The 269,138-nt window shown below is 47.6% G+C and overlaps 2 protein-coding genes across 4 annotated transcripts; both read left to right on the top strand.

The window, feature by feature from the left end:
* The first annotated feature begins 113,233 nt into the window (after positions 1 to 113,233).
* SHB (SH2 domain containing adaptor protein B) lies at positions 113,234 to 239,365 on the top strand. Its single transcript, XM_010952907.3, has 6 exons — positions 113,234 to 114,509; positions 160,224 to 160,344; positions 194,941 to 195,156; positions 210,210 to 210,381; positions 216,341 to 216,460; positions 238,925 to 239,365. The coding sequence occupies exons 1-6, from the start codon at positions 113,799 to 113,801 to the stop codon at positions 239,106 to 239,108; spliced, it is 1,524 nt and encodes a 507-aa protein (XP_010951209.2). The 5' UTR covers positions 113,234 to 113,798; the 3' UTR covers positions 239,109 to 239,365.
* A 12,805-nt stretch (positions 239,366 to 252,170) lies between these two features.
* Positions 252,171 to 268,864, top strand: SLC25A51 (solute carrier family 25 member 51). Of its 3 annotated transcripts, XR_012506433.1 has the most exons (4): positions 252,171 to 252,519; positions 256,336 to 256,458; positions 264,378 to 266,214; positions 267,115 to 268,864. XR_012506433.1 is itself a non-coding variant. In XM_074361858.1 (3 exons), the coding sequence occupies exon 3, from the start codon at positions 264,421 to 264,423 to the stop codon at positions 265,312 to 265,314; it is 894 nt and encodes a 297-aa protein (XP_074217959.1). In that variant the 5' UTR covers positions 252,171 to 252,519; positions 256,336 to 256,458; positions 264,378 to 264,420; the 3' UTR covers positions 265,315 to 268,864. The 3 variants fall into 3 exon arrangements, 2 of the variants coding, with proteins under 2 accessions (XP_074217959.1, XP_010951207.1); XM_074361858.1 differs by having other exon boundaries at positions 264,378 to 268,864; XM_010952905.3 differs by lacking the exon at positions 252,171 to 252,519 and adding an exon at positions 252,538 to 253,117 and having other exon boundaries at positions 264,378 to 268,864.
* The last annotated feature ends 274 nt before the right edge of the window (positions 268,865 to 269,138 follow it).

Raw genomic sequence — 269,138 nt, 5'->3', positions numbered from 1 at the left:
GGCAGCCAACCTAGATCATGCTTTCCTGCCTGAGAGGGGTCGGATCTACTTTCAGGACTGCAGAGGGGCTACTGAGTACCTGAGGGTCTGGAGGCCTGGGTCCTTTCCCCATCTACAATGGGGTCTGCGAGTTAGGTTAGAGAATCAGAATGCAGATCCTGGACTTGGGACACTAGAACACACATTTTCACAGGCTTCTCAAGTAATCATGATACAGCTGGTTTGCCAGCACCATTCTGAAAATTACTTGACTAGACCATCTAAAGGGGCATTCTGGGACTGACATCTATGAGGCTGTGACAGATGCCCCCTCCTGTCCAATGCCCAGAATAGGAGCTGCCTGTTATGTGTGACTGGAACCACTACATCACACCTATGTTACACCCCAACACGACTTCCTCATGAGAATAGGGCCAGCCGTGCTCAGAACCAGATTAAGGAATTAACTGCCAGACCTGCTGTCTGGGTGGTAATTTATAAGAAGCATTAAAATATTCCTGGAAATATAACAAAATTTATTTTCCAGAACACTCCTCAAAGATAGAACCACGCATTCCTGGAAAGAATCCCCTGACAACATACTTGGGACAAGATGCTGACCTGCCCACTCAGGAGGGTGTTGTAAACTTCTGGGCTCCTACTGGCAAGCAACAGAAACAAGCTCTAGCTAATAATAAGCAGAAAGTACATTTAGGGAAAGCACAGTGAGCAGCTAACAGTGTGGTTCGGACAGACGCAGAGTTAGGATTAGAAAATGGGCAGGGGCCAGGACCACAGCCAGAATGCCAACACAGAGTCTGGCTATCAAGGGCACCACTACTGGCCCCAAGTCCTGTGAGTCACAGCTCACTGGGCACCAGATGCCATCACCCACCCCACTGCCACCATGGCCCCTGGAGGCTGGGTGCTGCTGCTGCACCAGGATGGAGCGTCCACTGTCCCTCTGTGTCACTGGAGCAGGTGGGTCTGAGTGCCTGGGGCCTGGAAAGTGAGTGTTCAGCTTTTCTGCTTCTGCAGTGAGTCAAGCACAAACATAGGCAGGATGTCCAGAAGCCAGGATACCTCCCAAAAGACAAATCTCTCCTCCAAAAAGACCTGGCTGCCTAAAGGGCTCTGGTCTTACAGAATGGAATAGTCATGTTTGGGGCCAGAATTAAATATCTCAGGACAGTAGAAAGAGGATTTGTGTTGCCATTAACTATCCCCTCTCTCTACATGTCAAAGCTTTCATTCTGAAGCTGAGTTAAACTATCCGCCTACCCCAACACCTTCATGACACAGTTAGAACCTGGTCACTTTCCAATGATGAGTTCTGTTCGGTTGGGTCAGAAAGGAGGGACTCAGACCCTGATATGCAGGGAGGTCTGAGCTTACATCCTGGAAATGAGCTGCAGAGGCCTCTCTCTAACTGTGGGAGCCTGGCGTGGGAGGAGCGCGGCCCACATCCTGGACCCCAGCAATTGTGACAGTGAGTTCTTTATGTTTCGGAGAGCTATGCCACTGAGAGCAAGAGGGGGACATGATGACCACTTCTATGTGTGCCGCATACCTGCCTACCCTGTGAGCATCCTCTGGGGCTGGAGATGACATAGTTGTGTGTCCCTCCACCCTCCCCTTCCCTTGTTGACTCTCAACTGCCCACAACCCAATTATTTCAGAGGCAAAATTACTGAGGCCCAAGAGGGTCATAGAGGGCACCTCATCTGGCAAAAAACAAACAAAAACCAGAGATTACAGGGATCCAGGTAGGAGCAGGCTGCATCTCTTTTCCAAGATGCAGGTTGGGACCAGCCTGGATTCGAAGGGGCCTGAATCAGTCAGCTTTTTGTCAATGGCCCTGAAATGTCAACAACTAACAACATTTATTTCTGGCTCTCATCCATATCTGCTGTGGGTCAGTGTTGGTTCTGTTCCACTCCATCTTCATTTCCAGACCTGGACTAGATGAGAACACCTTATTTCGGTCCCATAGAAGAAGGGAAAGAGCAGTAACAGAAATATGTGGTGGATCAGAAAGCTGCCACTCAGAACTGACACATGGCACTTCCCTTAACTTTCAGAGGCCAAGTCTGATGTCAGTGAGGTGGGGCAATTACAATCTTGTCACAGGAGGGCAGAAAACAAGAGAAACAGTAACAAAATCCTCCACAGAGCCATTACACCAGAAGCCGCAGCAGCAGCCCTCATGTTGGATCTCCAGTTCCTCCGACCTGCATGTCCCCCAGGTTCATCCCATTTATCCTGCTCCTTCAGAATGTTCCCTAGGGTTTTGCCCCACAGTCCTAGTCCCATTTTAGAGATGCAAAGACTGAGGCCCACAGAGGAGACCTGGGTCACAAACTCCTCCCCAGTGCCCTTCCCTGAATGAAAGGCTTCCTGCCCACCCCATCCTCTTCCTTGCCTCCTACCCCAAGTCCCCAGAAATACCTGCTCTCTTTGGGCACTGGCCCACATCTGCTATCAACCCAAAATTGATGTTCCTCACTTAGTCTCCCGAGTGCTCTGTGAGGTCAGTAATTTATAAGGCAGAGCTGGAATGGGAGCTGCCTCTCTGAGCCCTCAGTCCTGGTCAGCAAACCATACTGGACCTCAGTTTTGTCCATCTCCAAAGCCAGTGCCCCACCACTGCCCCTCATGCTGGCCCCAATCCCCTCCTCCTCAGCCCAAGCCCAAATTCATTGTCACCTGTGGTGTCATCAGTGTCACGATGTCACTGTCCTGGGACTGTTCCCTCTTCACCAGCCCGAACTAATCTTTAATCCAGACCCACGGAGCAGGCCCTTCAGCTCCCATTGCCAGGCGCAGAAATGAGGATAAATGCAGCTGTCAGCGGCTTCCTGCCTCTTTGTTTTTTAATTTACTTAGAGTTGGGCAGCAGAGATGGCAGGAGAGGAAGCAGATGGCTTAGTGTGACAGATGGGATTCTATCTATGACACAAGGACAAGGTGAGAGAAAGAGTGATCAAGAGAAGATGTGGGCTCTGCGTGAGAGCGTGTGTGCACAGGCTCCTGTGCCAGGATGTCTGTGCTCCGGCTGAGAGCTCGCCAGGCTCAGGGTGCAGGCTGGGCACGCACAGGGCTGGGGCTCCAGTTTGCTCAGCCCCACACCTTCACCTGACAGTGAGGACACAAAGGCCCAGAGATGGTGACCTGGTCACCTACCTGAAGGACACCTGACCATGCAGTCCCAGTTACACTGCTGTATACATGGCGGGTGATGCCTGTGGAACAGCTCCCAGGACTGTCCCACCTTCATCACCCCACAGCCATACATTCTTACAGAAGTCTACTTTCAGCCCTGGCTTGCTTATGCTAAAGATTTTCAAGCAGACTTTAAAAAGTGTTTCATGCCTAGAACATCCCAAGGTCTCCAGCACATGAGTGCAGTGCCAGGGTCCCAACCCAGGACTGGGGGATTGGAGAGGGCAGCCCCGCTTCCACCTCCACCCTGATCCCTTGAGAAAGTGTGCAAGTGGAAGAAAGAATCGACAGGTTTTTTTTTTCCACTGGTGGCAGAGCCTTGCCCAGGTCACGGAGGAAAAACAGTGCTGTGTACCCCGGAGGCTGTGTTCAAAGAGGGAGGGGAGTGTGAGATGAAAGTCCCTTCTGTTCTCCTGGGTACACATGAGAGATTCAGTGGGCACAGGTGGCCTGCAGCAGAACTGGGGAGCAGGGGCTGCACCAGACTGTGGAGCTCAGCATGGCAGTGAGAATTTGGAGTTCCCAGGACAACCAGGAGTAAGGGGCAAGAAAGGAAAGGAAATGGAGAAGACGCCCAGAGCCTGCTACGGCAAAGGGCAAGCTTTGTTCTGTTCTGGGGGAGTTTGTTTTTGTAAAAATTGTGTAAAGGGCTGCATTTTATATCTCATTAACAGTATAGGAAAGAAACAACAGGGTGAGGTAAAAACGATGATCCAGAAATGGGACTTCCTCAGAGCCAAAGGTGCCCACGGGAAAAGAAGTACCCTCAGAATTTACAGAAATCTTGGGGAGCACTGGATCGTCCTCAGAATGAGGATGGGGGTTTGAGTCGATCTTCACATAAAAGGCTGCATTTGGGATTCTGAGGGTCATTTTTGTAGAGGAGAGAGAAAGTAGAGATGGGAAACTGCTTTCTCAGGAGCACTGTACCTGCGTGAGAGGATCTGAGCATGAGCACATGTGGGTCACAGGGCCAGCCCGCATCTCAGCCCTCCCCGTCTACACCACAGGCAATCCTCTCGGTAACTTTGAAGATTATCACTCCTGCTTTACACATGAGGAAAGGGACTCAGCAGTGAATGTTTTGCCCACAGCCACCCAGAGGATAAGAGGAGGGTCCAGAATTCAGACTCAGGTCTAGCCAATCCTAAAAGTCAGCTTTTTCCTCCCAGAAACCTGGTTCCACTTGGACATGCTAAGCTTGAACTTAGGGCAAGGCCCTTCTCCTCAGTGACTGTGGTTTTCCTCATCTGCCCATGTGAGCTGCACGATACACCTGTCATTTCTAGAGACCCCAAGGGCTCTGGAGAGTGAAACAAGTAACTGGACACTAGGACCAGCAGCCAGGACCTTAAGCCGCAGGGCCTGGAGGTATGAGCATTTCCTCTCCTGATGTGTGCAGGCTCCCTGTCATGAAGAAGCCCAGGAGAAGGGCCATCCTACAGGCTGAGAGATAAGGGAGAAGGCAGAGGATCCTCTCAAACTGCGTGGGTTCCTGGAGAAGACTTCTGTCTCTATGTACTGAGGGTGTAAAAGCCAGGCTCTGCGATCAGACCAGGAGAGTCCAGAGGTGAACGAGGCAGGGAACCCTGATCTCCAGCCTGAAATCTCCTCTCTATCAGGATCTGGGTGGGAAATATAAATCTATTCACTGAAGAGACTTTGGCAAAGGGACCACTTGCAGGGCTTTGAGAAGGATGGTGAAGCACCCAGAGACTCATCATAGCAGGAGCCACTGCACCCCAAGGCCCAGAGGGGCAGAGGGAAGAAATGGTATTCTGAGAGCCTCAGGAGAGCAGAAGCTACAGAGAAGCGGCTGCCTGCTCATGGCAGTCACAGAGGGACCCAGACCCCGCAAGAGACATGATGCTAGAGCAGGATGGGAGAAGAAATACCTGACCTCTCCTACCTTCCACCCTCCCGTTTCCTGCACCTCTCCCTAGACTGAACCTAATCAGGTGTCTGATGGCAAAGGAGATGTACAATCCATGGAGGTCAGGGACTGGAAGGGAAGGGAATTACAGTGGAACCAGCCAGCCCCGGAATGGGGCCATCACATTTTCTCCCACAAACCATGCCTGATCAGGGCTTGGCAAACCCACTGTTATTTTTAGGTGAGAGGTTGAAATGAGAATCTGATAGTCAGGGACAGGCAGATTTTCCTCACACTTCGCCCTTCTAGGAAGTTGTTGACTCTCACATTGACCTGGAGCCAATGGGACCCTCCTGTCTCAGACCACAAATGTGAAGATCATGGTTCAGGCTGGAGACCATGTTCCCCATTCCATGCAGCTCAGCAAGCTCCTCCTGGGTAGCACCGGAGAGTCTGCCCTGACACTAGTCGCTCCCTTCATAAGTGCTCCTGAGGACACAAAAGACAGCATAAAGAGTCACCTTCATGGATTTTCATTACACTGAAAAGTACATGAGTCTCCAATTAAACACAGAACTTTCCCCTTCTCACTGAGTTTTCTCCTCTCTCTTTAATCCAGCTCCAATCTGGGACTAGCCACTAGAATTCAAAATCTTTCCTGGAGAGAGAAACTAACTTGGAAACTGTTAAGTCACCGGTGATCCTTGAAGCAGTGCTCCCAGTGTCTTTGAGAGAAGGAGGATGCATGTGAATGAGAGATCTGTCTGTCACCCTCCATGAACTAATGCTGCAAAGATTTGTTGGATTTCTACAAATGAGCAAAACCACATTGTTATCAGCCAGAGCTTGTCTGTACCCATCACAGATTCAGCAAACCCAGTACTACTGCAATTCTGATATCCTACAATTTGTGTGTTCCATTCTGGTCAATAATTTTCCAACACACTTGCTCACCTCCAAATCCCCCAAGTTCTTTATGTCCTTTAAGGCCTGTCTCAAGGGACATCACCATCATTCATTCATTTATTCAAAATATATGTTTGAAATCTGCTTTGTGCCGAGCATATTTATGGCCAGGCGCAGCAGCTACAATGGTAATCAAGACAGACTAGACCCCTGTCCTTCGGATGTTTTCTTCATCATGCAGTCTCTTCCATCTTTGACCTTTCCCTGGGCACCAGCTCTGACGATCATATTTGACCTTTCATGATGATCTCCCCAGTCTGTGTCTAGTCCTTCCCTCCAGAACACCAGCCCCTGAAAGACTGAGACTGCACTCTCCTCTGTATTAACTAGTGCAGCGCCAAACATTCGTGAGATTGGAATCCAACCAGGATCCTTCAAGCAGCTGAGCCCAATCACTTAACCTCCATCTCTTCATCTGTATAATGGGAGACATTATCTCAGGGTTTCCTGAGTTGAATTTTCTGCATTGATGAATGTGAAAGCACTTTGCAAACTGTAAACCTCTCAGCACAGTAGCCCAACCACCCAAAACAATGAATTAAAAGAAGTTTCCGTCCTGCTCTTCTGCAGATCAGGGGTTGTAGTGTGCTCCAGGGTGAATCTCAGCCAAGATGGAGAGACAAAGCAAGTGCTGACGAATCTGCCTCCCTACCCCACCTCCCTGCAGTTAAAAGGCGGGTCAATTACCATTGGCTCATTTGTAATCATTACAGTTGTCTTGAGTTTTCTCTGCTGATTGCTTGGGTTAAGAAGCCTCTAATCAGTGGAAAGGGTGCGGGGGCTTGAGAGAGCCTTTTGTCTGCAAGCCCCATCCAGTCTTGCCTGGAGGCTGAGGGGAAAGGATATCAGAAAAAGGGTGCTGGTGCCGGCTGTCCTCAGTATCCAGAGGCTTTGTTTGTGGAGTCTCCGAGGTTTTTCTGGGCTGACCTCTGATAGAGGAGCTGGGGAGGTAATCCCATTACGGAAAGGGACCCCTGGAAATTTTCATTAATGTTGATGCATACCGTCCATATTTCACCGTCACCAAAGCAGATTTTCTCACTCTTTTGACGCGAAAACAGACAGGTGGAGTCGTTTTGATTTGGGCTGCCTAGTTTCTTCCCCAGGGAAGCTGCTTCCTCTGGCTTGCATGATAATTGAATTTCACGGATGGAATCGTCCACATACTTCTCAATTAGGGATGGGTACAGGCAGTGAGATTTTTCAGGTGTTGATCTATGATTGTCCTCCTTTTTTTTTACCTTTAAATTAATCTTCTTAATTTCTGCCAGCTCTAAATCCAGCTTTGCTAAATAACATTATTCTGACTTAAATGGTCTAATCTGTTTGTCGTAAACTGGGTACAGCTGAAAATCGTGTATGCGGGAGCCTTCCTCATTAATCACAGCTGACAAGAAGTCAGAAATCAAGAAGCAAAATTGTCTCTGAAGGCAAAGTGGGGAAGGATTGGGAAAAGCAGCCAACGACGTGTGACGGCCGAGTTGGGAAGGCCAGGGCACGAGTCTCCCAGCTCTAGCTGGGTGGCCCTGGTTAAGTCCCTGTCCTCTTTGGGCTTTAGTTTCTACCTCTGGGGGAAAAAAATGCAGGCAGGGGTGGGATATGAGGTTCAGATCACCAGGGTCCACAGGAACCTTTTTAGCTGTAACATTGTCTGAGCCTATATATGGCTTCTCAGGGAAATACCACCAAAGTGACATGTCGGTATTTAAACGCACAGCTGTTGTTGACTCTTGAGAACATCAAGAGGACCTACAGTCTCAATGCTTTACCACAGCATTTTCCAAAATGAGGGAGGCAAGTAGTAAAGGGACACAGACCTCAGTACCCCAGGAGTGCTGAGCCCCTATTGAGTCTCCATCCCCCTGAGCAGATGAAGGGCTCTGTCTGGCACAGCGCATCTTAAACACCTCCCTGATGCTGGCGCCCCTCCCCGGTTATCAGAGAAGGAGCATCCTCAGACTCACTCCTTGTCAGGTAGTTAGAATCCAACACCTGTTTGGTAGAAGTCTGTGTGGTTTCTCTGGTTTTCTCCATCTAGGGTAGAGATTGTGTCCTTTTAAGACAGATTTACTAAGGAGCTGATTTTGAAGAAAAGTTAGTGCAGAAGCTGTGTGGCTATGGCAAAAACTGAAAGTAGCACATGGATGACTGCTCTTGCAGTCTCTGAAAAAGTATTCAGAGCCTCGGTAGAGGGGCAGGCACTATTCAGGCACTGGGAAGACAGGTGAAGAACACCTTTAGGTCCTTAACCTCCCTCCCAACCTCCCACTGCCATATCCTGAGTGTCCATCCCTTGCATAGCCCCCCATCCTGGCACTGATCCTGGGAACCAGCATCCTCATAGCCCTTGGATCCCGGTGCTGTCACCACTCTGCCCAGTTGGGTGACCAACTGTCCTGAGGGGTTGGGACTTTCAATTTTAAAGCCAGGACAGTCCCAGGCAAATGGAGACAAGTTGGCTTGCCTACCAGTGATCGAGCCCAGTCCTAAAGCAATGCTACCCTCCACTTTCTCCATCCTCCACCCCAGTGGCTAAAGCTGCAGGTGAATCAATCTCCTTTCCCCTAGCTCTGCGCAGATTGGCACCCTTCCAAATTCTGGGTTCCGCTTAGCACCACCTGTCAGTCTTTTATAACTCTCCCCACACTCTCAAGAGCTATTTCACAATTCTCCCACCCTCCCCAACAACCCCCATACACCACCCACCTCCCCTTCCACATCTGAGTTTGCTCCACTGAGAGTGTGGAGGGCAGTGAGCACTAATGAAGGCAGTCGATCCCTCCCTGCCAGACTACTTCTCACCTCCCACTGTACACACATGCAGTCCCTCCCCCTCGCTCTGTCCTCTGTCCCCCTTGCTCTCTCCTGTGTCTGCAGGCACTCCCACCCTACTGCATCTTCTCTTCAACCCTTGCACACCCTCCTCCTTCAAGCTACCACCCTCCCTTCTTCTCCTCCTGTTCCCATCCAAATAGCTCTAAGGAGCTGCCTCCACATCCCTTTCTCATCTTTCCAAGTCATTCACTCCTCCATCCCTGCAGTTGGGCTTCTGCCTCCTCTAAAACAACTCTCTACACATCCCTGCTAATTGCCAAATCCAGCACCTTCATTCTGAGTGTTTTACAGACATCAGCTCATTTGAGCAAACTATTTGTGTTGTTAAAGTAAAATAAAATGATACATCAACCTAGTAAGATAGGTAATCTTTTACCCCCCCCTTTACAGCTGAGGAAACTGAGGAACAGAGAGATTAAGTAACTTGCCCAAGGTCACACAGCTACATTTGATAGAAAAGATGGGTACCCACCATATGTTGAATTCTAATACATACCAAGAACTATACTAAGTAGTTTATCTGTTAGCTCATTGAGTTTAAAACAATCCTCCATGGTAAGTATTATTCTTAGGTTCATTTTACAGATCAGGAAAACAAAGTTCAGAGATGTCCCCAGGAAAAAAGTATATATGGGAGAGCCTCAGACAGAGAGTAGGGTGGCCAGGAAGGCTTCTCAGAGGAGGTGCCACCTGAGCAGGGTTTTGAAGCAGGAGTAGGAATTAGTCAACTGAAGAAAAGCAAAAGGGTATCCCAGGTAGGGAACAGTGTCTACAAAGCCTCAAGGTCATAAGATCATGTACCCATCAGGGAACCTCAGACAACAGGGCTGGCTGGAGGTTAGAGAATGAAATGGGGAGTAAGAGAGGTAAGGCTTTCAAGGAAAGCAGGGAAAGAGAGAGCGGAGCAACCCAGGCCACAGGAAAGAATTTCAACATGATGGGGCCATGGCTCTCAAACTGGTGTGCATCAGAATTGCAACACTGCCATCCTAGGCCTCCTCCCCACATAATCAGTAGACCGAGGGCAGGGCTCAGGAGTTTACATGTGTGTGTATATATCTTACTAAGGTTCCGATGTACTTAAACAGCTCTTTAAATATAATTGATGTACAATAAACAGTACATATTTAAAGTATATAATTCAATAAGGTTTGACATATATATGTATGTACATACACACACATGCACACCCACACCCCCATGAAACCATCACCACAATCGGGAGAGTGAGCATATTCATCATTCCCAAAGGTTTCCTTGTGTCCTTCATAATCCCTCCCTCCCAACCCCATCCTCACTGATCTGCTCTGTCCTTATAGATTAGCTTGCATTTTCTAGAATTTTCTAAATGGAATACAATATATATACTTTTTTTGTCTGGCTTCTTTCACTCAGCATAATTATTTTAAGATTATTTTGAGATAGACACATGTTGTTTGCAGAAATAATTCATTCCTTTTTATTGCAGAATAGTGTTCCATTGTGTGGAGGTACCATATTTTGTTTATCCATTTACCTGATGATGGATAAATAATGCTGCTATGAACAGTTGTGTACAAGTCTTTAAATGGGCATACGCTTTCATTTGTCTTGGGTAAATACCCAGGAGTAGGATGGCTGGATCATACGGTAGGTGTAAATTTAACTTTCTAAGAAATGCCAAGTTCCAAAATAACTGTCATTTTATATTCAAACCAGCAGGTTATCATATTCAATACCAGTGAGTGGCATCTCGTTGTGGTTTTTAACTTGCATTTCCCTGATAACTACTGATGATGAGCATATTTTTATGTTCCTAGTTGCCATCCCTATACCTTCTTTGATGAAGCATCTGTTCAACTCTTCTGTCCATTTTTAAACTGGGTTCCTTATTTTCATATTATTGAGTTTTTAGAGTTCTTTCTATATTCTGGATATAAGTCCTTTATCAAATATATGAATTGCAAATATTTTTTCTAGTTTGTTGCTTATCTTTTTGTTCTCATAACAATATCTTTTGTAGAAAAGTTTTTAACTTGATCAAGTCCAGTTTATCAAATTTGCTTCTGTGGATTGCACTTTTGGTGACATACTTAAGAAATCTTCGCCCAATCCAAGGTCATGAAGATTTTGTCTTATGCTTCCTTGTAAAACAAATTTATAGTTTTAGGTTTTACATTTAGGTCTATGATCCATTGAATTAATTTTTATATAAAGCGCAAGGTATAAATCCACATTTTTGGTTTTTTTGGCCTTTAAAAAAAAATCTGGATACTCAGTTGTCCTAGCCTTTGTTAAAAAGTTATTTTTTCTCCACAGCATTACCTTTGCACCTTTGTCAAAAATCAGTCATCCATATACATACAGTTATATTTCGGGACTCTCTATTCTGCCTTTTTATTCTCTTTATTCTGTTTCATTCATCTATTTATCTTTATGCCAGTATCTTTTTTTTTATTACTATGCGTTTATAAGTCTTGTATTCAGGTAGTGTGAGCCCTCCAGTTTTGTCCTTTTTCAAAAATTATTTACACTGTTATGGACTACATGCATTTTAGAATGAATGTTAGAATCAGCGTATCAATTTCAGCCAAAAAGCCCTGTTGGGAATTTGATTGTGATTGTGTTGCATCTATAGCTCACAATTTGGGGAGAACTGACATCTGAACACTATTGATTTTCCAAGTTCTTTTTTTTAGGTTTTCTTTAATTTCTCTCAGTGGTATTTTTATAGTTTCCGGGTGCAGGTCTTTCACAACTTTCCTCAGATTTATCCTAAGTATTTTATATCTTTTGACACTATTATAAGTGGTAAGTTTTAAACGTTCTATTTCCAACTTTGTTGCTCGTGTGTAAAATACATTGAAATACTGTAAACTGATCCTGCAACTTTGCAAAACTTATTTACTACCTCTAGTAGATTTTTGGTAGATTCCAATAGATTTTCTACATAGATGATTACATAGTGTGTAAACAAAGACAATTTTACTTTTTACTTTCCAACCTGGGTGTCTCATTTCTTTTTCTTGCCTGATTACACCGGTTAAGAATGCCAGTACAATATTGAATAGAAGTGGCAAGAATGGATATCCCTGTCTTATTCCTGATCTTAGGGAAGATACTCAGTCTTTCATGATTAAGTATGATGTTAGCTATTGAGATTTTATAAATGTCCTTCATCAGAGTGAGCAAGTCCTTCCCACTACTAGTTTGCTGACAGCTTTTATCAGAAATGCATGTTGGATTTTGTCAAATGCATTTTCTGTATTTATGAGATTTTTTTTTCTTTTTTTAGTTTGTTAGTATGTGAATCACATGGGTTGATTTTTGAATTTTAACCAACCCTGCATTTCCAGGGAAAATTGCTTGGTCATGATGCATTATCCTTGTAGTCTATTATTGAATTCAGCCTCTGTGCATAAGGGATTATTGGACTGTACTTCTCTCTTCTTGTAGTGCTTTTGTCTGCTTTTGGTATTAGGGTAAAGCTGGCCTCATAGAATGAATTGGGAAATATTTCCTCCTCCTTTCCCTTACTCCTTCAAACTTTTTGGAAGAATTTGTATTAAATTGGTATTATTCTTTTCATAATTCCTTCTTAAATGTTTTGTGAAATTCATCAGTGTGGAAAGGTTTTTATAACTTATAAATCCAATTTCTTTAATAGATAAAGGGGTTTTCAGGTTAACTTTTTCTATTTGAGTAAGCTTTGGTAATTAGTGTCCTGCAAGGAATTTTTCCAGTTCATCTAAGCTGTTGGATATATTGGCATAAAGTTGTTCATAATGTTCCCTTGTTATCCTTTCATTAATCTGGAGAATCCATAGTGATATCACCTATTATTCCTGATGTTAGAAATATGTGTCTTTGCTCTTTTTACCCTGGTCAGCCTAATTATAGGTTTATCATTCTTACCAATCTTCTCAAAGAGACAACTTTTGGTTTCATTGATTCAGCTTTTGGTTTTCCTATATTCTGTTTCATTTATTTCCACTTTAATCTTTATTATTTCCTTTCCTCAGCTTATTTGGGTTTCATTTCTACTCTTAAGGTAGGAGCTGAGGTCATTGATTTCAGATTTTTCTTTTTTCTAATATAGTCATTTAGTGCTAGAAATTTCCCCATAAAGTGCTAGCAGCATCTCACAAATTCTAACGTCATATTTTCATTTCATTCTGTTCAAAATATCTTCTAATTTCATTTTTCATGTTTTCTTTGATCCATGGGTTTCTTAGGAGTTAAGTGTGTTATTTAGTTCCCATTTGAGGATTTTATGGAGGAGATTTATCTGTTATTGTTTTATAATTTAATTCCAGTGTGATTTGAGAAAATACTTTGTATGAAGTGAATTGTTTTAGATTTATTGTGACTTGTCCTGAACAGGGTCTATCTCGGTAAATGTGCCATATGCACTTGGTAAGAATGTAAATTTTGCTGTTATTTATTTGTCAATAAATGTCGGTGGGGTTAAGTTGCTTAATACTGTTATTCAAGTCATCTATATTTTCACTGCTTTTCTGGTTACCCATTCTATCAGTTTTTGAGAGAGGAGTATTGAAATCCCCAGTGATAATTGTTGATTTTTTAATTTCTCCTTTTAGTTCTATTAGTTTTCCTTTATGCATTTTCAAGCTTTATTGTTAGGCACATAACATTTAGGATTATGTTATCTTGATTAATTGACTCCCCCTTATAATCATAAAATGACCACCTTTATGTCTGGTAATATTCTTTGCTCTGAAATATACTTTAAAATTAATATAGCCTCTCTAGTTTTCTTTTGACTAGTGTTAGCATAGTATATTTTTTCCATCCATTCACTTTTAACCTATTTGTGTCTTTATATTTAAAATGCTTTTCTTACAGGCAACATATAGTTGGGGCTTGTTTTTAATGAAATTTGGTAATCTCTGCCCTTTATTTTGGGCATTTAGACCCTTTATATTTAATGTGCTTATTGATGCAGTCAGGTTTAAATTTCTCATCTAGATATTTGTCTATTTGTCTTTGTACCCTTTTTCTTCTTTTCCTGACTCACTTTTATTAATTAAATATTATGGAGTTAAGAAGAGACATTTATAGATCATAGCCTTCTCCCTAGGAGGGAGAAGCTGTCTTTGGGAGAGTCCAGGAATCAGGACTAGATAGATGGATGCTCCAGGGAAACAAATGTAGCTTCAATACAAAAAACAACAGGGAAAGGTGCCAAAGATGGGCAAGACTTCCACAAGACATAGTGAAAACTCCCCACCACTGGAGGTATGCAAGCATTCACTCATTCAAGAATTCTTATCAAGCCTCTGTGTGCCAGGCACTGGGCTAGACACTGCAGATTGAGTGGTGAATAAAACAGACAGGTGTTCTTGTCCTCATGAGGTGGTAAATATTAAATGATCCCACAAATAAATCTATAACTATCAATGATGATTCATGTAGGACATGAGCTCTGGCAGAAATTGGAGGACTAAATGTCTTCTCTGAGACTAAACATCACAGAATAAAGGAGGCCTTATATAAGCGACAGCTTCAATTGTTATATTATTATTAACATTATTATTATTATTTGTTCTATTGCTCATTCATTTCACAGTTCCTGAGCACCCACTATGGGCTGTTCAAGGAATCAGAGCCTCAAGAGATGGGTCTTCGTCCTCAGAGTGGAAGGACCATCCAAGTAACAAACCATGCAATGGAAGGAGAAGTGCTTTGATTAGAAACGAGGATCCCAAGGAGGCACTGACTACCCAGAAAGCAGCTAGGGGCAAGGGTGGGGGGATTCTAGGATAGGGGTAAGGAGAGCTTCCTGGAATAAGTGGAAGTGAGTTGGATCTTGGGCCGAAGTACAAGATGGAGGAGACCTGAAGGATGGAAAGCAGGCAAAACTGATGTGTGTTGATTCCCCTCATTCCCCTCTTCAGACCTCCAGGAAACCTGACAAATGTGAGGTGTCCCTCCTCTCTCTAGCCCCCTTCCCCATCTCCCTGTCTCACTCAAGACCCATTTGGTGGGGGAGGGGGGTTCCGCTCAGCTGGGTCCCTCAGCCAATTAACACTCTTAGCATCTGAAAAGCTCAATCAGCTCCTCAGAGGTGTTAGAGTAATTAAGGTCTCTTTCTAATGCAAATCTAAACCAGAAATTGAATGTTTGTCTCCTCGGAAAATTAGGGTCCCGAGTTCTATGAGGAGGTAGTGAAATTCAGCAGGGGGAGGTGACGGCTTCAAGAACTAGCAGCCAATTTGTTAGGACGCTCTCCAGAAATATTTGATTCAATTGAATGAAAACTTACTCTACATGGCACTGGAAGTGATATTCTTTAAACGCAAATCAGATCCTATCTCTCCTCTGGTCTCCGATGCACTCTCATTAAAATCCAAAGCCCTTACCACAGGGTCAAGGCTCTACATAATCTAGCCCCTGCCTTCCCCGCAACTTCATCTCAGGCTCCTATATAAAGCGCTTGTCACACTTTGTAATTATTTTATTTACTGGTTGGCCTCCCCCTCATCAGTAAGTACATACATCGCTGTTACTGCTTACCCTAGAGCACAATATACAAAGTTGTCCAAGTGAAAAACAGCTCGACTGCAAATCAGCACTTGCAATTTGGAATGTGCCCTAGAGCCATTCAGAACAGGGCTCATATTCAAAATGACATTGTTTCCCCCTCAACACCATCATCCCATCTCTGTCCACAGTGCACCCTGGCTGTTGTTGTAGGACCAGCCATCACTGACTTCTAGTTGTATCTCAGGGTTCACTTTTCTGGAGAAAAACTAACTATTCTTTCTGAGATGCCCCTCGGCTCCCAAACACTCCTCACAAATAGCTACATTTTAAGTTGGACACTACTCACGAATAACCTCCAAATGCCAGAAGCTTCCTCCAGCCATGGGAACAAACAGACACGTTTTATTTAACTGAGTTGTTTACTATCCTTTTTCCTGTCTCCTCAGTTGGAATGCATGGATGGCAGGGACCCATGTCTATCTCTGTCACCACCAATCAGCAGCACCCAGAATGGTGCCAGGTATTTGATGGAAGTTCCAGAAATATAAAAACTTTAAATGGATTTTCTGAAACTACTTATGTATAGGCCTAGTGCCAGCACAATGGACGCAGGGGTGGATAAACTCAGATTCAGCCTTGGAGGAGCTCATAGACCCATGGCGGGACACAGAGGACCAAGGACTCATTTGTTCACTAAGCACTTGAGCGTCCCCTATGGTGGAATTAGACCCTCAGTGAAAAGACACAACACAGGCAAATTCCACCATGTGAGTTTTGGTGGGATGGCAGGGTAAGGAAGCAAGAAATAACCATCTTCCCATTGTAGGCAATCTCCCCAACTAGGAGGGATCCTAACATCTCCGTTAGTCATCAGTCATTGTTGGAACCAGAACACTGCTCTAGGCACTGAGATACACTGATGAATTAAGGCTATCCTAGTCCTAAGTGAATCAATCAAATAGACGGCAAAAATGGCCAAAAGCAAAACTAAAAGGCCATATCATAACACCACGTCACATGGTAACAACAGACATATATATGAGTCTAGACCTCTCACAGAGGTGAAGATGATTTACCACAGAGGAGAGTAAAGTGAGACTTGGAGAACAATGCCTGAGAAGGGTTTTCACAGCTGAATAGGAGTTTTCCTGGCAGACAAAGGGGAGGAGAACAACATTCCAGGTAGAGGGCAAACCAGATGTAAAGGCATAGAAATGTGAACCAGCATGATGCATCTGAAGAATTGCAAGCCATCTGGGGTCATTGCTAAAGTGTAAAATGAAAAGGGAGATCTGGAGGCATCAAGACAGGAGAAGTAGCTGGGCCCAGATATGGCAAGGTTTTGCCTGGACTTTATACCTCAAGCTACAGGGGACCAGTGCTGGGGTTTAATCACAAGAATGATGAGTAAGCTTTTGCCACATAATAAACCACCCCAAATCTCAGTGGCTTGAAACAGCAATCTGTGCTCATGACTTACCCATCTGGGGTCAGCTAGGGGTTGGCTGGTTCTGGCTGGGCTTTGCTGAAGTGGTTTGGTTCCTTATGGGAGTCTCTTATCTTCTTCCTGGGACCACCAGGCCAGCGTGGGCATGTCTTGCTCATGGTAATGGCAGCGGCACAAGAGTACAAAAGGAGACATGCAAGGTATCTTGAGGCTGGGGCTCAGAACTGGCACATTGTTACTTCCACCTCATTCTGTTGACCGAAGGACATCACGTGGCCTAGTCCAGATTCAAAGGCGTGCACCTGCAAAGTCATATAAGGAGGGCATGAGCATAGGGAGCATTTAGGGATGGGGTCTGTCAATGAGCATAGGGAGCATTTAGGGATGGGGTCTGTCAATGCTCTCTAGCACGAGTGATACAATCAGATCTCTGCGTTAGGTCTCTTGGCTGCAAGGAGGGTGGATTAGAGGGGATAAGGCAGTTTCAGAGATTTAGGCATGAGCTAAACGAATGCTCCAGGATCCCATGATTCGCTCTTTCCTCTATCCCATGTACTGGGATTTAGCCAGATCAGGCAAAGGGGAGGCTTATCTTTAGTCTTTTGTTGGATTCTAAGAGCTCAGCCTGAGCACTTTGGTGCTTGCAGCAGTGAATAAGGAGCCTTTGAAATAAACAGATAAAGGCTAATATTCAATAAACTAGTGAACAAGGGTTTTCTTTAACTCTCTTGGAAAAGACATCTCTGAGACAAAAACAGAGCTGAGCTGCAATATTGGATAAGCCCCACTGATCACAAGAAAACCTAACATAGGTAATTGACTATTGGCAAACGCAACAGAACTAAATAAAGCAAGTAATTAACAATTATTGTGCTTGGAGGTAATGGAACTACAAATCCAGGCTGCCCAGGTGTTTGTCCCAGGCATCGATAAGAACAAAGTGTTTGTTAGTGGCGAGTAATCCAGGTGTGAAATTCATTTTATTAAGCTAGATCTAATAATAGGCTTGAATCAGACAGTGGAAAAGAACAGACTTCATCCCCGCTTGCTTACTGGGGCACACAGGGAATAAACTCAAGGCTCTCATTTTTGTTTAAAAGGGGGAATTATGGTAGATTGTTTGCAAAAGTGACCCCCAGTGTTTCCCTTCCTGTATCTATGCTTCTTCGTGGATGTGACTTTGTAGCTCTTCCCATCAAGACGTACGTTCTGTTTCCCCGAGACCATGACTAACTTTGAACAATAGACTGTGGCAGAGGTGACACTGTGCTAATTTCAAGCCTTAGCCCCAAGAGGCCTTGCATCTACCACTCACTCTCTTGGGACTCTCGTCCTTGCCATGTGAATAAGCCCAGGGAAGGCTGCTGGAGATGAGTTAGTAAGTCAGCCCAGTTGTCCCAGCAGAGGCCCCCAAACACGAAAAGAGCTCGGCCCAAATCGGCAAAGCCAGCCATAGCTGAGCACAAAAGCAGGTGGAATCAAAGCTGAGTCTGGAAAACCTGCTGGCTGAGCCCAGCCTAAAAGGCCAACCTATAGAATCCTGGGATTAGATAGATGGTTGTTATTTTAAGCCACTAAATTTTGAAGTGATTTGTTACACAAAAATAGATAACAGATATAGGAATATTCGGCATCAAAACAGCTAGAAATAAACTGGCATTTTGATAAAATAATGATAATCACCACTACAAATTACTGGGCACCTGCCATCTACAGGGAAGTCTGTATATATGAAACTTTGCTGGGTACTTTACGTATTCCATGCAGTTTTCTCATTATTGAAATGCTGCAAGGCAGCGTTGTCTTCAACATTTTGCAAGTGGGGCAGGTAAGGAAATTGAGGCTGGGAAAAGAGTTTATGCAACTTGCCCAAGGTCACACAGCTGTTGTTTTCTTAACTGGAGGCAAGTGGGGCTTCTCAGAGGCTAAGAGAGGCCTGGGCCACTTCCAATTTTTGAGGTGCTTTGTATACTAACAAGTGGCAATATGAAGAGACAATTATACAAATTGTGACATATTTTAAATCTTTACATTTATTAAGTGATTCACTTTTAATACCAAAGAAAAGGCAATGCAGTATAATTGCTAATCACAAGATAATCACAGCATTTATTTTAAAAAGCATATTAATTTATAGCACACCACAAGTGGTGTGGTTTGGTAATGAAATGCAAGTGTTACTTGGTTGGCTGAACATTTTCTGCTTTCATCTGGTCAGGGTACCTCTGTGATGGAACATATAACCCATATAGCCTCCTTTGGAGATAACATCAAAAGATGAAATATGAGGCCTTTCGTGAGGTGAGGCCCAGCCACAGGGCAACCCCTGCCATCCCCCAGCCCAGCCCAGGCCCAGAAGAGGCCTGTGCACAGGCAAAAGGAATCCATCCTGTACCCTCAGGCAGCCCTTTGCTGAGGGATGAGCTTCCAGGGAGGACTCCTATAGAAATTAAATTTCCTGCTCTCCTCAGAGAATTAAACCATCTTTATTTTCTATCACAAAATGACTATGTTCTAAGATGTTTCACTCCACTGTGTTCAGGTTGACCCAGAACCTAGCAAAGTAGGGATTTACCAAGAAGGCAGAAAACATTGCCAGTCTAAACACAGAGAAGGGGCTAAGGATGCAGGAGTCTCCATGGTCCAGAGGTTGGGAAGGCATCTCAGAGATAACTTTGAGGCTGGCTCTTGAAGCATGAATAGGAGTCTGCTGAGTGGAAAAGAGTATGTCAGGTGACTGGAACAGTGCTGGCAAAGGCATGAGGTTAAGAAAAAATATGCACATGTAGGAATGGTACAGAGACCAGTGTAACTGGAATCCAGGGTGGATGGGGGAGAGTGGAGGCAGATGAGGCCAGAGGATAGACAAGGGGAACAGAGTGGAGAGTATTTTACCCAAGAAAGCAGTACGGTGTCGATCCCTCAAGTGAATGGCCTCTTGCTGCCAAGAAGGACTCTCAGTCCTGGAATGCAGCTGTTCACCCCAAATCAATCCCTACAGACCTGAATCCATTCACTCCTTGCAGTAGCCCATCTACTGTTGTCTTTTCCAAAGACTTCAACAGTCCCCACTCTGCCTGTGGCTCTCCTGCAAGCTGCTGCAGGCCATGAGTTCCTTGGAATCTAAATCCTGCTTTTCTCTGCTAATCTGCCTCATTTACAAACTAACTCTGATGTCTTTCACATAGATTATTCTATTTAGAACAGAAAATGTAAAAAGGTTTTGAAGCAGCAGCCTCACAGCTTCCTCATAATTTTACAGACTCAGGAGTAGAGAAGGGCCAAGAAGAGGGCAGAGGAATGACTGAGGTGACCTAGAAGCATTAAGTCTTGGCATCTGGAGCCATCAGGGTTCTCCAGGATCACCTAGTCCAGGGATGGGAAATACATGACACATGGGCCACCGTCCTCCCATCTGGTGCACAGGGCAGACATTGCTAATCTATTACCACACACTCTTTAGCTGAGCCCAGAAACAACTGAATTCTCCAGTACACAGCACTATGGGCAGCCTCCACTCATCAGTCAGAGCCAGTCATAAGTGAAAACCAGCTGTCCATTCCTGATGGATTCCATTACTCCCAATTCACAGAGGAGAGAATGAAGGGAGGGTAAGGGACTTGTCCAAGAGGGGCTTTCCTGTCCCTTCAGGCAGAGCTTTCCCCTACACCACATAGCCTCCCCATTTCCACGTGGTTGTAGGGGACAAACACTTTCATACCTCAGCTGTAATTCAGGGAATGACTCCAACACATGGGATGGAGTTTTACAAGCAATGCCATTTTTTGTTTGTTTGTTTTCAGTTCATGCCGTTATTTGGCCATGCTTTAAAATGTTGATTTTTATTATCATAATTAAAGAACACATAAACAGGTAGTAGATTCTGCTCACACACTTAATAAAATCCTAAGGAATTAATTCATTCATCCATGGGCCAGGCAGGGTGTGGGCACTGAGTTTATGAGAACACAAAGGACATCCCAGGTGCCCAGGGGGCTAAAATGCCCCAAAATGACATTCTGCTTAGCTGGGGGGAAGATGAGAGCACGTCTCAGAAGCAGGCTCAGTTCAACTCCTCCATCCCACCGCTGATGGGACCCAGAGATTCCACATATACCAGCCCTCACCCGTCCTCTGTGCAATCCTCCTTAGAGCCCTCCAGCAGGCCCCTATTCACACACCTCCAGTGATGGGGAGATCACTACCTCCCAAGGTTGCCAACTGGATCTTCAGATGGCTCTGCCTGCTACAAATTCTTCCTTTGCTAAAAAAAACTGGTCCTGCCTTTGTCCCATGGGGAACTAAATTTCTGGGGACCTAAAAGAGAACATTGAGAGGGAGGGTTGTCCAATGAAAGAGATTAAAAAAGGGGAGAGGGAAGGTACTAAAATCATCCTTCCCAATTTATGATGCATAAGACCATTTCATATCCTTGCTTGTAATTCTTACTCATTTCAGTAGAATATCATTGTGTGCATTCTGCCCTGGTATACGCTGGGATTCTTGTAAACCCAGCTCCTTCAGAAGGCCCAAAATGCATTTTCTATGGGATACTGTGCGAGAGAGCTGGTTGCTATGGTAACAATTGGATGTAAATTTCCCAGAACCCCCAACTAACTATTAATCAGAAAGATGAAGAAAGGGCCAGGGAGGTAAATAAATCAGTTAAGAAATCGGCTCCTACCAGGAAAGACAGGGAGCAGGGCCACTCCCAACCTGCTGAGGCAATAACTCATCCCTCCCTTTGATCCTTTAATGCAGGAGGGGCAGCCGGAGCCCAACAGGGACACTTTCTCACTCCCCTCTCCAACCGTCTTGTCTGTCAGTCTTGTGGAGTCAGAGGGGCTTGATGGTGGAAGCTGCACTGGGCATCCCAACTGTGGAGAGTGAGGATGAGTCCCCTGTTAGCAGGAACATCAAAAATGTTCGACCCTGGAAAAATGCTGTGGCCAGCTTGAAAGAAGCGTTCTACTGAAGTGTGGTGATGACAGTGGGATGAGGTCCAGCACTGATGGATAACAGACAGATTAGAGTGGTAGGGCCCAAATTCTAACTAGAAGTTTGTGGGGTTTGTTTGTTGATTTTTTCCCAAGGACTCTATCTTGCTTTCTTTAATGTTTCTATTTGGCTCTTAATAAGGATTGTTATGGAAAGGCTTACTAAACTTCCTTGAAGTAAAGTAGACCCACCTGGCAGGTCCCACCATGCAGCCCTGTGCTGGGGGTGGGGGTGCTTGCTCTAATTATAGGAAATTCTCCTGGGAGGAAAAGAACAAAGGATACTCTCCCAGTGCACATGGAACCCAGCAAAGGGACCATCCATGTGACCAAGAAGGGATCTCGGGCCTCAGGAATTGGAGAGGGGCATTCAAGGTAAGGATGGTGGGCTCCACTGAGACCATTTCCCCTGTTGACCAGGCTCAGTGGTGGCCTCTCTCCTGGCTTAGGTGGGTGGGCCCATGGCAAAGGGGAGGAGTGTATTGGTGAGGACCAGCCCTGGCTCCATGGCCAACTCACCCTGGGATCTTGGGCAAAGCCCTTCCTATGTCTGGACCTCAGTTTCCCAAACTGTACAAGGATGGGCCTGGGGTGGCTGAGGTCAAAGTCACCATGTAGCTGGCAGTGATGAGCTTTGATGCAGTCTAACACAGGACCCTATCCCCCTACCTTTATTTTCTCCTTCTAGGGGAAAAGTGGGCATAATCAAGGGTGTCATCTTTGGGTGAGAGAAGTGGGGGCAAGGGAAGGGGAATCCACCTCAAAAGCTACCCTGGGAGAGATGTTACCAGAGAATAGGGGGGACGTCTCCAGGGCTCTGAAAGAGGGCCCCTGAAGGCCTCTTTGGTGATCTCTGGCTCTAAAATTTAAGTCTCTTAATCAAGAAAAGAGGAAGGGGAGATGATGAGAGAATAGAAGAGAGCTTTCCACCCTGCAGGCTGATGTTGAATTAAAATCACAAGGAGAAAATTCAAGGGCACCCTGCCTCTCTACCCCGCAGAGTAAGTCCTCATCCCAGGAAAAGCACCTGCCTACACAAGCCACTTTACCTGCTGCCGCCCGTAAGCATCCTCAGAGGCTGTTTCAAGCCCTCAGAGCCTGTTTCAAGCCCTCAGAGCGAGGAGGCCTTCAAAGGAGCACTGAGGCCCAGAGATGGGAATGATGGACCCACAGCCTCACAGTGAGCAGGTCGGTGAGTCGGGCCTTGCACCCAGGACTCCTGCCCCCAGATCTATGTGGTTTCCACTGCCCCATGGCCGAGTATCCTTACACTGTCTTCTCTGGGCTCTTGCTATAATTCATGTACATTCTGCAGTGAAAATGGCAGGGAGAGATCCTGCAGGGATTGGTAATTTTTCACCATGGGTTGCACTGAGGCTTCTCTGTTCCCTGGAGGAGGGAAATGAAGGGTTGATTAAGTACTCGAAACATCCCTGCCTGTGGACCATTTAATAAGTGCCTCGTCCATCTCTCAGGCATTAGAACAGACATTTGGTCTGCTAATCCAATTTGGCCAGCCTCTCCAAGGCTGCTGTCGCTGGCTGCTGGGCGCCATTTTGTTTGATGTGTTAGGAAACGCAAGCTTCCTGCACTTGCCCTCACTACTGCTTGATTAATTACAAAAGAGACCTCTCCCTTTGCATTAATTTCCAGTACAGACAGAGCAACCCACAAAAGTCCAACAAGCTTTGAGGATCTGGTGATGACCCAGCCATTCCCTTGATTCTCCCTGCATAATTGCTGGATCTGAATAAATCAGTAGAGACTAGGCCTGGGGTCTGCAATTCTTTACCCTCTGAAGCATGAACTATGCTACGCTGTCCACTTAGCAGGAGGAAATCTAGAAGGAGGAGCCACAGAAAACCATTCCAGCATCTTGTACAAAAATCAATGAGACGTTATCGTTTTGTTAAGCAATATACCTTATTTGGATGTGGAATCAGTGCCCAGTGCCATCTGTTTCTCTCAGCCAACAAGATCTCCATGAGTTATTGGGACTTCTCTTTGCTTGGCCACTAGGAAGCTCAAAGTTAAATGCAATTCCGTGGTTCCAGACATAAAGGTTTTCCTGCACACTCAGTGTAGTTTCTGACCTCCTTTTTAGTAGATATTTTTAACCATTGTATCATGTGTTTTCCTTTTTTAAAAAAAATAATGACTGAATTTATCATTTTGCTATATAAACTTGCTTATGCTGTTGGAAAGTTTCCCTATTTCTTTTTTATAGAGAATTATCTTGGGAAAAAAGATGGAATGGACATTTCTTTTTGCCTCACAGTATCCATCTTCAAAAGGGACAACCAGGATTTTCCTCTGAGGGCCTATGTACCCCACTTTTAGTCCAAGTGGTCTAGGTAGACCCTTACTCTCTGGTCCAGCAATGGGCATTGCATTCCTTGGGCCATGGTGATTGGGTTGGAGAGACCCCTTAACCTAAGGTGGTCCAATCAGAGTGATCATCAGAACTGCTGGGAATATGAGGCAAAGCTTCTTGTCCCTTTCTGCTGGGTTTGAATGTGAAAGGATGTAGCCCAAGGACTGCTAGAAGTTATCTTGTAACCCAAAGGGGAAAACCTGTCTGAGAATGAGTCAATCTTGAGGAGGAGGAACTGAGAGACAGAGAAACAAAGAAATGCACCCTGACAGTATTTGAGATCCTATATCCAGCTATACCTGAAGCTGGATCTACCCCTGGACTGTGCAGGGATGTGAGCCAATACATTGACTTTGGGTCAGATTTCCAATCACTTGCAACCAAAAGAGCCCTGAGTTTCTAGGGGTATGGTAGGCTGTTCACTGTCCCTGTGCCTCTAGGTCATCATCTCCCAAATCCTCTTCTCACAAGACCACAGGTGTCCCTGTGACCAGTTTGGTATCCTTTCCATGGAGGTAGTCATGGTGGCACTTTAGCACCATAATACAAGAGTGGTCAGGCTTTGTCAATGACCTCCCAGGTCTCCTTTCTGAGCACCTCTTGATGGCATCCCTTTCAGTACAGACTGAAGGACAGTCTTGTCCTCTCTCCTCTCATGTTGTCATCCCATCTTTTGACCATCTGTCTGTTGATGGCTCCCAAGTCTATATCCAGCCAGGCATCTCTGGAGCTCTCCACCTGGGTGCCCCCTGCTCCAGGCATATCAGCTTCAATATCTCCCACCTGTGGGAAGGAAACTCAGTCATAGCAGCTTAAAGAATCAGGACATGTCTTTTCTCACTCACACTCTGCATCCATTCAACTGATCACCAAGTCTAGGTGAACATCTACGTGATGTCCCTGGAGTCCACTTCTTCCAGGTCACACTGCTTCTGCTTCAGTTCAGGTCAAATCCTGGTCTCCACACTGCTGATCTGCCCCCCACCCCCGCCACTTACTCCCCATGCTTCCATCTGAAACTCCTCCTAAAATGCTGCCCTCACTTTGCTCATAATCCTTAATGTTTCCTGTCACCAAACTCCTCACCTACATGATCTGGCCCCACAGCAAGAATACTCCAGCATAAAGTTCATCCTTTCCCACAAACATCTCACACTTCTCTAGCTCCAGTCTTTGCTCACGTAGTTCTCTCACCCTGTCTCAACCTACTGAACTCCTACTCATCTGTCAAAGCCCAGCTCCAATGCGCTCTCCTTTAAGAAATCTTTTAACTTCCCCCACCTTAGGAATCAAATCATATCGCTCATATGTGGAATCTTAAAAAAAAAAAAAAAAAGAACATAAATACAAAACAGAAACAGACTCATAGACATAGAATACAAACTTGTGGTTGCCAAGGGGGAGGAGGGTGGGAAGGGATAAACTGGGAGTTCAAAATTTGTAGATACTGACAGGTATATGTAGAATAAATAAACAAGATTATACTGCATAGCACAGGGAAATATATACAAGATCTTGTGGTAGCTCACAGCAAAAAAAAAATGTGACAATGAATATATCTATGTTCATGTATAACTGAAAAATTGTGCTCTACACTGGAATTTGACACAACATTGTAAAATGACTATAACTCAATAAAAAATGTTTAAAAAAAAAGAATCAAATCATAGACTACCACAGACAGATATGTTCCCAACCCATTGCTAGAACAATTATTTTATAAAATCACATAGGCCCACACTTGACAATTTAAGAACCCGGGACAAATAAAAGAGGAGACCTGCAGCCCACAGCACCTGCTCCTCTCTCTTCCCACCCTCTTGCATGACTCCATCCCGAACTGTAAGGATCTTATTTACATGTAAGTTTCCTACTCAAGCCCTCATGTCCAAAATCCACTCTGCACCCTCATATCCCCTTTCTCACTTGCACAGTTACCCTTTGACCATTCCTTGGGGCTGGGGTGCAGTGACCTTGCAGAAGAGGCCAGTAGGTCCTGAATGCAGGCTTGGTCCCTTTGGGCAGGAAATTCCAGAGTGGAGAGTGCTGAAGTGAGGCCCTGAAATGGCCTGGGCTCTGCATGGTCCTCATCAGCCCTGTATTTATAACAAGCTCCCAGGGGACGCAAATGCTGCTGGCTGCAGACCACACTAGGAGTAGCAAGGGACTGGAGCACCAGGTCCAAGGGTGAATGGATGGTGCACTAGCCATATGCTGCCACCTGATGAGTAAAATACACTAATATGTGCGGTTCCCCAGAATGAAGGAAAGAGCTCAAGAGCAATAGGTTCCTAGTGAGAACAATTCAGTCTCACCTTGATAGCTCCCAACTCCTCCCTGTAGCCCAGAAAGGCAGTGACCAGGCAGGCTGGTAGATTTGGCCCTCTGACTCTAAGGCCAAGCTCTTTGTATGCCAGGTGCTGTGAGGAGCCCACCAGACTCTTGGGAACAGGTAGTAGAAGGGGATCCGGTTATTTCCTGTGTACATATGACTGCCAGTGAAAACAAACCTCACCATCAAACAGCAGAGCTAGAATGATCCAAGGTGGCATCTTGGGGACTTTGGAGGTGGGGAGACACTGCACTCCCCCCAGGGGTCTTCCCTTCCCCTGCTACTTCTCACACTCTTAATTTCACATCCTAGCTGGTTACTCCATTCTCTTCTTCCCTCAGCAATATCACTATCACCATTGGGCACCCCCTCCAGCTGTTTTGGCCCCCAGGCAACAAGATGTGGGATGAAGACTGGGAAGCAGGGATGAGGGGTGGGGGGGGGGGGCAGTGCCTCCTTCCTTCTGGTTGTTCCTGGAGTCTTAATAAGCCACTTGAGCATATATACATATCTTATTGCCTGGAATTACTGAGCATCAGGACCAAACATGCTCTAGTACAATTCTCTCACTTTAAAGATGGGGAAACTTAGGCCCAGAGAGGGAAGGTGACCTGCCTAAAGCCATACAGCAAGTTAGGATGGACCTTGGCTAAGACACAGGTCTCCCCACTCTTTGCTAAACCCACCCCTTGCCCACCTTGAGCATAAAAGAGACCTCCCCCGCTTAATAGCTGAATGAGTTTCAGCAAGCAACTTCACCTATCTGAGCCACAGTTTTCTTACTGCTCAGAGGGGAGGCGCAAGTCCCACCTCCAGATTGGTGGGGAGGACTCAGGGAGCCAGGACAGAGCTCAGAAGCATGAAGTAATATTAACTAAAGAAACAGTCCTTGTGTTAGTTTCCTATGACAGCTGTGCCAAATTACAGCTAACTGACTGGCTTAAAACAACACAAATTTCTTGTAGTTCTGAAGGTCAAAAGTCTGAAATGGGTCTCACTGGACTAAAATCAAGGTGTTGGCAGGGCTGCATTCCTTTCCAGAGGCTCTAGGGGAGAATCTATTTTCTGGCCTTTTTAGCTTCTTGGGGCCGCTCACATTCTTTGGCCTCATGGTCCCCTTCCTTCTTCAAAGCCAGTGATGGCTTGTTAAGTCTTTCTCATACATTATTACTCTGGTACCCTTCTCTTGCCTCCCTCTTTCACTCAGAAGGACTCTTGTGATTATATTGGGCCAACCTAGACATCCAGGAGGCTCTCTCCATCTCAAGGTCAGCTGATTGGCATCCTTAGTTCCATCTGCAATCTTAATTCTGCTTTGCCATGTAACACAGCATATTTACAGGCTCTGGGGATTAGGTTGTGGAAGGACATTATTCTGCCTATCACAGTCCTAAACCACTTGGGAAGTTGGAGAACCTAAGGAAAACCAGGACTTTGCTTACAGAAAAATACACACGCAAAAACATTTTGGCATGTAATCTCAGGGGGTTCACAGGCATCCAAGCACGGACTCTGGTATGAACTCTTAGACTAAAAGGATAATATGGGTCCCTTGCCCTTTATAGAAATTGTCATAAGTGTATTAATGTCCACCCATATGCACAAGTGCATATATGTGCATACATGTGCTCATGCAGACACATGTGCACATGCATACATGTCCCTATCCTGCACACATGCACTGTGTACACCATGCATACATACTCACTGTGATGCACACACATACATAGACATATGCACATCACACAATTTTCCTACAGAAATAGCAAGATCTTCGTTGGCTTCTTTGTGTCAGATGGTAAAGGGGAGCAAGGTGAGATCACTGTGATCAGGTGAAATATCTAAAAAACTGGCATACTTCCGAGACCACAACAGGGTGATTTCTTGTTGGCATATCTCCAGTAACTGATTACATAAAAAGATATTTCTTTCCTTCCCAGACTTGAGTCATACTCCCCAAAATCCCCTTCTCTTTATTACATTACCTTTGAAAGGGGCAGGGTCCCAGAGGGGAAGGGAACTAACTGAGGCACCTCCACCCTCACCGCCCCCAGCTGGAGCTGGGACCCTGCAGTTCATCTGGGTGGGGCCCTCACTTTCCCAGAGAGACACAGCTCACTGATCTGCAAGAATGCATCAAACTCTCTGGCAGCTCTTCAGAGGACAACAGTCCATTACCAGTTGGTGATAAGGTCCTTCCACACCTAGGTGGAGGGGGAGCAGGGAAGCAGGTGGCACCTGGTCCCTGCACTGCTCATGTCAATTAGCTCTGTGACAACCGCTGGGCCCACCAACAATGACATGCTCCTGGTGGTGTGGCTTAGGGGAGCACTGAGGAGACACCTGGGGTTTCCCACTCTCAGCTTCTTTGTCCAACACATTTCAACCCTGACTGGGAGTGGCATAGAAGATGGAGGCTCTCGGCTCAAGGTGGAGGCACTGTGGGGAGGACCTGTGTATGATGGCAGGGGAAAGAGGCTGGAGGAGAAGGTCAAGGCCAGAGAGAAAGAGGAGAGGGGTGAGGGCAGTGTGGCAGAGACTACTCATTGCCAACATCATAGTCATTCTCCTTCCTGGTTTTCCAGGAGTTAACAATGTGCCCAGGCTCCATTGCAACCATTGGGGCCACAGCATACAGTCGTGGCCGAGGAAATGTAAACAGCAGTCGTTTGGGTGGGTTTCTGGGAAAGCCATTCTCAGACCCCACTCTGGGTCCCACGATTTACAAGATCTCGTATACGATGCGTGTGCACGCGCACATGCGCACACACAAGCACTCACACACATTCTTAACAAACACAAAGCTGGTCTGTATCATGAGATCACTCACATACTCAACACTGATGCAAGCAATCTATACCCTAAACATCTGTTCTTACTACAAACACCATTCAGGCCCCAGGGAAATATACTTCCACATCCCTTGCCCTGCTTCCTTGTAACAACACTGAGTCTGGAAATTTTGTGTCTGTTCCTGATGACATTGGAGATGAATGCTGCTTTTGAAATCAGGAAGGACTGAATGGCAGAGGAGCTTAGGTAAGGGGAAAAATTGTTAATTCTTTCCCAGCACGTAGCATAATTGTTATATTCTTACACATCAAAGTATCATCTCCCTACTACACCAACCATCCATTTTCTTGCTCCTCTCCAAGGCCCCATCCCCTTTTCGGAGGTACTCACTATTACCAGGGCATTCAACAGTTGCACATGGCAGCTGAAGAGCATGTTGCCACTCAACAGTTCATATTACTCTCAAACTTGTGTATGTGTAGGTCTAGACAGAATGTGCACAAAGCAGGGTATGAAGCACTTACCCTGGCAGTCACATGGATGTTGAATGATAGAATGCCAAGTTTTCATTTTTACAGAAATATTTAATAAGATTTATGTAACTAAAAATTTTTAAATAAAATAAATTAAACAATGTTGCTATACACAAATTATAATTTATATTTTACCTTTTAATTGTTAAATAATTATGACTTCTTTAGAAAAAAATAACCTCTAGAATGTGTATATGAAATATGGTTTTAATTCTTTGGTTTTTATGTTCACTTTAACTTACACTTATTTTTAACTAACACTTTTTGGTAAAAAATATATTCAAATTCTGTATACTTTCACTACAATTGCATTTTATTTTTTAACCCTTTAGATAGGAGTTGGCAAACTTTTTCTTAAAAGGCCAGAGAGTAAATATTTTAGATTTATAGGCAATATGGTCTCTGTCACAACTATTCAACTCTTATGCTGTAACATGAAAACAGCTATGGACAATATATAAAAGAATGAGCCTGGCTGACTGTCAGTAAAACTTTATTTACAAAAACAGGCAACAGACCTGCAGGTCATAGTTTGCCAACCCCTCCTTTAGATCATTACTGTTAATAGCATACAAATTTGTGAAAACCTTGTTGATAACATAATTATTGAATTTTGCTAAGATAAAAGCAAAAAAAAATTTATAGAATATGTAATAATTTATAAATTATGTATACCTTGATTTTTACTATTCATTCAGACTTTGTCAGCTCATCAACTGAATACCTAGATATATCAGTCATAATTAAATTCAATTGTCTTTGGTGCTTTGTTGATTTTCAGTAATATAAAAACTATATTCTAGATTTTGTCCTTTTAAATGTATATTTGTCAAAGCAAGAAGGTGAAGGTATGTTATTTAATAGTCTGCAAGCGTGAATTAACAACTTTTAAATACATAAACATATGGGAGCTGGGTTTCACTTCGTACTCTTGTCCTGAGCCCTGCTAATATCTGGAGGGGACAGGCTTAGCTGGCTTTCCCTTTCACCATTTTGACCTTCCTGCTGTCCTAGAACATAGACATGATGGTCGGAATTTAGCTACTATGTTGTGACCATGAGGAAGAGGCAAAGTGACTGGCAGAAACTTAGGCCTGATAGCACTAAACCCAATTTAGAAACCACCCACCCCCAGACACTCACCCTGTGAAGAAAATGAATCACTATATGGTTAGGTCACTGATTTGAGTTTTCTCTCACAATCAGACAAATACAAATTCCTAGACATAAATTTGTGGCTCTCCCTCCACAGTTCTTTTGATGCATCTATCACAGCTCCCACCACAGGCTGGTTTGCGTTACCATTCATTCATTCATTCATTCTTTCTTTCATTTATTTGATAAACATTCACAAGCACCTATTCTGTGCCAGGGCCCAGTGCAATTCTGGGGCTATCATGAGGAACTGGAGAGAAAAAAGAAGACAGATCATCATAAGGACCTCACAGCCTGGTGGTGGAGACAAGCATGGCAACAATCACAGTGGGTCCTGGACTCACTGTGGTACTGGTTAAGAAATACATCAGAAACCGTAAGTCCAGGCTGGTACAGCAGCTCCGCCTGTCAAGTTGTCAGGGGCCCAGGCTTCTTGTTGCTCTGCCATCCTGAGGTTCCCTCATTCACTTGGTCCAAAATGACTCACCATGTGTCCATATTCCAGCTAGCTAGAAGGGGCAGGAGAGAACACGCCTCTTCCCTTTAGGGGCACAGCCTCCAAGGTGCACACAGCACTTACATCCCATGGGGCAGAACGTTATTACACAGCTGCAACTAGCTGCAGGAAAGTCTGGAAAATGTAGTCTTTCTTCTGGGAGGCCATGTACTCAGCAAAAAAACCCCTCAGCTTTCTATTACATAGAAGACAGAAAAATCAGCCACTTCTGCCACACTTCCCAAAATATTTCTGAGCCACCAAAATAATGAACTCAGATATGCAGGCTCGTGATTTCTAGAATCACATTCCCAACAAGATGCTGGCATTTACTGTACTCACTCATCCCTCGCCACCGCTACTAGTTAACTGGCCTTTTGAAGATTTCACTAAAGTTTTATCTCCACTCATTACACACATGTGCACATGTGCACATACAGCAAAAAATAATACAAAGTTTTTTTTTTAATCACTTAAGTAGAGTCATTTCCTAAATGATGAATTGAGAACACCAAAACTCAGTGGGAACTGGATGACAGGCAGTCAGCGAGGGTCACTCAGTTGGTTCAGCGTGTTGGCCTCACAACCCGGGATTCCAATCCATGGCTTTTAGGGTCTTCAGAAAAAGCCCAAACTATGTGTGTTATGCCTGTGAAGGCCACAAATCCTTTGAGCTGAGATGAGTGTTGTGATGGGGGTGTAAGTGAAGCAGTACATTTTAATGTTGCTATTTTCATTCAAAGGACAATGTAATGTGGAACTTCTACCAGGTCATTTTGAGCTGTATCAAAATGTAAATGCTGTTTGTTTTCTGTGTAAACCCACCTTTAATCCCACCCAATTTCTGTCTCCACCCACTTCTTGCTCTGCTCTCTCTTCACTCATTGTCATTAAACTGCAAAATTTATAACCAGAGCAAATGGCCCATGATAAATGGGCCCTAGTAAAATGTCTGCAAATCCACTATTCTTCTCCCGTGGGAGATTTAATAAAAATGAACTCAGATAAAAATACTCATTAAGAATTGAAACAGAGACTGATAGACAGTGTTTAATTTATAATTAATACATGAGAAAATTATGGTCTCTTTCTCAAGGGTATTTGAAAATATTTTAGTCTCATAACTTTTTACCAGTATCAAAATTGTTCCATCAATTCTCATATTTTAATAATGCCTGTGGTGGGTTTTTCTTTATACACAGAGAGAGTCCTTGAGGTCTCTTTTGGGGTGGTCCCTGCACTGGTGGATTTCTCGATGGCTTCGACTGGGTTGACATTTTTAGTCATTTTCTTTCATGTTCCTTTCATGACCTGACCTACCATTGGTGGGAATAATGAGCTTTAGGGGGGGTTATTTTTGACAACTTTGGTGGCTTTAAATAAGTGACTTTGACCAAATTTTTAAATGGCTGAAGATTTTAAGGTGTATTATCTACTAAAGCATCAAAAGGAACCTCTGGGTCATTAGTTGCCAAAAACAGAACCATTTGAGATATAAGGGAAAGATTCAAACCACTTCTGTTTGGTTCTTTTAACTCTTTCTTGGCTAATGTCTTTTATAGTTTTTTGGGCACTAAATGGAAAAAATGTTTAGTACTCAAGAAGACCAAATAGGTGGCATCTAATGTGTCCTGCTCCCACACCATTACCACGCAAACTGTTTCCTCGTCTGTAAAAGGGAATAAAAGTGGTACCTACCTCACAGTGTTTGAGGATTAAATTAAGATATGGAAAGTGTTTAGCATGGTGCCTGGCAAATAATAAATGCTCATTGGATGATAGCTATTGTTCTATTGTTGTCTTTAGGGCAAAGTGAAATCATAAATGTTTTACTTCCTCAAAAAGACACCTGTGAATATTGGCATGGTCTCATAGCATGTCCCCACAAGTTACCAAGAGTAAAATAGTGATTTTACAGTGGAGTAATTGGGGAAATAACGATGTAACCAGGTAATTAAAATTGAATCAACAGTGATGCAATGATTGATATTGCGTGCTCCCTGATGCAGTGCCCTGAAAGAGCCCGGTGTCATTTTTATGTGATTCCTGCTAAGAAAGCACGACCTGAGTCTGGACATGAAGAAATACTGGAGGGGCCCAGGCTGAGTAATCTGCTCCAAAATGAAAGGCCTGTGCCCCTTAAAACTGTCAGGGATGTGCATGAGCAGGAAAGACTGGGGAATGGCTCCAGACTGAAGGGGACTAAAGAGACATGATTACTAACTGCAGCGTGTCAGCCTGTGTTGGTCCTGGACCAGAGAGGGAACAGAGACTCTGGGGGACAATTGACAACAATGGGAGTTCTCCGTACAGTTGCTTCTGCAACTTTTCACTAAATTTAAAATTATTTCAAAATGAATTATTATTAAAATATACCAGTATATTTCTTCATGCCTTTGGGAGGCAATGGGTTCCAAACTGGAAACACAATCGCTCTGTTTTAGCTGACACTGTACACCTGCCACCAGGGAGTGGCCACCAGCCTGAATGTACCTGAAGTGCCTTCTTCTGGTGACACCCCGTAGCATGAGATCATCAGGCAAACAGCAAACTATGAGTCAGAGTACTTCTACTTCTGCTCACGAAGGATTCACTGCTATAGAATTGCCCTCCTAGCCTGAAAAACTAAAAACCAAATGAAATGAGTAAAATATCTCTTACGCATATTGGACCCAGGATATAGGACTATGATTCCTGACTCAGGAAAACACACAGGGTAGGCTACAGCTGTCCCAGCTGACTGTATGGAGAGAGTCTCCAGGCCACAGCACAGAGAGGGGGACCCAAACCAAGACCAGCAAACCTACTGAGTTGAGGGACAGATCAGAGTTCAAGGAGGCAGATACAGCTAGATCTGCAGTACAGAATGCCAAAGATGGCAGAGATGCTCAGGGGAGCTCTGGAGACCTGCAGCAGACACAGTGAGAGAGCAGATCAGTGGTTGCCCATGACCAAGGGTGTGCAAAGGGAAGTGGCTGTAAAGGGATGCCAGGAAACTTTTGGGGGTGACAGAAAAATTTTATGCCTTGATTGTGGTGGTTGTGACACAACTGAAAACATGTGTCAAAACCCAGAAACTAACACAATATACACCATAAACTATAATGCATATGACTAACACAATATTGTAAATCAACTGTACTTCAATAAAAAAATTAAAATAAAATAAATAAAACTGACAGGGAAAGGGGGGAATCTACTCTCCCTGTCAAAAGACACAACCTTCCAGTTATAAATAAGTCATAGGATGTGCAGCATGGTGAGTATAGTTAATAGTATTGGATTGCATATTTGAAAGTTACTAAGAGACTAAATCTTGAAAGACCTAAAGATTATTTTAGTGCTTTCTTGTTCTTTCTAGTGTTTGCTATGTAGTGTGTGGAACATGTATTCTTTGCTTTTTACCTTCCCTAGAGAGCGAGTGTGTATGTATGTATGTGTACACATATACATATTACATTACATATTATGTTATACATTATAATGTATTTTATATTATATATTCACATATGATATATATTCTGTCTGTAATTCAACTCTAGTTTACATAATTCAAAAAGTATTATTTAATCCACATTTTTTTCTATCAGTCAAGAATAAATCAGTATTTCCTGAGTCTCTTTGCCTCTTTTGAGAATATTTTTAATTCATTATTTCGGACCACTTTTACAACTTTTTATATTTTTCTCTTTTTAACAGGCACAAGCAACCTGTTCTCCTGTACCAGGGTTTCCCACTCTCAGTTCTTAAATTTGCTTCATCTCTTGACAATCTTTAATACTTTTTCAAGTTCCTTTTTCAAAAGGGTACAAGGTGGTATGTTCTTTTCACTCCTGCATATTTGAGAGTATCCTTCTTGAGACTTCAAACATGAAATGTACCTTGGTGGGGCATCAAATAATTGGATTGCAGTCTTTTCCTTTATTCTCCTGAAAACACTGTTGACGTTATCCGGTGAAATTGAGGGCAAAAAGAGTCTGAAGCCAGTCTGATTTCTCTTTCATTGTAGGGTTTCCTCTTTATTCTACATGTTTCCTGGTAGGGCTTTTAAAATCCTCCTTCTTCAAGCATTTTGTGAGGTGTCGAGGTATAGGTCCACCTTTAGCAATGCTGGCCTGGCACAGGTTGATCTCTTCCAAGCTACACCCTCAGGATTTGCGTGGTGTTGTTGTCTTGTCTATTGGATGATTGCTTCTCTCCGATCTCTCCCACAGAAGCATGGAGTGTCTCCTTGGTGCTGCTTTATTCTCTGGTCTCCGTATCTATAAACTTTCCTCCCAGCATTTTAATTTCTTTATCTTTTCCCCTGCATTTTTGATGAGAGTTTTCAACCTTGACCTCTACAGCACTGATTTAATATTTTACAGCACCAATTCTGTTCTTTAATCTCACCAAGGGATTAATGATGAGTTTTAATTCTGTGATTACATTTTTAGTTTCTCTCACAGTGTTTCCTTTTCTCATTAATTCCCTTTTCATTTAATCTTTTTTTTAAAAAAAAACAAAAACCTCATTCTGTGGCTTTTTAAAGAGTGTCTGTGCCTCGACTCCTATGGCTTTCTGCTTTTATTTCATAGGGGGTCATATCTTCTGACATATATAACAGAACATTGAATAGGCTTTTCCTTATTGATCCCGAGTTGATGTTAAGACCTAAAATGAGGACAAAGGGCTGAGTGCCCAAGTTCAGGGGATGCAGCTCATGTAGACCCCATGACTTCATCCTGTGAATTCGTCTCCTTGGGGGCTGCAGGCCACTCGTGGGGCTCCTGAACAGGCAGCCAGGCCTGCATTTCTCAGAATGCTCCCACAGAGGGATGACAAAGCCCCAGCCCCCAACTTCCCTCCTTCCCTTGAAGCTGGCAAAGCAGAACTTCCAGAGCCCAGGAGGCTTCTTTTACAGGAAAAAGCTCTAGGGCTTCACCTAGTCAACAACACCCCTGGAGGGAAACTCAGCCTTTTCTCTGGCTTCAAACTCCTTCAGTTTTCTCCCCAGCACTTCCTCCTTGCCTCAGCCTGGGAACAAAGACATTTGAACAAATCCACAGGAACATGCTAATTGGCAAACAACTCAGGCTGCCATTGCCCTGAGGGGGTCATAGGCCTGCTGGGCACTGCCAGGGGAAGAGAAAAAATGAACACCTTGGCAATAGCGCCCCTCCTGTATTTTAATGTATTCAAATATGTCCCCTCAAGGAGTCTGCAGGCCCTCAAGGATACAGGGAGTCTGAACTGAAACAATTTCTTCTAATTGCTGAAGCAGACACCCAAATAGAATCCTGGATATGAGGCTCCTGAAGGGAAATTGGCTCACTCTGGCTAAGAGGGGAAGCAAAGACCCACTGCAGATCAGGGTCTGCCAAAGTGAGTTTCTCAGAGCACTATTTCCACGGAATATCAATAGGTATTTTTGAAAACTCGGTTTCAGTGAAAATAAATTTGAGATATGCATAGTAAACAGAGAGGCAGTTTCCTTTCTGCAGGACATACTGGCATCTTGCATATTAATGGCCTATTAGTCAGTCAGTCATTCTGCATACAATGAGTCTCTACTGTGTACCTGGCATTGTGGAAACAGACAAGATTTCACATCATCTGTACCTGCAAATAGCTCACGGCCAAGCATTCCAACTTAGTACTCAAATCGTGGTCTGGGCCAGTCTCTGCAACACTAACTGAAAACTTGCTAGAAATGCAGGCTCTCCAGCCCCTTCTCCAGACCTACTGAATCAGAATCTGCATTTTAACAAGTTCCCCCGGTGCTTCATGTATGTTAGTATGAGAAGCCTGAAATAACACATTACTAAGGAAGAAAAAGAAGGTAAGGAGAAGGGCTACTCTGGGAAACTGAAAACCTTTTGCTGTGGAGTCCAAGTAGAACAGTAAGCAGCAGAACTGGAGAGTGATACGTTGCCTCATTCCAACATGGACACAGAGAGGCTCTGGTCAAGAGGACTGAGGAGAGCACAGTTCCACACTGGCATCAATATTGGTTGAGGTAAGATTCCGCTTTGAGGAAAAGAAAAACCCTAAAAATAGTGTCTTAAGCAAGATAAAAGTTTATTCTTCTACTGCTTTTAAGTCCAGCAATAAGAAATACTGGGCTGGTACAGCTACCACAGGATCAAGGACCCATGTTCCTTCCATCTTGCTACTCTACTGTGCATTCCCAAATTTGACTCATGGTCCTCTGTGGCTGCTGGACCTCCAGCCATTACAGCTGCATTCCAGCAAGCAAAAAGTAATAAAGAAGGGCATCTCTTCCTACTTTTAAAGGCATTTTCTTAAGGTTTACATACCATCTCTATATATATCCCCTTGTGTGAACAGATGTGGGACACTCTCAGGGAGTGTTCCTGAGAGTTGTTCCCTGGGGAACAACTTAGAGAGAATTTAAGAGGTGGCTGAAGAACTAGCAGAATTCAAGTTATTATTGTTAATGTAAACTTCTTTGCATCCACAGTGAGTGAGGACTAGAGAATTAAGGACAGTGTTTCCAGAATGTAACAACTGGACACAGTTCTCCAACTTTGGTGCTTTGGGAATTGGATGGGGTCATCTACTCAATGGTTTCCAAATAATGATAATAACATTAAGTTCATAGGGAGAATTATATAAATTAAAATTTTTTATTTGATACATTCTTCTTAAAACTAGTGCTTGCAACTGCTTGTCTACTTTTGATGAAATTTTTTTTTAAAAAGTAAGTGAACAAATGGCAAATGGAGAAATGAATATTAATGGAACAGAATAAAATTGCAAGTTCCACAACTTTTCCACGACCATATGGTTTTTACTATATTTTGCACACATAATGCGGAGCCACATTTTCTAAAGGTAAACTGTTTCTGGTTCTCAGTTGCATGATAGACTTAAATGTGTTGAGATTTCCCAGAGAACTACAAAGGGTACATTGAAGTCAGATCCTCCATCCCAGAATGGAGTTGAGGTCCACTGCTCTAGGGTAAGGCCAAGGTGGGCCCTGGAATCTGAGAAGCCAAATCAAAGGACCCCACCATCCTCTGTGACCCAAAACAGAAACCTGGGGCCACGTCACAGTAACCCTCTCCCTCACTCCCTACCTCAGTAGTCATAAGGTCTGCTCTGGCCCCCAAATTACTCCTTCTGTTCTTCCTGTGCCCTGAGAGGCAAGAGAGCACATGGACTCTGGAGCTCAACTCCCTGTTGCAAATCTTGGCTTGATTTAGTAGCTTTGTGACCTTGGACCAGTCTCTTAACTGCTCTGCACCTCAGTTTTCACATCAGTGAAATGGAGATAATAATAGCACTCAGCACTGAGGACTGTAAAGGGTAAAGGCATCCATGGACCTGAAGCAACTGAAACAATGCCTGGCACACAGGAGCCAAGTGAGTGTCAGCAATTCTCACTACCACCGTGGCCACCAGCTTAAACAAGGCCTCCCAGAAGTCACTGACCTTCTCCTCAAGGTCAAGGTCCAAACCACCAGACAGCAAGTGCCCAAAGCCCTGAACCCTTCACTCACTCATTCATAAAACTCTAGGGGCTTCTTGTGAATCACAGAATTAAGTAGAAACTTCTAATCATCCCATTCAATGCCCTTTATGAGATGGAGCTCAACAGATGTCTAAGGAGGGAGGAAAAGGATAGCATAAAAGAATGCAGGAAAGAAAGGAAAAGATGAACTAGAAAATTCTATCATCAGCTCTGCTTATCGGCTACCATCCTGAATAAGTGGTCAAGTTGGCAAATTATCTGTTGGCATGAGTTTGTTCCACATCAATTGTTTGAGTAAATGAGTTATCTCAGGAGAATCTATTCCCTGTGCACATCAAAATCTAGACTATAAATGGGTTAATGTCAAAAGTAACTTACTACTCTGAGACAGGCATTTGGGGATTTGTCTGTAACTGTCCCAGGAGGACACAGCTCTGCAGATTCCCCCAGGTATTCAGTGCCCTTAACTAGTCACTGGCTGAACAAGACCAACATACTGCGACTTGGAGAAGGCAGAGACAACACAGAATTTAGCTATAATTGCTCTTCTAAGCAAATCAGAGGCACCCATGGATAAGGAGACAAAATGTCCCAGTTTTAACAGAGAAGGCCCTGCATCTCAGGAAATCCTTCAGTCCTGGGCAAATCAGGGTGGTTGGTCCCCTCATGGGCCCAGCATCAATGGATGTGGACTGGTTTTCAGAATTCCACATTTGCGCTGAGAAGACACCAAAAAAGTCAAAATTTTTGAGGACTTGTTGCCCAGAGCTTCTGGGGAACTGGCTACTTCTAACAAGGAACCCCAGAGCTCCAGCACCTCCTTTTTCTAGAAAACAAAATACGGCTCAGTCATTCCATTAATCATCTTTTTTGTTCCCCATGCCTCCTCTGCCCCTCACCAGGCCCACCTATTCTCCCTGCCTAGTGTCCAGATCCATGACAGGCATGGGGTACCAAGGGGAATCAGAACTGGGACTACCACCCCATTCAAAACTCACCACCGCAACCCAGTGTGGGAGGAGTAGAAGGAACTTGGCGGAGGGGCACTTTCCGGAGGAGAGGATACCCCAGCAAGGCTGGCAGGGGTTATCCCCTGAGGGGAAGGAGGGGTATCCCAGGAAGAGTGCAGGCAGGTACAAAAGCCTGGATGGGAGAGCACTCATGGATCTTTTAACATGAGTGGGGCAGAAATGCAAGGAGGAGAGGAGTCAGAAGAAAAGACCAGAGACCCCATGGAGGGAGGAGAAGAGGAGGAGAAAGACAGTGCCTGGGGAGGGCAGACTGGGTCCCAGCAGCATTCTGGTGGTCCTCAGGGCTGAACTTGATCTTGATCCCAAGTCAGCCTCATCACAAGGCTGCCAGAAACAGCATACTAAACAAGAGCAAGGCCAGTCATCCCTTAGTACCAAGGGGGAAACTGAGGCCCAGAGAGAGGTGGAGACTCACCCAAGGTCACATTGCTGCAAAAGCAGCGTGGACACCAGAACCTCAGCCCCCTAGGTAATGATCTGATTATCAGGTCAAATCATTCCTCGCATTTCTGCATGGCCCATGAGTTAAGAATTGTTTTTACATTTTTAACAGGCTGTGAAAGGAAGAAAGGAAGAGAGAAAAGAAAGAAAGAAAAAGAGAAAGAAAGAAAGAAAGAAAAAAAGAAAGGGAGGGAGGGAGAAAGAAAGAGAGAAAGAGAGGGAGGAAGGAAGGAAGGAAGGAAGGAAGGCAGGCAGGCAAGAAAATCACAAGGAAGGCTATGTGACAGAGACTATATATGGCCCGCAAGACCTAAAATACTACCTAGCCCTTTATAGAAAGTTTGCTAATTTCTGCTTTTTTGGATCTGTTCTTCTTCCCCACTAGCGTTCATAGAATTCTCTGGAACTCTGTGGCATAAGTAGGATTTCTCACAACTGTGCAATCAATGTTTAATTCTCTCTCTTCCACTGTCCTGTGGCTCCAGGATACTCCTAGATCCTAGGATGTAGCAGATCTTCAGTCTGAATGAATGAAGTCTGGGCTCCTTGTATCCTCATAGCCTGTACACACACCACTCAGGCTGAACAATTACTTTTGTACAATGGAGGCTGTAACCAAATGCGTATTTTATCCAATTAACCATCACTGAGGGCTTTATTAGGACAAAGTTCCATGCTAGGCTGGTGCTCAGGGCTGGCTCTGCTCACCAGGAGCTCACAGTCTAATAAGAAAGATCAGACATGGACACAAATAACCATAATACAAGCTAGACCATGCAGAAAGGTAGAAAAAGGTAGAGAAAGTGAAATGCACACATAAAAGAAAGAAGCAATTAAACATGAACAGAATTAACATACCACTAGATAAATGGTCAAAACCAGGAAAAGATAATTCACAAAAGGGAATACACTCTAATAAAACAAATATATGGGGAAATCTTCAGCCTTACTAGTAGGCAGAAAAATGCTAATAAAAATTACAGAGATATCTTTTTACGATTATTAAAATAGTAAAAAATCAATTTCAAGTCATAATGTGCAATGTTCTCAGTGGTACAATGAAATGGCTCTCTCACACAATGGGAGTGAAATTGAATACCTCTTTGAAATCAATTTGGTAATAATATCATATATAAAAATGTATGAACTTTATGATCCAGTCATCCCACTTCTAAGAATTGGACCAAAGGAAATAATTCAAAATAAGGAAAAGTTTATATGCTAATACACGCAATGACTGCTGCAGCAGTTATTCGGAGGCAGTATAAAACCTCACCATGGGATTCTCTTCCTAGGACCCCTTTTCTACATCAGCTCACTGGTTATTCAAGGATGACCCACATTAGCAGAACGTGGCTCTGTCCCTAATGACATGGTGCAGTCTGCTCCTGAGAAGGAGGGACCAGTCTCTGAGGGGTGGCTGGATTGTCACATGTAAAGCTTGGGCTTGGTGAGTGGGTGTCTTCTGCCATGTGGACAAGAAAATCAGAGGAAGCAGATCAACTGGGGGAGGGAGAAAAGAATGAAGTCAACACAGACACAATACCAACAGCATTTGCATCCCTGTTCCAGGGGTCCCCAAGGCCCAGCCAAAGCTTCCACTTGGCTTCTGTAAGATGCCCTAGTATCCTCTGCATAAAGATCCCTTTTCTGCTGAGGCTCATTTAGGTTGAGTTTCTGTCACTTGGAACCAAAAGATTACTAATACACAACGGAATGATGCATAACCATAAAAGATTGTGATGAAGACTATGGAAGCAACATCCTTGACCTAACAAGGATAAAAAAAGAAATCAGCTACAACATTACAGGCCTGTTACATATTCAAAACACATGGACAGAAAAACTAGAAAGGAATACATAAAAATGATAAAAAGTGGTGCCAGCAGTGCGATATGAAAGGATTATTTTCTCTATTCCCATAATGCTGCATCGCTTTTCTTAAACTTAAGAAAAAATTCTGAGCGAAGAGATGAGTCAGAGACCAAAACAACTGTGATGCTGAGTGAAACAGTGCTTGGTGCTCAGACGGAGGGCAGATACAGAGCCATGGGACCCCAGGGAAGGATAGTTTTTATTACCTCCACTGGACAGATCAGAGAAAAAGCCACAAAGGAAGCAGATTTCAAATGGTCTTTCAGCAACAAGAACGTGAATGAGGAGCAAAGTAACCAGGCAAGGAAGGAAACTGAGATGGAGAGAAAGAGAAACAAAAGCTTGGAGGTGGGAGGGCACCATGTTTGGGGAAAGATGAGCTATTCCCTGTGGCAAGAGCAGAAGGACCAAGTGAAAATCAATAGGAAATCAAGCTACATTGCAGAGGTTTTAAACTTGTGACCTTCAGGCCACATTGGCCCAGTTGTTTTTTATTCATTCAGCGTAGTTGACATGTTTCTAAATTAGTTGCTACGCCTCTCATCTCTAATCCTACCCCTCTGAATTCTGCATTGTGATGCACACCTGGGACTGCTCTTGTTCAGCCGGGCCAACTGGTGCCTTCTTAGCCTCTGCCAGTAGGGGGCACTGGAGAGAGGAAGACCACAAAGTGGAGGAGAAAGGGAACACACACTGCAGTGGGTAGAATTTGCTGATTTGGCTTAAACTTATAGGGTTGACTGTTCATATACTATATGATCCACCAGTCCCACTCCACGGTATGTCTTTGAGAAACTCCTCCATGTGCACTGGGAGACATGTCCAAAAATGTTTATAGCAGCATTATTCATGATAGCAAAATACTAGAAGCAAAAGACCAATAATATGTGGCAGTCCACACAATGGAATATTATACAGTAGGGAAAATGAATTAACTACAGCTGCATGCATAAACACAGATGGATTTTAGAAGCAACACTGAGTTTAAAAAAGGATTCACAGAAGACAATATATAGTACGATACTACTTTTATGAAGTTCAAATGCTGGTAAAAGTAAATAACATATGGCTTTGGAATATACACATATTTGCTAAAACTATTACAAAATAGGAAGGAAATGACAAACACCAAAATCTGGGTTGTGGTCACCTGTTGGGGAGGTAAGGAGATAAGATAGGGAAGATGCACCCAGATATATGGAAGAATGCCAGGAAAGTTCCAGTTCCAAAGGTGGGTGGTGGGTCACAGGCTAATTTTACTGTCATGCTTTGCCTTGAATATATACATTGCAAATATTGTTTTGTGTGTGTGTCAACCTATATACATATACATAAAATTATATAATAAACATATTGAAAAATTGAGTCACAAACTAGCTTGTGACCAACAAAGAGTGTCCTCCAGTGGCCCCTGTGGTCCCACAAACACATCAGTGGCTGAGGGCTGGGAATGGATGGAAGACGGTGGGCTGGACCTGGCCAGTGCCACGTCCAGGCATCCCACCTGTTTGCTGCATCTGCAGGCATGTACATTCCTGAAGTGAGCATGGAGAGCCCTGGCCTGGGTTTCTAGCTCTGCCTCTACTTACTGGGTGACTTTGGTCAAGCCCCCCAGCCTCAGTTTCCCCATTTGTTCAGTGGGTGGTCAGAGCAGGTGCTTGCTCAGAGCCTTTGTTCTTAGTGTTATTGACTGGCCTGGCACCTTGATGGCAAGATCTGCTGGGAGCTCAATGGTCCGACCATCATGAGCTGGGGGACTTTGGTCAAGTTACTTGACTTCTCTGTATTTAGTTTTCTTCAAAAGTTAAATGAGGATGGAACTAGTATCTGTCTCAGGGGGTTATTGTGAAGAGTGAAGGAGATAATACTTGTAAAGTATCTAGCACAGAATCCAGAAAGAGGAAGTCTCTAGTAGATGACAACCATGGTGAGGAAGACCCAGCAGACAAGTGACCACAACCATGCCCTAGAGAGCGTCCTCCCATATTCCGGGAGGTGACATCTGGCCAGGCCATTTCCAGCTTTAGCTTTAGCCATTGCTGGAACTGATCACATCTCTCTTGCCTTCTCTTTGTTACCGCCTCAGCCTGACATCCAACTCCCTCCAAAGCCAAACCCCAACCTCCTGCTCTGCCTTCTCCCTCATGTCCCTGTAACGTGGCTCGTGCTCTGGATGCTTCCTCTGGCTCTTGCACCACCACCATCTCCTCTTTGAGACATCATTTCCCCAACCCTGTCTCTCCTGGGCCAAAATTCTCTTCCATTTAGGTTCAGCAGGAGTGGGCCCTCTTCCAGGAAGCCTTCTCTGACCCCTACAGCTAGGGATGTAATCAGGCACTTGCCCAATCTCTTTGTCCCCATCTCGGGACCACAGGCTCTGCACCCCAGTGTTGTAGCTGTCTGTGTCTGCCCCAGCTGACACAGAGGCCCTGGAGAACATGGCTGCATCTGGCAGTGTCTGACTCTAGTCTGACGCACAGGTATGGATTACCGCTCCACTTCAAAAGGAGGGTGCCAATCCCATTTACCTCCCTTGTCTATAACAGGCTTGAGGGTTGCTCCATGGCTCACAGGGAACAGGGACACTCTCATGCTTCCTGCAATAAAGCTCATTTGTCCATAAACATCCATGGCCAGCAAGAAGCCCCTCCACCTCCCTTGGATGGTACAAGAAGCCCCCAGGCTTACACAGTCCAGATCTCAGAGTCACTCGTCCTACTCCCCTCTGCCCCAAGAAAAGCCTTCGGGGGGTCTCTGCTGAGGCACCCAGGGTTCCTGGGCTCCCACACAGCCACTCCCACCCAGTCCACCCCCCACCAGGACCCACGTTGTGATGAGGTTAGGCCTCTCCATGCAATTAGGAACCCACCACACCACTACAGAAGGTAGAGGAAGGGGGAGGGAGAACAGGCAGGCAGTGTACCTTTACCAACCCACAGAGCACAAAGCCTCATGCCCTCTCCTCAGACCTGCCCCCTTCCAGGGTAACCAACCCCATTCAAGGAGGGCCTTGGTTCTCCTCCATGAAGCCAATTCTCCACACTGGCCAGAGGTTACCAGAAAACCTTCTTCCCTTCCTGAACAAAAGATTAAACAAAATTAAATGCCCAGACCTTTAGAAAAACAAGCAGATTCCTCCCTGAGTCGAAAGATATGCAGGGCTATGATAAAGCCTGGGGAGAAAATGCTTTTGTTCCTTCTGGAAAGCCCACAAGAGTCAACAAAACAAGACATCAATTAATTTCTCAATAATTTTGTCATTGCATATCCAGTGTCAGCCAAGATCCAACCTAGCCAACTTTAAAAGAATAATTCTTATCTTCCCCATTCCATAAAATACAAGCTAACAGGATAGAAAGCTGCACACAGCAGGTAAGTAATGGTCTTCAGGGTGGCAGGAAAAAGTCTGTCTCATTGGTGAGAGAGCTTTTGAAATGCATCCTGTTTCCCTCTGAGCTCTGCGGTTGGCCGAGGAATGACCCTGAAGATACCTAGGTCCTCATCCCTGGCACATGGGAATGTCACCTGATACGGCAAAAGGGGCTTCACAGATGTGATTAAGTTTAAGGTGTTGATTTGGGGAGATTATCCTGGATTTCCAGGTGGACCCTAAATACGATCACAAGGGACCTTATAAGAGAAGCAGAGGGAGATTTGACGCAGACCAGGAAAAGGCACTGTGACCACGGAGTTAGAGGTTGGAGTAATGCAGCCACAAGCCAAGAAATGCTCATAAACACCTGAAGCTGGAAAAGGCAAGGAGAGGGAGCGTCCGCTGGAGCCTCCTGAAGGGATGGGAGTTAGCGCTGTGAGACTCAACTTAGATTTCTGACCTCCAGAACTCTAAGAACGTAAGTTTCTATTTTTTAGGCAATTTGTCAGAGTAGCCACAGAAGACTAAGATAAGGTCTGCCTGCCAGGGACCTGATCTCAGTGGCAGCAACCTTCTCAGCCTCTGAGACCTGGATAACTAGTTCCCCCCGACTTACCTATAGGGTATAAAGAATCTGTATCTAGGAAGAAGGAGAGAAGTGAAACTAAATAGGTTAGCTGAGGCCAGGTCATGGGAGACCTTAAATGACAAGGAAAGACACTAGTCCTTACCCTGAAGATTCTGGGAAACCACAGAGGGTTTGGAGTAGGGAAATGGTGAGAACAGATTTTTTTTAATACACCTCAGTTTGGTAGAGAAGGAAATGAGATGTACAAAACCACATGCCAGGATATGGGGAAGAGGTGGTTGCAATAACACAGGAAAAAGATGAAGATGAATGGAGCCCAGAAGAGAGGTCAGGTGGAGGGATGCCCAAGAAGGCCTTAAATCTGGCAGAGAAAGTGAAGAGAAGAGAAGCAGAAGGAGAGCAGGTAATTTCCAAAAAGGACAATCCAGCTTCCGTCTTGTTTAGATGACATATATCAAGAAAAAAGAAGCCATTTGATCACACCTCCCTGGATATGTTTTTAAATGGCAAAGCCAACCAACATAATTCACTTAAAAAGAGAAACTCTGAAATTCCAAGAAGACCGGCATGATCCTGGCCGGTCCAATGACCAGTGAAAGCCAGCTTGCACACTCACTTTGAGCCAAATTTTGAAGAGCATCCAGCTGCATTTCACATGGGCCTTGTGTGATCAGTCCAACCACGCAGACAGGGGGCTTTTACACGGGAAGTGCCTGGGAAAGAGGCATGTCCTTCAGGCTGGGAGGTAGGAGCTCTTGGGTTCAGTCTTGGCTCTGCCACTGGCTGTGTGGCCTCAGGCAAGTCCTTGCCCCTCTCTGTCTCGCCCAACATCAGCAGTGCTAAAACTAAGTGGCAGGGCTCTTGAATTCTGAAGAGATGCCCAAGGGCCATATATCCTGGCTACGGGTAGGAGTCCCTCTTCTGCCCTAAGGAGGGCTGGCCATTTGTTCTCTTCATTTGGCTGACATTTATTGACCATCATTATCTGCCAAGCACAGTGCTCGTTTGGCAGATGAGGAAACTGAGGCAAAAGAGATGAAACGGCTTGTTCAAGACTGCAGAGCTGAGAGAGGACACAGCTGGGATGTGAACACGCACATTCTGGCTCCAGGGCCTATGGTTTCAGACACTTGTTTCATGTGCTGGGTGATGTGCTCTCCCTCCTTTGTGCTCCCCGAGCCCCAGGTTGTCCTCCACTCCTCTAGCACACTGTCCACTCAGCCCTAGGTTGATCTGTCAGACTCTCCCTGGCCACACTGGGGGGGGGGGGGGCCTGAGGGTCAGAAATTAGTCAGGTTTATCTCTGTCCCCCACAGCACAGCCTGGCCATGGGCTTGGCTCTTGGTGACCGTTACTGTGGGGCTGTTGAATAAAGGTTTAGAGTCAGAGGGAGCCCAGCAATGAACTGGGTCCTCTGCCTACTCACTGGGCACCAACTCTGTGCCAGACCCTGCACTAGCACTGTGGATACAGAGAGGAATCCAACCAGGCCCCTGACCTCCGGAAGCCCGGCCTGGCCACACAGACAGATCTGGAAGCTGATAACAGAAGCCCTGTACGCTATTGTCTAGTGTCACCCAGACAAACCCTGCTTCACACTGGGGGAAATAATAATGAAAATCACACAAAAACTGCCTCTGCCCCTGACAGCAATCACACCCACCCCTAGACTCAGAGCCTAGCTGGTCGTGGGGGAGGGCAGGCAGAAGGCGACACTGGCAAGCCTGCCCCTCTCTCCTCTGCCACAAAGGGCACTTCCTTCCCTCATTCAGCCAGACACAACTGAGCAGTGTCGCGGCTGGCCCCGGAGGGCGCAGACGAGATGGATCAGACACAGTCCCTGCCCTTGGGGATTTCACAGGCCAGTGAGCGTGGTGAGCTGCAGGCACAGAACCGCCCCCCTGGCACGCAGAAGTCAGACACTGCAAAGCACCGCCAGGTGCCAGGTGAGGGGGACAGATTAGTGGATCATAACAGCTAAACACACATTTAACTAAACCTTAATTTTATGGTACAGAAATTGTGTGCCACAGTGGGGAGGGGGCTTGCCCATGATCACACAGAGGTCAGTGGCAGAACCAGGACAGGAACTCAAGCATTCTTTCCTTCTTCACACCCTACCTCTTTCCCCAGAGTGGAAGGTAGAAATCTTGAAGATTTACCACCTGCTCTCCACCTGAGATTTAGGAAATAACAGAAAAAAGAGCTCCACTCTTCCATTCCCGACACCCAGCCCCTAGCCCCACATGGACAACAGCCACTGCTCTCACACCCAGCCTAGACCAGAGCCTGCCTGGGGACCTGGCCCTGGATCTTCACACCTGCTCCCACAGCCCCAGGGGCTTGTCACCTGCTCAGGTGCTAGCTGTTCCCAACCTACACTGGGAGGCACTTCTGTCCAGGGAAGGAATCTTGGTGAAGGGGAGGAGAAGGGTATGGGGACTCCCACCTGCTGAGCACCACCAGGTGCCAGGGGTAGTGCTATGACCTTCCCGCGTGTTGTCTCCACTCACCCTCACGACTCTCGCCTGGGTCGGTGAGATGACCACATCTTTCAGATAAGGGGACTCAGGCTCAAAGAGGGGCTGCAGAGGTCACCACTGGCCAGTCACCAAGCTGTGAAAGCCAAAAGGGGGCTCACCATCCCCTAAGGACCTATGGACTCACCATCCATTTGTGAACCCACTTCCTGTAGCTTCGTTCCAATAGTCATAGCTGGGCTTCCTACACCAAGTGCAGGACTCCAGGTTCACAAAGCACATTCTCATCAGGAGCCTCTCTGAGCCCTGAAGGAGGAGGGGAGAGGTCAGCCTCTCATTTCACAGATGAGAAAGCTGGGACCCAAGAGCCAGTATGTGGCTGAGCTGATGCCAGGACCCAGATCTCCCAGGTCAGAGTTCTCTGAGAAACCTAAGTCCAAAGTTAGTTTTTGCCAGGAATTATTTTGGGGTTCACTGAGATACCTGAGTTGAGATGGCAGGAAAGGAGAAAACTGCCAACAGTTTTCCACCAAGGAGAGGAGGTAGTGGGAACATCAAGCAAGGTTCAAGGTGGGTCAGGGATTCCAGACAGAGACACATGTCTGGTCCCTCGGCCCTGACTCACACCACTGCCCAGACCCAGTCGTTCAGGACCATGCCTGTCCCCAGATGGAGCCAGCATCACCCCCTAAATGGGCCCCATTCTCAGCCCCCTTTGAAGTGCAGGTAGATGCTATGGTGGGTTGAGGGGGGCTGGGCATAAGCCAATAGTGGGAGAGTTTTGCCAGTGTGTTGAGGCATCAAGAGGGGCTCCCAGAAGCAGTGTGTAGTCAGCAAGAGCATGGGCTCTGGAGGCAGAAGGAATGTAACCCCAGGTGAGCAGCTTAGCACCCCTGAACCTCAGTCTACCCATCTGTAAGATGGGGATGATGATAGACAGCACAGCCTAATGGCTGTGAGGGCTGACTGAGTTAATGCATGTAAAGCACTAAGCATGGTGTCCGGTGAGCAGGGAGAACTCAGGACAAAACAACAACAAAAAGCTGCTGGGAATAGTATCAGCAGCAGCATGAGTGGTAGCAACAGTGGTATCCCCAGAGTGGATAGAGGTTTCAGACTGGGCCTTGGGGCTCTGAGGAGCTACCCCAGAGCTCAGGGGTCATTAGATAAGGTGGAATCAGGCAGGGTTATTCCTAAAAGGGAGCAGAGCCTGGGGCAATTCAACCAATGCAGAAGCTACCTTATCAAGTCTGTAAGTAATGAATGTCATAAAAAGGTAGGTGCTTAATGGTGTCAGTCTTAACACAGTACAGTCAGCAGTGCCCCATGGCACCCCATCCCCTTCCCCCAGGGGTGTAGGAAAGTACCAAAGATTTTTGCTCATACTCTGTTCCCAGTATCTAGCACAGAGCCAGCCACCTAGTAGGCCCTTAATAATTTTTATTGGATGAGAGATCAGGCATAGCTCTGACTCCAGTCAAAGGCAAGCCACTCTTTTCTGTTTTACATAACAGTATTCCATGTAGATTTTCCTTTGAACAAAAAGGGTTTTTTAAAAACAAAATTGAAATCCCATGACCTAGCTCATGCTCCACCTTTTACAGAAGGAAAAACCAAGGCACAGGAAGTCAGAAGGACTTGCCCAAAGGCACACAGCTCAGCAGTGCAGTCACTGAGTTCCCACAGACTCAGGCTTTCTTCTCCACCCTGTTAGGTCATCTTTCAGGATGGGGCCAAGAGCAGGGCTGGGCTGGGCGCTGCTGGAGCTGAAGCCTTTGGGTGCCTGGTGCCAGAATTGCATCCTATCGCTGGAAACAGACTCTGAGAGCAGTAAGAGGTGCCACCCAAGATTTATGCACCAGGATGTTTATCATCATGTTATTTATAATATTGAAAAATTGGAAACAACCTCGAAATAGGTTAATAAATTATGCCACAATCTTTCAATGGAATATAATGCAGCTACCTAAATTCATCTCTTTGGAGACTGTTAAATGATTAGCTGGAATCAAGGCAAGATACAAACCTCTAATCCTGACACTGATTTTTGAAAATACATATATACCAAAAAGGAAAAAAGGCTTGTTGGAAATACATCCTAATGTGAAGAATGGTTATTTCTGGGGAGGTTGGAAGGTGGTAGTTAATAGGTGATTTTTTTCTTCTACGTATTTTTCTACAATGAACATGTGTTTTCCAAATTTTCTACAATAAAAATGTATTATCTTTAGAATCAGAAAGGGAAAAAAAATTAAGATTCCCTGACCAGGGCCAAGTCCCCCTGAGACAGCCAAGTCTCACTCATCCTTTGATCCAGTGACTGTTCACTCAACATCTCATTTCAGACCCTTGTGTTTCTAGATATTGGAAATGTCTCAGCTTAAAGGCACACAGATGCCATTTTTAATCCATTTCACGAGTCAGTCACCATATATTAATAAGCTATCTCTTAATTGCTCAACCAACCATTAGAGATTCTGAAAATGTTGTAATATATATTTTGCTTGTAGGAAAGCAATTTAAAGGTTCACACTTTAAGGCCTCAAAAGATACTGTTTGTGTCTTTTGCACCCTGTAGATTGCTCTTTGCCTTGTAAGAAGGAATCATGCCAGCCCTTTCCCCTGCAAAGACTGATGGTTCTTATTTCTTCTACCTGATCTTATCACTGATGTTAACAGTTCCTGGCTTACTGTGTGACTTTGAATCTGTCACTTGACCTCTCTGGACTTCAGCATCCCCTTCTGTAAGGATTTTTTCAGCTTGAAATTCTTAGCTTCTCTCAGTTTCTTGGCACTAAGCAGCTTCCAGTGTCAAATGAAGAGTTTCAGCCTCCAGACCCATTGGACAGGCCCTTACAAAATACCCCTCAAATTCGGGGCTATGGATTTCCATATGCAGACTTCGAGGCATTTCAGAGAAGCAGCAGCATCCTTTGGGGCGGTACTAAGATAAAATCAACATCCTAAATGGGCAAATCATTCTGATCTAAATCTTTATGGGCTCCCAGTGCCTCATTAAAACCCAAGGCCTGGAGGCTCTGAATCACAGCTCCTCTTCCCTGAAGCTCTTTAGGAGGACTTCTGGTTACCCCATAAATTACATGGTGTCAGAGGCTATCTGCAGGCCCTTCATCTTGCAATCCAGCAGCCAACATTTTTATGGGATGTGGATCCTGCCAGTCTCCCACTCTCCTCCATCCCCATGGTTACCAGGGAGGGCCCAGCAGAACATCTTCCTTGGAGCACTGGCTCAATTTCCACTGATGTTTCTCCCCTCCCAGGAACATATTAAATTCTCCTGAATGGAGTGTTCTTTTTATCAGAAGCCTTTGTTCTCAGCTCTCCTGTCAAAATGAAGTCTAGATGGTCTGTGGATTCTGCTGCCTCAATGAAATTAAATGAGCCAAATTTCAGACACTCTTACTTCTCTCAGGAGCTCAAAGGGGCTTGCCAGTGGCCAGAACCACTAAGAAGACTCCAGTCTCAGGGGCAGATCTCAAAGAGAAGCTATGGTGACAAGCCAGCCAAGCACCATAATGATAAGAGCCATAAAAACATCAAGTGTAAAGAAGGTCAAAATCCTCTCAGTTCACACCCTGGGCTCAAAATCTTGCAGCTCCAAGGGACTTGCCTTTGATTCCCATGCCTAGAATGCTTCCATCTCACCCCTCTGGCCACTTACATCCATCGCTTGCTGTGTTATATGGGTTTTTCCAGATGTTAACCATGAGACAAGGATTCAGGTGTAAATATATATTTGGGAGGTGACCCCAAGAAGCACCTGCTGGAGGCAGGGAAGGGAAGGCAGCCAGTAAGGGTGTGTGATCCAGCTTCAATCCACTAGGGAACTCTGAGGGTCAGATTTCTCCATCCCCTCCTCAGACATTGGTTGGAAGCTGCTGGGGAGGACATTTAGTTCTCTAGCACTTCTGGTCTGCCATGTGCTCCGGCCAGCAGGATAAGCCTTTGGGCAAAGAGATGCAAATGCTGACACTGGAAACCAGGTGTTCATTGCAATGGGAAGGGGAAAAGGATCATCTACTACAGCTACCTAGACACTTGGCAAGCAGCTCACCTCTCCTAGGAAGCTGTTCTGGCCACCATGTCCTGGGCAGAATTAGGCCAGTTTGATTTCCTTTTGCAACCTTGCCTCCCTGTGAGGGAGCAAGGAACGTGTGGACACTGGACCCCTGGGAAGAACGTGAGTGCCCTCACAGATAGTGGCTATGAGGACAGGACCCACCTGCTGATATTACCAGGTCTGATGGTCTTCCCCCACTCTCATGGCCCTCCATCTCCAAGGCTGACGTGATACATTTGCTCTCTCAAGAAGATTTGGGGAGCACGGAGGTGCATGCTTGATGACACACCTCTGTTAGCTGCCTTCCCTTACCTTCTCATTCTCCTACTACTTGCACTCAAACCCTTGCCTCAGGTCTACCTCTGGGGAACCCCGACTAAGATAGAGGCAAGGAGCAGAAATGGTCAGAGAGGTGACATAGGAGCATTCTTCAGGAGAAGTCTGTATAGCAAGACTGAATAGTATAAAAACTTCAATCTTTCCCAAATGAAATTTCCTGCTTAATATAATCCAATCAAAAACACAGTGGAACAACACTTAGAACTTAGTTTTAAAAAGGAATTTTTAAGTTAGTGTATCAGTTACCTATTGCTGCTGTAACAAGTTATCACAAATTTAATGGCTTAAAATAACACAAATAACACACAGGGTCAGAAGTCTGAGGTGAAGTTTAAGGAACTAAAATCAAGATGTTGGTAGGGCCTGCTCTTTCTGAAGGCTCCAGGAGATAATCTGCTTCTTGCGTCTTCTAGCTTCTAGAGGCTACCTGCATTTCTTCGCTTGTGGCCCCATCATCTTCTCTCTCTGCTACTCCTACCTGCCTCTTATATGAACCCTTGTGATTACATGGGGCCTATCTGAACAATTCAGGATAATCTTCCCATCTCAGGATCTTTAACTTAATCACATCTGCAAAATCCCTTTTTCTCTGTAAGGTAACATTCACAGGTTCCAAGGATTAGGACACAGATATCTTGGTTGGGGGGCATTATTCAGCTCACTGCAGTTAGATTAGACAAATAAATGAATTGGAATTGCTAAGAAACTTTTGAAGAAATAAAGAGTAATGAAAGTAAACTTGATTACTCGATAAATAAACTCTAAAACTCTAATAGTTAAAACAGTGTACCACTAGGAGAAAAATCAAAAGTAACACACTAGCACAGAACTAGATCCAATTGTGTGCTAAAGGTTGGTTTAAGATAAAGGTAGTAAAGAAGTGATTATTCAATAGATAGTTCAGTTGGTTAATTATATAAGAACAGAGAGTTTCCTTACAACTTATAAAATAATAATATAAGTAAAGCTTTTGCACAGCAAAGGAAACCATAAGCAAAACAAAATGACAACCTATGGAATGCGAGAAAATATTTGCAAATGATGCGACTGACAAAGGTTTAATTTCCAGAATATATAAACAGCTCATACAACTTAATGACAAAAACACAAAAAAACCCAATACAAAAATGGGCAGAAGACCTAAACAAGCAATTCTCCAATGAAGACATACAAACGGCCAACAGGCACGTGAAAAAATGTTTAATATCATTAATTATCAGAGAAATGCAAATCAAAACTACAATCAGATATCTCCTCACACCAGTCAGAATGGCCATCATTCAAAAGTCCACAAACGATAAATGATGGAGAGGTTGTGGATAAAAGGGAACCCGCCTACACTGTTGGTGGGAATGTAGTTTGGTGCAGCCATTACAGAAAACAGTATAGAGATTCCTCAAAAAACTAAAAATAGACTTAGCATATGATCCAGCAATCCCACTCCTGGGCATATATCCAGAGGGAACTCTAATTCAAAAAGATACAAGGACTCCAATGTTCAAAGAAGCACTATATACAAAAGTCAAGACATGGAAACAATCTAAATATCCATTGACAGATGACTGGATAAAGAAGTTGTGGTATATTTATACAATGGAATACCACTCAGCCATAAAAAAGAGAATAAAATAATGCCATTTGCAGCAACATGGATGGACCTGGAGATTGTTATTTTAAGTGAAGCCAGAAAGAGAAAGAAAAATACTATATATCACTCATATCTGGAATCCAAAAAAATAAATAAATACATAAATAAGAAAGAAAGAGGACACTAATGAACTCATCTACAAAACAGAAACAGACTCACAGACATAGTAAACAATCTTACGGTTACCGTGGGGAAGAGGGTGGGAAGGGATAAATTTGGGAGTTTGAAATTTGCAAAGGTTAATCACTATATATAAAAATAGATAAAAACCAAATTTCTTCTGTATAGCACAGGGAACTATATTCAATATCTTGTAATAACCTTTAATGAAAAAGAATATGAAAACGAATATATGTATGTATATGCATGACTGGGACATTATGCTGCACACCAGAAATCAATACATTGTAACAGACTATATGCTTCAATTTAAAAAATAATATAGGCAGATTAAAGAGTTTAATGTTTAGGGGTTTAATTGATACAGTAGTAAAAGGAAAACTATTTACTAGCTTTTGGTGTTAAGAAGGATTTCTTAGTATAAAAGCAATAAAATTTATTTAAAAATTAATTAATTTGACTATATTTAATTTAGAATCTCTAAGTCAAATTTACTATTATATGAATGGTTAATAAGTTCATGAAAAATTGTTCAATATCCTAAGTCATTAGGGGAACGAAAATTGTTATTACTATGAGACACTACTAACCCATTAAAATGACTAAAATTTTAAAGACTTACAACACCAAATTTTGGCAAGGATGTGGAAAAACTGGAACCTCATGTACAGCTGGTAGGAATGTAAAATGGTACAATCACTTTGGAAAATAGTTTGGCAGTTTCTAAAAAAGTTAAATGTACACTTACTATATAATCCAGCAATTCCATTCTTAGATATTCATCCAAGAAAAATAAAAACATATGCTAGAAAGACTAGTACGAGAATGTTCCCTGGGGCATTATTCGTAAGAGCTAAATACTAGAAACAATTCAAATATCAATGGACAGGAGAATGAACTAACAAACTGTGCTATATTCATACAAAGGAATATCACTAAGCAATAAAAAGGAAAAAAGTGTATCAACAGTAACAAGATGGCTAAATTTCAAACTCATTATGCTGAGTGAAAGAAGCCAGACACAGAAAAAGTACACACTTCATGATTCCACTTGCATGAAATGCTAGAACAAGCAAGACTGATTCACGGTGATAGAAATCAAAGCAGTGGCTGCCTCTGGCAGGGCAGGCAGGGGCTAAGGATTAACTGGGAAGGGACATAGGGAAACTTTCTAGGGTAATAGAAATATTCTATATTTTGATAGAAATGTGGTTTTCACAGGTATATGCATTTGTCAAAATTCATCAAATGTGACACGCTCTGTGCATCTCAATAACAAAAAGTGAAAAAATAAAATTAGAAGGTAAATGACAAATCAGAAATAATATTTGTTAAAAATATGACAAAGTCTCATAACATTAATATATAAAGATTATTTGGAAATCAATAAAAATTAACATCCCTAAAGGAAAAAAAAAGTGAACATAAATAGACAATTCCCTCCAAAAGAGGGACTACACACACACACACACACACACACGGAGATATGAAAAGTAGTAATAAAATGGTATGGATACATATATATACCTAAATATGAAAAATGACAAAAGAATTCTCTCCATATATAAAAAGTAGTGATAAAAAATAAGAAAATAACTCTATATATTAAATTAACCAACACAGATTGTTTAATAGTGGTGGAACTAAATGGCTGTCTGGATAAAGCAGTGAGGGGAGAGTAGTCAATAACTGCTAACAGTAACAATGATCCTCCCTCACCCCAACCTTTTTCTACTTTGCAGCACTGGTCCTGGGAGAAGGCCTTAACCAGCAGATGTGATGACACCCAGGTTGGAATTCTGAAACACAGCCATGGCTATCCTAGTCACCCAAAGTTCCATTCGGAATTACAGAGATGAAGAACACTGAGCCCAGTACATTCTCTATGCTGACCATGAACTTTTATCCTGACTCACAAATTCCTTCCCCGACTCTCATCTCTGCAACCCACCATCATTACCTAGAGTCCTAGTCATTCAGTTCTCCCATCCACAGCAGTATGCCTCTTCAACCACTGCCACTCCCACGTTTTCATGTAGGACATTGACTCGATATTCTGTTCTCAGTCAATAATGTCTCAGAAGGTCACAGAGTCTGAGGAAATAAGGGTTTCCCTAATAATACATCATCTTATTTTCTTTGTATAAGAATGTGCTATCCACCAATATGAGCAGGGAAGAGGAACAGGCAGTTCAGAGAGGTGAAAATGCAGTTAATTAACAAACATATATTAAAACATTCAACCTCATTGGTAATAAAAGATACAAATGAAATTAAGGCCCTATTTTTTTACCTATAAAATCAGCAAAAGTTAATTTTTATTAACAATACCCAATGCTGATAAGACTATAATGAAAACTGGGGGCACTATATATTGTACTATCCTTTGAGAAAGCAATTTGACAATATGAATCAAGTCATAAAAATGTCCACAGTATTGACCCAACAATTCATCTTCTGAAATGGTACAGTAAAGAAAAAGTCGAAAAGAAAAAGAGAAAAAAGCTTTATGTACAAAGATGTTCGGTCATTTGGAAACAACATAAACAACTCACAAGAATATAGTTAAGTAAATTAGGACACATATATAAAATGCAATATTCTGTAGGCTTTAAAGAAGTGACAATAAAATTGGAAAAAGCAATTCACTGAAAAATGATCGGCTACCCTTGTGATTAAATAAATGCAATTAAAGCAATAGAGATACATCATTTTTCACCCTTCAGATTGGTAAAGATTAAAAATTTTGTTAATGTCCTCTTGAGAAAATGTGGGCAAGCTCATTTACTGCTTGTGGGAGTGTAAATATTGTGTGTGTGTGTAAACTGTCCAAACACACAGAAAATTATGGGCAGGAATATAAAAATATCTGCATATCTCTTACAGATTCAAGTTTTGAAATATTAACATTGGTAGATAGCATTTCTTTGAAGAGTAATTTGTCATTATCTACCATACTTTAAAAAGCATATACTCTTATATATGCCAATAATTCCATTTAATAATATATATTCTCTTTGACTATATATATTATTATATATTGCAATAATTCCACTTATAGGAATTTGATGTACAAAAATAGTTCTGCCTGTGTACAAAGATACACATAGTAAAATGTACAATGAAGTATTATTTCTAAGAGCAGCAGATTGGAGACAACAGTAAGTCCACACAATGAGGAACTGGCTGAACAGACCCTGCTCCACTCCACAGTGGAACACCATCTTGCTTTTGGAACAGAATGAGGGATCTCAATATATGTTAATAAGAAAGTAGCTACAAGATACAGCATTGAGTTAAAAAAAAAAAAAAGATGCAGAACAGAATGCACTGTAGGATTCCACTTGTCCATTTAAAAATATATGCACATATACACTTACACTTTTTGGAAGCATTCCCAAGAAAATTTTAAAAAACGGTTACCTTGAGGAAGGCAGCCTTGAGGAAATGGAGAAGACTTTTTTACTTTACACCTATTCCTTTCTAAATTGTTTGCATTTTGTTTTATCATATACATGTGTTATTTTTGTAATTTAAAAACTAATTTAAAAAGCTAAGTATGAATACTGTAAGGCAAATGAGAAATGCATATGACACAATATTAAGTCATCAAAAAAAAAAAAAAAACAGGATGGATTGTGCACTCTGCATGTAGTGTGGCCATGTGCAGAGGGTCTTTTGGAGATGAAGGTAGTCCTGCTGCCTCTGCCCTTAATTCCAGCCCTGCCCCTCTCCTTCAGAGTTCCCTCCCTGTCCCCAAACTTTAACTCCTCCCCTAAGCAGTAACACATGATCATGTATCTCCTCATTAAGACAAAAACAAAAACTCATCAACCTCTCTGGTTCCCTTGCTCTCTTGTTCTTTCAAAGCCCCTCCAAGCTGGCTTCTATTCCGTCCCTCCCTGGCTTTTTCCGAGATTATCAGTGACTTAACGGCTAAACCATGGACACGTTTCCACTGCCGATTCACTGGAGATCTCTGCAGTGAATCACATCATCATTTCCTCCTTGAAATGTCTCCTCCTGGAGCTTGGATTTCCCTAGACCCTTCCTGCCTCTCCTGGCTTCTGGATAGCTCTTTCTGGCCAATCTGCTGCCTGTACTCTCATGCTGAACTTGGGCAGGCTGAGCCTTAGTCCTCTTCTCTCATCTCTTCACAGTCTCCCAAGGCAATCTCATCCACTCCTCTGGCTTCAAACTCACCATCCATGCAATGAAGCTGCTGAGGGACCAACTTACATGAGGCAATAAATTTACCTTTTTGGCTTCATCCAGTTAAAGTTGGGATCATGTCTCTTACAACTAGAAAACCCCAGCTAATACACTCCCAAATCTATACCCTAAACTTCAAATTCACAAACACAACAGCCTGCTGGATATCTTTACTTGGGAGCCACCGTGCACCTCAGACTCCACACAACCAGAACCAAACACATCTTCCCCTCCCCTAGCAGACCTCCTTCTCCATCTGTGTCTCTTTTCTCAGCCTCTCCAGCTGCTAGACACCCAGGTGAAAACTGAGCCAACAGGAAGCTTAAAATGACAGCTCTTTCTACCCTGTTTGAGATTTTCCAATTCAATTGTTAAAGCATCAAATATTCAGTTGTACAAGCTCCCGGAAACTAGGTTAAAATGGCATCCTTAGAAAGACTGAGGATCAGCTGAGCAGGAGCTGTGCATCAATGCCTCAAGCAACTGCTTTTCAAAAGGTTAGACTTGCTCCCACTTTGCTGGCCCAGAAATTATTGCTAAAGAGTCCATACAGATTGTATTTCACTTTTCCCAAACCTAGTACTTTTAGCTAATGGCTGTCCCAACACTGCCATTAGAAATGACTTGCCAATCACTGCACACCGCCCATCCCATCACCCCACCCTTCAGGAATCTTCTGTGAATCTCCATCACCACAAGGCTCCAGCCATCCTAGATCCATGCTGTTGTTCCCTGGACAAAATGCACAGGTTCATGTCCCTGGGGCTCCTCTGACGCTTGTCCTTTGTCCTTCTATCTCCACCTGTTCTCTGCATCCATTCTCCTAAGGTGTGGCTCAAACTCTGTCTCATCCAGGGTGTCTTCGTGACACTTTCATGCCCAAGCAGGAAAAAATGTCCTCCTATCCCAAAACCTAAAAGATTGTTTGTATCTCTGACACCTCTGAGAACATATTGTCTTTGGCTTGTGTGTTCAAACAGTTCATCTCCCCAGGGAGGTTGTCAAGTCTACTTGAAGCCTCGCCTGAGGCCGGATGGATGTCTTCCTCCTCCTGCTCCCATTACATGGGGGGGGGGGGTGCATCTTCCTCACATTGCCTATCATAGTGACTGTCACCGCCTCTTCCCAAATCTGGCTTTCCTCTCAAGAGTGCAGGGGCCAGGCAGACTCATCTCTGTCTTCATGACAAGACCAGATGCAAAGAAGGACCCCTGATGCCTTCGCCTGATGCCCTCTGGTACTGTCCCTCTAACCAGATGCCCAGGTATCTTTGAGAGCTTGATTCAATTGAACCCAGCAAGAAAGAAGCAGTTGCTGATTTATCTAGGGCAAGAGAGGCGAGAGGACAGAATGGGACTCCTCTGGGGGCAACAGCAACAACAGCTAAATGCACAGGGCTGGTCACCCCTTCAAGTGCTGACAGCCCCTGCCCTGGGATCCCTATGGCAAGCTTGCACGAGAACATCACTCTGAAAGCTGCCAGGCTTCTCCCTTAGAAACACTTCAGGAGCTGGAAGAAAAATCAGAGAAGACAAGGAGGAGCAGCCTAAGAGGAGAAAAATCAAAAGAGCCAAGCATCGAGGAACCAAGGAGAGTTTTGAGAAAAGAGGAAGTGGTCTGTAGGGCCAAATATGCATCTGCATCCATATCTGAGGAGAGGTCTGGAGAAGGAGCCGGAAGACACTGGCTCCCCTGGCCTACAGGAAGTGCAATTTGGCTGGCTCGGATGGGGAGGGCATGTAGGTCTGGAGCTGCTTCAGAACTCCTCATCCTTCAGAACTGTTCATGTCACTATTAGGAAGAGAAGCCCTTGAATGCCATTTCCTCCTACCTGCAAAGCCCTCTCTACCCTCACTGCCTAAATTGATACCATCTCTCCCCAAAGCTGTCCCCTAGATGTCCCCAGATGGGAGGGATTGCCCCATCCTCTGAGCCTAACGCTCTGACTCTTGACAAAAGGGGTTCATCTTGCTGCACATCACAGTTATGTGTGGTCTATCCTGCCCTCCAAGCTATGAGGGAGACCAAGATGGAAGGCAGGTGGGGAGGAGGAAGGGCAGTGACTCCTGCAGACCTACCGTGTGCCGAGTCCAGTCCTGGAAGCTCTCCCCACCTCTGATCTGAAAGCTCATGAGGGCTGAGGAGCCCAAGTGCATATGCATACCCCTGGGCTCTGAGGGTGAGGTTCAAAGCAGCCAACAGAGTTTCTTTTACTTTTAAAAATTTATGCCCCAAACCACAGTGAGATACTACCTCACACCCATTTGAATGGCTACTATGAAAAAAAAAAACCACAAAATAACAAGTATTGGTAGGGATATGGAGAAACTGGGACTTGTGTACTGTTGTGGGAATGTAAAACGGTACAGCCGCTATGGAAAACAGCACGGCAGTTCCTCAAAAAATTAAAAATAGAACTACTATACAAACCAGCAACTCTACTTCTGGATATATACCCAAAAGAATTGAAAACAGGGTCTCAAATATTTGTACACTCATGTTCATAGCAGCATATTTACAATAGCCAACCCAAGTAACCATAGATGGATAAATGAATAAGCAAAATGTGGTATCCACATACAATGGGTATATACATAGGCCTTAAAAGAAAGGAAACCCTGTCACATGCTACAACATGGATACACCTTGCAGACATGGTACTAAATGAAATAAGCCAGACACAGAAAAGCAATACTGTATGATTCCACTTACATGGAGTACCTAGAGTGATCAGACTCACAGAGACAGCAAGTAGAATGGTGGTTCCAGGGGCAGGGGAAGGGGGGGATGGGAAGTTATTTTTTAATGGGTACAGAGTTTCAGTTTTGCAAGATGAAGAGTTTTGGAGATTGGTTGCACAGCAATGTGAATGTGCTTAACAGTCTTGAACTGTACACCTAAAAATGGCTAAGATGGTAACAGAAGACTGGATAAAGAAGTTGTGGTATATTTATACAATGGGATACTATTCAGTGATAAAAAAAGAATAAAATAGTGCCATTTGCAGCAACATGGATGGACCTGGAGATCGTCATTCTAAGTGAAGTAAGCCAGAAAGAGGAAGAAAAATACCATATATTATCACTTACATGTGGACTCTTGAAAAAAAAAAAAAGAATAAAGAAAAAAGAGGACACTAATGAACTCAACAAAACAGAAACAGACTCGCAGACATAGTAAACAATCTTATGGTTACCAGGGGAAAGGGGGTGGGAAGGGATAAATATGAGAGTGAGATTCGCAAATGTTAACCACTATATATAAAAACAGATAAAAACAAATTTCTTCTGTATAGCACAGGGAACCATATGCAGTATCTTGTAATAACCTTTAATGAAAAAGAATATGAAAATGAATATATGTATATATATGCATGACTAGATATTATGCTGTACACCAGAAATTGACACATTGTACCTGACTATACTTCAACTTAAAATGGCTAAGATGGTCAATTTTATGTTATGTGTATTTTACCAAAATTGAAGTATAGTCAGTAAAAACTTTTTAAAATATGCAAAATGTGAATTCTACTCCACAGTAAATCCAATCTAATTTTAATATAAAAATGATACATAATTTTTCTCTTAGAAAAAATCTGATAACAACTGATGCTCCAGGAAGACACTCTATGTTTATTCCAACCCCAGGAGGGAGGCCCAGACTCTAGCATCCCTATGAGGGGAGGCCATGTGTCTGACCCTTCTCTGCCCTCCCCATCCCCAGGGCCTCAGGTGCTCTCCTGTCAGCAGCCATGCTGCTAAGAGATTCCTCCTCACCACAGTGGCTGCCCAAAGCTTCGGATTACCCCAGGCCCTAAAGGGCAGAACCTAATTCTGACAAGCTCAACTAGCTGATGTCAGAGCCAAGGCCAGGGAAGGAAAGCTAAGTGAGATGTTAGAATTTGACCATAAGTAGCTTCTTCAGTTGATGACTTAAGTTTCACAGAGCAATCCCTCTTCCCTTTCCTTAGAGTAGTGCTCTCTCCTGGCACTCATGGAGAAACAGCCATTCGAAACAAAGGCGTTCAATTATGCTAATAATAGCTTTTCCATAATAATGCGTAGAGTGCTGAGGCCACCCTAGTATATAATTCCATGGCTTCAACCCACCCCCTCTTCTGACCTCAATCTCAGCCCCTTCTTTCCACAGATCACTGAAAGGGAGTTCCCAAAACAGGACACTCAACAACCCTGTGCCACACATAGCACTAAGCAATATAGGACAAGTCTGACCCAATCACTTCCCTGTCCTCTGTGGCCCCCAGTGGCCTCCAAGTCAAATCTGAAGCTCTGAAGCCTTGCTCATAAGCCTCATCTCCTTCTGCCTGCCCCATGCACCAGAGGGTCTCAGTTCCCTCCAAGCTTTTGCATATTCTGCTTTCTCTAGCTGATTCTAAAATTACTCCCATCCCAGAGCACCATCTCTCCTGCCTTGCACTTTGTTCCCCTGTTCAACTGTGATGGCCCTCAATCTGAGGCTGCCCACAGTTCAGCCCTGACAGGGCATGGCATGTAGGAGACATCAACAAGCACTCTAAAGAAATAAACCAGTGTGGGCTCCTGGAAAGAGGATCCCTAGCTCACGGTGGTTGTCTCTTCTCTGGAGACAGTTCCAACACCCTGTGGTTCGGGCCATGGATGGACATCTGACCCAACCCAGGATGGTTTAAGTCCTTCTGGGGATTTCCCCAACTGGACCTGGGAAAAGAGGAACTATTCATCCCTTGGGGCAAAGGTTTGAGCTGTGGGATGGGGAGAGCGGTCAGTGCTGTGTCCCCTAACAAGGAAGAAGCTATTAGAGAATGGGGCTGACTCACATATAAGTAGAGATGAAAGATGGGAGGAGGAGCTTGGCTGCATTGAGTTCCTGTGTCCTTGAAGTCAACCTGGACATGATTCGTTAATGTGAGAAAGGCTTTTCCATGATATAGTGACATGGGAAAGCCCAGTATCTTCCCAAAAACCTCCTCCCCCTCTTGGCCTGCATGTATGTGAATTGGGTTTATATGATAACCAAAAGCAGCCTAACTGAGTGAACCAAGTACATTCTGAGTTTGGCCTCTGTTGTAAGGAATCCTAAAGTCAGGCTTGGAAGACTTCCTGTGGGAAGAGACCCCATCATACCCCTTCATCTGCCTGGGAAAACAAGAGGCCTCAACCATGGCCTCTGTTCCTTCTTTACATGTCCGATCTCCCTCTATCTTCCCTTCTAGAGAATTTCATGAAATCCCAAAGGAACTATCCTAACAGGGGGCTGCCTATCCATCCTCATTGATTCCAGAAACACAAGCCCAAAGGAGTGGTATACTCACTATTAATTCTGTCCTGCCCAGGCTTTGTCCTGAGACCCACACAGACAGCCTGGCCAGCAGATGGGCCACTGGGAGGGAGGCCTGGTGTGGTTTCCACTGCTGGGCTTGGGTGAGGGGCACAGGAATGGGAAGGGTTTGTCTCAGATGCACTGTACAAGACAAGAGCTATTCAATTTGAAGATCACATCTCAGTGCTTCCTCTGTAGCCCCTCATCCTTAACTAGAAGAGACAAGATGAGACAAGATAAAATAATGGGCAGGAGACAGCCTGAAGCACTGGAAAACCCCTGGCTGGTTCAGAAGCTTCAGGCTCTAGTCCCAGCTCTGCCCTGACTGGCCACGTGGCCAAGCACAAGCCCCTTCTCTCTCTGGGCCTCTTTCTCCAACTGTAAAGTGACAGGACTGGAAGATTTCTAAGGGCCCTTCTAATTCTGATGTTGGTGGATTCCCCTGTTACATGGACAGGGAGAGACAATAGGGAATTCCCAGGAGTGGGAGGAGAGAGAACAGCACAGACATCAGGGGTGTGGAGCCAAATGGCAGCTGGTACCCCAGTCCAAAGCACAGCCTGAGACAAATGCTCGCCACCCTACCCAAGCCCCTCACACCAGACAGCAGTGTAATATAGGGGCCCCACATCCAGAGATGACAAGTTCTCAGCTCCAGCCCCAGAATGGAGGTATCCTAAAAAGGCACCTCTCCATATCCTACCACTTCTTTCATCCCACTTCATCTTGGCCCCTTTGATGAAAGGGAAAAGGGCAGGGAAGACCAGGGAACAAATCCAAAGAACAGGCACTCCTGAGGGAGGCTTTGGAAGTGGGGTAGGGGGTCCCAGTCCTTGACTGGGAGTCAAGAGACCCTGGTTTGAGGCCCAGCTCTACCCCTGTCTGCTCTGTGCCCCCAGGCAGTCCTTTCCCCTCTCCAGGCCCAGGTCTCTGAACGGTGAGGGGTGAGAACATTTGACTGCTGAGGACCCTTTATATCTAACATTCCATCTTTCTGGGAGGTGATACTCCAGTAATGATTCAGGTCTCATTCTCCCAGGGATGGTGCAAATAACAGAGCACTTGATGACCATCATGAGGAGAGAGAAAAACAGTTCTTTTTCCTCAATTTACAACCTTCAGTCATTCACAGGCAGCCAAGGAGCCTTACAGATGAGACCTGTGCCACCTCCCATTACCAACCCTACTACCATTCCCATCCTCAGGAGATAGGCCACATCTTTTACATGGCACAGAAAAGGGGGGTGAGAGGGGTTTGGGTAGAAATAACCACCTCCCTGCTCCAGGGATGGTGGGGCCCAGTAGAGCAGGCACCTGTGCTGAGGAAAGACACTAGGATTAGCTATGTGATCTCAGGCTGGCCGAGGTTTAGAGGAAAACACAGGGTCAGGAAAGAGGAGGCATAAGAAGGGGAGTCCTACCTCACGATCTTTTGGCTTCTTTGCACCCGGAGCATCAGAGCTTTCTCGTGGACCCCATGTAAACTCCCTAAATAGACACTCCTACATTTTAATGTAGAACCCAAAGCAGCCCAAATATGGAAAAAGTGGCTTGTGGATTATATCAACCATATCTTCACTCTATGTAAATAGATGAAGAGTTGGTCCTCTAAGGCCAGGGCCCTGTCCTGAGACCACGCTATGCTCAATCTTTGAGATTAAGGGACTGTTACTGCAGGCCACCTACCCTGACTAATACACTATCCAAAGTAAATAACTAGATCCATCTTTCCTTAACCACACAGTGCCTGAGGTTCTCTTTGGTATTTTGAGGATCCCCAGGAAGCACCCCTATCTCTCTGTTCACTCTAGCTCTATGTGTCTGCATCCAGCTCCATCCTGCTTCATTCCCAGCATTTCAGCACCATCCTCCAGGCCCGGCCCTCCCCCTCTCCCTACAGCCCTTCACCCCACCCCCACCTCAGAACCTTTAACCATTAGAGCCACGTAAGTTCACTGAAGATCTGAGGGTCACAGCAGGGAATTTGCAGAATAAGAAAACCATCCAAAATGAAACATCAGGCACCACATTAGCTAAAGCTCATCAGCCAAACACACCATGAGGAGTCCCTTGTTGCTTCAGCTTTTGGTGAGATTCCAGCCTCCTTACACTTACTTATTCACTCAACAATACTAGCTGTGCAACGGCCATGTTCTGGGCATCCCTTCTAAGTGTTGGGGACATGTATAAAATAGCACAAAGTCCCCACTATTATGAAGTTTACTTTCTAGTGGGAACAAAAGCAAACAAACATATATCAAAGTTAAGAAAATTTATTCAAAACATGAAAGTAAGGCCCTTACAGCCATAACATGGTCTAATAATCTTCCTAATCATCATCTGACTTCCCAAGGCTGTGCCATCCAATATGGGAGCCACTAAAGTTTATGGCGGCTATTTAAATTTAAATCTTGACTTTTTACCTTTATATTAATTAATGTAATATATTTAACATAATAACTTATACATTTACATGTAATTTATATCATACTAAATTATTTATATCATATTTATATTACATTAAGTTATATATTATATTGATATATACATAAATGAAATATATATTTAATGCATCAATTAAATTTATTGAGATTTCATTTAATTTAAATAATTAAACATTAAAATTCTGTTTCTCAGGCATACCAACCACATTTCAAGAGCTGACTAGCCCCATGAAGCTAGACGCCATCATACTGGATGGCGCAGATATAGAACGTTCCCTTCATTATAGAAAGTCCTTTCAGACAGCACTGCTCTAGGAGAGTAACTTTCATTTGAGTTACTATTTGCTATTGATTAGGGCCCAGAGTCTAAGAAGTGAAATGTTAACTTAAGGAAGATTGATAAGCTGCAAATGATTTTTGTCCAGCAGAGATGCAAATGATTTCTGTCTGGAAGAAAGGATAAACCTCAGAGGTTAAGGTCTCATTGTGCTATAGGACATTAACCAATTTAGTATCTAACTTTGCAATCTTATTCCAGGACTCTTTTTTCATTTGATTATATATAGCCCATAGTCCTTTTGAACCAGCATTGTCATCCTGCTCATTCTCTCACTAATGAGTTGAATAAATCACTAGCACATCCCACTGGGTGCTTGTGTAAGAGTCATATTTTTGACTCTTTGGAAATTATACTTTGACATCAGGTAATGATCGGGGCTTGAGGAAAATTTAAGCAGACTGAAGAGACAGAAAGCGATAGTGTGCAATTTTAGCTAGGCAGGTCAGAGGAGGCCTTTCTGAGGAGGTGACATTTGAGCAAAGATGGAATGAAATGAAGGAACAGGCTGTTTGGATACTAGGGGTGTGGGGTCCAGCAGGTGAGCACAGGTGCAAAGGCAGGTGTTGAGACTGTCTTTTGCTTAGTGTTTGAGGGGAGCTAGGAAGCTGGTGTGGGTGGAGCCGTGAAATCCTGATGGGTAAAGAGCTATGCAAGAGGCCTGGTTTTGTAGGGCGTTGAGCCCAAGGTTAGGACTCTGGATTGCATTTTACAGGTGGCTGAGGATTTTAAGTGGAAATATAACTCCCTCTCATACTCCAGGGAGAGTGTTGAAGAACATCCTTTGTGATCTGCCCTGCTGAGGCTCTCCCAGGTGGTGGGAGGGAACAGGACACCTTTCACAACATGCTGAGTCCCAGAGGCCGCATTTGTTGAAGCATTATGGGTGGGCCCCCGGAGATGTGCCAGGCCAGACCTGGAAGTAAACTCCCTTGACCGACCTGGCCTCACCCACCCTCTATGTGTCACACAAAGGCTCTTAAGGAGCAATTTTCTCTGGAAGAAGACTTTAGTAGACCTTTCAGAAGGTTCCAAAGCAGCAAGCTTTCAACCAAGAGGTTTTCGTCTCATTCCAGATGGATGAAGCTGGGTTTTCACCAGACATGGTAGCAGGTCTGGGGCTTCAGAGAGCTGGTGAGTTTGCTAGTACGTGACCAAGGATTTGGGATGGATGATATAGACAGGAAGGGCTAAGAGACTGACTGAAATGGGGGAGGGTAAAAAAGCACCTAGAAGTGTCTAAGGCGGAAGAGCAAGGGCAAGAGGGCAGCTATGGCCAGGGAGTGAGATGTGACAGCTGAGATTTCGGGAATGGGGAAGGCCCTCGTGGGTGTGGGTCCCAGCACAATGGTGCCTGCATCAAATGCCAGCTCTGCTACTTAGAACCTGCATGACCTTGTGCAAATTTGTGCAAATTATGTACCCTCCCTGTGGTGCACTTCTCTCGTGTGTAAAGTAGTGGGATAACAGTATTCCCTCTGAAGGACTGCTGGAGCACCAAATGAGATAACCTGTGTGGAGGCCTTGGAACAGTGCCAGGCATGAGGCAAGTGCACCGTATGTACCAGCTGCCGCTATTGTTGTAATAGGTGATCCTGAGACTGCAGGGCTGAAGTGGAGCGTGAATCAAAGGGACACTGAAGCCGCTTAGGATGGTGGTGGGGCTTGGGTAGAGAGGGAGAGTGTGTTGAATTGAATGCTGCCTGCCAGAGGTACAAGGAGGCTGGGGTTGACTGTCACAATGATGACCTGCCTGCCCGGGCACCCTCCAGGACCATCTTCCAGGCTCCTTCCTCCAGCAGAATGCAGAGTGAATCCCAAGCCACTCAGAAGCCCTCAGTGCCACCCAGCGTTATGGAGTCCTAGGAGTCTTACGTGCATCATCTCATTCGGTCCTCCCACAGCCCTGAAAGACAAGTATCAACAGCCCCATGTCACACTTCACTCCATGGCCGGAGTGAGTGGACCAAGGGGTCAGCTCAACAGGATTTTCTTCCTTTGCTTCCACTAGGGCAGCCTCTTTTTTGTTGGTGTCCCTATTGAGCTTTTGCTGAAGATACTGCTGGATAAAACTGTTACTGTTTCTGCCAACAGCTTAAAAAATAACAAGGATTGAAGGACTGAAAAGACCTAGCCTTGATCATCTTTTTTGGGGGGGGAAGGAGAGGTAATTCAAGATACATATGTGTGTGTGTGTGTATATGTGTGTGTGTGTGTGTGTGTGTGTGTGTGTGTGTGTGTGTGTGTGAATATATATATATATATATATATATATATATATATATATATATATATATATAATTTTTTTTAATGGAAGTACTGGGGATTGAACCTAGGACCTCGAGCATGCTAAGCATGCACTCTACCACAGAGCTACAGCCTCCCCCCTGGCCTTGATCATCTTTAAGGGGCTCTTAAAATTCTGGCATTTTTTGGCTCCAAATTGCTCTGAAATCTTCCAGGTAATCTTTAGTCTCAGTGGGACCCAAAGAGGTCTTCTTCCCCAAGGTCATTGCTAAGCATGCTCCTTTGGCTTCACACAGATCCACAAATAAACTGAAATGTCAGGCATCCCGGGAGGCTCTGCTCATGGGCAGAAAAGGGGAGGTTGATGCCAAAGGGAGAAGAGAAAAGGAATATGATCTTGTTCCTTTCCAGATCTCCCTTGTTCATTGAGATTCATCAGCAGCTTGCTTGGATACACTTCAATATGCTCCCCGGCAGAGACATACAGAATGCAATGATCCGCAAAGCTTATCTGCTCATCCAGGCGGGTTACAGGACAAAGGGCAGCAGAGGGAGAGCCCACTCAGCTCTACCCTACCCTATCCCTGTCCAACTCTGTAAGCATATGTCCATTTTCACTGCCCCATGTGCCATTCTCCTTCCCCGAGAGAGGGCAGGACCCTCACCCCTGCTGATGGACATGGCTGTTCTGGAACAATCCCTACCATCAGACACTTTCATTCCATCACTCACAATGCTTCCTCCATGTGGAAAAGAATGTCCTTCTGAGTCATGAACCTCCCAACCTCCATCTCTGAGTGTAAAATGAACCATCTCCCCTATCTTTATGTCTAAAAAGTGAGAATTTGGTTAATTTTAAAATGCTCTTATTTGTACTTTTCTATACTTCTTGGTTCTGTTTAATTAGCAGGTATTACAAATATAAAAGCAGTAAAACTATTATTTTTATGTAGGTTTCTTTTTTCTTATCGTTACTTACCCTTCAGGGTCCAGGAAAAATTCCTGGCCAGCAAAAACCTCTACCTCTTCTAAGGCCCCAAAGCTCTTCATTTCTCTCTCCTAAATCCCTGAGCATTGTACACCTACAGTTATGGTCTTAAGGCCAAGTCATACCTCCTTCCCAATCAGACTATGAGTGCACTGAGGACAAACTGGGTGATCTGTCCCCACTGCCCAACTCCCCACCTCCAACACCTCCATCATTACCACCATCATTCCCCTTTTCAACAGTACCACAGTATCTCACCCACCACTCACCAACACCATCATTATCACCTCTACGTCATCAATACAATCACTATCACCCACCACCATCCCTACACTCACCATCACTAACACCACAATCAACAATAACAAAACCAGAGTTACCACCACCAACATCATCACCATTACCACCATGCCACTTTCACCACCATTACACCTATGATAGGCAGAAAAATCACTTTCCAAAGGTGTCTACAATCTAATTCCTGGTACCTGTAAATATATTACCTTACATTTCAAAAAGGACTTTGTAGATATGATTAAGGATAAGAACCTTGAGATGGGGAAATTATCCTGGGTTATCTGGATGGGTCCAATCTAACCACATGAGTCCATAAAAATAGAGAAACTTTCCTGGTTGTGGTTAGAGAGAGAGACAATGAAAGAAGGGTCAGAGAGGTGTGACATTACTGGCCTTGAAGATGGAAGAAAGGGTTTATGAACTAATGTATATAAGTGTTCTCTAAGAGATGGAAGAGGCCAGGAAACAGATTCTCCCTTAGCGCCTCCAGAGAGGAACTCAGCCTGCTGACACCTTGATTTTTTATTTTTGAGCCCTGCGTTGGCCTTCTGATCTACAGAACTATAAGGTAATAAATTTCTATTGTTTTAAGCCACTAAATTTGCGGTAACTTGTGACAACAATAGAAAATATGACCTCCAACAATACTGCCACAGTCACGACCACTCACCCCACCGTCACTACCCGTAAAACATTACCGTCATTAAAAACACCACCACAACCACCACCTCCAAAACTCCACCATCATAAACAATAACAAATCACTCCATTAACAATAGCTTTATCCTTAAACAACACCTGTCACTACTATGCCCACCACTATCTCCACCATAAAAGACACTCCCCACCACCACAACCCACATCAGTACCACCACTGTTACCCTGTCAACACCACCACAATCACCACTGCCCATCAATTCAGCCCCCCAAAAACCACCTATCTAACCCCCTCACCCACCACCCATCATCAGCAGTGCTACCAACCCATCACCACCATCATCACCACCCATTACCACCACAACATCAGCACCACCACAATCATCAATACTCATCTATAACCCCACCATAGTAGCACCCTCTACCACTACCATCACCACTACCTATGCCACCCACCTTCACCACCATCACCACTTCTGAGCATGGGCACCATGAACAACTGGCTGGCTGGTTACATGAATAAATAAGTAAAGGAATGAAGAAAAAGACAGCCTCAGAATGTCTGTGGAAGTCAGCTCCACCGTTTGGTGACTTGTGGTGTGTAATGTAAACAGATTTGTACATCAGAGCTTTGTCTTTTTAACATCCCTTTCAACTTCCCAACTAACCCATCTGCTGCCTTCTTCAGCCACTGTCTGGCACTCCCTAAAGCCTGAAGCAACCTCCTGCAAGACAGTGCCGAGATGGCTGGCAAGACTTTGAGACAGAGAAGCTGAAAGTCTGAGTTCTTAGTGAATGAAGGGTAAGTGTGCAGCCAGCTGCCTCTCAGCTCCTGGGGCGATGAGGTGCGGCTGTCCAAGGAGCTCTGAATAAACTAATTTAAAGTGTGGAAGGAGAAGGGAGAAGCAGTCTTATCCAACCCAAATTCTGCTGATGTTTCTGGGCCTTGGCTATTCTCACTCCCTATGAAACGCCAGTCTTGTCCTCCCAGCTTCCCTCCCTGCCACTCAGCATGCAGCCTGATGCCTTGGGACATGGCTGGTAGCCAGAAGATCTAAGTTCTTGCTTCTAGCTCCTGCCCTGATAATGGCTTTCTGGGTCTCCTCATCTGAGCAATGAGTAAATTAGAAAAGATGTGTCTCGTGCTCCTCAAGCTCTGATGATCTCTAGCTTAAAATTTCCACCAAGAGTACTTTTTTGCTGGAATCCATCTCCTTGTATGGATAATCTCTCTCTGTTCACATCCTTAATGGTGAACATGATCCCAAAGTGATGGTTGGGGTGAGCATCCAAGAAGAAGGGATGGAACAGTTTATCTTTAGATCCAATGGCTCAGTCATGAATTTTAAAGCTAGGAGGGCTTCAGGGATCAGCTGGTCCAAAGCCTGAGTTGAAAATCCTCTCAAGACCCCCAGCCAGGCAGTGCCAGACCCCAAACCAGGGCCAGAGTTCCTGACATCCCTGCTCTGCTGAGCTCTTTCTGCAGCCCCAGGAAACCTGAAGAAGCTACTGGATCAACCCCAATACTTTTCTTAAGTTCTCACCTCATACCCACATAGCTGCTGTAGCCCAGACGCTACCTGAGGAGCTGAAGCCACAGCCCCCAATAAAGAAGTCTTAGGATTTCTGGGGCCATGTCATCCTATGAGCCTCAGAGAACCCAAAGGGAACAACAGGTGCACTTACCATTGAAGCATTTTCCAGGACTGGGTAGCAGAAGGAGAGGGGAAGACTAGAGGGAAGGCTCTGTTATTACAGCCTTCCTCCATCTCTGCTTCTTGTCTCTCTCACATACTCTTGGTCTCTTTCTGACTCAGCCTCTTTGTTTGTCTGTTGGTTTGTCTTTTATCATTTTTCATCTCTTTCTCCTTCTGTCCCTTTGACTCTTTGTTCCTATCTCATTCTCTCTGTGTTTCTCTCTGTCCACATCTTCTCTCATCTCTTCCTCTCTCTCTCTCTCTTTCTCTATTCATCAGTGGTTTTGCTCTTGGAATTTAAAAGATAGGTGCCAATTTCAAGGTCTTATTATTCCAGCTCTAGGAAAATACTTTTTCATGAAATAAGACATCCAGGAGTTACAACAATTCTTACAAAACTTCATGGTCGGTGGAGAGGGAGGAGCTCAGGTCTGGGAGTGAGAACCCAGTCCTTTCTCAGTCCTGTCACAACCTGCTAGGTGACCTCAGAAAGCCTTTTTGGGGCTTCAGCTTCTGCATCTATTGGGACACGCTGATCCAGAACACCAGCTCCAGCTCTGACAACCCAGTATTTTGAAGGATCTGATATTCAGATTCCCCAGCTCAGCTAGTGTTAATCCTAGCTGTGGGCACCATCAACCACTTGCCTTCATGCACACTGGCAGGGAAATCCACCAGAGTTCCCATGCCAGTAGGCGTCTCTATGCTCAGTGATTAGGATCTTGCACTAACCCTTGCTTCTTCCTCCTCCTTTGTTTAAATGTGGCTGAACATGAGTTGGGTTTGGCAGCAGATGAACCAAGCCGCCCTTCAGGAAGTTCTATCTATGGTAGGTGGATTGGAGGGGGCCTCTCAAGTAGCCGGAAAGGGAGTGAGTCTAAAGCCAAAAAAACAGAGAGAAGTTATTCCCTTTTTCAGCGAATGTTTACCGAACACCACCTATGTACCAAGCACCTGACTTAAATCAGACACTGTCTTTGCCTTTACTATAATATGAAGAAGAAAGAGGTTCTTCTCTGCTGAATGAGTAACATTCTGTTGGAATCCAGAAGCAATAGGGTTTCGCTTTGAATGAAGAGATCAAGAAAGGCTTCTGAAGAAAGTGATAGTTGATCTGAGACCTGGCAGGTGAGTAGGATTTCATTGCACAGAGAGCTGTGGGGGGAAGGTGAGGTCCAAGCAGAGGGAACAGAGAACAAAATAGTAAGAGGGACTATTCCTTCAGAAACAGCTGAGTAGAGAAACTGAGTTGAGATCAGACTGTAGAGGTATGTGGGAACCTACAAAAGGAGGCAAAGGAAATAACCTTTGTCCTGGGGACATGGGGAGTCATTGAAGGTTCTTCAGCAGGTGAGTAACAAGCTCCAGTTTATGCTTTAGAAAGATCCCACTGGCCATCAATGTAGCAATTGGATGGAAGAGGAGAGAAAGAAGGTAGAGACTCTCTGGAAAGACCAAAAAAACACAGAAGTAGAAGCTGTGTCAGCAATCAGAATAAATTTATTCATCAGCACACGTACCCTAGGCTACAGGGTAGGGGAAGAAGCCAACTGGAGTGAGTCAGGGACAGGAAATGAGGTCTGAGTAGGACTTAGCAAAGGGGAATTTGCCTTAGAAGACAAGTCTGTTGAAATAAGGAGAGAGGGAAGGAAGGACAACATCTCAGAAGCCCCATGAGTGAGCCTTGTAAAAGAAATCACATGTGATAAATCAGCATACGTCAGAGCTGGCAGAGGTCTTCAAGAGAGTTCAGTTCCGCATCCCACTGCATGGGTGGAGAAACCAAGGTCCAAAGAACATGAATGACTTGGCTGGTTTCTCTGGCAAGCCCATGGCAGAGACTCATTTAGAATCAAAAGCTTCTGCCTCCAAATCCCACAGCTTACCCCCTCCCACATTTTCTCTGGCTAGTGTGTGGCTCCACCTTGCCAGGAAAAGGGACAAGAGCCACAGGGACCACAGGAAGGTGCCAGGAATCCTAGTTCCTATGAGGTAAGCAGGCAGCCATGGTATCAGGGGCTGTCACTCCACTCAGAATTGAGTGAGGGTAGAGCCAGGACAGAGTCAGTGAAGGTAGAAAGAAATGGTGGGGAAAGGGATATTTCGAAAGAAAAGTTAGCAGGATTAAGTAAATGATGCTCCAAGGAGAAAGAAAACAAGAACATGGGCATCCAAAAGCTCTGGTGATACTGGATCCATGTTGGATGTCACCATCATAGTGAACAAGACCAACTTAGAGGTGACCCCAAAGTGAGGAGGCTGGGGGCTGGAGGGGACAGAAGACAGAAGGACTTGTTTAGAGTGAAATTATGAGCTTGGTTTGGATAGGTTGAGTTCTAAGTGATGATGGAACCCTAAAGCTAATATTTGTTGAGCATTTACTCAGGGCACAGAGTATCTGTGCTATCTCATTAAAGCTTCACAAAAACTCCTTGAGACAGCACAATTATTCTTAGTGGATAGATGAGAAACTGAGGAATGGAGCTGTAAATAAATTGGTCTAAGGTTCTCTAACTTCTAAGTGCCCATGTCAGATATCAAACCCAGGTACACCTAACTCCAAAGCCCACTCTCATTATTACTGTGCTCCAGCTCCATCACCAAGGAGTTACAGAGAGAAAAGAAATGAGAATAGGTAAACTCTTGGAAGTAGAAAAGAGAGAGAGAATAATGGAAATATGGCAAACTTGAAGCAAGATGATAAGCCCAGTAAGAAGTCAGAGAGGAGCAGGCAGAGGGAGAATATACAGAGTCTTTGCCACAGAAGTCAAAGCTGGAGGAAATTTCAAGTCAAATGTCAAGACAAGTCTTAAAGTCTGTCTAAAGTGTCTTGTGTGAAGATGTGCTGATCACAGTAAACACAGAAGAACCATGGGCAATAAGAAATCCCAGTGTTTGCAGGTGCCTGGGCTGCCTAGAAGACTCAGAAGGGAGAGTTACAGTGCAGATGAGGCAGGAATAAAACTTGCTGAAGCAGAGTTAAAACAATCAGATCTATGAAGGCATATTAGGAAATGTGTCCTGACACACTTCAGGAAATAACAACAAACTCTGTGGGGATGGGAAGAAAATCTGATTTCCAGAGTTGCCTTTTGTATTACTAGCTACGTCTACTTTTCAACAACAAAAAAACACAAGACATGCAAAGGAAAAAGAAATGATGTGTCATATACAAGGGGGAAAAGCAATCGGTAGAAACTGTACCTGAGGAAGCCCAGCTATTTCAAATCATCTATTTTAATTATGTTCAAAGAACTAAAGAAAACCATGTCTAAAGAACTAAAGAAAAGTATGAGAATGATGTCTCAAAAAAACAGAGAATAACAATGAAGAAATAGAAATTATAAAGACAAATCAGATAGAAATTCTGAGGTTGAAAAGTACTGTAACTGAAATAAAAAACTTACTAGAGGAGCTCAACAGCAGAAATGAGCAGGCATAAGTAAGAATCAGCAAACTTGCAGTTAGGTCAATTGAGATTACCCAACTAAGGGAGAGACATTTTAAAAGAATGAAGAAAAAATGAACAGACCTTCAGAGACTTGTGGGATGCTATCTAGCATTCCAACTTTCACATGATGGAAGTCCCAAAAAGAGGAGAGAAAGAGAAAAAGACAGAGAGAATATTTGAATAAACAGGGTCAAAAACTTTCCAAATTTGATGAAGAACATGAATCTAATCATCTAAAATCTCAACAAATTCTAAGTACAAAAAACACAAGGAGATCCAGACATAGACACATCATAACCAAAATATCAGAAGCCAAAAATTAATGGAGAATCTTAAAAGCACCAAGAGAGAAGCAACTCATGTACAAATTAGCCCCAATGAGATTAATAGTTAATTTTTCACAAGAAACCATGGAGACCAATAGCCAGTGGGATGACATATTCAAAGTGCTGAAAGAAAAAAAACTGTCAACCAAGAATTCTATATCCAGACAAAAATATTACAAGGAAAAAAAAAAAACTACAGACCAATATCCCTTATGAATACAGATGCAAAAACTAACAAGCTGAATCAGGCAAAATATAAAAAGGGGTTATACACAAGACCAAATGGAACTTTTTTCCTGGGAATGCAGGGTTGGTTCAACATATGAAAATCAACCAGTGAGACATACCATACTAGTAGAATGAAAGGGGAATAGTCATCTCAATAGACATAGAGAAAGCATTTAATAAACTCCAACATCTTTTCATGATAAAAGTATTCAAGAAACTAGAAATAGAAGAGAATTTCCTTAACCTATGAAAAACCCACAGTTAACATTACACTTAAAGGTGAAAGCCTTCCTTGTGAATGCCTGAAAGTGTTCTTTCAAGATCAGGATCAGCTTTTACTGCTTCACAGCATTGTAATGAAGTTTGTAGCCAGCACAATTAGGCAAGAAAAAAAAAGATATCTGGATTGGAAAGAAAGAAGTACTTTCTCTAGAACTAGCTCTATTTGCAGATGGCATAATCTTGCATGTAGAAAATCTTAAGGAACACACACACAGTTAGACTAATAAATTCATCAAGTTTGTGGCATAAATCAATATACAAAATACAGTTTACATCTGTACACTTGCACTGAAGAACCCAAAAATGAAATTAAGAAAACAATTTCATGTACAGTAGCATCAAAAAGAATAAACCACTTAGCAATAAATTTTTCAGAAAAGAAGTACAAGACTCATACACTGAAATTCCAAAACATCACTGAAAGAAATTAAGAAGTCTTAAATAAATAAAAAGACATCTCATGTTCAAGAACTTAATATTGTTAAGATGGCAATAGTCCTCAAATTGACCTACAATCCCTACCAAAATCTCAGTTGGGTTGTTTGTTTATTTTTCAGAGACTGACAATCTGATCTTAAAATTCACAGGGAAATGTAAGAGATCCAGACTAGGTAAGACAATCTTGAAAAAGAAGAAAAAAATTGGAGGACTTACACTTCCTGATTTTAAAGCTTCCTGCAAAACTATAATAATCAAGACCATTTTGTCTGGCATAAGGATAGACTTACAGGCCAATGGAATGGAATTAAGAGTCCAGAAATAAATCTACACATTTATACTCAACTGATTTTCCCCAAGACAGTTCAATGGGGGAAAAATAGTTTTCTCAAAAAATGGTGCTGGAACAAGTAGACATCCATATGTAAAAGAAGGAAGTTGGACCCCTCTCTCATATCATACATAAAAATTAACTCAAAATGGACTAAACACTTAAATATAAAAGGTAAAACTTTTTAAAACAATTATAAGAAAACATGAGTGTGAATCTTCATGTCTTTGTATTAGGTGATGATTTCTTAGAATAATGCCTAAAGCACAAGCAACAAAAGAAAAATAATAAATTGGATTTCATCAAACTTAAAAATGTTTGCACTTCAAAGAACACTATCAAGAAATTAAAGAGTTAAGCCACAGAATGGAAAAAAATTTGCAAATCATATATCTGGTAAGGGCCTAGTATCCAGAATATTTGAAGAACTTTTAAAACTCAATAATAAAAAGACAAATATCCCAATTAAAAAGTGGGCAAAGGACTTGAAGAAATAGACTTTTCTCTAAAGAAGATATAAAAATTACTAATAAACACATGAACATTATTAGTCATTAGGCAAATGCAAATCAAAACCACAGTGAAATATACTTCATACCTGCTAGGATGGTCATAATAAAAAAGACAATAACAAGTGTTGTTGAGGATGTAGAGAAATTGGAACCCTTATAGTTTGCTAGTCAGAATGAATGTAAAAGTGGGGTACAGCTGCTTTGGAAAACAGGCAGACCCTTAAAAGTTATGCATAGAGTTACCATATGACCCACATATTCCACTCCTAGGTATACAGCCAAGAGAAGTGTAAACATATGTTCAGATAAAAACTTTTCCATGAATGTTTGCAGCAACATTATTCATAATAGCCAAAAAGTGGAAACAACCCAAATGTCCACCAACTGATGAATAAACAAAATATGGTATATCCATTCAGCATAACATTATTCAGCCATAAAAAGGACTAAAGTAATGACATGCTACAACATGGTGAACCTTGAACACATAATGCTAAGTGAAAGAAACCAGATACCAAATGCACCATATTATCTGATTCCAATTGTATGAAATGTCCAAAACAGGCAAATCCATAGAGGCAGAAAGATTCGTGGTTGCCAGGAATTAAGGGGAGAGATAAATGAAAAGTGATTGCCTAATGGGTACAAAATTTCTTTTGGAGGTGATGAAAATGTTCTGGAATTAGGTAATGGTGATAGTTGTACAACCTGTGAGTTATGTAAAGCCAATTACACACTTTAAAAGGGTGAACATTATAGTATGCAAATTATATCTCAATGAGAAAGAGGAGGTAGAACTTTCCAAAACAAATACTTAGTGGCTGTTTACTGCCTCCGAGAACATCAAGAACTCATTTATATTATCCAGAAAAAAAAACATATTTTATTCAACTGTTAAATTCTTTTAAACTTATTACTCTGAAGGCTAGCTTATGCTGCATTTTGTACTACCTTCTTACAAAGTGATATATTAATTACTGCTGGATTTATAGAGCAATGTCTGGAAGGTTGTTATCTGAAATGTCAACAGTGATTGCCTCTGGGAGATGATATCTTATGAGGTTTTAAATTTATTCTAATGCTTTTATGTATCACTTACATTTTCTATATGCATATTTATCAACTTTATAATCATTAAAATCCATAAAGCTCTTTTTGTTTTGGGGGAAAAAAACTGGCTATATTGAGAAAATGTTGATAGATAATTAAAAAAATTCTTTCTACTCGTATGAAACCAAAAGCATTTTGCTAGTTGCTCCCAAGAGGGGAAAAACGTCCAATTAGCCAAATGATCACAATTCAAAAATTATTATTTGGATACTGAACAAGGCCTTGTGCTAAGCTGTGCTGTGTGAGAGAGAAGGACGTTTAGGGCATGGTTCCTGCATTCAAGAGTTTTTTGATGTTGTAAAGGACTTCAGATATGTAAATAAATAACTGAAAGAAGGCAGAACAGAAGTCTAGCAGAGAGGCACCTGAGACGCTGCAGGGCCCCCTGAGGAAGCTGTGATTCACCACTCAGGGACTCAAAAAGACAGGACAGCTTAGAGTCTGGTCTTGAAGCCAAGTTGGACTTCCCTGTGCTGGGTGGGGGGAAGCGAGAGGAAGGCAAGAGCCAAGGCCAAGGGTGAGGCATTTCTGAGCCCTGTCCACCTTTCCCACTCCCACCCCCACCTCCCCTTTGCAGCCCTGGCCATCCTAAACCGCTCATACTGTTGGGCACTGGCCTGCGTTTCACACCTCACACTTTTGTTCACCTGGAATGCCCTCCCCTCCCTCATCACCCCTCTCACTCCTGCTATTCTGTAAGACTCAGGTTCCTGTCACTCTTCCAAGAATTCTCCTTGATGGAGGCAGGTTGAGTTCAAGGCCTCCCGCCTGTGCTCTGACAGCATTCTGAGTCTGTCTCTATTGCCGCACTCTTCACCCTGCATTATAATGATCTGTTGAATATTCGTTTCCTCCACCAGATTGCGAGCTCAGATGAAGGAAGGGCTGGGAGCCTGGCACAGGTGTTGGTGCACCTTTAACTGAATGGAACACATGCTGTGGCCAGTCTGGGAAGTAGGGATGCTAGCCATACAGCTCTGTGTGCCGAGCACAGTCTCCTACTCCCTTTTTCTAGGAGCCCACCCTGCCCTCCTGGCCACAGAGTTGGGCCAGTGATGCTGGCTGGGCCAGTTATCACTTCCCAAGCCTCAGATAGTGAGATCCAGGGATGGAGGGGCCCAAGCCAGGCCACTCAGAGTCCCTCCCCCAGGGTAGCGGGGAAGAGGTACACTTTGCCACCAAGAAGGTCATCTGACAGTGACCTTTTTGCTTACCAGGTAGAGAAAAACCTATCTGCAGGAGAGAATGACACACAAGACAAGCAGAAATGAGAGGCAAGCAGAAATGGCGTGGTGGTAGTTACTGACAGTCTTGGAGACCCTGGTTCCAGTCTTTGAGATTCCCAGATCTGGGCTGGTTCAGGCAGGTCTTTCTTCACCCTGAGATCTTTCAATACATACCTTTGTGGGTATAAGCTAGTCAGGCTGGGTTTCTGTCACTTGCAGGGATACCCCTGTCCAGTGCTGAGGTCCTCAGTAAGACATACAGCTGGAAAGATCAGCGAAGGCCAGATTGGGGAGGATTCTAAATGCCATATGAGGGGGGTTAGAGTTTATATTGTAGGTGCAGGAATGGGTACTGGGTAGTCAGAGCCTCGGGAGATGACGCCAGCAACATGTAAGTTTCCATAGAAGGGGAGGGAGACAGAAAGCCAGCTGCAAATGCAAAATAAAACCACCCCCATGTATCACAGAGGTAAAGGAGAAAGAAGGTGGACAAAAACCCTGATTTTGTTACGTGGGAAAGAGCAGCAAGGCTTGTGATAAATGGGGAAGTAAAGGAGAAAGGTGGGCATGTCGAATAAATAGTCATTTCTAAAACACTGCAAACAGCCCCATGTGCAAACATTAGTCACTGATACAAATGGGATCTCAGGGGTTTTATAAACAAGCAAGCCATTGCCAAGACTCACATCTGGCAGATGATACATCCATCATGTGTAAATACTTCACGTAGCATCGATTACCCTGATCAATTTTAGGCATCTATCATTTTCTAGGCCTGCAACCCGGCACAGGGAAATTACAAAGAAATAGAATGTTCTGATCATTCTACAGCCACGGCTGGCTCATAGGAAAATAGTGAATAAATCCATAGCAAAACTCAGGTGGTTTTTGAGACATAAAGAAAAAAAATTGTTATTTTGTTTTTCCATAGAATTTTTTCTCAAACTAGATCAAGAAACCATCATTTTCAAAATTCACTACCAAAACCATCCTCAAAGTGGGAGGGAGAAATATCAATAATGATACCCAAGAAATATGGACAACAAATGCTTAAAACTGGGAGCCGCAGTCATCGGTCTGATACAGCAGCATGACAGCTGCATAAAGGAAGAGAAAGTAAGGCTGGAAAGGTGGAAGGTGGTGGGGAGTTTAGGTTTTATCTTGTAGGCAAAGGGGAGTCATAAGAGGCTTTTTTAAGCAGGAAAATAACATGGTCAAAACAGTTCAGAAAGAGCCTTTTCTAGGCAGGCAAGGAAACAATAAGGTCCCTGCAAGTGGGGAGAAATCAGCAGACATGGGATTGTCAGTCAAGAGAAATGACGGGGATTGGGGTGGTATGTGTGTGAGGAGCCACTAAGACAGAGGTGGTAGTTAAGGCCCTGCAAGGGCGAAAGTGAATGACATACACTAAGGAGAGAGAAAGCAGCAGACGATCATTGAGCCCTTACTGGGTACCAGCACTACACTGGACACTTCCTACACATTATCTCATTTAGCCCCTCAAAACAATCCTGCAAGGTAGTGGTTATTATTTCCAAATTTATAAATGACAGAAAGGAGGCTCAGAGAAGTTAAGTAGCTTGCCCAAGGCCACACAGATCTTTTGGACATACAAGCCTATGTCTTTTTCGATATGGAACACTACCTCCTGGCATACATTATTTACACCTCTCAGCTACATCAGGTGGGAGTTGAGGCTGAGATTTAAGACTTTACTGTACAGCTGGTGAGTGCCCAATTCTGGACCTAAGTCCAAGCCAGCCCTGCTCTCATTCCCCATCACCTCCCTACCCAGCTGACCTATTAAATGAGCCTTTGTTCTGCCACATTGTGTAGCTCCCACACATTCATTGTTAAACCAGAAAATCTTATTGGGTTTGTTTTAAAAGGGACCCTAGGAAGGGCCTGGGGGCAGATGTGGGATGGGCATGGCTCTTCCTCCTGCCAGGAGGAGCCTCAGTACCTTTGAAAATAATTCCCCCCAAATCTCCTAAAACCCTAGGTCTTACCCAGCAGACCTGGCCTGCCGAGGTAATTTCCAAAGTCCCAGCCTTGAAGCTCACAAATCCTCTGTTCGTGTTCAGACATATAAATTGCATTAGTGGAGAGGAGGACTATGCATCTGGTAGCGTGATCTCCGGGGAAGAGAAGGCACTGGAGTTCAAGTACACACACGTGGGCACACTCGGGGCCTGGCCCATCTCCAGCAGAGCCCGGCGGAAAGGCTGGGCCTCTCCAGCCCTCTCCAGGATGAGATGAAAGGAGCTCATTTCCCTCTTAAGAGTGTCCTAGATGTGGGGGAGAGGGACCTCCCCCACTACCAAGCACACCCACACACTCTCAGTCACTCTCCCTGTAATTAACATGTTCGCTCAAGAGGCTCGGCCCAGAGGGTCTGGGGCAGTGTATGGGGCAAATATCTTTTTCTGCAGACAGACCAAAGACTCTTGATTTTTTACTTCAGCGCTTCCAGCTAGCAGTTTATCAGACTTCCTATGTACAAAATACTTTTCAATCTGTTCACACTTACCTTAAACCCCTGATCTGTTTTAGGTTCTGTGCTGGGTTCTAAGGACCCAGAGATGAACTGGAAATGGCCCCTGATCTCAAGTTCTCAGTCCAGAGGAGACAGCAGACAGTGAACGAGGTCAGGACTTGGGCTCTGGGCAGGTATGGAGGAAAACAGACCTGGGTTCACACCTGTCTTCTTGCTTGCTAGTTATGTGGCCTCAAGCAAGTTATTTGAATAAATGAGCCTGTTTCTTCATCAGTAACTTAAAATCTATCCAGCTGAGTTGGTGTATTGACAGGAGAGGAAGGATTGGTATACACCAAGGACAGAAAGGATGTACCATATATGCTATTGATTACTAAGAGAAGAGAGTAAATATTTTCAACTGAAAGAATCACTGAAGCCTTCCTGGAAGAGGTAGCATCTACATAAGACACTAAAAATGGGTAGATTTTGACACAGAAAAAGCTAGGAAAAATGATTGTGGGGAGTTAAGGGAAAGGATACATAGGTGGAGTGCAGGGGCTTTTGGGGGCAGTGAAATTCTTCTGTATGATAGTAATAGTGGATACATGTCATTATGGATTTGTCAAACCCAGAGAATGTACAACACAAAGAGTGAACCCTAATGTAAACTATGGACTTAATAATAATGTATCAAAATTGGTTCATCAGTTGTAGGAAACATACTACACTAATACAAGATGTAAATAATAGAGGAAACCAGAGGGGTGGTGTATGTGGGAACTCTACTGTAAACCTAAAAAAAAAAAAAGGGAAGAGAACGAAACGACAAGCATAAACAAAGGCCAGGTGGCTGTGACATGTGCCTGGAGCATGAAGCATCTGGGAGAACAGTGAGCCCAGAGAGGTGGGTTGAATATCATGTTAAGATGTTTATGCTTTATCCTGAGAGTATGGAGAGATGGCAAATATTTCAAACAAGGCGCTAAAATGATCAGTCTGCATTTAAGGATGATCGGTTAGGACTGCCACTGAACAGACTTGAAGTTGTAACAAAGTCCAGGACAAGAAACAATGAAAATCTGTGTTTAAGACAGCAGCAGTGGGATGGAGAAAATAGGCCAGATGAAATAGATGTCCTGGACAGGACCTGGTGACTGATTGATTGATTGATATGAGAGAAGGGGAGAAGTCCAGGAGAATGTCTGGCTTCTGGTTTATGCTAGATGGGAGGGTGGGGGGCAGGGCCTCCCCTTCAGAGATCTGGAATGAAGGAGGGCTAGATCTAAAGACACGATGACCTGTCTCCAACACATTTTTAAGAGAACATCATTTTGGATGTTCAAAACACTTTCTGGAATTCTCCTGACCTGGCCCCTTACGACTCACTGGGGGATCTCTACCTACACATGTAGGCCAATACTCACCTGCGTGGACACTTATTATAAAAGTCTTTCCAATGCTGAGCTGAGGGCTACCTCTCTGCAGAATTCCCCAATGGGTCCAACTTGGTCCTTGAGAGCTTCACAGACCAGCTTTCTTTTTTTTGTTTCCCCAGGACAGTCCATTAGAGATCTGTAGGTAATGACCCTTGAGTCTGCCCTTCTTCAGCTGAACAGCTCCTAACCCTTTACCTGATCATACATAATATGGTTTCCAGGCTGTTCTCCCCACTCCAAACATACTCCAAGACACAAAACTCCAGGAATGTCTGATGCAGCCCAGAGTGTGCAGAACAGTCACCTCCCTCCTTCTAGACATTATTCCACCACCAGTGCATCCTAAGATCCTCTTCACCCATGATGGTGGCCCCTCATACTTCCCACCCATCTCCAATAATTCTATCACCTGAGCCCTTCTTTCATTTACCTCTGTTGAGCCAGAATTCTGCAACTGGATTTCAGCTCCAAGAGTAAGACTTGATACTAATCCTGGATAAACTCCACCCTGCTACAGGCCCATCTACAGGACAAACCAGCTGGAAACTGGAACACAAAGCACCAGCCAAGGTCTTACGAGGATTTAGAGGCAGGTGAGGGGCAGCTGAGATGATCCTGGCCCTGCTCTGGCCTCAGCTCCTCCTTTAATCCACTTTCCTGCCCACCCAGAAGTGATCACACCCAGGTGATCATACCGCACACCCCAGGAGCAACAGACTCCGCGAGGTTAACTTATACACCCTCCTGCTGCTGGACAACACCACCCCTAATCTCTCTAACAGAAATTTCTACAGAAGCCATGATGTGCAAAATCATGTGCAAGCAAGTGTCCCCATAACTTGGCAACACAAGGCCTTCCCAGGGTAGAACACCCTTGCAGCTTCTGGGGACCTTTGTCCATGATAAATCATAAAGCCGGGGGTTGTTGGCCTGGAGGAAGTTCCCACAAGCCAGTCAGGGCCACAAGCCAGCCTCCTTCTACTGGCCAAGGGTGCCCAACACCTCAGTCATCCCCCATCCCAGCAGCTTGCTCTGTAGGAACCTGGCCATCTCTCCAAGAAACACAACTGTGCTGTTCCCAGCCCTGAAGCCCTATCCAGAGGCTGATTAAAGGTCTAACTTGCATAGTCGGCCCCTTATTTCATTCAACATTTGGCCCAATGGAAACAATAAATTTAAAACACAGAGGCAGGTGATGTTGCTGACCACAGCAATGATCTAGAAGACAAACCTTAGGGTCACTTACCTTTAAAATTCAATTCATTTTGGTTCATCAAACACTAGTATAGGATTTAAAATGAAGTGATCTAGAGTGACATTGGCAAAATGGCAGAGTAAGGATCTCCAAAAATCCTGTCCGTACAAGCAATGAAACGCTGGCAAAAATTGTCAGAATCAACTTTTCTGAACTCCGGAAATTAACTAAAGGCTTGCAGCAATCCAGGGAACATTTATTCTAGAAACCATATGTCCATTCAAAGACTCGTAGATGAATGCTTATAGCAGCATTCTTCATAATTGCCCAGATGTGGAAACAACCCAAATGTCCATCAGCTGGGGAAATGAGAAACAAAATGTGGCATATTCATTCACAGCAATATTATTTGGCCATAATAAAGAATGAAGTACTGATACATGCTACAGCATGCATGAACTTGAAAACATGTTAAGTGGAAGAAGCCAGTCATGAAGGCCACATAGTATATGATTCTATTTCTATGAAATATCCACAGTAGGCAAATTCATGGGGACAAAAAAGTAGATGAGTGGTTGCTAGAAGCTAAGGGGAGTGGGAAATGAGGAGTCATGTGAATGAGCATGAAGTTTCTTTTCAGGGTGATGAAAATGTGCTGGAAATAGAGAAAGGGGATGGCTGCACAACCTTGTGAATATGAACAATAAAAACAACTGACGTGTATACTTTTAAAAGGTGAATTTTATGGTGTATCAGTTATATCTCAACTTTTTAAAAATACCCAGTAAACTAAAAACAAACAACAAAAACCAATAGTAGCAAAAAAAAAACTGTCACTGGCAGAGCCCACTAAATTTGAAAAAAAAAAAAAAATGGGGTAATAAAATGAAGTCTAACCTTTTTTTCTTGTCCTTTGTGCTTAATCCAGTTCCACTTGCTCACAGAGGGCCGTGTGCAGAGGCCTCACACCTGGGACTTCAGACCAGCGTTCCTAGTGCTGACCCGCTGCACCCACCCCTCAGCTCCGGGGGGCGCCCCAGCGACACCTCAGCTCGGGGGGGCGCCCCAGAGACACCTCAGCTCGGGGGGTGCCCCAGCTACACCTCAGCTCGGGGAACAAGCCAGTGACACCTCAGCTCCCAGGACTGCCCCGGAGACACCTCAGCTCGGGGGGCGCCCCAGCGACACCTCAGCTCCGGGGCAGGAGCAGAAGCGTTGTGCACGATTCAAGATTCAAGATGGCGGCGGCGCCCTGTGCAGCGACCTGAAGCCAGAGCAGCACAGCCGTGCGCGCTGGGTGGGGGATGGGGGGGGGGGACTCTGCCCCCTCCCCGCTGACCGAAGAGAACCCGGTAAAGCAACCCCAGGGAAGGCCTCTCAGGGACAGCGTGTGCTCTAGAAAGCAAGCTCGCACCTCTCCTTTCTTTGATCGAAGAGTAAAACTTTTCCTTTGCTTCTGAACTGAACCCAGACTCATTCTATTGGCTCCAACAACCACGCAGGAGGACCCCTGTAGGGGCACGATTAGAAAGGGTCGGTAACAAAAATACCTCTGTTCCTCTCCTGCTTAGAACTCTTCGATAATTCCCAGCTGCCCTCAGGTTGCATCAGACCCCACAGGATCCCCAGCTCACGTCAGTCTCTCTGCTGTGCCTGGCCCTGCACTGAAGCCATTGGGGCTCTGGGGCTCGTGCCCTCTGCCTGGAGCACCGTTCCCTGCAGGGCTGATCCCTTTCAGTCCTCAGGTCTCAGCTCACAGTACCCTCCTCCGTTCATCCACTCCACAGCACTCAGCCCACACCCACCCTGTATGATTTACTGCCTTGTCTGTGACCTGCCCACCCTAGAAGTAAACTCCATGAGGACAGGAACTTTGCCTGCCTTGTTCACCATAGCACAGGATGGGCACTCACTGTACACTTTTTGTAATGATTAAGTGACATCCTTTCAAAGCTTGCTGTCATTTGGAATTAAGTATTTTTAAATGGCCTTCTATTCCTTGCAATATGTCTCTTTCCGAGAAAGACATTTAATCTGATTGGTCCCGGATTAGGATTTTTTGAATCACATGAAAGATACAGGATGATGGTGAGGGTTGGGGGTATTACACTTGTCTGACATGGGGAAATTCCAGCTCCCTATTGGAATGTCTCAGGCCAAAAGGAAATAACTGCTGTCCTATTGGCCATAGTAGCAGCTTGAGAGGCGCCAGGAGGGACTGCTGCCCAACAGGGCCCTCACCTTCCTGGCACGGACTGAAGTGAGCTGGCCAGGTGCCCTTCCCTCACTATGTGACAGCCGTGTTAGGTGCCATGCTGGGAGGAAGGGCTCCTCCAGGGTATTAGTCAGGGGATCTTGCCAGATAGTTTTTTTTTCTTAGCTGGTATCAGCCGCTTCCTCAATGCAGGCTTCCACGAAATTTCTCATACAAGTATCTCTACTTCTCAGGCATGGAGAAGATACCCACTTATATTGTTTCCATCTTGTTTTCACAAATACCAACAATCCTTCCCTCTATACACATCCCTGTGCACACATTTTTGCATTCTTACCTGTTTATTTTCTCAGGTACAGTCTTAAAAATAAAATTACTGAGTTCAAGAGTATTCATACTCTACAATTTGATTACCAAGTTGCCCTCCAAAATGGCTGAACCAATTTATGCTCCTCCAGGAGTATATAAATTCCCATTTTTGAAGGCATTTCCCAAGGGTTTTTTATTCCCCAATTTCACTTCACAATATTTCACTTTTTACAGAGATAGAAAGTAGACTCCCCCTCTCACTGGGGAAATTTGGTGGTGGGGGCATGTGTCCTATAGGAGAGCAGAATGGGCCAGGCTGAGAAGGGTTCTGCCTCCTGCGCACACCCTAGGGCAGTGTCTCAAGTGGCCACCCTCCCTCTGTGTGGATGTATCCTGATTCCTGGGCCCAAGACATCAGAGGAGGAGTTACAATGCCATGAGGCAGCCTTTGTGTGATTCCCTTAAACATTCCGAAGCGTTGCCTGGGGAGGGGCTGTGCCAGGACTTTCCTCAAACTGGTGTCATTCCCCACCTCCCCTGGCCCCCTGCTCTGCTGGCTAAAGTCAGGCTCATCCCTAGTCCTTGGATTAAGGCAGACTTAAGCAACAAGGGAGCATTGCTCTCCCCTCAGCAAAATAGTGAAGGTTTAAACCAGACGATAGTGTTGGCAAGTGTGCAGTGAGATAGAACTCCTGTGTTACTGGTGGGAGTGTGAGGGTCAGCAGAAATCCAAAGCCAGAGCAATATTCACACCCTTTCTCCCCAGGAATTCTACTCCTTGGACTTTGCCCTAAGGGAATATCCAGGTGCTGTCTTCGGTTTTATGTACAAGAATGCTCACACTAGCGTTATTCATAGTAGCGACAAATTTGGAAACTACCAAAATATCTGACGATAGTGAAGTGGTTACGCAATTCCAAAGGATCGAATACTGAACAGACTTTCATATTATGTTTTTGAAGAATATTTAACTAAATGGGAAAAGACTCTTGACATATGAAATGAAAAAAAAAAAAAGAGAGACAGAGTACTGCCAAATTGTATCTACACAATGATTTCAATTTTGTTAAATGTAGGTAAGAGGCCTGGAAGGTTACTCACTAAGATGTTTACAGTGGTTTCTCTAGATTAAGTGTGGTTATAATTATCTTCTTCACTCATTTATGCATTTCCCAAATTTTCTTTTAGGAATATATATTATTTTTAAGTTGGAAAAGATATATTAAAAATTAAACGTCCTATCATTGTCCAAGGTTCAGCTGCAATTATACTTTTTCCTGGAAACCCTCCCAATGGGTGCCACAAGCGTTTCAAAGATGTAGCCATTAATGTGACAAGTTCCTGCACCTGTCAGCTCTGTTCATTGTACCTTAGCCCTTGTACCTCTTTTGTGGCACTCACCTTGGTCTCTCTTGCTTTACTGTTTCTTAATAAAGTGCCCACCTGCTGCCCTCTCCCCAGCCTGTTCTCCAGATGACAACTAGGGGGCAGGGGAAAAGTCTCTGTTTTTGTCCTGTTTTCCTAGGGCTGAGGACATTGATTGTTTATTGGATTTGTTGAATATGATCAGTCAGATTGTCCAGAAAACAAAAAATTATAATTGTATTCAGATGACCTAGGTCAGTGGAACTCATATTCCAAGACTGAATGAAGACCTCTCTTTCTGACCATGGCTTATAAGATAGGGCTTGGCCAGCCCCTGGGCATCCACACCTATGGTCCCCACTGTGCTCATCATCCTTGGTAGCTCTTGCTGTCTCCCTCGGTCTCTGGGCCATGACATGCTCCTTCCAGGGTCCTCACACCTGTTTCCTTGGCACGATCCTTTTGTCCCCTTCCAGCTGGCCATCTCCTTGTTATCTGTCAAGTTCAACTCCACAATAGTGTGGTTTGGTCCCCCAGTAGCTCTTTTCCTTCTTATCCTTTTGCACAATTTTCATTCAGTGTTTGTGTGGACATTTGCTTTATGCTTGTCTCTCCTGCTTCACCAGAATCCCCAAAAACCCACGTCTGTCTTGATTACAGCTGGTCCCAGCCTCTGGTGCAGAGCTTGGCACAATCAGGGGCTGAATGAACAAAAGGAGACAGATGACATGGAAAGGATCTGGCACTTAGTAGGCATATTTTTCCATTTCCCTCTTTCCCCAGATCCCAGAGCTGATCCAACTCCCCACGTTCAAGCTGATGATGTGGCATCCAAGTTTCAGAGCTAGCCAAGGCACAGAGAGGTGAAGAGGTACACAGGGCACACAGCCTGTTTGCAGTTGGGTGGTGTCCAGAGCCCACGCTTCCGACTCCGGGAATAGTGCCCTTTGTAGCATGTGGGGTTGGATGCGACCACAGGCTGGGCTCTTTTTTCCCACTACCCAAATCCCTTCCAGGGAACGAGTCTTGATATGGTAGCATGGAGTAAATAGGTTTTCCATACTACCATTTTTCACCAGGGCAGGGAACCTGGCGCTTTGGGCTTTTTGCATCTAGCTCAGAGCAACAACAGTGATCCCTTGCATCTTTACATTGTGCTGTCCTTTCCAAAGCACGTTCACCCTTGTTCTCTTGTTTTAGCCTCACAGAAGTCCTGCGAGGATGGACAAGCAGCTGATGAACCCATATAGCACATGAGAAACCAGAAGCCCAGAGAGGCGTGTCAACTTGCCCAAGGCCATGAAACCGGTTAGTGGAAGAGCCAAACCTTGAAGCCAGGATTCCTGATTCTTAGTCCAGGACTCTTTCAGTATTTCCAACATCCAACCACGACACTGAAATCTTTGTTTCTTATAGCACTTTTTAGTCAATGGCATCTTAGCATCATTAGCAATCTGATAAATCACTGAGGGAGGAGATGATGGAGTGACTGGTGTGGACCTCCCCATCACTCGGGCTGTCATCAGGCCCCAGTTTCCATCACCCCAATCATGTGGTCTGGATCTTAAGGCATAAAGTTCCTTTCCTGGCCCCTCTGCTGCGATCCTGACTCTGATTAAGAGCAAAAGAGATCCTGTATTCTTCCTTCATGCACAGCCCCTGCAAAGCAGGCAGGACAGGGCTGGGGGAGCTCAGGGAGTGTTTTTGATGGAATCAGGACCAGGGATTATGTGTACCAGAGAGGAAAGTGCAAGCACATTTTGATTGACAAGAATTTGGGCTGTGAAACAGAGGGAGAAGAGAAAGGGGAGTGGGTAGTGCAGAACTCAGAACTCTAAAATAATCTGACACAAAGATCATCAAGAACAAGGTATGATATTGGGGAAAGCCCAGCTTGGATGTTAAGTTCTGACTTCCAGTTAGATTTCATTCTGTTACATTAGGTAAGTCACTAATACCTCTCTGGGCTTGCATTTTCTCATTTGGAATATTGCATGGGAGGAGGGGAGGGCTCAAGGTGTCTAGCTTCCAGTCTTCCCAATTTGTTCTGACCCCCAAACTGTTGCTGTGATGATTCCCCCAAATACCTTACATGAATAATCACTTAGTAAAATATCCAAAGAAAGTCAATCCTCATTCTCTGGGACATTTTAGAACACAATGCTTTAAGAGCTTGGAAGTTAGACTCCCTGGGTTCAAACCCAAGTTTGCCACTTATTAGCTGTGCGACCTTGGGTAAGTTACTAAACCCCTCTGTGTTTCAGTTTCCTCCTATGTAAAATAAGAATAATGTGTATACCATTGTATAGGGGTGTTATGTGGATCAAAGGAGTTAATACAAGAAAAGCACCTAGAATAGGGCCTGAGAGATGGTAGACATTCATTCATTAAGTGTGACTCTTAACATTACCCAGTGAAATCTGGCACTCTCCATTCCACTTGAATGAAATTTACTGATAACTGAAGCTTTCCTTTGGCCAAATTGTTAAAAACTATAATTACTTTGGATAAAAGTTAAGAACTATCATTTCAAATGTAAATCTTTCCAAAATACACTGTAAAATGTCTTGCTTTCTTTAACAATATTTATTAATTATAATTCACTTCCTTTCCTGTCTCAGGCTCAACAAGAATAGATCATTGTGAACTAGATCATTTCTAAAAACCTTCCTAGCCTAAGTTCTGAGATCTCATAGGGAGAATAGGCAATGAAATCTCACCTCCATCCTGGAGTGGCTTGTGACACACCCCTGTCATAGCCAAGTCCCCGGGGAGCCCAGCGTCCATACCCATCCCTTCCACCTGCTGCACTGTCTGACTCTCTAGGGTCTTCGTGGGCCCAGCTTCAGGCTCAACAGCAAAGTTATTCTCCCAGACTCCTGCTCTCTCTCAACGTGTCGAAACTCAAGCCCATCTGGCAAGAAATTTGGCTCTAGGGGTGCCAAGGATGGTAGTTTGCCCACTGCCCCACTGTGTGCCAGGGTTGGCCCGCAGGCTGGCACTTGCTTCCCTTCTACCCAGGGCTTGCATCAGACCAGGCAGGGACCAAAGGGCCTCCTGGCTTCCCACGTGGCCCAGGAGAAGATTTCAGGCAAGGCCACACCAGCACATCAGGATGCCCCTCTCAGCCCCCTCAAGGAGAGGCCCTCAGTGCTGAATGGCAGCCAGTGATGGTGCGGTTCCTTGTCACTGGCGGAAAACCTCTTAACATCCCAAATTGGGGAGCTTCAGATTTTTCCCCAAATAGGGGAAACTCTGCCTCTTGGAATCTTACCTGAGGCAAGGTTAGACTTAAACTCTTAAAACTTGATGGAGGAAATCTCTCTAATGGTCCACAGGAAGTGGAGGGGACGTCTCTGCTCCAGCTTTATGGTCAGGAAGACAAGCTGGATCCAAATGTGTGGTGAAGTTACCTAAACTCTCTTGCAAGATTGGTGTTTTTGGTTTTGTTTTTCAATGCTTAGGATGGTGTCTGGCATATAGCTTAATAAATACTAGTTATATATAAAAATCAGAGTCTTCTACTTCCTGGAGACTTCCTCATCCTACATGGCCAACACACACACACAAACACACACACACACACACACGTGCATGCACACACACACACATGCATGCACACATGCCTTTCCCAACTAGGGCCTGGAAGCTTAGATTAAAGAGGAATCAGAAAGTAGATAAGGGAAAAATCCACTCCCCACCATAGCCTCCTTTCCAAGTATGACTCTTTCCCACCCCCAGCACACTGCTGAGAAGTTCCAAAAGCCCACTCCCTCCTCCACCCCAGATCACAGCAATTATATTGAACAGTTCTTGAGTACTTCCTCTGTGCCAGGTGCTGAGCTAAACACCACTCATGCATCATTCCACCAGCCTGGGAGCCAGGTCAGATATTCTCAGGGGTCCTAGCCAGGCCTGGCTAGAAAGACAAAAACTTCTGGCCTCCCGCAGTCCCAAAGTCCAATTCCTTAAGATGACACCAGCCCAGAAGATCCCCAAGCATCATTTCCTGAGGTCAGAAATTCCCAAGAGAGTGCCTCCCCTTCCGTGCTCTCCCACAGTCCACCTTTTTTTAATCTTCAGATTATCATTTAGATTTTTTCCTGAACTGATATAGCAGGGTTCTTTTAGAAAGAAAGAAAGAAAAAATTTACATGACATGTACCAAAGTCATTCTTTTGTTGCCTTTTTTACTAGTTGATCAACTTTGCTTTTTGGATGAGTTTTACTAATTTTGACAAATTGGAACTTCAATAATAGCTTTCTAGTCCTTTCATAAATAGAGAGACCCTCAAATCTGAAACTTGAAAGGGAAGGAAATTATCCATTTAAATAGACCAGTTGTTTTGCCCATCAGCTCTCTTTCCCCTTCCTTTCTCGCTCTGTCTACGTGTTAACATAATTTCATAAGACGTCTCCAAGCAGCGTTTCCACTGTAATTAATTGCCTTTCACTCAAAGTGACACATTTAAGAAGCGAAATAGCACAAAGAAAGATATATTTAAGAAATTGAGAGCTCATTTAACTTTGTTACTGATGGCTGTGAAAATGTGGTGCTCTTCTTTAGGGAAAGAGGGGCTCCCAAGGATTAAAGGAGTTTGCCTCACTTAGGGGAGAAAAGAAAACTACAAGAAACAGAGGCAAGTGTTATCAGTGGTTGCCTCCTGGGGATGGAGTAATGGGTAAATACTTCCTTGCTTCTAATGCTTTTCTGAGCTTTCTAATTTTTAAAAAATAAGCATGACTTGTTTTTATAACAAAAAGAAGGGAAAAAACGCACTCAGAGTGAGGGCGGCTGAGATGAAGGTGCATATCTAACAAACCATTTCCCATCTCTCACTTCCTGTCTTTTCCCAGAGGAAACACCAGGGCAGAGGCGGGAGGAGGCTATGATCTTAAGAAGGCCTATCCCCAGTGGGCAGATGGAAACTCAGAGGTTGCACAACTTGCCTGGGGTCACAGAGTCATTGGCAAAATCAGGATAGCTTTCTGTCTGTAGGTTACCAGGTTGTCTGCCCAGAGCTTGATGCTGTGTTTTCCCCACTGCTCAATGCCAGTACTGAGATCATTAGAGATACCCTAAGCCACTCCAGAAACATAGCCTCCTAATGAAGAATAGGTTCCAGGCAGTCTCCCACCCATCAGGATGGCTACCATCAAAAAACAGAAATAGAACAGAAAATAACAAGTGTTGATGAAGATGCAGAGAAACCGGAGCCCTCATGAACTGTTGGTGGGATTGTAAAACGGTGCAACAGCTACGGAAAACAGAAGTTCCTCAAAAAATTAAAAGTAGAACAACCATATGATCTAGCAATTCAACTTCTCGCTATATATCCAAAAGAATGAAAGCAAGGACTTGAAGAAATATTTCTACACTCATTATTCATTATTATTCAAAAAAGCCAAGATATGGAAACAACCTAAATGCCAATCAACAAATAAATGGATAAACAAAATGCAGTATATACATACAATGGAATATTCTTCAGCCTTAAAAAGGAAGGAAATTCTATCACATGCTACAATATGGCTGAGCCTTGAGGACATTATGCTAAGTGAAATAAGCCAGTTACAAAAGGACAAATACTATGATTCCACTTATAAGAGATATCTAGAGAAGTAAAATTTATAGACATAGAAATAGAATGGTAGTAGGGGGCAGAGGGTGGGAAGGGATAGACTGGGATTTCAAAATTGTAGAATAGATAAACAAGATTATACTGTATAGCACAGGGAAATATACACAAAATGTTATGGTAGCTCACAGAGAAAAAAATGTGACAATGAGTGTGTATATGTCCATGTATGACTGAAAAATTGTGCTGAACACTGGAATTTGACACAACATTATAAAATGATTATAAATCAATAAAAAATGTTAAAAAAAAATAAATAAATAAAACAGACCAAGACAGAAAAAAAAAAAGAAATAGAATGGTAGTTACCAGGGGCTGCAGATGGGGGGGGGGGGGGGGTTGGTGGAGAAAAAGGGAGTTGTTGTTTAATGAGCATAGAGATTCAGTTTTACAAGATGAAAAAGTTCTGAAGATCTGTTTCACAACAATGTGAATATACTTTTTTAAAATTTTTTTAACCATTTATTTATTCATTTATTTTACAATATATTTTTTAATTGAAGTATAGTTGATGCATAATATTATATGTTACAGGTATACAATATACTGATTCACAAATTTTTAGATGTTATACCCCATTTATAGTTATTATAAAATATTGGCTATATTCCCCATGTTGTACAATATATCCTTGTAGCTTGTTTTATACCTGATAGTTTGTACCTCTTAATCCTCTACCTCACTCCTCCCCATTCCCTCTTCCCATTGATAACCACTAGTTCCTTCTCTACATCCGTGAGTCTGTTGTGAATATACTTTTAACACTACTGAACTGTACACTTAAAAATGGTTGAGATGGCAAAGTTTATGTTACATGTTTTTCACCACAATTTAAAAAAAAAAAAAGACTAAGTTGGAGGCATAGCTGATCACTGGCTCCTGTCTCCATAAACCTGAAAAGGAAGGGTTGTCGCATTACTCTATCAACCTTGGCAGTGCTCCCATCAGAGTCCACCATCACCCTGCTTGTGTCACCTCTTGTTCTTCTGTGTAACATACATGTCACACCCATGGCAAGAGCCAGAGAGGGGAGCACCAGACACGGAGGGACTGGAGCCCAAGAGCAGAGGGCACTGGCGCCAAGCCTGCAGACCCCAGCTGAGCCCCCGGGGGCAGGTGGGAGGGAGACAAGATTGGCCTCAGAGCTTTGCTGTTTGAGCCTCTTAAGAGAGGAGAGGGTGGGTTCCGCTCTGGGAAGAGGAGGGCTGTGCAGCGGAAGCTTGGGAGAGTTACAGTCTCTAAAGGCCCCTGCAGAAATGTAGAAGGTTCAGGACACGACGACTGATTTCCAAAGCCGAAATAAGAAGAAATCTGCCCCTTCCACTGCTGAGCTCATGTAAGTCACTGATTCGCCAAATTTCCTTCCTCAGCTCCTTGATATCTCCCTGACTGTTCCAGCCTCTGCTCTCCAACACCTCCCTTGACCCCCACCTCTTGTGTCCTCATGATTTAATACCTGTTTGCTGTGTCTACACATGCATTCCTTCATTTTTTCTTTCATTTATTCTTACGTTCATCCATTCATTTAATATATCACAGAGGTTAAGAGCACAGACTCTGGAGCCATGCTTGCATGGGTTCAAATCCCAGCTTGGCCCTTGTCTAGCTGAGTGACCATAGGCAAGTTACTTAGCTTCTCTGTGCCTACATTTCTCCATCTCTAAAATGGAAATGAAAATAGTACCTACTCAATAATTAAAAGACTTACATCCATGTGAAGTGCAGGGATCCATGCCTGACATATAGTCAGCACTCAAAGTACATTACGTATGATCATTCATTCACTCATTCATTTATCAAACATTCAGAGTACCTACTACACCTCAGGCACAGGCGAAGTTATACTGTGGGCCACGAGAAAAAGAATCTAGATACAGTCCTTGCCCTTGAGTTGCTCCCAGTCTAGTGGGGGAAACAGACTTAAAAGCAACTAAATATAAACCAAAATGGGAAATAAAATGCTATAGGGCAAGGGGACAGAGAGAAAGGAGGAACTGATTTAGCGGGGAAGTCTTCACATAAATGTGGCATTTGAGCTGGACCTGTAAGACAGTGTAAGATTCAAGAAGCTGAGACTGGAGGGAGCCTCTTTCTCTTGGAGTCTGAACCAAGAAATATGTAAGTTCTTGGGAAATGAAAAGAAGTGCTGTGTCCCTGGGGTAGGCTTGCCAGAGAAAATACAGGATGTCCAGTTAAATTTGAATTTCAGATAAACATATTAATTTTTAGTACAAGAATGTCCCAAATATACTAAAAAATTATTTGTTACCTGAAATTCAAATATAACTTGGCGCCATTTATTTTTGTTTGCTGAGTCTGGCATCCCTACCCTGCGGTGAAAAAAAAAAAAGCCCTTTTTGAAGGCTGTGCCCTGGCCTAGCAGAGCCATGTCCCCACCTCGCTCATGTGTGGTTTGCCACCTTCATGAGTCATTTGGCATTGTTGACTCCGGGCTCTAGAGGGACATTGCTGAACTGTCGGCAAATCATTCGATGCCACTTTGTTATTAACAATCACCCTCCCCATCTCCCAGACAGAGATGATGGAAAAATTCCACATTTGTTCATTCTGTTGAAGGTCACTGGGTCTGCCGTTTTTATGTTAGCTTCTTTATTTTTCTGAGATCACATCTCTTTTTTTCCCCTTTGAGATTCATTAGCAGCATGATGGAAAAGAATTCATTCCCTTCCTCGCTGTTAGAAAGAGGCAGAGAGGAAAACATGACAACACCAGCATAATGGAGAATCTGAAGACTGTAGCCCTGGCTATGAAATGCACCGAAGGGACCGAGATCTTAATGGTGGATCCAGAGAGTTACAGGCTGGTGGCACTTTGAGCCAGCTCTTTAGGAGTCTCTCTCTGTAGCTTCCACCCCAGCTGGGCCTTTAAAGCTTCAGGTGAGCAGCAGTGAGTGAAGAGGACTGCCACCTGCAAAAGATGAACCTGGCAGTCAGCAACCAGGTTGGAGCCTGGGGAAGTAAAAAGGCGGTCCTCAGGACCCTCCCCTCCCTCATCCATAAAACATGCCTTGCAAAGTCATTTCACGCCCCAGCATCTGCCTGCTGTTCCAGAAAGGTACACCTATTCATCTCTCTCAAAAATGTTTATGGAGAGAAATTATCAGCAAGAGAAAACAAATTCTCTGGCAAGATATTGCCCTTTGTGAGATAACTATTTCTGTAGGAACACTGACAATGGGGATGGTGTCTGGCTTGAATGGTACGCCTGGGAGGACAGGGAGGTGCCAGTCTACAAAAATTCCCTGAGCAGGGAGAATCTGCCACCTTGGTGCCTGCCTATCTGACTCGGCTGAAAGATACGGTTACAATGAAGTTTCTTAGATTAAAGGGAAGTGGGAGGGGGCGTCCTTTTCTTGTCCGCACATTCAAAGCTTGCTTGGTCAGGCTCCCAGGCCAGAAGACATAAGACAAAATGTAGTCACTGAAAGAAACGACCCCCGCCCCCAACCCTGTTTCAGCTGCCTCGGGCTGGAAGGTTTTATTCATCAGGGGCCATAGACACAGGACTGAGGACGCACTAGCTTTTCAAAACCCTAGAAAAATGCTTGTGCACCACAGACATTCTCGTTGACTCCAAGATAGAAAATAAAAATTTCAAAATTGAAATCTAGCTAAATGTTCAGGAACTACAGGATTATGTCAGTTCCCTAAACTGTTCAGTTTGGTATCCATAAAAATGTTACTGCATTTGAAAACAATTAGTGGATTCTTTCACTTCAAGGAATCCCTAAGTATGCAGGATGATTTTTGAGAAATCATAGCCACTGAAAATTAAATTGGCAAAATAACCTTGAAAGCAAAATTATAAAAATGTCCTAAAGACTATTTTAAAGCAAAAATAATTGCATTTATAGTGGGATGGGGGGCATTTTGATGTGTGCTCTGACATGGGATGGTGCATCTAAAAGTTAGACTGCGTGGCTCCTCCAAAGGTCTTTAAACAGCCCTGGTCCCAAGGGACTGGGCCTATCAAAAGGTTTAAAGAGAACAGGTGTACAGAGACAGGGGTAGTGAAGGTCTTTGTAACCAACTGAACTACTTTGTTCATGTAAACCCAAAGACCATTTAAGCTGGAAGGATTCCTGGCGATCATGGAGCCCCAGTGCAAAGACAGGGCTGGGGTCTGTGTCCCCAGACACCAATGCTCTTTGTATAAGATGAGACACCTGAGGCTCAGAGAGGCCAAGGCCATCCCATAGGTCATGCAACAAAAGCATTCATCAGGTGCCACAGACAAAAGGCTGGGGACCTATAGGCTCAGAGATGGGACTCTAAGACTTTTTCTGTCTAGGCTTTGCCTTGACCACTATACCATGCCTATACTTCCTTCTCCTTTCACCAAAGCACTGAGGCAACCCCCTTGTCCTTAGCAGAATGTCTAGATATCTTTAAAGAGCACTCATTGCTTTGATTTTGGAGGGTCTAACTCATATTCTTACATGCCTGTTGATATCTGCCATCCACTTTTTGATACTCTGGCTTTCCCAGCTTTGGTCTAGGCACCCTGATTTCTGGCCTCCTGATTGGAAGCCCACCTTATCCTGAGCAAATCGCCTAGACCAAGATCTCCTTTCCATCAGGGCTCAGCTCCTGGCGCCATATCTACAGCCTGATACCTGGACTGTGCCCTCTGCCTCCCCCACGTGGCCACTAGGAGAGGTGCGTTTTGGGGACTCAAGGTCCACCCCGGTGTGCCAAGCACTTTTGAGCCAGCATGATTAGTCTTTCTGGAAAGGCTTCCTTATTCCTGGATGGTTGGCACCTGGACAGCATTCATCTCCTCCATGCCTACTCTTCCAGTTTATTGCCCATGGCAATTTCAGCATCCCCGCTGAGCAATCTGTCCATCAATTCCCAGGTACTAATTGAGCACAGGTCAATGGTGATAAACCCGGGGATGGGGAATTGCAGAGGCGATGTAAGATGTGGTCCATGACCTTGAGGAGTTCAGAGTCAATAAGAAGAGTCAAAACACACACACACACACACACACACACACACACACACACACACACACACACACACTTTTAATAATTTGATATTCAACTGTTCTGTGCCAAGAACTGCAAGAATTCAGAAATGAGGTGAAATCATTGAGGAGGCCCTGAAGAGAACAGATTTGAACTGGTGTTTGGAAAACAGGAAGTATTTCAGAAACTGAAGTGAAAGGAAAAACACTCCTGTGTGTCTCCTTTAATCTCACACTACCACCACGCTACTTCTGACACCAGGTATGTGGGGTTTTCCAGCATCAAACAATTCTGTGCCACCAACTAGGTATCCAGCAATTTAAGTCAATTCTGACACTACCAGGAGATACATCAGATACCACAGGTTAAGAGCTCAGTCCTGTAAGACTGCATCCCCCTTCAGATGGCCAGTGGCAAGTCCAGTTTCCTGGGCATCTGACAGTTACAACTTGGAGGTTCCTGCTACCCCCTCCTCAGGATTGATTAATTTGCTAAAACAACTCACAGAACTCAGGACAAGTTAATTTACTATATTTCTGGCTTATTATTAAATGATATAACTCAGGAAGAGCCAGATGGAAGAGACACAGAGCAAGGTCTGTGGGAAGGGGCCCAGAGCTTCCATGCCCTCTCTACGGCACCACTCTTCCCAAATCTCCATGTGTTCACCAACCCGAAAGGTCTCTGCATGGCACCCTGTCCTTTTGAGGTTTTAAGGAGGTTTCATTACATTGGCACGACCAATTAAATTATTAGCCATTGGTAATTAATTCAACCTCCAGCCCCTCACCCCTTCCAGGAATGGGGGCTGAAAGTTTTCACACTTGAATCACATGGTTGGTCCCCCTGGCAACCAGCCCCCAGCCTGAGAGCTTTCTAAAAGTCCCCTCATTAACATGAACGCAGGTGTGGTTGAAAGGGGCTTGTTCTGAATAACAAAAGACACCTATTTCACTTTTGTGCTCTTAAAACTTAAGAAATTCCAAGGGATTTAGGAGCTCAGGCAAGGAACAGGATGAAGGCTAAAGCTATATTTCTTATTATAAATCACAACATCACAAGAAGGAAAAGAAGAGTATTCTAGAAGGAAGCAACAGCCACAGCCACGAGAGGTAACAAGTAAGAAAAAATTTATGCCTAAAATAATATTTCCAAGATAAAATGGAGATGAACACTCCTCTTATCTTCTCCTCTGGGTGCTTTTACCACTTTGTTCACTTTGTTCGTCCTCTTTGCATAGCACACATGCCTTCAGATTCTGTAATGTTTACGCATCTCTTTCTGCCATTCATTAAGACATTTTTGGTTGCGAGTAACAGAAATCCAACTTAAATTAGCTTAGGCAAAAAAGCAACTTATGAATTGAAATAACTGAGGAGGACATGGGTAGCAGTAGAAAGAGTGACGAAACCCAGGGCTGACACATGGGATGTCACAATGTCATCAGCTTGCACCCTCTTTCTCCATCCCCCACTCCATCTCTCTCTCTCTCTCTCTCTCTCTCTCTCTCTCTCCCTGTCCCTCTCCATCTCCACTTCTGTTTTTCACTCTGTTCTCACTCTTTGAGGACCTACCACAGCTGGGCTTCCTCTAAAAGTCAGGGATGATGGCCTCCAAGGTAACAAGTTTCATGTACTTGCAGCTGTGATCCCAGAAGCAGGGGAAAGTTTCCCCACTAATTCCATCAGAAGAGTCCCCAGAAAGACTCCCACTGACCCAGCAAGAGAAGCTATGACACTTCTGTGCTCTTCTCTATAACATGGGGCTAGAAGCCTGGGAAGGGCATGTCCCAGAATCCCTGCCCACAGAGCCAGTTCTTCAATGAGAAGCACTTGCCAAGATGTGAAAGGCAAAATCAGACAGAAGCCAGATTTTCGCTCCTCCGGCAGTGTCAAACTTTAGGCTTAGACAGATGTGACGTTTTGCAGTATCCTCTAAGTATTTTCCTGAAAATCTTGGGCCTCAGGATGAGAGGAAGCTGTGATCATCCCTACTGGTTTCCTGAGTTCCTTCAAATTCCTATGTATGAAAGCTAGTGACAAAACAGGTGGCCTTCCTTGACCTCTGTTTGTCCAGACTTTCCAATGATTTTTGTAAGAACCTAGTGCCCTTTATTAAATCCCTTCCTACTTAAAATACCTTGAGCAGTTTCTGTTTGTGACCGTATCCTAACTGATAACATGCATACACCCCAGTGGTGGAGCACAGGGTAGTGTTTGTCAGTCTAATGAGGGAAGAAGAGGAAGAATGTGCTAGCAGCCAAATCAAGAGCAACCACATTTCCCCAGGAAAAATAGTGGGAGGCAAGTTTAGGTGGGTGGAATGAGGTGAGACTATGGAAGGCGACCATTCTGACCTGATGTACTGAGGAAGAGGGAAGTCAAGTGAATATGATGGCAAGGGTCACATTTTAGGGCAACCAGTGGTGGTTCATATGGGACAGATTAGGGCATTGGCAACAGAAAGGAGACAGTGACAGCAAAGGTGCCCTAGAATGGGAGAGATTTGGGTGCCTCTGAGAGATCTGTTGAAAAAAGAAATGGGATATATTGGTATATTGCCTTTAAGGACTTCACAATAGCTGCCATTTATGAAGTTACAATTAATTATACATCAGATAATCCACTAAGTTTTTTACTTAGGTATAATCCTGCAAGGCAGAAATCATCTCTTTTTCAATGGAGAAAACCAAGGGTCGGGAGTATTAACTGATATGCTCAAGGTCAATCAGCCAGAGACCAGAGCCAGGACTGGAACTCATTTCTGTTGCCCTTCAAGTCCTGCATTCATTCCACCAAGCTACACCACCTTCCCTCTAACACTGACCCTTGTAACAGTACAAAGAGCCAACCTTGATCCTCACCCGGCAAGAGGCAGTGGAAGACAACCAAAAGAGCAAAGCCTTTGTCCCTCTGACATGAAGCTCTAAGAAGACTACAATCATGAGGAAGAAATCCGACAAATCCAAACTGACAGATATTCTGCGAAACAACTGGCCTGGTCTCTTAAAACCTGCCAATGTTATAAAAGACAAAACATAAAGACTGGAATGCCATGCCCTAGATGAAAAGAGACTAAAGAAATGTGACAACTAAATACAATGAACGATCCTGGATTGGATGCTGAATTAAAAAAAAAATGCTATAAAGGACATTTGATAAACAAATTGGTAAAGTAAACCAGATATCAAATAGTAATGTATCAATGTTAAACTTCCCACGTGAGATCATTTTATTGTGATTTTGTGGAAGAATGCCCTTGTTCTTTGGAGATGAGCTGAAATATTGAGGAGTAAAACATCACAGTGCTTTCAAGTCATTCTCAAATGGATTACAAAATTGATAGATAGGTAGGTAAATAGGTACAAGTGAAAAATGTCGCTCACCATCTGGTTCTACAAGAAGAATGACGTCACTCGCCACTGCAGTTGCTGACTTTTAAAACACTCTGAAAGGAGTTCAGGACAGAGATCAGGAATGAGGCACTCTGTGTTCTGGGAAAACTGGCAGAACAGGTCTTCAGATAGTTAGATATTTTCAGGAGAAATTCTTATGAACCCAATGTCTTGTATTTTCTCATACTTAGGAAAGCACTAAACTCATCAACGGAGAGATCCTCTCCCTGACTAGCAGCAAGCTTCTGCAGAGATGTGTGCTTGATTGTACCAACCCCCTTCACCAAAGTCACATGTATACCAACCTCCCCGCACACCTCTTCGGAGCAGTCCCTCAGAGCTGTCCCAAAGGCTGCCTCGGGGCTAAAATCCTCAGTAAGTCCCCAAATAAAACTGAACTCACAGCTCTCCTGTTGTGCGTTTTGGTTTTGTTTTGTTTTGTTTTGTTTTCAGTTGACAGAAGGTAGAGTGCCGATGTGGCAAGCCCTCAACAATTACAGGGTCTGTGGGGTTGGTTGTACTATTCCTGCAGTTTTTCTGTAGTTTGAAATTTTTCAAAATAAAAAGTTGGAACATTTTTAAATGCTCCCATCCCACCCTACCTCCGCAAAACAAAACAAAACAACAACAACAAAAAAAACCACACACACAAAACAAACAAACAAACAAAAAACAAGAAAAGAGGAGGCCTTTAAGTTGAGTATAGCTGAGTCCACCGCTGGCAAGCTGTGTGACCTGGGGACCCTCACGGCCTCAGCTCGGAGATGGCGGTGTTGGCATCCTTCTGTGGGATGACAAAGCCTGGAACACAGTGGCCAGTAGTGTTCCCTTGTGTTCTGTGTCTACATTTGTTCACCTCCCTTCCTCCTGCCTAATCCCCACTTCTTCTCAGAATCTATTGCACTGGCCACTGAGGGGGCTTTGCTCAGGATAAGTCAAAACAATCACGTACCCTGCAGAATGCACAGTTGAGGTGACTTGATGCCCTGCAGGGACACTTACTGCTGGAGTGGCAGGCTGGCTGACCCTCTGAACATTAGGTCATGGGGACAAAAGTCAGAAATGCCTCCACCTGCCACTTGCTGGCTCACGCCAGGATCGGTGCTCAGAGACTAGCCAGAGCTTCTCGAAGTGGGACAGTTGGCCCATCCGAGCAGAATCAGTTGTGGTTCACATAAAATGCAGATTCCTGGGCCCCCCTAGGCTCTGAGTCGGCTTCTCTGCCATGGTGTTGGCAGTGTACGTTCTAACATGGTGTTGGCAGTGTACATTCTAACACTGTTTTCTAGAGATGCTCTCAGAGTTTAAGCGCCCCTGACCCACACCTTGGCCCTGGTGGATATTCTACGATGTAGCAAAATTGGTCCATTGGAGAAGTGGATTCCTATGGTTAGAGCCTAATTATAACACTAAAAGGTTATACCCACCACAAAAATGTCCACAAATGAGAACAAACAGAAGTATGAATCAAGTGTACGTAAAGATAAAAGTGGGAGACTTAGAAAAGCACTGTTTCTCTCTCTTTGCCAGCTCCAGACTCAAAGTATGTGAATGAAATGGCTGCCCCAGCTTTGGGAGGGGAGCCGGTGGTCTAGAGCCCCTGAATCCATCACTGTCTGCTCTGCAGGACTTAAGGGAACAGAATGGGCTGCAAGGCCTGGGCAGCAGAAGCCCCTCCACTCACCGTGACTCTGGAAAGCTGCAAAAACCAACAGTTCTCCCCCCGGACCGGTGCAGTAAGCGGTGATCCTATAGCGTCTTATAAACCCCAAGAGCTCCAGAAATTCCAATGAGGAAAGGCTCACTTAGATTCTGCTTCAGATCTTATAGGACCTCTCCTACTGGCCTTATAGGACTCTCTCTGGGGATGGTCATTCTGTGGGATGGCACTTGGGTGAAAGAAGCTGACAATGGTCACCTGGCTTCCCTGTGGCCCCGTGAGGGCTTGTTCGTGGACATTTGATTTGGGAGGTGCTGGGCTCCTCTCTCTTCCAGCCAGAAGATCAGATCATTTGGCTGGGAAAGTTCCCCTCTGGTCCTGAGAATCTTCTATTCCAAACCGGCTCTGGGCAGGCATTTATTCACAGGGTTGGAGTTATTTTGGGAGATTCAACATCCTGCACTCAGCCCCAGGGAGGGGAAGAGAAGGACAGACAATCGGGCAGTCTCCACCTCCACTCCACCCCCAAACTGAGACAGAAGACAGACTGCCCTCTGCAACTTTAACTCTTTCCTGGCCCTGGTAAAGATTAGTGCGTCCCCCTTAGGAAAGCCTCCAAAGGCAGCATGGTAACCATTTTCGTTCAAGAAAAAATAAAATATAGCTGGAGAAAATAATGCATGGAAAGTGATTTTTTAAAATTGTCTTTAAATACTACAGCCAAAGTGAGATGATGGAAATGCATCAGAACATATGTGTGTGTGTGTGTGTGTGTGTGTGTGTGTGTGTGTGTGTGTGTGTGTGTATGTGTGTGTGTGTGTGTTTCAACACTGAAGAAATAAATCACTTTCCCAACTGTAGGGCTTAAAGTAATATTGCACCTTTTCAGGAATTCCGAAGTTTATTTTGGAGATGAGGAAAATCAGATTAAAGGTTTCAGATTTATTGTTTGACACACTAGCGCACACAAAGTTGTTCACATGAAAACCCAGGTAAGTGTAATCTTGGAGGTTTCAACGTTTGCTGCCTTTATGCCTTCTTTTTCAGTTGTTCCCTACGGCATGCAAAACCTCCGTGGGTGAGCTGGGCCTTGCACAGGAGAGGTGCTTGGTGGAAGGAATGGAGAAAGGCAGGCAGCAGGGAGGAGAGTCTGCAATGATTCTACAAGGATGACAAGCGCCCTTTTACATGTGGAATGTCTGTGGTCCTCAGTGCTGTGGTTTATTAAGGCCCAATATGATAACTCATACTTAAGAACCCTGCTTTGTTGGATCTCTATTGGATTCAATTCCACACACAGTCACTCAGGGCCTAGCGTTTGGCAGGCACTGAGCGAATCCTGGGGGTGGACAGAAATGAATCACGCACAGCCCCTGCTACTTGCCTTCCAGATGTCTCCCAAGGACAGGAGAGTCACACATCCGGGGCACCTGGCATCCCCCAAACCTGTCAACCTGGGGCTGTGAGACCTTCATAGATGGAAACCTGATGTGCTAGTGGGCTTGTATTTTAGTCTTCTGAGGCTGTAGAAAAACGCTGCTCTGTTCTTGAGTATCACTTGCTTCTTAACACAAAGCAAGCAAAACAGAACAAGCACAGTTTTCCTTCTCCACCTCCTCCAGTCGGTCAGCTCTGGCCCGCTGGGTACAAAAGCAGTGCCTGACTCAGACTAACCAGCTCTGGAGATATCCGTGTTTCTCATTGCCCCCAGCCTCCTTGGGACCTGGGCTGACCTCCTGCCCCTCTGACCCTGTCTGGTTCCTTTCTGTCACACTTCCTTGTCCTTTGGCTTCAAGCCCCTTCTGTTGGGCCTTCAGGCTGACTGATCCAGAATGTTATGCCCTCAGACCCCTCTGGCTTTCTTGGGCTAAACTGTCATGCTGCCAGGTGACAACGGTAGCCCTTAAGACCGTCATCAGACCAAAGTCTGAAACTGAAAGTCACTGCCCTCGGTGGGTTTACAAACCCCATAATTTAGCTGCAATTACCAATAGACAGGCACTTTGACCATTTCAATGCATCACTGCAAAGCAATTCAACTGATTCACTTTCCTAGCACTTACTTGCTGATTAGGTGCCCTACTGTCATCAAAGGAACTTTCAAACTGGCTCTAAAACTTTAGCTACAGCAGAGTTACCTGGAGGGCTTGCTGGGCTAGGTTTCGATTCTGAAGTTCTGCAAGGCAGAAGGCCTATTTGCATTTCTAACAGGTTCTCAGATGAGGCTGATGCTCTGGTCCAGGTACCTTACTTTAAGAACTTCTGCTCTAGTCCAGTAGTTTTTAAACTTGACTGCACATTGGACTCACCCGGGGAGTTAAAATAATATAGGCAAATACCTGAATCTACCCCTAGAATCCTGATTTAATTGGTCTGGAATACAGACTGGTCACTATGTGTTGTATAAGCTCCTTAGGTGATTCTCATGTTCAGCCAGTGTTGAGAACATATGCTCTTGTCCAATTCATCAGCAGAGGCTGGGCTAGGGGTGGGGAGCCCCCTTTATTCCCCATGGGGACACTTGCGTGAGATCACCAGATAAAACATAGGATACCCAGTTAAGTTTGAATTCTAAATAAAAAACAAAGAGTATTTTACTATAAGCATATCCCAAATATTGCATGGATGTCCATTTTTGTTATTGTTTTGTTTTTTCTAAATCTGGCAACCCTACTCTTAGACCCTTCCATGACACAGAATGAGAAACAATGATCTGCCAGCTCCCATTATATAAATAGTAACACCAAGGCCCCAGAGGTCATATAGGAAGTCAGAAGAGAGCCAGGATAAGAACTCAGGAGTCTTGACCTCTGTCCAGAACTCTTTCCTTTCCATCACACCTAACTGTGCTGAAGACACTTGTGCCCTTCTCTTGTTAGGGGGTTATTGTCAGTCACCTGGAGGTGACTTCAAAGGGGTCAGAATGATTTATGCCCTCTCTGCTCCCAACCCAGTCCTCACCTCCACCTCCCTTCTGCTGCTGCAGGTATCACAGACACTGTCCTGGGATCTGGCCCCTCTCAGGGCCATATCGTTAATGGCCACCTCAGGGAGGAAGTGGGCTGGAAATGGTACCGGCCAGATACAGCTGTGACAGAGAGCCCATAATTGGGTAACACAAGGACAAGAGGGATTTGGCACCGGCAAACTACAGGCAAAGCATGTTGGGAGAGGCCCACTTAATTCACAGAGACACTTGGAATTAGTTGTAAATTCTCTGGGAAGAGATCAAGGCAGCGGCATAAACAGCTCAATTAAACTGTCACCTCAATGCTCAATGCGCGGTAATGGTCAAAACACAGCCTTTAATCTAGATATAGAGGATTACCTTCTGACCAGTAATGAGATTCCTAAGATTAGTTGTACCTGAGGTGGAGGGAAAAATAGAGCTGGCTCAGCGACACCGCGGACAGCCTTGCATGTCAGCACGACTGGGACTTGTGTGGAAGAGGCTACCTGGACGCCACAACCTTCCTGGAGCCCCCTCTGGAAGCTGGGAAGACAGGGATGAATCTCATTCTGCTTCCTCCATGGAAGAGATCCTCCTAGGAACAGAACCCAGGAGCACATCTGTTTCAAAAATTCAGCAAGTCTGACCCACTCCCAGCTCTAGACCAAAGCGAATAGCCACTTGCACCAGGTCCAGCACCACTCTCCCCTCCATGATCAACCACGCACGCTCACTTATTTGTCCCACAGACATTTATTGCCTGCCCACTAGGTGTCAGGCACTGTTCTGGACACTTAAGATATGCAGTGAACAAAGAGCTTATTCTTTGTCTTGCTCACTGTGGGGCAAGACAAAGAATAAACAAGAAAAATAAGTAAAATATGCTGTGTGTGAAATAGGAATGAGTGATACTCAGAAAAATAAATCAGGAACAAAGGTATGAAGTATTGAGTAGGGACAACAATTCTAGATATGGTGGCCAGGGGTAGCCTCATTGAGCAGGTATCATTTAAAGAAAGACCTGAAGAAGGTGAGTCATGGGAATGCCTGAGGGGAAGCATTCCAGACAGAAGAGATGTAGTGCAAAAGCCCAAGGTAAGAGAGGGTTCAAGGAACAGCGAAGAGGCTGCCTAGCTGGAGCAGGAGAGAAGACAGTATAAGACAAGGTCAGGAATTCAAGGGGGCTGGGTCATGTAAGGCTTTAGGGGCCACTGTAAGGATTTTGGCATTTACTATTAGGGAAATGGAAATTTAAGGAGGGATTTGAGAAGAGGAGGAGCATAATCAGATCCATTTTAAATAGGATCACCGGCTGTGTGTTGAGAGGGAAGCCAGGAAACGGGTAAGAGACACCTGAAATGACAAAGGCAAAAGAAGGAGTGTAGGACCCGGGTGGAAGCAGTGGAGGTGGTGAGCCTTGGTAGTGTTCTGCATATTCCTCGCTGAAGGACTGGATGGAGAAGGAATAAAAAAGGTATCAAGGATGAATGAGGGTTTTGCTTCCAATCTTCGCTAAGCATTGATGACCCAAATCTGTGCTTCCAGCCCAGACTCCAGTCCTGGGGCCTGATACACAGCAGGGGACTGACATTAATATCTGATGGACTGAACTGAAAAAGTAGATGAATCTGTTGGATTGGTGGCACCGCTTTTCCAGGCCATGGCATAGCCTACTTCCAGATAGTAGAAAGAAGTGCAGAGAAAGAGCCGCCATGTCCCCACCTGGGTCTAAAGTGAGAAGTAGAGATGGGGCAGAAAGAGAAAAAGGACCACACCTGACCCTTCCAATAGGATAATCAAGAACAAGTAAGGGGGATATAAAAGGGAAAAAAAAATGCCAAGAATGGTGGGCATAGTGTTGGGTTTGTGATATCAAAGAGACTTGGTGCCAATCCCAGCTGCGCCTCTTGACTGAATCACTTCCCTTCACTGGTTCCAGTTTTCTATCTTGGAATGGGGTGGCTGGTTTTCTGAAAAGAGTCTGTCCAGCTCTAACCATCTAGTGCTCCAATCCTTTTCTTACAAGTCCCTGTCTCTTCTAGCCGTTTGACACACTGCTCCTTAGGGAACTTTTCTATTTCCTTTCAGAATGATTATTTCTGACTGAGTCTTGTAAGGTGTGTCCCTACTAGTTCCCAAAGGAAAACACTTGCATGTTTTCCTTTTGCCTGCTTGAAATAAATACTACCTTAGGCTAGTTACTCCATATATAAACTGGGAATAACACTAGATTGTAGGGATACTGAGTAGGATTAATTATATACAGAACGTGTAGGGGTTGAGCTGATACACAAGTTTTTGGCATAATACTATAGCATTACAATAATTTTGGCTTGCAAATTATACCCTAGCAGAGGCATCACATGAAAAAGTTGGTCTGACCCCATGGCCTGCTGAAAGTGAAATGGAAAAAACAAGTTGTGAAATATAACTTACCTTTCTCAACTTTTGAAAAAGCAGAGATAACTCTTCTATGTGCAACCCACATGCAGGGAACAAGTTTCTAGATCCCGGAGAAGAATTTTTTGCCCAGGGTGGCCTGGCCTGTTGCCAGGATCTGGCTGTGTTCCTCCTTCCTGAACCTAAAAAGCAGAGCTGGGAAGGGAGGAAGCAGGAGAGGATTTGTGGTTGGTTGAAAGGTGAGGCTTGCAATGAAGATGTCCTTGCCTTTCAGGTTTTCTATTTGTGCCTCCCTCATTTGTGGGATAATTAAGTGCTTATACAGTAGAGGAATTATTTAATGGGTAATTTGAGATATTTAAGTCTAGGGATACCCAAAATAAACATCTTAGCCCAGGTCAACTTCTGGGTCCTCCTACTATCTTCCAGACACACACCACACACACATGCACACACACATGCGCATACCCCATATCCTAGAATATTTCTTGTAAAATGCTAAATAAGTAGATCTCAGGCAGTGAAGGGGCTGTATAGTTGGTGATGATGTCTGTGACTATGGGGGTCATATAGTAGGTCTGTAAAATTTAACTAACTCATAGAGCATGGCAGTCCTGTCTGCCTAGAGGGAAAGAGCAAATAGCTTGATCCTGAAGGACAATTTGCAGTCAATTCTACTGCATCACTGTGTGTGGCTGAGTGGACAGAGCACAGGCTTCAGAGTAAGACATAAGTTGGAGTCCTGGCTCTGCCACTTACCCACTGTGGCCTCAGGCAGAGGAAGAGGCCACAGCTTTCAGGCCTTCCCTGCTCAAGAGCCTCGGACTGAGAGTTTGATCTCAACCTTCAGTCCTGGCCAAAAGAGCCACCGGCCTTTCTCCCTGCCCTAACAGGTTCCACTTTTCCTCCAAAGCCCATCTATAATATACAAGTTGCAAGTGAAGATAATTAATGATTTTGGCTATTGTCCTAATAAATCAGCACTCTCTGAAAATGTCTCAGATCTCAGTTCTTACACCTGAGGGAAAGTTATATTCTGAGACTTGACCAGCCACATGCAGAGGAGCCCTGGTTCCAGTGTCTAGGCAGAGAGCATGCCACCTCCCAGGAAAAGCTTCGTTTTGCAAACTGTGCACCTCACTTGGCCTGTTTCCTCATTTTTGGTTAATAATCAGAGGATGATCTTAAATTGCAAAGTAGAGACTAGTGGAAATGACATGATTTTTGGTGCTTCCAGACCGGGCAACTGGCATCCAGGCCCACCTGGGTGACCATCCTCTGAGCCTCAGTTTCTCCATCTGTAAAATGAGGGCCCCGGGTTAAATGCAGTTTTGCCAGCTCCTACAATCCTAGGCATTAAACATTCGTCCCCGCAGCCCCTCTCCGCCAGGTTGGCAGTGAACAGGGTTAAAACCACGACTTCCTCAGAGGTGAAAAGGTGCGCAAACATTCCGACCTCCCCTTAGCTTGCCAATCCGATTGGTGCCTGGCCGGGCCCCTGCCGCCTATCCCGGTCGCGTCCGTCATCTGGATTGCTAAAACGCTCATTTGCATAAAGATTCCTCCGAAGATCTGGCACACGGGGTTGAACTGGAGTCTTCGTCCCTTTAAGAAAAGGAGAGGCACCCTGTCCCTAATGGGTCTCGGCACTGCATTTTCTCCTCGCGGATCACGGAGTACACTAAAAACGTCCCATGTCCCCAACAGTAGGGATCTCTTAGTGGCACACTGAGCGGGTCCCAAGGGAGGGTTTGGCCTCCGCACGCGGCAGGCTCAGGCTGGCAACCTCTCGCCCTAGGAGGCGGCGGGCTGCATGCAAGGCGGGCCCGGCTGCAACGCGGGACCCCGGCGCCCTGAGGCGCGACCCGGGGGCTGGCGCCGAGGCGGCCGCGGGAGGCTGCGCGTGCTGAAGTGGAGAGGTACTCCCGCCCAGGACCCGGGCGCAAGACGGGCGGGGCCAGGGCCGAGGTCTGGCATCGGTGCTCTTGGGGGTGGGCGGGGCGGGGCCTGAGGGGGCGGACTGGGGGCGGGGCGCGCGCGAGCCCGGGGAGGGCGGGGCCGCGGCGAGGGGCGGGCTCTGGTGGCCCGAGTGTCACACACGCGGCGGTTCAGGAGGCGGCGGTTCAGGAGGCGGCGGCGGCGGCAGCGGCAGGCGCCGCTGGGACGGGCACGGGCCCGCGGGCTCGAGCGGGCGCCGGCTGCCTTCCTCCGTTGCTCGCTCGCTCTCCCGTCCGCTTATTCGCCCGCCGCGGGTCCAGGCTCGCCTCAGAGCTCTGAAAGGAAGAAGGGGGGCTGGGGACGCCGACAAGTTCCCGCAGCAGCCGCGGATCCCGGCCAAGGCGGAGGTTACGGTTCCGACGGGGAAGAAGCGCGCTCCGAGGGGAGCGCACGACTAGAGCGTCCGAGGCGGGGGGCGCCAGGGCCTTTCGCTCTCTGTGGGGCCGTGGCCGGGATCCCATGAGACGCGCCCGAGAGGGGCGCGAGATCCGAAGCCGAGGCGGCGCGCGGCGGAGGCGGAGGGCGGTGCTGCAGCTGCCGGAGCCCGGGAGCGGCCGGCAGGAGGCGGCGGAGAGAACTTGAACTTGGCGTCGGGAGCGGGCGCCCCGGACGCCCCTCTCCGGGGCTGGGGCGCCGAGGGACCTGGGAGACAGCTCTGCCCCCCGAATGGCCGCGGCGGCGGACCAGGCTCCCGCGCCGCGGCCCTAGGCGGCCTCTCGCCATGGCCAAGTGGCTGAACAAGTACTTCAGCTTGGGCAACAGCAAGACCAAGAGTCCTCCGCAGCCACCGCGGCCCGACTATCGCGAGCAGCGGCGCCGGGGCGAGCGGCCCTCGCAGCACCCCCAGGCCGTGCCGCAGGCCCCCGCGGCCGCCTCGGCGTCCTGCGGTACGGCAGCCGCCTCCTGCTTCTCAGCATCGTCGGGATCGCTGCCCGACGACAGCGGCAGCACGAGCGACCTCATCCGCGCCTACCGCGCACAGAAGGAGCGCGACTTTGAGGACCCCTACAACGGGCCCGGCTCGTCGCTGCGCAAACTGCGCGCCATGTGCCGTCTGGACTACTGCGGCGGCGGGGAGCCGGGCGGGGGCCAGCGCGCCTTCTCGGCCTCCTCCGCTTCGGGCGCCGCGGGCTGCTGCTGTGCCTCCTCCGGCGGGGGCGCCGCCGCGTCCTCGTCCTCGTCCTCTGGCTCCCCGCACCTTTACCGCAGCAGCAGCGAGCGGCGGCCCGCCACGCCGGCTGAGGTGCGCTACATCTCCCCCAAGCACCGCCTGATTAAGGTGGAGAGCGCTGCGGGCGGTGCAGGAGATCCCCCGGGGGGCGCCTGCTCCGGCGGCCGCACCTGGAGCCCGACGGCCTGCGGAGGCAAGAAACTGCTCAACAAGTGTGGCGCCTCGGCTGCGGAGGAGAGCAGTGCCGGCAAGAAGGACAAGGTAAGGCGCCCCTCCGCCTCACCCGAGTTTCCAGAGCCATTGTGCTCACGGGGAAACTGAGGCACCGCTCTGGTTCCGAGTCCCTACAACCACTTCGGGCTAGCACCCTGGAGTCAGGGCTCAAACACTACTTCCCAATTCTGCCTCCTTGCACACGCTCCCCCCGACACTCCCCCCGGCCCCCGGCCCCGATCGTCGGCCTCCTGACACAGTCTCTTTCGCTGCTGCTCTTAAGACGTCCTCTCTCTCAGCCCACAGCCAGGTGTCCGCTTCGAAAGTAGCCTGACGGGAGCGACCCTCCCAGCCTTGCCGCCAAAATAGGCAGCTAGCCCTTCAGCCCCCGAGGAGAAAAATCAGAGAATCAGAGCTGTCACGGACTTAAAAGAGTGTTTACTCTTGTCCACCCCGTCTCCCCCCATCGACGATTCTATAGATGGGAAACTGAGAGGTCCAGAGCTGGGAATGGACTCGCCGGATATTACACACTCTTGGTGGCAGATCTGGACTGGCTGTCTCTGAACGGCTGTATGTAAATTCTTCTAAGCGCCCTGCTCCACCCCCTGCGCCAGGTTTCCAGATGGGGCGGCCTTTTGTACTGGAGCTTCACCGGGAACCACACGCGTGCTTTTCCGGTTGAAATGTGCTGGCCTCCAAGAACGCTCCACTTCGACCTGTTAGTTCCTCTAGCGGCGCAGGAGAGGGGTCCCCCTACCTGGGCCAGCTGGAAGGAGAACCACCCCTCCAATCTTCACCTTACTTCTTGACCTTACCCCGACCCCATACTGTCCCAGGGATGAGGGGGACTATTTTGTGCAACCCCCCTCCCTGAGAAATCAGACCATCTTGATCTCCCACCTTTGAAGCAGGATAATTACAGCCAGACTGGGCCCTCTCCTTCCCTTTCGCACTCCTGTGACACCCTCCCTTCTCCCATAAAATAATACTTGTTTTGTCTACTTCTGGTGGAAGGCAGTATTTTGATTACATCTGAGGCCTGGTGCCCTGTGATGGCTACCAGGCTACTGTCCCTCTTGTTCTCCCTCAAACCCCACCTTTTCCCAAAGGTAAACTTTTGTCCAGGTGTGGACTAGGGGAGGCTGATAAAGAATCTGAGTTTCTTTTAGGACTGGATGTCCAGATAGGAGTGAGACAGGCTCTTACCTGCCAGCTGGTGCTTGGAAAGGGATTTTTTTGTTTTGTTTTCCAGATAGGAGGAGTAAGGGGATGCCCCTCTTAATTTTTCTGCCTGACTTCCTCTCCTCAAGATCCCAGGTCTCCAGAGTATCCCCTCCCTGCTGGGTCTGCTGAATGCAGCATGGGCAGTCTGAGGATTCCACCTTCCACCTCCCCCTGGGGCCAGTTTGGGGACACATCTCAGAAGCATGGATTCTGGGCTTCCTAAGGACCCATGATGTCACCACCTAAATGATAGGGTGCTGGGAGCCTGGTGGCTACCCAGGTGCTGCCTTAAGGGCAGAGGAGATTTCTCTGGGAGCCCCTAGGATCACAGGGTTGTGGTCAATCTGTGAGGGAAAGAGCAGAGAGGCTGTATGGCCCAGGCTTGGCTAGGTGCTGGCCTGGGAAAACCTCAGGTCCCTGGAGACAGAATGTGTGAGGACGGCCCAGCCTAGCTCCCTGGAGAGATTCACTGGACTCCCTGCCTCCCACCTGTTACTCCATGGCCACCTCCCAGGCAGGCAAATCTCCTTTCTCTCTCCCTGCTTGTGGTTCTGTCTGCTCACTAAAGTCTTCCTTTATGGCTTTCAAACTTTAGTAAACATTTTCCCTAATTATAATTAAGACTATTTCAGATACTGAGGAATGATAATTTTTATAACTGTGATGTCCAGCGTGTTGAAGACTTGGCTCCGTTCTGCCAAGTATTTCTTACAGGTCTTCTCTGCTCTCCCCTGCTGGGTACTGGAGCAGGGTTCCTCAATGAATAGTGTGGCCCAAGCAGAAGTGTGCACCAGTGCTGTGATGGGATGGCTTACCGGGAGGTGGTCACGGAGGGCCACTATTGTGGTTGGCTGTGGAAGAGAGCCTGGTGCTTTGTGGAACTGCAGGAAGGCCCTGTGGCCGGATTTAAGAGGTTAGAGTTGGGCAGGACCCCAGAGGAGCAGGAGGGCCTGGGTCAGGGGGCACCTTACCTTGTAAGCTAAGCACAGTAAGAGCATTTAGTTGCTAAATGATGTGAGCAGATTTGGTTTTTTAAAAAAAGATCTCGGGACTGCATTTCACCTACTAGGTTGTGACTTCGAGCCCTTTGATATTTTAAGAAGTTGTTGCAATACAGACTCGATACTCAGGTCCTTGGAGTCAATACCTCCAAGGCATTTCAGCTACCAGGCGTTTTTTTCTAACAAGCAGGAGGGAAAGCTGCCAGAGAGGGTCATACTATGCATTGCTTCTCAAACCAGCACCTGGAGGGCTGGTTAAACCACAGATTGCAGGACCCATCCCGCACAGAGCCTGAGTCACCACACGTGGTGTGGGGCCTGAGAATGTGCATTTCTAACAGATCTCCAGGTGATCTTTTGCCACTGATCCTGGGACCACACTTTGAGAACACTCATGCAACAGTGGCTTTTTAACCCTCTCTCTGAGTTTTCGGCCAGAGCTGATTTGGAATGCAGAGACTACGTCATTTCTGCCCTCCTTGTAGGGCTGCCTCCTAATCTGGGCCAACACTCACCCCATACCCGCCCCATTCCTGTCCAGGCAGCCAAGAAGCAGCCTGGTTTTCACATTATTTCCAGCCAGACAGCTTTCAGAAGGCCAGGCACATTGCAGATCCAGCCCTGAACACCCTAGAGCCCGCCTTCTGCCCCTCACCCATGGATCCAGGAAAACCCACTTCTAACCCACTTAATCTCAGGTCCAGCTTCTTTTTATCAATTGCTAGGGGATAGGACAAGAACCTGTAGGGCTGTTGAATGCCCCCTGTGTGTCGGGCTGTGTTTTTGACGTCGGTCTGTGTTGAGAGTTGCTGTGGCGTGGAGTAGGAGCTGTTGGTCCACCAATCCTCCTTTCAGGACCTCTGCTGCCAGCCCTACCCTCTCCTGCCTCCTTCAGTACCTGGGCTTCCCTCTGTCGCACACTTAGGCAAACTCCTATTCTCCCAGGTGAGTCCCAGGGCATACACACTCCTGGTCACAATTTGCTGCTTCTGGCCAGCCTCCGGTTTTTCCCTTTTAGAATCAAATGCTGGAGGGACTGTGTTTTCAATTTAAGCAACTTTTACCCAGCACTTATTTTGTGCTCAGAGATCTCTCTGTACAAGGGTGACCTAGGAGGGGAGAGAATAAAGGCTGCAGAAGACTGGGCAATAATCTCTGGCCTGAGCCTCTGGAGGAGACCAACATACATTGTCTTTCCATCATTTGTCTCCCAGTGTTTTTGTCTTGGGTAATTTACTGAGGTCTTCACCTAGGAGGCAGCTTTGAGCTGGATTTAGAGATGGAAGTAGAATTTCAGCTCAGGGGAAGGGCTGACTGCAGCCTGCAGGAGTACTGACGTCCCAGTGTTGTGAGTGTACGCGTGTATGTGAGTGTGTGTGTATATGTATGTGTGTGGGCACGTGTGTGTATGTACATGTGTATACAAAACCTCAACCGGAGTGTGTTCTTGAAAATCAGAGCTTTCTTGCAGTGGGCCTCACTTGGGGAATGAGAGATGACAGTGTGAGATAGGTGGGGGCCTGAGTTTAGACCTCACAGGGGAGTCCTTGAAGACTGTTGAGCCAGGAAAGGGACACTCAGAACCATGGTTGAGGAGCATCCCAGGCTGTAAAGAACTGCTGCAATCTGGGGGAGATGGGGCTGGAGTTAGGGGGCAATTGCAATATAATCCAGGTAAGAGACAGTGAGGGCCTGAGCTCCTGGGAAGAGACAACAGAACTTCAGTAGGTAGAAATATTATTCCTTCAGGTTGTCTTTATAAAAAAATAATGATGACAAAAGAGGACAGTAACTTGGTAGGTCTCCTTTTGTGCAGCCAAACAGGTCTCATCCCGTTATATTTTCTGCTGAAGTCTTGTTTCTTTTATCATAATTAAGTAAATGTTGTTTCCACTGCAACTGAGAAAGTCAAGATGCACCATGACATCAGTTTCCCAAGTTTTAAATACATGCTAATGTGTACCAACACTTTATATTTTGTCAGCATCCACAGTTGAGTTAAATAACATGTTTCCCAAGGAATAAATAATATCATGTCTAACCTATTTAAAAAAAAAAAACAAAACACTCAGCAGACAGTCTCTGAGCAGCCTGCTAGGCAGGGGAAATTTAGAGAGAATAAGTTGTGGCCAGCTTTCCAAGAGGGAAGCGTCTCAGATTTGCAGTTGAACACCAGCTTCTCAACATCTAGTCTGGGAGACTGAGACAGTTAATAAGACAGTGTCGCATCCTGAGGCATGCCAGGACAGAGGTGTGTGCAGAGGGCTGGGAGGGCCTCAGCTCTGTCTGCAAAGTCAAGGAGGGCTTTCAGGTTGAGGTGACATTTGAGCTTTTTCCGTTTAGAAGCTTGTATCAAGAGAATGGTTGGAAGCCCTGAAGGGTGGGAGCAGCAGGGATTGCAGAGGGAGGTTGGAGCCACAAAAGGAAGAGAGTGTCTCATGTGCCTTTTTGGGGAGTTGTGACTTGTCTTTTTGGTCTTTTTCACATCAGCTCATTGATGTGTAGCTTGACTGAAGCTAGGGCCAAGCATGAGCTGTCAGTCATTTCCATTTGGTTAACAACTGTGGTCTCCATCCAGTTCTTAGAAAGTAATTAGCTGAAAAGGTAAGAGCCAAGCTTGGTAGCTGTGGTTTGGCTTGGGACACTTTCTCCTTTGAAGTTCTGTCCCATGAAAGTAGTGAGAGAAATGCTGCTTATCAAATCCAGTTTTTCCCATCGATTCCCCAGAAGAGGAATATATTCTTCAGGCTTCAGGCTAATCACTTCATTGGTCATTTAATCCTCACAGTCACCTTAGAAGAGGGTTACACACTGTATCAGTTAGCTATTGCTGCATAACAAATCACCCCAAACTCAGTGATTTTAAACCAGGGATTAGCAAACTTTTCTTAAAGGGCCAGATAGTAAATATTTTTAGGCTTGCAGGCCAGACAGCCTCCATCACAACTATTAAGCTCTGCCATTACAGCTTGAAAGCAGCCATATACAATATATAAAGGTGTTCCAATAAAACTTTATTTACAAAAACAGGTTGCTGGCTTGTGGTCTGTAGTTTCCAACCCCTGCTTTAAATGATAAACCTTCATTATTGTCCATGGACCCACATGTCAACTGAGTAGTTTTTCTGGCCTCAACTGGGTTCACTCAGGCATCTACTGTCAGTGTAGAGTGGGTGTGCAGCCCTGCCAGTCCTAGCTGGGCTCTCTTATGTGTTTGGAGGCACCTGGTTTAGGATGGCCATAGCTGTGTCAGTTTGGCTCTGTCTCATCTTCCAGTGGGCTAGCATTGTTCATATGAGGGTGGCAGGGCTCCAAGAAAGTAGAGAAGCCCATATAGTTTCTTGAGGTTAGAAACTGCTACACTGTCCCTTCTGTGGCATTCTGTTCACCAAAGCAAGTCACGAGGCCAGCCAGGATTCAGTGAGAAAGGAGGAGCTGCAAAGTCCCGTGGCAGAGGGCAGGGATATAGGCAGGCCATTAATTGGGGCTTTCAGTGCCATCCCTCTACCATGGGTAGTCTTATCCCCATTTTACAGATAAACCAAGGCTTAGAGGTTACGACTTGCCTAATATCACATAGCTACCAAGTGTCAGAGCTAGGATCACACCGATGCCATCTAAATTCAAAGCCTTTATGCTTTTCATCAATTTGTTCCACTCTTTTGGACGATTTAGATGGCAATAGTAAGGCTCTGACATTGACTGAAATGTATGTTGTGTGTCTCCCCCTCCCCTTCACTTACAGTTCCTCTTCTTGCACTCTTCTGCCCTAATTCCTCTCTCTTTCAGTCTGGGCTTTGGTGGTCCCCAAAGGGGCCCCAGAACTGGCTTTTCTCTCTCCCTCCCCTATCTGCCTCTGAGATCCATAAATGAGATGTTAATGCAGCCCTTGAGTTATTACATAGAGAAATTCTGCACACAGAGTTGGCGCTTCCCAAGGGATAGCTGCACAGAATGTGTCTCTTGTAGCTGCCATGTCTTCTCATTCTGACACCAAGAGTTCCCTCCCTCCAAGGATTGGCCAGGCTGTGTGTACTCTTTTACAAACAAAACAAAACAAAACAAAACAAAACAAAACAAAACAAAATAAAACAGTGGTACTTTGGCCCTCGTCAACAAGAAACCTAAGTTTCCTGGAAGGAGATCAAGTGACCATCTTCTAATCTGACAATCTCAGAACATAACTGATTTCCCCAGACTTAACCCTCAAGACCTGACCTCGTCCTCTCCCCACCCTGAAAGCATTTCTGCCCCATAAAAGAGGCATTAAAAGGCAAATCTGAAACAGGTGTGGCTTCCTCTGGTCATTTAACCGAAGCTGAACTTGCCTATGGTCAAGCGCTCCCCTGTGCAGCTCCATTTGGCATTGACTTTCACATCTTATGCTGAAAGAGCCGAGGGGTAGTGTCCTATGGGGAAGGGATAGATCAGGCTGGGCCCTAGAAAATAAATTGGAATTTGTGGCTTCGAAGCAGAGATCTGGGTTGCAGGCTGGCTGATGGCCTAATCTCCGCCTGCTTTCTGAGGGGAGTGTTCCTGCAGGATGGAGATGGTCTGCAGTGGTCTCTGCCACCCTGACTTTGTAACTTCTGTTTGGCTTATGTTGACTGAGGAATTGCCACATGTGGGCCACTGTCAGGAGCTGTGTGGTACAAGGATGAACCACGGGGTGGGTAGTGCTTGCCTGTAAGGAGCTTATCTTCTGGTGAGGACACAGGAACCAAGGTTAGAACACAGCTCTGCATGACAGAATTTATCTATAATCAAAGTGGTTTGGGTGAGCTGAGAGCCATCCTGGCAAAGAAGCTGTTCTGGGCAGAGCCTTGATTCCATGGGGCTACAGGAGAAGCAGGGTCAGGAGGAGATTCATTTTAACTGAGGAAAGTGGGGAAGGCTTCTCAGAGGAGGAGGCATTTGAGTAAGAAAGAGTAGTCAATTGAAGGGGTTTTCCACAATAGCAGTCCTAGCCAGCACTTTCATTGCACATACTCTGAGCCAGGCACTGTTCTTTGTACTCTATATGCATTAACGCATTTACTCCTCACCAGAGTCCTTTGAGGTGGATGCCACTGTCATTCCCATTTTACATATGAGAACACTGAGGCAGAAAGGTTAAGTTACTTGTCTAAGGTCACCCCTTCAGTGAGTGGCAGAGATGAGATTTGAAGCTGGATCCAGGGTCTTTGTTTTTAACCACTGGCCATACCACCTCAGGCTGTACAATCTCGAATGTTCTCTGCCTTATTTGTGGCTAGACTTAAATTCTTTATAAAAATCCCATCTGTTAGCATTGTAGGAGCTACTGATTCCTACATTTAGGTAAGCATTCCACAGCTTAAAGGACACTTTCACACCTATAATTAATTTGATTCTCAAAGTCACTCTGTGAGGAAGGTGCTGTCACCCCCATTTTATAGATGGAAAAACTGAGGGTCCAGGAAGTGGAGCCTGCCCTGCCTCCCAGAGGTACTGATTGAGCCAGTGGCCAGGCTGTTGACCTTGTTCTGAGCGCAGTGCTCTTTGTGCTGTGGTGGTCTGGAGGTGGCTTGGCCAAAGCTCCAGTCCACAGGAAGGGTGACAGCCTGATTGATTTCCGGTTCTTTCCATGTTTTGATTCTGAAACACTTTACTGAGACCATTAAGGAGCATCGACTGAGGACCTTGCTTCCACAATGGAATTTTCCTTCTCTTCCTGTTTGGTATTTTCCAGTAATATTTCTATTAATGTTTCACTTTCAGAGGCACTGGCTTCCTGAGAGTTTGCTCTTTCTCAACTGCTGAGCCAGGAGGAATTGAATTTTCCTCTAAATCATTCAGTTCCTTTCCATTTTCTCTAAGGGGAGCTCTCTCTGGATTTCCCATTATGCTGTAGAGGAAGGATCTTGGAGGTGGGTCCAAAGGATGGAGAATTAGTCAGGGCCCTGGGGAATGACTCAGGCCTCGTGTTTTCCAAGCAGAACTTAAGAGTAATGGTCAGAAAGGGGCTTCCCGAGGCTGATGAGGGGAGAAGTGACTTGACAGGTGGGTTGGGGTGGTGGGGAGGTGGATACCACTGGCCAGACCCCGAGTCCTCAGCTGGACCAAGAGAGCCCATACCAAGTCCTTTCTCCTCATTCATTCATTCAATAGGTATTGTTGAGAGCCTGCTACATGCTGGGTATTGTTCTATTTAGATACTGGGGATACAGCCGTGAAAAAAACAAAAATTCATGCTCCTCTGAGTTTGCTGTCTCATGAGAGGAGTCAAGCAAATATAGTATGTTGGGTAGAGAGTGCGGAGGAAAGTAAAAGCAGAATGAGGAGGCTAGGGTGGGCCTGAGTTTGGGCTGGGGTGCCATTTCAGACAGGTGCTTGGAGAGGGCTTGCTGAAGGGTGTGCTGGTGTGATTCACATGGCTTTCGGAGAGAAGTGCATTCCAGGCGGAGGGAACAGTCAGGGCAAAAGTCCAAGGCAGGAGCATGCCTGGCTGCTTCAGGGAGATCAGCATGACTGAGTGGAGCAGGTGGGGAGGAAGTGGGGAGAGGAGGTCCAGAGGTGGGACAGGGGAGGCCTGGGAGGCACTGAAAGGGTCTCTCGCTTTAACTTTGGGTGAGATGGGAAGTCAGTCAGTGGAAGTTCTGAGCAGGGGAATGACATGATCTGACTTGGGTTTTGAAAGGATCGCTCTGGCTGCCTAGTGGAGAATAGGTTGGAGGGGCCCAGCCAGGAGGCCAGCTTGGGGAACATACACCCACTGGAACTCGAGCACTAGCCATAGGTGATGAGAAGAGATGGGACTCAGGACATCCTGAAGGCAGAGCTGCAGGATTTCCTGACAGATGAAATATGAGATGTGAAGAGGGGTGGAGAGTCAAGAATGACTCCAGATTTTAGCCTGAGCAGCTGGGAGGGTGAATTGCCATTAGCTGAGATGAGGAGGACCCCGGAGGTATAGTCACAACTCAGCCAGTGGAGTTGCCCCAGCAGCTGAGTCCTGGGGCTAAGAGCAAGACACACTCTGCCCTCCAGGGCAGTGAGCTTCCTGAGAACTCAGAGAAGAGAAGGCATGGGCCGCCTCTGTCTGAGGCTAGGGAAAACCACCAGGAAGAGGAGGCCGACAGGTCCAAAGAGAGGTGCAGATGGGCATCCTAGACAGAAGGAATTCAGTCCACAGTGATTGAGATCAGAATGGGAGCCCTTCTGAGTGCAAGCAGGTGTGGCCTGAGCCTGGGGATTCCTTGGTATAAGTACAGGTGATCAAGGAACGAGGCAGGGGGTTGGGTGTGAAGGGCTACCTGCCACTGGTCTAAAATTGCCCCAATTCTCTAAATTCAAGTACCCACTTGAGCCAGTAACCTGGGCAGGATGGATATGAGCCTGGAGCCTGCCTGTTTTGCTAAGCAGAGCATTTCACTGCGGAGCACTTGTGATTGTTGGGGAAGTTCTCCCTTATCAGGGGGCCCACCAGTACGCGGGCTACGAGGAGGAGGCAGAAAGAACGAGGAATGGAACTTCCCCGGTTTCTCCAGCTAAATTCTAAAAATGAAAATGACCAGAAAGTTCTTCACAGTGAAGCATCACTGTTTTGTGGGACATGCACTCCCAGAAAGCCAGACAGCTTCATAATCCTCCTGGTGCATTCCAAAGGCACACATGTGATTTGGGGCCCTCGTGGCATTTGAGGAATGGTGCAGCCCCTACCTGCCTTCCTGTGTGGGGCAGTTGCAAGTTGGCTGTGTTCTGAGCAAGCTTGGATTTTTTAGTATATTTCAGTGTTCATCTCTGGGGTAACTTTTTCTTCACCTTTTAACAAAACTAAGGTAAGATTGGTATGGAAAATGCAGGTAAGCAAAACTAAAATAGAGATCAACTCTAATTCTCCAATTGAAAGAAACCACTGAATATTTCACTCTTTTTCCATTCAGCCCCTTTTCAATGCATATATATATATATACACACATATATATATACACACACACACACACATTTTTCCCTCCACAAACATTAAGTAATATTGTGTGTATCTATTTATGTTCTTTTTCGCTGAAAGGCTTGGAAGGATGTCTACATTGTCTTAAACATTCAACAACAGTAATTTAATGTCTGCCTAGAATTCTGGTTGCCTACTTAGGCTCTCCATTATTAGGCTCTCTATTATTAGTTTTCACAAATTTAACAGAGTGTAATGAACATCTTTGTAACTTAATTCTTTGCACAAATAAATCTAATTATTTCCCTGGGATTGATTCCCAGAATTGTTGGGTAAGAAAGGTAAAAATTTTGATACATGCTTTCATATTGTATTCTAGAAAGACCTTACAAGTTTGTGCCTGTTTAAGGCAGTTTAGTTTAATCTGCAATTTCTTGGGTAAACAGTGCATATGTGCATTGACCACTTGTGTCTCTTTTTCAAACTTGTATACTTCTATCTTCTCTCATCCTTTCTGCCACAGGGTTATCTTTTTACTGATTCGTGAGGGCTTTTGTGGATTAAGGATGGCAGCCCCTTGCCTGCCATTTGGGTTGCAGGATATTTTTTACAAGTTTGTAGTTTGCCTTTCGGCTCTGTAGCTGGTGATTGTTTTTGTTGTTTATACTGAATTGTTTTCTGTTGCTGAATCGGTCTTGATGTTCTTCATGATTTCTTGAGTGTGCTGCTTAGAAGAGTCTTCCGTACTCCAATGTATTTTTTTCTAATCCTTTGGTTCGTTCGTTCCTTCCTTCCTTCCTTCCCTCCTTCCTTTCTTCCTTCCTTCCTTCCTTTTCGTTTTTAACATTGACATCTTAGTTTGGAGTTTGATTTCAGGGTATGAGGTAGGGTTTTAATTTTATTTTTATGAATGACCAGTCTGTGTCTGGACATCCTCTTCTCTCTTGCTCTGTGATCTGTCTGTATTTCTCCACGTGCCTTTGTAGACTTCAATATTTTGACTCCGTCTCACCCTGACTGCATTTAGGTCTCAATTGCTATTATGATAATAATGATTTCACCTTGTCTTTATAAAATGACACCTTCTGTCTTCAGATACCCATGCGCTTATTACACATTCAATTCCTGACACCTGAGGGAAGTAGTTGGGTGTTAGCACTACATCTTTGGATGCTAGACCTGACACTGTGGGTGAGATGAGGCCAGGAAAACTTCGGCTCACCTCTGATGTAGTCGGCTTCCCTCTCCAGGACCAGGGGACCAACTGTCTAAGTATTTTGGGGGCAGCCATTTACTGTCTGTCCTGCTTTTGTGGCCTTATCTGGGAGTATCTGTTTCAGCTTTGACACGGTGACTTTTGTGGAGAAAGGGATGCAACATTCAGTCCTCCATGCATCAAACACTTTTTAGACACCTACCATGTTACAGCAGTGGGCTGAGTCCTGCGGACAGTCAGCAATAAGTAAGCCCCAGCGCTCTAACCCAGAGCCCAGGAGGCAATGTTGGAAAGGCCCAGGAATATCTCTACTGCAAGGCAGAGGGAGTTAAGTGCCAGGCCAGAGAGGCAGGTGAATGACCCTGAGTAGCGAGGAGCACTGGAGCCTGCGGTGGGCAGTAGTGGAGCAGGCTGTGGGTGGCAGAGCTCAGACTTGAAGAATGGGTAAGACTTGAAATTCTTGTGTCATGTGGGAACTACATTATTTTGGTCATTTATACTTTTTTAACACCTACAGAGTCCAATGCAAGTGACATGAATTCAGAGTTCTCCCCCTGCCCCCCAACCTTTTCCGGCCCCCTCAACCCAGGTGTCCTGTGTCTTCAATCAGTGAGAGTCCCTTCCTGAATCTCTGTCGCATGTTCTTCTTTTCCCGGCTCAGGCCAGTGTCAGGATAATCCATTCTGCAGTGTCTGCTATGGGGTTTGTGACATTAATGAATTAGTGTTGACGGAACAGATTAAGCCCAGGAGTGTTCATGGGGAACAAGTCAAGGGGGGAAAAAATGCAGATTTTGAACAAAAAAATGCAGATTTTTGAACACTTCTGTGAACATTTCTGTGGTTCTAAGAGTGTCTCCCTAATTCACTATACTGTGTGTCATACCACGTCAATGTGCCCTACCTAGACCAGCCCCAGCAGCAAATTGGAATCACCAGGAGAGCATTTTTCAAAATTTGTTGTTGCCTGGGCTTAACCTCAGACTGGTTACAGCATGGTTCCTGGGGCTCGTGCCTGGGCATCAGTAGTTTTAGAAGGTCCCCAGATGATTTTGATATGCAGCCAAGGTGGAAAGTTGCTGCTCTGGACCTTAGCTTGGGGTTCCAGGGGAGCCTGGGGATCACCCAGTCCAACCCTCCTGCACCCATGCCTGAAAACTTCCAGTGACGACATAACCACGTACTCCTCTACACAGCGGGGCTTTCAAGTTTTTCTCTACTGTTCCCTCCAATTTAGTACAGGTTTGTTGAGTGCCTGTGCTTACAGGAGCTGTGCTGGCTGACCTCTTTCTCTCTGTAGGTGATCTTATTTTAGTTGGACTCTTTGAGGTCAAGCAGAACCAGTCTAACCTTACTTCTTCCACTTGACGACCCTCAGATGTGTGATGGTATCTTCAAAGGCAGAGGGAAGCTGCAGGCTGTATCATTTCCCCACAGAGCCGGATTCCCAGCCAGGACACCAACTGCTAAGGGCAAGTACCCTTCACAGCATCCCAAGTGTGGAGGACGTTGGTGGACCCCCAGTCTGGGAGCTTCCAGGACAGGAAGTGGCAGGCTGGGGCAGGTTCTGAGTCGGTGGGCTGAGCTTGGCACTGAAGAGTTAGCTGTGCCAAAGCGTGACCAGATGGGGAGCACCGAGGGATTCCCAGGTGGATTTCAGGGGTATCAGACCAAAGAGAGCAGAAGAGCAGCAGTCAGGAGTAGATTCCAGGGGAGCTGATGGGATCTTGCCACCAGGACCTCAGCGCTGAGCAGGTAGCAAGTGGAGCAGAAGCTGCCCTGCTGAGAGAAGCCAGGTATTCTTAGTCCTGGGTCTTTGCCCTTTGTGGGGGTAGCCAGCACGGCAGCACACCATAGCTGCCCAGAGCTGTTGATCCAAACACAGCAAGACCCTAATGGTTTCCCCTGTGGTGGTGTGAAATGAGCACCAGCTTTGGGGTCAGAAGTCTGGGCTCAAATCCTGGCCCTGGTGCTTGGAAGCTTAGTAACTTGGTACAAGTGATTAGGTTCTCGGGGCCCGGAATGCCCCATCAACCCTAACACGGGCGTAACAATGAGACGGTGTTTCCTGACCGCTCACTCTGTGCCTCACACCAATGTAACACTTTCCATGTGTGATCCTCACAGCTGGTCTCTGAGGTGGTCCTGTTAGAAGCTCTCTTTTACAGATGATGAAACATTCTGACGTGAGGTTCAGGGGCAGTACATAGGGTCATTGTGAGGATTTAGTTGTATATTTTGGCAAAATTATAAACGCATACTAACCATAACTAGTTTTCAAGGCGAATGTCATATTACTCTTTAAATATCAGTACTATAAAAAAATGTACACTACTTGTTTCCTCTATTGCTTACTTATTGTGAGGATTTAATTATTTGTTTAAATGGCTAAGTGCAATGCCTGGCGCGTAGGAAGAGCTTTATGAATTCTTTTGGCCACAGTCTATCTTGGGCCTCAGCCCAGCCTCAAACTCTGGGGTTCCTATAGCCACAGTCAAGCCAGTGGGATTTCCATTCCTGGCCTGGTGAGGTTGTCTTCAAAAACTGGCTTTGTCCTTATCTTGACGGTCAGTTTGTAGCTGACCCATGATTCCCTGCAGTGGGAGAGTAGAAGTGAAAACTCCACCTGGATGACCACTCTGTTCTAAATGCTTTATGACTGTTAACTCACAACACACCATAGGATATAAGTTCTGTTAAGAGTCCCATTTTACAGATGGAGAAACTGAGGCAGACAGAGGTGTGGTTTGTTTTTTTTTTAGTGTGTTGTCATAGGTGACACAGCTAGTGTAGGCAGAGCTGCAGATGGGAGTGTAGAGCCCAGACAGTTAGTTTGGTTTCTGTCTGCCCTTAACGTCTGTCTACATAGCTATAGGGAACAGTGACAGAGGACTGTTCCATTTCATCTGGTGGTCTTAAAACCACAAGGCTAGAGCCATTTAAAAACCACAGCTCTCTACTGTTGATAAAGCATCTGGTTTGTACCAGGCACTGTCCTTGTGTCTTCTCAGGATAATACTACCAAAGGAACATCAGGAAGGCTTCATGGAGGAGGTGGCACAGGAGCTGGGCCTTCATGGATTTGGATATTTAGAGACTGGTGGTTGTGAGGAGGTGACTCTGGGAGGGGGCCTTGTGAATTGTCCAAAGTGTGAGAAGACACAAGAGAAAAGATACAAGAGGGAGAGATGAGGCCAGGTGTTGGAAGGCCTGAAGGGCCAGGCCACAGAGTTTGTCTTTCCTCTGTGGGTAATGAAAGGTGGTGGAGCAAGAGTGACAGGGTCCGATCTGTGCTTTAGGGAGACCTACCTGTCTCTATCTTAAGAGGATGGGTTAGAGAGGGTGGGGGAAGGGAGGCCTAAGCTGACCCTGAAAGTGTGGAGCCCAGTTAGGAGGACACCAAATGCTTTAGGCGGAGGCAATGAGACTGACCCCATTCTTCATCCTTAAGCCATGAAATTCTATGACTGACTGTTCAGGCAGCTCTCAGATGACACTGGTCAATGGAGGGAAATTGACCGAGCACGCGTCGGGGATAGATTTCTCTGGATCACCGTTGTCAGTAACTGAGATGCCCTCTGTGGAGTTTGTAAGTTTCCCAGTCCAGCCTAGCATTTGTCCACATTCTGTCAGAGTCAGAGGCTCGTGTACCAGGGGTTACAGGCCTGAGACAGGAATAGACGCCCGTCTCCACCCAAGGTCTTTCTGGAGAATTGGGCGGGAGGAGGCCTTGTCTGAACCAGGCGGCACCTCAGCTGCTTGTTTCTGCAGAAACATGGAGCAGGAAAGGGCAGAGCCACCCAGCAGCACCTCCGTGAGGGAAGCTGTGCGGGGTGCAGGGTGAAAGAGATGGGGGAGTGGGCCGGGTTTGTTCTGGGGGCCACAGAGCTAGTCACCTGACCTTGAGACCAATGTTCAGCTCTCCCATCTGATGGCAGCATCTCTGGGAGTTGGAGGTGTTCTGGGATGTCTGGGCAAATGATGGTCGATAGAAGGAGCCACGGAAAGGCTGCTGGTGGTGCAGTTGGAGCCTTCAGAAGGGAGCCTGGGGCTCTGGCTGCCACTGGGATGCTGACCTTTAGAGGACGTCCTCCACCGGAGAAGCTCTGAGCAGCAGTAAGTGCTCGTGAACCTTTGGGTCCCCAGGGGCGGGAAGAAACATTAGCCTTGTTGAAGGCGTTTGCTGGGCTCAATTGAAGGGCCCCCTGAGGATCCCTGGCCAATTCCTCCATTCACTGCTGAATCAGAAGCCCCTCTGGTCAGCAGAGGACGCTGCCCAATTCCAGAAGAGGTGCTTTGTAAATAAGGATCTAGGACTAACATGCCATCAGGCCAGCTCAGGGGCCTCTTGCCACAGGCTTGGGGCACACACTTGGGGAATTCAGCTGTCATCCAGCTCCTGCTTGCTGAGCTTCTGTGGGGCTCGGGATCCATCTGAAAGCCATCTGCGGTGTGACTGTGAAGTGACAGGATGATGGGAATCAGTGTCATCACCTGCAAGTCACCCACAGGACAGCCAAGAACATTGTCAAGACCCGGATCACACACGCAGGCCTCGGGCCCAACGTCAGTGTGCAGACCCCCAACCCAGGCAAGTGGCTGGGGTCTTGCCTGGCTTCCCTTTATCCCACCCCACCCTGGTTTTTGTCTGTACCCTTGAATCGTGTTCTTCATCACCCACAGACTAGGGCAGAAGTGAGCCTTGTTTTGAAAAAGCTGAGGAACATTTTTCCATCTAGGCAAGCCCTTTGTTTTGAGGAGTTCCTAAAATTATTAGACTTGAAGCCTCAAGAGGAAGCAGAAATTGTTCATAGAGACAGTTTACAGAAGGGCACTGAGTAAGCAGTTTGGAAGTAAGAAGTCAGTGGGTGGGGGGGAGGGCACATTCTTGATTTTCTTTTTGGCAGGGGTACTATTCGATTCTTCCCCCCTAAATTAGAAATGCCTTTTTAAAAAATACGTATCTGATCTTTTGGGGAATGGTTATTCTGGAAAATATTGTAACCACTTTGCTTTTGATGGTTTCTTCTGGTTTTACCTGTTTCTCTAGCAAGTACTTTGGAGCATTGGATTCTTTCAAGTTCAGCAGCTATAATTCTGTCTGTGCTCAAATGTTTCGTACTCTGCAAATGAATTTTGGTTGTACAGTTTCATTCATACAGAGTCATTTTGTCTAAGACATTGCTGATGGCCACCCAATTGTTATGGGTGGGAAAGGGACTTTAGATCTGTAAAGGGTACTGAAACAGAATGGGAAGTTCATGTGATCTTGTCTTCCCCAGACTTGTCTTGAAAAAAATTTAAAAAGGGAAATCAGGGCTTCCCTTGTGGGAAGAAGCTCAGGCTTCTTTAGAAGATCTGTGTATTTGAATTTCAAAGGCTTGTTTGAATGTGAAATCTAAGGTCATCTTGCATTTACAGTCTAAAAATCAGACACAAGTGAGTTAGATTGTCATTATTAAGTTTATCCTGCAGCCACTAGGGGTGTGACGTTCTCTACTTCTTAGTAATTTAGTGGTAAAAGAATCTTTCCCATTGCTGAAGAAAACACCATTGCTGAAGAAAACACCCCCTGAGCCCTTTTGCTGAAGGACTGTGGGATGTTTCACTGCATTGGTCTACAGTTGGATGATCAAAACTGACGAACATTGACAGGTGGACCCAGAATCACAGGGTGTGTCTTGTAGATTTGTAGCAAGTTGTGCGTGTTGTAGACTGTCATGCACTCAGTTTTAACATACCCCCATAGTACCTGCTCCAGCGCTGGTCAAGGGCCCCCACCTCCCAACCTGATGCCCCCCAGAGCAGTGGTGGTGCGTAGTGAAGTAGCACTGACTGATGTTTCGTCTGGGTTCAAGTTGAGGGTCTGTGACCTTGGGCAAGTCACTCGACCTCCCTGAGCCTATTTTCTGATCTTTAAATGAAGGTGTTCATCCCTGTCATGAAGTCAGCTGATAAGGCCGCTATAAAAAGACTTTATAAATCAGAGTAGCCCTAAAAATGTTGTAGACTTGGTTCTAGGTCGGGAAGAGTGATAGGAGACAGTGAGGGAACAACACAGAGAAGATGGAAAGTTGCTACTCTGTAGCCCATGGTTCCCCTCCTAGGAGTTTATCCTAAGGATAGAGTGAAGAGTCACAGTGATTTAGTTACCAATATCCTACAGCATCTGGAAAAACAAAAAAGTGGAAATCACCTAAATATCCAACTGTGGGAAATGGCATATGCATATGGTGGAAAGGAATGCCGCCAACCAAAGCTGGGTTGAGTAACTCAACTGCAGAGGAGTCAAGAAGGGAAAGGCTCACCACAGAAGACTTCTTAAAAAGTAGGATTTAAGAAACTGAATACTTGTTTTCTCCCCTTTCCCCATTCCAACCTACACATGTAGGGAACAAGCCAGACATAAATAGACCCAAACGTGAACAGTGGTTGTCACTGCCCAGTTAGGTATACTTCAGTTTTTAAAAACAAACACTTATTTAATCACAAAGGTACACTAAAAAAATTAAGTAGTGACATGTCAAGCACCAGGGGAATGGGAAGGTGAGCCGGTGCAGTCTCTCTGCCTCCCAGCCAGTTCTGCCGTAGCCAGCTCTGCCCAGCCTTCTGAATGTGTCGTTTTTTGAACTTCAAAGCCAGGGCTGAGAGAGCGTCTCATTGTGTTGGAATGTGGGTGCTGAGGCTCACAGGATGTGGTGACAAGCCCTTTGTTATATAAGCTCACCAGGCTTGCTCGGCGGTGCCAGCGCTGGCCCTTGGTGCCCGGTCAGGACATCATCTGTCTGTGTCATGGTCACAGCCCTCGCCTGGGCAGGGACCTGTTATCGGAACTGCGCAGCCAGGCACAGGAAGCCACAGTGCACACACCCTCTCTTGCTTAACTCCCGCTGGCACGTTGGGCCATTCATGAAAGGAGAGACGCCAGCGTGGAGGGATTTACTGGCCTTATTCCTGACTAGGGAAGGTATGGGGATTTTCCCTTGCCCCTTTGGAAGGCACCTCTCCTGGCTGCCTTCCAAAGCCAGAGCAACCTGCTCTTCATCTGCTTCTGTTTCTCCGTTCCTATTTGTCTGTGCTATGTTTACAGCTGTGGTCCTGCTGAAGGAGTCAGTCCCCGGGAGAGGGGTTGGTCCCTCAGTCTGGGAACGTGGCTGCTCCAAATGCCGAATGCAGTTTCCCACTCCGTTAACTTCCCTGCAGGAGGCAGGCAGAACGTGGCCAGCCATGCACAGGACAGGTGCCCACTGAAGCCTTGCAGCTTGAAGCGTTTCCTGTATGGAAGGGTGTGTGTGTACCCGTGCTTGTGGGTAGGGATAATGGAATGTCGCAACCATTGTACTCAGCCTCATGCCTGAGATTATGAGCTACTTTTTATTGAGCACCGAGTGTATGCTGTACTCTGCTGGGTGCTTTAGGTACATCATTAAACTGTAATCCTCGCAGGAACACTCTGCAAGGAGGTTACTGTCCATTTTTCAAATGAGGAAACAGACTCAGGTCGGGGGATATGGCCAAGGCCTGTCAAATTTCTGTGTTTTAATTGACATTCCAGTCTCATTGGATACGAGGGACTCAGCTTCTTGAGAACATGTACTCATTTTTTATTTACACTGGCAGCTTCTGGCTTAGAACTTGGAACATTGTCACCACTCTGGATGAACTGAACCTTGAGGCTCCATGGCTGGGTGACTTTGGACAAGTCCCATCTCCTCTCTGGGCCACAGTGTCTCCATCTGTAATGGCCACATGTTCTCTTTTACCTGGCCCTGTCTTTTCCAGACTTCCCAGGATAGCCATCCCCAGACCGCAGGTTCCTGTGGAATGCAGTTGATCTTGTAAGAGGTAGTCACAAGCAACTGAGGTCTTTTACTACCAGGCTGAGGCCTGAACATCAGATGACTGTTGTCGCCAATTAACAAGATACAAGAAATAAAGTTGCACAACTTTATAATGAAACCACATTTCTCACTGCCGTTTCAATTCACCCAGCGTTTAAGGCACGCGTCCTGCCCTTGGCAAGCTTGCGTGTTTCATTCCTTACCATAATCAACCACCTTTTCACCTGAATTGGTTTGAAAAGCCTTGGGCAGTTTCCAGAAATTATATCTACTCTAGAGGATGGAAGATTTACCACCCTAAGATGTTCAAAGAAGTGTGTGGCCTCCTCTGGGGGCCCAACTCAGAGGAGCCCAGAGGGGCTTTGGAATAAGTTTGTTCCTCCCAGAGGGGCCCTTGTTCTCGTTTGCATGTGTAAGTCTCCATGCATCTAACACAGGGTCAGCAACTTTCTGTAAAGGGCCAGATGGTAAGTATTTTAGGCTTTGGGGGCAACGTGCAGCTCCTCAGTTCTTCCCATGTCGTTTGAAAGTGGCCATAGACAATATATAAATGAATGAATGGTGTGACTATGTTCCAATAAAACTTTATTTACAAAAATAAACTTCACAGACCTCTGTTCTAAAATGTTAGGCATATCTCTTCATAATGACAGCCCATGTTGACTTGTTCCGTCTGTGTTTTTGTACATACTTGTTTTGACCTCCTGATTGCATGGAAGATCCCCCCACTGCATCCCAACTTCCCCTTCTCTCTGCCCCCACCACCAAACAAGATACCCCTGGGTTTCTTGAAAGCTGTCTCTGACCTAGACATGCTAAAAGATCTTTTATCAACACTAAGTTGCACAGAAGTAGCCCACATTCTCATGTCAAAAAAGTACATTCTTATGTCTTTTAAAAATGCACCATTTTTTCCTACGACTATGTTGTCCTGTGTAGGATCTCTTCTTGTATAGTCTGGCTCATTATAAATATGTAGGAAATTGATAATATTGTCAAACTGCTTACTATTACGGCTTTTTCAGATGCTGTCAGAAGAAAAGTCTTCACTCTTCTGGCCTGTCCTTCATCTTCTGTCTTTCAAAGGTGCCTCTGGACATGTCATTACTTAAACACTCTCTGTGGCTTCTATTGTGTCTAGACTCATAGCGTGATGTCCAAGCTGACCCTTACCTTTGTGAAAGGTTTCCTCTTGCTCCATGATTCCCCGCCAGCTGGTTGGAAACCACTTGCCTTCCTCCAGGATTTTACCTACATGCCCCTGTGTCTTTACATGTAATGTACCTTTATCCTCCTCATCCTTCCCAGTGGGAGCGCCTCCCACAGGGCCTGACCTGGAGTGCGCCTAGGAATGCTTGTCACATAGGTGGCCTCAGCCAGGTTGATTGAGGGCCCCATGCATTCCCGAAACCCCCAGAGTCCCCAAACCTCCACTGACTCCAGCACAGGGAAACACCCAAGCCCAGCACCCCCCAGAGCAGCCAGCACACTCTAAATCTATGGCACCTGGTGGGCCTCCAATTGTCAGAGTGGCTTTTGTGCCCACCTTTCTGATGTGATGGTGAGACTTACAAGAGGGCAGTCATCTGGGAAGAGCAGCTTTCTCCCTCTTCAGGGGCGGGTGGGAGTGAGGATGATAACAGTTACCTGCACCTCCTGTATGCAGAGCTCTAAGCCGGGGACTTGTGTGTGAGCTGCCCAGGCTTTAGGGTGGTGTGGCTTAGGGTTTCTTCAGCTCCTTCTGCATTGTGCCAGCACCTTGTAGGTGCTCAAAAAATATTTTTTGAATGAATAAATGAATTAGACTAAAAGAGGTTCTTCTGGAAAGATTTGTTGTGGCCAGATGGAAGGGCCACAAATGCCTTACTAAGGAGTTAATTGAGCCCTTGCTTCATAGGCAGTGGGGACTCAAGGACAGGTTTGTGCAGGGAGGGACGTCTGCACAACATGTGTCACGCTTACCCCATTATTTGCCCTTTCCGGTGTGGCCAAGATGCCAGATAATGAGGTGTTGGGCTGCACAAAGCGCTTCCTTGTGTCGGAGAGAGGCAGGGCCGGCCTTGAAGCCAGTTGGCCACTAGCCTCCTCCCTGTAATTCATATGCAGCAGCAGGTTGGAGTGGGCTGCCAGGCAGAGCCAGGGCTTGCCTGCCTCTCCAGGTCACCGCCTCAGCTTGCTGGCTCCAGCACAGGGGCCGTGGCCCTGACGCGAGGCCTGCCTCTCTGAGCTTTCCCTGCTGCCAGCGTGTTCTGGGAGGATTAAAGGCAGCTGGCCGGCCAGCTCTTCCCAGGATTTGCTGACTCAGTTGATTGCTCCTATGGCAGAGGAGGGGGGAGTACTATTGCCTTCCGATTTCTTTCCTCCCATTACCCCCACTTCAGCTCCACGTTCCCAGGCTGGGTCACCTTGAGCTTCTCCCGTCTAAAGGCAGCTGGCCCCACAGCTAAGTGCTTTTGCCTTCTCTCCCCCTAGAGACCACTTTTCCAGAGAGGATGCAACTCATTGTTTTCAGATTGGGAAATGCACAGTTAAGACATCAGTCCCTGGAATCTAAAGTATGCTGAACAGTTACTTTGTTCACAGGGGGCTGTTTTAATGGTTCAGGTCCCTACACATGTACTGGGTGAACCCCCTGGCATGGGCACAGTGGAGAATGCAGTACAGGGCATTGTGGAGTAGGTGTGCGGAGCTGCGGGACAGGGCAGCAGGCTCAAGGCATTCCACTGGACAGCACAATGATGAGGGTCACAGGGGCGTCTGATTGATTCTGGGAGGGGGAATCTGGTCAGGCTCCTTGGGGGAGGTGGAGGAGGTTTCAGTCTGACCCTGAAAAGTGGCTGGGGAAACAATGAGAAATACTCTAGGCAGAGGGCACTGCTCGGCCAAAATCATGAAAATCAGCGAGTACAGCTGGGGTCTAGTGGGAAAGGCGTGGGCCTGGAGCTCATAGTGGGAACAGGTGGGGCTGTGGGTGATCTGGCAGAGGGAGGCCTTTGAGTGGCTCCTAGGGCTTGGCTGGAGAGTTAGTTATGCAGTTCTATAATGTGGTAATGGGTCTGAAGGACCCTGGCTGGGCCTATGTCTCTGCAGGGACCCAGGGAAAACCCAGGGCCTGGCCTGTGGTGGGAGTTAACAGGAATTTGACACCTGGGCTGGGCTGGGTCACCCCAGGAAAGCCCATGCTCAGCCAGGCTGGAAATGAGCCCCTGCTGTTCTGGCTGTGGCATCTGCTTCCTTCGGCTGGCCTTCGAAGAGCCTGTCACAGTGACTCTGAGGGAAGCGAGCAGATGGGAAAGATGGAGATGGCCCTCCCGTGGAGCAGGGGAGTGCTGACCCTCACACCAGCACTTAGTTTGTCCTGGGCCCTCACATTTGTATCATCTCAGCTGCCCAGGAGGTCTAGAGAGCCATGATTTACATACAATTCCCATTTTAGGGATGGAGAAGTGAATTTCTTGATGTCCCCCCAAAGGCAGGGAGCCCCCGAGCAAAGTTGGGCCTCCCCACTTCCAGCCCAGTGTATCAGTCACCACACCGCACCACCCGCAGTAATTAAAGGGCATAGGCACCAATAGGAGGTGAAGTATGCAGTTAAATGACAGTTGAAGATAGTGGGTGATTTCTGTCTTCGCTAATACATATAAAGCTCCTACTGCGTGCCAGGTGCTGTGCTGAGCTCTTCTTTGCTTCATTCTTGCGACAACCCCTTTCTTATCGCCAGTGATTGCAGAGTGGGGCACAGGAGTTTGAGTAACTTATGTCACAGCCAGCACTGGACAGATGTGGCATTTGAGCCCAGGCAGTCCCACCCTAGAGCCTGCTCTAACCTGACGCCCCGGTGCCTCTATGAGGCCAGACGTGGGCACGATCCCCTCCTCTACCTCAGCACTCCTAGCGAGCTTCATAATTAGAACAGACTGCAGCTCCTGCTAACGACGTCCTCATGAGATGCAGACTCAGAAGCTCGGGAGAATATTGAGGAACAAGAAAGGAAATAGGTAGAGAATGAGGTTGTTTCCACAAGGGTCCAGAGCACTATTTATAAAAAGTACGTTTGCAAGCCAACTTCGACTGGCTGCTTTTTGGCAGCCACCTGGCTCCTGCCATACTCTTGTCTCCTCTGCCATCCTTCGTGCGTTCGGTACCGGCCCCACCTCGACCCCTTATGGAGGACAGCTGACATCGTATCCCTCCAGTAAAAGGACAACTCTGATCCAGTCATTTAACTTCTTGGAACCTCCAGTGTCTTCCCATTGCCTTTGGAATAATGTGGCGTTGCTTTACCCTGGCATTCAAGGCCTCCTACAAGGTGGTCTTCGTCTCCTCTTCCTGCTATGCCAGAGAACATTCTTCCCTAAACTCACTGAATTTTTACCCCTCTTCACTTTGCCCATGCCCATTCCTGAAGCCGGCATGCCCGACCTCCGTCCCGCCACCCTATCCCGTCCAGCAAGTGCAGGTTCAGCCCAGATCTTGCCCCTTCGCAGAACGCTGACACAGCCTCTCTTCTGCCCCCACCTGTTGGTCATGCCTCTGGCCTGCCTCACAGGTAGTTTATGGTGCTATGACTGTGCCCCTCCCCTGCACAGAGCTCCTTGTTGGGTAGTGGATTCACCTGTATGTGTGCACGGTGATGGGAAAGAGCTCAAATAGAGCCTTTTTGGGCAAAGGTAAATTGAAGGTTCCTAATGAGTGAAAAGGGCTTTCTGGGTATCAGGCAAGAAGGGCTTGTTTCCAATTGTGTAGAAAAAGATAAAGGACCTGGTGGTGACTATACTTTGACCCTTCACCGCTGGCTGGAAAAAACTGAGCTGTAGCTTTTTAGTCTAGAGAAGAGCAGACTTGAGTGAGGAAAATGTCCTAAGACCTCATCTTTTCCAGTCCTGCCAGGTGCCAGGTTCTCTTGAAGTTAACTTCCCTCTAAACATCTGTGGGGCAAGTATCTTCTAAAGTAACCCTGTCATCTTTCCCTGGGATGGCTGCTTTCCCTTCCCACCCCTGCACACCGCATCACCCCTCACCTTGCTGACTACATGTTATGCCTCTGCTTTAAAATACTGACACGTTCTGTTTACAGTAAAGCCCCAAAGCAGAGCCCTCCATCCACCCCCAAACTCCATTTCTTCGTGTCTTTGTAGTCACCCACCACTCAACCCCTCCAACATTGTAGCCTGCTCTCTTTATTGCTCCCCTCCCTCTCTTCCAAACTCCCCTCCAGATGCTTTACTGCTGATCCTCCTACCTCACATGCAGTCACTCCTGCCTGAGCCCTGGGGAGATGTGCCACCTTCTCTAGGAGGCTGTCCGACCCCCCAGCACCGCCCACCTGCCCGCTCTCACTGGTGTGCACAGGAGTCGGAACAGCTTTGCAGGAGACCATGTCTCATCTCCTTTAGCAGAGTGGCCAGAGCCTGTGGGCTGGTCCTGTTCCCTCTCTGTGTCCCCTCCAACACCGCCTCCCACTGTGTAGGTACTAATGCATGTCTGAGCCTGGCTTCAGTGATAACAGCCTTGCCCACCTTTGTGTAGCCTCATACATGTTCTCATTCCCACCTGAGACAGCCCTCAGGTGACCGTGGTCTCTTTTCCCCATGAGATGGCTCAGTGTCGCCCAGGATGGGACATACTGCCAGCTGGCGGCCCAGGCAGGACCACGGTCTCTCCTGCTCTCTCTGCTGCTCTGAACCTGGAAGTTCAGCCACTGTTTGCATTACTCTGAGGGAACTGAGCCTCTAGGGAGAGAACTTTGGGGGTAGTTTGCGAATTTCTGAGGACAGAAGAGTCTTGTCCTCTGAGAACAATCACACTGCAAGACTCAGGCTGCTATCCACACTCCTGTCTATGGCACAGCTCTAGAATGTGGCCTCAGAACCCAATCAGCCACTCTGGCTCAAAATACAGCTGCGGCCCAGGGATTTGTGGAGAGCAGGGCCAGATCCTCGGTCAAGAGCTGCCTGGCGGGGTTCCTCCTTCTCTCCTCTCTCCCTTCGGCCATGAGCTACCCTGAGGAGGGATTGGCCTGTAGGAACCAAGTCACAGGCAGTTGATGGAGGGCCCCCAGCCAGAAGTATCTTGGTCTTTCGAGGTGGCTGAGCTTCCCTGAGGTATTTCTCACATCAGAGCTGTTTATGGATAACTGGGGGTTGTGCGGTCACGTTAAAGAGGTCGTTCAGAAAGCCAGACTAGCATCTACAGGAAGGAACATTACAAGGGGACCTTGTAGCTTTATAACCTCTGCTCTATAGATGGGGGAGGGGCGGGGGGGTCATAAAATCAGAGTGTTTGAGCCAAGAATCATGGAATCCATTCATTCACACACCCCTTGGCCACAAAATAGGAGGGAGTCCTTGCCCTGGGACCACCACCCCCTTTCTTTGGATCTTACAATCTTCATATTTGCAGTAGCACAAGCAGGCTGATGACAGAGGCCTGTCTTCTTTGCTTCATTCTTGAGACAACCCTTGTCGGTGGGTACTTTTCTTATCGCCAGTGAGTGGAGACTGGGGATATTCCTGTAATAAAGTCTCACACTTAGCTTTCTCGTGGGCTTATCATTTAAAGTGCACTGTTTTGTAAAAGAGCCCATATTGTCAGTTTTCTTATTTAGATGCAAGCAGAATACAGTATTGAAGTTTTTTGAGACTCCAGTTGCCTGATTTGGGGACTGCATTGGAGGTGTAAATGTCTGACTGTGGCATTTGACAGTGCACTTTATCTTAAGAATGCTTTTCATCATTCTAACAACAAATTATCCACATTTTTCAAGAGAAGAAAACCATCTATGGCAAAGACTTTCCTGTGCTGTGTTGTCCAGGGCCATCACACCCCCCGCTGGCCTGGCCTTCCTGATGAGCTTCAGGAGTTCAGAAACATGTTCTTTACAGCTATCTCAGAAACTTCCACCTCCTCACTTCCTGTGGCCCCTCTCCAGCCCACTCCCAGTGCCTGTCTTTGTTCTGTCTTGGTCAGGCACTCCCTTCCTGAGGCTTCATCTGCCTTTCCCCACTCTTCTTGTCACCTTCAGTCACCACTGCCCTAGTGGGCAGCTCCTGCCCACTGTCACTCTTGTGCACCCAACTTCTTGTCCCCTGACAGACCTGCTGTTTTCCTTTGCTGTGTGACCTTGGGCAAGTTTCTTAGCCTCTCTGAGTCAGTTTCCTCACTTGTAAAATTCATTTTTTAACTTACCGAGCACCTTATTGTGTGCTGGGCCCTGCATTAGGCACAGGTACCAGAAAGATGAGTGGGCATAGGCCCTGCCCTGGAGCCCCAGTGTAGGAGGTCTTATAATCATGGCAGGATGACTTCATGGGTGCTTGGGAAAAGCAAGTGACATTCTGCCATGGGAGGGTTTATAAACTAAAGTATAATGCATATGGAAAGAACGTTGGTTACTGGGGCTCCTGGGTCCATCACTTTTAGGATAGAACAAGGCCACTCTTGAGTCTGGAGGTCCCGTCAAGCCTGGTGCCTGTGCACCCGCTCTATTCTGTGGCATCTGAGCTCTTTCGTGTATGGAATGCATGGGCCTGTGCACCCGTGTATGAGGGGCGCCAAGCGGTAGAGGGCGGGGCCTGGACACCACATCCAGAATGTAAAGTAGGGGAGGGGGAGTTCTGGGAGCTATTTGGAGTTCTCTGAATGTGGTTTGACCTGATTTTTAAAACCTCTTATACAACTTGTCGGGAGTTAGTGAAACTGCCTTTAGTCAGTGGGAAGAGAGCCAGATTTTTAAAAAATCTTATTGGAGTGTCACAGGATGTGAGATGTCACTTCTTAGCCCTCACAGCTATTTGTGAGCCTGTGTCTGTCCCCTGCCTGGCTTGGGAACTCCTGCAGGACTGCAGTAGTGTCTCGTTCTGCTCGAGTCCTAGAGCCCAGCCCAGGACCTGCCCCAGAGTCAGCCCAGGGAGGCTGAGTGGAGGTGCAGGCAGAACACTGGGGCTCAGAGAGGGGAGAGCTGACTTCTAGCTGGGGAGTGGGTAGGGGAGGTCTCAGAGGAACATGCAGGCTGAGTCATGATGATGAGAATACTGCTGAGCCCCTGCTGCTGCCAGGCACTAAAGTGGCTCCGGTATTATCCTTATTTTATAGATGAAGAAACTGAGGCCCAGAGAGGTTGAGCAAGCTTCCCAGGGTGACACAGCCAGTATTTGAACTTAGCTTAACTCCAGAGCTCTTGTTCTCAAGCACCGTGTCTTGGCACCTAGGCAGAATTTGAATGTGCAGTGACTAGAGAAGGGAGCCCCCTAGGAGGGCAGAGTGTGGGCAGAGAGCCGTGCCAGGGAGCCGACTCCTGTGTTTGGGTGGGGGGATGGGAGAGCAGTGAGGGGCTGACGTTGGAAATGAGCCAACAGCCCTCTCCACCACACAGCGGGACAGGACGTTCCTGAGTGACGTGGGGTCTCTGAGCAGGCGTTCCCTCATGCAGGCTGGTGGACAGGAGCCCTGCGAGCTGGCTTTTTCTCCAGTTTCACAGGCCCTCAGTACCTGTGTGAGCCCGTTGTTGTGTATCATAGAAGCTGGCAGGACCCTTCTTCATGAAAAGAGAGGGCTCTCCGAGGGGTGGTCCATGGAATTCACTTTCCCCAGCCTTCCTGTATGCGGCTTCACACTAGCCCCTTACTCTCTCTGAGTCTGTTTCACCATCTCTGCTGGAAGGAGTTGCCTTGTTAGAGTCACTTTCAAGTCCTTTGAGCATAACATTAAGAACTAGAATCTGGGACAGAGCAGCTGAGATTGAATCCTGACTCTAACTCCCTGTCTTGGTGACCTTGGACAAGTTACCCAGCTGCTCTGTGCCTCAGTTTTCTCATCTGTAGAATGGCGACAGTGTACAAATCTACTCCATAGGGGTTGTTGAGAGCATTAAAAGAACTGAGTATAGCCCTGGTTGCTGCTCTCAGTACTTAATTGTCTTATGATTGGGCATGTCCCATCCTTGCTTTCTCCAGCCCCTGATTGACCCCGAGACTCAGTGGAGAGGGAGGGTCTGGGGTTTGGAGGCTCTCTGGCCACCCACAGAGCTCCTGTAAGGCCAGGGATGCTTGGATTTGCCCCATCTGCTGGAGCGCGTTAGCGCTATAGACGTTGAGATCATCGCTGCCAGTGGCCGCCCAGCCTCAGCCAAGCTCTTGCAACATTCCCCAGGGCTCTGGGGGTTCCTTGTGCCCCAGTCCTGCGTGGGCAGAGCTCCGGGCAGGTGGCACGTTTTGGCAGGTCCTCAGTGGTGTCATTGGTAAGGAGTTTCCTGTGGCTGCGCTTGTTAGGACTGAGGAAATACAATTTTTACAGTCCTCTTTTGTTCTTCCCAGATGCTAATAAACTGTTTAAAATTTGGTTAAAATGCTGCTTCTCAAAAGAAAGGGAGGTGTTTTGGGAATTCTGTTCCCTGTTAGTTTGAGGTCATTGAGTTTGGTCTGGGGAGAAGGCTGGATCCAGTGCATTTTTGTTGTCCGGTGAATGTGTTTGGCATTTACTTCTGCAGGGTCCTATCTTCCTGGAACAGCAGGGCACAAGTTAGAAAGCACCTGCATCCAAAGCTCTGGGATAGGAGTGTGAGCCCCTCTGTGTCTGTGATGGTGCAGAGGAAAGCTCAGGGGGTGGGATTCCTTGCCTCTTGACTCACTGTAAGATCTTGGGCTAGTCACTTCCCCTGGGCTGGGTTTGTGAAATCCTGTGGATAATCGTGAGATAATAGTGGGATTACATGAGCCTGTTTTCTGCTAGAGACCAGTGATTCTCAGTCTTCACTGCATGGTACAATCACCCAGGGGAGCTTTTAGAAAACTCTGATCCCAGGCCCCACCTTAGACCACTTAACTGTTATTTAGGGCAGAGCTCAGGCTTTGTGAAAACTCCACAGGGGATTCTAATGTACAGCCTGTTGAGAATCTTAGGACTAGCCCAGAGGTGGGCACTCTGTGGTCCTTGAGCCAAATCTAGCTGCTGCCTGTTTTTTTAAGTAAAGTCTTATTGGCACACAGCCACATCCCTTCATTTAGCTGTGTGTGATTGCTTTTGCATCAGAGTGGCAGTTGAGTTGAGTGGTTGCCATAGAGGCTATATGGCCAGTGAACCAAAATAAATTAACTGTTTGATTCTTTACAGAAGTTTGCTGACCTCTCTTGCTAGACTCTCCCTTTCTTGAGGGCAGACACTGAGCTGTTTGTCCTTCTGTCCCCAGGACCTAGCCTAGCACAGACATAGCTAAATTCCAGGACAGAAGTGGCTTGGGTCTGTCCCAACCTATCAGACGCTGTTGGGGGAAGAGGCCTTACCTTAGCCTGGGCTGAGACCCTTCCCCACTGAGTGGCCTGGGTCCCACCCTGGAGATCCCCTGTCTCGTCTCTACCTGGATGGTGATGCCATCTCTCTGAGGGCAGGCATGTCGAGCCTCCCACCCTCAACATACTTTTAGGAAATTTATCAGTTGTACTACAGAGCAGCACCCTTTGGGCTCTAAAGCTTGGGGGCTTCTTGTGGAAGTGAGAGAAGGTGGTGTACTTTTATAAGGTTGGACCAACCCCTGCCTCTGTGACCCTCAGTCCCATGCTTTGGGGTGCTGTAAAAATCCCAGGAGGAGCATGGAATTTTCAGTGGCAAAGGATCTTAGTCTAGGTCCTTCTGCTGGCTCAACCATGTTCTGCCTGGACATAATCTGTGACAGGGAGCCTCCTAAAATATCCTGTTCTATTTTGAAGAGCTTTGTTTGATCAAATCTTCCTGAAATTGAGTTGAAATCTTTTTCATAACTTCCACTGATTGGTCCATATTCTGTTCTCTCTGACACCACAGAACACGTCTGCATCTGGTTCCAGGGATTAACCACCCATCTGCATTGTGCACACACGCCCCTGAATCTTATCTAGAACATACACACTCCTTCGTCTCTTCAATTATGCTCACGAGACGTGGAGTCCAGGCTCTTTATCATCCTGGTGGCAGCTCTTAATTAAAGTGCAGGGCCAGAGCCTGCACTTTAATGGTCCAGTGGTGCTCAGAATTGTGCAGATTGCAGGGAGACAGTTTCCTCCCTGGTGGTGGAAGTCCTGAGGTCACACCACTGTCAACGCAGCCAGTGGGCAGGTTGGATTTTGGGAAGCTGTTAGACCCCGTGAGCACAGCATCACTTTTATAAAGTTCCCAAGGACCCCTGGGTTCTTGATATCTATATATCTCCAGTGGTCCTCAGAATTGTGCAGATTGCAGGGAGACAGTTTCCTCCCTGGTGGTAGAAGTCCTGAGGTCACACCACTGTCAACGCAGCCAGTGGGCAGGTTGGATTTTGGGAAGCTGTTAGACCCCGTGAGCACAGCATCACTTTTATAAAGTTCCCAAGGACCCCTGGGTTCTTGATATCTATATATCTCCAGTGGTCCTCAGAATTGTGCAGATTGCAGGGAGACAGTTTCCTCCCTGGTGGTAGAAGTCCTGAGGTCACACCACTGTCAACGCAGCCAGTGGGCAGGTTGGATTTTGGGAAGCTGTTAGACCCCGTGAGCACAGCATCACTTTTATAAAGTTCCCAAGGCAGTGGAGACCCCTGGGTTCTTGATATCTATAGCAAGTTACAGTGTTGTTTCTCCATCCTGCCCACCTGCAGTTGGCCCTGTGGAGAGTCAGTGGACTTCCCGGAGGCCTCTGTCTCTTCCTGGCTTGCCCTCAGGGCTGAGAGGCACACACCCAGCCCCCTCACCTGGCAGATGGGAAGTGTGGTCTTGAGAGAGCTTCAAGGGCCCTGAGATTATGAAATCACTGGGCCAGGAACGAGGTTAATATTTTTAATGGCAAAGGGTGAGCCCCATTATTTCCCCAGCTCATTAATCAATGGTGGAACCCGTTTTACCTGTTAAGTGCCCTGTGTGGGGAGTTCATGAATGGGAATCCAATTTTCTGTTTAAAACCCAAGCTACCTCTCCCCTTCTTAAATCCGGGAGGCGGTTCTGGGGAGGGTGTCGGTATTTTATAGCAGTTCTTTTCTTAGGTGGAAAAGGCTGTGGGCAGCCTTTGAGAGCCCTCCCTGCCTTACCAAGCCAACTCACCTGGCCAGGGATGCAGGAAAGCAGTCCCTGAGCTGGAGATGCTAGTCCTGACAGCTCTAGGGCCATCGATTAAACCTGTTGCCCACAGATTGAAGGATGGACATGACAGAATTGTGGGGAGAGGGGGAATGTAGTCAGATCACTCAGGCGGACCAAGTCAGAGCCCTTTCAAATTGGTTGGTCAGCTGGGGCAATGTCTCCAAGGGAGTGCATTCTTCTGGGGTCTGTGGGTTGAAAGTACCCCCTCCCCAGTTAGGTGGCTTAGTCACTTGTGTTATCCTCACCCAAGAACTGGGCATGATAGAGCACCCATAAAGGTGATGAGGTGCTCCCTTTGATCTTAGGAAAGCACTGCTTTGAGTTATTCCTGGATCCTGCCCCCACCTTAGGCACCATCACTACCACCTCTGGGGTATGAAGGCTCATAGGGATTTCAAACTGGCCACCCTGACCCCAGGACCCCTCCTCTACAGACAGAACATCTTTGGTTCCTCCAGTCCTCGTTGCATGTGTGGACATTTGGTTTTTTCCAGTCCTGCTTGGCTTACCCTAACAAGATGAAAAATGAACCATTGTACCACAAAATCCACTCCCATTTTGCAGTGAGAAAAATGAGATTTACTTTACAGTCACCTTTGAAAATAACAAGAACTTACTGCATGCTGGGAATGCCCAAGTATTAATTCTTATTAATGAAGCAGGGGGCAGCGTTCAGGTTCATCTTCTGACTCTCATTCCCCTCCTGTGCTGTGTGATGCTTCTGTGTGCAGAGGTTTGGGGATGTGGGGAGGGGGCCCTGGGGCCTCTCCACTGCCTCATGGCTGCTGCGAACACCTTCACAACAACACTGGTGCTCATTCCCTCTAATGTAAGGACCTGCCTGCTCTGTCCTGTGCTACTCTTGGTTGTAGGTTGTGGGGAGTAGGAGCAGATGGGATCCCTGGCAGGAAGGAGGAGGCAGTAGGGGATGGAGGGATGTAATTGCTGGAAGCTGAGCACAGAGCTGGCTGCTTCCCCAGGTGTGGCCCGGGCAGGTTGCAGGTGTGATCCAGTCATGGGTGGCTGAGGAAGAGGAAGAGAGACTTCTACCACCCAGCTGACTGAGGGAGTGTCAGGGGTGGCCCTTGCCCAGGGTTGGCACATCTGAGCCAAATTGGCAGCACTTCCTCTTCTTCCTTTCAAACCTCCCTTCAGAGATTTCCTCCTGCTATTGGGAAGGGACCCAGGATTTTCGAAACTCATGCAACAGGCCGTAGGTGGCACAGAAGAGCCAAAGGTTTGGAGGGAGTCTGGCCGGAGTTGAAACCTGCACTGCTTTGTGTGCTCTGAGGCCTCCAGGAAACTACAAAACCTCTCTGGGCTTCATTTTCTCATCTGAAAATGACGTAATTAGGAGGATGAAATAAGACGATGTATAAAATAGCAGTCTTGCCTGCCACATGGTAGGCATTCCCTTCATCATCAGCATCACCTCCGAGCCCCTTGCCAGTTCTGATCCTCTAGCACGCTCAGGCTCTTGGAGGGGCCTGGTCTCAGGGCCTCAGGTCCTGGCAGAGAAGTGTGTGAAGACAGGAAGCTGATGGTGGGTTGGGGATGTCTCTTGATGGTGCAAGGGGATGGGTCTCCCCAATCACTTGATTAACACAACAGCAGTGGTGCTCTTTTGAAATTGGTAAATCTGGGACTCCGTTCAAGATGCCTTTGCCTCTCTTTAAAAAAGATAGGACCTTTCTGGTAGCAGGTGACTTATGACCTTTGGAAGGGGATTTTACAACGTGAACCAATAATTAGGGCCATTTCGTGCCTGATTCATGAAGCTACTGTCAAGCGCAGCATTGGCATTTCGTGGAGGCCCGTCCTCTGTGGTCTAGAATGTGCCCTTGGAGTGAGGGCAGGGAAAGCCAGCCCCCTTAAGTGGTGGATGTACGCCAGACCATTGAAACCCAAAGAAGGGCTTCAGTTTTGAGATAGTGCTGGAAGTACTGAAATGCCCATGTGTTCCAGTGTTTCCCCCCAAAACATAGTGACCTCCAATGGATTTAGAAAAATAAAAAGTTAGGGATTGTTTTTATGAAGCTAAATTCATTTACTTTAAAGGACTTTGCTTTATTCTCAATTTCCTTTTTACCGTTTTTGTTATTGTTCTTTCCTTTAGAAAATGCAGGTGAGGACAGGTGGCAGTTGGATTTCTTATAGTGTTGTGATCCTGTGTCTTTTCACCTCCTTTTTTGTAATTAGAGTTGTCTCTGAAATCCAGAATTCCAGCCCCGAGGACCCACCCTAACTTTCCCATTTTACAGATTGGGAAACTGACAAGGAGTGTGACTTAGCTAATGGTGCCCAGCTGGAGAGAGGAAGGGATTAGAGTTTGGGCCTCAAGCTTCCCATGGAAACTTCTTGATGTGGAAGACATCAGAATCTGCTGTAGAATTTGTGGGGTCCACCCAATACAAAATTAGAATGCGCAGCCCCCTTGTTCAAAAATTACTAATAATTTCAAGATGGCGACAGCAGAGCATTAGTCAAGTCAGAGCCCTGTGTGACTGCAGAGGCCACATGCCCATGAGGCTGGCCCTGAGCATCATAAATGTCAAACTCCCTGAAGCACTGGCATTTTAAAATACCAACCTATAGTACTTAACTCAAGAAATGAAATGCACTGTGCTGTGTCTTTGAAATTCCCTGAAATCCCCACTTAGAGCATTTCCTCTGCTCTCCATAGCCATCTGTGAAGAAGCCTAAGGTTAGAGAAAGAAGCCAGTGGGAGGAACTATAGAGGTGAGGCCTCTTATAAACCTGGAGGAAGGAGGCAGGACAGGGGGTGGTTATCAGGACTTTTTCTGCCATCTCACCCGCTAGTGTTTGCTCTGGTGGCTCCATTATCTCCAGCGAAGGGTGTCATGCATCACTGAGGGCCAGTGGGTCTGGGGTCACCTGTCACAGGAGCCTGGGCCAGGCAGATAACCGGGCTGGTACAAAAGACCAGGGTTCATGGCCACAGCTGTTGGTCAATGCCTTCACTGGACTTTGCTCACTGGATTTTTTTTGGTTTAGGGCAGACCACAGCCCTTCTCTTTGCCCGTTGGCTATGATAGAGGGCACACATCTAACCTCACAGCACATCTGGAAAAAACGAATGGAGGCCTGCTGGAGCCCGTGGGTGGGCAGGCATATGTGCCTTCATGGACATGCACATACATGCATGTCTAGGTGCAGATGCACGTGCTAGGCGTTCATGTATATATTTACTTATTTTATTTACTAAACTCTTAAATAATCCTTATCTTGTGCTGTGTGCATGGTTCTAAGCGTTCAACAAATGTTAAGACACTTAATTCTCATAGCAACCTCATAAGGTAAATCTTAGTACTATTTCCACCTTATAAGTGAGGAAACTGAGGACTGAGAGTAAGTCATGTGACTTGCCTAAGGTCATGCAGCCAGTTAGTGGCCCAGCCAGGAAGCATGCAGGTGCTTCAGTGAAAACTGCTTGTTTCTAATGCCCTAAGCACTAGTGCCCCTTATCGGCATGGATGTCAGGCATCCCCCTGGAGAGAAATGTCCCAAAAGACACTCTGTTGATTCATTAAGTCATTGACTCATCGAGCATTTACTTGGACCCGATTCCATGATTTTGTACAGTCCCCATTGGAGTTGCAAAGCCATTATCTGCCCACAGCCTCGTGAGGGGGGTATGACAGGGAGATTCTTCTTCCCATTTCACAAATGAGGAAACTGAAACTCAAAGGACAGCAGTGATGTGGTCAGGCCTGGGGCCAAGAGGGACGGGAGCCTGGGTCGATCTGATGGGCCCCCATATTGCTTCATTTAGGGGTAAACTACCAGGTGTGAGGCTCTTCCCAGCCCCAGGCAGCCGATGCTGTCAGGCCCCACCAAGTCCCTCCTGCTCGCCAGTCTGCCCTTCTCCAGCTGGCTGGTATCCACATTTCTGCCCAAGGGCTTCACGCAGAACCTGGAATGAGGCAGCCACTTATGAGGCAGGCCAGAGGTTGGGGCCCAAGAGCAGCCTCCAACAGTGATGAGCAGGAGTTAGCTGGTGTCTGGTCCCCAATCCCCTCGCCCTTGGTAAAGTGATTCTGAGCAGTGGGTTGTGTACGGTTTCCCAGTTTCCCTGTGGAGTGGTGCTCGGTTGTCCACCTTGGTAGCTACTGCGTTCCCCTCCGCCGCCCATTTCCTCATCTCTTGTAAGTGTCAGCTCCCAAATAAACTGCTTGCACCTGAGTCCCAGCTTCAGGGTCTGGGGAACCCAGACTAAGGTACCTGGCCTGTGGCATGTCAGAGGTAGGAATAGCATCCTTTTCGAGTTCTCCAGTGCCTTCGGCTGTGCCAACAGAGTGTGCTGGCCATTGTGTTATCCCTTGGTCCATTGACTCAGTCTCCTTCTACCCCTGGAGAAAGGTGTTTTCCTGTGAAGGTGGGAGAGCTCAGGCTCAGAGAAGAGGACATACCCAGAGCCCCACAGCTGATAAGAAGCCAGGAAGCGCTGAAGCTCCAGTCTCTGAATCCAGTACTGCCCTGTACATCCCTGCAGGCCCCAGCTCCTGCCCAGCACACCTTGTGGGGGCTCTGCTGTGCCCCAGGGGCTGGCTGCTGTGTGGAGGGAACCTGCCTCCCAGCAAAGAGCTCATCACCTGGCACATCATAAACATGGAGTATTGAACAAGCCACTGACACCGTTACAGACATATGACATTGCAAAGCTCTGTCCCCAGTAACCTCCCCATACATTAGGAGGGTGCCAAGTACATACAAGAAAAAGTGCTTTGAGGTTCAAGGACAGCTTCTTGGCCTAGAGGACAGCATGTGAGAAAGAGTTAATCAAAGCTTGGTTGCTGGAGGATTCGAGAAGTTGCATTATTTTAAAAAGTGAATCACCATTTATTGAGCACCGACTATTAAGCTGAATATAATTGGAAACCCTCAGATACAGTGGTGGTGATGTGGTGGTAATTATGGCCGATGCTCTGTGTCCTCAATAAAAAGCCAGTGACTCTGGGGGTGGGCAGCTATTTGGTGCTGCTCGTGTCTGAAAGGCAGTCGGCCTGGCCTGCCTTGAGGCTCCCATGTTGGAAATGTGCATGACTCATCCTAATGGGCCTCATTCAGAGAGAAGACCCTTGGCTTAGTAAGAGTCCTGCACGACTGTTGCTGATTATTGAAATGCACTGTGCCAGCCCGAGCCCTCTCTCCCCTTAATCTCGGCCCTGAGCACAGAGCACATGCTGGTGGGAAGGCCACTCCTGCTCACTCCTGGGCCCTGCATAGGGCTCAGAGGTCCAATTTCCAGAGGTGCTGCAGCCCTCAGGAAAGGCCTTGGTTTCTAGGTGCTGTGTTTTTGCTTCACATACTTTTCCTGTGAGTCCACTGGAGAAGTTGTTCTTACTAGACAGAGCCTCCTATTACCGTGAGAAAGCCTCACGGGCATTCCCAATTGTTTCCTGGGAAGGGAGTTGCAGGTGGGATGGAAAAACGACTCAAATTCAGCTGTTTAAAACCCGTTTTGGAAATAGGCAGGCTGTAAATATATATGTAGGTTACCAAATGACAGGTTCTTGTGCGGCTGGAATTTGGTAGGAGTCCGGTTTTGTCACCCTGCTAATAAGCATTCTATTCCTGGATATCTGGGTGACCTCCACAGGACCCTGGATGACCTCCACAGGACCCTTCCCCTTCCCTGGCCTTGGTTTCCTCCTCAGTAAGAGGAGAAAATCCATCAGGTTGGATGATGGGTTGAGATGATGATAATTGCGTGATAATTGCAACTGATGTTTCTTGGGCTCTTGCTGTGTGCCGGGCCCTTTCTAAGTGCATCACTCAGAATGGCTCATTGAGTCCTCATCCCATTGTCATTGTATAGATGAAGAAGCTCCGGCACAGAGAGGTAACTGACTTTCAGATCCTGATGCGACAGTCTCCTATCCTTCCAGCCCTGAGTGCCGTGCAAGGGAAAGAAAAAGATCTCGGTCTTACCCTTCATGTCCCAGGTCTGATCTGCGAGCACTTTCTAGGGAGTGGCCCCAGACACAGGAGGGCACCTGTACCCCCTTGAGCAGAAAGCTTGGAAAAAGGGACTGTCAGGGGAGGTTGATGGGGTTTGGAGGAGGGCTGGGCAGTGTTGAGCCAGAGCTCCAGGGAGGACGAAGGAAGGCCCAGTGGGTGACCCCAGGTGGGCTGAGCCTGGCCTGGCACCCACCTGCCACAGGGAGCTGTGGGTGGGGATGCGGGTGGGGTTGGAGGTCTTTGCAAGAGGAGCTAGGGGGCTTTTCCTGAGGGGTGGATATGTCTGAAATTTTTAGGAAAGATTTCAAGAGAAAAATTGGATAGCCATCCAAGTATTGCAGAAACCTTGTGGACCTGGGAGTGAGGAAACATTTGGTTATCTGTTTATGACATTGACCTTTACTCCCAGGACCTTCTGCTCCCCAGTGGATTCATGCTTTTCAGGCTATGGATAGTGGTGCATATTGGGATTCCAGGTGAGGTTTCCTTTGCACAGATTACACACATAAAAGTTTGAAACCCACAGGGCTAGACTGTCTTCAGGGTCCTTTTAGCTCTGACCTTACCTGTAATGACGCCACAGACCCCCGGGTGCTTCTATCCTTGGGAGGAATGCACTGAATTCTCTATCCATAGCCCTGGCTGAAAGCAGTTAAGAAATTCCAGGATTGAGCTATTTCTGTGTTCAAAATAGAACCTCCCACTGCTTGAGAGACGCTGAGAAGCTGGTCCCTGCCACACAACAGTGAGGTTCTGGGGTAAACAAGGCCGTGCCAGGCTCTGCTCCAGCAGCCTCCCACCTGGAACCCACAGCCTTCTCCACAGGGTGAAACTGAAGGAGGGTGGGGTGTGCAGGTGAGTAGAGGGGAGGCGAGCAAGCAGGGCCCTAGAGGCGCTGACAGAGGCTGTAATTTAGAATGCATTTTTCCCGACAAGTTGGAGCCTGCAGGTGTCTAAGCAAGCAGCTGTGGCCGTGGGAGGGGTAGGACTGGAAAGACCAGTGGAGACCACCGCCTCCTGACATGCGGGCCAGGTAACTGGCTAGTTTGTAAAGAAGCGTTTGCAGTAAAGCACCCAAGCTCTGCACGAAGAAACACATGGCAGCTACTTGAGTACTGACGACTGTCCCAAATGACTGAACCGTGAAGCCAGGTGGGCAAAACACCTGACCGCCATGTATGAAAGTGGGGCCTAGAACTTTGAGGTGACTCTGCATGTCTGAGCCAGACCTTAGAGGAGAGAAAGGGAACCAGTCCTCAGAGGTCGGTGTGGAAAAACACCCTCCCCACCATCTGATTTCCAGGAGTTTCAGCTGAATGCGTGAATGTAGCTAATTAATCTTGCCCAAATTAATTTTCTTGCCGTGTCAGAAATGATTAATTAGTGCACCTGTAAGGAGAGTTGGTGTATGATGGTCAAAGCCGGGGACAGAACGAGGCAAGCGAGGGCTGCTTGCTTGTGTCTGTCCCTGTACAGCCTGGTTCTGTGGCACCCCCACCCCCCACCCCAGAGACCTGGACACGGGTGGGGACCAGGAGCACCCTGCCGTCTCAGCACACAGAGGTTAGTGGAGGGCCCTGAGGTTCTCTACCTCTTAGCCAGGTGGCCCAACTGGGAGGTGTCTCTTACCATAGCACAAGAGGGGAAAAAAGGATCGTTCACAAGCGTTTTTCCTTTTGTGGTTGAGAAATGTGACAGCTGTTGTCATGCCTAATTGCAGTCAATTTTCTCTGTGTAATCACTGGGCCCTTGATGGGGGTTTCTTCTCAGGTCTTCGTTTTGTCTTCCCCACTAGATTTTCAGCTTCTTGTGGGCAGAGACACCAGCACTTAACTCAATCCTGGGCACCCAGGAGCTGTCACAACAGCCTGTTCTTTATAAACTACTGACACAACCCCAGAACATCTCATTATTTGCTATTCATGACATTCATGTGAAGCTGAGAAAGCAATTTTGCCCCATTTCACAGATGAGTTGCTGAAGCTCAAAGAGACAAAGGAGAGTTACCCAACAAGGGTATAGTAGAGCCAGCTCGGCTCCAGAACTGCCTGGGCTGTTCCTGCTTGGCGCTGTCCTTTCTGGGGCGCCACTTGTCTTTCTGTGTGTTTGCACAGCCCCAGCAGTTGCCACAGCCCACCTGCCACTGTCCAGCTCTGGGGCTTTGGAAACACCACCTGCCTCGGTCATGATGGGGGTTCTGCAAACAGCCACCCACCTAGGCCTTCCCTGAAGCTGAAGTTCTGCTGTGGGGCAGCCAAAGCTGTGCTAAATGTGACAGCACAGACAGGTGTTATCCAGTTAGTCGACTTCTTCCCAAAGCAAACGCCCACCTTAGAGCTTCTGCTTGGACACCAAAATGGCAGAAGCTCCTGTTCACAGGCAGCAAGTCCTTTTATTGGCTGTTGGATGTTCTTCCTGACTCACTAAGCTTGCTTCTGTATAATCTGGGTTCATGCAGAACATCTGTCCACTGCCTCCTCTCTGGGCAGCCCCCAGTCATTGGAAGCCCTTTCCAGACCCCCAAATCCTTGTTTCATTAGCACCATCTCTTGGTTGGCATGGCAGCAGAGCCTCCATCTTGGGGGACATCAGGCCTGCCAGGACCTGTGTCACAGTAGGTCCCAAAGGAAGACCAGGACTCCAGTCTGCCAGTCCCCAGATGGGGGCAGAGGCATGGACCCATCTGGCTGCTGCTACCATCTCATGCCCTGCAAGCTGTTTGCTCACCTTCAAGGAGCCCTCCTGGCTCCTAAAGTGGGGAAGAGGGCCGGGTTGCCTCTGTTCCAGAAGGCTGTGTGGCTCCTGGGTTTCAAGCTGGCAAGCCAAGATGAAGTGCCCAAGGCTGTCCCTTCATAATACCCCCGCCCAGCTTGCCCTGCTGCCCCGCACAGCGAGATAGCCAGTTATACACCGTCCCGTATTTTCAGTTGCGTATGATGAATTGCGATAGAGTCAGCACTCGCTGCCTTGCCTAAGGCTGAGAGAGTACATCTCATTTTAGCTGTTTTTTTTAAAGGAGCTCTAATGCCAGGGGGCTTGGTCATTTAATCTGGGGTTCCTGACCTTTCTGAAATGTGCCCAACACTTTGTGGGCCTATATAAACATAATGGAGGGAGCAACAACTTCATCAGTTACAAGATTCCCAAAGAGATCCATGACCCTCAAACCGTTAAGAAAGCTAACGCAGTCTTAATGGTGAATTGTTAAGGAAATGGCCCGACTGGAACCATGTAGAACTTTCCCAGGTGTGTCCATATGCATTTTGCTTTGGAGGGGAGCAGAAAGAAGTCATGGGCCTGGAAAGGACCCAAGACCTCATGGGGTGCTGCCCCCTCACTTTCCAGGGCAAGGAGAACAGCCTAGAGTTGGGGAGACTTGTCTTGCCTCATCCAGCAAGTGGCTAAGCTGGAGCCAGTTCCCACAGACAGTAGAGCACAGGAAGGTGAATGGGGCAGTGGAGACAGTGTGGGCCACGCACTCGTGGAAGGTGGCGACTGCTTCTCCTTGTGTCCCTCCTTTTTAGCAAGTTTGAGTGATTTTAGCAGGGGTGCCTGTGCATTTCAGCAGTGTCTCTTCTCCACAGTCCTGCCAGCCCTCCCTGGAGTGATCTTCCTAGAGAGTTTGCTGAGAGCCAGGTAGTTTTGGCTTGAAAGGGTCTGTGCTTCTAAACAGATTGCCTTGCACGTGTTCACAGCCAGGACCAGCGTGGGCCTGGGCCTCCCTTGTGGGGCAGGGCAGGGTCTTGCCTCCCCCTGCTCAGGCGTGTTGCTCAATCTGGGCCAGCCCACAAGATTGCACAGAGGATGCCATTACCTCCACGTCTCAGATCCTGGAGATGGACCAATGCCTGTGGGATCATCTCACTCCAGTTTATCCGCAGGGAAGAAAGCAAGAGAGAGCTGCATTTAACACTGACTTCTTGCTTCACATTAACGAACAGGACTGAGAAATACCTGGGAAAATTGAAATTCCAGAGTAATATCTGGAGGTTTAGTTTTTGATTGGTGGGCCAGAGGGCTGGCTCTAGCTTAACATTTCCTAAACTTTACTCATAAGAATCACCCAAGTTGCTTATTAAATATACAAATTATTGGGGCTAGGAATCTGCTTTTTTAAACAAAGGTTCCAGGCCATGCCTATCTTCAGGCAAGTTTGGGAAACAGTTTATCTATCTGTACCAAAAATAACCTGTGAAAAGGAGTACACTTTTAAAAGTTTGGTTTTGTGTATACTACATTAGTAAGGCTTTTTGTTTGTTTGTTTGAAAAATGTGTTAACATTATAGACAAGTTTCCTTTTATTTCTGCTCATTACCTCACTCCCAGTCCCCTCTCCTCCCAGAGGAGATATCAGTCTGAAGTGTCTGTCTCCCTAGACGTTTTCTTTACATTAAATAGAGATACAGGTTTCTGTTTTGTTTTTCATAAATAGGTATCATCTTGTATTTATCATTCTATAACCTGCTTACTTTCCATTCAGAGCTATGTCATGGAGAACTAAGTTAGTGCAGGTAGATACCTATAGAGCAACTGCTTTTTTTTAACCTGCTGCATCATATTCCATAATATGAAACTGGCATGGTTTATTTAGCAGTTCCCCTTTGATGGATATAGCAGGGGCTCGCAGTTTCTCTTTATCACTTGCTCCAGGGAGCATCCTTGCCCATGTCTCCCTGTGCACATTTGGGAATAAGTACTGAAAAGTGAAATCACTGAGTCAACCCATGTGCATTTTTGGATTTTAATGGATTCTGCCCAAAGTTATCCTTCAAAGTGGCTCTGCCAATTCACCCTTCCACCCAGAGCCTGTGGAGAGGATCCAGTGCCCCACACAGGTGCAACTGTCTCACTAAAGTGTGTGGCCATGTAGCCAAGTGATGGCACCCACCTTCCTCTACGTCTTCCCTTGGGGATGAATAGGAAGACTACCTCCTATTACAAAGCTAAATCCCCAGGATAGAAACCCTCAGCCTCAGACTGCTGGAGGGAGGGACCAGTTCCACCCAGCAGAGTGGTGCTAAACAGAAAGGAGGCCAGTGGAGTCGACTCCTAGTCTGCAGCCAGCTCCCAGAGCCTTGTCAGAGAGGTGCTGGGTGTGGTGGAATTCTAGAACCCTCTGGACTGCAATGGGCTATGTACAGGGCAATGGGAGGTTAGAACAGGTCTCTCAAGCCTGTTCCCCCTTCCACCCATTTCACTGCTTTATGAGCCTGTGAAAGTCTTTTAGGGGCACTGGGCTGACCTGGGTTCTCCAGTTTTGTTTGAAAGCAAGAAAAGGCCTGCTTGGGGTTTAGCCATAACCTGGCTTCTTTTTCAGAGATGGGCCAGTATGCCCAACCTAGGAGGCTAAGAAAGCAAAAGAAGATGACTACCAGTTAGGCAGCTGCATTCTGACAGCCCCGTCTTTCTGCTGCTCTGCTCTCTGGTAGACTGGTGGGACTGGTGGCCTGGGTTCCCCTCAGCCCCGCGCCTGCCCTAAGGCAGACAGGCCACACGGAGGGTCCAGTGCCCTGCCAGGTCTTTGCCAATCCAAATCAAAGCAGGGAAAGCTTCTCATGCACCCAGGTGACCCGACCTGCAGTGAAGTCCCGGCTAGCTCCCTTCTGCTTGAATTGTTCAATCAGATTTAAGGGACTTGTCCACTAACTGGGGCATTTTAAAGCAAAGCAAAAGCAACCCCACCAGGAATCCAAGCCCGCTTCTGGAGAAACTCATTCCCTTTCTTTTGATTCAGAAAATCAACAGCCTTCACTCAAGCCCCCTGCCTGGCCATCCTGACTTACAGTGAGCCCTGGGCAGCTTGGACAGTGACCGCACTGCCCAGTGCTCGTGCCTGAGGCCTGGGGCACATCACGCGGCACTGTGATTACACTCCCCACTCAACTCTCCTAACACCTGGTTAAATTTTTACTCCAAAAACCAGGACATGATTTTACAAAAGGTCAGACAACTCAGTGAGTGTTTGCCGAGTTTCACATTGCTCAAACCTCAAATTCCCTCACCTCTACCAACCTCACTTTGAAGTTTGAAAGCAAATTGATTAAATATACATTTTAGGAACCTTCCGATTTGCTTCTTAAACTAACAGAATTTTAAGTTTTTTTTTTTTTAAACGGAAGGATTTTCAACTGTCATCAGGTATAACTGGAACCATATGTCAACGAAGACCAGGGGCTTTTCCTGGTTTTAGGATTTGTAAATTCTTATTGAAACGGAAGTAAGCAGGGCAGGCAGCTGGAGGGCCCTGTGACAGCCGAGCTCAGATCTCATTTTAATTAGAAAATACAGATAGCGCCTGCTGAACCGAAGGCCTCCCAGAGCTCCTGTCCCAGGGCGAACAAAGATTTGGTTTATATCCTGCAAGCCTCTGTGTTTGCAAATTACAGAGCACTTCCGAGAGGAGTTGGAATGTTGATTTCTAGATTACGGAGCCTGCAGCCCAACACCCTCCTCAGCTAATCCCTCCAAATGATTTTACTTTCTTGGGGAAATATTTGCTCCCTTCCTCACTGCAGATTAGAGGGAGGGTATTCATGTTGAAAAGAGACAGTAAGGAAGTCCAGGATGAGAGAAATGAGATTAGATGTCACCCACAGCAGGTTCAGCATTTTCTCCATTGGGCTTCTGGCCCCTTGAACTCCGAGACACAAAACCCTATACCAGATCGGCATCTGAGCTGTTCTGTATGACACTGGTTCACGTGTCTGATTTTCTCTCTAATGCATTCTACAAATGGTTGCATAGAAATAGCATATGAAAGACGTTGCTGGCCCTAGTGCTCCCCCACCCCCATCTTTCCCTGCCTGGTGTCATTTGAGCTCAGTGAGTCTCCAGAAAGGCCACGATTACAACAATGTCAGTACCTGGAAGTTCCCCTGCTGGGACTCAAGAGCCTGACCCACAGCCGCATAGATGCAGTGGAGCGGGGGCAGCGGGGCCGCTCATGCTCAAATGATGGGCGCTCCAGCCTTGGGTCTTTCACTGATGCGTGCCCGCTCTTGTCCCAGGAGCAGTGACTCTGTGTGCTATGCCTCTCGTCACCCCCCCCCCCCGCCCCAGCCGCACGCCAGTGACAGGGCTGCTGCCTGCTGGCCCTCTGCGGGCATCCCGTTCCTGGCAGCTGGAGGTCACTCGCTCACCCTGCCAGGGCTGCTGCCACAAACTGCCATTTACCCAGCAGACAAAGAGGGTTTTTCCCTTCCCCTGGGTTTACAGGCTCCTCAAATGCCTTACATTCCAAGAGCTGAGAGAGAGCGGAGACTCCTGTGGTTTCTAATTAAACCCACAATTTAAATAACAATTCATGAAACCCCAAGGGTTGAGAGAAATGCTAACCTACCCCCTCCCAAGAGAGGCAGCTGGGTGGCCCTGGCTGGAAGGCTGAGGATTTGCCCTTTGCCAGATGTGTGACCAAAGAGGCAGAAGTCACAGTGAGTTTGTGGTGGAGCAAGTGTGCATTGAAAGGGAACAGGTTTGGCAGGTTCCTGTCCTTTCCCCTTTGGTGAAGGTGCCCCTCTTGAAGGTTAGGAAGTAAGAAATGGGAGGAAAAGTTGCCGTGTTTGCTCAGCCTTCTACTGAGAACTTTCACCCTTCTCCAGGGAAAATGGAACTTTGTCTCTGAAGTGTTCAAATCCCAGATTCCCACACTCTCGGGGAACTCCCCTCACTGCCCCTACTGCCTACCCCCAGGTGACTGTCCTGTTTGTTGTAGAACTTTACTGTTTTCTGGAATACAGGCAAACGAGGAGGCCAGGAAGGGTCCTGGCAGGCAGAGCATCCAGCCGACAGTCTGGGTTGAGCCCTGCCCGCTCTGGAGCCAGTTTCTGCGTCTGTTATAGGAGGGTCTTCCTATGTGTTTCTTCCAGGGCCCTTTCTGGCCCTGGCAGTCTGTCTGTCCATCCATCCCTGAGCTGCTTTTGTGTTCTCACTGGGCCTGTCTGGGGCCACAGTCATCTTTGCAGAGCGTTGATCTCACCAAATTGTTGTCTGATTAGCCAAGGCATGGTTGTGTTCCAGATTTGGGGAAAGTGGAACGCTGGACGTAATTATCTGTAGACAAGCTCTTCTCTGCCTCAGCTGGCACCAGAAGCGTGTCAGCATTTCCAGGCTTTCTGTGAGCTCCTTTCCAAATTTACTCCGTTTCCATTCCATTAAATTGAGCAAATCATATTCCCTGAGGACACTGTCCAGGTTCTTGCCTCTGTGCTTGTCCACTGGGATGCCCTTCTGTTCTCACTTCACTGTGCCAGGAGTGGCCACCCCACACGCCCAGACTCGGGCCTCTCCCTCGAGAGGGAGCACTGCCAGCCTGGGTCCCTTTGTTACCCCTGTGAGAATCAGAGCTCCCTGAGGGTGGGCACCATCTCTGGTTCCTGCTTCTGCCCCTGACTCCTGGCCTGTCTGGCGCAGGCTCAGTTTATATTTGTTGGAGCCAAGCCTGGCTGTGAACAGAAGTGAAGTAGAAAGCCACAGGTGGACTCACCCCTGCCATCTTCTTCCCCGCAGGTGACCATCGCTGATGACTACTCAGATCCCTTTGATGCCAAGAATGATCTCAAAAGCAAAGCAGGAAAGGGGGAGAGTGCCGGCTACATGGAGCCCTACGAGGCCCAGAGGATCATGACAGGTAAGCGGAGCCCGTGGCACAGAGACTTACAACTCAGCAGCTGGGTAGAGGGGTTGCCCCTTCACACCATCCCCTGCCAGCTTCTACAGGGGAAGGTTTGTGCTTTCAAAGTGGTGGTAAGGAGGCAGCGCTCTGTTGAATCTTCACCACAGTATATCTGTTCATGTTTCACCGACCTCAGGAAGACTCTAACAGGGCACACTGACAGTCCAGATACCAGGGTACCAAGTGCAGTTAATAACCAAGATAGGGACACAGAGGAGCAGCTGTGTGGGTTGGGCCCCCCTGACCCCACAGAAGGCAGGGGCATGAGTCAGGGCACAACGTGCTGCAGAGTGTGGATGGGTGGCCCCCAATTTTGAGGCCTCCAGAACACCTGGCCACTTGGTGAAGGGCTGAGGCAGGAAGCAGTTGACCCATAGGGACTTCAGCCGGACTTCTGGAGGGCCACGTCTTGTGCCCTCTCCCATTTTCCTAGTCTCTCCTGGTAAAGCAGCCTCTGGTGGGCAAGAGGCCAACTGCTGAGTGTGTGTTTGGGGCCAGGGACCTAAGGGTGGGGCAGCCTGCTCTCTTCCAGCAACTCAGGGAAGCAGGTCTGCTGGCAGAATCTTCACCTGAGGCCTTCAGTAACGCTCGTTCCCGCTGTCACATCACCTCACCTCCACCCACGTCCCAGGACCTGCACCAGGCTCCATGAAGCAGCCCTGGCCCAGCTCAGCCCTTGGGGCCTTGCCCTCCCTGTAGCTCCCGCCAGTCTTGCACTCAGCGGGCCTCAGCCCAGGTTTAAGGGGGTGGTAGGTCCAGGAGTGATTCTGGGACTCTGACATATTCATAAGTCAGCACAGCAAAGGATCTTTGAGGTCATCAAAACCCAACAGCCTCATCTTACAGATGGGGAAACTGAGGCTAGGAGGGAGGGGGACTTGCCCGAGGACACACAGCAAGTTGGAGACAGACTGGCAAGCATGGCCTGTGCTCAGCAGGCAGTCTTTGGGGTATCTTGCTGAAGGAAGTGTAATGTTATGTTTAATGCTGGGGTCTCTGGGACATGAGAAAATGGCAGAAGCCATTGAATCTGGAGCCCCTGCCAGGTCCCAGGCTCTGTACTAGGCCCTTTGACATACCCCCTCATTAAGCCTTACCGTGTCCCTGCAAAGGAGGTGTTATCTCATTTCACAGGTGAGGGAGACTGAGGACAAGTAGAAGTGAGAGGCTCAGACCTGCATCTATAGAACACGGAGGCAAGGAGCTGAAGGAGGTGGGGCTGGGACACCTGCTGGGAGCCCAGGCTCTGGGGAGTGTCCACCACTGCCTGGCCTCTTTGGAGTGGAGCCAGGCTCCTCCTGGGTGCTGCCGTGAATCTCGGCAGTGAGGAGATGGTTAGCTGGGTGGAATTGTCCTATGGGACTTTGGCTTTTTAATGAGGCACACCCAGGGGTGCCAGGTCCAAGGCAGGGCAGTTGGAGTTCACCAGAAATCTGTTAAGATCTCAGGCTTTCTCTCTCTGAAAAAGCTTTCTTCTATAGCTGCTCTGTGCTTTCTTCCTACCTTGGAGACTATGCCTAAATTTACCCTTTTTCTTTTTTTACCTTTTTTGTTTTTTAAGGAAATAGGTGATTAAACAGGACGTTTTCTGGTTGTGATGACCTTGCGGCAGCTCTCTTTGACTTGGAATTCTTTGTGTGTAACGTCACCGTCACCACAGGACTGATGGCAGGGATGGGGGCTGGGGTGAGCCAGCACGGCATAAATGTTCCAGGAAATAGCTCACTGAGCTGCCTTGAAGCTCCCGGGGGGGGGGGGGGGGGAGAGCAGGATAAGGAGGCGGTGCTGGGGTCAGCAGCGGAGTAGGAGGTGGCACGGAACAAGTTATATTCAATCTCTTAGGGTGATGTTTTTTGCTGCTGTCATATTTATTGTATGTGTGCACTTAGCTTCTAGTAACTGGGCAGGCATCTTTGGTACGGAGAGTAATGTTGCTGGGAAGAGCGTGGCCTCTCTTGTGCTGGTTTGGAAGGAGCCCAGGCTTGAGCCAAGCAGATCCAGGATGGCCACTTGCCACCAAAGTGACCCCTGGGCCTCAGTTCCCCTTGAGAAGCACAGCCTTAGAGTGGGCAGTCAATAGTATTTCCAGCTGCTTTTGGCTGCAAGCTGGCTATCTGACTCTGGCAGCACGTTCTGTGCCTCTGTTTTCACCTGTTTATGGAATGATGGGTCGGTAATAACAGCAGCAGCGTGGAGGCCACTGCTAGTTTCTCTCGTACTTGTTTACGGCACTTGGTGTGACATTGGATCCTCACCATCGCTCTTTGAAGTGTAGGTGCCCATTTTACCAATAAAGAAACTGAGGCACAGAAAGATTAAGTAACTAGTCCAAGGCAACATAGCCAGGTAGTCATTTGGGGGGCTGTCTGCCAAGGCCTTCTTTTAACCGCCGTGCAGGACTTCTTTCAGGGCCTGTCCAGCCCCGGTGCACTCACTGCAGCTTGATTTTCAGGCTCCCCAGCATGGGCAACACGGCCCGTGATTAACTGATGAGGTTTTGTTCTCTGTGTCCTTGGCGCCATGTAGCAGGTGATGGGGAGCTGGTGGGAGGTGTGCTTTTGTGAACAGAGAACTCGGCCCAGCCCACTGGCTGTATGGAGGGCGTGGAGAAGCATGCTTGTTTTCTCAGGGGCTCCTCTGACCCCCTCCCCTCTGTCTGCCTCAACTTAATCTCTCTCCCGGGCTCCTCTTTGTGTCACCCAGAGGAATTAGGCTCTGGCTCCAAAATGGAGGCTCAGCTCTCCATGGAACCTCAGAACCCATGTCTGCCTGGGCCTTACGTTGTGCCCTCATCACCTTTCTCACCCCAGCAGCGGCTCTGGCAATATCTCCATAACACCCTAGGGCTCTATGGAACCCGGTTAGAAAGCTAGTGACCCAGTCCAGCTTTCCTTTTTATAAGTAGGGACACTGAGACTCAAAAAAGTCGTGATTCTTTTGAGAACTTTTTTTAGCCCACCAATTAAATGTGAAGCTGTCTTGTGAGGCAGTGAGTTGCCCATCCCTGGAGGCATCCAAGCAGAGGCAAAACAACCAGCATTGGGAGATGAAGGTAGTTAAGTCTCAGATGCATGGTTGGCTCAAGCGACCTTTCCGGTCTGTGTCAACTCTGAGCTCCAGGATGTCATGATTCACTGTGTCCTGCCCCATCACCCCATCATTAGACACCCAGCACCAGCCCCGTGAAGGGAGCACCTGAGACCAGCTCTGAGTAGGAGAGGATCTGGTTAGCACTGGCAGCTTCCTTTCTCAGTGCCAGCATGACTCGTGCCAACTATTCAGTCCCAGTTCCCCTTTTCATCATCCTTGGCTTATCCCTTGAGGTCAGATTCTGGTCTTGGCCTTTTCCACGTGTAAATGGAAGAGGAAGAATCATACCACTTCTGGGTTTCCTTCCTGCCCCAGTGTCTGTGTAATTGGTGCCCCCATGCCAAACCACCCATTGAGCCAATAGAATTAGCCTCTCCCTAAAGCCCTGCTTTGCAGCCCATTGTTTAATTCTTCCCTGAGTCTTGATCCTGGGGCTTGAGGGGTCCAGATGCACAGAGACCTGCTGATGCGGTGGGAAGGCTGCTGGGCTCCAAGTCAGGCTAACTTGGGTGCCTGGGTGGGTCAGGATGTGTAGCCTCTTGGAGGCCACAGTGTCCTCATTGTAAATAGAGCACGTAACACTGACGTGAGGCTTGGGTAGAAGAACAAGCTTTGCACATGTGTGTGACATTGTTGCTGTTGGGGGTGCAGAGGGCCTGTTTGGTCCTTCACATGGTTTTCTGTGCTGTTAAATCCTCTGGCCAGTCTCCGCTGGGGCCCTTGCCAAGCCCTGCTGTGTTGGAGTCTGGACCATGGAACCTGGGCAGATACCTCCCTTGCCTCCAGGAATATCCATGAAGCAGGGAGACAGGCATGGAACACGGGTAGAGGGGCTGGTTGGTATGCAGAGGTGAGCTGGTGAATCCCCAGGAGTTCAGAGAAGAGACAGCAGCTTCCAGTCTGGGCCATCTGAGTTGGGTGGGAGGTAGGATGGGTGGGGATGAGAGCTGGCAACCAGCAGAGAAAAGAGCTTGAGCAAAGTTACGGAGGCGTGGGAACTCTCTGCTGGAGAGGAGTGGCGGGAGATGAGGCTTCTGATAGGATCCCGACAGGAAAAGCACATGGGGCAAGAGCTTATAAAGACTGATCAGATCATGAGGCCCTAGTTAGCCTAAAGGCACAGAATATTTCTCACCTGGGATCTTTCCTCCCCAGGCCTTCAGCCCCAGGAATTCTCAGAGGTGCCGCAGTGGTGTTGGTGACAGGGACTGGTATTGATGACAGGGACAGTGGTGGTTAGTTTTTTTCAGAGGGCTTTCCTGTATGCCAGGCTCTGCTCCATGATTAGCTCATTTAATCCTCCAAGGAGCCTGTGAGGTCTAGGTATTACGATCAACCCCCCCCCCCCCATTTTACAGGTGAGAATACTGAGTCTCAGGTTAATAAATAAGCAGCAAAACCAGGAAAAGCAGTGCCCTCTGGAGCCCTCACCTGCAGCTAAAACTCTCGCGTCCGTCCAGGACTCCCAGAGGATCTGCAGAAGTAACTGGGAATTTTACAGTTACTTTGGCTTCCTTTTCAGGTGTGACTCCTGCCCCTACACCCGGCACAGTCCTGTATAAAATTGTTCAAAGTGTCATCTCACAGGATGAATCACAGAAGCATTAATTGAAAACATTTTCATATAATTTTTAATATGTAAGCAATTATACATTAAAAAGTCCTTAGCATGTTTTTATTATTAAATCAACTTTATAGCATAATAAGAGGAAATTAAAAGAAAGCCATTACACAGAGCCCTGCTGCCCTGGCATGGCCGTTTGTTTGCCTTGCTCACAATTTGCCTTCTGTCCCTTTTAACTCCATGTGCTAGTAGGCACGCTTCTGCTTGAAGCCCAGAGAAGGGCATGAACTGACCAGAGTCACACAGCAGCAAGCCGCAGAGCAAGTCTTCTGACTTTTAACACAGGGCTCCTGGGCTTTGTTTTGAAATGTTTGAAACCTGCCCTTGCACCGCCTGCCTGACAGACAGAAGGCTTGGTCGTGGACTGTGCTGAGTTCCCTGGCTGGTCTATCATTTACCAGAATGACTTACCTACCGGACAGGAAGCAGATAATCAAGTGTAAATAGATTTTGTATTAGTCACCTGATGACTTTCCTGTTCTTGAGAAACAGTACAGCTCACACGCCCAGCCCGTTGGTGCTCACCTGCTGAGCTCCGGGCTCAGGGAGGCCAGGCAGGGATGGGAGCTGCCTAGGAGGGGAGCAGGAAGCCAAGGTTTCCATGGTGACCAATGGGCCCACACTGGTAGTCGCTTTCTCACCCCACACACCCTTTTGACCCTTGACACTGAGCTTGTTCAGCTTTTCAGGAAAGTTGCAGCAGGATTAGGACAGGCCACAGAAAGCTGACAGTCATAGACGGTACCCCTGCTATGGGCCAGACCCTGGCCTCTGTCACATGGGGACCCCTTGTCGCCTGGGGGAGATGAAGTAAGAGCTCAGTAAATAATTTTTGAATGTTTGAGGCTATTATTAATTCCAGGGACCCAGGGCTGACAGACAGACATGCTGAGGCCCCCTCAGGAGCCCAGAGACATCCTGTCTACCTCTGAAGAGTGCCAGATCTGAAAAGTTTGAGTTTAAGCAATTGCTAAATGGGTAGGGATGTAGGGAAAGAGCTGGCTTGGCCTCTGGGTGGGAGTTGGGTGGGAGTTGGGTTGGAGTCGGGCAGGAGACCCTTGGAGCTTTGCTCCATCTTGGAGACCAGTTCTGTCCCTACGCTGGGGCACTGCCTGGCGAGGTCCACTTGTGCCTCTTCTCCCTGCTCCCTCCTGGCTGAGAGCTCCTTGAAGGAGGGGACTGGGTCTTACTGTCCTCATGTCTCCTCTGGCTGAGTACATATTCACCAATTGAATGAATGAGCCCAGGAATACAAGTCTATATGGAAAATGAATGAACAAAAAGGAAGTGAACAGTAAACAATTATTTGCTGTAAACAACTTTTCCCATTTTGCAAGACACGCCTGCCTAGAGTCATAGGACCTGAATCAGGGAACAAAGTGCAATATGTTCGTTCAGTGGATGGGTGTTTGCGATTCATTGGATGGATCTGATCTCCACCGTGTGCTGGCATCATTCGGGGCTGAGCAGTGAACAAAGCAGAGTCCCCGTTCTTGTGAAGCTTTCACTCTGGGTGCAGAATCAAAGAGGAGTGTTATGTAACTGTGATTCCCATAAACTAATTTCTGGGAACTCTGGTGTGGGGAGGTCTGTATCCCAGACACTCCACAGCCTCTGATCACTACAGCTCAAGGGCTTTCTCAAAAGTCAAGAGCAGAGTGGAGACTTGTCCCCAGAGCCCTGGCCACCTTCAGGACATAGTATGGCCTCATTTCTGTCTTCAGAGTTTGAGGGGCACAGCTCTGGCCCAGCGACTGCAGCTACATTCTTCTCTCTTTTTGGCTTTGGTGCAGGAGCGCAGACTCTGGGGTTGTCATGGATTTTCCCAGAGCAGCAAGCACCATCCTGTGTGCTGGCACCAGCCTCGTAGGTATGAGGGCCCAGGATGCTGACTGGGATATCCTGCTGAGCACTTGGCAGTGAGGGCCCAGATGCCCAGGACTGCGGCCCCTAGCTCCTTCTCTTTCCTGGCAGCTGTGAGAGAAAAGGGCATCCTCCCAAAGGTAGAAATGAAGGAATAGGAATATGAAATAGAGGAGCTCACTTCCCCATTTACCCCTTGCCCTTCAGAATCCGAGAGAGACATTAAAAGATCTGAAGGCACAGAAACTGATGGAAATGCCTGTCCAGAAGTAGACTCAAGTCTGTCAGCAGCAAAGCTGCAGGCATCCTCTGCCTACCCACCAGAGCCTTGTGTGTGAGCAGAGCATGGAGGCTGTGGGGAAGCACGACCTGTCCTGAGCCGGTTAGGAAGTTGTTTAGGAAGTCGCACCGCTTGGGTGCAGAGGATGTATTAGAGCAAACAAGCAGGAGGCGGGGAGACTGGTTCTGTGGTTCTGTGGCTACAATAGTCATCTAGGCCAGGGGCGTGAGACCGGAGCCAGGGTACTGTAGGGTGCTGCAGCCAGGAGTGGGTGGGTGGGGCGGAAGAGCTTGCAAGCCTTGGGGTGCAGTGGGTAGGAGGGAGGGAGGAGCTGGGATCCTGGTGAGTGGGAGGATGAGTGTCAGTTACGATGGGGACTGTCCTATCTGAGAAGAGGAAGGAAGGTTCTTGGGGGAGGATTCAGTGGGTTCAGACTTGGCATCATTGCATTCATGTGTTCAGAGGAGGGCTCCTGGGCTCTAGTGGCATTGGGGCCACCCTGGGGGGTGGCACTGGGGAGGAGCTGGTTTGCAAGGGTGAGCAGGAAGACTGCCTGCCGCAGTTTCTGCCCCTCCAGAAGCCCTGAAGAGGGAGATTTGGTGATTTGCCCCACACCCTATTATTTGACTAATTAATTAGTGCCCTCCTCTAACTAGGGCTCAGGCTGGCTTTCTGGAAATTTATAATGATGACAGAGGGCTGTATTTAAAGGACATCTTTTACAGATTATGCCAGAATATCCCTAAGGCTCTGAGAGGAAGCAGTGTCATTATTTCCATTTTGCAGATGAGAAAGCTGAGTCTTGGAAGCTAACTGGAACCGAGTCCAATTTCAGGCCCCCCTCTCCCTGTGGGATCAGTGCCTGGCTGTGCAAGGGAGGGATGCTGAGTAACAATGGGTTTGCTTTTTTTTTTAATGTGGCCTTTCCATCCATGGGGTAACTTGACAGGTGCCTGAAGCCCAGTCCTCCTCCTCCTCCTCCTCCTCCTCCTCCCCCTCCCTCTCCTCGGTCGTCCTGCCTTTCAGCTCTTTCACCTGGCGTGGTGTCCAAGGAGTGCTCTGCCTCCTTTTCAGTCCTTTTCTGAAACTGGCAATGTGAGCATAAATAAATAAAATGCCACTTTCTCTCCCTTCCAGAATACAGGCTTCTAATCGTACTTGGTGACCTAAAAATTGACGCACTGGAGAAGGGTCGCCTCCTGGGGCCCAGGCTTCACTGTGGGTCCTCCCTGGTCTAGCTCTGCAGTCACTCTTTGTGCAATCACGCTGATACATCACTTGCCACACTGCCTTGTGATTTACCTTTTGGGTTGGTGGCCCCTGGAGGGCAGGGACCACAGGGCTTGGAACTCTTGCCCTCAGACTGTCAGTGCCCAGTGTTTGCGATACTGGCCTGGAAATTTCCAGTGAAGAATGTCCCCAGGTGGAGTGTTTTGGAATGATCGGTAAACTCTTCCCCCAGGGTTATAGGCTTTCAGGTTCCAAGCTGGGTGTCGAGTCCCCAGCTGGCTCAGCCCTCGGTCCTGGCCAGGGGTCTCCATGTCCCTCTCTCTGATCCTGGGCTCAGCCCGCTGCCTGCATCTGTGTAAGTTCACTTCCATCGCCAGGTCTGGTGTCTCCATGCGGCAACAGGCACATACACTCATGTTCCTGAGCCCCAACCACAGAGCCCTCCAGATTGGGGGTCCTTTCAAGTCTGCATTGCCCTTCTTGGCCCCTGGTGTCTCTGGCTCCCCCTCTAGCTGGGTGCCCGAGTGTCTGGGCCCTCGTCTCCCTCACTGACCAGCCTTCCTCAGGCTTCTCTTCAGCACCAGCGTCCCGCCTGCCGAAGCTGGCACTCCTCTGGCCCGACCCACAACCTCCCCAGCCAGCAGGCCTGGCACAGTGCAGGGTGGGAGAGAGTCTGCTTCCGTCCATCTCTTCTTCAGTGGGCTCCAACTCTGCCTTTGTTCAAGCTCTCCCTTGCCTTCTAACCCCAGCCTGGCCTGCCAGCTTCCTTCAAAGCCACCAACCAGCTTCTTTCCCTAAACTCCCACAGTTTTAACTTAGAACTGACCAGTCTGCATCCAGTCAGGACCCTTGCCCTTCAGAGCTCTCTCCTCAGTCCCCTTAAGGCCCAGGGAGGCAGTACATGGGGTTGTTTCCATTTTACTGGTGAGAAAGCAGGAGCAGAGGCTGGAGCAAGTGCCAGCGGCCACAAGGAGGGTTTCTGGCATCCTGGGAGCTGTGTTCCAGAGGCCAGGCAGGGGTGGGTCAGGTGGCAGTGGGGTAGGGGGAGGACCTCAGGCCGGGGGAAAGCCATGGATCTGAGGATGGTGAAGACAGAGATGGGCAGCCATGGGGTCAGACGGGATGGATGGTTCAGGGCCAGCTCCTGCCTTCCCCAGTGACAAAAAAGCAGAAGCCTGAAGTGGGGAGGGGCCCCGCCCACAGCCTGGCAGACCTGAAGAACATCCAGTGGGTGACAGTGCCTGCCTCACCTCAACCTCACCTTCCTTGGCCTCTTCTAGGGCTTTATTCCCATTCCCTGCTTCTGCAGAGGATCTTTGCTAAGAAGGAGTTAATGTTGGGCCCAGCTGCCGCTGGGGGAAACAGGGCAGGGTGGTTGGAGGGCGGGGTGGTGTCAAGAGCCAGTAAGGCAGAGGAGGGACAGCCTCACCCTTCAAGGTGAAGCTGCGGAGGGGGCTTTGTCCAGCATCTGTTGTGCCCCTGCTGTGCTGGGAGCTTGGAGCCCACCTGGGCCTGCCCCCTGGAAGGCGATTCCAGTGGGAGGTAGCATGTGCCATGTAACTAACTGCATCAGGGCTTGAGGATGTCAGGTGTGGGCACAGAAGTGAGTACCTGGGGGCTAAGAGGGAGGATGTGGACTGGTCTGCCTGGGTTGGGGGCATGCGTGAGAACAGACTTCTCCACTTGGTGCCTGGCCTGGGAAGGGCGGTGGGAGCAGAGGCATCAAGGGGCGTGGGCCAGCCCCATGCTCCAAGGGCAGGCCTGGAAGGAGTTGCTGCAGGACTGGCCCCGACAGACCCCAAGGAGGCCCTGCGTTTTTGTCAGAATTGTGAAAAGACACCCACCCAGGGCAGGCACACTTAGGCTGTTGGCTTGCCTACCTCTGCCCCATCCTTCCCCGACCCCCACCCCCACCCCCAGCTGGGCCCAGGCTTCCATGCAAAGCAGACTTGTTGAGTTGAGCCTCAGAGGAAACTAGGTGATGTTTTCATTATTTTCATAATTTACACCAAGAAATTAGGAAGAAGGGTTTATTTGTTATTAATGTACTCAGCCTGTTTGCCCCCAAGACTTGAAACTAATTTTTATCTGGATGATGATTTGTTGTAAATTCCCAAGGCTCCCCGTGCTAATGAAAAGCTCTGGGCTGCCTGTAGGGCCCCAGCCCCACGCCCTGCCTCAGTCCTCAGTGTTCACAGGAGAAGGATGGAATCTCTGGGGCTGAGACCAAGGAATTGCCTCTGGTTCCATGAAACCCTCAGGCCTCCCAGCCTGCAGAGGACTTGGTGCTGAGTCTTGGAGCCAGTGCTTCATCTCAGATCCGCCATCTGTCTTTAGCTGTCTTTGACCTGAACTGTATGTGGTTCTGTTTGAAAAGCTTAAACTCGGATGCTAAAACCAATCATCTTTGGTTGAGTGAGGATTTTAGAGCCATGCTAGACTAGGGGACTATCTGCTCGCCCCCTTGTTTTATAGGTGAAGAAACAGAAGGCCTGGGGGTAGGGTGGCGCAGCCCAGTGAGTGCTGGAGAGGTGACGTCCTAGCCCAGGGCTCCTTCCAGTCTCCACAGTGTGGTTGGGGAAGTGACCCAAGGCCTCCTGCAGCCAGTGTCCCCTTGTCTCTAGGGAGTTCCTTACCTGTAAATGACCCACTCCTTCCTGCATCCCCTGCACTTTGCAGTGGCTGGCACTCTTGGGAGTTTTCACCTTTGCCCAGTCACCAGGGAGAATGAAACAGGCCCTCCCCCTGCCTTCCTCTCCTGGAGCCCCATCTAGGTCAGTCTGTTGCTCTCCCTCTAGGGTCCTGTCTGCAAGGAGCAATGTCTCTTCCTTTTCTGGGACTTAAGAGTCTATGAGGAAAACTTGTCTTGGTTTCAGGGAATCTGTAGATCTGTGGATATTTCTAATTAATATTGTCAGATGAGTTGGCCTTTCTCTAATTTCTTCCAGGACCTTGGCTATCAGTTATATGTGTGGGGTGATTGTCATAACAGTTTATATTTACTTCTCCTTTTACTAATTATAAAGTGCTTTCTTAGACATCTCATTTCATCCTTGGAATGACCTTGGAGGGCAGCCTTGTTATTTTATTAAGATAGAGAAACTGCAAACTGGGGAATGAAGGCAGCCTGCACAGGGTCACCCAGCAGCAGGGCCTGGGCGTGTGCTCAGGTCTCAGGACTCCAGGTCCAGTGCTCACTTGCTGTATCACATCAGTCCCTGTCCCTGCCCCTTTCTTCCATTCACCAGAGCCTCCGCTCTGAGCTAGGTCCTGCAGGGAGGGGTCACAGCGCTCATGCCTTCCAGAGCTCACGAGCTGGAAGGGAAGGGGACATCTTATCTACAGAGGCCTCAGCGGGGAAGTGTGGGTGAACTGCTGAGTGCTTGAGTCACCATTCAGGCTCGTTGGCAGACGCTGGGGGAGATAGCCCTCTGTACCGGCAAGTGCCTGTCCTCCAGGGGAACCTTGGTTCCCTCTGAGGTCAGGGGCTGCCTGTCACCCCAATGTCCCCCAGCACCTGGTCTCATTCTGCAGCAAGGTGGAACTGCAGAGGACCCAGCTCTCCTGGATGAGACTTCCAGGTCAAACCGTCCAAAGGGCTGGGTCCACAGAAGCCACCGGAGGCTAAGGGACAGGGCCGTGCAGGCCCTCCCCACCCACAGAGAGCCTGTGTGTTTTCTGCACACAGGGTGAGGAGAGGCGCAGTTGTGTCTGGAAAGAGCCCCGGGTTTGACACTAGACACAGAGCTATAATTATCATCCTTAATTACATGACAGTGCCTCTGCCAGGGAGACGGGCTGGACGATTATCTCCTCTCCTGACAAGGGTGGTTCCGTCTCCCTTTATGAGTACTGACATAAACAGCACACACACACTTGAGATTTCAAAATTATGAAAGGCCCATTCAGAGTCACCTACCAAGGACTCTTGGCTTCTTCTCCTGGAGAAAGGGGCCAGCCAGGCAGAAGCCATGCAAGTGGTTTCTTGCCTGCTGCTGAAAGAGAATGCCCACTTAACCTCTGCAGTGACGTGATCTCTAACACTGGAAGAAGAGAACACACCTTTTCCTGATGCTTAAAGAAAAGAAGACTGGCAGAAGACTACATAACTATAGCCCTTGTGTTTATGTTGGGCACATCCATGTTCCTTTGATTCTAAGAACACCCTGGAGAGGTTGAGAGGGCATGTGGTATTATCCTCATTATGTAGGTGGGGAGATGAAGGCTCAGAGAGGTTAGGGCACTTTCCTGAAATCACACAGGAAACCAGGACTAGAGCCCCAGTAGCTGATTATAAGCCAGGCTTCCACGCACACACAGGGGTTTCTGTGGTTCATTCTGGGTGTTCCCTCAGCCCTTGATGTGCTCTGAGGCTCTCATTCTTGTCCAGAGCACCTTGCACTTTATAGGGCTGTGATGAGGGCGGCCCCCAGAGACTCTGGAATCATGCTAGAGTCCCCAGATTGACTGTACAAATGAGCCACATGTTGCAGACAGAATAAGCCTGCCTGGCCTCAGAGCAGGTCTGCCAGGCCAGGAGCATGCAATGCAGTGCAGGAGATGTGTAGGCACAGTGGGACACCCGCCCAGGCTCTCTGCCCCTGCCGTGCTCTCTGAGCAGCCAAAAGACGGTCTCTAAAACATGAGGAGTGTCAGGCCAGCACCCTGCCCACCACCCTGGGTTGGGTTGAGGAGCAAGCTGCCCTGAAGACATGAGTTCAGGGCCTTCCAATGTCAGTTTGTGCCGTAGTCACATGGGAAAGCTAAGTGAGGTGTGTGTGCCATACTGCAAGTGCAGGTTCCTAGGCCCCACTCCTTATAGCTCTCACTGGGGCCCAGAAATCTGCATTTTAATGGCCTGCTCCATGACTCTGGGACAGATGGTCCCATGGTTACATAGGCCCTGCTTTAGCCTGGGTTCTCCATCAGTTCTGATGCTATGGTCTGGCCTGCCAGCAGCATTGCTCTCCCTGGCTTCTTGGCTCATTCTCTTTCTGCCCCCCTGCAGGGGCATGGACATCCATTCCGGTGTCTCCTTGAATTACACCATACAAGTCCAAAGCAACAGGGTCTGCAGAGAAGAGCAGAAACCCCTGCTCTGGGGGTGGGCAGTGCGGGGTGCCTGGCTGCATGAGGGCCCAGCCATGCAAGCTCATCTTGTTAGCTTTACAGAGCTGTGATTTCGCTGCAAGAATCTTGTATATCTTTGAACTGCCAGATATCACAGGGCTAGCGTGGAGGCTGTGCTGTAGTTCAGGGAGGAATTGTGAGCTGAAGGACCCCAGAGATCATCCTGGCTCCATTGACTCCTGGTTTGAGTGTGAACAAGGCGCTGCCCCCTATGGACTTCGTTTCCGTGTCCTCATCTCTTTTTTTAAAAAATAATTAATTTATTTGTTTGGTGGTGGGGTAATTAGGTTTGTTTGTTTATATGGAGGTACTGGAGATTGAACCCAGGACCTCGTGCATGCTAAGCACTCACTCTGCCACTGAGCTATACCCTCCCTACCCCAGTCTCCCTGTCACTAAAGTCAAGACTTCAACCTGATCCTGAGGTGATTTGAGTCCTAATCTCCTCTGGTGGAGGCAGTGGCAGCCATAAGACATGCTAGAAGTGCACAGATCCCACTGGGCCCAGGGACATGGCCTCCCAAACACAGAAGCCCTCCCGGACGCTGCCTGCCGGGCTGGGCTGGGCTGGGCTGCAGTCTTCCGTGCCTTTGTTTGACTGTCACCAGTCATGATCAGACCTCCGCACGATGTGTCTCACTTGGTGTCGGCAGCTTCCACTCAGCACTCTGGAAACCTGTTTACAAACTGAAGCCACACTAGCGTCCCTGGGGGATATCCTTCCAGAGAAGCCTGCTTCCAAATGGAGCGAATTTCACCAGGCCTACTTAAAAAAAGACTTAAAAAATATGTATTTTAAAGGACTGTCATTTTGCATGTGCCTGATCCCAGTAAAGAGGAGCAGCATTTGCACTCCTGGTACCCCGTGACCCCGCAGCACAAAGGCAGCTCTCAGAGAGAGGACCAGGTCAGTGGCCACCAGCCAGCCTCCCTGTTCAGCCTTCCCAGATCCCTCCTTCTCGCTGTCACCAGATGATTTTCCCAGACGTGGCCGGATGGTGTTATTCCGTTGCCCGGAGAACTTCACTGAGCCCCACAAACCCAAGTGCAGACTTTCCAGGCCTTCCTCAAGCCACACCTCCCCCTGCACCCTGCTCAGGGGACCCCAGCTCCAGGCAACACCTCCAACACCTCCCTGCTCTCCTGTGTCACTTCTCACCTTAAGCTCCTCCTCCCAGGAGTTTTCCCCAAGCTCTTTGCTCCCCCAGGACTCACATAATGATTCTTATCCCTCCCTCTTGTTCTTACTTTTGGTTCCTGGGTGAGTCTCTCCTCAGCAGCCTGATCAGGGCCTGAGTCATTCCCCAGAGCCCAGCACGGGAATAGCTTGTTGAAAATGGAATAAAAACAGGCCTTTCCTCTGCACACGTCTGAGACTTGCCTTTGAAGTTGGTTTGATGGCTGCAAATGTAATAATCAGACCATTGGATCTCCTGTTTATCCCTGAAAAATGAGCACTCACACACAAATAATGATTTTGAGACTGTGGGAGCACGTGTTCTCCTGAGTGTGAAAACAGGCGATGCAGAGACAGTTCGCTCACTCTGGGGGAGATGTGGCACGTCTCTGGGGTGTCTGCGGTTTGGGAGAGCTTACAGTTTATGGAGCCGTTTGTGGTCGGAAAGTGCAGGCCTTGGCTGACCCTGGCCCTAGTGTTCCCCCCTCCCTCCAAGCTGCAGGCTACTGGTCACCGGTGCCTTGGAGTCATAACTCTGAGATCTCGGAGCAACAGGAACACTCTATATCCCCATCGTGTTTCCCTTTACAAGAAGGTAGGTGAGCGAGGTGTCCTTTACAAGGGAAAGGAGCTCTAAGGCAAGTGTCTGTCACATGGCTTGCCTGCCTCCTGTCTCTGCTGGCTTTGTTGTACTTGGTGGGTACCAGAAGCCAGGAGGAAACATGACTCCCATTGTCTGCACCCCCATGTCAGGGCCCTCTGCCCCTCAGGGGGCTCCTGTGTGACCTCAGGCCCCCACAGCCCTGTTGTCCCTTCTCTCACTTGCCCTTGTCACACAGGGAGAAGCTCTAGTCCACTCTGGACAGAATGACCATCAGCTGTGGGGTAAAGGAGCAGAGCCTCAGCCTCCCTCTCTCTGCCACGTGAAAGGCACAGGACTCCGGGTGTGGGCCAGGGGGTAGTGGGCCTTAGAGGGGCAGGAGGAGGCTGGTGTCACACACCATCTCCTTAGCCTCTCAGGTCAGCCACAAAGAGATGGCTGGGGGAAGGGTGGGCTGGCAGGACTTCAGGAACGTTTTGTCCGTTTAGTGGCCATTTTGTGACCCCCGTGCCAGGCACTGAGGACACTGACATAAACAAGATCCTGGTAGTAGCCATGGACCCAGGTCAGGCACCAGAGTATCTTGGACTTTACTTCGGGGTTGGGGGGGATGCAGTCCTCACCAAGATGGCACAGTCACTTGGGTTCCAAGGGAGGAGGACGCAGGAAAGGCTTCCCAAGAGTTAAAGCTTGACTCAAGTCTCGACAGATGAGCAGGCCGGGAGGAGGGGACCCACCAGTGTTCTCACAGGTGCTCATCTGGGTCCTGAGGAAGCACAAAGGTGGCGCTGTGTGGAGGAGGGGTAGAGACAGCCTGTGCAACACCCAGAGAAGAAAGCCTCCCCAGGTAGCTGGTGTGGCTGCAGCTTTGAGGCTTGTGGAGGGCACGTACAGAGATGAGGGCCACAGGGAGTTTGGTGGCCAGTTCACAGAGGGCTTGCCGAACATCTGGAAGGAGTTTGGGCTTTACCCCCAAGGACTGTTGGGAGATATTGAACTGTACCCTGCCCCTCACTCACTTCCCAACCATCAGCTCATCTTTCCTCTGCATCATCTCAACCTCATTGAGATCTCCCTGCTGGTATCAGGTGGGCACTGGGCCACATGGGACACACAGATTAATCCCTTTGAGCCTCTGCTCTAAAACTGAAGTCAAGTTGGAAAATCAGTCCAGGATAAGAAGCTGAGGACACAGAGTCACATGGCAGTTAACACCAGCACTGGAAGAAATGTCTTGAGGCCTTGCATGAGTAACTGACATATGAAAGGGACAGATAATCAGTGCTAGAGCAGGTGGCAGAGGGGCAAGATGCCTCCCCGGGGTGGTCAGGGGCAGCGCTTGAAGGAGGTGAGATCTAAGCCTGGTCTCAAAGGGCTTTGGGAGCTGAAAGGAGAGGTCATTGCTGGTGGTGGCAGGGTGCATGGAGTGGGGAGCAGGCAGTGACCTTGGCCCAGGGTCTGGCACACAGTGAATGTGCTGACTTTGTGACTCGGAACATGTCCAGCATTCAGGGGTTGGGGATCCAGCCAGTGTTGTAGAAATGAGGGTTTTAGACTCTCACCTAAGTGTTAGCTGACAAATATTTTAAAAGAACTGTTGCACTATTTAAGTCCTGCAAGCAGGCTTCTGCCATGTGAGCACCTATGCACATAATCACAGCTCCTGCACGGGCCCAGGTCATGGGACCTGGATTAGGAACCCTCCATCCAGGGCTGACCAGGCTGCAAGGCCATTCTCCCTCCTGAGCAGGTTTCCCTGGGAGCCCCAGCTGAGCTTGAAGACTGTCATGCAGGTGAGAACCTGGGGAGCTCTTTTAGGGCATGAGGGCAGAATTGGGCTTCAGATATTCCTAAAAATAGAGATGCTTGTGGACAGGTGGCCCACCCTGCATCTGCTCCCACCTGCAGACCGTGGCTGACTGTGGGGACACAGAATGGCTGCAGTCACTCCAGCTCAGGCATTTTCCAAAACAGCCATTCCAGGTTGTTCACTACTTAGAAAAATCTCCATAAAGCACCCCAGCACATCTCATTTTAAACAGCGGGAGCTTCCTAGTGAACCCTGTAAGCGAAATTAGTTGCGAATTAAACCCCCAGGAAACAGAATGATTTGACCTATTGTGTAGAATTGTTGGATGTCAGCCAATTGGATGTTGAAAGACATCTGCCTAAGATGATGATTTGGCTCTTAGAACAATTAGTCTTGAGCCATTCCTGACATCCTGGCAGATGTAGGGAGTGAAGTCGAGGGTCCTACGACAGCATCCTTCTCTATGGAGCAGGCAAGAAAATTTTGAGCACCTCTCTTCTCTCTACTCCCCCTTCCCTGCCCTCTACAGTGTTACCCTCACTGTTAGTATCCTTGACCTCCTCAGTGAGGAAAGCAAGCCAGGCATTGGGAGGCTTCCTCCAAGGGTGAATGAGATTTTCATGGACTTTGGGGACAGAAGACTCCTCAGTGGGACCCCTGAGGCCCTGTTCTCTCCCCCAGGCTTGGAGCACACTGTGATCACCACCAGCAGGGGAACATTTTTCCAGACCGGCTGCCAAGGACTGCCGAAGTTTGCGGTAGCCAGCCCCACTCAGTTGTCAGGAAGACACAGAACAGAAGAGCCTTCTCTGAGTCAGTGGTGGGCAGGTGGTTGGGGTCTGGGGCCCAGAGGCCAACAGGTTTAAACACCAGAGGAGAGCTTGTCCTGAAGAGTGGTTGCGAAGTACCTAGGGAGGACAGGATGTCTCTGGTGAGGCACAGCCTCTTTGTCTCACCAGGACGGGGATGAGCATGGAGCCCTGGCGGTCATGTGGCCTGTGGTCGGTGCCTCTGTCGGGGGGACGTGAGTGAAATCTGAAGTGCATTCATGTCTGCGTGGCGGCAGCTGTAATGTGACAGCTGCCACCCCTCCCCCATTCCTTCCCCTCTCGCCACCCCCACCCCCGTTTCCGAGCCAGTGAGGAAGCTTGTCTGGCAGCACCAATTCGGCTGTCATACCACATCAGTTTTTGTAGGTTCCCAGCTAGTGGAAAAGTGCCAAACGCGAGCAGATGATATACTTAATGAAACGCTCGGAGGAAAGCTTTGGTTCCAGTTATTGGGGGCTTTGTATATAACATAAAGCGCTCCTTTTCCCAGAGTATTTCCAAATTGTTCAGGGGTAGGTGCCATGCAAAAAAAAGTCATGTTTCTAAACCCTGAAATCAGATCGTGCCTTTTCAGAACCTTGTCACACAGTGTAGGATTCTTCCTTTTGGGGATAAATATGGAAAATATTGAATAGTGATATAGGAGTTAATTCTGTTTGTTCAGCATCTGTGAAAGGCTCAGTACATGACTGATATTACAAAAAAAAATGAAATGGGAAGTCTTCCCCTTGTGGACATAAACTGATGGAATGGCGAGTCATCTATACCAGATGTCAGCGAGAAATAAGGCTGTGTGTCTATCTGTGCACATGTATGTATGTGCCATGCTAATCTGTAACATCTGCATGGAGTTTTATGGTTTACAAGGCTTTTTTTGTATCCTTTGTCTGATATTATTTTTTAACAGCCCCATGGGGCTAATAGTAGTATTCTCCCCACTCCGAAACAGGATACCTAGGCTCTACTGGGGCAAGTCAATCCCCAAAGGGTGGGAGCTGGTTAATGGCAGAGCCAGGTCTTGAACCTGAGACTTCCAAGTCTGGTTCCAAGATGTGCACACGAGTCTATTAGAGTTGCCAGCATGTTTGGTACCTGGGACTGAAGCACTGCATTATTAGGGGAGGTAGGAGGTTCATTGTTTGAACTGTATTTGCCTTTATTCCAAGACAGTCAAGGTTTGAAACATGCTGGAGTGCGGGGTGGGGCAGAAGACAATACTGTTTTAACGCCCAGCACCCTGCACTTGCTGCTCATTGGGTCGAGTGACGTCATTTGGGCTAGAGGCCCAGAGAGGTTGGAGGATTTGCCAGGGTCACACAGCTCGGAAGTGGCCTGGATTTGAGAGTCAAAACCAGATTCTGTGGACACTATTTACTCTGCTGTGCTACTGGGTTGCTACAACCATATATAAATGTAGAACGTAAAAACAAAGGAACGGTATGAAAAGAGGTTATTTAGTAAATAAATGAACAACCAAGGTCAGTCTGCCGCCTAACATTTAGTCACTTGACAGACTAGGAAGCTGCAAGGAGCCTAGGGTCTGCTGGCAGTGAGCTCAGCCAGGCTCTTGACCCCCAACCCAAGTTCTACCCATTGCACCCCAGGTCTCTGCTTGTCTGAGTTTTCTGCAGGTCTTCTAGCAAACGGCTAGGAATGCTCTTGAATCGATCTCTGTTCTCTATTGCCAGCTTCATAGTTGGAAGAGAACCTTAAATTCCAGACTGTGGCAACCCCTCCCTACCAAGTGAGACTGCAGTCTCGGGCTCATTTCAGAAATTGCATATTTCTCAACGGTGAGTCTGTGTTAGTACTCCAGTTATTTTTAGGTGGGAACTTTATATTTTCTCTTTCATACCATTTTGGCTTCTCTGCCTAGCAGGGGTTATATTTTCTATCTAGCAATAATGTTGGAGCTGCCTTATTTTTAGATTTGTTCATTTTTCTTCCTGTGATTTCTTTTTTCTTCTAGTTTAATACACACTCAAATAGGCTTTCTTTCCCGCCCCACCCTCCCTCCCAGTTCTCATTCACTGGGTCTCAAGACTTAATCCAAAGGCAAGTGCTAAGACTCATCTCGTTCCAGGAAAAAGAGGAGTCTTCAGCAAACCTCGAGTGTCTCTTGTCACATGGGCTGCTGCTTGTCATTTTATAAAAGTCTCTTCACCTGTCACTTACTCCAGGTGCCCCTGGCTCCTGGCTGAGACACTCACATAGACACACCTGATAAGAAGTGCTTTTGATCCCTATGCCCCACCCCCACCACAACTCTGCAGAGAAAACCTACTGACCCGGGTGGTATGGGGGCTCTGAGGGGCTGGAGCAATAGGCTGCTAAAGGGTCTAGCACGTGAGCATGTGACCCTGTGCGTGTATGTACATGTATGTGTATGTATGTGTGTTTATAAATGTAAGTGCACACACATACATACTCTGATGCCCTCCAGACCCTAGTTCCATCTCTGGCACTTGTAGCATTTGATTCTGGCTTATGGGCATCCCACAGATAACACCTGCAACAGGACCTGTGGTTGATACAGTGTGTTGTCATCGTTTAGCTCATTTATGCCACCCTGCATGCAGTGGCAAGGCAGCAGTGAGAATGCAGTCTTGAGGCTCCCAGGGACCTGGCCAGCCCAGCCCCCAGCACGTGATAAGGTGAGGTGGGGCAGACCCGGGGCCCTGCTCATCCCTTGGCCTTCTCAGAAGCCTTCCATGGCTCCCCACTGCCTCACCACTAAACCGTGAGCTCTCAGCCTGCTGGTACTTAAGCAGACGATGCAAGTAACTACCCAGCCCCAGAGAAGACTGTGTTTTAGGCTGTGAGCTTCTCTAGGGCAGGGACCAGGCTTGACTGATCAGCATTTCCCCATAAACCAGCAACACGGGTGTTCAGTAGGCGAGTGAGTGAAAGAATGAACCGGTGAGGCAGGTTGTGGTATCCAGACCTCCTCCCTCACCCTTTCTCGCTGTGTGGATTTTCAGGATCAGGACTCTCAGTTCATTTCCTGAAGCACCCTTCTTGTGTTGGAGCTGGAATCCTGTCTCAGTGCTACGAATAAGAACTTGTCAAGCTGTTTGTAATCCCTTCTGATGCCCTTGGCAGGGGGCCACCTTAACTGGGTGTTGAGGTCTAGACCTGCTTCCCTGAGCACCTGCCCCTCAAAAGGATAACCTCTTTGTTATCACCCATCTTAGGTTGGTTTTTGGTTCGCAGCCTGCTGATCAATGTTGATTGATGGGAATTGCCTTGACTCGTCACTTACAAAAAAGGATAACAAGCCCCAGGGAGAGTGGGGGTCCTTTGCAGTGAAACCATGGGTCCCGAGTCGTGATCAGGCCTGTCCTCGTAGCTGTGTTTTGGGAAAACTTTGGTGGTTTGTGGTGCCAAGTTCTGTAACTGCAGTTCTTTAATGTGTCTTTAAATAATTAGTGCCTCCATGAATGACCAGGGCATGTTTGGGGGACTGTGTTATAATCAAAATGTACATCTTAGAGTTAAAAAACAAAACATCATCTCCTCCAAACTCTATTTCCTAAACTTGAAATATGTAAACATGACATGAAATTGTTTCAAAACAGTCACAGAAGCAGAAGCTGTTGATCTGAAGCCTGTTCCACGGGAACGTTGAGCAGAAGACGAGGGGGGAATTCCATCGCCGTAGTGCTTCCCGAGAGCAAGCAGGGAGCGGGGAGGACAGGGCGCACTGGCTCTGAGGACAGCAGATGTGGCACATCTGCTGCACGGCCGCACTTACCTACTCTTCCTGTCGCTGCCTCGGTTTCCTCATCTGTCCTGGGATTCATACCAAGTCGCTGGCACAGCGCCTGGTTCACAGTAGACACTGAACAAGTGCTGTCATGAACAATGATGATAATGAAGAGGATAGTTGCATGTGCCACATCTGCACGTGACGCTTCCTTTAAAAAACATTAAATACATTAAATAAGAAATAGATTTTAAAAAAAGTGCTCTGGGTAGGGAAATTCGAAGTACAGGCACATAGAAAATGAAAAGTGAACTCTCTCTTCAGAGACAAGAATCGTCATTAATAATTTGTTGTGTATTCATTTCGCCCTTTTCCCATTGGCTTACAGAAATACGCATCTCTATACATACTACCAACATTACTTCCTACATAAATGCTCTCCTACTAAACATCGTTCTGCATCAGAGATCTTGTCCAAGGTCATTAGTCTTTTCAAATGACTCTCTAATATGGCTGGAACACAGTGTATTCAGTCACTCCCCTATTTGTAGACTTCTAACTTGTTTCGAGTTTTCTGTTCTCACATTCTGCAGTAAAGGTCCGTGTACGTTTATTTCTGCTTGTGGGTCTGGATATTTCTGTAGAATTGATTTCCAGAAGTGGAACTTCAAGCCATAGGCTATTTAATTTTAGTTGGATTCACCAATTTTATCTCTGAAAAGGCCATTTCCAGTTTATACCCTCTTCACCAGTCTATGAATTCAATTCTCTTCCTAAGGTAGACAGATGTTTTAAAAATATTTATTTTTTTTTTTCTGTGCTAAATTCTAAATTTGCAAGGGACTGTTTACATTGTTCTTTCAACCACTATTTACAGAGCATCTGTGGAGCCACGTTCTGTGCTAGGAATCACAGAGAGGGGGCTGTGTCAAGATGGGTTGGACTTGAACTTGGCCCTCAGAAGCTAGAGCGGGGGTGGGGGCCGAGTGTGCAAGTGAGTAGAACGTGGTAGCACCTCAGGGTCCCTGGGCTGAGGAACACTCACCACCAACACTGAGGGTGTGCGGGTGGCGGTGGGGGGGATGGTTAAGCACCATCCTAGCTTTTTGAAGGGAAGTGCTGGTGACAGTGTCAGATTGATCTTTGAGCTGCTGCACCACTCCTTGCACACCGTGGGGGTTCAGTACATGGGCTCCCAATCTGAACAGAAACTGAGACTTAGGGTTTTGGGGCTCCTAGAGGGGAGCCGGTTGGAAAAGGCCACCAGTGGTGAGAAGGCCATCTCCCCACATCTCACGGTACCTCTGCTCTCGGGTTCCAAGCATTGATGGCGCCTTTCACACAGACAGAGTCTCTTCAGGGCACCTTTTTAGGGCCCTGAGAGGAATTGTTCTTGTGTTTGCCAGCATAAAAGCATTCATTATCCAGATGCTTCCGTCCAAAAATTCTTGAGATGGTCATAGGGATGGCGTAATCTGTGATAGCTGTTGGCAGGAAAGAGCCACTTGAAGGCTATTCTGAACAGTGGTAGCTTTCAGGTTCCTAATTCTTGTGTGTAGCACCTCACACACACCTTCCCCTTCCCCACTCCTCTTTCAAAAAAGGCAAAAATAATTGGGTTTTTTTTTGTCCTGTGGCACCAAGATGTAAAGGTAAAGTTGGAAAGACCAGTGGAGTAGGACCCGTGCAGATTTGTCATTCTGACTTTGCCAGGTCCCTTCAATACTGGGTTTCCTGTTTGCCCCACTAAATGGGCATGCTGGCTTTGCTCACCAAGATCTGTTTACCATCGGATGGTTATAAGAACCAAGTAACACAAAGGACTTTGTGGACCAGAAAGTGCTAATATGGAATGAGGGAGTCTTGCTGTTGGTCTTTTTTGTCAAGTTTGTGTTGGCCCTTAGCAGGTGGTCACTTCTGGGCCAAGGAGGGATCCTCTGCAAGATCCCCAGTCTTGCAGTGGCTTTGCTGTTGTGAGGTCTCCTAAAGGTGGAATTGCAGGTCCTTCTTAGGGAGCTGATGCTTGGCTGTGTCCCTAGTTCTTCAGGTTCAAGAAAATTGGCAGGTCCCCTCTGCATTGTGATAAAGAGGTTTGCTTATAGTCCCAGCTTCTGTGTTGTTGCGCAGTCTTTGCAGGAACTGTTTGAGGAGTGGGACAGACAAGCAGCCCATCCTGGGAGCACGTGGTAGGCATGTGGGGAAGGGCTTGTCATAGAGGCATGAATAAGTGAAGGTTCTCCAGAGAAAAAGAACCAATAAGAGAGATTTATTGTAAGGAACTGGCTCTTGTGATTATGGAGACCAGCAGGTCCCAAGATCTGCAGGGAAAGTCAGCAAACTGGAGATCAGGTAGAGCCTGTGGTTTAGTTTCAGTCCAAGCTTTAAGGCCTGAGAACCAGGAGAGCTAATGGATTATTTCTAGTCCAAAAGCCACCAGGCTCAAGACCCAGGAAGAGCCAATGTTTCAGTTCAAGCCTGAAGGCAGGGGGAAAAAAAATTGATGTCCCAGTACAAATGCTGTCAGGCAGGAAGAATTCTCTCTTTATTAGGGGAGGGTCAGCTTTTATTGTTCTATTCAGGCCTTCAACTGTTGGGCAAGGGCCACCACATTAGGGACAGCAGTCTGCTTTACTCAGTCCACGGATTTAAACGGTAGTCTCATTCCAAAATACCTTCACAGAAATACCCAGAATAATGTTTGACCAAGTATCTGTACACCCTGTGACCCGCTCAAGTTGACACATTAAATCAATCACAGGCAGGAAAGCACAACTTTGTGCTGGAGTAGAGCTTCTCAGTAGAGGTTCTCATTGAATATTGGGGTTGAGTTTTGGAGGAGTTTGCTGGAAGGTGGTTAGGGTGCGAGATTGGGAACCCCACACACTGTAGGATGGCTGCTCCTGTGTGTGTCCCCTCTTCCTTCGTGTGCTGGTGCCACAGCACTGGAAGAAGAAGTCTGTGCGAACATCCACTTTTCATAGAATCAGACTGAGGGACTCTGCAGCCAGAAAGACCTCCAAGACCATCTGCTTCACCCCCTCCCGCCTCACCTGCGAGGAATCTTAGCCCCGGGGGATCAGGCAGCTGACCAGGGTCACACAGCCGGTGAGCGGAGGGCCAGGCTGGTGGTCTCAAGCCGGCAGCCTCCTCATCACTGTACAGAAGGCTGAGGTTGTCTACCAGTCCCCAGGGGGATTAATTCCTCTCTTGAAGCAGTTCCAAAGCAAGAAAGGCTGGGGTAGAGAGCTTGCCAGATCTCAGCAAGTCACTTCCGACTGGACAGCTGTGCTGGGCACAGGGCATGATGCCAGCAACCCCCCTCAGCATGAGGCAGGGACCCAGTGACCAGCCCCAGGGCTGCCGCCACCACCAGATGGGTATGGCTGGGGTCTGACCAATTTGGCTGCAAATCTGGCACGTGGCAAGGGGTGCTATTAGGTACAAGTAGAGGGAAGGGTCATGCCTGGAAAGGGGCCCTGGCTCTGCCCTGGGAGGCTGGCACCCTGCACCCAATGCCAGTTTATAATAACTTGCTTAGGTCCAGCTAACCTGGGACTAACAGCATATGTTGGCCACCCCTCTACAGATCTAGAATGTGCTTAAATAAGTACTTGATGGGCAGGTCTCTTCCTCTTGATGCCGCCCTTTGCTTTCCTTCCAGGCTGCCTAATGATTCCTATAGGGACCTATGTGTGGTCCTAGTCAGATAAACCCCAAGATGACCCAAGTTACCCTGACAAAGGAGCAAACTGATGACTAGAGGGAGGAAGTCAGTCATCTGCCTGGCATCACTCAGTACGGTGAAGCTAGGACCAGCAGCTGGAGCTAGGACTCAGCTCTTCCAGTGCTTGCTTCCCCTGCCTACCTGAACGTGTTATGTTATTTTGGACCTGGTGGAGTGGAGGGAGTACCAACTGGTGTTGGAAAAGTGGTGCAGACAGCTGCGTGGTTTAGAGTGTGGGCTTTGGAGCAAGGCTGCCTCCATCACTGGCTTACCGTGTGACCATCTTTAAAGTGGTAATGCCAACAGCACCCCTTGTAGAGGTGCTGTGAGAACTGAGTGAGAACATGGAGGCAAAGCACTTAGCACTGACACTGGCACACCGCATGCACTCAGCACTCAGTAATTCTTGAAGTGTGTTGAGAGTTGAATCTCCCAGACCTTGGCTGAACAAATCAGCCTGTCTGAGCTGCAGATTTCTGACTGCTCAGGTAGGGAAGGGACTTAGGCGTGGTCATGGCTCCTCCAAGACTCACTCTGGGAGGTTCCAAGAGAAAGGGCAGGTGGTGCTGCTCTGTGAGGGGTGTAGTTGAGCTGGTCTGGCATGAACGTCTGTTCCCTGTGGCTTTATCACATTAGAGTGTGGCCCAAGGCCCCTGGAAGCTGAGACCTGCCGTGCCCAGCAGACTGGAAGATTGCACCAGTGGGGCGACTAGCCTTCTTTATAAGTATAGTCCGTCAGTACTCGGAAGCCACAAGGCTGGACTGTGTCTGGCCTCTGTAACACAGGGGTCAGGGGACACCCGCCCCTCTGAGGGTTGACCAGAGAGTGCTAGTACCAGCCTGACCTCTGCCCCTCATCTTGGAGAAATGCTTGCTTTTCCGCTTTGAGGAGCTGTTTGCAGGAATGTGTTTTTCCTTTTGGAGCCCTGGGCATCCTCCATCCACTTCTTGAAAGGGTGGAGCCCTAATTGTTTGGGAGGCCGGACCTTCAGGTCATCAGCAACTGATTGCCACACCCTGGTGTTTCCTGCCTGCCTTCAAAAGGCTTTGTGTGTGTGTGTGTGTGTGTGTGTGAAAGCACAAACCTGGTCTACATTTTGCAGTTTCCTGCTCCCTCTCCTGGCACTCAGGGCCCTCCATAGCCCAGCCCATTTCCTTTTCTAGCCACTCCCCATCTCCTTTCCTCAGTAGCACTGGGCTCAGGACAACTCACAGGCTTTGATTTTCACCTCACAATCTCTCCAGCTTTCCCCTGTCTACAACTTGGCTTGTGCTTGCCCTGCCTCCATTGCTCTTTCTCCTGGGGCCCTCGTCTTCACCTGTCTGCATCTTCCTTCTTTCCTTGAGTGTAGTCTACCCTGCCCTCCGCCCCATTCACTGTCTGTCACACTAGGCAGGCCCCTTGGCTTCCGTGGCCCTTAAGAGGCCTCCTTTCACTAGGACTTGAGAGCCTATGAAATGCCACCTCCTTCTTAAGGGTTTTCAAAATCCCTGGGACCACCTTTGCTTTCTGCCTTTACCAAGCTGCCACTGTCTGTACCACTTTAGAACAGGTTGGTCCCAGTGGGGACTCTGAGCTGTCTGAGCCTCAGTGTCTGTCCTATAGAATACTGTCACCTTGTCTGTGTCATGGGGATGAGGAAGGACATGCAGCCAATGCTCAGGACAGTGCCTGGCACAGCCAGGTGTTCAGCAGCTCGTAACTTATTAATTGAGTCCTCATGAACGTTGGCATCCTGATTCTCTCGCTGAACTACAAGTCCTCTGGGGATGGGGGGAGCCTGGGGTCCACCCTAGCACCCAGTCACAGTCCAGTGGATGTTTGAGAAAGAAAGGCAGGCAGTCTCTCCGCTTGCCTGTGAATGTGGGTCTTGCCGTCGACAGGAAGCCAGAAAGCTGTCTCCTGAGAAAGTTGCTGCTCTGAATGGATGCTCATTGATGTGCTGCCTGGAGCCTGGGAGCAGCCAGGATCCTGGAGCAGCGAGTTCGCCTCAGTGAGTCTCCACGGGGGATGGCGACACAACTCAGGCCTGCAGCCGCTCAGAGGCCTCTGCACGCAAAGGCTGTCACTGGAGGAGAGCAGAGTGATGGGCAGGGTGGAGGGCCCGGCCATAATTGCAGACAGCTCCCAAGAGCTCTGCGAAGAGGCCCGCATGGCCTTTTAAATCGTGAGGAAAGCACATTTGTTGTCATCGGAACCCCGAACCCCCACCGGCCCCCTTTGGTGTTGCAGAACCGGGTCCTCGGGAGAGACCCTGTCCCTGTGCAGGTGACCGAGGGAAGGGAGCAGACTGGGCACCCTGACTCAGCCCTGGGCCTTCCCCTCGCCCTTGGGCTGATCGTAAAAGAGCAAGTGGTGCAGGTCCCGCCGGGCAGTGACAGGCCTGCGCTGCTTCCACGGACGTGACCGTTGTTCTTGCTCCACACGCCTGATCTGCAGAGCTCATCCTCTTTTTTCTGGGGTGTTTCTGTGCATGCCCAGAAAAGAGACGGTAAGAGAGCTCCAATTAGTCAGTCTCCTGGCTTCTAGACAGCTCCGGAAACCGGACTAGTTGGAGGAGGAGGAGGTGGGACCTCTGCTTGTGTTGTGTTGGGTTGGTGTCCAGGCTCCATCTCTTAGCCGTTCTGCCCTGCCCTTGCTGGCCTGCAGTGTCCACCCAGGACCCCTGCTGCTCCGTGCACCACCTCAGCCTCCGGGGGACCCCTGAATTCAGGCATTCGTTGAAGACCCCCGGTTAGGAGGAGGGTCTTTCTCCAGCAGATGTTTTAACAGTTCAGTTGTGGGGAACATCCGTTGTCTTCCCTTTGATGTGGCGCCTCAGAACCAGGCTGGGTTTCAGATGCGTGTCTAATTGGGAGCAGCCGCCCACTGCTCCCGTGGAACTCCTCACTTGGGCTGTGGGGCTAGGTGTGTTTTTTAACACCTCAGACCTGACTGAAATAGATGCCTCTGCCTCCAGAAGGTTACAAACAAGACAGTCTGATAAAGAGAAGTCAGGAGCGTCTGGACAGGCAGGAAGAAGAGCCCTGCTCTAGGAGTTAGAGGACCTGGGGCCTTCTTCTCTTCCCCAGGCCTCAGTTTCCCCATCTGTAAAATGTGGTCATTAGACCCCTGGGCACTGAGCCCTCCCCTGTGTGTTTCGTGTTATGCACAAGAGTTGTGCAAAGCTCCCAGGTGGAGACGTGCAGTTGAAATCCGAAATTGTGGATCCAGAAATGGAAGTAGGTTCAGAGATGGCTGGTGAAGCCCTTCCATTTTCAACACAGGGTTGTCCTGTTAGAGTTTGTAAGCAGGCTTTCTGTGCTGTGGGGGACGAAGGGTGATCTCAGAGGAGGAGGGCTCATGGAGTGGTGTTCCATGGAAGCCCCAGGAAATGATACCAACATTCCTGGAGTGCTCTCTGTGCACCAGGTGCTGTTCTAAACACTGAACATAGATTAATTCATTTGATCCTCATAACATCCTTCCACGTTGGATACTGTTGTTCCCCCTCCAGGAATGAGGCAACTGGGGCAGCTTACCCTGGGTCCCCTGCTGAAGCCAGGATTCAGGCTCCAGGAGTCTGTGCTGTGCTGTTGAACCTGTCGCTTACCTGGACCCCAGGATTTGCCTCCCCACAGGTGGCTGGTGTCATGGCAGCCCCATTATTGCTCTAGTAGTGCAGCCCTAGACCATAGAGTTCTGATGGCACAGCCAGGCATGCCCATCACAGGCTGAGTAGAGGTTTTTTAGGCTGAGCGGTGATGGCAGGACCCGGGAATGGAGGCCTCTTTTGGCTGCACCTCTCTACTGAGCTCTGCCACTCTGTGATTTGGCATCTAATCTGGACTCCCAGGCAAGCCAGCTGGGAAAATTAGAAGTGAGGGGCCTGCCGGCCAGCATCTATCATTTCCAGCTAGGCACCTGCACACCTGTGCCAGCCTCTCCCCGCCCAGTTCTACCCTACACGGAGGTTATAGGGCACCTCTCCTTAGACACTCTTGGGAGTGCTGTCCTGCAGCATTCAGGGCTATCCAGAATCACTTCCACTGCCTCGGCTTCCTCACCTGCTGGACCCCTGGACAGCCCATCTCCCCCACTTATACCTTGTGCTTCCAGCCCCTGTGCCTCTTCCTTGGCTCTGCATTCATCAAACGCCCATTTTCCCTGCCACACCATGAGGCCACAACTTCGTGTCTAAATACTTTAAGGCCCTCCCAGGTTTCCTCCAACTGAGTTGTAGTGTCACGTCTGCTCGCTGTTGAGGACCCTAAGCTGCCTCTGTTGTGTTGGGGGCTCTGGCCCTCTCTCGCCGAGAGCTCCCTGAAGACCAGGACCGTGTCTGGTTCATCTCCATCGAGCTCTTGTTCTGGGCATTCGGTAGATGTCTGGCTGGGTGTGAGGACAGGTGGGTGCCATGTTGCTGGGGAAGGCTGGGTGCACCAGGGCTGCACTGCGCTGCTGTCCTCAGCCTCAGTTCCCCAGAGGCTGAAGCCGAGCCCTGCCCTCCTCTTTCTGTTCCTGAAAGGAAGGTTAAAGGGATAAAGAAAAGATTTCTTTTCTTCTCATCTTTTTCGTTTAGATGTGTGTCTGCCTGCTTTCAAATATATAGATTTGAGGCTATTCATAATAAAAGGTAATGTATATAATGAAGCTGTTAGGATAGATGTCAAGACCCATGTAGAAGGAAGGGCGAGTGAAAGTCGATTGACCCAGTACCAAAGCTAACATGGCTACTGGGTTAAACATCAGAATTAACTCTGAGCTTCCTGGCAGCCAAAAGAAAAAACAAAACAAAACAAAACAAAAACAAACAAAACTGTGAGGGGGAGGCACAGAGTTGGGGAATACCAGAGCAAAATGGAGCTTGTTGCCTGTGGATGTAGAGATCTCTGAACACTTGTCAGAGCCGTTCAGGAGGCTCCTGGTTCGCACCTAGATCTGTCCTGGGCCCCTCTCTCGGAAGATCACCTGCTGAGATGATCACTCTGGCCTTTGCTTCTCCTGGTCACAGTCCTTGGTCGGCACACCAGCCTCACCCTCCTGGCTCTGTGCCCTTGGTGAATGTGCCCAGGGCCCCTTCCAGTTCTGACATTCTCTGATTGTAAAAGAAAGTACTCTATTTTTTTTTCTTTCTCTGTATGTAGTTCCACTTTAAAAACCTTTCTACTCTAGAGGTCAACAGAAATCCCTACCCTGTCAATTTACTGATTCTGCTCCCTGCCTAAGAGGCATAAAATCACAGGCTGCCACCCAAGATTAAAGGTCATTTTCCATGAATTTATAGATGGTGATGTCCAGATAACTTGTGACTTAAAACATATGGTCACCAGCTCCCCTATTAGATTAGTCTCTGGACGGTCACAGATCGGTCTGGGTAATAAGGAGGATGGACCTGGTCATTAGGCAGGAGACAGTGATGTCTGGCAAGCTGGCCTGGCACAATGGCCCTTAACTTCCTGGGGCTCTTGGCAAACGTCTCCTGGGAGAGGAGATGCTCCCTAAATGGGTGTTTTCTCGGGCAAAGGCAGCTGCTTCCGAAACACACAGTTCCTATAAGCCCAACCTGCTTAAAATCGTATTTACTTTCATGTGATCCTTTCTTAATTACATTTTTCTTTACTAGCATCCTTATTCATTATTTAAAACAACTTTTAAAAATAATTATGCAACCATTCCTTCCTCTGTACACAGTAACTATTTACCTTTCTGTATCAGGTTTTCCGCCCTTTATTCATGTGTAGCTGTACTTACAACATTGCCGTCATGAGAGTTTAGACACTATGAGCAAAGTGTGCAATAACAGTATTCAGCAAGTCCTAAGCAAGGAGTAGAATTCCTTTGGGGCATTGTTCACATTGCCCGGGACTAATTTAGAAAGCCCGCATTTTACAGTTTGCTCAACACATAAACAGTCTTGTATTTCACTTTTTAACTTAGCATAATTTCATGCACACTTTTTCATGTAGCTACATAATCTTAAGATTCATCATTTTAATGGCTGCTTAATATTCCATCCAGTTTGCGTGCCATAATTTACTCAACTGCTCCCTATTGTTGGAACCTTAATGAAAATTTGAATTCACCATGTAATACAGGGGGAAGCTCGTTTTAATGATTACCATTATAACATCCCCTGCCCTAACTGCATGCCATTACTAACTCAGCTTTGGTAAGGCGCAGATGCTTTCAGAACAATAAATCCTGTGTGAGAGATGGATGCACAAGTCCTTCTGATTTAATAGCTAATCTGTTCACTGCACATGTTTTCCTTTTAGGCTGGTGTTCATGTGGAATATCCATCTCTCCTGACTATTGTGCAATACTAAACTGTATGCATTTGTCATATTGTTACAGGTACCTTATCACTGTGGTCAGGGACTTTAATGAGTTAACTGAATTTGGGGGTAAAGAGTGGTTTCTGGCTGTGAGTTGTCATCCTTGTATCCCACTCACATTCATTGAACATCTGTTTGCAACTGGGCTCCTTGAGAGAGCAAGTGAAGATGCTCCTGATTGCTGGGGGCCCACAGAAGTGCATCCTTGAGTTGCTTTGTGGCCCAAGATTAAATGGTGATTTGCATGCAAAGTGCTTTGTAAACTGTAGAGTACATGTTAGTGGTTGCTGTTCCTGCTTGTGAGAGAGGATGAAGTGGAAGGTGGCGTTCGTGGGTCCGTGCCTATCAGCTGCATTCCCAGTGTCCCTAGCCCTCAGAATTCTCCAAAGACAAGAGGCTAGACTGTACTCCTTAAACCAGGCCAGGAGTGATAAGGATGACGATGACCCCACAAAGCACTGATCAGATAGTTTGGTAGATTTCGTGATTTACAGAGTTGTCTCCAGTACTTTACATTGGTCTTCGACTTAAAGTGACCAAGTCCTGTCTTTTATAGCTCTTCCCTTCTCCTCTTCCTCCCCCATAAAAAGGAAAGCATCATCCCCAAAACTAATAAATCACCCCAGTTTACTCCTGGGACCTGACAAAGCCGTGTTTTGCCAAAGTATGGGACATCTCAAAGGAGACACGATTTTAGGTGGCCTGAGAACCACATAGTGAAGTTTTCCCCTTTTTATTCTTTTTCTTTCTAAAAGGAGAAGGTTATTCTTATTTGCCAAAGAAAGTGTCTCGGTTTGCTGCTAGTTCCCCCACCGGCTCTCCAGTACTTGCGGGGCTCCCTTCAGCAGAGAGAGTGAGCCTTGGACTTACTTCCTGGCGATAGTACCTACCTAACTGGCTTTGTTCTCGTTTATTCTGTTTATGTTTATCATCTGTTTTTGGTAGAGGATAATGGCTTATAGGGTGGTGATTAATAGCCTCCTTTTTAAGTGAATTTTATTTCCTCTAAAAAGTGAAACTGTCAGTTTTTAAAAATGGCATATAATAATCCAGGCGGTACTCAAAAACGGCAAAATCGCGCAGTCAGTATGTGACTAAATGAAGTTTAGGGGATGCTACCATAGCGCTGTTTAATGTCAACACTAAAGGTCAGTGCATAGCATCAGTTGGTTTCTGTTGAGTCAGGGCCTGTGCGCGGCGTGGGGTTTTGCCATTCCTGTGAATGGCCTTGAATCATGAAGCCCAAGCTACAAGAATGCTCTTGCTCAGAGGGGCTGACGTCGTCAGTGTATTTTGTCAGCTGCTCTTCAGGGCACATGACTCCCGTGGGCTTCTACTGTGGCTTTATGCCATCAGAACTCTGATTTGCAGAGTGCCTCAAGAGTCCATTAGAACAGCACGCTCTCACTACCCTCACCGCTTCACATCAAGCCTCACCTCCCCTCTCTCACCTCCTTGGACCTGGTACTCCAGCAAAAGTAGACAGTGAATTATTATTCAGCCTTAAAAAGAAATAAATTCTGACACATGCTACAACATGAAATAACCTTTAAAACATTGTGCTAAGTGAAATAAGACTGTCACAGAAGGACAAATACCATACGATTCCATTTATATGGGGTAGCTAGGTAGTCAGATTATTAGAGACAGAAAGTAGAAGCGGGGGGAGGGTGTAGCTCAGTGATAGAGCACATGCTTAGCATGCACAAGGTCCTGGGTTCAATCCCCAGTACCTCCATTAAAAAAAATAAGTAAACCTAATTCCCCCACCCCACCCCCCCAAAAAAACCAGAAAAGAAAAAGAAAGTAGAAAGGTGGTTGCCAGAGGCTGAGGGAAGGAAACTGGGGACAGTTAGCGGGGGACAGTTTCAGTTTAGAGTGATGAAAAAGTTCTGGTGAGGGAAGGTGGTGGTAGCCGTACAACAACGTGAATGTACTTAATGCCACTAACTTGTACACTTAAAAATGGTTAAAATGGCAAAAGTTAAATGTTATATATATTTTATCGAATAAACGAGAAAGTAGGCAGTGAGCTCATTCTCTCCAGCTGCACTGTCCTGGTCCAACCACAGGGAATCTTGTCCCTCTCCTGTTTCCGCTTGTCAGAACTGCCACTTCAAATGCCACCTCTCTCTCTTCCTGCCTCGTCCCTCGCAGGCCCTGCAGGAGCCCCTTTGCCGCAGAGCAAAGGTGATTTACGTACCCGTTGTCTCTCTTCTGGAAACAGTGGGCTTGCTGAGAGCAGCCTCGACAGTGAACCCTTTCCTCTCCCCCGTCCTTTGTGGGCCCTGCACAAAGTGGGTGTTTATGATCAAAGCAAATAAGCCATCCCTATTTGGCAAAGAAGCACCTGACTGTGGCATCCTGGCATCCATCTTTCGGCCACTGCTGGCGTCTTAGGAATGAGCAGCAGCTGAAAGGAACATGCCCTGTCTGGGTCCTCAGACTGGCTGCCACTCCTCAGCCCCGACTCAAGCCAGGACCTGGTATCCTCTGCAGAAGATTGAGAGCTTTCCTTCCTTATTCAGAAGTGAAATTGGACATCTGCTCTCTCAAGTTTCTTAGCTGTATTCAGTGTGTTAGAAGACAGGCAGGCCCTGGGGGAGGTAGAAGGGCAGGAAAACAGTCACTCCTGGGACTTTAGGGGAGAAAACAGTCCCCTGGGGATGGCTCTTGGCTTCTTAGGTCTTCAAAATGAACATGTGAGCTTGGTGGACACTTGAGGGTCATTTAGCCCAATCTCCTCATTTGACAGATAGGGAGTGACAAGTCCAGAGGATGGGCAATTTCCCTAGAGGAAGGACCCTGTCCCCACCACTCATCTGTAAGCAAGGGGGAAAGAACTCTGTGTTCTGGGCCGGTGTCAGAACATACCCAGAACATCATGCTCACGTCTGGGCCCTACCCTTGGACAGTGGTCATGAGGTTTCTGATTCTGTCCTTTGGTTCAAAGCCTGAGATCTTTGTGAGGAAGACTTGACCAGTGAGAGCAGGGGCACTGCCCTGGGGAGGGGCGGAGAGGAACAGTTAAATGCAGCAAAGAGGCCTGTCCTGTGCAGTCCCCACCTCTCTGGGTGGTGGCTGGTGGGTGTCACCTGCCAGGTCCCAGGTGATGAAGCTTGTACTATGCATCCTTTATATCTCTGCTTCCCTCCTTTTTGACTGCAGAATTTCAGAGGCAGGAAAGTGTCCGGTCGCAGCACAAAGGCATCCAATTATACGACACCCCTTATGAACCCGAGGGCCAAAGCGTCGACTCAGACTCAGAGAGCACGGTCAGCCCCCGACTGCGGGAGAGCAAGCTGCCCCAGGATGACGACAGGCCCGCCGACGAGTACGACCAGCCGTGGGAGTGGAACCGGGTCACCATCCCAGCTCTGGCAGGTAAGGAACCAGCGGCCCTGCTCGGGGGCGGTTGCTGGCCCACATGGTGCTCAGCTTTGTAAAGAGGGTAAGCACACTCGGCCCTGCCTGCTCATGTAAACCACAGGGCTTCACGTATGGCTGGGCCCCTCAAATGTGAGGAGGGTCCAGTCTGCAGAGTGGTTCCTTTTGTACCTGGTAGAGCCCAGTGGCTCCATCCCATCTCACACCTGTGATAGGCCTGCGTGTATCCGGGGCCACGGCGTTCCTGTCCCAGCTTCAGCATGAGCCCATTGACACAGCACAGGCCGTGGGCACATCCTGACCTCAGGGGCCAACCCTCCCCCTGGCCAGGAGCCCCTTGAATGACTCAGATGCCTCCCTTCCTCCCCACCCTGAGACTGGTTTTCTAGAATCCAGTGTCCATCACAGCACTGAAACTCCTCTCCCTCAGCCTTTTGGGAAATAAGTCTGCCACATGTGTTACCTCTCTTAGGCCATGTTCACACCCTTTGATCTGAGTACCAGTCCTTAGGATCCAGGTCAAGGTTACGATCTAAAGCGCAGAGAAGGCATGATGATGGTGAGAGATGGAGAACGACCCAAATGTCCAGCAGTGGGGATTGGTTAAAGGAATGTTGTGCAGCCACTACAGAGTGACATTGACCAGGAGTTTATAATAACCCAGGGAAATGCTTATGTTTAATGTTAAAAGGTGGAAAGTCAGATGCAAATAACTTTTATGTGTCTAAGAGTTTAGGCATTGGAAAAAAGACATCAAATGACTAATTTAATTCTTACTACATTGCAGGTCATAAAGGGAGAGTTTTTGTTTTTAATTTAAGATTCATTTTGCCTGGAAGCTCCCTTTTTCATGCACAACTAGACCCTTCCTCCCTTTCTAGCCCTGGAAGTGAGGCCTCTGTCCTGCCCTCATCTTGATTCCCTCAGTCAAGATTCTGGCTGTTGTCACGCATACCACTCACCATCCCCTGGATGTAGCCACTCTGTGCGAGTCCTATTCCTTCTGCCTGAGTGCCCTTCCCTGCTGTATCCTATCTGGAAAAGTCCCACCCCTCCTTTGAGGCCCACCTCAGATGTGTCACCGTCACTGTGAGCCCTCCTGGTACACGGCCACATGTCCCATGGGCTCCCTTGCTGCCTCTCCGGGCCTGTTGAACTCCCTGCGCACAACCCTGGGGCAGCATTTCTCACTGTGTAGAGTCAGTGCTGTGGATGCTGGGCCCTCCTGCCAGGTTGGCAGCGCCCGGCTGAATGCCAGAGACGAGAGTGGTCGTGTGACTGAAGGTCCTTGGTCACCTCAGGTCTCTCCCGTGCATTTCACGGCCTCCTCCTCCCTCGGCACGGGAATCCAGGGACTGTCCTGGCACGGCTGGTCAAGGCGTGCTACTCTCGGGTGTGAGAGGAGCTAGAAGGGGGCTGATACTGCCCCAGAGGTGGCTCTTCACAAACCCCAATTGCATTAAAGGGCTAGAGGGCTCATGTGACACCTCTCCTGGACACCAGGGGCCTGTGGCGTCCCGCCCCCTCCTGGGCTGACCACCCTGCAGGTCATGTTACCTTTGATGCTCTCGTCTAGTCTGGTGCTTGGCTGCTCACATGTGGCCCTGGACCAGCAGTGTCACTCACCCGGGAGCTAGTGAGAAATGCAGGGTCTCAGGCCCCGGCCCAGACCTGCAGAGTCAGAATCTGATTTAAAAGACCCCCCAGGTGATTCGTGGGCACATTAAAGTTAAAAGCACTGAGCCTACAGGACAGCCATCATCTCTTCAGAAGGCTCTGGGGCCAGGACTTGTCCGCTTCTGCCCAAAGCCGGTTTTAGAACTTCTATACCTTTCATTTTTCATAAAGGATCACAAGGTCTGAGATAGAACTGTCTCCAGATAAGTTTCTGAGCCACAGATATCCATTTGGACTTGCTTTTATATTGCTGACTTGCTTTCACAAGTGTCATTGTAGGTCAACTTCTTAGGCTGCTGGTAGAAGACAGACCCAGAATCACATCCCCGTGTGTCTCATCAAGTCCCTTATCTCTGTGTGTCCTGCTCTGGAGTGGATACCGATTATGCTGTTTTGGGCTCGGCTCTGATTTCTGGGGCATAGAAGGAAGCTGTTTCACTCGGGCTGGAGGGATGCTGTAAGCGGCAGCCGTTAGTCTTGACTAGATCCCTCCCCACGTCTGTGGACAGAGCCTGTTGGATGCGGTGTTGGCAGGCAGGAACACCGTCCTGTTTCCTAGCCCCAGAGTGCAGGTGGAGTGAGGTGGATGGGCCACCTGTCAGGTAATAAGGACGAGTTGAAACAGCTCAGTTGGGTTGCTGAAGTGCTGCCACGGCTCCATTTGTAAACCCAGAAGTGTGGCTGCTCAGAGACAAAGGATAATGTTCCCACCTCAGTCAGCAGTGTATGGGGCATGTGCTTTGGCACGTCATTGGTGGTGTCAGGGAGCGAGGCAGAGCTTGGCTGGGCCCCGTCCTCCTATTACCACACTGATGTTCCCACACAGTTTATCTGGGCCCTCGGAAGCTCTCTGTGATGGGCCTCCAGAGCCTGGGGTGTAGGATCTGTAGCTGGGGTACAGGCGACTGGGCAAAATCCTTACCATCTCTTTCCGACCCATGTATTCTGATTCTGCCTATTCAGCTCACATGAGGGAACTGGTCAGTGTTTTCAGATTTTTCCAAAGGTGTGGAGTGTGGGGCCCTCCCAAAGGGCAGAGCTGGGCCCACCAAGGAAGAGTCATACAGATTTAGGGTCCAGGTGAGTGGTAAGGATTTCAGGTGTACCTGCAAGCGAATCATGAACTTCCTCTCCCTGGGGTTTACCAGCAGAAGCTTGAACAAGGCAGGACTGGTGTTGAGGGGTTTGCGCTACATCAGGAACTTGGCCTGCAGCCCCTCCAAGGATGTTTCCATGCTTTGGTCCATCAGGACCCCAGCATGCTGGTCAGAGACCAGGACTGATCTCTCTGATTCAGTCTACAAAGCAAAAGTGCTTTCCACCTTTCAGAGTGCTGTCCTGCACTGCATTGTGAGAAGAGTCACTTCTCAAAGGGATGCTTCAGTGTTCTTCACAGAAGTAGGCCTTCTCAGCCAGTGCAGCCTTTCAGGAAGGCTTAATGATCACTTCCCGTCTGTCGTGAAGACAGCTATTGCAGGGTGTAATGTAGTTCCAGCTTCTTGGGAATGTAAGTCTTCCCTTCTCTCAGAATTCTGTGGCCAGGCAAATGAGAGATACCACAAGCTCTCCAAAAAGCCTTGGGCCTTCCTTGCCTGCCCTCCCTCTAGGAAGCTATTGGTAGCCTCAGCCAGAACCCCCGCCTCAACCCGTTCAGCACCAGAGTCCCATCCCATGCACTAAGTGCATGACCTTAGTTGATCCCAGAGCCCAGGACAGATGCCAGTCAGTTTCACCTCTGGCTGCAGGGAACAGGGTGCAGCCCTGCTATCCACAGAGAGGTGGTGTGGCTTCCATCAAGGTGTCAGCCCTTTTCCTACCTGGCAGACACTCCTGCTTTCAGAGCTGGCTGGACTGAGTCCTTTCCCTGCTTTGACTCACCTGGGAGTAGCCTGCAGGTTCAGCCCCAGATACAGCTCCCTGCCCTAGGAGTGTGGGGCAGGAGAAGAAGCCTGGGTGAGGCCACACTGGGTGATTCAGGGTGGTACTGCTTGGCACTGGTTGGTGCGGAGTGTCTAACCAGCCCCTGGGCTTTTTGGCACAAATTATGAGATGGACCAATGGAGCCTGCACAGGAGGTGGCCACACAGAGAGGGGGCCGAGGAGCTGGGTGGATAACTTGGAGAAACAGACCTGGGCTCACGGTGGAATGGGTTTGGAGTCTTCACATCTCTGAGTGGCCATTGGGAGGACAGGGACTGAACCTGTCCTGGGGGCCTCTAGTCCCTCACTGGGAAAATGTGCCTGCTGCAGAGGGTCCTGGTGAGGCTTAAAGGGCACCACATGGGGTAAGTACTGACACGTACAGAGCACTCTGTGCGCGTTATCTTTTTCCGTCTTCACACCCGCCCTCTGGGACGTTAGTTTCCTCCTTTTACAATAGGGAAACTGAGGTCCAATAAGAAGAAATAACTTTCCCAGGAGCCCATAGCTAGTCAGCCATGGAGTCAGGATTTGAACCTGCTAAGACCCACTGCAGAGCCCAAGCCCTAACCCTGTCGATGTCTGGGCTCCCTGATGCCTTCCAAGATGCTGCATATAATGTGGCTGGAGCCCTCACCCTCCCAGAGCCCACGGGAAGTGTCACATGCCTTTCATTGCCCTTGCCCAATTTCTCCCTGTGTCTGCAGCTGGTAGGATACATTCCTGGGGTGTGTGTTCCCACTTGGAATGATTCCAGCTGAGGATGCTGTAGGAGCCCAAGTTCTGGAGGCTTGTGTCTCCATGGGAGTGACCAGAGCCATCCCACGGGTTGGTCATGGTCTGCCACCCCTCAGCACAGGAAGGGGTCCCCACGCCATGGCATCCCACTCCCCCTTGTCCAACTGGGGAAACTGAGGCTGAGGGAGGGACAGAAACTGCTGGAGCCTTCATAGCAGAGCCAGTCAGGCCGTACACAGACGATGGATTGGTGTTTCCTTTTAATTCAGTGGGTCAAGTTAAAAGCTCTGTCCTTAATGATTTGCAACTGCTTCTGAGAAGCAAGTGATCAGAGTGCTTGTTCAAGGAGCTGGGCAGCAACAGAGTGGGGGAAGGGCACCCTCGAGATCTTTCAGAGAAACAAAGGCATTTTTTGACTCACCGTCTAAAGATTTGTCTCTGTTGAAGCTACTTTTCAGGCAACGTCCTGGATTCAGCCAGTGATGGGCCTGCCTCCCAGCAAAAATAGAAGATAGTCCTATGACTCAGTGCTGAACGTACTTATTCTGGGTATTTTCTGTCTTCCACATTAGCTCCTTGGCCAATTTCTCTGCCCTGGAAAGCTCAACACACTGTCTTGCGTGTCAGGAGCCATTCAGAAAGTAGAAGGAGTCAGAGAATCCCAAGTGCACATGCCACCTCCACCACCCAGCAGCTGTGGGACCTCAGACAGGCTGCTCAGTCTTCCTGAGCCTTCGTTTTCCCATCTATAAAACGGGGACAGTCACAACCTTTATCATACTGGATTTCTGTGGTGACCAAAGGAAAAGATCTGGATGAAAAGACATCGTAAACTTTAAAGGGTCACGCATGAAAGAATGGTTATTGGTGCTCAGGGAAGGCTCACTGTATTAAATAAAATTTAATTTTATACATTAAAACAATACTGCATAAAGAGGTATTTAGGGGGCACAGAGGGCCCATTTATGATGTTCACTCCCAGTTATTCCTGGCAATGGGAGGCATGGATGGCATGGAAAGCAACACTTCAGTGGTTGTGAAATACTCCACCTCAGTTCCAGCAATAATTCTCACCATGAACCACCCGGTTTTTCAGTCTTTTATTCAGCCCCTCCTCAGGGTTGGGCCACTAGTCCCCAGGTGTGAGAGGGACCCACTGCCCTTCTCCCCCCGCTCCCCTCCCCACTGTAGCTGTGACACGTTTGTGGATTGGTTGGTTTGCCCACAGCGTGCAGCAGAAACACCCAGAGGAAGCAGTGAACAGATTGCTGGGACCCTGATTCAGTAGGTTCCAGGGATGAGGCATGAGAATTTGTAGTTCTAAGAAGGTCCCAGGTGTCGCTGATGCTACTGATCTGGGGACCCCAATTTGAGAACCTAAAGCATACTCAGTACATACTACATGTTAGGTACTGGGGTCAAGGAGTTAAGGAAGGGGTGTCACAGCTCAGCTCTGGGGGTGTCAGTGCCACTTCTTCCAGGAAGCCTTCCATGACATGACCAGTCCCTTCCCAACCTCATCCCAGGTTGGGCTGGGGCCCTTCTGGGCTCCTACCACTTTCCATATGGGTGTGCAATGGTTTTTTCTCAAATCACCAGATGCACGTTTGTCACTGTCAGCTTGGGGGGTGCTAATGCTGCATTGGTCACCCCTTGGCCAGGCACTATATTTAGTTTTTTGTTTGTTTGTTTTTAAATATATTTTTATTGAAGTATAATCAGTTTACAATGTGTCAATTTCTGATGTACAGCACAATACTTCAGTCATATAGGAACATACATATATTTGTTTTCATATTCTTTTTAACCATAAATTACTACAAGATACTGAATAAAGTTCCCTGTGCTATACAGTATAAACTTGTTGTTTACCTATTTTATATATAGTAGTATCTGCAAATCTTGAACTCCCAATTTCTCCCTTCCCATCCCCCCATGTTGAGTTTTGACATTTCCCCAGCCTTATCAAGTGAGGATCGAAGGGCAGAGAAAGGGGAAAGTAAGGTCCCAGGTATGTTTATTTCCTAAACAACTGTGAGTCATCTCTGAGCCAGCTCAGTTGGCTAATTTAAAACAATCCTATAAAGGTAAGTGGGGAGTGGAGGAAAGGCAGGAAATTAAAACTTAGTGAGCACCAGTTATGAAGCTGGCATGGGTTAACCCTCTGAAGTCCTGCAAGGTGGGTGTGGTTTCATTGTCATCACCTAGATGTCACTACTCAGGCTCAGAGAGGGTGAGTGGCTTGCCCATGGTTACACAGCTCATGAGCTCAGGTCAGGTGCTCTCTCCACTGCTGCATTGACATCTTGAGTGTGTAAAGGACAGGTCTGAACATTCCCTTTACCTGTGCTGGTGACACGTGGCTTGGATTGTTCTCGAGGCAGAAGCAGTTGTGCCTGCTCCATGCTGAGCTTGTGACTTGTCACTGTCACTGTGAAACACAAATGCTGTGAAGCTGGTAGTGCTAACGTTGAGTGGGTCAGATCCTGCTCCAGGCTCACTGTTCCCACCGAGCCCATGTCTCATCCTTGTGTGCTCAGAATAAACAGGCTTGGCCTCTGCAGAAGGTTTCACAGGGAATCTTAGATCTGCCACCATCACCTGCATGCCCAGCGTGTGCTGCCTCCTCCTCGCCATCGGCCCCACTGGGGCTCCCGATGCTTCCTGCCCCCTGCTCAGCTTCCCAGAATGCCTTGGGCCTGGGAGGAAATTAACAATTGTGTTTGTACTCGGAGCTTTTTGCTATGTAATGAGTAACAGTTGTAATTAATGTTTAACATGTGTGAACAGCAGGTCTGCAGAGAGAAGGGGGGTATAAACGAGAAAACTGGGATCACTCGCTTCCTTTGGCTGATACGTTACTGAGGGACAGGTTTTTCCAGTTGGTTTTTCTCTTTGACATATGAATGAATTCATTTAGTAACCTAAAAAAAAAAAGAGAGAAAGAAAAACACTGGTGCTTCATAGCTTTGGTTTGCCTGCTAATTATATTGATAGAAATGTTTCTTCAAGTGCCTTTGTCTCCTGGGTGGAAAAAACCCAAAGATTTAGTAGACTATCTTTGCTCTTTTGTTTGGCAGGTCTGAGAGCTTCATGTGGATATATATTTTTTTCGCGTGGATATTTTTAAGCTCTGTGAGTTCAGAGACTCTGCTGGCCTTGTTCACACCTGGGTCCTCACCTAGATCAGTGTCTGGCACGTAACAAACAAAAAGATATTCACTGAATTATCGAATAAATCAGGTCTCAGGAGAACCCATCCCAAGTTCTCTCCAGGACACAGAATACATAGGTATCATGCAGCCCTACTCACAGAGGTAGTGTGTTTTCACGTCATTCCTTTGTGCTGTATACCTGTCTTCTCTCCAAATGAGGCTGAGGGACCTACACAAGGGTGGGACTTTTGAGTGACTGTTGACGACTGTGGTTGTCATCTCTGGTCTGAACTTGAAGCTGAGAGTGTGTCCCTGGATGTTTGAGGATTGGCCCGTGAGTTCAGATGCCACGTTGGGGTGGGGAAAGTGGTGTGCCAGTGGGTGGCAAGCAGCCCCCTGATCGCCATGCACCTGCTTGTCCCCTCCTGTGGCTTCTCCCTCCTCTCACCGCCGTCTGTGGAGGGGCAGCAGCAGCAGACACGTAAGCAGCTGGGCTAGGGCTTTGGGGTTCCTGGGAGCGGAGACTCATTTCTACAAATGCCCAGCCTGCTCCCTGCAGGTCCTCTGAGGCTTGTGGATGGGGTCCCTTTCCCAGGCCCTAGGATTCTAAGTGTCTGCAGGTGAAAGCATCAGGAGACACACTATGTCAGACCTGAGCAGGCATTCTCCATCTGACAGTGAACCCCGCCCAGAACTAGCAGAGCTGTAGGGTCTGGGTTTAAAGCCCCATGCTGCCACTTGCTAGCGGGGTGACCAGGGGCAAGTTGCCTGTTTCTTCATCTGTAAAACAGGGTGGTAATTGGTGCTGAGAGTCGGGGGCACAGTGAGTGCTCAGTGGATGTTGGCTTTTGGTATCACTGTCACTGTTGCTTTTGAGAATGTGTTACACTGTAGACAGGATTTGTGCTGAACTTGTTAGAGGCCCCTGGGATTCAGAAGACTTGGGTTCAAGTCCAAGTTCAAGTCTAGCAGTTAATGTGGGGAAATTCAGTCTCTTTTCCTACCTGTCATTTCTCATCCAGAATATGAATTATGATAATGAAGATGGATTGCTTCGGCAGCTGTAAAATCCTTTGTTTTTGTGTCATTTCATCATTTTCATCAGAATTTATCCCTACATTTCCTGTAGCCAAGTGGCAGCCCTTGGGGTGGGCTCTTTGCACCAGGCAGTGGTGTCCATGTCTCCTTTGTGGGGTGCAGAATTGTAGGACAAAGGCACTCCCCCTGGTGCCAGGCCCAGGTTTGGGTATGCATGCGTGGACAGCGTTCCTGAAACCAGATGGCATTCCTGGAGCCCGGGCGGCATCCCGGCGCCTGCCTCACAGCTTTCCCGATGCCCTGCTTCTCGGGGAGTCACCACCGCCACCGCCCTCACAATGAGGACTTCTGTCCTCAGGCACGGCCCTCAAGATGTGGCAGCCTGATGCCCTGGGGCCTGCGTGTGCCTGCGAGATGAACACAGAGGCCTCTTGTTGGCAATCCTGGAAAAGCAAACCAAACATTTGCTGAGCTGCCTGCCCGTGTCTTACAACCTACCTGGAAGTACAGCTTTCACTCACGGGGAGAGGGGAGAGTGAGGCCTGCTCCTGAACTGCTGCCAAGAAGGGGGCTTCACCTCTCTGGACCTTTCTCCATCTGGAAAATGGGAAGTCTAATCTCTGTCTTGCTGTCAGGAGCAGGTGAGATGATGCAGAATGTATGTTTAAGAAGCTGAGGCAGCAGAGGACCATTCATGGGAACAGGGTTTTAGTCAGATGCAAGTGTTTGCACACTATTGTGAAAGGTTATGGTGTTTCCATATACTCTGGGTCGTGTGGGGCCCCCGCCTTCCCGAACCAATGCCCAGTCTCCCTCCTTGCCCCTTCTTGGGGGCTCACAACTACCTGGGCAGCAGCCCCTTCTGTGCCTCTCCACCCCTGCCCTCCCCACTCCCCGCCTGTCCCCCCGCCACAAACCCACCAGCATCAAGGCCAGGTCTTCCACAGCATGGAGGAAACGGCCCCTAGAACTGTATGGAAGGGGTGCCTTGGACGCCTTTGTCCTGTTCTCTGTGCCCTTGTGTTTTCAGAATGGTAGGACATCCAAGAACACCAGGCCTAGAGCACTGTCCAGGCCCCTCCTGTCAGCCCTGTATTCATTTCTGCCTCATCCACACAGGATCGGAAGCCTCTTCAGCACCCAGGAGTTCTTTGCAAGGCACTTCATGCGTGGGGTCTTATTTTCAATCCTCGAACCCTCGTTGCCTTTGCTTAAAGGACTCTGTCCTGTACAGGAGAACTGAGAGGGCCAGAGGCCCCAGGCCAGCCAGAAAGAAGTAGCTACTGACTGTGGAGCACGTCATAGGCCTCACCCGGGGCTCAAGGCCCTGGGCTGCCTTTGCTCCTGTCTAGTTTCTCGTGAATGGTCCCTGTCCTTGGGGGTTGCTGTCCACACTCGCTGTCAGCCTGGAGGATGTTTGGCAGACTGTTGACTCTTCTCCCTGTTCATCCCCAGATAAAGGCACTCCTAGGGCACCCCAGTTGAGGAGGCTGTTCAGGGCTTCGATTCCAAAGCAGAGGGGTCAAGGGTTGGGGTCTGGGGCCCGCTACCTGGTGTGGCAGCCTGCTCCTATCAGCTGGGGCAGGCTCCTTGGCCGCAGCAGGCCCCGTTCATAAAAAGGTAGACAAAGTAGCACCAACCTTCTAGGTCTGCTGTGAGGGTCAGAGGAAAATGTCACCTGACATTCTCATGTGCCCGCTAGTGCCCAGGAAGCATTCAGTGAAAGTTAAGCCATTTTTCCAACTATTTTAAAATAATTTGAGGAGGGAATCTAGCTCCTAAGGTTCCTTTCTTGATTGATGAATGAAGTCTTTTGTTCCTACCGACCACGAATCTGGGTGAAGATTCAGTCCTGCAACAGATTCTGAGCGTCCACTGTATATCAGGCACTGTTCTCGGCATTGGGAATTCAGCTTTGAACAAAACAATGTCCTGTCCTCTTGGAGCATCCAACTTAGGAATTTCAGCACAGGTTAAGGAAAAAAGATGGTGGTTTCTGATACAAGGCACCGCACCCTCTGGACTACATGAAAGGGAGCTGTTCTGAGCATGGATGTGACGGTGTGGAGAGGGAACCACCCCTTACAGGGGGCCTGCCTGGACTTTGGTACATCATCTGTTACTAACAACCTCCACAATCCTTTATGGTATAGGTATTGTCAGCCTGGTTTTACAGAAGAGGCAGCTAAGCCTTAGAGAAGTTTAGAAACTTGCCCAAAGTCACACAGTAGTGGCAGAGGCAGGGTTCAAATCCAGATCTTCCTAACTCGAAAGTCCACACCCTTTCCATGACACTAAGCCCATGAATTTCCTCTGTTCCCTGGCTTTGTCACAGCCCCTGGGCTGTTCCTTAGAGCTGGCTGTGTGTCAGGCATGTGGAGGTTCGGAAGAGGCAGGAGGCCCCATCTCCATCCAGTTCTGAGAAGACACCTAGACACCACACTAACAAAGACTGCAGTGGGATCAGACAGTGGCATAGACAGGGGAGGTGTGGTTCAGAAGAGAAATGAATTCCACTTGGGGGGATCTGGGACAAGACTTCCCCTAGGAGGTAGCTTTGGAGCTGAACTTTGAAGAATGACTTAGATTTTTTGCACACACAGATACTGGAGAAAGGGATTCTAGGAGGCAGACACAGCAAAGCAAAGGCCAAGAGGCAGGGAGGCAGATAATGAATTTGGGACCAGCCATCCTTTGTGACTGGAGCCTAGAGGTGGGTGTGGAACCCAGAGGGTCAGGTTGTCACCAAGTCATGGAGGACCTTGAGCACCAGAATGAGGAGTTTGCCCTCCATCCCAGGGAACTGGGAGCTGGCAGGGGTTCCTGAGCCCAGAGAGCTGTGCTTTAGAGGCCCATTGGCTTTTGGGAACCTGATCTCTCTGGCCAGCACTGAATGATAAACAGGAAGGAGCTGGACCCTGAAGGAACACATTTATGTCATCTATGCGAACATTTACTAAGCACTGTCTCCATACCAAGCACTGAAGTTGGTTTCGGGGCAGACTAGAGATTGGAGAGGGAGAAGAGAAATAAAATCAATCCCAGGCACTGCCCCGTCAGAACACCCCGGCTGACTGGGATGAGTGACGTGGGTACTCACTGAGCTACCAGAGAAGGGCCAAGTGCTGTGAGCCCCCCAGGAGGAAGGTGGGTCTCAGCAGATGGGATGGGGGAGGCTTTGTGGATGAAGGGCTTTTGTTCCAGACCTTAGAAGCTTCTAGATATAGAAGTCACACAAATGGAGGAGGAGGGTGATCATTCCAGAGACTAGACAAGTGAGGCACAGCCCCTGCCCACCCCCCCCCCAGCTCTTCCAGTGTCCTCGTGGGAAAGGAGAACATGAGGGTGAGGTCACCCTGGTCACCCACAGGGCCCCACCCCTTAGCATTGAGACCCTAGAGTGCTTCTTCACCTCCTCTGGGCCCCCAGTCCCTCACTTATTACGCACAGGGTGGCAGGGTTATTGGGAGGGTTAGAGCTAGCATGGCTGTGTGGGACGCTGTCTTCTGTCATTGGCAGTGACCCAGCTTAAGGGCCAATTTGGAATTGGTATACAGTCTATAATACAAGTAGGAAGGGGACCACCAGTGTCAGAGGCTAATCTAGATGGAAGAAAGGCCTCCAGAAGGTGGGGACACCTGAACTTGGTCTCAAAGGATGAGGCCTGTCAACAGACAGGAACTTTTGGAAGGATATTTGGACTATCACGAAGGGGCCATCTCACCTGCCCCAGAGACAGAGGCTGGTGGAACCATTAATAGGGCCACTTCTCCCACTGCCACCAGGGGTCTTGTCCCCTATCATCCTACCAAAGGCAGAAGGGCTCCTGAGGCCTGGCCTTGCCCCCAAGTCTCCCCTCCCTCCTACGGAACTCTCACTTCCATTTGTAATTGCCTATAGGTGGAATTAATTAGGTTCTGTCTTTCTAACAACACACAAGAGTGGCATATTTTTTTCTCTAAATGTGGATATTCTTTTGAGGACTGTGTCTTCCTTTATCTTTTGCAGAAAATCGCTAAATTAAAAGAATTGCCATTTTAAATTGCAGATTAAAGAGAAACTTAATTAGAAGGAATGAAAGCAATTGTGTTTGGAGCTTTTGTTCTTAACAGTTTTTTTTTTCTCTTGTGCTGCTGAATCACTGCACTTGGAGTTTGTGTATTTTTATTTTAGGTGAAATGATTTGCCTAATTAAGCCTGTCATTCATCACCACCTGTTCCCTCTAAAATGTATGGCTATATTATTAAGCTTGCAGGCAAATGTGTAAATTAATTCAGAGGGGAATTACAGCGTTGACTGGGATGTTATTAGGTTTTATCCAATTTATCTGGTATGAAAACTGATATTTTTCCCCAATAAAGTGAAACAGCAGCTCATTAAGTTCATTCATTCATGGAGCACCTACTATGTTGTGGGTGTGTGCTAGGCATGGGGGGTTAGGGCAAATATGGTACAGCCCCTGCCCTTGAGGGGCTCATGAGGAGCCAAACAAGGATGCTAGTGCTTAGGCCAAGATCAAGCTAAAGTCTGGGAAGAGGGTGAGGTCAGGGAAGGCTTCCTGGAAGAGGTGACTCCTGAAGAGCAATCAGGTGGACAGGTTGGAAGAAATCAGGATGGGAGGCAGAGAGCATGACCTGGAAGGGGGCATGGTGAGACCCGAGACTAGACAGGTAACCAGGTCCTAAGGTCCAACCTCAGCCTGAAATGGCCTTACCTCAGATGTCCCCCTGGCTTGCCTGTCCTTCCCTCCAGGCATTTATTTAGATGTCACCCTCGAGGGGCCTTCCCTGCCCTGCTTTTGTTTTGTCCAGAGCACTCAGCACCAGCGGGTGTGTTGTGAAGTTTTCACTTGTCTGTCTTTCCTCACTGGGACTCTGACTGCTGAGGCAGGGATTTCTGTGTGTCTTGCACACTGTTGTTTCCCAGCCCTGAATTGTACCTGGCACATGTGAATGAGAGTCTAGGAGTGGGATAGGTGGACAGACAGCCTGCTGGACCCGGATGTAGTCATGAGAGTGACCACACACACGGGTCCAACGTGTCTGGAGCCTTCTGTTGGCAGGAACCTCTCCGCTGTTTTCCATAGTGATTAATGCAGAAGAGTATCTCAGCAAGGAGGAAAAGCTTTGCAGTCCTGATGGATAGCCTTGCTCCATGGCTGAGGCATACAAGTGCATTCAAGTTCCTCGGTCCCCAGGGACAGCACATCACAGTCAGAGCAGGTGTTTCCTGCCACCTTCTGTGAATGTGAGGTTGATCACTATGTGTCTGGCTGGGGTTGGAGGACTGCTTGCCACGTCCATGCTTGCTGGCTAGGGGCAGATTTCTGCCAGTGTGTGTCTGTGGGCCTGGGGCTGGTCATGGCCTTGGGAACATGGTCTGTAGGCCCTGACCCAGTTTACTCAGCACACTGTGTGTGTCGGGCCCTTGGGATGTATTCCCTCATCTGATCTCCACAGCAGCCTGGTAAAGTAGGGAATGGGGCCTCAGAGAGGTTGAACAGCTTAGCCAAGGCACACAGCTAACCACTGGCCAGCTTAGGAGGAGGACTCAGGTCCGTTTGGAAGCTTCTGTGAAGTGCTTACTATTGTGCCCACACTGAGCACAGACTACATGCTAGGCACTCTGCTGAGATCGCTGTGCATCACCTGCCGGAATCCTCACAACAACCCCGTGGAGGGGTACAGTCATTATCCCTATGTTTCATATGAGGAAACTAAGGCACAGAGAGATTATTTGCAAGGTGGACCAGCTGGTCTCCAGGAATGCTTGTAGCAAATCCAATTTCAGCTCATGTTTTCTGCTCTTTGTGGGGTATCTCCAGGGTCCTACCCTCAAGTGGCATTCTCCATAGTCCATGGGGTGAATGACACTCTCACAGGTCCAGGGCAGAGAGGAAAGTACACAGGGGGAGAGCCCGTCCCACTGTGCCAGGCCTGCTGCAGCCTCCCCTGGGTGCTGGGCCCAGGACGTGGCGGGCTGTGTGTGGGGCCCACACAGGGGCCTGAGTGAAGAGAAGCAGATCTGTGTGATACAGCACAAGCCTCCATTGAAACTCTCTAGGAGAGAGTCCCAGGAGAAAGAGGCCAGATGTGGCCAGTACAGCTCCAGGTGGGGTGGGAGAACGGGAGGAGGAAAGGAGCCACTTGGAGGCAGGTTTTGGCACAAAATGTGGAAAAGCTTTCTCCCTGAGAGCTGACTATGAGACTGAGCACCCTCGGAGTGCCATGTCCCCTTTTGATGGAGGTTGCAGGAGGGTTCCTTTGAGAATAGGGCTGAGCTCCGTGGCATTGGGAGACAAACCAGCCCATCAACTGCATCATCTGGTTTAGACAGTTCATGCACACCCTGTTTTAGGAAGCCCATATCTTTTCAGCTATGTTTGTTCATTACCTGGAGATCTTCCTCCTGCAAATTGTAGAGCCCCAGAGAGAACCATCCCCTAGGACCCCACTATGCGCCACCCAGTAACTCCTTGCGCTGAGCTCCCGGTAATTGTGTACTTTCTCTCTCCCCCACAGCCCAGTTTAACGGCAACGAGAAACGGCAGTCATCCCCCTCGCCTTCCCGGGACCGGCGGCGCCAGCTTCGAGCTCCTGGAGGGGGCTTCAAGCCCATCAAACATGGGAGCCCCGAGTTCTGTGGGATCCTGGGAGAGAGAGTGGATCCTGCTGTCCCTCTGGAGAAGCAAATGTAAGTTTTCAGGGAGCAAAGCCCAATCCCAGCAACCAGTTCACGGAGTCACTGTCAAGACTCTAGAAAGTCAAGGCCACCGACGAGTCTGGCCAGTCGGAATTAGAACTCGCGTCACCTGATTCCTAGCCCTGTGCTTTCTCTCTCCACACTGTATGGCCTCCCTTACTTTGGATGACTAGTAGGAAGGACTGTGAAATTGTCCACATCTTACATCCTCCTTTCAAAGCTCATCATGCAGCGAATTTTTGAAAAGCTAAATGTATACTAAATCCTGCCCCCTGATTGTAAATTAGATTTATTTTTAAGCTACAATAATGTTTTTGCCCCACGTCTGCTTGGTTGGACACCTTGACACTCTTGATTTGGGTTTTCTCCAGAGACTTTCCAGCTTTAATCAGCAGCCTAGTCCCATCCCTGCTGCACCTTTCCCTCCCTGCTTCTCCCCAGCACTGCTGGTCCATTTTTACTGCCCCTTCCCTAGACCGTGATGATCATCTCCCTCCTCTGCTGGAGTCTCAGGTCCCTGCTCTGCTCTGAAACCTTCAGTGGCTCCCATCACCTCCAGGATAAAGTCCCATCTCCCAAGACTGCCCCTCGCCCTGTGAATTGCCCCCAGACTGCTTTTTCAGTTTCTCGTCATTCCATATACCAGCCCTAGAGTGAAATTCTCCAGAGACTTAAAAGTGCAGGCCCTGAATCTTGTGCTGAGACCATCAGGTGTATCACCCTCTTAACAAGTGAATGCGGGATAAATGGGGTTATCACTGAAAATGAGAAAACTGAGGCCCCAGGAGGTGCAGGGCCTTGGCTAGGATCTCAAGGGTCAGATTGGAGTGCAGAGGGAGGTAGGATTTGAACCCCAGCCCCATGACTCAACCCCCACCCTCTCCCCTTACTTCCCGCCTGTACATACTTCTCCCCAATCCTTAGCAAACAGCCGGCACAGAGTAGGCACTCAGTAAGTCCGAGAGATTAGCTGACACCCAGCCGGTTCCCTGTGAGACTGCATCCCATGCATTATGTACTATATTAGTCTCCACCCCTGGGATTCTGGTCTCGGCCCGGCCGGCAGTGCATCCCTCACAGGAAATGCTCGCTCGGTGAGCAGGATGCACGGTTTTCCGAATGATGTCATGTGCTCATGTGCCCCTTTTTAAGCGTGTGCTGCAGCCTCCTTCGTGATGGCCCCGCGCCTGCTGTACCGAGCGTGGGGGGTAGCGCTCCCAGTGGGTGTTGTGTTAATCACTTCTCACAGCCACGCAGATTGGGTGGCAGGTTTTGCTTATTTCTGATCAAACTGTGTACTTTTAAATCAACAAACAAAATATGATCCAGAGATGCCTGGGAACTGGGAGCTGTTCAGTGTGCATCCTGAGCCAGGTCTGCCTGGGGTCAGCGGCCCAGCAGACCAACCCTGGGCAGGACTTCGTGGGCCCCCGGAGGGCAGTTCTGCTGCCTTTCCTTTCCCGCTCCCACCCAACAAGGCCCTTGGCCAAGTCCAGAGTCATGACTGGCTTTTCCTCCCCCGTCGTCTCATCTCCCCAGGATTATTCTGGCCTGCTGGAGGCCCTGACTCATCACTGAAGAGGTGTGCTTAGGTAAGACCTGACCCAGGCAGAGAGCTTCTCCTAATCCCCAGTCTGGGTGGATGCTTCCTCCAAGTTCCAGCTTCTCTCCTCCCAGCACAGGGGAGAGGGACATGGGGACACTGAGGTGTATGCCCCAGTCTTAGAGGATTGCTGAGGATGGGCAGTTACATATCTGCCCGGGCACCCAGATCACCTGCTTTCCCTCCTGCAACAGTGGAAGGGCTGCCCAGGTACTCAGGGGTGCCTACTTCCTCCATCCTGCATCGTTATTACCATCATATTCTGGTCATGAACTTCTTAAAGCAAATAAATAAGTTAAATAATAACGACTCGACATCCCCCTCTGACTTCAGCCCCTTTTGGGAGCATAAGCTCCTTGAGGACAGGATCTTGTCTGGGACACCACTGCATCTTCAGTGCCTAGAATGGTGCCTGGCACATAACAGGTGCTCAGGGAGTAGCTCACTGTCCATACAATGGTCTGTGTCCCCAGAGAGCTGTCAGTACTTTCTCTCTCCCTTCCATCGCCTCCCACTCTCACCCACCACAGTCTGCTTCCCTTTTCTACCCGGGTCACCAGGTGACCTCTTCTGTCCTCCATGGCCGTCAGCACAGTAAATAGCCCCCTCCTTCGGAGACACTCTCTGCTCCTGGTTTTTCTGCTGCCTCCCCAGCGCTCCTTGCGTCTCCCCCGCGCTCCTTGCGTCTCCCCCGCTGGCTCCTTGCCTCAACTTGACCTGAAGGTTGGATTGTCTGGGGCTCAGTTTCCAACTACGTGCTCTCCCTGGTTGGTCTCCTTGGGATCTTGGCAGTGATTCACAAGTGCACATCCCCAACCCACACTTCTGCCAGAACTCCCGACTCCTACATCCAGCTGCCTTTTTGGCATCTCCACTTGGCTGACGAGTGGGTATCTTGAATTTAACATGTTCAGAACTGGACTCCTGAACTTCTCCTGCATACCTGCTCCTCCCCAACTTGCCCACCTCCACAAACGGCATCACCTCTACCCAGTTGCTCAAGACACAACCCTGGAGTCACCTTGATTCCTTTGTTTGCGTGACACCAGCATCTAGTGCATTACTAAGTTCTGCCAGTTTTCCAACCAAAACAGCCCGAATTCATCCATTCTTCTCATCTCAGGTCCTCCCGTCTGGACCACAGCAGAAGCCTCCTCACTTGTCTCCTACTTCACTTCCCCTCTGGCTGCTCTTCAGGGCAGCCTGACGAACCCTTTTGTAAGATCATCCAGAGCAAGTATCTGTTAAGCATCTCTGTTTAAAACTCTCGTTGCCCTCCCTATACTTAGAATGAAATCAGACTTCTTCCCTTGGTCCACAAGGCCTCAGGGAGCTGGGCCCTGCCTCCTGCTCCATCCTCATCCTCTGCCACTTCCCCCGCTCACAATGCTGGACTGTTCTTGCAGGCTCATTCCTACTTCAGGATCTTTGCACTTGATGGCTCTGCAGAGAACATATTTTCTTTGGCTTTTTACATGATTGGCTCCTTCTCAAATGCAGATTCTCAGGTCAAATGTCATCTCCTTGGGGGGCCTCTGTCCATTCATTTTATAGAGAGCATCTCCCCCTCCCCAGTCACTTCCTTATCACAAACCCAGTATTCCTACATAGCACTTACCTATATAAATTGTTTCCTGAATCTGTCTGTTGACTCTCCATCTCCCTGCGTGAGCCCTGTGGGATCAAGGATGTAGTAAGTGGTGAGTAAATGTTGGATGAGCTCATAGGTGTTGGATAGGCTGCATGGCGATGACTGAGTCTTCTTAATCCCCGTGGTTCCGCCATGAGTGATCAGCTCTGCAGAGTCCAGCACATCCCCACGAGGGCCTCCTGCCTCTGCCTAGTTTCTCTTCTGGGTCCGGCAAAGCCTTCTGGGGCCCAGGGCTTCCCCGCCCCAGCAAACAGGACCACCCAGGCCCATCCTGTCTCCCAGTGGCCATATTTCTGCTGACAGTCTGGCCACTGGCTGCTCCCCCTACCCAATCTAGTGTCCTTTGCCCCTTCTCTCCCAAACTTCTCTTGGTTCTCCTTTGATCCTCGCCCCCGAGGCTCTGCCTTTCTCTCCATGTGGAGCACCTGGGAGGGAACAAGCAGCTTGTCCCATTTACCCACCAGGGATTACCCTCAGTGAGGCTCTGGACCCCCTGGAGGCCCATTTGCCACTGCCTCTTAGGGCCACTTGCTCCCGTGCTCAGGGAGGGCAGACGCAAGCGACTCTTCCCCGGAGGCCACTTCTAGGCCTTTCCCTGAGGACGGCTCTGCTTTAAGTAGCTGGAACTTGTTTTCCTAATAAAAAAGTATTTTTGTCAGCTCGCCGGGGGTATGTTACATAGGTGAAATTTCCCAGAAAACAATCTTGGCAAAACTACTAACTCTTATTTCTAACATCAGCTCCATCCTTGTCTAACCATTTCTCTCACTGACAGTCATGTGTCCTTTCTCAAGCATACCCTCAGCCTTCATGTCTTTGGGGGTGTCTTAATTATGGCAGCCCTTGCAGTCCCCAGCTTCACATCCTCTCAATATCTGTGTAAGTGTAGACAGGAAGGCAGGTGTGCAGTCTGCGTCTCCCCCTGCCTTTTCCCTTGCCGAGTCTCACTCCAGATGTCCAGCCCCAGGGCTGACCTGCTGTGAGTAGTCACCTCCTGGGTGGTCAGTGACTCAGTCACATGCTCATTGGACAGGAACACTCATCCTTCTCACTCTCCAGTCCTTGCTATCCTGGAGCTCATTGGGTTGTTTTTTTTTAGGTTATAATTATGTCATCCCCACTGCTGCTAACTGTTCAGAGCACTGCCTTATAAATAACAAAGTGCAGAGAAAGGCAGTGCGAAGCTTTTCTCCAAGCAGAGTGTCTATGACAAAACTCTCAGGGGTACTGGGCATGTTCGCAGGGCACTCCTGGGCCAGGGTGAGGAGGCAGCATCCGCTATACACCTGGGAGTTTAAAATGCAGCCTGCACAGCAGGTAGCAGCCTGAAATAACGATAGCTGGAGAGGTGACCCTTGGCTGCCTGCAAGTACAGTCTCTTTCTGCTGATGCTTGTAGCTGCCGTTTGTTGAAACTCACCCCATCTCAGGCTCTGCATCAGTCCTTCAGTGCATCATCCCATTTAATCCTCACAACCCCAAAACAGGGGTGGAGTGATCCTAACTTGATAGGGAACCTAGGTGCACCCGGCTTCAGCTGCTTGAGTCACATGCCCTGCTGGCCAGTGGCACAGCTGCATGTGTGCCTCAGTGGCTGAAGTGTGATCCATCCTAGGCCATCCGGCACCTCTGGTTCTCTTCCTGACCCCATCTCTGGACACCTTCCCCCTAAGCCAGCCACTCTGAGACCATAATGTAAACAGAGACACATTCTGAGTATATCCACTGACCAGCATCTTAGGATCTTCAGTCTTCCACTGAAATTTTACCTTCAACTTTCCCAGTCTTGAAAGTCAGCATTTCCCCCTTTGTCCTGCATTTGGGGCCTTAGGCATCTGCCGTGGTGCCCCTCCCTTCTGATTCTGCCGATCACCACGTGGTGTCCGGAAGCAGTGACACTGGGATTCCGTGTGCCCAGCTGATGCCAGATGCACTTGGCAGGAGTGTTGGCGTGGCCACCCCACCCCAACTGCCGGCTTTCCTGAGTAAGGAGCACCGCCTATTTGTCCCACAGATGTCACAGAGCCAGCACATGTCCCTCCTGTCAGGCCCTTTGACAGCTTCCACATCACTCAGAGAGAGTGCCTTGTGCACCCGGCCCTGCCACACAGCCTCTAATGCCCCACCACCCATCCTGGCCCCTGCCTCACTTCAGCCCAACTGGCCTCCTTGCTGTTTCCAAAACACACCAGGGGCTCCTGCCTTTGCTGCCCTTTTTTCTGCCAGATATGCTCTCTTCCAGCTGCTGTCCTTCGTGGCTTCCTCCCCCACCTCTTTCAGGTCCCCGCTGAAATGTCACTCTCCATAGGCTTCCCTGGCTGCTGCTTAAACTAGTGGTCCCCACCTCCAGCTCCAAGCCAGGCGCCTCTGCTCCATTTCCTCCGTAGCACCCACACTAGACTGTAAGCTTCGAGGCAAGGAGACCACAAATTTGTTCACTGTTCTCTCCCCAGGACCTACATGCAGCAGGCACTTGGTCGATGTCTAGTGAATGACTGAATCCATGAACATACGTGCACAAGCACGCGCACGTGCACGTGCACATGCGTGCACTTGCACTGCCTCGTGACAAGGAGGCGTGGGACACCGGCAGCTGCCCTCCAGGGGGGCTGAGCCTCCTCGAGGAGGAACAGATTTTTGGCTGTCAGCTGTAGGGATCTGTCCCCACTGGGTTCTGACCCCCTCTCTTCTCCGCAGATGGTATCATGGAGCCATCAGCAGAGGAGACGCTGAGAACCTGCTGAGACTCTGCAAGGAGTGTAGCTACCTTGTCCGAAACAGCCAGACCAGCAGGCACGACTACTCCCTCTCCCTGAAGTGAGTACACCTCAGCCACCCCCGGGGCCCTCAGCAGCCCCCAGCGATGCGCAGCCCAGCCCTGGTGTCTGTGGCAGAAAGACCCACCAGTGTCCCCCTGGGAAATGTGCCAACATGAGTTATTTCAAGCCTCGCTTTCCAATTTAATCTTATTCTCCTGGGATGCAGAGGAGTTTTCATGTTCTCTGTTTCTGGCTCCCCAGAAGAGGGGGGGCATTTCCCTAGGATTGATATTAAATATCCAAGAATAGCTTTCACATCTGTGGTGAGCCGGGGACTGTAGAAGCTCCTAGCATGCTTCGTCCCTGTCTCAAACCTCACACCAGCCCTTTGATGAGAAACATCTTGTCCCCATTTTGCGGGTGAGGAAACTGAAGCCATGGCTGGCCCGAGGGGCAGGACCAGGACTCGAGGCTGGGTGTTGCCATGAGAACCATCCTTCCCTTATGTCCTAGGTTGATGTTTGGGACGGTCTGATTTTTATGTGTCACACGAAGGTTGTGAGAACACTGGGAAAAGCGAGGAAGAATCCTGGTGCTATCACCCGTGGCCGCTTTGTAAGCTGTCAGGTCTTCCTGACCCATGAGGCTTTGCTGTCAGGATAGGTGGCCCTGAAATAAGAAAAGGTTTTTTTGGTTGAGTGCTTCATCATCCGGTGCTGTTATTGGATGGAAGCCAACAGATTATCTAACACCCATTTTACAGATAAGGAAAACAGGTCCAGAGAGAGGAGGGATTTCTCAAAGATACACAGAGAGTTAGTGACACAATTGGGGTGTAAACCCAGGCCCTTCAGCCAGCACAGACCACCAGGAGCAGTGCAGCCCTCTGTCTGCTTTCTTTCTGCTCTACTTGCCATTATTAGAGGCTGTGTGATACAGAGAGAGCCTGCTGGGATGCGGCTGTCAGGACAGCTCACGTGCAGGCCAGGCTGTGTAGACAGTAGGATCAGTGCAGCCAAGGAGAAAGACTGGCCTGTGCTCTCTGCTCAGGACTGATCCCCCTGAGAGGGACAGTGACAAAGTGCAGAGCAGAGCATGGGCAGGAAACAAGAGGCCCTGGAAGTCCTCCTAGGGGAGAGAGGATGTGCAGAGACATGGGGGAACCACAGATCCCTCAAGGACTGTCAGGGCAGAAGGCGCACACGTGGTTGGCAGCCCCTACATCAGAGAGTTGTGAGAGGCCAAGTCTTCTAAAGGTCAGAGCTGGTCAGGAATTAGACCGATCCAAAGCTGCCACAAGAGGTAGTGAGTGTCTCATCCCTAGGGGTGTGCAACCAGGGGCTGGGTACCCACCTGGCCGGAGAGGACGTGGAAGGGATTTCTAACCAGCTGGGAGGGCACTTGGGACAAACAGCATCTGCATACCTCTTTGTCCACCATCAGGCCTGACGGCTTAAAGAACCAGGCTGGTTATTGCAGCCGAGGAAAATTCAATATGCAAAACTGTGGCTGGGCCGGAGGCGGCCGAAGCCAGAGGATTGTCACTGCATTGAGAGGACAGCGGCGGGGGACAGGTGCACCATGCTGTCAGGGGTCTTCAACTCCCCACTGCTCCGCGCAGCCCCCTCCCTCCCTCGCTGTTTAGGTAACCTAGCAACCCAGGTGCCCATGAGTGTTGCTTCTAGGTCTTCACCTTCCCGCCTCAAGGTAAATCATTCCTTTCTGGGCTGCAAGAGGTAAAGGAAGCAGGTGACATCAGAGATGGGACTCCCGTGTCACCACCCTTCCCCACCAACCCAGGCATCCTGCCCGCCCCTGGGCTTCCTCACGGTCATCACACTGGCAGTCTCTGAGTTCCTCAGGGAACCCCATTCTTCCTGGAATCCTGTCGTCTGAGGCCAGGCCAGAGGGATCTTCCCGAGAGGACTGACTGAATGCACGGAGGAGGGGTGAGGCGCCCATGTCAGACCCAGTCATTCTCCATGAGGGCCACGGCCTTGTCACGCTTCTGTTTACTCACTGGGGAAGGGCTGGGCCCCAGCACTGGGCAGGCCCCGCTGGACCCCACCGTGGCCCTGCCTGCAAGAGAGCAGCAGCCTCCCGAGCACCCAGGACGTATCAGGGCCGAGGAGGCAGCGCAGGAGCACATACAGAATCTCGAGCCCGTGGCAGAAGTACTCATACCGGCAACACCTGCATGGTCCATTCCTCAGTGCCCTGTGCCCGTGCCCTCCGTTATGCGAAAAGGCCCAAATGCCAGCTCATAGATGGGGCTTCAGAAGAGTGTTTCTGCCACAGTCCTAAGAGCGTAATTCCCTTTTAGTCCCTGGTTTGCACCCTTCCCTGGACAGAAGCACTCTTGGGATAGACAGCACCTTGATTCTGTTCTGTTCTGTAGCAGGCTTATAGTCCAGCGGTCAGGCTTCCCCATTCCCTGGCCTTGTGTTGGCAGCCACGTCACCTCTCTGAGCCTCAGTGTCCTCTTCTGGGCAGGGGAGGTGATGATGCTCTTCTTACAGACAGAAGGCCTCCCTGGCCCAGCCTGTGCAGGGTAAAAGTTACCTTGTATTACTTCTACCCTGCCCCTGCTTTCCCGGGTCAGCCCTGCAGTTTCATTGAAAGCCATTTTTAAAAGCTGCAGAAAGGACCCGTTGCCCAGAGTTCTGGACGGGAGAGCTGTCCTGCCACTCACAGCTCACTGTGTGACCTTAGATGAGTTTCTTCCCTCTGGGGCTCAGCGTCCACATCTGCCAGGTGAGATTTAGACTTTGATGGTTGCTAAAGGCTCCTCCACCTCTGCCATCAAGGTGTCTCTGACTCCTCAGATTTCCCCTGCCAGTGGGCTTAGCCACCCTTGGTCCTCGAAGTGCTCTGGTCGCACCCCCTGCACTCCCAGGCGAGGGAAGGAGGTTGAGGAGCCTGAGGGCACAGCCCAAGGGCCTGTGCTGGGACCCCGGACAAGAGCACTGTGTCGTCAGGCCCGGGTTTGTCTTCCTGCACCTGTCCTGTCAGGCCTCATTATCGGGAACTGCAGTTGGGAGGATTGGTCTCTGCCCATGGGTGCTGGAGGTGGCGGGTTTAGTTTTTCGTGCTTGTCTAGAGCCATTAGATCCCAAGCACCAGAGAGGTGGTCTCACCTGGCTAGTTTTCCCTTGAAGAAGCCCAGAACTGGGGAGGAGGGCTAGGCCATCCTGTGGCTGGCCAGAGCAGCCCACTAAGGGGAGATAGGCTTGTTTCTCGGAGCAGCCCCAGTTCCCAATGACCAGTCAGGCCTGCCAGCCAGGGAGCAACACCTGGCATTCATCACCTTGACCACAAATGGAGCTCCCTTCGTACTGAATATCCCGGCTGCTTGGGGCAAGTGCCAACTTTGCCTGCCACCACAGGAGGTGCGAGGTCTCTCAGATCGCAAGACCTGCCTGGTTGGGGCAGGGTGGAGACTGGCATTCCCCATGTGTGGTGTTGTCAGGAGTGCGGTGCAAATTGACTTTGGAATTCCAGCTATGTTATCATGTGAACCTTGGGTCCTGCTGTGAGGGTATTCTAGGTGGAGAAAGGGTTTGGGAGAGAGAGTCTGGCCTCAGAGGACAGGGCCCCTCCACCCCTTCTGTCCTGCTTTCGGCAGATACTTATCAGAGCCCTCCGTACCAGGCACTGGGCTGGGCAGCAGAGAGAGGAGAGGTGAGGACAGCCTGGCCCAGGCTGCAGAGCTCCCAGGCTGGGCCTTGTTGCTTACTGCAAGGCGGAGGTGTTCTTGAGCCTTAAAGAGAGGGTAGGTGTTCCCCAGGCAGGGACAGTTGGTGGGCATTTCAGGTGGAAGGGACAGCCCAGGCAAGGCCATGCAGCTGTGGAAGAGCCCAGGCAAGGCTCACACCCTGCAGAGAAGCTGAGACTTAGTTGTGAGTGCTGGGGCCACTGAAGCGTGGGATCCACTCTCGGGCACCCGCCCGAATGCTTCAACCCCTCTTCCACCCTGCACATCCGCAGCACTTCGTGATTTAGAAAGCCTGCACGTTCAGTTAGGGACAGCCCCACAGGGGGGCCAGGGCAGAGATCACCATCCTCGTCCTCACCTTGGGGTAGAGGAAGCTGACGGACCAGCCAAGACTGGAGTGAAGGCAGTAGACTCCAGCCCAGTGTGCCTCCACCCCCTTCCAGGCACTCCTTACACTTGTCAGAAGGTTGTCAGTGTTGAACCAGTCCCTTTGCTTCATGGGTGTGGAGACTGAGACCCAGAGGGGATTCATGACTGACCAGCCACCCAGCTGGCAGCTGACCACACAGACAATAGAGATGGTGACTTCTTCCCAGTCTGGGGACCAGACAGATCCCTGGACCAGCCCAAGCTGCCCCTTCTCTGAAAACCCCCTGCACCCATGGCAATCCAAGACAGCACACCTGCCTTCCCCACATCGTCACCTCCGAGTCCCCATCATGGCAGGCACCCCTACTCGTGAAGCAGTCTTACAGAGTTCCTGCCTCATGGCTTTGGAACACTGCCCTCCCCACCTCCTGCAGAACACTCCCTCTTCCCATCTCAGGCCTGACCTGATGGGGTGTCAGGCCGTTGGCGCCCTCTCAGCTACCAGCACACACGTTGACCCCAGCCCCAACCATTGACTTCTGGTACAGTCACTCCGGCCTCAGGGAAGCAAAGTGTTGAGCTTTTAGAAATTGGCAAGAAAACATCACTCTCTAACACAGTTTCCAGTCTGGAAAGGCAAGCAGTGGGGAAAGGGGATGAAAAGTCTTGAAAAATCTTGTCAAAAGGGTTCTTTAAGCACTTTAAACTAGAAATGACTCTTTGCAAGTTCTAGTTTCAAGAGTTTTTGCAAAGGAATCTGGACAAGATGAGGGAAACAGAATTTCAAAGACTGAAGGATTTGCAGCTGAGGGGCAGGGAGGCAGGATGAGTACCAGGGCCTCCTTGTATGCAGATTAGGCCCTGCCGCCTCTGGGCCCATCCCTGGGAGGGGAGCAGGCAGAGGGGCCCTTTGAGGCCTCAGCAGGGATGCCACTGCTCTTTTGACAAAGGCCCAGCCCAGCTCTGTTTAGGCATTCAGAGCCCCAACCCTTGATGGGGACATGACCCCAAGGATCTCTCATGAAGGGGCCTTCAGCTTTCAAATCCCCGGAGGCAAACTGCACAGCATCCTTGCAAATGTGGCCCAGGTTCTGACCTCAGGAGACATTTCTGGGGTCTGACCTTTTTCTATCAGGCTGCCACTCAGGCCTGATGACTCAGGAGTCTTTCTCAGCCCATGAGATCTGCCCCTTCAGTGTCTCATTATTTACTGAGCTCCAGTCTCTAGGATTTCATAACCCAAGAGGGAAAGAGGTGGTGTTTACACCTGTAACTCAAATATTCATAAACCATGTTTAGGGCTACTCAAGGCAGAAAGTACTCAGGGCCATGAAAGAGGGAAGGAACCAGAAGAGGGAGTGTTTGAAAGCTGGGCAGGTCTTAGACCTGTGGACAGGGCAGAGAGGGCAGCCCTGGCAGAGGGAATGGCCCAGAGGAGGGAAAGTGCACAGCTTGTGTAAGAACAGCAAATAACATTGATGGGACCCCTGGAGAGAGGCGGCCCTAGTCTCCAGGCTGAGGAATTGGGGCTCCAATCTGTAGGGCAGGGGCATCCCTGAAGGTTTTGAGCAGAGTTGCAGTCATGTCCTCAGAGCTGTATTCCAGAGCCCTTCGTGAACCAGAGCGTCGAATGGAACACCACTTCTGCCTCGTTCTCCCCCAGCATGTCCTCAAACACACCACGGGAGCCAGCACCGTTCAAGAGGCTAGGAGGCGGCGGGCAGCGTGTGAGCAGATGCCCCAGGGGGAGACCCAGGGCAGCTTTATAAAAGAGGCAGAGGGAAAAGCATGGCTCTGCAGTCAGAGGTACCTGGGTGTGAGTCCTGGCTCCACCTCTTGCCCACTGTGTAGTGCTAGGCATGTGACTTTACCTCCCTGGTCATCGTCTGAAAGCCGTGAGGGCGACTCTCGTAACGCTGCTGCAATAACTAAGGCAGCTGCACAGCGGGCACTCTGGTCCCCCGCTGGCCCTTTAGAAATTGCTGTGGAGGCAGCGGGCTGGACAGGGCACCGCACTGGCTGAAGAGCCCCAGGGGTCCGTTCAGACTGTGTCTCCTCCTGGATGACTTGGGCGAATGTCTCCCGACGTGTGCCCGTAGGAAGAGGGTCTGGAGTTCGATCAGTAAATCTGCTTCCAGGTCAGGGGCTCCATTGATAGGACAAGCTGCCTTTTCACTTAGTCCTTCTCCAGGTAGAGGAAGAGAGGTGGGACAATTTAATCCAGAAAACGCCGCCTGCTGATTGCTAAATGACATCCATCAGGTTCCTGCTTGGAGCTGGGGGTTGTGCTAACTGCTGGGCAGCCAGTCTTCACCACACATGCTTCCTGAGCTCCCATGGAGAGTGGTGGGTGTAGCGGCACTGGAGGAGCTGATAGGCTGTGTTCCAGGGGTGCTGGGGGGTGCATTTTTGTTAAAGCTGTTTTTCTTTCTTCTCTCCCTCATTGATTTATATAGTAAAGGAGAGAGTTTTCAAACAGTAGGCATGTCTGGGTCTAGGCAGGCGGGCGAGTGATTAATCTTAGTTTGTTGCTGCTGACAGCCAGGAGCAAGAAATAATAAAGGTTTGCGGGGTGGGGAGGGGCAGGGGATGAGGAAAGGCTGCTCGCCTTCGTTCATCTGCAGGGAGCCTGGGCTTCACTTCCCTCCACCGTCTGAGCACCCCTTGTCAGGAGGACATCTGAGGCTCCAGACTCTCAGTAGGGGAGCTCCCAGGTGTCCCTCAGACCACAGCAGAGCCTCCCTGGCAGTTGTTGGATTCTCTGCCCAGCATGACCCCTAGCCCCAGAATGCTCGACCACATCACTGCTTGCCCTCCTCCTCAGCCTGCTCCTGAAAGCTAGGCTTTGAGGAAGGTGGGCATGGGCCACCCAGGGCTCTGGGTTCCTGGCTGTCTGTCCCCATGACCCTCTGACCCTGCACCTCTCTGAGCTGCCAGGTGGAAGTCACTGCTGGAGGAGTAGGAGTCTAGAAGAAAGAGAAGTGGAGGTCAGGCAGACTGGCACAGGGGTAGCCGACTGACTCCAGGCAGACAGGGATGGCAGGAAGGAGTGGAATGAGGAGGGGTTTTGACGTGGGCCTTGGAGAGGGAGGAGGATTGAGGCAGTTGGGGATGGGCAGGGTGAGGAGCTGCCCATGCTGAGGAAACAGCAGCCCTGGAGGAGAGAAACTCCTTACATTCTAATCCATAGTTTTCAATATATCCCATCACTAACATCCTTCCCTATCTCCCCAGGAAAGAGGAAGTGGAAGACCCGGGCTCTGGATCAGTTTGGCTTGGGCTCTTAAACCCCAACTCCACCATTTACTAGCAGGGTGGTCTTGGACAAAGGGACTTGTCTCTGAGCCTCTCTGAGCCTCAATTTCCTCATTTATAAAATGGGTTTTACAAATGTATTCATGAAAAGATCATATATGTGAAGTCCTTAGCATGTGTGCTAAGCAGTGGCAGGCAGGCAGTGAGTGGTAGCTCACTGTCTTTGTTACAGACTTTGGAGAGCCACGAGTGTTTGAGAAAGAACTAGGTGTGGTCCAGAGCCTTGAGAATTGTCTGGGTCTGTCCATGCCTGCATCTACTCCCCTTTATGGGGTGGGATTTTAGAGTTTATGCAGGCTGCAACTTGAGAAAAATCCTACGTTGCTGTGAGACTCAAATCCAGGCTGCCCTCTTCCTGGCTGTGTGACCTTGAGTAAGTCACTTAACCTCTCTGATCTCCCAATTCCTCATCAGTGGCTGAAGGTGATGACCAACCACTTCAACAGGCATTCCTTTTTGTCTTCCTCACTGTCCTGCTGACCCTCTAGCTCTCCCTCCATGTCTTCAGACATCATGCATTGAATACAAGTTTTCTCCAGAACCTGGTCTGGTCTTGTTATCTCATAGGGAAGCCTTTTTGTGGCAAGCCAGGGCAGTAGCTCTGATACATAAAGTACAGTTGAGCAGAAATCTTGGGATTTAGGGAACGGAAAGAGACCATTTACATCACCTGGCCCAGTACCCTGTACAGGTAGAGAAACTGAGGCCCAGAGAGGGGAAAAAGCTTGTCCACCTCCTGGCTTCCTAGCCAGGCTGTTTTCTGGCAGCATCCGAGTCAGCCTGAGAGAAAGGGCAGGGGAGTTAGGGTGTCTGTGTCTTTGCTCTCACTGCATGAAAGATTTCACATCTTTTCAGGGCTGATGGAGGGAAAATGAACTTTCTGCTCAATTAGTGTGTGGCGTGTTTGCTCCTTCTAAAAGGTTTAAAAGAAATGCTGCAATTAGAAGCTGCTGCTGTAGGCAAAACAGGCTCCTCAAATGCTCCATGCTGGAGACTAAATGAAGACAGTGAACTTTAGAGATGGAGGTTTTCAGAAGCCCCATCTGACCGGGGATGTATCTGGAAGGCAGATCGGGCTACAGGGCTGGCTGCTGAGGAGGCTGCACCAGTTCAGTGAAGGACCAGGGCAGTGGCAGCCGGATGGAGACCGTGTCTTGGTAGAACTGATGTGAGTGAGAAGGAGCGAGGAGTCAAGGGCCTCGTCCAGATTTCTGAACGGCCTGGTGAGTGGTGGCACCGGCAGCCGCAACATGGACCTGGGATGGTCAGTTTTGAAAAAGCCAGGAAACTCTTCCTAACTCAGCTGCCCTCTTCCATTGGTGCCCAAAACCCAGAGGCAGGAGGTGCCCACACTTGCACTGCCAACCCATTGTCCAGAGCACCTGCCCACCTGTCAGTGCCCAGCATGCCTGCTGGTGGGCTGGGGTTTCCCTTCCTAACCTGCTGTGTCTCCCCTCCCTGCCAGGCATGCAGCATTGCCCTTTGCTCCCCGCCGAGAGCTCCCTGGTCCGTCCCCTCTGTCTGAGCCACCCCGATTACATTTCCAGCTGGTTTTTAATTATCTCATATCAGCTTGCATAAATCTGCCTGTGTGGCTCACCCTCCAGGGAAGGCATTTCAACTGCCTGTCCGTCGCCAGGAAGCCTCTTGTGCCCTGGGACAGCTTCCCTTCTGAGGCACTGGGTGGTCTTTCCAAATGAGAAAAACATTTCTTTCCAATCACATTTCTAACATCTTGTTAATAGGACTTATTTAATAATATTTTTGCAAAAGCCATCTGGTAATGGCTTGATTGGGAACTTGGGAGGGCATATGAGGTGCTGTGGGGACAGGCCATGGTGACAGATTCGGACCTCATATCTGCCATCAGTGAAAGGATGGCAACACAGAGAAGGATGCAGTCAGGGGTCAGAGGACAAGCGCCTGAACCCCACTGCTTTCTCCAGCCACGAGGGTCACTCAGCGAGTTATTTCATGTCTCTGAGCCTCAGCCCTGAGGCCCAGGGACACAGCGGAAGGGAAAGCTCTCTGTAAACCCTGAGAGGCTATATGAATGCAGGTGGGGTTGTTTGCAGGGTCTTTGTGCTTACTTCCCCCAGGGACATATTTGGGGTCTTATTTTGGTAATAGCTAGGTAAATAACTCAGAGGGCTCCAGAGGAAATATGATCAGTCCCCACCTAGAGGCATTTGGTGGGGCTTGAAGCAACTGCAGTGAAAATCCCAAGGTTCACTGTTCCCCAGACATTCAGGCCCTTGCAACTAGAAGGGTCTTGAATCATCCAGGTCAAGATCCTGGCTTTGAGATGAAAGAAACAGGCACAGGGAGGGGAAAGGACCTTCCCAAGGTCCCGCAGTGAGTTGCTGGAGCCCAGATGTCTCAACTCCCATTCCCAGGGTTATTACCCTTCTGAGCCCCATACCACTGTATTTTCTTCCATTTTCTCCATAAACGTTCTTGGTATTTGAGGCAGATTTATAAAATCAGATGTCAGATTTTATAGCTCTTGTCTTTGCTTCCACAGTTCAAATGCTAAAGCTATAAAAATGTTTTGCTGTGCACGTGTGTATGTCACATACACATATACACACTCTTCCACTTTGCTGGGGTGGGGGCTGTTCCATGCCTGGTTCTTAGAGTGCCCTAAACCTGCCCTTTGCTGGGTAGCACCCCCAGTGAGCAGCTACAATCCTCCTTCCAGCCCTGGGTGCTTTCTGCCACTTTCAATGCCTTTTTTTTTTTTTTTTTCAAAGATTGCTTCACCCAGGAGGAATATCAGAAACAATTGCTTTTGGCAAAGCTGGCTTATTAGAACTGCTTTAATTAGAAGCTTTTTTTTTTTTTTTTTTTTTTTTTTTTCCTGTTCTCCTTTTGAAAGTCTACATGCTGCTTACGGCCCCCGGCGGCTTGGGGACCAGCCTGCCACATTCTCAGCACAGGCTTTCAGGGCAGGGGCGACAGGTCAGCAGTGCACCTGTCACTGCTGCATTCCTACTAGGCACTGGGCCTTTGACTGGATGGGGTGACAAAGGCATGTCAGACTCTAAGCTCGTGGTCTGGGCAAGGGGACAAGCAATAGGTGAGTGCTGTGATGGAGGGAGGTGTGGCAGAGAATAAGTAAGTGGGGAAGAAAGTAAGTCTGACTGGTGGCATCTTGGAAGGCTTCCTGGAGGAGGTGGCATGTGAGCAGGGCTTTGGAGGATAGTAATGTATTGAGAAATAACAGCGAGGTAGAAGGGTAATTAGGTTTGGGATTAGAGGAGAGTTTGTGCAGTGTCCCCTCTCTCTGTGGTGCCAATTTGAGTTTTCATTTGTCCCCTTCACATAAGCCCTGCCTTGGCCCGGGTGATTACTAATTGTGGACAGAGATGTGCCTTGTGAACTCCAAAGTCTCAGTCAGCTCCTCTGTCTCCCCATGGCATTCTTTCTGCATTGTTGGTCCTTTATCTTTCCCACGATTCCTTCCCACCCCCGACCTTGCCAAAAATGCAGTCGTGTGCCCATCATTTCCACCTGACACTAAAGGTGTATACCCACCTGGGCTGAACACAGCCTCCCAGGGAAAAACGCATTTACACGGTGCCGGGCAGGCACCTTTCAGTCCCTGCTACCTGGTGTTAGAAATTGATTTGAACAGGCTTCTGCAGCGTATCCTCTGAAGCAAGTAGAATTGTGCCAATAATAATGATTAAAAACTTGGGGCAGTATATGAGTTGTGACACAAGTGATGATGGAAACACTGAGGCAGCAAATGCATGAGATGGTGTGTGCTGGGCACACCCACATCTCAGATTCACCATCTCCAAATGTTAGCATAATTCCATTTTGAGTTCAGGTTTTCAAGCTAAAAAAATACTTTTTCCCATCCTGAATTGTTCGACTCTTACCCCAAAAAATCTTCTGTGACAAAGGGTTGAGTGTCTCACTTTTGTAGGAGTTGTGCTTTTAAAAAACCAATCTGTTCCAATAGTAAGTAACTTTTTGGAACTCAATTACTTGCAGCCATGCTAGAAAAAAAAACTGTAATTAATGTGGTCAAACCCTAGCCAAATAATAAAATGAAAGCTTTGTTGTGTATCAAGGCAGAAATCAATTTCATTAGGGAGCAAAGAGCCAGAGATTTAATTTTGAGAAAACTCCACCCTGGACGGAGGTTGTCAAGAAGCTGCCAGAATGAATGCTCAACATGAGAGGATTCGCCCTCCAAAGCCCAGATTACTAAGGGCTGATGGTGACCTTCCAAAATTGCATTTGCAAACCTTCCAAGTGTGGCCATAGCCAGTGAGCTTTTGCTTCTTAATGTGCTTTGACTGGGGCCCCTTTTGGTTTGGTCAGGAGGTGCATGTTGTCTATACCCACTGACACTTGCGTGTCAATGAGATCCTGTCCTTTGGGATCAGGAGGAGGTAGAAGGCTTGTGGTGTCCACATTGGCAGTGGAGTCGTATCCAGAAGAGGGGCTGATGGCCAAGTGGGGCAGACCCACTGGGGTCAATGTCCAGTTGCAGGCCCCCAGTGTATGAGAGATCGTGACACAGGAGACACAGGAGAGGACAGGGGCTTCTGCCTCATGAGGACAGCTGGAGAGAGAGGAGCAGCCTCAGGTTTGCTCTTGCTTCGGGAACCAGAGCTCAGTGATGATATCAGTAGGCTGCTCTAAGTCATATTTCAGCTCAGAACATGGAAGGACTTTCCCATGGGCAGAGCCGTCAAAGGTCAGAAAGTATTGTCTTGGTAGGGAGTAAGCTCCCCAACACTAGGGGTAAGCAACAAAAACTGGACACAAGATGGGTATGTTACATAGGACTTTCCATCATCAGAACTAGAATGGTGGTTCTCAAACTTGAATGTGCGTGGGAATCTCTCAGAGAGCGTGTTAAAGGCAGAGTCTGGTTCCAGAGAGGCCCAGGGAGCTGCAGGCTTAGCAAGTCCGCAGGGACTGTGATGTGGGCGTTCTGGGGCACATTTGAAAACACTTTATTTTTGAGAAACCTGTGCAGCGCTTCCAGCCCTGAGACTCTGGGGTACCTGTAATGAAGTTAAGTCCTTTTGTTTAATATCTAAATAGTCATCACTTCCTCATCATGTGATGTGAGCATCTCCTGTGTGCTAAGCTTCAAAGGTTTAGAGGTTTGCAGGACCTCAGTGGTCAGTCATCTAGTCCTGTCCCTTTGTTGTATAGATGGGGAAACTGAGGCTCAAGAGGGCAGGAGCCAGGGCTGGGACCAGGTCCCTCATGTTCAGTTCAGAGCTCTTTCCATTTGCTTTCAGTGGACTTTAGGGAACATCATAATCTACTCCCCAGTTCACCGATGAAGACACTGAGGCCCAGATCCGCAAGGACTTCTGGGAGTGTCTCCCACTGAAAACCACTGTCATTCACATGATTTGCAAAAGACCCTTGGCCAGGGTGTCTGGGTGGCTTACAGTCAACTGTGTGCCTTTGAAATTCCAGGGAGGAGGAAAGTGCCCTCAGGTTACAGGCAGGACCAACAAGCAGGTAGGTCTGATTTAGCTTGCAGTTTTTAAAAGCCTTTCTGAATTTTCTTTCCTGTTTTTTGTTTTTTGTTTTGTTTTGTTTTTAAGTGAAACTGTAAGTTGGATCTGGTGCTTTGTAGGTGAGTCCCCCACAAAGCTTTGGGGGGACTCACCTACAAAGCACCTAATCTCACTTGGTCAGTTAGCAAGGGAAGCCCCCACCAGGAAAGGAGTTGGGTCAGGAGATAGTAAGGGTAAGCCCTGTGCTTTGAGGATAAGGATGAGAACTGGGGTGTGGGGGGATTGCTGCCTCCCCCCACCCCCCGTATCCCCACCTTGTCACAGCCATCACTGCCTATTCGGAACATACAGAGGCTCCTGGTAGTGCCCGAGAATCCCCTCCAACTGATGGCGCAGGGTGAGGGTGGGGGCATTCTGGTCCCTGATTCACTGGAGAGTAGGAGCAAACCTCCGCCCTCCCTGGGTCTCGGTATCACCTGTAAAATAAGGGCAGGAAAACAGATGGTCTCAAAAGCCTCTGCTTAGTGTCTTGTCTCCCTCAGAAATGGTGAATACAAACAGTACACACAGTAGGTACTTAAGAAATGCTATAGACCATCTATGACCACTATTTTTTAAGCAGAGAAGCCTCTTTCCTCATCCTTCCCATTTTGCTTTCACATGGATCCCAGTGTGTAACAATGTGCTTTTGAGGGTGTAGTGAAATACCGCTTGATGTTTGGGGAAACTGATCTCAGGGAAGAAAACACCCTGCCCATTGTCACCCAGCGACAGAGCTGGGGCCAGAACCCAGCCTCCCACCCCAGCCAGGCGGGCTGCCCAGCTGGAGGAGGTGGAGCTACTGCCAACGTGACCGTGAACCGCAGACCAGGCAGATGGGGAGACACGCTCAGCACTCAGTCTGGGCAGCATGGAGCCAGCAAGACAAACCAGATGGGCAGCAACTTGTATGCAGGCTCCCGCAGGGCAAGTAGAAACCAAGCCACATCTGAACCCCGAGCCGCAGCACCTGCCCAACATTCTCATGCACCATCCAGTTCAGACCTCGGGTCAGCTCTTATGGATGGGCAGTAAGAGCTCCTTCCCACAGAGGAGGAGTTGAGGCTTAGAGAGAGACACGACTCAGAAGTGGCAGGCCGGGACTCAGACCCGGGTCTAAGTCCCCCGGGTCTGCAGGTGGGGGACCCCTGCACTTACCTTTCAGGGCTGTCTTGCCTCCTCGCCCAGGCATGCTCCCCTCGTCTCACTCTCCAGCCTCACCTGGGTCGACCCCAGGTTTCCAGCTCCCCCTTTGCCTAAGGAAGCCATCATGCCCCTCAAGTTCCTCTCTATGGCAGCTGGTGCTCACCCCACAGCTGCCTTTGCCCAGTATCTGCCCAGTCCCTGTTCTGGACCTTCCTTCGGGTGTGGTGTCTTCCCCCTGCACCTGCTGGTTGGGGGTGCAGTCTGGGATTGGTCCTTGGAAATAGCCTGAAGCCCTTTGCCGCCAAGCCTTCTGGCAAATTCTGGGCTGTCTTAAGCCCTTAAGTGAGGAGCCACACAACTAACATGTATCAGGTGTTCATGCTTCATTCACACAATGTTCTCACTGACCCCTTACCACTCCTGTGAGGGTGAACTTTTGTTATTCCCATTTCATAGATGAAGGATTTGAGGCACGAGGTGACTATTGAAGTTTGGGGCTGGATTATTCTGTGTTGTGGGGACTGTCCTGTGTATCATAGGCTGTTACGCAGCATCCCTGACCTCCGCCCATGGATGCCAGCAGCTCCCATGTTTCCACACATTGCCAAATACCCCCAGAGGGAGGTAGACTTGGCCCAGTCGAGAGCCAGTGCTCCACGGAGAGTATGGGCTGAGAAGGGCTTGTCCTAGTAGAAGGAGACCCTCCAGGCCTGAATGCACTCTGTCCGTCCTGTTGGCACAGGTGTTAAGAAGCCTGCTTTTGCCATTGTGCCATCCCAAGCCCAGGGATTCACTGCCTTTCCTCAGCGTGAGGATGGCCATCTTGCCCTGCCTTGGTCTTCCTGCTGATGCTGGCGCAGCCCCCACACCCCTGTGATGTCTCTCATTGGCTTGAGAGCTTCAGCACTGGAAGGACCCCCTCTTCCTTTTCCAGATGGGGTTGCTGAGCCTCAGGGAGTGGGGACCTGCCCAGCCAAAGACATCAGTGGGATCAGAGTTTGAACCCAGGCATCTGCCTTCAGTCCAGCAACCACCACCAACCCCACCTGCTCCAAACACAAAGGGTCTTTGTATTCCTAGAATAGTCCTCAATCAGAGGTAAAAAGGAAAAGGAAAAGCAAAAGCATGCTAGACCCTTTTTCCCTTCCTAAAGCTCTGACAACATCTCATATGTCACCCCTGCCTCCACCCTTCCCTTGCAGTTTCCATGTGCACTTAGCCGAGCCAGAGGACTGATGGGAACACCAACCAAAAGGACTGCAAAAGTCATCCAGCTTGACCCCCATGTGTCATTACCCTCCCATTTACACGCTCCCAGTCATGGGAGGCTCACTCCCTCAGCTGTCAGTCTTGATCATTAAAATCTTCCTGTCTGATACTACTGAGAAAGTTGCTCCAGATGAATTCATTTGGACCTACCTGCCGCATTGTGTGGCACAAAACAAGCCTCCTGCCTCTCCATGTTTGCCAGAAGATGCGTCTGCCAGCTCTCCTTCTGCCTGGAGATGGCTTTTCATCGTGATTTACTGAAGGCCCTCACCCTGAGCCGCCAACTTAGAGCTTGAGAAATGCCCAGGCTTCTCGGGGAGGCTAATCGCTGCCGATGCGTTTATTGAAGTCTAATTATTTGGTTGTAAATCAAGTTGTTGGGCTCAGCGGTGTTCACATTTAGATGTTTGTTCGCTATAACTTGGTGCATATGTCTTTGGCTTGTCACCCTGAAGGCTGTTTCGGAAGGCAGTGGGTGGTGTGTGACCTCATAAGCCCCTTCCCCCAGCTCCCTCGATTCCTTGAATGTCTCAGCTGGAAGGGTCCTCCATGCCCCCCACTCCATGCTTTACACAGTTAGAGAACCCGTCACACAACTAGGACTCACGTCTTGGTCCTCTGGCTCGGAAAGCCCTGGAGTTGTCTCACTGCGACCCAGGCAGGTTGTTTCTCCCTCTGGCCCCTGGTGTTCTTGTGTGTGCAGTGGATGTCTTGCAGAGAGCGCCAGCCCTCCCAGCTTCTTTGTGAAGCTACAGGTTGGTCCAGTTACAGACCAAGGGCAGCAGCGGCTATCATGTTCCTGTTTGTGTGCCTGGCTCCCAGGCCCTGTGCTGAAAGTTCACAACGTGTGCAGATGCTGGCCTGCACGCAGTAGGCCCTCAGGAGATGTCAGCCAGGTACCTTTCCCTGGAGGGCCCCCATCACTTGAGATCTGGGTATTTCTCTCCCACTTCAGGCTCAGGGCTCTCCTCAGAACATGCTTCTCTGCAGGCACTCACACTGTTTCTGGAGTGGTGGCACCTTGCTCACAGGCATGGTGAGGAAAGTTTGTTGTATCCCACCTCCCTGGAGATCAAAGAGCAGACAGTTCAGAGCCATTTGCTCGCAGAGGCAGCATTGCCAACCATGGGGTGGGCTTATGGCAGGAAGTACCTGTTTTGTAGGCCTCTAAGTAGCCACTGAGGCAGGAGGTATCTTGCCATGGTCACCCTCCAGGCCGGCTCCCTCATCCAAGGTCACAGCAGATCAGCATCAGAGCCAGGCCAGGAACCACACCTGTCCCCCATTAATTCAGCACAAATGCCCGTGTCCATCTCCACCCTGACTTGAGTGCACACCTGTGGGGACAGAAGGACCCGTTGGGCTGGTCTCATGCCCTCCCCTGCTGGTCTCAGGGCCTGTACACTGAGGCCCTGAGGGTGAGCGCTGGTGGCCATTGTCATGTTCACAGACAGCAGAGGACCTGTGACACCTCCCTCCCCTGAGAATCATCCTGCAACCAACTGTTGAGAGCATTTCAAATGCACAGTCTCCTCCTTTCTCTGCTCTTCCCTATCTCCCCAGGAATCTTACAAAATGTAAGATTCAATTGTTTAATTTAAATGACCTTACTAGAAGAAGAGGGGATACAGCCACTTAGAGACCTGCTGGGCTCCAGAGCAGACAGGGCCTGGGCCATCGGGAAGACGGGGCTTTAAGAGAGAACTTGTATCACATATCACATTTTATCTAGGCCCGGGCAGGGGCACTGGTCGGCTCAGTGGACCCAGAAATGATTTATTTTCAAATCCCAGGGAAAGAGAGGGGTTTGACCCATTCTTCCCTGTGGCTTCCCTCAGGTAAGCTTTCTCTTTCTGATTTGAGAGGCAGGTGCCTTTGTACCCTCTGAAGGGGTGACCCTCTGCATGCTCCCCATGGCTCTGCCCCTCACGAAACTTGCTCTGCAGGCTTTTTCTGGGACCAGGGCTGCCAGACAAAGCAGCCACTGTGTCTGGCCTTGGAGGAGGCAGCTTCTACCCTGGCTGGGCCACACTGGGGGACAGGGTGGATTGACCACCAGCCTGCCCTCAGGAGCTTGCTGTCCAGAGAAGAGGATGCATGGAGCCTTGTCCCTCTGGCTCAGGACAGACCCTCACTAGGTAACTGCTGGATGGATGGATGGACAGACAGAAGGACAGAGTGCCCAGCTGTGTGCCAGGCATGTGCTGAGGGCCCAGAGGGGAGTAAGGCTTGGCCTGTTGAGAAATGTCACGATGAACAGGGTTCCTGACCTCAGCAGCTCACAGAGCTGCAGGGCAGAAAGAGTTTAAAGGCCCACCTGGACACCAGGATCAATCTGCTTGGGTGGCCAAGCAGGGGAAGATAAGGCTGCAGTCATAGTTTCAGGGCCTTGAATGCTCACCACAGGCTAAGAGAACACAGGCTTTAGAATCAGTCCGATGCAGTGAAATCCCAGCTGCACCATGTCCCATGGGACAGAGCACACAGCCTCCTGCAGCCTGTTTCCCCATCCGCAAAGAACAAGAGTTACACTAAGCAACTGAGCAACATTGCTGTGGGCTTAAGTGAGATAACACGTGGCAACGGCTCATCTCAGCCTGGTGCACAGGGGGTTCGAGCATGCATTCTGCAGTGGCACTGGGGAGCCATGGACAGTTTTGAGCTGATAGACAATGTTTGGGGGCATCTCAGTCAAGAGAGCAGCTCCCAACCACCTTTCAACAGAGGTGAACCAGAGATCGCCTCTGTGTATGGATTCTGGTAACCAGGTCCTACATGCTAGTCCCAAAGGGCAATTTCCTTGCCTTCTCCTGCATAAATATTATATGCAAGTATTTTTAAGTCATTTCATCATGAAAAGAAGTGATTTAATATAACTATCACCCAGGATTCTTCATGAAATATGCATCAAGCAATTAGGTCTAAAAGCGAGAGGTGAGGCCTCGCACCCTGCTCGGGCGGGCAGCTGCGGGCTGAGTGATGTTTTATTAAAGCCCATGATTATGAGACGAGGTGGGGCCTGTTATTAGGCCCGGCGCGCCAGGCACGTTTGATAATCCTGGTGATGAGGAGGTGCTTTTTGTGATGATAATGAGTGATCTGACAGCCCCAGCACCCTAGCCTCCGCCAGCCTTACAAGACTCATTAGACAGGTCACCCACTGGAGACACCCCTAATTGTGACTTTGCTCTTGCAAGGTGGCCTATCAAAGGAAACGGGGCTGACGCAGGAGCTTGGCAGGTGGCGGCAGCCTGTCTGAGCTCCCCAGGGACTCGGGCTTTCCCAGAAATGATGACGGGGAGGTGGCAGGGGCCAGGACCCAGCCTACCTGACCCTGCACTCATGGGTCCTGCATTCTGGCCGCAGCCACAGCCCACCTTGCTGCTCTCTCTGACCTCAGTTTCCTCCAGGGTATCCCACGATAGCGGGTGGGGTGAGATGAGATGGTGCCCTGATTTTTTCTTGCTCCGGAAGCGTTGTCCAGGGCACCACGGCATCCTTGTGCATGCTGGTTGTCTGAGGCACCCACCCTCCTCCCTGGGAATTTTTATCTTGGGCTGGCTATCTTCTTCTGCATAGAGCTGAGGGTCGTTAAAGCCACCCCTGGCAGCTGTTTGTAAATCTTCAGCTGTTGTTAGGTGGCATCTCACTTGTGGGGACCTCGTGACCCATCAGGATGTATCACCACAGCACACTTCTTGGGTATATGTTGGCAAGGCTTTGAACCTGACTTTTGCATGAGTTGGGGTTTGACAGACTGTCTCAAAAAGAAAGCCTGCTCACTTTGCAGGGCCCACCAACCCTGTGTGATAGGTCACCACCCTGCCTCTGTGGCAGGGGGCTCTGCTAGTCAGGACACACCATCCCCGATCACTCCAGGCCCCTGTGCTGCTCTGACCTGCCATCAGCCCAGTGGAGTAGGACTGAGGCCCAGAGTCGAGGAGCCACTTGCTCAGGGTCTGGTGCCTCTTGCCCACCACCCTGCCTGGCCTCACATGGAGCACTGAGGGCTAAGTCAGAGCCACTCCTGAAGCTGGACAGTGCTGAGGGCAGGAGCGTGGGCTCTGGGAAAGGCTCGCCAAGGAGAAGCAGCAGCGCTGGCGCTGACTGCTATGTGACCCTGGCGCAGCCACCTCCCATCAGTGCTCAGCACAGGGCTTGGCTCACAGGAAGTGCCCAGGAAATATCAACCCCGAAGGCCGTCCGGGCCCATGCCCAGTGAGAGCAGGACTGGAGGCCTGGGGCAGCAGTGGAGGGGGCGGTGAGGCTGCAGAAGCCCTCACCAAGTGGGCAGCAAATTATGTTTATAAACACAGGATCCAGGACCTTAGACCCAGAAGTGCCCTCTGAGGCCATCCAGTCAGCCTCCCCGTGGATCCAGTAGGGGCTGGGATGGCCCAGCATGGCCCAAGGACAGCCTGAGGTCCAGAGAACCACCCTGAGGTTCAGGGTGCAATGCTTGAGCCCAGGGGAAGGGCCATTCCTACAGGGGCTCTAATGTGAGGGCCGGCTCCTGGGCCTTTCTCCCTCTACAGGGAATGGTCAGGCCATGGACTTGAGGGTCACAGGCCTGAGTCCTGTCTTGGTCTCTGAACTTTGTGACTACCTGCCCCCTTGGCACAGCCCAGCTCAGAGTTTTAAACTAGCATGTACTGGAACACCAGCGTCAGGGGAAGAAACACTGGGCCTGGAGAGTCAGGAGGGACCACAGGTCAGTGCTGGCACCAGTGTCTGAGGTGGAGGCGTCAGTGTGGAGTTTCTATACCTGGTGGCTGTACCGAGCCCTCAGCTGAGAACAGAGGAGCTTCAGCTCCCATCTCTGATCTGGCAGCTGTTGCCACCATCCCTGCCCACTTCATCCCTCAGTGGATGTTTTAAGAACAGCTGGTGTGAAAATATTGCATTAACCCATATGAGCTATTTTCCTTAACCTTAGAAGTTACATCAGCTCCCCCTGCAACTTCACCCCTGCCGTGCCTGCAGAGCTGCAGCGGTCAGACCAGCTCAAGGCTGGTTGCTGTGATCTAACACATCCTAGGCTTTGCTCTCCCAGCTGTGAATCTGTGGTACATAAAACCCAAAACATCACCCCATGCAGGGCAGGACATGTCCAAGGCCACGCGCGTGTGCACACACACACACACACACACACACTCTTTTGCATTGTTCACCTGCAGTTCCAGCCCTGCTCCCCAACCTACACACCCCTTTTGCAGGCAAAGCTGAACATGTGGCCTCCAAGAGCACAAAGCTTTGTAACTATTCCTGGTTTCCTTAGCCACCTAATTTCGACGCTTTATTCCAGCAATCACAGTCCTTTCCTGGCCAGCTCAGATTTGCAATCTCTCCAACAAGGTGGGTAGCAGAGTCTTAGCTCAGATGGAGTTGCTCAGTTTTTCTACTTAATGCTCTCATCAGTTCCTTTCTAATGGCTTAAGCAAGTGCGCCTCCTGCTTCTCAGATGTGTCGATGCAATTCTCCAGTGAAATGACCCTTCACTGTGGAGCAGAACTTGCCACAGGCTCTGTAATTAGAACATTGTCAACCTTAAAAAATCTTGATTTAAATTTCAGTTCTTTACAGGAATTATCCTCTCTTGAAACATAATTGCTCTCTGAACGATTTCCTTTAAGCTGAGGGTGACACTTCTAAATACATTATGAGCAGATGTATTGCTCAGTGCCTGCACTTCATTAAGCATTTGCTCTGCCCATGTGAAAATGATCCTAGAGTCCAAATTGACACATTAATAGAGCAGGCACTGGTAAGCGTGGGGAATCCGTTCTGGCTGGAAGAGAGTTCTGGCGTGGGCGTAGCTAAAGCAAGAAGAACCAAAGCCCAGAGGGGCTGCAAAACTGCAAACCTATGTCCACATTGGAGCTCTCGGCCTCGCGCAGGGTGGGGATGGGCTTTGGAGAAGGCACAGGAGATCAGAGCCCCAGTTCTCTCACTCAGTGACACACACCCAGTAAATTGGACCATGCTTTTGGAAGCCAAGCCATCCACAGGTGTGGTGGCAAAATCATAGAAGGCCAGGCTTGGAGCTGAATGGATAGGGAAAGGGCAGCCTGGGCAAGGCAGGTGGACGGAGGTGTTAGCCATCCGATGTGACCAGAGTCCTGGGTGGGGGTGGGAGAGGTCCGCTAAAGGCCAGGCAGAAGCAGCGCTCCACCCACCATGCTGGTGCAGCTGGCAGGCTGTGAGGGTCACTGGCACAGGGCTCTGCTCTGACCTCCGAGGAGCCCACCTACTGCCCTTTTCAGCAGACACCGGGCATGGTGGGCACAGAGCCTGGGCCCTGTGCTGGAGCTCTCAGGGAAATTGAGAGAATGGATAAGTAATCACAATTCATTCAGCTCATTCAGGCATGTGCTGATGGAGGCGTGTCCTCCGTGCAGTCAGAGGGAGAAAGGAGCCCTGCCTGTTAGAGCCTGGAAGACTTCCTGGCCAAGGAAATGCTCAGGCTGGGCCTTGGAGAGGAAGGAAGCACAGAGAGGAGAGTGCCTGAGTAGGGGTAGAGGGGGAAAGCCCACATTCTCCCCACATTCTAGTGGCTAAAACGAGTCCCTCACATGGCTACAGTGGTTACAAGGGAGGCTGGGAATTGTAGTCCTTGGCAAGGCATCCCCTTCCTAATGACAGTTCCATCCTGATGAAGGGGGAGCCTCTGTTTCCTCATCTGTAAAGCAGGGGTGATGACCCCTGCCCTGCCCACTTGTCAGGGCATGGGGTCTTAAACACTGTGCCTGCCAGGCAAGGTGTAATTTCTTGTCTACATCAGTAATAGGAAGAGGGGCCAAGTTTAGGGGTGTGTCTGTTTTCCTGAAGAAGTCCCCCAAAGCTCTCAAGGTCAGAAGACTCTTCTGCAGCCGTGTTTGCTGCTGGTTCCTGGTGCACTGCTGGGATTAGGGGAGCTCTTAAGTGCAACCACATTTAAGCTGGTCTCAGGCCCTGTTCCTGGCTGGGATCTGTTCTGTCCCAGAGGAATCCTTGAACCTTAGCAGGGATTTGGCCAGAAGAATTCTTTGGGGTAAGGAATATGAATACATGACATATCCTGGTTCAGAGCAGAACTGAGTGGCTCTCTGAGAATTGCTTTCCTGTTCCACAGCCCCCCGACCCCCTTCCTCATCCTAAGCAGATCCTAATCATCTCTGCACTTTGTTCACAGGAGCAACCAGGGCTTCATGCACATGAAACTGGCCAAAACCAAAGAGAAATACGTCCTGGGTCAGAACAGCCCCCCGTTCGACAGTGTCCCAGAAGTCATCCACTACTACACCACCAGAAAGCTGCCCATCAAAGGGGCCGAGCACTTGTCCCTCCTCTACCCCGTGGCTGTGCGGACCCTGTGAGTCATGCTCTGTGACAGGGCCCAGACGTGGAGGAGCTGGTGGCCCCGCCGACCCACCCGGCCACTGTTGCCACCGTGTCCAGTTTGTGTCGTGTGTATGGTACTAGCACACCACTGCATGTCTCTAGAATGCTGTTGCCACTTACGGGGGCTGGAAAAGGCCTGGATAATGACTGAAGGACTGGCCATCATGCTACCCTGGTCCCCACCCTCACCCCTCCTCGAGTTTCTGTGAATTAAAATATTTGCAAATCCAAAGAGATGCCTTCCAGGATGAACAAAGGAGAGCAGCTCGGAGGGGCGGGGCGGGAGCTCCCGGGGTTGCGGCTCTTTGTTCTCCAGCTGTCCACAAATTCACACCTGTGTACAGGCACCGCTTTCCCACTGGGCCCCCTTAGTGCTGGGAGCCAAATGCTGGTGCGCTGAGCCTCCCCTCTGGGGGGAGGGGTGTGTGTGTGTGTCTGTGTCTGTGTCTGTGTCTGTGAGTATGAGCACATACCTGGGAGAACACGGCCACACACAGATGCAAGCCCAGTCATCCACTTTAAGTCACTCAGTGTAATAATTAGGAGATCTCCAAGGAATCATTGTGCAGCCAGAAAGAGGATTCAATTATTTATGAATAGTGTGTGTAAATAAAATAGTCATTTAATATATTCTTATCCCTTTTCTTAATACACCTCAAAGGGTCTCTGAGGGGGGCAGTGCTTACCTGCTGGTTTCATTCCCAGAACAAGGTGTGTCTCCTGGGCGCACGCGGTAGGTATGACAGGCTCTGGGGTGGGAGGGAGGAGAGCCCCCAGCGCAGGGCTGAGGCAGCCGGTGGGGCAGAGGGGTTTTCTTTGCCCCCTGAGAGTCAGCCTGCAGGAAGTGGGGCTCAGGCTCCAGCAATGGTAGCCTTGAATGTTGACCCAGCAACCACGCTCTCCCTTCTGCCTGTAGCAGCCCAGGGATGGCAAGTCTGTGTTAACCCCCAGGAACACAGTACCCAACGGTTCATAACGAGCTCTCCCCATTATTTGGTCATTGCCACCCTGTAAGGCATTTAACATGTGGGGAAAGGGAGGCTCAGAGAGGGAAAGTAACTTGTCCAAGGTCACACAGCCCATAAGCAGAGGAGGTTCTGGAGCCCAGACTGATGGGCTCCAAGGCCAGTGCTTTGGCTCTCCATGGCCTCACTGTCACCCTGCTCCTGGGGGAAGGCAAAGCCTGACCTCTCGAGGGACGTGGCGCCTTCAATCGTCCGCACTGCTTCCACACAGGTAAAAACACCCCCACCCCCACCCCCACACTCCACCTCTGTCTTGTCCCTGCCCTTGACAGGAGACGGGGTCTTTCTCACAGAGTCAGGGCAGACACCTGGTAAGTTTGCTGTTATTCAATTCCCCTTCCTTTCCCTCTGACCCACCCACCAGACCACAGTTAAACTCGATGGAAGAAATAGAATCATCCCACCCAGCAGCAAGGAAGGCATGGCTGCCACCTACTGAATGAGGTGAGAGGGACCCAGACACAGCACAGGCTTCAACGCCTTCACCAAGCACGCATCATGCTGCCTGCCAGTGGTCTGAGTGGAACGGAAGTTTGGTGACCGTCGTCCCCAGCTCCAGGGGGCTGAACCGAGTCTGAACATCACCAGCACGGCCAGGCCTTCAGAGATGCTTCAGGCCCACTGTTCAGATTGGAGGCGAAGGCCCAGTGACGGGAGAGGACTTGCCAGGGCTGAGCAGCACTAGAAGCCCAGCCCCTTTAGGTGGCTGCTACGGCAAAAGCTGTTTCCTTGGCAACCACTTCCTGCCCAGCCCGCCTCTTGCTCTTGCTCAGCCTCCCAAGTCCTTGTCTCCGTCCAGGTGGACCCAGCCCCTCCTGCCTGTGGCCTGGGTCTAGTCGCCAAAGCCTCAGTCCTGACCTTTCACCTGTTTTGTGTTTTCCAAAACATCCTTTGAGGCAAGAGGACCTGGAGTGATTCACACTTTCCTCTTTTTTTTTTTTCCTACTGAATGGGAAAATGAGTGAGGAGTTGGCACTTGTCCAAACAGAGGTGTCAAAGGAGACTGGATCCCAAGGATCCAGTTAGAGGCTGGGGACGTGGGAGGCAGCCTGTCAAGGGGACGGGGGTGGCCTCCACCAGCAAGTCCAGGTTCCTGCAGGGCTCTTCCTGAGGCCACAGGTGGGGCAGTACATGGGCCCCACAACCCTTCTTGGTAGACAATCTTCAGAGCAGATTTCTCCTCAGAAGCAAATGCCTGAGGTCTGAGGATAAGCGAGACTGCCTCGCCCTCTGGCCTTGTCTTTGCTCTCTTAAGGGATTCCTGGGCCTCCCTCCTTTCCCCGCCTCCATCTTCCTAAAGTTTCCCTGGGAGGCCCAACCTCCAGCTCCCCTTTGGGACTGAGTCCGGCAGAGGAGCCAGCTTACAGGATGGGAGCTGCTGAAAGAAATTTTTTTCCTTAATTTTATGAACCTCTCCCTCTTCTTCCTCTAATTGTGACTGTTTCCTCTGTCAGCGTGTATTCATGTTTTCTTGGACATCTAACAATTGAAACAGCTTTTCCCTTTCAGAAACACTCACATTCAGGTTACTGGCGTTGGTTTGGGTTTTGTTTTGACTTTTTTTTTTTTTTTCATCTGCTGCCAATTAATGGGGAGAAAAAAAATGAGCTGGATTTCTTTGAGGGAAAAAAACAAGCTCCTGCCATACAATATCTCTCTCTAGCATTTTGTCTCAGAACACAGCCTTCAGCCCCTGACAGGCTGCCGTCGTTGCTCAGAGCCACAGAGCTGCTGGAGTTTTTCCCTTCTTTCTTTCCTTCCATGGCTGGCTCCATTATTGTCCGTAACGCCCCGACCACTTGAGTGGTAATGTCCTTGAGCACTGAAGAGTCAAGGGCCTTCTGGGCAGGCCCCCCAGAACACGATGGCAGCCCCAAGAAGAAAGGAGGCTTTGTGGGGAGAGAGGGCCCACCTGCCTGTCAGGAGAGAGGCTCACAGAGCTGCCCTTCTAAAGAAAGTGTGAGGCGGCGGCTCCTCTCTGGGCGGCTGGGCCAGTCAGGCTGAGCTGTGCTGCCCTCCCAGGAGGCTCTGGGCTGCCTCCCCTCAGAGGCTGGTGGATGAGCCGAGAGGAATCTTGATGTAACTTCGAGCAAGGGCACCATATCTACAGGGGAGCCCTTGACAGTCACAGGACCCAGAGGTGGCCTTTTGAAGATTTGGAACACCAGCTCTGGCTGGTTCTCCAAGACACTCTGAGGGAAGTGGCTGATGCCACTTGACCAAGGGCCCAGCAGGGACAGACAGCCAGGCTTACCATGTGCTCTCACAGGCCCCGGGGACAGTGCGTGCAGAAGTGACAGATGAGGTCCGCTGGCACTTGGAGTTAGCCCATCGACGCTCGTGAAGGGTCCTGGCTGGATCAAATGGTCATTCAGCAAACTGTCTCTACCTTCCAGACTTGGTTACCAGCAGAGACAAATGGAGCAGGCTGTCCAGGGGAGCCAGCACAGCCCAGAGACCCACACAGCGTCCTCTGGGCATGGACAGCCCTCCGCCCCTCCCCCCTTCCCCGGGGCTGCGGTGTCACAAGGGCCAAAAGCCTTGTGCCCACCACCTACTCCTCAAAAGTGTCCTGTAAAGCTCTAATTCTGTGTGACAAGCTGTATGATAATGTATATTTAATGTGAAGCTTTTAATATCCCAATGTCTTGTTTAAATGTACCTCACTGAGCGCACATGTCCTATTTCTTTAAAATGCAAATGTGTGCCCCAGGATCTAGTTTGATTGCCTTCTTCTTGCCGAAGCTGAAGATCTGCCATCATCCCCCAAAGGTAGATTGTTACAGGAAAAAAGGAGCCTTCCTGCTTCCTAATTAGGAGGAAGCTAGAGCCTTAATGAGCTCGTTAAATGAAAACAAATTAATTTGTTCAGCAAACATTTGCTGAGTGCCTACTGGTCCTCAGGCCAGTGAAGGCAGAGGAAAATGGGACCCAACACCTGCCCTCAAGAAGTTTCCAGTGTGGGGGGAAAGCAGGCAACTACGAGTGATGTAACAGAGAGGGGCTATGGTGCCCCTATGTCGGGGGGGGGGGGCGGAATTGGAGGATGAGTAGGGAGCCTGGACGGCTGGTGTTCTGGGCTGAGGTAACAGGTCAGGGATCATCGGGGGTCCAATAGGCCTGGTGGAGCACAGCCTGCCATGGTAGGAGAGGGCAAGTCCTCTGGGCCTCCAAGGGCTTCCTCCTGTGGAGGGAGAATTGCAGAGCAGGGCGAGGGGAGGGGTGTTCATCCCCTTGGTCTCCCTGAAGCCTGGGAGATGGTGGCCTGTTTTCTGGAGAAAGGTGGGCAGTCTCCCATTTGCCCTCACACCATCATCATCATCCTGTGCTTATGCTGCCCAAGGCAGCGAGAGCCCGGGGGTCTGCAGCCCAAGCCCCTCCCTCACACACGGCTCAGCACTGAGGAAGCACAGGGTCCCTAGCATGCCCGGGAGCCTACTCTGGAGTGGAGCCCGACCTCACCCTGCCCTGGAGGAGCTCACTGCCTCTCTCATCCCTCACTCCTGAGGACGTGGCCTCCATCTCTTAGCAGGCCCCTTCCTCGCCTGCTGCCCCAATGTCTCAGGCTTTGATTCCATATTCCAGTGACCCAGAATCCACACCTCCAACTCCTTAGTCCCTCATTGCACAAACCCACCATACACCACACACACACACACACAGACACACCACACACATAAACACACACATAAACACACACACCACACACGGACACCACACACGGACACCACACACCACACACAGACACCACACACACCACACACACCACACATACATACACCACACACACACCACACACACACACAAACACACACACACACACACACACACACACACACACACACACACACACACACGGCTTGTTGTGGGAGGCCCGTGTTCAAGGGAAGGCAAAGCCCTGGCATGTTCCTGGGCCCAGCAAGGACCAGGGGCCAAGGGCAACCCCAGCGCTCTGCAACCAGGAATATTTCCTGAAAAGAGAGGAGAAAATGTCTCTGGTGGTCCCCTCTAACGTCTGTTTTATGTTTGGGGGAGTATTTAAATTTCTGTTTTGGTTCAATTTAACAAACACTGAGCATGAAACAGGGTCTGGGACAAGCTGATGACCTGGAGCAGGAAGCTGAGCACAGAAAACATCTCCTTCAACTAGTCGACAGGAAGTTGTGGTCAGCCTGACGCCTGCCTCCCTGCATCTCTGCATAGAGACCCAGAAGTGCGGGCCAGAAACTGAGGTCCAGAGAGGGATAGGGGGTTGCTCAAAGACACACAGCAAGTCCACCTCCACTTGCCTCTGATGCTTGAGGGTGGCCGCCTTGGTCAGTACAGCAGCTCTAGGAAGACAGGGGTAGGGGTAGGGATTCTCCTAGGACAGAGTTTACAAGTCAGTTCCCTCTCTCTTGCTCCCTCTGAGAGGCAGCATCTCAGACCTGCGGTGACTGGTATCATCTCCGGCTTTTGGGGACAACTTTGAAGGGACAGCAGGATGTCACCAGTGTGGTTCTGGCGCCCTCGTGTGGTTCATTTCAGCATTGCAGACAGTCCCAGGGAGTGGGGAAGGCCGCTCTGCGGAAACAAACTGAAGAGAAATGAGAGGGCTGCATGTAAACGTGGTGGACGATGGGTGCCGTAGCAGAGGGACAGACAGCAGAGGAAGGGACAGAGAAACGGCTATCTGAGCCTGACGTCACATGCAGGCAGAGGAGCTGGTGTAAGCAAGACCTGGGAGGCTCCCTCTGACTCCCAGTCCAGGGCTCTCTTAACTGCTTTCTACTCTATGGCCCCGTTACCTCAGGCGGACTGAGAAGGAAAGACAGGCCGAATGAGAACAGCTGAGTACAGAACAGTTTTATGCAGTATTTCTTTTACCTATTGACTTTCTGATGGTAAAAATTACTGTTTACTTACTGAACGAAATTTTTATTTCAGGGAAATGTAAAGAAGAAAATTAAAATTACCTTAAAGAAAAGCACTGTTATTCTGAAGTATTTCCTCAGCCTTTTTTTCATGCATATATATAATTTTTTCCAGCTGTATTGAGATACCATTAAAATATCATAAACTTATACATTTAACATTGTATAAGTTTAAGGTCTACAAAGTGATGACTTGATCACGTATATGTTGTGAAATGATTACCACAATAAGGTTAGTTAAGACATCCATCACCTCCCACATTTACAATTTTTTATATGTGGTAAGAACATTTAAGAGCTAATGTCTTAGCAACCTTCAAGTATGTGATAAGTGTGGTTAGCTACAGTCACCATGCTGAATATGAGATCCTCAAAATTTATTCATCTTGTAACTGGAAGTTTGTACTGTTTGACCGGCACCTCCCCTTTTCCCTTCACCTCTCAGTCCCTGGAAACCACCATTCTACTCTCTGTTTCTGTGAGTTTGGCTTTTTTCAGATTCCACATGTAAGTGAGATCACACAGTATTTCTTTCTCTGCCTGACACTTCACTTAGCATAATGTCCTCAAGGTCCATTCATGTTGTCAAAAACTGTGCGATTTCCTTCTTTTGTGGCTGTATGACATTTCATTCAGGGCGTATATATGTTTATATACACCTCACATTTTCTTTATGCATTCATCTGCTGCAGGACACTTAGGTTGTATACATTGTTTAAAACAAAATTGGGTTCATGTTGTGCTTATATAGTTCTATAACCTCCATTTTCCACTTAAAATAGTGTCATGTGCTTTTCCTTCATGTTATTAAATCTCCTATGACATGACCTTTTTCTTGGCTGCATGATATTCTACTTTACATTAGCTTATTCAAGTTTTTGTACAAACAGCTCTGCAAGAAATATCTTTGTTCAGAAATCACTACCCATATTTCTGTTTTTCCCTTAAGGAGGAACTCATAGAGATGGCATTACTGGGTCTGAATCTAGATACATCTTTAAAGATTCCTGTCCTCCAGACAGACAAGTTTACTTTCCATTGCAGGTCTGGGAGCCCCCCTAAGAAAAGTCATTTGGTTACATTAGAGGACCTGCAGCAACTTACACTTTTCATAAAACGTGAGGCATGAGTGAAGCCTTTTCCTTTCATCAAAAATAGCCTGAGCTCAGGCATGGGGGCTGTGGGGGCAGGACAAGAGGCTATCTGAGCTCTGCTTGTAGGTGACCAATTGTCCCAATCTGACCCAGTCTGAGGGGCTTTCCAGGATGTAGTGCTCTCAGTGCCAAAACTGGGATGGTCCTGGGCAGACAGGAATAATTGTTCACCTTAGCTACCAGACACCAGCTCCTGGTGTCACCCTGAGCAAGCCCCTTATCCTCTTCACCTGTGAGGGGGATGTCCTGGGCTGGGGGCCAGGCAGTGCATGAGGCAGGTGTGAAGAAAAATAGCTGTCACCCCTTGAGGTGGGGCTCCAGGTGGCCCAGGCTAACATCCTAACTCCATCATTTCCAGCTGTGTGACCTGGGCAAGGTACAAAAATTATCTCCACCATAACACGGTACAAGAAGTGACCTTATGGTGTCATTACAAAAATTACACACAGTGTTGGATGAACGTTCTTAGCACACCTTAGCTTTCGTCAGCCTTCAGCTAGCGTCAGCTAGGATGAGAACAAGGCGAGTTTTCATAGGAAACACAGGGGCCAATACAACCACAGACTGTGAGAGGAAAAGGGGTATGGCATTCCTAGAAGGCTTCCTGTAGGAGGTGAAAGTGGCGTCCACTTTACAAATTAAAAATGCCCCAGCCCTACTAAACATAGTGACAGGGATCAGCGCTCAAGATCCTGTTCCTCTTGGGACTGAAGTCCAGAGCGGTTTTCTCCATCCTTTACCTCCGCATCTTCTGACATCTCATCTTTATTTATTTAAGTTAATGTTATCATACTCTATTATTTAAATAATAAGCAGCTGTTTTATTTACTATTTAGATAATTACATTTGTTTATTTCAATATTAAACCTAGTATTATCTTTATTGTTTAAACATCAAATCTATGCAGTGTCTTTACTGTTTAAATATTAAACATGTATCGTGTCCACTGTCTGTCTCCACCCTCTAGAATGTGGCCTCCACACAAGCAGGGATCTAGGCAAGCGACTGGCACATAGCAGGTGCTCAATAAGTATTTGTTAAGTGATGTAACAACGATACAAGTCTCCAATTACAAGGGACTTACTGCGTGTGCCCTACACGTTGTGCATGCGCCAGTCTCCCACCAAGAGAGCCCCACTGTGCAGATGAGAAACCGAGGCTTAGAAGGTGCAGCAGCACCAGGAAAAGCAGAAGTTAGATTTAGTGGTGGGGTCCCTGCACTCCCCCTCTCTGCCTCATGCCCCAGAGGGGAGCCACCACCCAGAGGTTAGCAGGATCTAAGGGAACTATAGAGTCCCTTCACCCCAGGAGCAAGAGAGAAGGGTGACCTGTTCCCTGAGCTCTGCTGCCTCCTCCACATCCACCATGTGAATGAGAATCAGTCTCCATCGCACCAGAGCTGCATCCTGGGGAGAGTCCCTCAGGGACTCAGAAGGTGGGCTCAGGAAGGCCCCTCATCCTGAGGCGGGGATATTGAGTCTCTGAGAGGGGGAGGGTTTTGCCCCCAAGGTACACAACTGGGAAGCGGCAGGTCTAGGACTCAAACCCAGGTCTGCTGACCTTGCAACGTGCCACATCTAGTTCAGTGCTTCCCTCTTTGCCTCATCATGTGATTCACATGTGACTCAAATTCTGAAGGCCTTCTGTTACCGAACAAAAGTTCGTGTTCCCAACACACAGTGAGGGCAAACAAACCGAAACATCGGAGTTTGAAGCAGAGAAAGGTTTATTGCAGGGCCAAGCAAGGAGAATGGGTGGCTCATGCTCAAAAGACCTGAACTTCCCGATGGTTTTCACAGAAAAGGTTTTATAGAAAAAATTTAGCGTGAGGTTACAGGGCAATGCTCCAGGAATCTTGTGCTCTGTCTGAAGTTGCCGTCCTCCACCTGGGTGGGGCCCTAGTTCCTACAAAAGAACTCAAAGATACAGTTATGCATATTCCTTGAGGAGGAACCAGGACCCTGCCCTGAGTCTGCACTACTATTTCTTGACTGTTCCTCCCTTCTTTCTGCATTCACTCCCTTCCCTGATTAGTAACTGTTTGAACCTGTCCTTTGGAGCGCAGGGAAGGTCAAGGAGGCTGAATGAATAAGAAATGGAGGACAAAGAAAGGATTTGTACCAGGGAGGACCCCATAGGGTCCTGCTTCACTTCACTTCCTCTGGTCTTGGTTGACATCAGGAACCTATATTTGTGACAAGCTCGTTGGGTGTCTTATGATCAGAGAATCTTAGGTAAAGGGCCAGTCTCCCCTCTGCCCTGCAGCTCACTGTCCACAGATCCTTTCCCAAGTGCCAGGCACCAACTCCTCAACTGACCTCTGAGTGGGATTATGAGATTGTGCTTCTGTTCTCAAAAATGGTGGAGGTGGTGCCATCCCAGCCTTATCTCACTAGGAAACAGGTCACAGGACTTCCCTGAGCACACGAAATCAGAGGGAATAACTATCCCGTAACTACTTGGAAAACCCAAAGACTATTGTGCAAATGTTTGATGTTTTATTGACTCAGTCCTTGCTAGGTAAAACTTCATTTGTATTTCAAAAGTGTGTGTGTCACTTAGATACCAAGTAAAGTGTCTCATGATCCCTCTCAGAGGTCAGCAAATATTCTGAGTACCTGAGAGTTACCTTTCTGAGGGGCATAGGCTCTGCCTGTAGGTATGCTTGGAACAAAGGCAAATTTGGGGAAAGGAACCTAGGTCAGGGAGAATGAGAAGTCTGGGACTCCTTCCCATCCCACACTTCTTCTGGAGCCCAACTAGTTTAAACCTTAGTCATGCTTTGTGGGTCACCTCTTCCAGGTAGCCTTCCCTGATTGCAGCTAGTGCATTTTTGTTCTCTTATGGACACTCACAGCACATGGTATGTCCCTGTCTCAAGCCCTGATCATTTCTCCTTAGGATTGGACTCCAGTTTCCTCTCTGGGCTGCAGGTTCATTCACTCACACATTCCTGAGCCCTGCAGGAATTGAAACTTTCAAAGTTTAGGTTACTATTATGAGTCAAGGTATCAGTTTAGAGCTGTTGTTTTCCAAAATTGTCTGAGAAGAATCACTTGGGACTTGTGTTAGACAGAGAGAGACCACTGCCCACCCCCCCACCCCTCTGGAAATTTTGTAGTAGGTCTGACTTGGGGCTGGGGATCTATTTTTTAACCAATCTTCCAGGACCCAGAATCTAGCTTTCCAATCTGTAAAGTGCATACAAGGCACAAAAAACAGCACTGTGGGGGAGCTCTGCAGCATCAGGTAGTGAGGTCACGGTCAGGGAGAGCAGCAAACATCCTCTCTGTGAGCTGAGCAATGAAGGGTGAACAGGACTTTGTCAGGAAGCAGGCAGGGCCCTCGAAGCGCAAAGGACTAAGTGTTCGCAGTCTGGGGACTTGTACAAGAACACAGGCAAGTGAAAGTTCTGGGAAGAGAACCAGCAGCGGCTGGCCTGTGGCTGCAGCCTGGGGGTGTGAAGGGGAGTGGCAGAGACAGGCACAAAGGACTGCAGGGGCCTGAGAGTTGTGAGCTGAACAGAAAAGAAGGTCACTGACCCCTTGCTCGGGAAGGACCGCAGATGACCTTATCTGGACGGAGCTGCTCACAGTAGCCTGGACTCCACTGATGACAGCCTGTGTAAAGCTGTTTTTGTGGACATAAGGGCCCATGGAGCCTGAGGGCACTAGACAAGTTTCTAGAAAGCATTTTGGCAGGAGAGGGAGGGAGGTAGGGGGTAGAGGGTGCTTAAGCAAAGCTCCATTGGCAGCATTCCTTCCCATCGCCCCTTCCCCAAGAACCCAGATCCTCTCCACCAGCATTGTATTTGGGCACTCTTTTTGCCAAGCCCTGAGCTGGAGGGCCAGAAACAAGTCAGACAGCTCTGTCCTAGTGAGCGGGCAAGGGGAAAGGGAGACACCTTCATGAATGGTTGTAACATAAGGCAGATGTTAGAACTGCCCCAAACTTTGTGCTAGGGGAAGTTAAGGGCAAAAGCAACCAATATTGCCCAAGTTGATCAGAGAGTGCTTTTTGGGGGAAAAGGCAAGTGGCCTTGAAGGGTTAATATGTTTGATTGCCAAGAGTTGATGAAAGGGGAAAAAGGGTTTAAGGAACACAAGAATTTGCAAAACGTTGAGAGGCTGCACATGGCTGAAGCCCAGAATGTAACTGGGGATGAGGCAGACAGACTGGTAGAGGGGCCAGGACACAGAGAGCCTGCGAGTCAAGTTAAGGAGCTTGGATTTGGGTGGAGGGGGCAACAGGGACCCACTGGAAGTTTTTAAGATGAGGAGTGAGGTGATCACAGCTGGGTTAGAGGATGCTATCTGACATCTGAGACGGAGGTTGGAGGTATGGATAGACTGAGGAACGAAATTAAAGAACGGGTAGATGAGGACAGAGAAATGAAAGACTAACTTTAGGATCAACCCTGAATCAGAAAATAGAGGGTTTTGACTTCCAACATTCATATGCCCAAGAAGAGCCAATTAAGGATCTGGGAGGGTTCTGACCAGGAACTAAGAGCTGGAAGGGCAGAGGCCTACACGGTGACCTGCCGCACAAAGAAATGGACTGGCTCAGCTCCAGACAGGAGTGTTCCTGTCAGCCTGGGATTTCCCCACTCTGTTAAGTCTGTTGTGTGTTTAATTTCAATCTTTACCTCCTCTTTAGGTTTTACCACAGGAGAATAACTGCTGCTTTCTAATCTGAAATGAATTATTTGTGCTTATGAACATGCTGGATGCCTACCTGGTTTATTTATTTTTCGAATAATACATCTGAATAGGAACTCACACAAGACAGGGCAAACATAATTCTGACGTAAATGTCCTTCCCTGACTGCTGCCTGATTAATCATTCTGAGCTACTGTGTGGCCTTGTCATCCTGCGGAGCCTAAAATCTATCCCTGCATGCTAATTAGATGCCAGGTGCCTGCAACTGACAGTCAAGATTTGCTCTATCAAACCCCACCACCTGACCTTTACAATCTTATCTCCTGCTGCTATGACTTTCTCCACTAGTCCAGATTCCACTCGTTCATCCTCCAAAGCCCAATTCAAACACCTCCTACCCTATGAAGTCATTCCTGGTTCTCTCTTAAGTGGAAAGGCCCCTCATACTTCTGAATTTCCAGAGTCTTTTATATCCTTCATTGGATTCTAAGTTTCCCCAAGAGAGCTCAGGCAAGGACAATGGCACACAGTAGGTACCTCAGCAGAGCATTTGCCGAAATTAGGTAGCATGGTCTCCCACATCCCAAGAAGCAATTAATCAGGCCAGCTCAAGCAGACCACACAAAATTTTGGAATCACTATCTACAAAGTGCTCTTAGGGAGAGCCACTCACCTACAGCCATACCCTGACCAATGTTTTACTCCAGTGGACTCGCCTACTGGACTGAGCCCAAGTGAAATGCATTAACTTCACTTAGCTGACGAGCCTCGTGAAGATTGTCGCTCTCCAGGATGACCTATCGGTTTGCTTCAACCCCTCACATCTGTGTGCCTTTCACTTTACAAGTTAGAGGCAGCCAGACAATTATTCCCAGTGATTCTTACAAGGGCCAAAGAATGCATGCAAGGCAGGCGTTACTTTTCAGACATCTGGGGCTCAGGGGCCAGAGACTTGTCCAAGGTCACTCCCAGGATGGGTCAGGGCTATGACTTGACCTAGGCCTCCTAACTCCCGGTGCAGTGAAATCCAAGTCCTGTAAGTTGAGGTTGAAGGGAAACAGGGTTTAAAAGTGATTTGTACAGTCCAAAGCATACAGGTGTTCTTCTGTGAACTGCAGTGTCAGTAGCTGACAAAATGCGACTCCGAAGGTTTAACGAAATCTAACCAAGGTTACAAAGGGGAGCTAGGCTGCGCCTTCTCAAGTCTTCTGCGCACGCGCTTGCCACCCACAACTGCCAATTCCCAAGGGTCCGCCCGCAGACAGCACTAGAGAACGCGTTGGCTGTTTGTGGCAAGGCCGGGCCACCGTACGGCACCAAGGATACGGTATTCCGGATAGTGGAGCCCCATGGCTTTAAGACAGGTGTAATGAGTGACCCTACACCTGCCTTGCCGCGGCGAACCGCTGCCAGGAGTTGGTAGGCGTCTCCTGCTGCGGGTTTAGGGCGAGGCGGCGCGGCGGCGTCTGCCTCACGTGATCGGTCTCGGCGGCGTCGAGTGCGTCACGCTCCGCCTCGCGCTTCGGGGGTCGGTCAAGGTCTGCGCCTGCGCTGGCGCCGGCTCGCGGGCTCGCGGGCTCGCGAACCTGCGGGCGGCTACCGAGCGTGGAGCCGGGCGCCCGCGACGATGGGGTGAGTGCGGGAGGCGGGCGAGAGGGAAGCACGGGGCTCCCCAAGCCTCTGCGTGGAGATAGTGGAAGCACGAAGGAGGGTCTGAGGAGGGCGCCTGTCCGGCCCTCTGGCGCGGCCGCTGGGGGCACATCCCTCTCCGCGCGCGCGCACTGCGCCCCCTCTGCGCTCCTCGTCGCTCCCGCGCGCGTTGTCCCGGGTGGGGCCCGCCTCCGCCGCCTCCTCCGCCTCCTCCGCCGCAGGGGCTGGCGCTCGGCTCCCGGCTCTGCTGCCTGCCGCCGGGCTTCACTGGGCCGGGGGCGCCGTCCGGCTCCTGGAGCGAGCCTTTCCGGCTGAGCAGGCAGTGCGTTCATTTGGGCGCGCCCCAGGCGGGGAGGTGCCTCCTGGCGTTCACCAAGAACGGGGCGGGGAGGGGTCGGGGTTTCCTGCGCCCGGGGACCGTGGCGCTGGGACGGCGGAAGGGCCGCTGCCCGCTCGGGGTCTGGAATTTCGGGACCCTTGACTGGGTCGAATGTCAGAGACGGAAGGGGCCTTGGTGATCCCGTTCACCATACTCCCCTCCCCCTTACCACTGGTCTGGGAAATGGATGCCTGGAGAGCGGTAAGTTAAGCCACCTAGCCAGACAATGCTTTTTCTGCGACACCATGTTGCATCGCGTTGTAGGAAACTCGGTTGTTCAAGGCTTTGAGGAGGGTGGGGGCGGGCAGGGGGCCTAATTGTAAATCTCTGTACCAGTTATGTTGTATTAGGCTTATCTAGGTGGAATGTGTCGATGGCTCAGCTATATTTACTCCTTTACCCCCTCCCCCTTTTTTTTGCCCCTTAACAGCTGTACGCAGCTGGTCAGCTTAACAGCTGGTCTTAATTCCCACCTTCTGTTTCTCTGCATATAAGCTGTGAAGCAGAAGTAGCTGTGCAGTAACCTTGCCAGTCTGAGCCTCCTCTGCCCTTGTTTTGAAAGGATTCCATAAAATCAGATGTTAGGACTGGTCGAGTTCGCTAGTGGTTCTAGAGCAAAGGTTAGGTGCTTTGGATTTGCAGTCATCTTCAGTGCATCTTGTGGAAAGATCACAAGCTGTTATCTTTAAGAGGAATGGACTTACTCTGTCTCTCCTTTGGTAGGTGAGGCCCAGAAAAGTGGATTTTTAAATTAAAGACATTGCTTTGTATTTATAGTAGCGAGATAGTGTCCTTCCTAGGACTAGAACCCAGATTAATCTTGTTTTGAATGCTGACTCAGACCTGCTGACTTGTGGGAGTTAATATCCTTTGAGAGTTAACCATGCCTTCTTCCCAGTTTTTGCACAAGACCTTTGTGCCGGGATCACATGTGGGTATTATCCATGTGGGATATAAATTGCAGTGGTAAGTATTTAGATTTTACACTGTTTTCTTAGGCTACAAAAGCTTGACTCTTGCGGTTGCTTGAAAGTCAGCTTAATTTTGCTTCCTAGTGTTGACATATGTTGGGTGTTTTGGTGGCAAACAAAGTAAAATTATGGTAAATAAATTTTGCAATAAATTACAAAGAATTACTATCCATGTTAAAGAGATTAAATATAGAGATTTGTTTAGCAAAGAAATTTAGCCACGTTCACAGTGTAGCTAAACATGCAGAATTTTAAATTCCATTGCCACAGAAAACTGCACACTATCCTTCCTGCTATTGCTAAATTAAGAACCTATTCACACAGTTCTGGTGTGTAGGATGAGATGAAGGGGAAAGCTTTAAATTCTGTGAAGTCTGTGAGGGATTCATTACATTCCTTTTTTCTGTGTCCAGGCCTATTTTTAAAAATGTGCAACTCTAAATGTACAGTAATGTTCTTAAAATTTCTTAAAGTAGTTCAGTAAGTGATTGGCTGACTTCTGCTAGCCACAGTTTTCCATTTGTCTAATAACAGTCCCTGTTATTACAGACTTATGACAAAACTAGATGAAGTAACTTTAATTTGCAAAATTTTGGAAAGTAGTGCAAATACCATTTTAGTATAAATTAAAGGTGAACGTGGACAAAATTTTGTTGTTCAAGCCTGCAAATGACTTGGTTTGTGTTATCAAGGAACATATATTGTTAAAGAGCTTGTAGGTGATGGCTTTGGAATTTAAAATATTGGTATGTGTTCAGTATGTAAAAATGAAATTATTTTGTCAATTGTCACAATGTGTTGTACAATCACATACATAAATCTGAGTATTTTTATTGATCTTAACATTGTTTAGTTCTAAAACTCTGAAGAAGAGCAAAGCATTACATAGATACAAAGCATTTCTATGCTAACTTGTTTTTAAATGTTGATTAATCATAGATTGGCAAGTATGGTACTAGTAAGAGTTTTTAAACTCATGTCTGGCATCTGAAACAATATGAAGTGAGGATGTGGAAAACTAAATGATTAATAATCATCTAACTCTATACCCTGCCAAACTTCTCAAGCATCAGTAGAACAGTTTCTTTTTTTTCGTTTTAAGCTAGAGATGCCATTGGCTCCCTTAATTGGTTAAGAGCACAGAAGGTAACAGGCGGAAGGTCTGCTTTAAACAAATTAAAAAGCTGTTTTTTTCCCCCAATTCTCCCTAAGTCAGATTATGCACACCCACAAAGTGGTGTGTAAAGGACAGCTGTTGTGCACAAGTTGTTGTATCCTGAATTAAGGGGAACAGCTATTGAAACAAGAATTAGCACAATTATCAACAGGTTATCAAGTTTAAAAATTGAGTCTTCAAATGCTCCATGGCAGAATGTACTATATAAAGTACTTCGAGTATGAAGGAGGAAATCTGTACAGCTTTTAACAAAAATGCTTTTCCAGAAAATCAAAACAACGCAGTCAGGGTCAAGGAGGCTGTAACAGCTAGGTATCAGAGCTACAGCTTCTTATATCTGCGCTGGAAAATCCTATTTATCATGAATGGATTAAAAGTTCAGAACAAAAAGAACATTTTAAACATTTCTCTCTTTATTCATTTTAAGATCTCAGTTTCTTTCCTCCTCACCCTGTATTTCAGCATGATCAGCAGAAAGATGGCTACTTTTAGAAGTGGCTATTTTATTTTTCTTCCTGTGGCGAGACTGTTGTGGGGCATGGATACTTCAGGCTCGTATGTATCCATGACCAGCCTCCCACTGTGGTCAAAAAACTTAGCAGTGGACTTTGTGCACCCAGCTGCCTGCTGCTGCCTTGTCCTCCCACCAACAATGGTCAGCTTCAGGGTGTATTTATCATTGAACCTTTTGAGGCTAGAGGATAGTTGTCGAATATCAGAATCCATCCCTGTAGGATCTTTCCTGTGGGCCACGAGAAAGGTGCTCTGCTCCTAAGCATTCATTAAAGAAATGTGATGTGTGAAGCCCAAGCAGGCCTGGACTCTGGAAAGGGTACAGGTCATCCCAAATCAGAGCCACTGTGGCAAGGGCACAGGAGATGGTACAGATAGTGAGGTGACCGCCAGTTAGACCAAAATTCTCCATAGAATTTCTTAAAAGGTAATAGTGAAAGTTTTGCTTAAAGGAAAATACATAGACTTAAACACTCAAATTATGAAACAAAGAATAAATAAGAATTTTCTCTTCAAGAAATTGGAAGAAATGCAACCTAGACAAAGCAGGAGAAATGAGATAATAAAGAGGAAAAACAAATTTAAAAACTAAAAAACAGTAAAATTGGTAAATTCAAGAGCTGATTCTTCGCTGGGTTGGGAGGAATGTCAATTAGGTAAACTGGTGACCCTGCTCAAGAAAAGAGAATGTAAACACACAAAATTAGAAGTATATTTTAAGCAGCAAGTGCTTTATAAGACTTTTTTTTTTTTTTAAGGAAATCCAGTTGTCAAAATTGACTGCAGAAGAGAACCTAACAGACAAGTGAAAATGGAAGAAATTGAGAAAGTTATCAAAAAGCTGCCATCCCCCAGAACACCAGGTCCACATGGTGTTTCAGGTGAATTCTTTTAACTTTCAAGAAAAAGATAATTTTGGTAAGATTTAAATTGTTAAATAAAGAAGGAAAAATGAGAGATTCCTTGTACAAAGCCAGTGGAACATTGACACCTGAAAGTGATGTGAAGGTAGTGCTGAAATTGAAAACTTGGTGTGTTATGAGTAGTGATGTGAAATTAAAGAATAAAATATTAGCAAACTGTATTCAGTGATACATTAAAGGGGTATTTCACTGTGGCCAAGTAGGATTCATCCCTGTATTGCAAGGGTGAGTAGGTACCAAGAAATTTGCAAATGTATATGTGAAATAAATACATCCAAAAAGAACAGTAGTAATAGTTCATCCTTGCTGAGCCACCGACTGCTCTAGACTGCTCTCCTGGGTGCTTTACATGTATGAGGCTGGTGTATGAGGTAGGTAACATCGTTATTTAAAAAAAATTTTTTTTTGCAAGGGGTAGGTAATTGGGTTTATTTCTTTATTTTAGTGTTTTCAATGGAAGTACCTGGGTATTGAACCCAGGACCTCATGCATACTAAGCATGTGCTCTGCCACTTGAGCTATACCCTCCCCCCACAACATCCTTATTTTATAAATGAGGAAACTACGCCATTGAGTAACTTGGTGAAGGTCACACCATAACTATGTGGGGGAGCCAGAAGTTGAACCCAGTCAATTAGCTGTGTCTGTCAAATGTTACTCTGGCTCTATCTCTAGTATCCATACAGTCTTCTCAGTAGCTTTCTAAAAGCATCTGACCAAGGATAGATTCCTGATTTAGTGGTAGTGGGAAGGGGTGGAGGTGGTAGTAAAACAGGAATAAATACGTAGTCCCTTCCCATGTTTGAAAACTGTAATAAAAGGCCCTTATTATCAGTTGATCATTAGTCCCAGGAAAATGAAATCTATTTCTAATGGGAAACAATTTCCTAGTAAATAAGCAGGGGGTAGGGGCCTAACTTATAACTGCAGATATTCTAATTCTTAGGATGAATGCAGAATGAAATTTTGGAGATTATACTGTAATTCGTCAGATGAGATTATATGCCAGCACAGGGGAGGCACGCTTCACTTCATGTTTGCAGCACAGTCCTAAGATGGGCAGGGATCGATGCCAACAGGGAAGGTTACTTGAGTGGGAACAAATTTTATATGGGCCATTTGATCAGTGAGTATTTTGGTGTCATGATGGTTTGTCTCCTGGTGTAAACTTGAAACTGCTAGGACTTGGATTATGAGCACTCACATGACAGGAACTTCCTGTTTCTCAAACCAAAAGCCAATGTCATGCTTGACAGTTAATCCCTAGCAGAGTTTTCACAAATGTCAAGAACAATATAAGAATGTTCACTATTACCATAATTTAACTTTGTTCAGGAAGAATTTCTTAATCCAATAAGATAGAAGGAAGAAAGATACATACTATAAAGGAGAAGGCAAAATTATTTGTGATACTTTATATAGCAGAAACAAATAAGTCCACCAAAGATCTGAGAAACACAGGGCTTTGTAAGTTGGCTGTTTCTAACCTTAATGCATAGGAATTGGTAGCTTTTTCATACGCAGACAGAAAGCAGTTAGAAAATTAATTGGAGGGAGACAACCTACTCGTAATAAGGACTGTAAAGGAAAAAATCTAGACATAAGAAATATTCAAGGTCTGTATGAAAGAAATTCTAAATGTTACCAAGGTCTGTAAAAACAAACAAGTAAATAGGAAGATACCACATCCTTGTATAGTAAGATTCAGTTTTAATAAAGTGACAGTTCCTTAAATTTGTCTATAAAGTCATTTCTGCTATAAAATACCAAAAAGATTTTTGGGAAGAATATGACAAAAATACACTAAAGTTTGCCTAGAAAAATGAGAGCCAGGAAAACTGGTACTTCTGATAAGAGTAAAAAGGAAAGTCCTACTAGATAATGAAATCTTTTCTGATGCTACGGTAGATTAAAACCGGTTGGTACTAGAGAAGAAATCCTAGGCCACTGCAGAATGGAATGGAGTGCAGAAATCAACGTACTTGCCTGTGAGTATTTAGATTATGCTAACCCGTGATGAAAAGTAAGCTCAGCAGTCAGTTTCTAGGCAAGCTCTTAACTTTGGTTCATTCCTTATAGTGAAACTCCAGAGAAATTACAATACAGATAGCAAATAAAATTGTAGAAGTTGTAGAAGGAAGCATGGATTACTTGTTTATAATTTTAGAACAGTGAAGGCCTTCTAAGGAGGACAGAAAACCTAGAAGCCAAGATCGATAGATTTAATATCCATGTTAAGAACCTTCAGGATCACAAAAAATGATGCAGACAAAGTGGGGAAAGTATTTGCCATAATTGGATTAATACAATTAGGATTGGTGTTCTTCATATATAATGACATTTTACAAATCAAGAAAAAAATGAGTGCCTGTAGAAAAATGGGTAACCTGAAAATTTACAGTAAAAGAAACGCAGATGGTCAATAAAATTTTTTAAATGCTGAATTTGATTTAAAAAATATTAAATGACAAAACAAGATTCTTTTTTCTTCACCCATCAGATTGGTGGAAATTACAGTTTAATACCTGATGCTGGAAATGGTAGGGGAACACTGGTAAATTGTAGTCAGTTTTCTGGGGGCAGTGTGGAGTAGCTATTGAATTAAAGTATATTGCTGTTTGAGCCAGCTGTCCATTCTAAAGATTTACCCTACGGATAAACTTGTGAGAGTTCACCAGGTGTAGATGCAAAGTTGCCCATTGCAATATTGTTTAAAAGAGAAAAAAGAAAAAAAAAACAAACCAAAACAAAAAACAGCAACCATAAATAGGAGATAGAATAAATTACATACAGTACATGCGTTTGATAGACTACTGTGTAACCATTCAAAACATTGGGGTATCTGCACTGTTGTACACCTTGCTTTTTCACTAAATAGTGTGTTCTTTTTATGTTTTTTTTTGAGGTATTGTCAGTTCACAGTGTTGTGTCAGTTTCTTCTTGTGTATTTTTTAAATGGTGGGTAGGTTGGTGAGGATGGAGTGGAGTGTGACTTGAGTCAGGCTGACTAGTAAAGAGGCTTTGGCACTGGTCAGACAGGAGATGAAGAGGACCCGGGCTGGGGCGGCAAGCCTAGAGGAGAGGATGTGTGCATATTTAATTGGTTTAATTGTATTTTTCTTTTAAAAAAAAATGCATGTCTTTTTAAAAAATGTGTATTTTAATATGTAAGTTTCTTTTCTGAACAAAGTAATATACATTTCTTTTGTGAATTTTTGTTTAAGTGAGTCATTTGTTGTTTTTTTGGATCTGCAAGCAGTCCAACTCCAAGGAATCTGGCCTCTTGGTCAAGCACACCAGTGACTTCCTAATCTAACTGCTTTAGTCCCTGACAAAATTAGGAATAATTCCTCTCTGTGAATCAGGCCTTTCCTTTGGTTATTTAAATTGCAGTGGAGCAAATTTTCAGAATGGCAGGGGACACTTTTTACTGGCCCTTTATTCCCCATCATGGTAGTGCTAAGCAGCATTCAGATGTAAGTCCTGCTCCTCCAGCCTCTGCCAAAGGTGAGGTCTCTTCAAGTGAACGAAGCATTATGGCCCCCAGGGTGGTGTGGCTGCCCTGGTCATAGGGGTGGGCAGTGAATGATTGGAGCCTTGGTATCGTCTAGCTCTATAGGTGTGAGCAGGTGGCAACGAGGAGAAGAGTTTCCTGACCCCTTTGATTACCTTCTGGAGGGCAGGCTTTGGTCCTGCAGTGATTTCCAGTCATGATTCTTCTCAACTGAGAGTACATTTGTCTTTTCTAATAGAAATGTGGTAACAAGTCCGCTCCAGCTGCAGACAGAGAGGCTTTGGGCCAAAGTGTGTAGATGTTACATTTTCTTAATATAGTCTGTCTTCTGGGAAAAGGGCATACAGGGACCTTGGTGTAACATGCTTAAGTTGAAAATAGTTTGTTTCCAATTGTACACGTGAAAAAGGGAAAAAATAGTATATAGTAGCTTCAGAGGGTCTTGGGATTATCCTGAGGGTCTCAGATGCCAGTCCTAGCCTGCTTCTCCATCCTTGCCTCCCACCCATCTGTCTCCCATTAAGCTCCAGCAGGACACACTCCTCATGAGTGTGATGCTGCTGCTGCATTGACACAGGGCCAGCACCTTAGCCTGTGCTGCCTTTGGCTAAAATGTGCTTCACCTTTAGGTACATCCGAGTCCTACTCGGCTTTCAGAGCCCTGCCCGTAGCCTGCCCTGTCATTCCCTCCAGACAGCTAGTTAATGACCCCTACCTCTGTGAGGCCTCGTACCCATTTCTGTGGCTGCATTTATCACTCTCTAGTCTAACGATTTGCTTGTCTTATCTCCAGTGAGGTGAGGGTCCTTATTTATCTCTACTCTCTGACACCTAGGGGAGTGCCTGAAACTCTAGAGGAGCTGAGTAAGTTGGTCGAATTAAAAATCTCTTAGTATACTGACGGGCCAGTGTAAGAGCAGGCAAAGAAGAAGAAATCCCCAACGAAAGTAAATGAAAGTCTTCTTGACAGTGCCATCCTGTGAGTCTCAAAGAAGCAAATACAAAAACATTTTTATTTAAAAGAAATCAGGGAGGAAGGAAACAGCTGCGTAGGCTGACACATGCTGAGTGGACTCTGCAGTGCTCAGCGTGTCCCCAGCGCGGTGCTGGGGCCTGATGCACCATACTCTTCAGCTGACTTCCACTCCAGCCTGCAGGTTGGGTGGCATTGGCCGGTTGTGAGTGTGGAAACAGTCTCAGGGAGGTATAGCAATTTGCCTTCAGTCACTTAGGAACTTGGTCTCACCCTGTCACTGTTGGCCTTTTGTTGTCTGGGTGAGACCTTCATTACTGTGACTGTCTCCAACTTCTGAATGCAGAGTTCAGTAGATTGAGAAAATTCAAGTTGAAAAATGTAGAAAAGGAAATAATGGCATTATTATAAAATTAGAAAATATAAACTGCTCACTTTGGCTTTTTGTATGTATATTGATAGAAACAGGATTGTGCCATGTCAATAAAAGTATTCTTAATTTTTTTTTCTGTAACACTTTATTGATCAAAAAAAATGACTCACTGCTATCTAAAACTTCATTAACACCATTAAAAATTCAAAATTAGTATACTGAACCTTAAATACTCTTATTTTTAATACCCATATGATATCCCATCAGGTGGATACATCTCCATTTAGGCAGCAGGTCCTTTACTGTTAAGCATTTAATTTTTACTAAGTATTTCTGTTAAGAGCATTATTGTAGTTGTCCTGTAGTTGAGTTTTTGTGTAGTCTTTTGTTAATTATTTCCCTTGACTGTATTTCTAGAAGGAAAGTTATGGTCATGTATGTACATGTTCCATATTTTATGTTACAGACCTGTGGCTCCTGCACATACGAGCTTTGCAAGGACCGATGCTTTCTGATTCTTTTCTGTGCTTCACTCTGCTTCACCTTCACAGTGATGACATTTCTCCTTCACGTATTTTGTCCTGAGTGCTTAACGGTTCACAGCAGCATGTGTGGTATGGGGAGGAAAGAAACAGAAGGAACTTGGTTTGTTTACTTTTTGTCTTAGGTTAAAGACCTAGATGGTTTATCTGACTTTTTTTTTTTTTTTTTTACTTATTTATAATTGAAACCCTTACATATAGTCTTTTTGTGTGTATGTGTGTGTGTTTTTAAAAAGATCTTAAGATTTATCATCTTAACCAATTTTAAGTATATAGTTCAATAAAGTTTAAATGTATTTACATTGTTATAAAACAGATCTCCAGAAATTTTTCATCTGACAGGATTGAAACTATACCCATTAAACAGTAATTCTGTTTCCACCTCCCCTAGCCCTTGGTAACCATCATTCTACTTTCTGTCTGTGAATTTCACTGCTTTAAGTACCTCATATAAGTGGAATTGCACAGTATCTGTCCTGCTGTGACTTGCTTATTTCACTTGTCCTCAAGGTTCATCCATGTTGTAGCATGTGATAAGATTTCCTTCCTTTTTAAGGTCACGTAATATTCCATTGTATGTATATACTCTGTTTTGTTTATCTGTTCATTCATTAGTGGACACTTGGGTTGCTTCCACCTTTTGGCTATTTGTGAATAGTTCTGCTGTGAACATGGATGTGCAGGTATCTCTGGAGATCCTGCATTCAGTTCTTTTGGTTATATACCTAGAAATGGGATTGATGGATCATATGGTAGTTCTATTTTTCATTTTTGAAGAATCGCCATACTGTTATCCATAATGGTTGCACTGTTTAGCATCCCCACTAACACTTGTTATTTTCTGGGCTTTTTAAATGGTAGCTGTCCCAGTGGGTATGAGGTGATACCTCATTGTGGCTTTGATTTGCATTTCTGTGATAATAAGTGATGTTGACCATCTTTTTACATGCCTGTTGGCATTTTGTATATCTACTTTGGAGAAATGTCTGTTTGAGGCATTTGCTCATTTTTAAATCAAGTTATTTAATTTTTTTGTTGTTGTTCTTAAATGTAGCTTCTTACTGTTGAGGAATAAGATCAATTTAAAAATATTTAGCCTGATATGTCTAAAATATAATAAAAAATTACCATATATTCCCCAAATAAAGGTACTTTCTTGGCCTATTTCTAGGATGTGGGAATTGTTCTGGATGATCTGACTATTTGGATCCTTTTGGGGAAAGTCATACTTAGATGACTGGCAGTTTAGAAAGCAGATGTAGTCTAGGGGTAGGACATTGCCCTCGTTCCACTCAGTGGGCTAAGCTCAAATCTTTTTCAGCACGGTCTGGTACAGCCACCCTTTGTCTCAGGGCAGCCTCTCAAAGTCAGTGCCATCTGTGGTGTGACAGCAGGAGCATGAACTCTGAAATCAGACTTCATTTCAAGATGCCAGCTCCACCAGTTACTAACTGTACCTTGGACAAAGGAGAGTATGGGTTTTTTTCATTTGTAAAACTGGGAAAATAATGTTTATGTTATGGAGTTGTTTTGAGAATGAAGTATGTGAAAATATAATGTATAGTACATACCTGCGGGCCTTCCTCGACCCTGTCCTCCCAGCCTCCACCTGCCAGAGTGCAGGCTCAGTGTCCCTTCCTGTGTGCCCACAGTGCTTATTTATCACAAATGGTTTTACACTGTGAGGTGATTGTTTGCCTTGGCAGCGTCTTCTGTTAGATTGCAGTTGCTCGTTTTTGACTCTCTAGCACTTAGCAGAGGGCCTAGTTCAGAGGAGACACTAAGAGTTAGTGAACAGAATGATGGAATGCATGTCTTGCTATTTTATTTCTCGTGGAAGGACTTTGAATCTGTTTCAGAAGGATAATAGTGTATACCATTATGTAATTGTAGGCATTACGTATGAACTAGTCCAGTGGTTCTCAAATTGTTTGGTTTCAGGACTGCTTCCTTTACACTTAAAATTTTTTGTGGGCCCCAGGAGCCTTTATTTGTATGGATTAATATGCATGGTCTTAGAAATTAAAATAAAAGTTTTAAATATTTATTAATTTACTTTAAAATAACAATGATAAACCCATTACATGTTAACATAACAATTTCATGGAAAGTATTTTCCAAAAAAAAAATTAATGAGAAGTGTGTTTTACAGTTTTGTAAGTCTCTTTAATGTCTAACTTAAAAGATAAGTGAAGTCTCATATGTGCTTCTGCACTTGGTCTGTTGTGATAAATTGTTTTGGTTGAAGTATATGCAGAAAATCCAGCCTCACATAGGTATGTAACTGGAGAAGAGAGGGCCTCCTAGATCCCTGAAAGGGCCTCAGGGACATTAAAAATACTTTTAAGAACTATTGATCTAACCTAAAAGGGAAAATGCAGTAAAGTCCAGAAATTGGAGAAAGGATTAGGAGGAAGTTTCATGTGTTTAGTACAGTATATAAAGGTTTACTTATTGTCATTTTATCATTTGTAGGTTAAAAAAACATCCTTCATGAAGAAGAAAGATCTTAAGCAACATGATGGATTCAGAAGCTCATGAAAAGAGGCCGCCCATCCTAGCATCTTCAAAACAAGATATATCACCTCATATTGCCAATGTTAGTGAAGTGAAGCATTACTTGTGTGGCTGCTGTGCAGCTTTCAACAATGTAGCCATCACGTTTCCCATTCAGAAGGTCCTCTTTAGGCAACAGCTGTATGGCATCAAAACCCGGGATGCTGTACTTCAGTTGAGGAGGGATGGATTTCGAAACTTGTATCGCGGAATCCTTCCCCCATTAATGCAGAAGACAACCACACTGGCACTTATGTTTGGTCTTTATGAGGACTTATCTTGCCTTCTCCGTAAGCATGTCAGTACCCCGGAGTTTGCAACCCGTAGCATGGCAGCAGCACTCGCAGGGACAACAGAAGCAATCTTCACTCCATTGGAAAGAGTTCAGACATTGCTTCAAGACCACAAGCATCATGACAAATTTACAAACACTTACCAGGCTTTCAAGGCACTGAAATGCCATGGAATTAGAGAGTATTATCGAGGCTTGGTGCCCATTCTTTTCCGTAACGGATTCAGCAATGTCCTTTTTTTTGGCCTTCGAGGTCCCATCAAGGAGCACCTGCCCACGGCGACAACTCACAGTGCTCATTTGGTCAATGATTTTATCTGCGGAGGCCTTTTGGGTGCCATGTTGGGAATCTTGTTTTTTCCAGTTAATGTTGTAAAAACTCGCATGCAGTCTCAGATTGGTGGAGAATTTCAGTCTTTCCCCAAGGTTTTCCAAAAAATCTGGCTCGAAAGGGACAGGAAATTGACAAATCTTTTCAGAGGTGCCCATCTGAATTACCATCGGTCCCTCATCTCTTGGGGCATAATTAATGCGACTTATGAATTCCTGTTAAAGATTATATGAAAGAAATTAGTTGAGTGCCATTTATCAACTGAATAGACCTAAAAAGAATGCAGTTTGGCATCGTTCCTAATTGGCCAAGTACAAGTTGGTGTCGTAAGTTCAGGGCACAATGAATTATGGGCAAAGCTGTTTTCCTTAAGCACCAACAAATGCAGAATAAAAGGTTTCAGTAGGAAATTTTAAGGGTTTTTTTGGGTTTGTTTCTATTTTTAAAAAATCATTATCTGAGAACTTTAGGCTAATTGCCAGATTAATAGCTGTCTAGTTGATGGCTTTTGACAAGGAAACTAACAGACAAGATATGATTCTTTTTTCCAGAAGTCTTCTGTGTCTAAACATAAGTGGCCATGACCAGCCAGAGAAAAGACTCTTAGAGTCCCATGAATTCTCAGGCTTACTTCTATTACTCCATTTCTTGCTTCTCTGCTCTTAGGAGGAGTTGCAAAGGCAGTTTTTGTTCACTTAAGCATATCCGTGGTAGGACAGAGGGACAGAATAGAGATGAAAAACAGATGATTATTTGTAGGCTTTTCGTGATAAGTTGTGTTTGTTTTGAAACTGAGCACCTGTTGGGATGGTCATTATCCAAGCAACTAATGAAATCTCCCAAATGGAGAGGTTTTGCTTTCTAGGGTTGAAAGTTTTCTCTGTAGTTCTAAATGTGACCGTGAACCTTTCCAAAATATTTTTATGTTAATTTCTCTCATTGCATTGCCAAAAGATGGCGGGACTTAAATTTTGTTAATGGTGTTTCATCCCACTAGGAGGTTTTGTGTTACAGGTATCTCCCACTTTTCCAGTTTCCTTTATGCCACTTCACTTATACAAAAGACCTATGTCAGTACCTGTCTTCACTAACTGAAAGAAATCCAAAGAGGATTTTTGCTTTTACGAAAAAAGGTAATTGCTTCTCACTCTACCCCATTTCGGCTTATGAAAGGTTCCACAGGAATATGTGGGAAACCTGTAATTGCATACAGGTCCAACTCTGTTTAGCTCTGTGTCTTTGAATTATTGTTGCCAACTTAGTTAAGAGCTTTGGAGTTGGTTTTTTTTTTTTCCTTTGAGTAATAGTTTGTCCTATTCAAATGTCCTATTTGCGTGAAATTCCCTTGAGGAAAAAAACAACAAAAATGCTGCTATAAAGTTTTATTTTGGAAGTCTCTTAATAGGATCTCAGTTTTTTTGGTTTCTAAATGTTACTTGGAAGGGAAAAAAGATCTCAGGATAGCTTTCACCCCACAGTGTTAGCTTTTTAAATGAATTTTATTCATGGGAATAGACTTCTATTAGGATTTTTACATTTTGGAAACCCAATTTTAACCATTTCATCATTTAAACAATAAAACAGTTTGGGAGGGTAAGACCTAAATAAAAATAATCGGAAGGGTTAGTTTGAAATTCTGGAAATTGGTAATAATTGGATAGCATACCTGTCCCTCACCTAACAGACAAAAACTTACTTGTCAAAGGGATCAGATTTTAAAATAATTTTTTCCAGATAAATAAGGCAGAATGACTCCTACACCAATTGAATGAATAACTAATATATGACATCCTAGAAAAGTGGTTTATCAATCTTTACGTAATCCACATCTGTATATACTATGTAGTTAAACTTGTGTCCCAGCATCTGACACGGCAGAGCACGTAGGTTTCTTAATACCAGTCTTTCAGCGTTCTGGGTAATTGCATGTGAATACGTGCACATGCTGACCAAAATAAAACCAGGGTCTCAATTGGTAGTTTACTCAGTTTCTGGACAGACAGTCCAAAAAAGATGTTTACCTCTCAATGCAGGGTGGCTGGTCAGATGGCACGAGTGTCCTTCCAGCTGCAGAGGATTCGGAGGCGTGGACAAGAGTTTGCCAGGCGGTAATGAGGCGCAGTAGCTTTACAGCGGTTCTGTTTGACAGCGTTGTGCTGGGAATGGCAGTTTATTCTGGAAACCAAGGTGCAGATGTCAGGATTTGAGAAAACAATTTGACACCAAATAAATGTGAGTAGCATCCTTTGGCCTATTGAATAGAGTCAGAACTTGAAGCGGGTTGAGTTTCAGAAATGAGTGGCAAAGGCCCGGCGCTGCCTGACCCCTCGTTCCTGTGTATGTCCCCGAGCACCTTAGCCTGGGGTCGTGCCTCGCCCTGGGAGTGGGCTCTGTGGACCTTCAGATCCACGGGGCTTCCTTTTGTCTGTACACTCCATGTAGGTGTTAGAAATCTAAGTTCTAAAGCACTTCTGTGAAATACAAGTGAAGTGAGAATTTGAAGGTGGGTGCTTTGCTTTCTGCTGTCTCAAACGTGGCATTTAAAAACAATAAATATTTTTAATGATTTTAACTCATAATATTTTGGGATTTTTTTTTTGTCACTTTTTATAACTTTTGAAGACCAAACTGCAAATGCATTACCAGGAATGGTTTTGTGTTGTCCTGTGGATTTCTTAATTTGACAGAAAACTCAACAGAACTTACGGTAGCCAACAGCTTTGTCTGAACTCTGAAATAAGTAAAAATGTGTTATTAGTAAGAGATTCTAACTATTGCTTTCACCTTCAGTGTGAACTAGTGTGGTAGTAATTTTGAAAAGACAAACATTATTGAATAACTTTATCTGGAAAGCTTTAAAAGTGGCCTTTCTGTTATATACGTGGCACTGACGGCTCGTGAGTGCAGGGCACTTCTTTCTGGTCTTGCCTCCACTACTTCAGGTCTGATGCCACCAGAAATCTGTTATGGATTCTACATTTAACACACTTAGAGTGGTACAGACCCCCAGGACTGCACCATAGAGTAAACACAACCTCCATATGGTGGCAAGCATGTGTGTCTTTGTTTCGTTTGTGGTTGAAGACAAAGTTGATGTTTTTATCTCAATAGTCGATATTCATCTTACTTTATGGTTCTTTATATAATCACCTACTGTATATTGTGAACTGTGCAATAAGTCAGAATTGTATATATAATCATCTTTGGAGACCTGAAATCCCCTGCTTGAGTACAGTGGTAATACTCAGTTACAAGGCTGTGCAGACGTGTAAGGGAGTAATAACGGGTGGTGCTAGTGGGCCTCATGGTGGGCCGGTCTTGTTGACCAGCACTGGTTCATTGTGGGTGAAGTACTGCTGTCAAAGGGGGTGCAGTCAGGATGGAGCTGAGACAGGAGATCACATTTAAAGAAAGTGTAAGCACTCAGACTTGATCTCTCTTAAAATAATCTTTGTTTTCTCACGTGTTTATAAATACATATCAAAGACTTGAACAGGTGTTCTTAAATTTGAGGATTTTTAGTTTTTAATGCTGTCTTTTTGCCTGATATTGAATATTTGCTTGCCTGAATGGCTCCCAAATTGTGGGGAGTCTCTACATGTTTCCTTTTTTAAAGTTTCATTATTAGAAGTGGTTAAGCACACAAAGCTGTTTTTGTTTGATATTTTGAGTTTATTGTGACTGTATGAGTTTAAATGCCATCTGTTAAATGTTCTAGAATTAACATGCTTTTGGTAATTCTGTCTGGAATAAAGTTTTTTGTTTGTTTGTTTTTTAAGTGCATTCATGTTGGTCTTCTCTTGCCGTTGGGTTAGGGTTACCAGCGCTTCCCTTTTTGTGGTAGATTAGTCTGTTAGTCTTTTTGCTGATGGAACATTTAGCACACAACTTTGACTCTTAGTAACTTCACCTGATAAGTTTGTAGGCAGGAAAATTCTGCATTTATCCATCTTGTTTGCTCAAGAGAAGTTCCAGATAAGTTAATTTTCTAGATAGCTTAACTGCAAAGCATTTTGTTTTGTTTTGTTTTTAAAGGTTTTGCTTAAATGTAATAAAC

This window comes from Camelus bactrianus, chromosome 4, assembly GCF_048773025.1.
Source record: "Camelus bactrianus isolate YW-2024 breed Bactrian camel chromosome 4, ASM4877302v1, whole genome shotgun sequence".
NCBI lineage: Eukaryota > Metazoa > Chordata > Mammalia > Artiodactyla > Camelidae > Camelus > Camelus bactrianus.
This window is presented reverse-complemented; position numbering and strand designations above follow the sequence as displayed.

Coding starts and splice junctions, on each gene's coding strand:
- SHB (XM_010952907.3), top strand. CDS start 113,799: ATGGCCAAGTGGCTGAACAAGTACTTCAGCTTGGGCAACAGCAAGACC. Junction 195,157..210,209: donor CACCATCCCAGCTCTGGCAG/GTAAGGAACCAG, acceptor TCTCCCCCACAG/CCCAGTTTAACGGCAACGAG. Junction 216,461..238,924: donor GACTACTCCCTCTCCCTGAA/GTGAGTACACCT, acceptor CTTTGTTCACAG/GAGCAACCAGGGCTTCATGC.
- SLC25A51 (XM_074361858.1), top strand. CDS start 264,421: ATGATGGATTCAGAAGCTCATGAAAAGAGGCCGCCCATCCTAGCATCT.